At 44.9% G+C, this 288,358-nt stretch overlaps 5 protein-coding genes, 4 long non-coding RNA genes and 4 pseudogenes across 20 annotated transcripts; 8 read left to right on the forward strand and 5 right to left on the reverse strand.

Moving 5' to 3' along the window:
- Positions 1–6,992: 6,992 nt before the first annotated feature.
- LOC110741460 lies at positions 6,993–10,445 on the forward strand (annotated as a pseudogene). Its single transcript, XR_002517687.2, has one exon. The product of XR_002517687.2 is annotated as a serine/Arginine-related protein 53 pseudogene (transcript).
- Positions 10,446–45,897: 35,452 nt separating this feature from the next.
- LOC108582461 lies at positions 45,898–58,753 on the forward strand. Its single transcript, XR_002517686.2, has 2 exons — positions 45,898–47,169; positions 58,416–58,753. It is a non-coding gene; the product is annotated as an uncharacterized LOC108582461 (long non-coding RNA).
- A 506-nt stretch (positions 58,754–59,259) lies between these two features.
- Positions 59,260–84,432, forward strand: LOC108582460. Its single transcript, XR_001896029.3, has 3 exons — positions 59,260–59,737; positions 78,813–78,989; positions 82,096–84,432. It is a non-coding gene; the product is annotated as an uncharacterized LOC108582460 (long non-coding RNA).
- A 22,158-nt stretch (positions 84,433–106,590) lies between these two features.
- Positions 106,591–195,795, reverse strand: LOC103878482 (double homeobox protein 4-like protein 4). Of its 9 annotated transcripts, none has more exons than XM_031654065.1 (5): positions 195,630–195,795; positions 195,272–195,384; positions 114,886–115,064; positions 112,619–112,779; positions 106,591–107,733 (listed from the first exon to the last, which is right to left on the reverse strand). In XM_031654065.1, exons 3-5 carry the CDS (start codon positions 114,926–114,928, stop codon positions 107,089–107,091), a joined length of 849 nt encoding a protein of 282 aa, XP_031509925.1. In that variant the 5' UTR covers positions 114,929–115,064; positions 195,272–195,384; positions 195,630–195,795; the 3' UTR covers positions 106,591–107,088. The 9 variants fall into 9 exon arrangements, 4 of the variants coding, with proteins under 4 accessions (XP_031509925.1, XP_021783300.2, XP_017805446.3 ...); XM_021927608.2 differs by lacking the exon at positions 114,886–115,064 and adding an exon at positions 186,715–186,943; XM_017949957.3 differs by lacking the exon at positions 114,886–115,064 and adding an exon at positions 191,419–191,560.
- On the forward strand, positions 133,649–141,990 carry CDK20 (cyclin dependent kinase 20). Of its 2 annotated transcripts, XM_003911882.5 has the most exons (8): positions 133,653–134,062; positions 134,390–134,503; positions 137,099–137,287; positions 137,537–137,658; positions 137,804–137,866; positions 138,514–138,637; positions 139,082–139,237; positions 140,773–141,990. In XM_003911882.5, exons 1-8 carry the CDS (start codon positions 133,988–133,990, stop codon positions 140,968–140,970), a joined length of 1,041 nt encoding a protein of 346 aa, XP_003911931.3. In that variant the 5' UTR covers positions 133,653–133,987; the 3' UTR covers positions 140,971–141,990. The 2 variants fall into 2 exon arrangements, with proteins under 2 accessions (XP_009187329.3, XP_003911931.3); XM_009189065.4 differs by lacking the exons at positions 137,804–137,866; positions 138,514–138,637 and having other exon boundaries at positions 133,649–134,062; positions 140,773–140,848.
- On the forward strand, positions 150,827–186,041 carry LOC110741459. Its single transcript, XR_002517685.2, has 3 exons — positions 150,827–152,409; positions 181,056–181,227; positions 185,615–186,041. It is a non-coding gene; the product is annotated as an uncharacterized LOC110741459 (long non-coding RNA).
- Positions 175,946–180,197, forward strand: LOC101017452 (annotated as a pseudogene).
- A 70-nt stretch (positions 195,796–195,865) lies between the features above and the next one.
- LOC101016752 (NUT family member 2A) lies at positions 195,866–208,520 on the forward strand. Its single transcript, XM_009189060.3, is given in 8 exon segments — positions 195,866–199,664; positions 199,666–199,823; positions 201,936–202,629; positions 204,586–204,714; positions 205,683–205,822; positions 206,265–206,650; positions 207,127–207,243; positions 207,580–208,520. Coding segments are annotated over 8 exon segments (2,628 nt in total). The 5' UTR covers positions 195,866–199,446; the 3' UTR covers positions 208,366–208,520.
- Positions 208,521–216,810: 8,290 nt separating this feature from the next.
- On the reverse strand, positions 216,811–227,664 carry LOC103878479 (nuclear pore-associated protein 1-like). Of its 2 annotated transcripts, none has more exons than XM_021927606.2 (3): positions 226,479–227,664; positions 219,958–220,099; positions 216,811–217,311 (listed from the first exon to the last, which is right to left on the reverse strand). In XM_021927606.2, exons 1-3 carry the CDS (start codon positions 226,818–226,820, stop codon positions 217,226–217,228), a joined length of 570 nt encoding a protein of 189 aa, XP_021783298.1. In that variant the 5' UTR covers positions 226,821–227,664; the 3' UTR covers positions 216,811–217,225. The 2 variants fall into 2 exon arrangements, with proteins under 2 accessions (XP_021783298.1, XP_021783297.1); XM_021927605.2 differs by having other exon boundaries at positions 226,362–227,664.
- LOC103878480 lies at positions 226,821–231,477 on the reverse strand (annotated as a pseudogene).
- Positions 230,677–231,476, reverse strand: LOC110741493 (annotated as a pseudogene).
- Positions 231,478–243,939: 12,462 nt separating the features above from the next.
- LOC103878478 lies at positions 243,940–246,589 on the forward strand. Its single transcript, XR_638690.4, has 3 exons — positions 243,940–244,719; positions 245,503–245,640; positions 246,061–246,589. It is a non-coding gene; the product is annotated as an uncharacterized LOC103878478 (long non-coding RNA).
- Positions 246,590–249,630: 3,041 nt separating this feature from the next.
- On the reverse strand, positions 249,631–265,402 carry LOC116269989 (putative inactive cathepsin L-like protein CTSL3P). The gene is given in 7 exon segments (XM_031654067.1): positions 249,631–251,337; positions 255,876–255,922; positions 255,925–255,953; positions 264,670–264,863; positions 265,070–265,216; positions 265,321–265,357; positions 265,359–265,402. Coding segments are annotated over 7 exon segments (657 nt in total). The 3' UTR covers positions 249,631–251,178.
- Between the last annotated feature and the right edge of the window lie 22,956 nt (positions 265,403–288,358).

Raw genomic sequence — 288,358 nt, forward strand, 5'->3', positions numbered from 1 at the left:
AGGACATAGAGAAGCACGTTCTAAATGTATATGGAAAGGCAAAGAACCTAGAATAGCTAAAACATTTTGAAAAAGAACTAGAAAATGGAGCTGGGTGCAGTGGTGCGTACCTGGAGTCCCAGCTACTCAGGAGGCTGAGGTGGGAGAATCAGTTGAGCCCAGTTCAAACACAGCCAGGCAACATAGCAAGACCCTGTCTCTAAATAAGTAAATAAATAAATGGAGTGGAAGAAATCACTCTACCTGATGTTAAACTTACTATGGCTACAGCTGTTAAGACTGTGATATTGGAGAAGGTATAGACACGTAGATTAATAGAACGGAATACAAAACCCACACAGCCATGCCCATCTGATTTTTCATAAAGTGCAAAAAATAACTAAATGGAGGAAGGATCACCTTTCAACAAATGATGCTGAAACAATGGGACACCCACAGGAAAAAGAATGGACCCAAACCTCACATCTTATGCAAACATTCACTGAAAACGGATCACAGACGTAGATGTGAAAGGTAAAATTATAAAGCCTTTAGGAAAAATAAACAGGAGAAATCATCTGGATTTAGGGTTAGGTAAAGAATTCTTGGACTTGGCCCCCAAAGCACAACACATAAAAGGGAAAATTATAAATGGGACATCATCGAATTTTAAACTTTTGTTCTGCAAAAGCATAAAAAAAAAATGCAATTAGAAAATGGGCAAGGCTGGGTGCTGTGGCTCACATCTATAATCCTAGAGCTTTGGGAGGCTGAGGTGAGAGGATCACTTGAGCCCAGGAGTTTGAGAACAGCCTGGGCAACATAGTGAGATGCCGTCCCCACAGAAAAAGAAAAAAAATTTAATCGGCAGGGCATGGAGGCACACACCTGTGGTCCCAGCTACTTAGGAGGGTGAGGCGGGAGGATCAGTTGAGCCTGGGAGGTCAAAGCTGCAGTGAGCCCTGCCACTGCACTTCAGCCTGAGTGACACAGTGAGATGTAAGAAAAGAAAGACAAGGAAGGAAGGAAGGAAGGGAGGAAAGAAAGAAGGAAGGGAGGGAGGGAGGGAGGGAAGAAAGGAGAGAATGAAAGAGGAAGAAAGAGAAAAAGAGAAAGAGAGAGAAAAGAGAAAGAGGAGAGAAAATAAAGAAATTGGGCAGAAGGCAACGAATACACATTTTTCCAATGGCCTATGTGTCTGGCAGATAAGCACATGAAAAGATGTTTATCACTCTCCTTTAGGCAAATTAAGACCATACTGACATATCACCAGACACCTATTAGAACAGCTTTAAAAAGCAGTGATCCACCAAATGCTGGGGAGATTGCAGAGAAACTGGATCTCTCATATTAGTATGAATGTAAAACGGTACAGCCACTCTGGAACATAGCTCGATAGTTTCTTTTCAAACTAAGAAATGCACATAAGATATGATCAGTAATTGCACCACTGGTCCTGTGTCCCAGAGAAGTGAAAGCCTATGTCCACAACAAAATACATACGCACAGGTTTACAGCAGCTTTATTTGCAGTAGCCCAAAACCGGAAACAATCCCGATGTCCTTCAGTGGATGAATGGTTAAACAAGGTGTGGGAACTTCCACACCATGGACTATTACTCACCAATGAAAAGGAATTCGGGCCGGGCACAGTGACTCACACCTGTAATCCCAGCACTTTGGGAGACCGAGGCGGGCGGATCATGAGGTTAAGAGTTTGAGACCAGCCTGGCCAATATGGTAAAACCCGATCTCTACTAAAAAATACAAAAATTAGCTGGGCGTGGTGGTGGGCACCTGTAGTCCCAGCTACTCAGGAGGCTGAGGCAGGAGAATCGCTTGAACCCAGGAGGCGGAGGTTGCAGTGAGCCAAGATCGCACCACTACACTCGGGCCTAGCAAGAGAGTGAGACTCAGTCTTAAAAATAAAGGGAATCAACTACTGATATGGCAACAATTTGGATGCATCTCAAGGGAACTCTGCAGAATGAAAAAAAGCCAGTCTCAAAGGTCACATACAGTATGATTCCATTTATAAGTCATCTGGTAGTAGTGACATTATAGAGATGGAGAGTGGATTATTGGTTGCCGGGGTTAGAGATGGGAGGCAGGATGGGCAGACCTCTTATGTCTTTTCCCCCTAGCTGCTCTGAGCCCACATGAGCACTTCCTTTTAATTCCCCAAGACAGGTCTAAGTTCACAGCATGTGAATGATGTGCTGTTTCCCAGGGGGAAGGACGGAGAATCCGTATTGCACACTACAGTTCAGAAGCCTCATCGCAATCCTTCTCATTGGCTCCGTGTTTCTTCCCACAGTTCTATCAGTTTTCTCATCTCTTTTCTCCTCACCTCCACCCAGCATAACCTCTAAAATCCACGTCATTGCCCATGGACGCACGGGAACTCAATTCTTGCCTGTACTTTTCACACCCTACTCAGCAAAACAAAAGTGAGTAGCTTCTAAATGGCTGCCGTTTATGATTTCAGGCATACTTGGGTAGCAGGTAGGAATCATGCTTATTCAGGGTTGCCGGGGAGGTCTCAGTGCATCTACTTATTATGATTATTATTACATGAATATATCCCCTTCTAGCCCATATGCATCTTGAGTGCAGAGACTCTCTTATTCAACTTTTTATCACTCTCTTTTTTAAAAATCTCGAGTGCTTAGCACAATGCCTGGAAACAGAAGCTTAAAATATTTGCCATGGGAACAAACGATTAAGTGAATGAACACTATAAGGCACCTGTGACTTACCTTCTCTTCCTTCCTTCCTTCCTTCTCTCCTTCCTTCCTTCTCTCCTTCCTTTTTTCTTTCTTTTCCCCCTTTCTTCATTTCTCCTTTTCTTTTGACTTTGGTCCAACATATTGTTTCAGTGCCTAAAAGATGTTGACCAACCACGGCCCACTTTGCCTGTTTTTGTAACTAAAATTTTATTGAAACATAGTGACACTCATTCATTTATGTATTGTCTGTGGTGTGTTCATACAATAGAAGAGTTGAATAGCTGTGATTGACAGTAGAGTCCACAAAACCCAAAATATTTACTACCAAGTCTTTTATAGAAAAAGTTTGCCAATCCCTGCTTTTCAGGGATTGGTTGATGAGAAATTTTATATTCCATTCCCAAGTGATAACTCAAGTACAAAACTCATTATCTCATAAAGATGTTTTACATTATTTTTCCTACTGTGCCCAGAATATCAATCATTCATATAATTTGAGTTAAGATGAATCATCCACATCATCTATTCTGTCTCCCTTGTTTGCAGCTAAGGAAAATAAAGTCTGTATGGAAAGACTTTCATGAAACCTTCCCCAAAATCATCTTACCTCCTTCTCATGTAGTCCAACTTCAAGCCTGCATGAATTAGTAGTAATTCCTAGTGAGTCTTACTAGTAATTCCAAACACTAAATTCGGGGCAACAATTCTACCCGTGCATTTGGATGGAACATTTGTACTCAGTGGGAAAGCTAAGGCACAACCCAAACAACTCGAAATTTGCCTCTGAACATTCTGGCCTCCGGAACACACGATGGCTTCCTACTCCAAAGAGAAGGAAAGGACCACTAATGCTTCCTTGTCCCACCATTATATTTTATTCTTTCTAATCAATAAGATTCTACTAGTAATTTTTTAAAAGTTTTAGATACGCATGAGAAGCAGTTTTATTAAATGCAGCCTGTGATACTTCTGCAGCATATTTTTTATTAATGGACATTACTTTTAGGTCAGTTTTAGGTTTATAGAAAGATGAGCAGGAAGTAAATATAGCCCGCTCTTTCCACCCCACCCTAACTAGCAGTTTCCCCTATTGTTAACACCTTGCTTTGGAACGGTACATTTGTTTCCATTGGTGAACCAATATTGATGCATTCCTATTAACTAAAGTCCATCATTAACATTAGGGTTCACTCTTGTGTTGTACATCCTACGACCAAACGCATAATACCATGTGTCATCATTATAATACCATATAGAATAGTTTCGGCCGGGTGCAGCGTCTCACGCCTGTAATCCCAGCACTTTGGGAGGCCGAGGCGGGTGGATCACAAGGTCAGGAGGTCAAGACCATCCTGGCTAACACGGTGAAACCCCGTCTCTACTAAAAATACAAAAAAAAAATTAGCCGGGCGTGGTGGCGGGTGCCTGTAGTCCCAGCTACTTGGGAGGCTGAGGCAGGAGAATGGCCTGAATCCAGGAGGCAGAGCTTGCAGTGAGCCAAGATTGTGCCACTGCACTCCAGCCTGGGAGACAGAGCGAGACTCCATCTCAAAAAAAAAAAAAAAAAGAATAGTTTCACCGCTTTCCCATGTGCTCCACCTTATTCATCCCTCTCCTCTGCCTCCTGTGCTTCCCAAATCCTTTTATATCATTGATCTATAGTTTTGCCACTTCCAAAATGTCATGAAGTTGAAACCATACATTACATAGCCTTTTCACATTGGCTTATTTCACTTAACAGTAGGCATTCGTGTGCAGGTTGAGTAGACATAAGTTTTGAACTCATAGTCTAAATACCAAAGAGTGTGGTTGCCTGATGTATGGGAAGAATATGTTTAACTTTGTAAAAACACTGCCAAATTTTCTCCCAAAGTAGCTGTATCATTTTGCTTTCCCACTAGTAGTGAATGAGAGTACCTGTTACTCCACATCTTTACTGGCATTTGGTATCATCAGTATTTTAGATTTTAGTTATTCTAATAGGGGTCTCCTTATTGCTCGAATTTGTGTTTCCCTGATGTGTTAGGCTGCATTTGCATCACTATAAAGAAATATCTGAAGCTGGGCAATTTATAAAGAAGAGGGGTTTAATTGGCTCACAGTTCTACATGCACAGTAAGCATGGCACTGGTACCTGCCCCTGTTAGGGCCTCAGGAAGTTTACAGTCACGGTGGAAGGAGAAGGAGGAACAGGGGCATCACATGGTGAGAGTGGGAGCAGAAGAGAGAGTGGGGAGGGGCCACACTCTTTAAACAACCAGATCTCACGTGAACAGAGTGAGAACTCACTCATTATTGTGAGGACAGCACCAAGCCATTCATGAAGGATCCTCCCCCATGACCCAAATACTCCCCATCAGTCCCCACCGTCAGCATTAGGGATTACAGGGATTACATTTCAACATGAGATTTGGAGAGGACAAGCATCCAAGCTATATCACCTAATAGCATATGATGTTGAGCATATTTTCCTGTGGTTGCTTTTAAGCTATATATCTTCTTTGGTGAGGTGTCTGTTCAGATGATTTGTCAATTTAATTGGGCTTTTTTTTTTTTAATTGTGAATTTTTTTAAAGAGTTCTTTGCATATTTTGGATACATATCCTTTACCAACAGTGTTTTGCAAAGATTTTCTCCTAGTGTGTGACTTGTCTTTTCATTGTCTTAACAGTATTTTTCACAGATAAGAAGATTCTAATTTTTTTTTTTTTTTTTTTTTGAGATGGAGTCTCGCTCTGTTGCCAGGCTGGAGTACAGTGGTGTAATCTTGGCTCACTGCAACCTCCACCTCCTGGGTTCAAGTGATTCTCCTGCCTCAGCCTCCCGAGTAGCTGGGACTACAGGTGCGTGCCACCATGCCCAGGTAATTTTTGTATTTTATTATTTATTTATTTATTTATTTATTTATTTATTCATTCATTCATTCATTCATTTGGGACGGAGTCTCGCTCTGTTGCCCAGGCTGGAGTGCAGTGGCAGGATCTCCGCTCACTGCAAGCTCCGCCTCCCGGGTTTATGCCATCTCCTGCCTCAGCCTCCCGAGTAGCTGGGACTACAGGCGCCCGCCACCTCGCCCGGCTAGTTTTTTGTATTTTTTAGTAGAGACGGGGTTTCACCGTATTAGCCAGGATGGTCTGGATCTCCTGACCTCGTGATCCGCCCGTCTCGGCCTCCCAAAGTGCTGGGATTACAGGCTTGAGCCACCGCGCCCGGCCATATTTTTGTATTTTTAGTAGAGACGTGGTTTCACCATGTTGGCCAGGATGGTCTCAATCTCCTGACCTTGTAATCTGCCACCTTGGCCTCCCAAAGTGCTGGGATTACAGGTGTGAGCCACCATGCCCAGCCCAGAAGATTCTAATTTTAATGAAGTCCCACTTAACACTTTTTTTTTTCGTGGATCATGTTTTTAGCATCATATCTTAAAGCTCATTACCAAAATGAAGGTCATCTAGATTTTTCCTTATGTTATCTTTTACATATTTTATAGTTTTGTGTTTTACATTTAGATCTATGATTTTTTTTTTGAACTAACTTTTGTGAAAGGTGTAATGTCAGTGTCTAGATTCTTTTTGTTTTTCATAAGGAACGCCAGTTCCAGCACCATTTGTTAAAAAGACTATCTTTTCCCTTTCTCCATTGAATTGGTTTTACCCCTTTCTGAAAGATCAGTTGGCTATATTTGTATGAGTTGATTTCTGAATACTCTATGCTGTTTCTTTAATCTGTCTGTTCTTTCACCAATGCCACATTATTTTGATTATTGTAACTTTATAGAAAGACTTGAAGTCAATGAGAATCCGTCTTCTTTGTTCTTCTTCAGTATTGTTTCGACTATCACATCTTTTTGCCTTTTCATGTAAACCTTAGAATCAGTTTGCAGATATCCGCAAAGTAGCTTTCTAGGATTGCACTGAATCTATGGATCAAATTGGGATGAACTGACACATAACAAGATTGAGTATTCTTATCCATTCATATAGTTTGTCTTTCCATTTATTTAGATCTCCTTTGATTTATTTCATCAGAGATTTGTAGTTTTTCTCACATACCTTTTTTACTTCTTTTGTTAGCATAATACATATTTCTCCCTCTCTCTCTTTTGGTAATAATATTAATGGTGCTGTATTTTGATTTCAAATTCCAATTGTTCATGGCTGGTATATAGGAAAGGAATTCACTTTCATATATTAAGCTTGTATCCTGCAACCTTGCTATAATCTAGAACTAATTAGTTCTAGATTTGTTTGTTTTGCCAGTTCTTTGGGATTTTCTACATGGACAATCATGTCATCTGTGAACAAAGACAATTTTATTTTCTCCTTCACGATTCATGTACTTTTTATTTCCTTTTTTTTCTTAATGTCTACAGTGTATTTTCAAAGCAATATATAACTACAAATATGATTACAGACAACAAGGTGCATCCTTTAAGCCAAGGTCTATAGTATTTTAATTATAAGTTTTAAATGCATTTTCTAAACACTAGATAAAGTTCTTAAAAACAGGGAATTTCTTTGAATGTATTTCCATAGTCTATCACAGAGTCTGTACATGGTAAGCACTCAATGAATATGTGGTGGGAATGAATGTAAGATGTAATTTTAAAACTTAACATCTATGTCTGGGTTTAAGCAGAAAATAGAATTCACATCAGATGCTTCAAATGAAGAGACTTTAACACAGTGGACTCTCAACCATGACTGCCATTAGAACCAAAATTCCCCTCGTCTGAGAGTGAGACATGGGCTTCTCAGGTCATTTCAATGGCCAGCACTAGTTAAAAATCAGTAATAAAAGGGCTACTTGTAGACATGTAGACAAGATTAAGAAAATCAAAAAGGGATGTTGAGGCACTTGCTTTATAAATGAAGAAACTGAAGCTGAGTGAGGAAAAGTAACTAGCTGAAGGTCATGAAGGTAGTTCATGGCTGAGATGGGCTTCAAGCCTAGGGATGTCTAATTCTATACTACATGCTGCGTTCCCAATGAGTTTTTCTCTGGAACCAAATGTAATGTTTGATCAAGCCCGAAGTAAAAAACACCTTCAAAGTAAACATAAGATGCTCCTTTACTTAAAACCACATCAAATAGATTAAGATCAAAGGTTCCCTTGTGTTCTCAAAAGAATTAGCACCTGAAATAAAACCCATCTAGTTTTTGTGATTAATATAAGACATGTGATGCTCTCTCCTTTTCTCTCCATCTTGCAGATAAAATCACGTCAGGATTTTTCCGGAAAGAGAATGATGAGAAGCCAGAATGATAGATATTATATCTGCTAACGTGTGGTCTGGGAGATAGGACACCTGGCAGGGGAGTGGGTTAGCAGGGCAGAGATGATGTTGACCTCTGATTAGAGCAAATGCCCAGACTTGGATTTCAAAAGCTCTTTCCCTTCCAATGTTGCTGTGCGTAGCATCCTAGCTTTACCTCTGAACTAAGAACTTCATGCAAACATATTTTCAATTGATCTGCCACTTATTGTTGACTCGATTATAAACCACTTAAAGCTTCTGAGACCAGCAGGTACCTAGTTTTGTGTAACACACATTTGTCTTTAAAATGCTTTATATTTTTTATAATTTTCTCCCTCATATTACCTAATTCACAACTCCATTCTATTTTATACACCTTGCATGTCCCTATTCATGCTGAAGCCTCTTCTCACTACAAAATGAAAGATAAAATGAAATGATTCTCAGGAAGGCGCTGAGCTTAAACTGAAGCAAGTTCAGTGGATGCCAGCGGCACCCTGATCCGAAGAAACCTCTCAGGATCTGCGGCGCTTGCGTATCAAAGGAAGGTGTGAGCTCAAAGGTCTGGACCTAGCTTATAGAAATGGGACGCTAGTCATCAAATACTGTAGAAGAAAGCAGAACCGAGAGAGAGAGAGAAAAAAAAAAAGAACTGTAGACGGTCCTCAATGAGGAGTTCTTCAGATAGTAGAATATACAGCTGAAAGAAAGAAAGAAGGAAATCAAGATCAAAGTCAAAATCTTGGTCCAGAGATCTTCAGCCTCGTTCACATTCTTATGATAGAAGACTCAGGCATCAATCAAGCAGTGGATCTCATGGCTCTAGAAGGAAACTAACTTGAAGTCGTTCAAGGGGTCGAGGGAAATCCTACGGAGTTAAGAGGTCTAGGTCAAAAAGCAGAATAAGAAGGCCTTGTCCATGTTCTCACAGTCAGAGCAGTGAAAGGTCCAGCCACAGAAGAATGCATAGCTGTTCTCGGGATAAAGAACGACGTAAAGGCAGAGATAAAGAGAAAAGGGGAAAGATAAGGGAAGGACAAGGATTACATAACATTAAACATTGGGAATCTGGAAACATCAAAGCTGGATTAAAACATCTGCCACCAGCTGAACAGGCCAAAGCCAGACTACAGCTGGTTCTTGAAGCTGCTGCAAAAGCTGATGATGCATTGAAAGCCAAAGAAAGAAATGAGGAAGAAGCAAAGAGAAGAAAGGAGGAAGACCAAGCCACCCTGGTAGAACAAGTGAAAAAAGTAAAAGAAATGGAAGCTGTTGAAAGTGATTCCTTTGTTCAGCAGACATTCAGATCAATTAAGAAGTCAAAAAGTTAGTGGAACCTAGTGAGGCAAAACATGCAACTTCAACATCAGGACCAGCATTAGCAGGTGTTGATCTACCCAGTACTGAAAAACGAAATACAACTGAGCAGCATCCCTACTTCTATCAAGTACCAAGATGACAATTCCCTGGCCTATCCAAATTTATTTATAGAGAAAGCTGGTGCTGAGCGAAAATGATTCAGAGGCTAATTGCTCTCTGACAAGAAAGACTAATGGGCAATCCTGTGGCCTAAGTAATATACATATGGTTGGATTGGATGGCCAGCAGAAACATTCGACATTTAGGTTTTTAAATACCAATATTAACTTTTTGCCCGTAAAAAGAATTCAGCTGATTATATAAAAAGGTAATCTCATTTCATTCTTCTTTCATGTAGGCTTGAATATTTGTTGATTTGATTTAATATGCTTGTTTTTAAGCTGTATGTTTTAAACTGTAATATTATGAAAATTAAAACATAAAATTTAAGAATTTGTGAAAATGTTACAGTTAATAAAGCTAATTATAGATTTTTTAAAAAAGATTATCTGGGTGTGGCACGTGCTCTGCAGTAAACTGCAGTTTCCAGAGTTCCCTATTAATGCCTAATGGACCTAGGTTGTCTATCTGGATGCCAAAGGCATAGGTGTATGTATCTTCTGTCCTGCTTCAGCCAATTCCCTAGTATTGACTGACTTAGGAAAGTCAGCAGATGTGTGTGTTTGGGGTTATGTTGTTTGACTTTATTTTGCCATGCAGAATATATATTTTAAAATGAGTTTGAATACAACTGACAGTGGACTAATATCCAGAATTTACAAGAAATTCAAACAACTCTACAAAAATACCTGTAAAGAATCTCATTAAAAAGTGGAAGAAGGATATGAATAGTCAGTTTTCAAATAAGTCACACAAATTGCCCACGGGCATTTGAAAAAAAAGTTCAACATCACTAATCATCAGACAAATGCAAATTAAAACCACAATGAGATACCATCTAACGCCAGTCAGAATATTAAATATTAAATATTAAAAAGACAAAAAACCCAGATGTTGGCAAGATGTAGAGAAAGAGAACCCTTATACAGTTAGCGCAACTGTAAATTAGTACAACCTCTGTGGAAAACAGAACAGAGATTTCCTAAAGAACTAAAAAAAAAAAAAACTACCATATGATCCAACAATCCCACTACTGGGTATCTACCCAAAAATAAAGAAATAATTATATTAAAAAGATAACATGGCCGGGTGCGGTGGCTCATGCCTGTAATCCCAGCATTTTGGGAGGCCGAGGCAGGTAGATCACAAGGTCAGGAGATTGAGACCATCCTGGCTAACACAGTGAAACCCCATCTCTACTAAAATATACAAAAAAATTAGCCGGGCGTGGTGGTGGGCCCCTGTAGTCCCAGCTACTTGGGAGGCTGAGGCAGGAGAATGGCGTGAACCTGGGAGACAGAGCTTGCAGTGAGCAGACATCGTGCCACTGCTCTCCAGCCTGGGCCACAGAGCAAGACTATGTCTCAAAAAGAAAACAAAAACAAAAAACAAAAAAACCCCCACGAACTCATATGTTTATCACAGCACTATTCACAATAGCAAAGATATGGAATCAACCTAAGATTCCATCAATGGCTGATTGCATAAAGAAAAGGTGGTATTATACACACTTGAATACTACTCAGCCATAAAAAAGAATGAAATCATGTCTTTTGCAGTAACATGGATGGAACTGGGGGTCATTATCCAAAGTGAAACAAGACAAACATAGGAAGACAAATATCACATGTTCTCACTTACAAGTGGGAGCTAAATGAACTGTACACATGGGCATAGAGTGCAGAATAATTGACAATGGAGACTCGGAAGGGTGAGAAGGTGGGGAGGGGAATGACGAGAAGTTACCCAATGGATACAATGTACATTATTTGGGTGATGGATACTTTAAAATTCCTGACTTCACCAGTATGTAATGGATTCATATAACAATATTACACTTGTACCCATAAATTTATATTAAAATGTTTTTAATAAAATAAAAATGAATGTGAATATTTATACTTTTATGACCACAGATTTGTTTTTGCTTTTTCTTGTCATTCTTTATCCTCACTTGTTTCTCTAGATTATTATGATATTTAAACGTTATATTCATAAATAAAATTCATGTGTGACATATTACATGGGAATTTCCAAAATGTACCCAAATTATTTGAAATGAGAAAGTTTAGAACCTGGAAAATATCATGAAATTATATAGGACTAAAAACTACATCAGAGATATTTAAAATGTCTAATTTTGATCAATAATTGGTCTAAATCAAATGGTTTATAATTATAAAAGGAATGAATTTCACATTAAAGTAATCTCCCTGCTGAAAATAAGAAAAACTGATTTTCCACCAATGATTTTTTTCAGTATCACTTATTGGTGAATAAATCAAATTCAATATCTGCCTTCCCTACCTCAAATGATTTATTAAGAACAGATATCTAGGTCTTGCTCTACTTTCTATTATGAATTTGAGTTTAAATTGAGTAGAATTCAGAATACAACTTAGCAGACAAAAGAAAACTGATGTAAAAGGACTGAAGAGCTGTGTGGGGATGGAAGGAAGGAAGGAAGGAGGGAGGGAGGGAGGAAGGAAAGAAGGAAGGAAAGGGGGGAGGGAGGGAGGGAGGGAGGGAAGAAAGAGGAAATACATAGTTGGAACAGTTAGAACCAAACCCTCAGAACTTTGGTATGTCAAGAGTGTCTAGGCAGTCTTCTTCCATCCAGGCCCTATCATTGCAGAAAGATCTTTCTTGAGCACTGTCAGAGAAGTCTGCAGGGAAGTCACCCACCCTCCCTCCCTCCCTCCCTTCCTTCCTTCATTTTTGAGACAGAGTCTTACTCTGTTACCCAGGCTGGAGTGCAGTGGGGCGATCTCTGCTCACTGCAACCTCTGCCCCCCAGGTTCAAGCAATTCTCCTGCCTCAACCTCCTGAGTAGGTGGAATTATAGGCACCCACCACCACACCCAGCTAATTTTTGTATTTTAGTAGAGACGGGGTTTCACCATGTTGGCCAGGCTGGTCTTGAACTCCTGACCTCAAGTGATCCTCCCGCCTCAGCCTCCCAAAATGCTGGGATTACAAGCATAAGTCACCGTGCCTGGACCTTTCTTCATTACTAATTCTTGTCAGTACCTCCCATCTGCTAAGCTTGGGAGCGTTTCCTAATGTGTAACATATCCTTACTCTTTCAATTCAGGTTGGTTATCACATTGGGCAAATGAAAATGCTCTCCTGGATTAGATGTCTAATTCATAGTGCCCCACCCCTCTCATCTTCTCAGCACACGTCTCCAGCAGCGATCCCCAGGCAGGCACGACCCAGCTGTACACTGTACTTGGCCTCCACTGCAGGGTGTAGACCCGCCTCCTGCTCTAAGGCTTGAGGACAATGCTCTGGCACCGATGGAACGTGAGGGTGTTACCATCTTACAGGTCATTGGGAAACAAGAGCTGATGGAAACACCAGGGTTCCACAGATAGAGGTACTAGCTGCCCGCAACAATGAGTCATTTGAGAATTCACTCTGTATTACCTTCCCATCCTTTCCTGTTGCAGTCCTCCATTTCTGTTCTCTGGAATTACCTGCACTCCTTTGGCTCAGCTCTTGTTTTTGTGAGGAACCCAACGCAATATACTCAGTATCAGCACATATTCTTTTTCTCAGCTCTTGAAGGCTAGTTATTTAATGTTGTTTGATTTGCGATAAATTAACTCACCTTTTCACCCCAGAGAGAAAGCGCGTCCTAATAAAACGCTTACTTAGTGTCCAATAGTCTCTGCCATTTTAAGGGATCTCATAGTATTTCATATTCTCTCTCTCTATATATATGTGTGTGTATATTTGAGAAATTAAAAATTATAGAGAGATACAGAGAATAAAGATACAGAGAATAATGTCATAAACACTTCTGTACTTATTACACAAAAAAACAAATCTAGACATTTTATTTCGGACACATTTATAAAAGAACATAAAAACACTGGAGAGAACGTTGAAATCTCTATTTTTAATTTTCTAAGCTTAATTTCCCTACATCAATCCCCAGAAGCTGCCACTACTCTGAATTTGATATATTTTTAACCTTATTTTGTTTGCAAAATATTATTTTGCATGGTTTAGTATTTACACCATTATTTCAATTAAAAATTTACTTTAAAATTTACATAAATGGTATCACACCTTATGTTTCATTTTGAAACACTTTTATCCGTTTTATTTTTGTAAAGTGTATGCATGTTGATACATATGTTTCTAGATCATTTCTCTTATTTACTATAATATTCTACTATATGACTATAATTTATTCCTCTGTTTCTTCTTTGAGACATTTTTGGATGTCCCTGGGGTTTTTCCCTCTTACGAATAGTACTGCTGCTATGAACACATTTTTGTGCACATCTTTTGGTATATATGTGCAAGTTTTTTTTCTAGTGTTTTCTTGGTCACAAGGAAAGGACATTTCTAACTCTTCCATATGTTGCCAAACTACTCTTTCGAGTGGTTCTTCCACTAGCAAAATGAGAATTTCTGCTTTTTCATATTTCAGTCATCATTTGATATACTAAATTCCTTTAAAATACTTTGCTAGTCTTATGAGTTTGAATGGATCTCCTTTTGTTTCATTTTGTATTTCTCCAATTATTAGTGAAGTTTAGTGTCTATTCAATTATTGAGCCATGAGTTTTCTTAAGATTAAAATGCCTGTCTGTTGGACTGCTTTTGTCCAACTGATGTGTAAGAATTCTTCAGATCTTTTTTTTTTTTTTTTTTTTTTTTTTTTGAGACGGAGTCTCGCTCTGCCGCCCAGGCTGGAGTGCAGTGGCCGGATCTCAGCTCACTGCAAGCTCCGCCTCCCGGGTTCACGCCATTCTCCTGCCTCAGCCTCCCGAGTAGCTGGGACTACAGGCGCCCGCCACCTCGCCCGGCTAGTTTTTTTGTATATTTTAGTAGAGACGGGGTTTCACCGTGTTAGCCAGGATGGTCTCGATCTCCTGACCTCGTGATCCGCCCGTCTCGGCCTCCCAAAGTGCTGGGATAGATCTTTTTATACCAAGCTTTTGCTTATTGTGTTGATGTTGCAAATCTATTTCCTGGTACTGTGTCCCAAGTTGGTTCCTTTCGGTGGGTTCGTGATCTCACTGACTTCAAGTATGAAGCTGCGGACCTTCGTGGTGAGTGTTACAATTCTTAAAGGTGGCACTGACCCAAAGAGTGAGCAGCAGCAAAATTTATTGTGAAGAACGAAAGAACAAACAGTCTACAGCATGGAAGCCGGTTGCAGCTGCCAGCTGGGGGCGCCAGCTTTTATTCCTTTATTTGTCTCCACCCATGTCCTGCTGATTGGTCCATTTTACAGGGTGCTGATTGGTCCATTTTACAAACCTCTAGCTGGGTACAGAGCACTGATTGGTGCGTTTTACAAACCTCTAGCTAACTGTGGAAAAGTCCTCTAAGTCCCCACTCGACCTAGGAAGTCCAGCTGGCTTCACCTCTCAATATGTCTCCTATATTTGGTTTGTCTAGAGTGTCTTCTGTAGTACTCAATTTTTAAAGTTTGATTAAGTCAAATATATCAATTTTAATTTATCAGCTAATTAATTTTCATGTAGTCAGACTTTTCTCATGAGTTAATCAGTCATTTTAAAGAATCATCTTTCAGTTTGGTTTGTCTGCTTGGTTTGTTGGTTTATCTTTCTCTGATTTCTGTTCTTATGTTTACTAATCCTTTCCTCCCCTTATTTCAGCAGACTCTGTTTTTATTTTCTGGCTTTAACTACTACCTTCATCTTAGTCTTTCAACAAATTCATTTTAATTCACTTTGTCTGCATTTTTGATATTTTGAAGTATACAGTACTTTTAGTGACAACGGTTCTAGAGATATTCCTTCTTAAACCATGGTACACTTAAAATTTTTAAGTTTAAACAAAATAATTTATATACATACTAGAAAAGGAAAACAGAAGTTATCTCCCATTTCTCCTGTCCCTCTGTTCCCTCCCCAGATGAGGGCAACAAGATTATTAGAGCACCAACCCAGGTTACTTAAACTTTATGTTATGTAAGATGAGATAAATGGGTGTTTATTTGAAATGATATATTACTATATATTATTTACTTTTCTGTTACATAAATGCTATCATTTAAACAAAATGAAATGATGAATTTATTATTTAACCAAAAACAATAGCTAGTTGACAGTGGCAATTAGTAGTAGGGCTGATTAAACAAAAAAATATGTGTGAGGGAAATATAACAATATTTTCATAATTTTTTATTCTCTGACATATCAACTTATTTTAACTCTTTATTAAATTTAATAAATTTTGTAGGTCATGTAATTGTGTATTCTCAAGATACATGTGAATGTTTTAACAAGGAGAAAGTACAATAGGACTAACCAAAGAGAGATTACCTATATTTAGTTGAAAACAACAATGATAACTTTTTTCTGTACCATGAGACAGTGGGATATTTTTACTCTTTCTGTTTCATTTTTCTTAATACTTCCCTGAACTGCTGCACACTTAAGTCACATCAGTCACCTCACTCACTCATCACTCAATGCCCCATTGCAGGGAACCCCAACTTGTGGGTGCCAACATCAGTGGGCAGTGGCCATGGTTGCAGGGGATCTATGCTGTACTCGGCCCCTATTTTTTAGGATGCCCTATGGGTTTTGTACTTTTCTCTCAACTTTCCTCACCCATCATGAAAAATTGAGATGTCTTATGTCCTAGGACTGAGGATTTTTCCAGAGTGTGGGACTGACAGTCCTGATGAGCCTGGACACCTGGCCACCCCAGCAAAGTCGTAATTTTAGCTCTTAGCTGGTTCTCTTGGTCTTAGTCTCCATATTGCTAAATAACACACTTACATTGCTATTTCTTGATTATTCTATCTCAGATATCATTTACTGTGGTTTAGTATGAAAATGAGGATTTGACTCTTTCTAAATCCTTTTTTCCTATCTCCAGTGTATTTCTTTTTGTTGCTTTCCACATTCACTTTTTTTTGGAGAAAACCATGCAGTGGCTTCCCAAGAAGTGTCGCATGCGAGGGGAGGCTTTTAAAAAATAAAGTATCTGTGCATCGCTCCCCATCCCATCGTTTCCCATCTGGAAAAACACACAGAATTGTGTTTTGTTTTGTTTTTTAATACTCTAAAACAATGACTTTACAAAGGAAAAGAGTCTTATCCCAAAAACACACTCTTTTCACTTATCCCCAAAGGAGACTAATCATAAAAAGTTTTCAAAAGTGAATCAAGATGTCAACACCTTCATTTTTAAGGACTCGAAGGTACCTATGCTGCCAAAATGCCTGCACCATCCTCTCACTCCATTTCCCATTTCCACATTCACAGGGCAAGATCTTTTCAAGGCAACTCTTACTAAAATGTGTTGGCTATTTCCTTATAGAGCATCAAGATAAGAAAGGCTGATGTTATTAACCCTGCCCCTGCTTTGATGTGGTTATGGGAAATTGAGCAGCTTGGCTTTCCTGGTCACTGACACTAACCTTTCACACCAGGATTTCCTGCAGTTTAAGGGTGAGAGACTGACTAGGGGAATGCTGATGTCTTGCAGCAATAGCAATAGATTTTCTATTTCTTTATGATGCAGACTTGGTAGACTGCATGTTACAGCAAGCATCACTTGCTTTTCACACGTGGTTCCTACAGACTCCTCAATTTTGTCCAAAATTTAATGCTCACCTTTCTTTACAGTGCCATCTGCTGCTGCCTCTGACTACTGCATTTTTCCCGTTTGCTTAGTCCACACCCAGTGTGGTAAAAGATGGGAAAGAGAAAGCCATCCTCTCATTAAAGTAAATATTGGTTCGGCATATACTAAGCATCAGGCACTTTTTTTTCACAGACACTACAGAAATATATTGACACAGGCAAAATGTTGTATTTTCTGTACCCTAAAGTCTCACTTAATAATAGGTACATCAGGCTGGGTGCAGTGGTTCATGCCTATAATCCCAACACTTTGGGAGGCTGAGGTGGGTGGATCACCTGAGGTCGGGGGTTCAAGACCAGCCTGGACAACATGGCTAAACCCTGTCTCTATTAAAAATACAAAAATTAGCCGGGCATGGTGACTCATTCCTGTAATCCCAGCTACTCGGGAGGCTGAGGCAGGAGAATCACTTGAACCCGGGAGGCGAAGGTTGCAGTGAGCCAAGATAGCGCCATTGCACTCCAGCCAGAGACAGAGTGAAACTCCATCTCAAAAATAAATAAATAAATAAATAAATAAATAAATAAAACAATAGGTGCAATAAGTAACATCAGGGGATGATATCAAAGAAAAATTGAACAGAATAAAATGCCAAGAGACTTGTGGAGTGCTGTTTTATACAGGGTGGTCATGAAAGACCTTTCTGCTAGCTATTTCTGAATGTAGTGTAGGCATTGAGCCATGTAGATATTTGGGAGAAAATTTTCAGGCCTAGGATCAGCAAATGCGGAGATCTAGGAGAAGGATCATTCAGCAGAGGGAACAGCAAATACAAAGGTCCTGAAGCAGAAGCACCTGGGGCATCTTCCAGGCTGTGGGAGGAGGTGGTGCTCGAGAGAAGAGCGAGGGAGTGAGGCGCTGGTGATGAGGGCTGAAGTGGAAGCCATGACCAGGTCATGGAACACTATATTGGCCACAGTGGGGACCCCAAATTTTTCTAAGTGTGATGGGAAGCTACTGGGCAGTTTTGAGCAGAAGAGTATCATCATCACATTCAGATTTTGAAAGAATTGCACTGTCTGTTATGCAAATAGCCAAGAGCAGAAAAATAGACAGTGATGCCATCCTGAGGGCTAGCAATGGAGGCAAAGGGAAGAGATTCTGGGTTTTGGATATATGTGAAGAGAATGCTGAAAGGATTTGCGAGCAGGTTAAATATTGGGTGTGAAACAAACACAGATGTTAACGATGATGCAGAGTTTTGGCCTGAGCAGTAGTGTGAATGGCGGTGCCATTTTCTGAGACTGAGAATCCTGGTGGAAAGCAGGTTTGGGGACAAGAACAAGAGTCTGGTGTTGGATGTCGATTTACTTTTGCATTTCGAACCAACATTGCATTCTAGGAATAAATCCCACTTGGTCATGATGTGTAAACCTTTTAATGTACTGTTGAATTCAGTTTGCTGGTATTTTGTTGATGATTTTTGCATCGATATTCATTAAAGATACTGGTCTGCAGTTTTCTTGTAGTACCTTTGGCTTTGGTATAAGGGTAGTGCTACACTCATAAAATGAGTGTGGGAGTGTTCCCTGCCTCCTCTTTAATTTTTTGAAAGAGTTTTAGGAGGATTAGTATTAATTATTCCTTAAATATTTGGTAGAATTCTCCAGTGAAGTCATCTGGTCCTGGGCTTTTCTTTGTTGGGAGGTTTTTGATTATTGATTCAATCTCCTTACTAGTTTTAGCTCTCTTTAGATTTTCTATTTCTTTATGATGCAGACTTGGTAGACTGTGTGTTTGTAAGCTACCAAGATTACCCAATGTGTTGGTTTATAGTTATTCATAGTAGCCTCTCATAATTGCTTTTATTTCTGTGGCATTAGTGGTAATGTCTCCTCTTTCATGTCTGATTTTAATTATTTAAGCCTTTTCTCTTTTTTTCTTAGTCTAAGGATTTGTCAATTTTGATGATCTTTTCAAAAACCCAATTGTAATTTTATTGATTTTTTTTATTTTCTCTTCTATATATTATTTATATATTGCTTATTTATCTCATTTTATTTTTTATTGAGGTGGAATTTGGCTCTTGTTGCCCAGGCTGGAGTGCAATGGCACAACCTCGGCTCACTGCAATCTCCGCCTCCCGGGATCAAGCGATTCTCCCACCTCAGCTTCCCGAGTAGCTGGGATTACAGGTACCTGCCGCCACACTCAGCTAATTTTTATATTTTTAGTAGAGTCAAGGTTTTGCCATGTTGGCCAGGCTGGTCTCAAACCCCTGAGCTCAGGTGACCCATCCACTTCGGCCTCCCAAAGTGCTGGGATTACAGGTGTGAGCCACTGCATCCAGCCTGTTTATTTATTTTACAGATAGGCTCTTGCTATGTTGCCCAGGCTGGCCTTAACTCTGGGGCTCAAGCAATCCTCCCACCTCAGCCTTCCAAGTAGCTGAGACCACAGCTGTGTGCCATCATGCCCACTTCTATTTTCTTTTCTTGTCTTTCTTTTTTTTTTTTTTGAGACGGAGTTTTGCTCTTGTTGCCCAGGCTGGAGCACAATGGTGCGCTCTCAGCTCACTGCAACCTCCCCCTCCTGGGTTCAAGCAATTCTCCTGCCTCAGCCTCCTGAGTAGCTGGGATTATAGGCTCCCGCCACCACACCTAGCTAATTTTTGTATTTATAGTAGAGACGGGGTTTCACGTTGGCCAGGCTGGTCTCAAACTCCTGGCCCCAGGTGATCCATCCACCTTGGCCTCCCAAAGTGTCTATTCTCTATTTTATTTATTTCTGGTCTAAACTTAATTATTTCCTTCCTTTTGCTAACCTTGGGTTTAGTTGGGTTTTTTTTTTCCTAGTTCTTTGAGGAAGAAAATGATCCTTATGATTTTCCTCAGATCTTTTTGCTGCACTCACACATGTAGAAACCTTGTCTTTAATCTGCCATGGGATTAGCGAAAAACAAAACAAAACAAAACAAAACAAAACACCTTGTGATCTGGAAGAAAGCAACAGTGTTCTAGCTAAAATTCTCAAAGAACTATAAGAATTTAAAATCCACACAGTTTTGAAGCCTCACTACACTCTCATTCTTAACCTTTGTGTACTATCTTAAAATTCAGTTTCTTTTTGGGCCATAGAAGAACAGAGTTTTCATTGTGAAATTTTACACCACAGTTTACTGGTTCCATATATGCCCTGGCATACAACGGCCCCAGTCCCCTCTCAGATCTCCTTCTATGAGACACTCCTGAGCCTGAAGTCAGATGTCCCCACCAGGATACAAAGACAGCAGTGCATACTAATTGATAGGACAGTTGTGTGATTTAGTTATAAGAAGCCAACCAATTTCTCAGATGGCCAGTTGAATTTTTAAAATGTATTTGCTGGAATGAATGGTTGTCTCTTCATATAAATTTTAGAAATGTATTATGGTGACTTTATCTCTTCTGAAGGAAATAAAATGTTTTTGTCATTGGTAGTAAGAGTTGTGTGACTTACAATGTCTCTGGTTTAAATTCCTTACCAGAAAGAGCCAAGTCAAACTTTCAGCTCAGTTAAGTAATTATGTTTCCTTTTACTGTTGGCACATTTGCTTTATCCTTTTGCTTTGCTTTTGATTTTATATTTTCAAAATTTACTACCCTATATGGTGTATGTTTTTATGTAAACCATTTGCATATTTTTAAGAGCCTTTGTGAAAAAAATCTTCAGTTTTCTTCAGAGAAAAGGAATAAATGAATTGGATAAATAAACTGTACACCTTGAGATTTTGACATAAAAAATATCTACTCTTGGCTGGGCACGGTGGCTCATGCCCGTAATCCTAGCACTTTGGGAGGCTGATGCGGGTGGATTACCTGAAGTCAGGAGTTCAAGACCAGCCTGGCTAACATGGTGAAACCCCGTCTTTACTAAAAATACAAAAGTTAGCCAGGCGTAGTGGTGCGTGCCTGTAATTCCAGCTACTTGGGAGGCTGAGGCAGGAGAATCGCTTGAACCCTGGAGGCAGAGGTTGCAGTGAGCCGAGACCATGCCATTGCACTCCAGCCTGGGTGACAGACTCTGTCCAAAAAAAAAAAAAACCAAAAAAAACCCATCTACTCTTCCACATAAAACATCTCCCTGGGTTATAGATCACTACAAAGATGACTGCAGATCTCTCTTATTGTATATTTGTATGGAGAATACTGAAAAAAGCATCCTTCTCATCAGCTTCCATTGGGAACCATGTTACAAACTACTGCAGTTTCAGGCCAGGCATGGTGGTTCACGCCTGTAATCCCAGCACTTTGGGAGGCCGAGGCAGGTACATCATGAGGTCAGGAAATCAAGACCATCCTGGCTAACACGGTGAAACCCCAACTCTACTAAAAATACAAAAAATTAGCCGGGCGTGGAGCGGGCGCCTGTAGTCCCAGCTACTTGGGAGGCTGAGGCAGGAGAATGGCGTGAACCCAGGGAGCGAAGCTTGCAGTGAGCCGAGATCGCGCCACTGCACTCCAGCCTGGGCGACACAGCAAGACTCTGTCTAAAAAAAAAAAAACAAAACTACTGTGATTTCTGTGTGTGCATGTGTGCGTTTCTGTAAAATTCCTCTACATCAGTTTTTTCCATACTATGCACTGAAAAACACCAGTGTCAGAAACAACCCAAATATCTACCTACCCAAATATCTACTAAAATGGATAAACTGACTATAGTATGTTGATACAATAAAATACCACTGAGCAATAAAAATTCTCAACTACCGATACGTACAACAGCACTGATAAATCTCAAAAACTGTGTATTATGAGGCCAGGTGTGGTGGCTCACGCCTGTAATCTTAACACTTTGGGAAGCTGAGGTAAGAGGATTACTTGAGCCTAGGAGTTCAAGACCAGCCTGGGCAACAAAGTGAGACCCTGTTTCTATAAAAAAAAATTTTTAAAAATTGGGCTGGGCGCAGTGGCTCATGCCTGTAATCCCAGCAATTTGGGAGGCTGAGGCGGGCAGATCACCTGAGGTCAGGAGTTCAAGACCACCCTGGCCAACATGGTAAAACCCCATCTCTGCTAAAAATACAAAAATTAGCAGGGTGTGGTAGTGCGTGCCTGTTACTCCAGCTACTTCAGAGGCTGAGGCAGGAGAATCACTTGAACCTGGGAGACAGAGGTTGCAGTGAGCCGAGATTATGCCATTGTACTCCAGCCTGGGCAAGAGAGAGAGACTCCATGCACGTGGAAATATGAGGAAAGAGGAGGGAGATGGAAGATGGAAGGATGCATGCAGCTGTCAGTGCTGTGCTGTCTGTGGAACTGCCTGCCCCAACCAGCATCTGAGTGTATCCAGGATGCAGATTATCTGAGCAGCACCATGGTGCTTTACGTACTTTATATTTTTATAGGTATTTTATGAACCACTTTGGAAAGCTTTCATGAAGCTCAGGTTTAAGCTGATGACCTAAAATTACATGAAGTTCCTAAAATTATATGAAGAAAATCTATCCTGTTATGAGGCTGGCCAGAAGGATAACCGGAATCTCCAGCTATGTCATCAGCTTCCCAGATAAGCCATGGTCAGGGGCCCTTCCTCTAAGCTTCCTGGGACTGAATGGATAGGTGAGGCTTCTGGGCAGCAGTCGCTCATCTTTCTGTCCCACTTCAGCTGCAGTGAGAAGAGGTTAAGGGAACACTGCATATTGGAACCTCACTTAGTTTTCTTTGTCATGCACTGTGCTTTTTACAAATAATTGCCAACATGTAAAAATTGAGAATCTATTACAAATGGATTCTGGCTTTTCCAAAAAAATCACTGAGTTTGGATTCATGCTGTCTCGGATAACAGACATCAATTTCTTCTTCTTCTTTTTTTTTTTTTTTTTTGAGATGGAGCTGTACTCTGTTGCCCAGGCTGGAATGCAATGGCACAATCTCGGCTCACTGCAACCTCTGCCTCCTGGGTTCAAGTGATTCTCTTGCCTCAGCCTCCTGAGTAGCTGGGATTACGGGCATGTGCCACTCAGCCCAGCTAATTTTTGTATTTTTAATAGAGACAGGGTTTCGCTATGTTGGCCAGGCTGGTCTCGAACTCCTGACCTCAGGTGATCTGCCTGCCTCAGCCTCCCAAGGTGCTGGGATTACAGGTGTGAACCACTGCGCCCAGCTCAGAAATCAGCTTCTAAAAAGTCATCTGGTAAGTCGATGGAGATTGCATACTTAGATCAAAGAGTTTAATTGCTGACACCACTTCAGCTATAAGCATTAGCAGAAAGTAAAAAATGTAGACTTTTGCAGGGGTTCAGAGTATGGGGGTTCATAGTATGATGCTCCAAAACATGCCACTGTAGCATAGGATTTATTTTGCACTAAAAGCAGTTGAGAAAAAGCAGACACAGGATGAGCCCTTTGCCCTCCCGCCCTCTGTCTGAAAAGTAAAATACAAATTCCCCTTGAAAAGGTGCCCCTCCCCGTTCCTGTGTTAAGAAGGCAATAACAGCCTTATCACTGGAGATGAGATGGCACCCAGAAAGAGCCTAGACAAACAAACCCCGCTAACTAGCACTTATTGTCCATTAGCTTTCCTGTAGATTTGCCTGCTCATGATTGGCCACCCCTAGAAACTCAAAGGCTTTTTTCCTTTGTCTTATGACCTCTCTGCAAATGTATTGTTCTTTGTGAAGATGCCACATAAACCCACGATGGAACCACTCCTTCGAGTTACTCATCTCTGAGTGCTCCCATGTGAATACAAGGTGCATATGTTAATAAGCAAACTTCGTTTTCCTCTTGCTAATCTGTCTTTTATCAGTCTAATTTACAGGACCCCATTCAATGAACCTAAGATGAGCAGAGGAAAAAGAGTAGTTTTCCCTTCCCTATAGTTTCTTATGAAATATTCTTTTGTTGAGCAACTGACTTGAATATTTTGATACTTCCGGATTAAAAGTATTCCTTATGTGCAAAGAAATACAAATGGTTATTGTTAGGGGAGGTATTAAATGCATTGATTGAATTATGTTATTTTATAGATCTTATTCATCACATTAAAGGTTTTGAAAGATCAATATGTGTTCTTGTTTATGTAAAAAGAGAAGACAGATGTTAATAACAATTCACTTATTAAACTAATTCTGTTATATTATTAATAAAAATTTTTTTCTTCAAAATAACCCCTAGGAAACATTAAAAAGGTAATTAAGAGCCAGGCACAGTGGCTCATGCCTGTAATCCCAGAACTTTGGGAGGTCGAGGAGGGTGGATCACCTAAGGTCAGGAGTTCGAGACAAGCCTGGCCAACATGGTGAAATCCCGTCTTTACGAAAAATACAAAAAATTAGCTGGGTGTGGTGGCGGGTGCCTGTAATCCCAGCTACTCAGGAGGCTGAGGCAGGAGAATCACTGAACCCAGGAGGTGGAGGTTGCAGTGAGCCGAGATTGTGCCACTGTACTCCAGCCTGGGCAACAAGAGCGAAACTTCATCTCAAAAAAAAAAAAAAAAGTAATTAGGTACCTGCCAAATACCCACCTTTGAGTAGGACTGTAGCAGTATCCACCTGCTGAAGTTCCGGATCACCAACACATTTTCACTTGCATTTTCTTTTCCAGAGACTATTTTGGGGAGATTTAATTCGATATACCAAATGTGTCTTTCCTAGAGAAAAAAAATATGCACTCAAGTCACTTCAAGAGCACATCAGAACCAAGTTTTAGTAAATTGTTAAAATACTAGTTTCTTATTCTGTACTCAGCAAGACCACAAATAAAACTGTCATTTAAAAAATATAGAACAGGGAATAAATTCTGTAGCATCAACTCCTGCTTGAGTTTCCAGCCTCCTAGTCTGCCCCACAATTTCAAACTTACCTACCCTACAGACTTTGGACTAGTCAGTCCTCACAATTGCGTGAATCAATTCCTTGAAATAAATCTCTAGAGCCTCAGGAAGACAAGAATTTTTGTTTTGTTTGCTACTGGATCCCCAGCGTTTAAAACAGTGCTTGACACATAACAGAGGTTTAATGAGTGAAGTAATGACAACTTTATTTTTAAAAATATAGAAAAGTATCTGCTAGGTGAAAGCAGAGAGTATGAGATATAACACAGAAGAATTCTGTTTATGGGGTGGGACAGTTGCAAGAGACCCTTCTCCAGTCCTCACTGGGGAGACAGGCATCCACAGAACCCACTGGATTGTGCCTTGGGCCCTACTGCTTTCATTCTGTCTGGTGGGGCTTTCAGTCTTGCCTTTTTTTTTTTTCTCATATCCACATTCCCAGAAGAATAGAAAATAAATGACTTAATTACTGCTGTGGTGGATCTCCTCTCAGGGCGAAGGCCCTCATTTCCTGGCTGCTGGGAGTATCGGCTGCTGATGGCTCTCTCCTCCGGAACTGCCCTCAGCAGAAAGACGCTGCCTCACTCAAGTCATGTTCCTTTCATGGGGGGCAGCTCAGAAAAACCATCCCAGCTCAGAACTCCACGTGGTCCACTGAGGCTGCTGTTGCACCCACATCACAGCCCAACTCTGCCCCTTCCCTCTTGCTACTCACATTCCTTCACAGGATGATTCCCATGAGGGTGCCTCAAAGATCCTGGTGTTCAAATCTCCTCAAAAACTATGTTCTAGGGAACCTCAATTATAATGAGGCTTCTGACACTTCATTTTTGTTGTTGTTGTTGTTGTTGAGACAGATTCTTGCTCTGTCGCCCAGGCTGCAGTGCAGGGGCACGACCTCGGCTCACTGCAACCTCCACCTCCCAGGTTCAAGAGATTCTCCTGCCTTAGCCTCCTGAGTAGCTGGGATTACAGGCACATGCCACACCTGGCTAATTTTTGTATTTTTAGTAGAGACAAGGTTTTGCCATGTTGGTCAGGCTGGTCTCGAACTCCTGACCTCGTGATCCGCCCGCCTCAGCCTCCCAAAGTGCAGGTATTACAAGTATGACCCACCACACCCAGTGACACTTCATTTTTTAAAAGAATGTTGCAAAAATATCAAAATATCCAACCGTTATCAGAGTTTAATGTACTGGTCTCAAGATTTTCTCTTAGACATTGGTATTTAACTGATACCGACAAAAGGATGTTAATTTTTGCTCAATGATGTTCAATAAATTCATATGACACCAAAATAGCAGTCAATCAATTTAGTAGAAACAAAAATTATAAAATTAATTCTTTTGAAGCATCATTGTTTTTGAAAGGTACTTACTTGAAATGTATAACCATTGCATTCACCTGTGCTTTGAACAGCCTTGGTTAAGAGGAATCCTGCCTTCCCACACACAGGGAGTTGCTCTTGTCAAAATCCATCTAAAAAAAAAATTGTCAGCCAAAAATGGGAGCAAGACATGCTACTTCTCTGCTGACCTTGGAAACCAGGCACTCTGGACACACCTGCGTCGTTGTGGGCAGGGATTGAGGTGGAGGATGAAGGTAGAAACATCCTCTTTCTGTCCACACGTGACACTGCCCTCCAGGCGGGCTTGCAGCTTACGTGTAACTTCATTTTAGATTCTGTTTCAATGTCATGCCGCCGATGATCCAAAGACAAGGTAGGGGATGAGCCAAGGAGAGAGTGATTTGGCAAAGAAGATGCATTTTGGTTTCTTTTCTTTCTTTCCTCAGTCCCCAAATCCGTCCTACCCATGCCACACTGGGTGTCCTGAGGAAACCTGGGCCCAGGGTGGGGCCCTTCCCTTTCTCAGAGCCACGTGTAAAGCAAACAATGGGCACCACCAGTCCCAGAGGGGCTTTTCCTCCAGATGGAGACTGCTCTAATCAAGTAGAGGGATGCAGGTTGACAGTAACATCTCCCATGCCGTTCCTTGAAAAATGTGGCATGGCTTTTTGCATTTTTTTTTAAACCTTGAATCCTTGAAGCAAGTTACCAGCAAGTCAGTGAGCGCCCTGTGACCCACTCACAAAATGCAAAGGGAAGCCATGTGGCGGGCAGTAAATGACCTATCAATCATGGGGATAGAGCTACAGTGGGATAGAAGAGGGTCCCTGATATCAGCAAATGCAAATAGGCAGAACTTCTGACTCAAAAAAAATAAATAAATAAAAGTCATTGCCAGTATTAAAAAAAAAAAAAAGTTCAGTACTTGACCACCCATAGGAGGCACATGCGAAATAAAAATATGCAAGCAGGCGGGGCGCAGTGGCTCATGCCTGTAATCCTAGCACTTTGGAAGGCTGAGGTGGGTGGATTGCATGAGCTCAGGAGTTTGAGATCAGCCTGGGCAACTCTACTAAGAATACAAAAAATTAGCTGGGTGGGGTGGTGCATACCTGTAATTTCAGCTACAAGGGAGGCTGAGGCGTGAGAACTGCTTGAACCCGGGAGGCGGAGGTTGCAAGGAGCCGAGATTGTGCCACTGCACTCCAGCCTGGGTGACAGAGCAAGACTCTGTCTGAAAAACAAACAAACAAACAAACACGCAAGCATATTAGAAAGTAAGATTGGCCGGGCGCGGTGGCTCAAGCCTGTAATCCCAGCACTTTGGGAGGCCGAGACGGGCGGATCACGAGGTCAGGAGATGGAGACCATCCTGGCTAACACGGTGAAACCCCGTCTCTACTAAAAAATACAAAAAACTAGCCGGGCGAGGTGGCGGGCGCCTGTAGTCCCAGCTACTCGGGAGGCTGAGGCAGGAGAATGACGTAATCCCTGGAGGCGGAGCTTGCAGTGAGCTGAGATCCGGCCACGGCACTCCAGCCTGGGCGGCAGAGCGAGACAAAAGTAAGATCACCCTGCTGGTGCAGATTGAAAGCAAGTGTGTTTCTTATAAAAGTCACTGAGAGACAACTTCCACGTGGGATGATGTGAAGATTAACTACATGCAATGATATTAAATTTGTGACCTCAAAAGCATGACTAGACAGAAGAATAATGATAATACCTCTATTTCTACCTAGATGATAGGAGATCAAGAACTGGTGTTAAAATTATTTCTCAGAACAACAAAATAATTGTAGGCTTGATCGGCAGGTGGGAGATATCAGGAGGGACACTCTAGTGGGGATCCCAGATGTGTGAAAACTCCAGAGAGCAGACGCAGCACCATTCTCACTGCACCTGCCCCCAGAATATAAGCTCCACTTGGAATAGGCACCGACTCTGCTGAGGGTTGGAATGAAAATGTCTTTAATTGCACCTGACCCACTTCATATAAATAAACTTGTTAATGGGCCAGTAGAAGCCAGGATTTCTATGCTGGGTTTTTCTGTTTCTTTCCCCGCCCCCGTCCCTCTGTCGTCTCCTTCCTACTTTAGCCCCGCCTGAATACACACATTCCTTTCTAGGATTTATTTGTAAACTGCTAATATTATGCCACCCGCAATAAACCAATGCTGAAGCAAAAGCAGCCGTATATAAAAAACAAATTAATAAATTGTCTGACATGCCCTAACTTCCAAACCACGAAAAGTAAAGACGCAGCTAAGTAACATCCATGCTGCCGGGCACTGAGCAAGGAAAGGTGTCCGTGCAAGCTAAACACAAGGCCTTCCTCATAAAGTGAAGTTTGAACTACCCTGAAATATCATCTCTAACTATATAGACACTGGATTTAGGAATATCCAGGTAGGATCAAGGGGTGTAAATCATGTGTAGGGGAAACAATGGTTAGGCCTAAAATAGGATTGTCACTCAGGAGCTGAAGTCACAACACACATGTTGCATCTTGGCAGAACGATTGACACCAATGAAAGGGAAATGGCCTGGGAGTACTTTAGACAAAAGAGCCTACAAGTTGCAGCATGGAGTTTTCAGTGTTTCAGCCACGTGCGCAGTGAAGCTGTTCTGGCCAACTTGAGGTCCACATATGGGAGTGACGGACGCATCAGCCACAGTAGGACACAGCTCTCAGCTACCAATTCATAGAAGCTTCCTGAGGCCGCCATCTGGGAAGGTGCCTTTAATGTGTCTGATGCGCCCCTCTCCTCCACCCCAGCACAGCCTCCTAAGAATAACGGACTTCCCATATTGAGGGCAGAGAATGTGCAACAGAGCAGAACTGTGCTGCTTCTAGTCCTTTATTCACTCCGAATTTAAAAAATCAGGGCCAGGCATGGTGGCTCATGCCTGTAATCTCAGCACTTTGGGAGGCCAACGTAGGTGGATCACCTGAGGTCAGGAGTTCGAGACCAGCCTGACCAACATGGTGAAACCCCATCTCAACTAAAAATACAAAAATTATCCAGACATGGTGGCGTGTGCCTGTAGTCCCAGCTACTCAGGAGGCGGAGACAGGAGAATTGCTTGAACTCAGGAGATGGAGGTTGTAGTGAGTCAAGATCGTGCCATGGCATTCCAGCCTGGGTGACAGAGCAAGACTCCATCTCAAAAAAAAAAAAAAAAAAAATTGTGTTTGGGGTCTCTTGAGAGTTTGGTTAACTTGAGTGCATAGCTATGGGTCTATGGACAATAACTGGACACTAGGCAGAAGTAGAGACCTCACTAAGTTGGCAATGTCTGGGGGAAAGCTCCCTGGCCAGCAGGCATCCTCCCCGACATCACAGTTAGTCAAAGCTTCAACACCGATGCTTGTTGAAAATGGACTGGGGAGTCTGGGATCAGTCCACCAGCAACATACCAAAGGCCTTCTCTGCATGTCGTTTTCCACTGGAAAACATTTTCTCCAAAGAGAAAATTCCTTGGATGTTTTTGTCTCATCTTTATATAAACTTTTTCTCTATCAAACAATAAACATTTCTGGAAAGTCTCAGCACTTCCTTTTTTTTTTTTTTTTTGAGACGGAGTCTCACTCTGTTGCCCAGGCTGGAGTGCAGTGGCACGATCTTGGCTCACTGCAAGCTCCGCCTCCCGGGTTCAAGCAATTGTCCTGCCTCGGCCCCCCGAGTTGCTGAGACTACAGCGTGCCACCATGCCCAGCTAATTTTTTGTATTTTTAGTAGACATGGGGTTTCACTATGCTGACTAGGCTGGTCTCGAACTCCTGACTTCGTGATCTGCTCACCTCGGCCTCCCAAAGTGCTGGGATTACAGGGGTGAGCCAACATGCCTGGCAGAAAGTCTCAGTACTTTCAACAAGAAAAAAAAATGTAGTTTAAGTTTGGCCACAAAATTTCTTTTTTGACCCAAAGTTATATAACATGAAAGTTCTGCCAGACATTTTGGGCTGGGCCAGGCTATCTAAAAGTTGGCATCTCACTGGGGATTTTGATCCCTGTTCTTCAGCATCTTGACCTGTGACCACGCTGTACAACTCTCGTGATGTGGAAGCCGCTTTTTGTGAAAAGAGGACTCAGCTTAGATCTCACGGTGGTGATTTTCTAGCTGATGGGAAGATATGCAGCAGGCCAGTCTTGATGTAGGTGTGGTGAGAGCAACAGGCTGGGCAAGGAGTTGATGTCCACGCTGGGAAAGGAGTTGATGTCCACAGAGGAGCAAGCTGGGACAGTCAGACTTCTGCAAGGAAGGGACAGGTTCGTGGGTCCAGGATGAAAATCTTTCAGAGGGAAGGGTTAGCTTTGGTGCAGTGGTTAACAGCTCCAAAGCTATCACAGCTGACAGCTTACTTCACCACCCCGCATCTGGACTTCGCCGTCTCCTCAGCAGGCACGGGAGAGTGGGAGACACTGTGCTGCACCAGCTGCCTGTCTCCTGGGGGTCAAATTTGAAGACAAACATCTCCTTCAGAATTACAAATAAAAAAGGAAACATTTATTGTAACATGAAGACCCCCATTCCCTTTGATAAAGTTGTCATATATTTTATTGAAAATTATCGAAATTATAGTTTAATTCATTTCAAGATGCTAGTAGCAATATCACACGATACTTGGCATGAATGAACACATGTCATGAGCATAGTCATCTCATAGTTCTCTCAAGATAAGCTGTGGTGTCAGTCACAACACAGGAGCAAAGAGCTTGCTCAAGTAATGACCAGAGTTCCTGCCACTTCCTAGCCCTCTATTTGTCTACAAAGCTTCCTTTTCTCATTAAATTTTTAACATTTTGTACAAAACAGTTCTTCCAGCACTTTTCTTTCAAAATGATTTCATTACCCATTTCCTTCTCTTAAAATATGCCAAACTGAGGGCCGAGCGTGGTGGTTCATGCCTGTAATCTCAGCACTTTGGGAGGCCGAGACAGGCCGATCACTTGAGCTCAGGGGTTCGAGACCAGCCTGGGCAACATGGCTAAACCCTGTCTTCACTAAAAATACAAAAAATTAGCCTGGTATGATGGTTTGTGACTGTTGTCCCAGCTACTTGGGAGGCTGAGGTGAGAAAATCACCTGAGCCGGGGAGGTGGAGGCTACAGTGAGCCGACATCACGCCACTGCACTCCAGCCTGTGCAACCAGAGGAAAAAAATGTGTATATATATATAACCAAACTGAGAAACTACAGCTCTCTCATTCCTTAAGGGGTAATGCTGAGTGTTTTATTAAAAAATTCAGTTGCGTTAAGGGAAAAATAATCCCACTAGACAAGGCTCTGCCCAAACTGCATTCAAGGTGCTACCTTCAGCTGCAGATGCTGGGTCTTCAGTGGGTGCTGCATCAGGCACACCCTTGGTAGAGAGCTGCCCTCAAGCACGGGAACCTGGAGCCAGGACGTCTCAATGTGGCCAAAAAGACCAAGGCTGTCAAGGCTAGAGAATAAAAGACTTCAATATTTGCTTTTCATTATTCAAGAATGTGTCACAGAGAATTAAGTGTCTTCTTCAACTTCACTCTTGGCCTCAGGGATGAGACTAAAAAGGAGAAACAGGAGAAGGGAACTAATATTTCTCACGCATCTTTAGTGTACCTGGTAATGCTCTCAGGCAATCCTCCCATAATTGGCCCCATTTTACAGTAGAAGAAGTTGAGGCACAAGAGGATTAAGCATTCACACTCTCGACCGGGCGCAGTGGCTCACGCCTGCAATCCCAGCACTTTGGGAGGCTGAGGTGGGTGGATCACAAGGTCAGGAGTTCAAGACTAGCCTGGCCAAGACGGTGAAACCCCATCTCTACTAAAAATACAAAAAAAATAAAATTAGCTGGACGTGCTGGCAGGCACCTGTAATCTCAGCTACTGGGGAGGCTGAGGCAGAGAATTGCTTGAACCTAGGAGGCAGAGGTTGCAGTGAGCCGAGATTGCGCTACTGCACTCCAGCCTTGGTGACAGAGTGAGACTCTGTCTCAAAAAAAAAAAAAAAAAAAGAATTCACATTCTTTTGCCTATGAATTAGTTACACAGTCACCTAATGACAAGGTGTATATTCGAGGAAGAGGAAATGGACACCCGCAACCCACAGGGAAGTCAGGGCGGGGTCTTACACCTGGAGGAGTCCTGGTCAGATGCTCCCTTTGGAGTTGAGTGAAGGGCAGGTAGATACAAAGCAGAGAAGACAGGCAGCCAGGAGACCAGCTGCACACAGGCCATGTGCAGGCTGGAGCTGACAGAGACCTGGGCCAGGCCAGAGGCAATCAGACGGCAGAGAAATGGGGCTCCAGAGGAGCCTAGGAGGCGAGTCTGTACAGTGGCTGCCTCACGGGTCAGAGTGTGAGATGATGCCCAGGTCATATGCCCGCTGTGCAGCAGACGAACACACCCATGGAGGGGCTGCAGTAGAGAAACACTTTTGTCATCATAAGTGCTCAGTGAGGAAACGGGGGGTAGTTCTCAAGCCTCAAATCCATTTCATTGAGAGGTTCTGGGCAGGGGTTTCTAAGGGTATTTGTGGAGAGTGAGGGGCTAGGAAATTTGGATGGCCAATTGGTCGGGGTGAGGGTATGAAATCATCAGGATGTGGAAATTGCATTTCTTCCTGAGCCAGCTTCCTCCTGGGTCCTCCACACCAGCTGGTGTCTGTCGCTGAGCAGAATCTAAAGAAGCACTCAGACTTTATCCACAGAGCGGCAACCCAGAAGCAGGCCAAAGGGCAAGCTGGCCTCACGATGGCTGTTTCAAGCCTAGTTGGATTTTATTTTCTTTTTTCTTAATTGATTTTACAAAATTGCGGGGGCGGGGGTGCGGGAGGCAGTTTTTTTGTGTGTTTTTTGTTTGTTTGTTTGTTTGTTTTAGGATGGAGTTTTGCTGTTGCTGCCCAGGCTGGAGTGCAATGGCACAATCTCAGCTCACTGCAGCCTCTGCCTCCCAAGTTCAAGCAATTCTCCTGCCTCAGCCTCCCTAGTAACTGAGATTACAGGCATGTGCCACCACGCCTGGCTAATTTTGTATTTTTAGTAGAGATGGGATTTCTCCATGTTGGTCAGGCTGGTCTCGAACTCCCAACCTCAGGTGATCCACCTGCCTCGGCCTCCCAAAGTGCTGGGATTGCAGGGATGAGCCACTGCGCCCAGCCAGTAGTTTCAATATGAGAAATACAGAAGAGAAAAAGAGATCTTCTGATCATCAGGAAGTTCATGTAAGATGGCCCATCCCAGACTATTGATCAGAAATCAAACAGGAGCTAGCCTCAAACAGAGATCATTGGAACTGAAGAAAATAGATTTGTAATCAAAATTTCTATTTTTCCACTTGTCTGGCTTTGTTGAGAGGAAACGTCCTCAGCACTGGGGCGCTTTCTCTAAGTCATCTAGCCGTGCGGGCATCTGCTTACAGTTAGTGACAGCACTAAAACGATTCGTAATAATTCATTAGTCATAATCATCAACAGTTTAGAGCAGAAGGCAGCAAACTACAGCCCCCCACTCTTTTATGTAGCCTATAAGCTAGAAATAGGTTTTTTTACATTTTTTAATGCCTGGGGGGCGGGAGGGTGGGGGGAAGAAGAATATTTAGTGACATGTGAAAAGTATGTGAAGTTCAAGTTTTAGTGACTCTAATAAATGTCCAAAATAAAGTTTTATTGGAACACAGCCATGCTCGTTCATTCAGGACTGGTCTAGGACTGTTTTCCCACTGTAATAACAAGGTTGAGTAGTTGTGATAGAGGTTTGCAAAGCTTAAAATATTTACTATCTGGCCCTTCATGGAAAAATTTTGCTGACCTGTGATTGAGAGAATAAAGTATGTGTGCGTTTTTAATTCATTCCTTGCTTACTATTCGATACGGCTGACTATAAAAATATGCTTAAATGTATCAAAGGCATTTAGAAAAGAGAGAGAGAAATCAGAACTACACAAAGTGGTTTTTCCAGAGAAGGTATTTGTCAAATAAATGACAACATGAGCGAATTCCCAAAACTGATTAGAATTTCATACCCTTCGAAGAAATGAGAATTTTAGATATGCTTTGAGATTTAGAAAACAGGCTCATATTTATAATATGTTTAACACAGAAAAACTAGACAGAAGAATCAAAATGGTAACTCAAATGGAAAGGTTTGCATTCATATCATATTAATGGAGTTATGATTGCCTACTTGGCTGATAGCTAAACAAGGTTTGCACAGGGTGAGGTGAGGTTCACATGACCACCTCTTGTTGAAAATGTGAAAATTACAATGGGCATCCTCATAATCTGGAAACCTAACAGTCCCCATGACTGGTAAGCCCTTGGTGCCTGATATACCCTGGGCACTCTTCTAAGCAGGCATTATCTCAGGAGGATTCCATTTTGAATTAGTGACTCATTTTTATATCACACTGCTGATTTATTTCTTGGATTGTTTTAAAGGGTTTGGGTTTGTCTGTTTGTTTGTCTGTTTTTTAGCCAGAGTCTTGCTCTTTGTTGCCCAGGATGGAGTGCAATGGTGTGATATTGGCTCAGTGCAACCTCCACCTCCCGGGTTCAAGTGATTCTCCTGCCTCAGTCTCCCGAGTAACTGGGCTTACAGGTGCCCGCCACCACGCCCAGATAATTTTTGTATTTTTAGTAGAGACGGGGTTTCACATGTTGGCCAGGCTGTTCTCAAACTCCTGACCTCAAGTGATCCACCTGCCTCAACCTCCCAAGGTGCTGGGATTACAGGTGTGAGCCACCACGCCCAGCCAAAGGTTTGAGTTTTTTATATTTATTTATTTATTTATTTATTTATTTATTTATTTGAGACAGAGTCTCGCTCTGTCCCCCAGGCTGGAATGCAGTGGTGTGATCTCGGCTCACTGCAAGCTCCACCTCCCGGGTTCACGCCATTCTCCTGCCTCAGCCTCCCAAGCAGCTGGGACTACAGGCGCCCGCCACCTCGCCCAGCTAATTTTTTGTACTTGTAGATATGGGGTTTCACCGTGTTAGCCAGGATGGTCTTGATCTCCTGACCTTGTGATCCACCCACCTTGACCTCCCAAAGTGCTGGGATGACAGGTGTGAGCCACCATGCCTGGCCAATTTTTTAAAAAATATATTTAAACAAACAGAGGAATTGATGTGGAATGGTAAAAATGTAAAATACGTAGAGCGTGTCACAGTCAAAATAAATATATAGACCCAAATATCTAAATTTAATGTTTCATTTGGGAAGACAGACTCGCAATTCGGGGCCTACACACAGAACAGGTGGCCTCTGGTAAGCTCCGCAAGGTTACGTATTGCTCTTTGAGAAAGTTCATTGGCACTGGGAAGCTCTGGGGAGCTGGCAAGCTCTGATTGTTGAGCAATGGCAATGGGAAAAATTAGTCCTAGAATTGCAGCAAGTTATCTCAGAAGCTAGAGATAAAACTGGTTTCAGATTTCAACAAGCAGTTCCAGCAGCGAGACTTGCAAAGGATGACAACCTTGGAGCAATGTTTTGGTCCCTGAGCGCTTTTCCCACCGCCCTCCCCGACCCACACCACCCCACAATCCCCGGCTTCTTGCTTCTTTTCTCTGCTTTAGTTGGGTAGAACAAGAATGACCCAATTGGGATGATCAACCCTCACAGGCCTAAGATAATGTGGATAGCCTGAGCATTCCTCCTGGTCTATGGGAGGCTCTGAACACCATTTTGATGGGGATAGATTGGTTTTAAATGCAGGCAAGGAGGGAACGAAGACACTCTGAATTTTCACGATGGGCTTCTGAAGTCTCGACGCTGCTCCCTGACCCAGCGCCCCACAGCAGGTGAGGGCTGCTGGCAGGCAGGCAAAGCGGTTTAGGATTCCTGGTTTTCCATTGACTTACCCTTAATGCTTTTTACTAAAGTAGAAGCTTGATGCTTCTCAAGGAGCCTGTGACCCCAGTCCTCTCCCTGCACAGTCATCTTTTCTTACCTGTATTTTCAGTCACTACGCAGTGCGTCCCCTCCTTCGTGCAGACTTCCATGATGAGAGGGGACCTGCTGCTGGCAGAGAAAGACAGCTTGAAGCACGTCGCATATAGTTTGAGTGACATGGGATATAAAGGGGAAATTCCCAGTCCCCATCCAGAAACAAGACTGTTGAATGCTTCGTCCCTTCCCCTTGAGCCATGAGAACAGGCACCTGGACAGGAGGACACTTACTCTGGAGGACTGTCTGCAAAAGTCCTTTTCAACCCAGGGTTCTTGTCCGACCACGGCACACAGCAATTTGGACAAGCGCTTGTGGCTTGTTTGGGTTCTGTATTCTAGGGAGCTCTTATCTGAATTGTTGTGTGCCAACTGAGAGAGGGAGGAAGCAATTCAAAATTTCTCACAGTTTAGAAACAGGAAAGCTGGGTCCTTGGCTGTGCCTGCCACCAACAGGGCCCTTCTCCAGGCCCTGCTGGGAAAACATGAGGTGGGGGTGAAATCGCTGTTGTCTCAGGCCCTTCAGTGCAGACATTAAAACTGCCTATGATGGCTGAGCGCAGTGGCTCACACCTGTAATCCCAGCATTTTGGGAGGCCGAGGTGAGCGGATCACTTGATGTCAGGAATTCAAGATCAGCCTGGCCAACATGGTAAAACCCCAGTTTCTACTAAAAATACAAGAAATTAGCCCAAGTGCAGTGGTGCACGCCTGTAAAACCAGCTACTCAGGAGGCTGAGGCATGAGAATCACTGGAACCCGGGTGGTGGAGGTTACAGTGAGCTGAAATCGTGCCATTGCACTCCAGCCTGGGCAACAGAGCATGACTCTGTCTCAAAAACAAACAAACAAACAAATAAGTGATGAGAATTGACTATGATGAGAACTGACCCATCAGAGCATGAACAGGTTATGCTAGTGCATTCAGCTGGTTAGAACTTCAAGCGACCATTCACCTTTCTTTTGAGAATCTATTTCTAAGGCACAGGGCAGAAAGATTTGTGGGAATATCTCACACAAATTATTTCAGGCATGTTATTTAACATTTCTAAATTAACAAAGTTTATTATGTGCATAACCTGGTTAGGAGGAAGGAAGCAGAAAGTTTAACTCTGAGATGAGTCAGACAAGTCAGAGACGTGCGATTGGAAAAGAATTGTTCCTACCTCTCTTCTGAGAATGTTCGTGAACATCCCAACGGTACACTTTAACAGAGGAGCTGATAGACACGGTCACAGGCATTAACCTTGGGACACTGGACCACAATGTGTGCACTAAATGGCACTGATGAACACTTCAGAGGCCTGAGAGCCCATCTCCCAAAGAACCTACCTTATTATAGAGCAGAGATCGATACTCAGAAACAGCAGAATGAGGCACTGTTTCCCAAGCTTAGCAGAAGATAAGAATGGCCTGGGATGCCTGCTGAAGATACAGATTTGGAGTCCAAACCAGGGAATTCTTACTTGTGTAACCACTCTGGATTGAAGCAAAACTTTCAAGAAATGGGGAGAGAAAAAAAAAAAAAAGAAAGAAAAAAGAAAAAATTAAGTGAAAATTTAAGTGTGAAAAAGGAAGAGAAGGGATTTGGAGCCTATGTGCTCCCTCATCTCCTTCTGCCTCTCACAGCTCCCAGGGGTCTCCCTGCCTCATTACAGAAAGAAGGGCATGGGCAGAGCTGGATAGAAGCAAATGTGTTTTCTGTTTCTTTGCTATGAGAGATCCTGACCCTAGATTTCAGAGTTCATCAACCAACAGAAGACAAGGACTGCTTTTGTCTCTGGGCGCATGTCAGTGATTACTAAATTGAGTGCATTGGCAATTCACTAGGCCATGGTAAAACTCTTCAAAGAGAAAAGCTTTAGTGGCTTTTAGTCACTGTGAGATGGTCATCTATGTGGCAGTCTCTTCACAAACCACAAAGTGCCACCCTCTTCGGTTCCTTGTTTTAAAAGATGGAGTAACCAGAACATGAGAAATGCCATGAGCTAACATTTCAAAGATCTGCAGATGGCAGACAGGCACAGGAAAAGACTCTCAGCACCATTAGCCATTAGGGAAATGTAAAGTAAGCAAAATGAGATATCACTACACTCCTAACAGAATGACTGAAATACAAAACAGTGGCAGCACCAAATACCAGTGAAGACGCTGGGAAAACAGATCACTCATGCACTGCTGGTGGGAAGGCAAAGTGGGACAGCCACTCAGGATAGTTTCAGCCAAGTTTTTTGACAGTTTCTCACAAAACTGAGCATGCAACTAATCTACAAATAAGCAAATAAACTCTGGGGTATTTATCCCAGAAACATGAAGATTTATGTTCCTACAAAAACCTACATGTGGCTGAGTCCGGTGGCTCACACCTGTAATCCCAGCACTTGGGAGGCCAAGATGGGTAAATCACTTGGGATTAGGAGTTCAAGACCAGACTGCCCAACATGGTGAAACCCCCGTCTCTAATAAAAATACAAAAATTAGCTGGGTGTGGTGGTGGGAGCCTGTAATCCTGCCTACTCGGGGATCTAAGGCAGGAGAATCACTTGAACCTGGGAGGCAGAGGTTGCAGTGAGCCGAGATCATGCCACTGTACTCTGGCCAGGGCACCAGAGCGAGACTCTGTCTCAAAAAAAAAAAACAGTCTATATGTGAATGCTCAGAGCAGCTTTATTTGTAACAACCAAAAACTAGAAGCAAACCAGAGGTTTTTCTGAATGGTTAAACAAGCTCTTGTCTATCCATATCATGGAATACTTCTCAGCAATCAACAAACTACTCATGCAACAACTTGTATGAATCACAAGCCAGTTATACTGAGTGTAAAAAAAAAAAAGCCGAAGGTAATTTACTATAGGATTGTTTATATATCATTCTCAAAATTCCAAAATTAAGAAAGAAAAAAGGAAATCACAAAATTATAGAATGGGGAATAATCTAGTGAAGATTACTGATTGCCCAGGTTTAGGGTTGGGATGGGAAAGTCAGGGGCCAAAAAGGGTTAACATGAGGGATCCCTGGAGTGCTGGAAATGTTCTGTATCTTGACTATGCCAGCATCAAGATCCTACCATGATACTTGTTTTACAAGATGTTACCATTGGGAGAAACTCAGTGAAGGATACTCGGGATCTCTCTGTATTATTATTATTATTATTTTTTGAGACGGAGTCTCGCTCTGTCTCCCAGGCTAGAGTGCAGTGGCGCGATCTCGGCTTATTGCAATCTCCGCCTCCCAGGTTCATGCCATTCTCCTGCCTCAGCCTCCGAAGTAGCTGGGACTACAGGCGCCCGCCACCACCCCTGCCTAATTTTTCATATTTTAGTAGAGACAGGGTTTCACCGTGTTAGCCAGGATGGTCTCGACCTCCTGACCTCGTGATCCACCCACCTTGGCCTCCCAAAGTGCTGGGATTACAGGTGTTAGCCACCGCGCCCGGCCATCTCTCTGTATTATTTCTTAAAACTGCAAGCGAGTATACAATTTTCTCTAAATAAAAGATTAATTTTCTAAAAATATGGTGTGATTATAAGTGTGTTTCTCTTCATTCTTGTTTTATATATCCCAGCACAACACACATTTATATTTGCTTGACCCCATAGGTATTTGTATTTCTGAACTCTTCTAAATGACAATCAAACAGCCAAATGAATAATTAACCACTGAAAAGATGTTAGCTTCTTGTTGTTTGACAAAAGGATTTATCTCTTTTTTCCATTTCACATGACTGAATCATTTCCCCATATACATACCGCTGAGAAGCACTGGATAATTTTTTTTAGAAGTTATATGTAAATAACATGTGTTGGCCAGGGGTAGTGGCTCACGCCTGTAATCTCAGCACTTCGGGAGGCTGACGTGGGAGGATCACGTGAGGTTGGGAGTTCGAGACCAGCCGGACCAACATGTAGAAACCCTGTCTCTACTAAAAATACAAAATTAGCCAGGTGTGGTGGCGCATGCCTGTAATGCCAGCTACTCAGGAGGCTGAGGCAGGAGAATTGCTTGAACCCTGGAGGTGGAGGTTGTGGTGAGCCGAGATTGTGCCATTGCACTCCAGCCTGGGAAACAAAAGCAAAACTCCATCTCAAAAAATAAATAAATAAATAAATAAATAAATAAATAAATAATAACATTTGTTATTGGAAATTGGGATTCTGAAATGGGTTTCACTGAACATTTTATTACAGAATGATTAAAAAGAAGCAGATGGTACCACGGCCATGAGACCCAAACGATGCAGGAAAGACTGTTGCTTACATGAAGGAATGACAGTAAATGAGATATTTCAAGTGGACAAAATTGCTTACAATGACGGGGCCTATCATTTGCAAGCAAGTACAACTAGAATCAAGCACCGAACAGTCTGCAGGATCACATATAAAGACTATAAAGAATAAAAGCTAAGTCTGCAAGCAGAAAATGCTATCTTTCATTTTCATCTTTCCTATGAAACATAAAAGACCCAAATCAAAAATTAAACCCACAGCCAGTGAATTGAGCGAGCCATCTCTGCAGCTGAATAGGCCTTAGGTGATCTTGGTGAGTAACAAATGAATAATGAAACACTTGAAAGGCTAAGACATTTGTATAATTATGGAACCTGCTGAGGAAGGAGCAGCTGTAATGAAAGCCACAGGGAAACGCAACGCAGAGTGTTCTGGGTAATCCCCTAATCACACTTTTTAATGAGAGAAAAGTCCTTTCAGGCATGTACCTTTCATTCCTCTAGAAACTAAATCTGAATCTCCCACTAGAAAATTATTTAAATCAATGAATATTCTTTGGAATTTGTCTTTATGTAGAAAGACAGATGAAGGACAAATAGTCCAGAAAAATAATTAAGTCCTCTCGTTTTTCATAAGGCTCTTTTTCCTCATCCTGAACTCAAAGCACTTTATGATCTAGATACGCTATTGTACTCTCCAGGACAGACTCAACTTCCACCCAGTGCTCCGTGGGACGACAGCCAATGGCCTCGGACACCCCAGCTGCTGGGGTTTGGTCTCCTCCAGCCCCCATCTGCCCTTTAATTGTCAGAGGCATTTGAACCAGAACAACTACATCTTGAGTAGGGCTGGGTAAAATAAGGCTGAGATCCCCTGGGCTGCATTCCCAGGAGGTTAGGCATTCTAAGTTACAGGAGAGATAGGAGGTCAGCACAAGATACAGAGCACAAAGACCTTGCTGATAAAAGGTTGTGCTAAAGAAGCTGGCCAAATCCTACCAAAACCAAGGTGGTGTTGAAAGTGACCTTTGATCGTCCTCACTGCTCATTACATGCTAATAATAATAATATGTTAGCATGCTAAAAGACACTCCCACCAGCACCAGTTTACAAATGCCATGGCAATGTCTGGAAGTTACCCTATATGGTCTAAAAAGGGGAGGAACTTCCAGTTCCAGGAATTGCCCACCCCTTTTCCCCAAAATCTCAGGAATAAGTCACCCCTTGTTTAGCACATAATCAAGAAATAACCATAAAAATAGCCAACCAGCAGCCTTTGGGGCTGCTCTGCCTATGGAGTCATGGTTCTTTCATTCCTTTACTTCCTTAATAAACTTACTTTCACTTTAAGGATTCGCCCCAAATTCTTTCTTGCATGAGATCCAAGAACCCTCTCTCGGGCTCTGGATCAGGACCCCTTCCCAGGCATGTCATCACCACTCAGGAGGGTTAGTCCACTCACATTTCCAATCCCTGCTCCAATTGACTGCCAGCGAGAAAGGAGCTCCCAATGTCTCACACGTCATTCTTGACATCTTACCTCCTTCATGAAAACCATTTTAACTGACAGGAAACGAGATCATAAAACTTATTGCCATCTTCTCTGCAACTCACCCCAACACCTCCCGTATCTTTATCTTTGTCCCCGCTGCAAAAAATATAAATATATATATACTGGTTGAGATGACAGGTGCCTGTAGTCCCAGCTACTTGGAGGCTGAGGTGGGAGGGTCTCTTGAGCCCAAGAGTTTGGGGCTGCAGTCAGCTGTGATTGTGCCACTGCTCTCCAGACCAGGTGATTGAGCAGGACCCCATCCCTAAAAAGTAAATAAACTAAAAGTTAAAAAAAAATCAGTGGTGTAAAACAACATCCATTTTATTATGCTGAAAGAAGAAAAGAAGAAAACAAACTTTTTATCTGAGGAATATGAGCCCCTTTAAATTATCAGGCCCAGAGAAGTGTTGGAATGAAATAGCAGTCATATGTCTCCCCTTTGAGGTAAATAGTTACGTTTTGAAGCCCCTTACTAGGCGGACTCTAAACTAACTGACACCAAGTAGCCACAAAATGCCATATATTCGGCCGGGCGCGGTGGCTCACGCCTGTAATCTCAGCACTTTGGGAGGCCAAAGTGGGCGGATCACGAGGTCAGGAGATGGAAACCATCCTGGCCAACATAGTGAAACCCCCGTCTCTACGAAAATACAAAAAATTAGCAGGGGGTGGTGGTGTGTGCCTGTAGTCCCAGCTACTCGGGAAGCTGAGCCAGGGGAATTGCTTGAACCTGAGAGGCAGAGATTGCACTGAGCCAAGATCGCGCCACTGCACTCCAGCCTGGTGACAGAGCTCCATCTCAAAAAAAAAAAGAAGCCATACATCCTGTGGTTGGTTCAACAATGTGTAGCTAATTACTAACCAATGTTACTTTTCTAAGCCAGAGAGAATTCTTGACAAACAGCTTTTGTAATATCCCCTCTCCTGATTCATCCTTTTTTCTTTGAAAACCAGAGCCTCCCCCTTGTTCCCCAGAACACTCTCCAAGGCAACCTGGGAAGTGTGTCCTGGGCACAGCCCTCAACCATGGCCCAAATAAACTGTCGGTTTTAATTCTGCCTCAGCTTCTTCCTTTTACATTAACAATGCCATCTAGATTCTGAGGTCAGGACTTTGAACAGGCCCTGAAAGGACAGCTTGTCTGCCCCACAGTGTCTGGGATCACAGCGAAGAGGACTCCAATGGCAGGGGCTGGAATCACCAGAGGCTTCTTTACTCACTTGAGGAAGTGAGTGAAGGTCTGACTTGAAGGCTGAACTCATCTAGGACTGGAGCTTTGATGTGTGGCTTCTCTGTGAAGCTTGGGCTTCCTGCCAGCATGGCTGCCTCAGGTGGATGTGGATTCTTACAAAGGGACCCGAGGCTGTGAGAGTGTCTGATGATGAAGGCAGCAGTTGCATGGTCTTCTATGGTCCAGAATCAGAAATTTCATAGTGTTTGGGAAAAAACAAACTAATTTTTTTCTTCTCTCACACCAACACACCACCAATCAACACAGCAGACTTCTGTGACCAAATGAAGGGTTTTTTTTTTCCCTACATGCCAAGAAGCAGACACCAGCTGGGCGTCCTCTAATTCAATTCCAAGATTATCTACCTGGAGATAGCGTCAGATCCCACAGGTTGAGGGCTCAATCCCGCAAGCCCCCTCTCCTCCTTCCCCTCAATTGCAAGTCCAGGCCTCTGGAACTTCAGACTGACGGGCTTCACAGTGAGGTTCCCATAATTCCCTCTTTGGTTTTCATTAATTTGCTGGAGCAGCTCATGGAACTTAGGGAAACGCTTACTTGTATTTACCTGTTTATTATGAAGATATTTTATTTGATTTTTTTTTTTTTTTTTTTTTTTTGAGACGGAGTCTCGCTCTGTCGCCCAGGCTGGAGTGCAGTGGCCGGATCTCAGCTCACTGCAAGCTCCGCCTCCCGGGTTCCCGCCATTCTCCTGCCTCAGCCTCCCGAGTAGCTGGGACTACAGGCGCCGCCACCTCGCCCGGCTAATTTTTTGTGTTTTTAGTAGAGACGGGGTTTCGCCGTGTTAGCCAGGATGGTCTCGATCTCCTGACCTTGTGATCCGCCCGTCTCGGCCTCCCAAAGTGCTGGGATTACAGGCTTGAGCCACCGCGCCCGGCCATATTTGATTTTTTTGAGATGGAGTTTCGCTCTTGTTGTCCAGGCTGGAGTGCAATGGCGCGATCTTGGCTCACCACAACCTCTGCCTCCTGGGTTCAAGCGATTCTCCTGCCTCAGCCTCCCAAGTAGCTGGGATTACAGGCATGTGCCACTACCCTTGGCTAATTTTGTATTTTTAGTAGAGACGGTTTCTCCATGTTGGTCAGGCTGATCTCAAACCCCTGACCTCAGGTGATCCACCCACCTCTGCCTCCCAAAGTGCTGGGATTACAGGCATGAGTCACCGTGCCCAGCCTTATTATGAAGATATGTTAAAGGATACAAATGAACACCCAGATGAAGGGATACACAGGCAGGTCTGGAAGGGCCCCTAGTGCAGGAGTTTCCGTCCCTGTGGAGTTGGGGTGCGCCACCCTTCCGGCATGTGGATGGGCTCTTGCTTACCTTCCTGTCAGCCTCCATGTGTTCAGCAAGCTGGAGGTAAGATCTCCAAACTCTGTCCTTTTGGGTTTTTATGGAGGACTCATTTCCTAGGATGATTGACAACCATGTAGAAATGTGATTGGACAAAAAGCACATGATCTAAACCTGGCAAGGCCTGCTGTCTGTTCAGACTTCTCTCGGTCTCTCTATGTAGCCTTCCTTCCTCTAGGGTCGGGAGCTGGGCCCTCTGTGGACTGCGAGTCTTTTGACCACAACCAGATGAAGTCCTGCCTTGGACAGATGAAATACGGGCAGGAGAAGGGCTGAGAGAGGTTCTGTTTCCTGAGGCCTGCCTCTGAGGCCCAAAGTGTCCCAACATTATAACAAATGGGTTATGGGAGTTATTAATACAAGCCAGAAACTGTGGACACACACACACACACACATATATACATGTATGTGTGTGTGTATGTGTGTATGTATATATCTGTGTGTGTGTATATATATAGGTTTAGGACTTATATGTGTACGTGTGTGTGTGTGTATATATATATAAAATCATAGTATCACACATAGGGTCACCTCTGCCATATTCTGTTGATAAGAGCAGCCTGCCCAAATTAAACGGGTGGGAACACACCCCCCCACTCCCCACCTGATGGGAGGGGCTGCAAATAATTTGTGGCCATTTTTAAAAACTGCCGCGTGTCTCATACATGCTCTTCATTTGACCTCCTGAACACCTCTGGGCCTGCTTCTTTTCTTCGCCACCACTACCCTGTTCCAAACCATCCTCCCCCACCTGGACCACCTTGATACCCTCCCCCTGCTCACCCTGCACATGCCCTTATGCACTGCTCAGCCACCATCTATTCTCCGCCCTGCAAGCAGGGTGATTGTACAAACCCAAATCTGCTTATCGCCAGCTTCCAACCTTTGGAGGTTAAGATACAGAGTCCTGGGCTGGGCGCGGTGGCTCATGCCTGTAATCCCAGCACTTTGAGAAGCCAAGGTGGGTGGATTGCCTGAGGTCAGGAGTTCGAGACCAGTCTGGCCAACATGGTGAAACCCCATCTCTATTAAAAATACAATAAAAGTAGCTGGACGTGGTGGCATGTGCCTGCAATCCCAGCTACTTGGGAGGCTGAGGCAGGGAAATTGCTTGAACCAGGGAGGTGGAGGTTGCAGTGAGCCTAGATCGCACCACCACATTCCAGCCTGAGTGACACAGTGAGACTCTGTCTCGGAAAAAAAAAAAAAAAAACCGGCCCCAAGGTTTTTTTGACCCGGATAAAGTAAAACAAAGACAGCACAGTGAAATTAGAGGGAGGCAATGGCATTTTGCACACCTTAGTAACAGCATGTGGGGGCCTGGGGTGTCCTGTACGACTGCAGAGGACCAGGGAGCTTTCTGGGGCAATGGCAACATTCTGAATCTCCTCCGTGGTGGTGATTACCTGAGTATGCATATTCGTCGAAACTTAGCAACTGCACACTTAAAATACGTGCAACTTGTACATAAATCATTCTCCAAAACAGTGATTTTGGAAAGGCCTCATGCGGTCCTTTTCTCTTTCTGGTTCCTTCTCTGATCACCTGCCAACAGTGCTCCCTGGTCCCCTGGGTTGGAGCACGTGGAGGGATGAAGCAAAGGGAAAACAAATGTCATTCACACGGATCCAGAAGTAAGTTGGCTCATACTGGTGCCTAGAAACACCTCCCCACACACCTTCCCACCAAGGAGCAGTTTGCCAGCCCATCTGTTCTGCCCTGTGTGTTTCCCTGGGCAGGAGTCATCCCACAATGATTGCATCCTCCAAACCCCAGAGGTTCAGTTGAGCTGAACTTCACCAAGCCTGAGGCAAGAAGATAAGCTCCCCCTACCCAAGTCCTTGCTTGACAAGGCAGGAGGAGGGGCTCACAGCACACAGCTGCCTGCAGAAGTCTTCCTCTCAAAGCTCCTTAACGTTCCTCCTTCTCGCCACGTGTATCTGCTCACCGCTTCATCACGGATGCTTAAATCAGCACCGTCTGTATTTTGGTCTGGCAGCTCACTTGGGAATGCAGCATCCTTGGAAATGTGGCGTCGGGTGGATGCACCAATGTCCATCTCTTGCTACAAATGTCGACTGAACTTGTGGCCACCTGGGCTTTTTGTTCTGTTGGTGGTGGTTTTACCTCTGTTTTATACCACCTAGCATCCATTGACAATTGCAGCCCAATTTTTCCTCCATGATGGCTACTTCCCCAACTCCAGGTGGTTTCAGTAAAGAGGACTCCAGCAATGCAAGGCCTAGGTTCAAGGGGTGAACAGGTCAGCCTTGCAGATATTCAAAGGAGAGCCACCTGGGCAGAGGGAACGTTATGGACTGAACTTTGTCCTCCCAAAATTCGTATGTCGAAGCTCTAACCTCCAGTGTGACTGCATTTGGAAACAGAACCTATAAGGAGGTAATAAAGGTTATGTGAGGTCATAGGGTGGGCCCTGATCCAATAGAACTGTGGCCTTATAGGAACAGGAAGAAATACCAGGAATACCTCCCCTTATCTGCTCCTTCTCTCCCTCTCCCTCTCCCCCTCCTCCTCCCCTCTCCCTTCTCCCCTCTCCCATGAGAGGACACAGCCAGAAGGAGGCCATCTGCAAGCCAAGGAGAGACGCCTCACCAGCCGTGGAATCTGTAGGCACCTTGATCTTGGACTTCCAGCCTCCAGAGCTGTGAGAAATGCATTTCTGTTGTTTAAGCTGCCCTGTCTGGATTCTGTTGTGGCACCCTGAGCTAAGACAGGGACTAATTGGGGCAAAGGCCCTCGGGGGGAACTGGAGGCAGGTTTGAAGGGTCCGGGGAGGAGGGGCCATGATCACCATGTGGAGGATGGCAGTAGGTGGACATGGGTTAGAAAGGTCGCGGGCCAGGCGGCCTCCTAGGCAGCCTCCTGATGTTGGCCTTTTCCTAGATGAAAGCCAGCCGTCCGGAGCACACACACCACATTACAAGGATCCCAGCCAGGCCCAGGAGGGGAAGCAAGGACACCCTAGAGGCGGAGGGCACTGGCAGGTCGCACCATGGGGAATAGTGGGGGCAGGAATCTAGATCCAATTTGAGAGAGGAGGACGCTGGAGGGTGGGATGTGAAAACAGGAGGAGAGAGAGGACGCAGAGGTCACTGGAGGTCTGAACAAGTGCAAGGATAGAGGTGCCCCGAGCTGACACGGGAGGCCTGTGCAGGGGCCGGTGTACAGGGGGAGATCCTGGGATCTGGAGGCCTCGGGCCATGAGGCTGTACCAGCAAAGGCGGTGCGGGCCCTGAAACCACGCGAAGACAGCGCTGGCGGGAGGCAGCGGCCCCAGAGTCAGGACCGAGGAGGCCCGGGCTGGCTGCCAAGGTCAACCAGGTGGAGGCCTTCGGGGCTCGGCAAGAGCAGTACTGTGACCTGGCGGAGCCTGGCGTCTGCCTGCCTGATGGGTGGGGAACCGCAGGCGGCGACCGCGGACAGAATGTCCAGGGTTCTGGGCGAGGAATGGAGAATGAGGCGGAGCTGGGCTGCAGGAGACGGAGGCTGAGAGAGACGGCCTGGCGGGAGATGCAGGGGCCCGCGGCAGGGCCCTGGAAGCTCCAGGCGGGAAGAGGGACGTGGTGGTTGCGGGGGAGGGCAAGGGCTGGGGCCCGGGCTCCTTCCGCAGAGCCTGCGGGTACGGCAGGCTGAGGCTTCAGACTGAGCACAGGGGGCTGCATAGCGAGCCCCCGCCCCCGGCAGAGGAAAAGAAGGAAGGATGGAGTGAGAGCGTCTGCAAGGGGCACAAAAACAAGAGACGGCGAGCAGAGCCGAGGGAGTGCGCGCTAGCCCCGGAAGAGGATACGCTGGGCTGGCTGCTGAGCCACGGTGAGGAGCTGCAAGGGCTCGCGGGGCTGGAAATGCTGCGGCAGAAACTGGAAGTCTCCTCCTAGGTTGGCTTAGGAATAGAGGGGTGCACCCTGGTCACCCTCGCACCTCCGGGGCGCCACGCGCTCGCTGGCGGGAGGGCAGAGGGAGGCGGGAAGGAGACGCGAAGGCGCTGCGATCCCGGGCACGCAGCCCTGTAGGCGTGGAGGCTGCTGGAGCGGCCGGGCAGCTTCTCGGCGACTCCACGCGTGAGTGCAGAGATGCTGCAGGGAGGCAGCGCTCACAAAAGCAGCTCCGCTCACAAAAATACGGCTACGTAGGCACCGAGCAGCCGTCTGCTTTGACACCACTCGACCCTGCCAAAAAAGAGCGATTGATGGGATCATAAGGGCGGGAGGTGGGAGGGAAGGCGGGGAGTGGGCAATGACCGGAGCCTGGCTTTCCATCCCAGGACAGCGTGGTGTTCTCAAGGGAATTTAGCCAAACATTTCGTCCTAACCTCAACAACAGGTCCTCGTGAGTCCTCATACAGCCTATCCTTAGGCGGTAACAGGCTGCAGCTGTTGAAGTCTAATTTCACTCTATTGATCGATACTTTCAATAGAATGTTTTCTGATTAATTCTGTGCCTTTCGTTTTACTCTGGACATGTTTCAAGATAGTGTATTAATAGGACTCTGGTGTTATGTATTCAATCAATTTATAGATGAAACCTGGAAAACTCAAATATGGTTACAGGACTGGATTAAATGGTATTTACTTTGACAATAGAGAAATAAAAGTATACTGGACTGATGGAAATATTCTAAAACTATATTGCAGTGATGGTTACACAACTCCACAGATTTACTGACAATGGGTGAAATTAGTAGCATGTAAAAAATACCAGCTGTTAAAAATGAAAAAATATATATCAGTAAAAAAAATAAATACGTGTCTAACTGGAAGAACGTAGGATACAGAAGCTGGGGGGAAAGAGGGAAGGGTAGGGGGACTAAGACCCTCATTCACATCGTGGTGTGGAAGTTTATACAGTCTAAGTTTACAGAACAAGAAATTCAAGTTCAAGCATATTAAACCTAGTTAACCTATAGGAAAACTGACTATAATAATATAAGCACAACAAATTAGGAGGAAGAAGATAAGTAGCCTTAATCAGCTAAACCTTCATCTTTCATAATGGAAAGCCACTGCAAAAGAAATCGAGGTTGATAAATACAGAAGCTCAATAAGTGTATTATTACTTAAAATTTTGAATTTTGAAAGGAACTCCCCAAAATCTAAAAATGCTAATTGTTAAAAAAATTTTTTTGAGATAGGGTGTCTCTCTGTCACCCAGGCTGGAGCGGAATGGTGTGATCATAGCACACTACAGCCTCTCTGACTCCTGGGCTCAAGTGATCTTCACATCTCAGCCTCCTGAGTAACTGTGACTACAGGTGGGCGCCACCACACCCAGCTGATTTGTTTTATAGAGAAGAGGTCACGCTGTGTTGCCCAGGCTGGTCTCAAATTCCTGGCCTCAAGCAGTCCTCCCACTTCAACTCCTAAAGTGTTGGGACCACAGGCATGAGCCACCGTGCCAGCCTAAATTTTTGCCTTTAGAAATTGTCCCATGAATTCCTGGATTGGCATAACAGTTGGTCTTGTCTTAATAGAAGAGATGTTGAAATAATCTGTCACCTTCACACTGCCGGGCATGTGCACACACGTGCATGTCTGTGCATGTCCGTATGTGTGCACATGTCACATGAATGTGCAAGTGTGTGCAAATGTGCAAGTGTTTGTGCTTGTCTGTGTCCATGTGTGTCCATGTGTATGTGTGTATGTATGTTTTAAGAGACCTGTAAAATCAAAAGAAAAACTAGCCTCAAAGTAAAATTACAAAAAATCCCCATACATATTTACAGTAATCACTGTCTTTCATTTCTTGAATAAATATTAAACTTTGATTATCTGAGATGCTTTTATATTTAGGAAACTAGTTAATACAGATTAAATTACATTTCGGTATTTCAAATATTTTCCTAAATCTCAATGACTTTTATTACTGAATCTGCTGCTAAAGGTCTTGGTACAATTAAATTTTAACACGTTTTTTGAAAGGAAGGGAGAAATTTTTATTTTTCTAATTTTATGCTTCTAATTTATATTCTGCACATTAAGTGCTATGGAAACTTATCTTTAGGATATCAGTATTTATTTATTTATTTATTTATTTATTTATTTATTTTTTGAGACGGAGTCTCGCTCTGTCGCCCAGGCTGGAGTGCAGTGGCCGGATCTCAGCTCACTGCAAGCTCCGCCTCCTGGGTTTACGCCATTCTCCTGCCTCAGCCTCCCGAGTAGCTGGGACTACAGGCGCCCGTCACCTCGCCCGGCTAGTTTTTTGTATTTTTAGTAGAGACGGGGTTTCACCGTGTTAGCCAGGATGGTCTCGATCTCCTGACCTCGTGATCCGCCCGTCTCGGCCTCCCAAAAGTGCTGGGATTACAGGCTTGAGCCACCACGCCCGGCCAGATATCAGTATTTAACTTGGGCAATATTATTTCATCTGAATTTATTTGGAGAAATACAACTTAGGTGTCTGCTCATAAACATCAAAAATGTGCCAAATGAGAAACTAGGGCATTAACAATCAGAATTTATTTTTTTAAAAAATTTTGATGGTTTTGGGGGTATAGGTGGTTTTGGTTACATGAATAAGTTCTTTAGTGGTGGTTTCTGAGATTTTAGTGCACCCGTCTCCCAAGCAGTGTACACTGTACCCAATGTGTAGTCTTTTATCCCTTGCCCCCTCCCCACCTTCCCCACTGAGTCAAAAGTCCATTATACCATTCTGTGCCTTTGCATCCTCATAGTTTAGCTCCTACTTACAAGTGAAAACACACAATATTTGGTTTTCCATCCCTGAGTTACTTCACTTAGAACAATGGCCTCCAGCTCCATCCAAGTGGTTGCAAAAGACATTATTTCATTCCTTTTTAGGGCTGAGTAGTATTCCATGGTGTATATGTACCACATTTTCTTTATCTATTCATTGGTTGATGGGCACTTAGGTTGGTTCCATGTCTTTGCGGTTGTGAATTGTACTGCGTGTGCATGTGTCTTTTTCACATAATGACTTGTTTTCCTTTGAGTAGATACCCAGCAGTGGGATTGCCAAATCAAATGGTAGTTCTACATTTAATTCTTTAAGGAATCTCCACACTGTTTTCCACAGTGGTTGTACTAATTTACGTTCCCACCAGCAGTGTAAAAGTGTTCCCTTTTCACCACATCCATGCCAACATCTGTTGTTTTTTGACTTTTTAATTATGGCCATTCTTGCAGGAGTAAGGTTGCATCTCACTGTGGTTTTAAGTTGCATTTCCCTGATGATCTGTGATGTTAAGCATTTTTTCATGTTTGTTGGCCATTCGAATGTTTTCTTTCACGAAATGTTTATTCATGTCCTTTGCCCACTTTTGCATGGGATGATGATGATGATGATGATGATGATGATTTTCTTGCTGATTTGAGTTCTGTGTAGATTCTGGATACTAGACCTTTGTTGGATGCAGTCTGCAAGTATTTTCTCCCACTCTGTGGGTTTTCTGTTTACTCTGCTGATTATTTCTTTTGCTGTGCCGAGCTTTTTAGTTTAATTAGGTTCCATTAATCTTTGTTTTTGTTGAATTTGCTTTTGGGGTCTTAGTCATGAATTCCTTGCCTAAGCCAATGTCCAGAAGAGTTTTTCTGATGTTATCTTCTAGAATTTTTATAGTTTGGGGTCTTAGATTTAAGTCTGATGTTGTTTAGATCTGTGTCCAGGTGTGCACCAAATCTCATGTTGAATTGTAATCCCCAGTGTTGGAGGTGGGGGCTGATGAAGGGTGACTGAGTCATGTGGGTGGCATTCTCATGAATGGGTTAGCACCATCCCCTTGGTGCTGTTCTCATGATAGAGTTCTCAGGAGATCTGGTTGTTTAGAATCTAGTGTGTGGCACCTCCCCACCGTCTCTCTCTCTCTCTTCTTTGTGCTCCAGCCATGTAAGACATGCCTGTGCGGGCTTCGCCTTTGCCTGCTGCCATGATTGAAAGTTTCCTGAGGCCTCGTCAGAAGCCGAGCAGATGCCAGCATCATACTTCCTCTAAAGCCTATGGAACCATGAGCCAATTAAACCTCTTCTCTTTATAAATTATGCAGTTTCAGCTATTTCTTTATAGCAATGTGAGAACAGACTAACACTAAGTGTTTGACCATCTTGAGTTGATTTTTGTATAAGGTGAGAGATGGAGATCCAGTTTCATTCTTCTACGTGTGGCTTGCCAGTTTTCCCAGCACCATTTATTGAATAGAGTGTCCTTTCCTCAATTCATGTTTTTGTATGTTTTGTCAAATATCAATTGGCCATAAGTATTTGACTTTATTTCTGGGTTCTATATTCTGTTCCATTGGTCTATGTGCCTAGTTTTCTTTTTTCTTCTTTTTTTTTTTTTTAGACGGAGTCTAGCTCTTGTCTCCCGGGCTGGAGTGCAATGGTGCACTCTCAGCTCACTGCAACCTCTGCCTCCTGGGGTCAAGCGATTCTCTTGCCTCAGCCTCCCCAGTAGCTGGGATTACAGGTGCCTGCCACCACACCCGGCTTATTTTTTGTATTTTTAGTAGAGATGGGGTTTCACCGTGTTACCCAGGATGGTCTTGATTTCCTGACCTCGTGATCTGCCCGCCTCAGCCTCCCAAAGTGCTGGGATTACAGGTGTGAGCCACTGCGCCTGGCCTACATGCCTATTTTTATACCAGTACCATGCTGTTTTGGTAACTATAGCCTTGTAGTATGATTTGAAATCAGGTAATGTGGTGCCTCCAAATTTGTTCTTTTTGTTTAGTATTGCTTTGGCTATGCAGGCTCTTTTTTGGTTCCATATGAATTTTAGGATTGTTTTTTCTAGTTCTGTGAAGAATGATGATATTTTGGTGGGAATTGCATTGAATCTGTAGATTGCTTTGGGCAGTATGGTCATTTTCACAATATTTATATGTCCCGTCCGTGAGCATGAGATGTGTTTCCATTTGTTTCTGTCATCTATGATTTCTTTCAGCAGTGTTTTGTAGTATTCCTTGTAGAGATCTTCCTCCTCCTTGGTTAAGTATATTCCTAAGTATTTTATTTTTGCAGCTGTTGTAAAATGGATTGAGTTCTTGATTTGATGTGATTTTCAGCTTGGTCGTTGTTGGTATATAGCAGTACTGCTGATTTGTATACATGGATTTTGTATCCTGAGACTTGATTGAATTTGTTTATTCGATCTAGAGGCTTTTAGGATGAGTCTTTAGAGTTTCTTAAGTATACATTCATCATCGGCAAATAGCGACAGTTTTACTTCCTCTTTTCCAGTTTGGATGCCTTTCATTTCTTTCTCTTCTCTGATTGCTCTGGCCAGGATTTACAGTACTGTGTGGAATAGAAGTGGTGAGAGGGGGCATCCTTCTCTTGTTCCAGTTCTCTCGGGGAATGCTTTCAACTTTCCCCCATTCAGTATGATGTTGCGTGTGGGTTTGTCATATATGGCTTTTACTACTTTCAGGTAAGTCCATTCTATGCCTACTTTGTTGAAGGTTTTTGTTATAAAGGGATACTGGATTTTATGAAATGCTTTTTCTGCATCTATTGAGATGACCATATGGTTTTTGTTTTTAATTCTATTTATATGATGTCTCACATTTATTGACTTGCATATGTTAAGCCATCCCTGTATCACTGGGATGAAATCCAGTGGATCACAATGTATTATCTTTTTGATATGTTGCTGGGTTCAGTTCGCTAGTATTTTGTTGAGGATTTTTGCATCTATATTCAGCAGGGATATTGGTCTGTAGTTTTCTTTTTTTCTTATGTCCTTTCCTGGTTTTGGTAGTAGGGTGATACTGGCTCCACAGAATGATTTGGGGAGGATTTCCTCTGTCTCTATCTTTTGAAATAGGTTCTGTAGGATTGGTACCAATTCTTTGAATGTCTGCTAGAATTTATCTGTGAATCCATCTGGTCCTGGACTTTTTTTGTTGTTGTTGGCAATTTTTTAAATTACTGCTTCAATCTCACTGCTTGTTATTGGTCTCTTCCGGGTTTCTATTTCTTCCTGATTTAATCTAGGAGGGTTGTATACTTCCAGGAATTTGTCCATTTCCTCTAGGTTTTCTAGTTTCTGCATATACAGGTGTTCACGGCAGCCTTTAAATCTTTTGTATTTCTGTGATATCAGCTGTAATACCTCTTGTTTCATTTCTAATTGAGCTCATTTGGATCTTCTCTCTTCTTTTCTTGGTTAACCTCACTAATGATCTATGAATTTTATCGTGTCAAAGAACCAGCTTTTTGTTACAATCAGAATTTTTAGATTTACCTACATACTTTTTTCTTTTAACTTGCTATTGGGTTAATTTATATATAGCATTTACCCTTAAGGTTGTTGAAACATCCTATCAAGGTGTTAGGCAGGAGTTTACATCTTTTGCAGAAGTGGTGCCCTGGGTTGCACTTATTTTGACCAAATGAAAAACAAACACCGCTGGCACCATACACTAAACTATCTTTGTATCATAGGTTGTAAGACTTGGTGAAAGCCAAAGGGAACCTTTAAGATTGGAGGGACCCATTAGTAGTTCATCTTTGGGCTTACAGAAAGAAAAAAAAATTGACCTGTACTACATTTCACATCTACAAATAGTGTTTCAGCAGCTGAAGCCTTTTTACTTCTAAAACTTATTACACTAGGATTTACTTTGAAATATAGTTTACAACCAAATCAAGTATAATATACAGACACTGGCACTTTAGCACAAGGGCAAACTTTTTAAAACTTTGTTTTGGACCTTTAAAATTAGACCATAGTAAAAAAAACAGTCTACACTCTTACATTCAGCAAATTCATACTAAAATATCTCATTCCTGTAGGATAAAGACCAAGAAAACTTTACATATGCTACAAGTTTATTACATGTATTTACACGGCTCTTTCTTCCTTACTTATTTAAAATTTTCACATTATACAACTCCCCAAAGTAAGTGTCCTCTCCCCAAAGCAAGCTTTGCAGAGACAATGAGGCCAGATCACCGTAAGAATAGCTTGTGCAGGCCTGGCATGGTGGCTCATGCCTGTAAGCCCAGCACTTTGGGAGGCCCAGGTAGGCAGATCACCTGAGCTCAGGAGTTTGAGACCACCCTGGCCAACATGGCAAAACCCCATCTCTACTAAAAATACAAAGATTAGCCAGGTGTGGTGGCATGTGCCTGTTATCCCAGCTACTTGGGAGGCTGAGGCAGGAGAAACGCTTGAACCCTGGAGGGGGAAATTGCAGTGAGCTGAGATGGCACCTCTGCACTCCAGCTTGGGCGACAGAGCAAGACTCTGTCTCAAAAAAAAAAAAAAAAAAAAGAATAGCTTGTGCAGTGCTATAATACAAAAATGTATTTTGAAAGCTGTTGAGTCACTATTAAATAATGTTTCTATAAAAATAGTTTTGGTGTATTTGTTGACAGACACCTATCCAATGCATTTGAGAAAGAGAGCTATTGGGGTATACTGTGCCTCATTCTAATGAGCCCCAAGTACCCTTTCCACCTTCATCACTGTACAGTTTACTAAAATGCAACTATTAGGAAAAGTTCATCTTTTCATTTTACAGTACATCAGGTTGTTGGCATATTACTGTCTTGGCTATTTCTAGTATACTAAACATTTAGATGTTTACCTACTTCTCAATCTTTATATTCTTAGCTAGATGCTTATAATCTGATTCACTAACTTTCAGCCATTTACTGTCCATGATTGATAATTTTATATTACTATTTTCCTCAAACCAACAATAGAAAAAGTTGGTTCCTTTACCACTCCCTATGTCTAAACATGAATGGTTTCACTTAAAAGTTACTCAGTTGAGTACACTTACTATCAAGTATAATTATTAATTTAATTACTTTAAGTTGTACTGATGCTACCATTACATCACAGTGCACCCAACACATAAAGCAACATGTAAAGCAAATGAGATGAGGTCTAATTGTGTGTGTGTGTGTATAGATAGATAGATATGTATATATATAGTTCGTTTGTTTGCTTTTTGAGATGGAGTCTTGCTCTGTCATCCAGGCTGGAATGCAGTGGCATGATCTCGGCTCACTGGAACCTCCACCTCCTGGGTTCAAGTGATTCTTCTGCCTCAGCCTCCCAAGTGGCTGGGATTACAGGCACATGCTACCATGCTCAGCTAATTTTTGTATTTTTAGTAGAGATGGGGTTTCACCATGTTGGCCAGGCTGGTCTCAAACTCCTGACCTCAGGTGACCTGCCTCCCTTGGCCTCCCAAAGTGCTGGGATGACAGGCATGAGCTACCACATCCGGGTATAGTTTTTACATTAATTAGCAGTTCTATGCAAATAGATTAATTTCCTGGTGAATTTGTTTCAGACCAATTGACATCTATAAACATAATTAAATTTAAACATAAATACTTTATCTTATTTTATATCTGCACTTTCTGTTTTTTTTGAGACAGGGTCTCACTCTGAGATGGAGTTTTGCTTTTGTTGCCCAGGCTGGAGTGCAGTGGCATGATCTTGGCTCACCGCAACCTCTACCTCCTGAGTTCAAGCAATTCTTGTGCCTCAGCCTCCCGAGTAGCTGGGATTACAGGCGTGTGCCACTATGCCTAGCTGATTTTTGTGTTTTTAGTAGAGATGGGATTTCACCATGTTGGACAGGCTGGTTTTGAACTCCTGACCTTAAATGATCCACCTGCCTCAGCCTCTCAAAGTGCTGGGATTACAGGCATGAGCCAATGTGCCTGGCCTATATCTGCACTTTAGATTTTAGGTTGAAATGTCCTTATTTTCTTATCTAAAGGATTAAAGACAACAGGAAGTGTATTAGTCCATTTTTGCATTGCCATAAAGAAATACCTGAGACTGGGTAATTTATAAAGAAAAGAGGTTTAATTGACTCACAGTTTCACAGTTCCACAGGCTGTATAGGAAGTATGATGGCATCAGCTTCTGGGAAGGCCTCTAGGGAGGGAACTTACAATCATGTTGGAAAGCAAAGGGAGAATGAGCACTTCACATGACAGGAGTGGGAGGAAGGCAGGGAGATGTCACACACTTTTAAACAACCAGATTTCATGAGAACTCACTCACTATCACAAGAACAGCACCAAGAAGGAAATCTGCCCCCATGATCCAATCACCTCCCACTAGGCCCCACCTCCAACATTGGTGATTACAATTCTACATGAGATTTGGGCAGGGACACAGATCCAAACCGTGTCAGGAACCCAGTGGTTTGGTGGTCAGGGAAGAACACCTGGTGATGGCAGCTCACTGCATTTGGCTCTGGCATCGTTCTGGTTAGCTTCTTTTTTTTTTTTTTTTTAAGGTGAAGTTTCACTCTTGTTGCCCAGGCTGGAGTGCAGTGGTACGATCTTGGCTCACTGCAACCTCTGCCTCCCAGGTTCAAGCGATTCTCGTGCTTCAGCCTCCCGAGTAGCTGGGATTATAGTTGCCCACCACCACGCCTGGCTAATTTTTTGTATTTTTAGTAGAGACAGGATTTCACCATGTTGGCCAGGCTGGTCTCGAACTCCTGACTGCAGATGATCCACCCGCTTCTGCCTCCCAAAGTGCTGGGATTGCAGGTGTGAGCCACTGCACCTGGCCGTAACTTGAGATCTTAAACTGGGACTTGATAAACTAGAGCTCCAGTTTGACTATTTGGAAAAGTTTTGTTAGTCCCCTTCTTGCATGGCTTGCATGCAGTTGCTGGTGAGTTGTAACCCTGTCCTCTCTCTTCTTACAAACAGTCTTCATCGGGGAATTCTGATCCTTGGTCTTCTGTTAAGCTACTGGTGGTTCTTACTATCCTTTCTAGATGGAGGAGCTGGGTTATTATTCCTCTCTCCACCACCTGTCTTCAGCTGCTTTGTCACCTTTCTGTCTGCTTTTCAGCTTGCAGGATTTCCACTACCTGTCCTTTTCCTTGGTGTCAAGCCCAGGACAATAGGTGTTGCTTTCTGACAGATCCTTTGCTTTGTCTCGATATAGGATTTTTCATGGGCCGATCTGCTGAATTCAGCCTAGGAGCTGAGGCCAACATCTGAGTTTCCTCAGCACACAGGTTTGAAAGAAGTCCTAGCAACTTCAAGCTCAGAACCATGGGTGGCAGTGGCTCTCTCTCTCTCTCCCTTTCCAGAGAGAGTCAAGGTCTGGAACAAACAAAGCCCACAAGCACCAATGACCAAGCTGCTGACTACTCCAACATCTCCAACTCAACCTCCTCTTTCTGCCTCTACCCAAATTTTAAAACTTTTAAATATGGGTTTAAAAATGGTGATGAGTAAAGTTGCATCCAAGTGTATCAAATAAAATTAAATATCCATAAATGCTGTAATAATTCCTGCTTTGATGCTGAACTAAAGCATTTTCTGCTGGGTGTGGTGGCTCACGCCTGTAATCCCAGCACTTTGGGAGGCCAAGGCGGGCAGATCGTGAGGTCAGGAGTTCAAGACCAGCCTGGCCAACATGGTGAAACCCCATCTCTACTAAAAATACAAAAATTAGCCGGGTGTGGTGGCAGGCATCTGTAGTTCCAGCTACTCGGGAGGCTGAGGCAGGAGAATCACTTGAACCTGGGAGATGCGAGGTTGCAGTGAGCCGAGATGGCACCACTGCACTCCAGTCTGGGCAACAAGCGAGATTCCATCTCCAAAAAAAAAAAAAAGAAAAAAAAAAGAATTTATTTTCCATTTATATTTCACATAGTCTCACTTCATATTGCAGCTCTCTTGCCTCTGGTACCTGGAGTCCTTGGCTAGTACTGAAATTGAGTAAAGTCATTCTCATGAGTTTTAGTAAACTCAAAACTCATGAAGTTGGCAAAACTCAAAGAATGCTTTTGGTCTAGTTTGACATTGGCCAGTATGTTTTTCATATCCAGTCATTCCTTTTTTCCCTGCTGACATCCTCACTTCCTGCCTGTGGGGTAAAAGTTAAATATTAAATTTGAACTCAATTGAATGTGGACACAAACAATGGTCACCAAGTCCGGGAACAGGTTGTGTGAGTCACTTGAGGCATTTATCCTGCCCTGTTTCAGAGAAATCTCTATTTCAAACTATTCCTATGTGTTACTTATTGAAAAACAACAGACAATCGCAAAAACAAGTTGACCTTTTTGTGTTCCTTGAGCCCAGTCACAAAGGGCCCTCATGACTGGGCCTCATGCCAAACAACTTGTTACAAAGAGAGCTAGGGCCCCAGACTGCGCCGAAGCTTCATGAGACCCTCCTCATCGTGCACGGACTGGTGGCCGACGCTGGAGCTCAGGCTGTTGCTTCCTGGTCTGGTGATGAATCCTCCATAGTCTGGTGAGTGTAAATATATATATATATATTTTTTCCTGTCTCCCCTTCCCATTGTAATTTGCTTATTATATCATTTGCTTATTATATGTGTATTGCCATATACTTGGGGTAAAGGCTGTTTACCCTTAAAAATATTGTCTGTGCCTTTTCTTTTCCCCTTGCACATTTCTTGCACAGAATACTGCCCTAGAGGAGGGGGTGGGAGAAACCTATGGGGATAGTATATTGAGTCTTAAAATGGACTTTGAAGGTCTCCGCAGAAATAATAGTTTGGAAGAAAAGACTTTTGAATCTCAAAACCATGAATTCTGAGTGTCATAAGCAATGGTACTCAGTGTCATAAAAGACTTGTAAACAGGTTTTGCCATGGGGAAGACAGTGGGCCATGTCCAGGAGGGAAGTTGTAGAAGAAATTCAATGTGCTAAAACCCCAAGTGTGTGGATTAGGAGGATACCTTACTAGCTACATGTTAAAATGTGCTTAAAATCATTGTGGTGTAGCCAGTAGTAAAAAGAAGGCTAAGAATTGGGATGTGTTCTTTGCCATTAGTCTAAGAATCTAAAAACTTACCTGGCTGAATAAAAAATATTGAATCTTAAGGCAAATTAGAGCCTATCTTGCTTCAGTGTTTAAAACGTGTTGGCACTTGGCAGAAACGTTTCTTCTCCTCACCATTTCACATAGTCCAGACACAAAAGCAGAACATCTGGTGGGATAGATTATTTTAATTTAATTCTAAGTATGGGAAATCCCCAAGACTCTCTGTTTGAAAGAAAACGGCTGTGTTACAAGATTTAATAGATGATTTTTATTTAGTAGACATGGGATGGTGTGAATTTTGGCAAAGACAGACGTCCCTGCCACAGTGGCTGTTCTCCACCTGCCCTGGAAGTGGAGGTAGACAGCAGCCCTGGGGTGCGTAATTCACTGCTTCACTCATTACACCTTGTTCTCCAATCTCTGAGCTTCTACGATCAATTTTATCTTAAATAGCTGGGAAATTAATATTTCAAGCCCATTGAAGGACATGTAAAATACATTCCAATTTTGTACGTGTGTGTTGCAATAAAAATGCCCTGATTAGAAAGAAAAATTCCACCAGCTCTTGTCCAGCATCAAAGAGAGACAGGAGATGAAGCTTCAGACCCAGGAAACAAGCTGTCAACCACCCCAGCAACCATTCTTTATTTTCCTTTCAAATGGTGACTCAAACTTGGGTTTAAATCTTCTGTCTTTACTTGTGTTGGACCTTTCATTTCTTCATCTGGAGACAGGGAGTCATACCCCCTCCACACATCTAAAAAAGTACCCAGTACCGTAGCAGGCTGACCCTGGCAACTCCATGAACAGAAGATATTAAAATCAAAACAGAGGTTGCTTGGATCCCAGGACTCTCTATCTCGCCACTTCTGATATTGAATACCCTCCACAAACACAAAGATGTGGGGTTATCTAGAATATTTACTGATGTCCTGAGAAAGGTCTCAACATGTGGTTCCCTCCCTCCACACTTTGTAAAAATGTTCAAATAAGCAGCCACTCAACTTGTCCAAATGCTTCTTTTGAAAGATCACTCTGTGTCTTTTCAGTGACTTTTTTTTTTTTTCATTATAATGAGTGTGATGGTTAATTTTATTTGTCAACTTGCCTGGGCCGTGGGGTACCCAGATATTTGGCTAAACATTATTCTGGGTGTGTCTGTGAGGGTGTTTTCAGATGAGATTAGCATTTGCATTGGTGGACAGAGGGAAGCAGTTGCCCCTTCCCAATGTGGGATCATCAAATCAATCTGTTGAGTGCCTCAGTTGAACAAAAGGGTGGATGAAGGTTGAATGTGCTCTCTCTGCCTGACTGCCTTTCAGGGGGCGGCATCAGTCTTCTCTGGCCTTTGGATTGAGACTATATATCCCACCAGCTCTCCTGGGTCTCCCGCTTGCTGATTCAGATCTTGGGACTTCTCAGCCTCCACAATTGTATGAACCAATTTTTTTTTTATAATAAATCTCTTTCTATATATACACACATCCTATTGCTTCCATTTCTCGGGAAAACCCTGACCTAATTCAAAGGAGTAATACATATATTAACTTTTTAAAACTTAGAATCTATAAAAGCTATTTTAAAAATCACCTTTAGGCCAGGTGCAGTGACTCATGCCTGTAATCGCAGCACTTTGGGAGGCCGAGGTGAGGTGGGTGGATTATTTGAGGTCAGGAGTTTGAGACCAGCCTGAGCAACATGGTGAGACCCTGTCTTTATTAAAACAAAACAAAGCAAAACAGAAATAGCCTGGCATGGTGGTTCATGCCTGTGGTCCCAGCTACTGGGGAGGCTGAGGTGGGAGGACAGCTTGAGCTCGGTGGGTGGAGGTTACAATGAGCCAAGATTATGCCACTGTACTCCAGACTGGGTGACAGAGCCAGACCCAGTCTCAAAAAGAAAAAAAAAAATTCACTTAAATTCTCAGTTCTCTGAAATAACTAGAAACATTTAAATGTAATTATTCCCAATCGTTTTTCTTTATATAATTGTATAATAGCATAATATGCAGGTTTGTTTTGTTTTGATTTTTTGAGACGGAGTCTCGCTCTGTCGCCCAGGCTGGAGTGCAGTGGCACCATCTCAGCTCACTGCAACCTCCGCCTCCAGGGTTCAAGCGATTCTCCTGCTTCAACCTCCTGAGTAGCTGGGACTACAGGTACATACTACCACACCCGGATAATTTTTGTATTTCTAGTAGAGATGGGGTTTTGCCGTGTTGGCCAGGCCTGGTTTTAAACTCCTGGCCTCAAGTGATCCACTCACCTCAGCCTGCTAAAGTGCTGGGATTACAGGCATGAGCCTGCAATTTTGTAATCTACTTTCTTACACATTATTAAATTTTTGAGAATATGCTTTTTTAACATTATTATTTATTTCAAATAATTGATGATTATTTTTTAAAAATACAGGTGATAACAGAAAAAAACACAAAGAACATAAACCATCATCCTAACTCCCATCAGCCAACAACAGTATTAGGTAGCACCCAGTGAACAACATTCGGTGCGTCCCTAAACACAGATAGAAGAATAAAAAATTTTTCACAAAAATCAGATTATATTATGTATGCAATTTTTAAATAAAGTTGTTGAATTTAATTTTCTGGAATTTATTATTATTATTATTAATTTTTTTTTTTTGAGACAGAGTTTTGCTCTTGTTGCCCAGGCTGGAGTGCAATGGCGCAATCTCGGCTCACCGCAACCTCCGCCTCCCAGGTTCAAGCGAATCTCCTGCCTCAGCCTCCCTAGTAGCTGGGATTACGGGCATGCACCACCACGCCCGGCTAATTTTGTATTTTCAGTAGAGACAGGGTTTCTCCATGTTGGTCAGGCTGGTCTCGAACTCCTGACCTCAGGTGATCCGCCCACCTCGGCCTCCCAAAGTGCTGGGATTACAGGCATGAGCCACCATGCCCGGCAATTTTCTGGAATTTAATAGAAGAAAATGAAACAAGTCAAATGTAAGGAATTTCTGTAGATCAAACAAAAGTTTCTTCATAAAAATTCATACCTAGGTGATCACTCTGAAGATAGAAAAATGCACAGTATTGGGTTCTTTTCTGCATACAGCAGAAAACAACCGGTTGGCTTGATCATAAAAAGAGGTTTTGTTATGTTTTGTTTTGTTTTTTTGAGACAGAGTCTCACTCTGTTACCCAGTCTGGAGTGCAGTGGTATGATCTCGGCTCACTATAATCTCTGCCTCTCAAGTTCAAGAGATTCTCCCATCTCAGCCTCTTGAGTAGCTGGGATTACAGGCATGCGCCACCACACCTGGCTAATTTTTGTATTTTTAGTAGAGATGGGATTTTACCATGTTGGCCAGGCTGATCTTGAACTCCCGACCTCAAGTGATCCACCCACCTCTGCCTCTCAAAGTGCTGGGATTATAGGCATGAGCCACCAGCACTTTGGGAGGCTGAGGCAGATGGATCACCTGAGGTTGGGTGTTTGAGACTAGCCCCACCAAAAGAGATATTTTTTAAAAGAGACATGGTAGCTCACAGAACGTGGAAAGATTGCAGGACAGCCTTTAAAATTCTTTACTGAGAATGTATCCTCTTACTGCCTTCACCTAGGGTGAGTCATTCCCACCACCTCTCCCCAGTTTAAGTAGTAGGGAAGGGGCCAGGCACAGTGGCCCACGCCTGTAATTCCAGCACTTTAGGAGCCTGAGGCAGATGGATCACCTGAGGTTGGGTGTTTGAGACTAGCCTGACCAACATGGAGAAACCCCGCCTCTACTGAAAATACAAAAATTAGCCGGACATGGTGGCGCATGCCTGTAATCCCAGCTACTCGGGAGGCTGAGGCAGGAGAATTGCTTGAACCCAGGGGAGGCGGAGTTTGCGGTGAGCTGAGATGTGCCATTGCACTCCAGCCTGGGCAACAAGAGCAAAACTTTGTCTCAATAAAAAAATACATAAATAAAAGAAGAAGTAGGGAAGGAAGAGGGGCCAGGCAGTCATGCTCAGACTGTAGGGGTCAACTGGAGACCGTTGGGCACACAGGCCCTGGACCCTTGGCCTGGCTGCTGCCACCACAAATGAACAACGTTACTGTCCCCATCTTTCCATCACTCCCTCAAGATTCGAGTCCCAGGAGGACACACCACAGGCGGTGGTCCAGAGAGTGTGGCAGGAAGCATCTGGCCCACTCCATGCCATCCTGGGAGGAAAGGGGCGGTTCTCCCGAAATCAGGGAATTATCCAGCACGGCTGAATGTTTCTCCTAGGTAGCCACAAAAATGTACCCTACAGTAACCACTCCCTGTCCCACAGCCGTGTATATCTTTCTGCTACTTGCCGGCTGAAGTCCATTCTTTTCCTCTAATTTTGTCATGATTCTGCCTCAGATTCTGAGGTCAGTCGCAGAATTAATCACGGCTAACACCCCCGATTGGGCAGTGCCTTCCTTGACATCTTATCCATGAGCACTGGGTTAGCAGCTGACCCATTTCGTCAAGTGGGTCATCTCGTCCACCAGATTCTTGACAGCTCCATTCACGGTGGGGCATGGCAGAGACTCGTGTGTGTGTAAGCCAAACCCAAACTCTTCTCAAAGTGTGGGACCATTCTCATTTATCTCATACAACCTTACTTGCAAGGATGTTCAAGGGCAGGGTGATGCAGGTCTCAGATGGTGTCCTGTGGGATGTGCACAGCAGGTGGCTGGGGAGAGCCAGACCCCTGAAACCCTCAAGGCAAGACACGGAAGATGTGCTTCATGGTCAAAAAAACCCTCTCGGTTGTTTCCTGTTAATTTGGGATTAAGAAAAAAACATTTCCTTATCTGTAGCTGCATTCTATATGCCTGAGGGTGTTTTGATTTGCTCCACTACAAAGCTCACATCTGGAAAAGCAACTGTGATTATTAATGAGTCATAAGCCGCTGTCATTATCCACCATCCATCCACTTTTCATGCTGGTCAAACTGGAGGTTAAATAGGACTATCACAGGAATCAACATCCATGCATCTTTGGTCACTAACGGCCAACATCCTCTGAATTTCCCTCATGGATTTGCTATTGCTTTTGGCTTTTTTGCCAATGGTGAGGGAAGCTATCAAGAGTTTTCTATTGTAACGACTTTTTTTTTTTTTTTTTTTTTGAGACGGGGTGTCACTTAGTTGCCCAGACTGGCCTATTCTAGGATTTGACTTTGCAGTTGATTCCCTAGACATGTGAAGATCTGAGTGTAATCAAAGATAGTTCAGAGATCATCAGGGTAACATGCAAGGACGGGTGAGTGAGGAGCCACTTCTCCATGCAATGGAACTTGCTTGAGCAAGAGGCCTTCAGGGTCTTCATGCAAGGAAAGAAGTTCGGGTTATATGAAGAGGGCAGGATGTGAGCTAGTAAGGAGGACCTGGGAGCAAGGGGAGGCGGGGTTGAGAGTAGTCTGGATGCTTTGGCTTCTCTTCTAGATCCCTAATCTAATTCTTAAGAGTTTTGAGCAATGCTCTAACCTTCACCTAAGTGATACTAAGATTCTGTAAACTCAATGGACTTTATAATTCAGCAATCTGCAGGACTGAACTTCATCATTTCAAAAGGACCGTGGGTTACACTTTGCGCCTCAATTTCAGAATGTAAGACTTGGAGGTTTCTTTTTCTCTTTCCTTAAGCTGTCCAATGCCATGTCAGCATTGTGTCCCTAAATACTAAGTGGATTTTCATTGCCTTTTGTGACTACTGAGTCAGACAGCTAAGCCCACACAACCCACATTTCTTTAACAGTTTGCTTTCTGTAACTCACTTTCTGTATTACTTAAGTTTTTGGTGCAGTTAGTAGAAAATGTTCCTGCCAATCCTAAGGAAATTTATTGAAGGTATTGGAGGGCTATTGGTGAGCCACTAAAGCCAATGGAAAGGCCAGAGAAATAAGGCTTTGAAAGTAGTTGAGGATGAAGTGAGGCCAGGCGGAGGAAATACAGCCGAGGTCACGCCATCGGCATGTCACTAATCTACACTGTCAGCGGTGCTCTGGGCCAGCCCCATGCCCTCCAGCTCCTCCCTTGCCATCATCCCAGGAATCCCCTGCAAGTCCCTCCTGGGTCAGATTCCCTGGTTCCTGAGTGGCAGGTCTTTCTCTTAATGTGTTTCCTCAATGCCTATTTATGATTTAAATTAATACACTCTCAGAATATAAAAAATAAGAAATGTCCTCACCTTGATAAACATTACATTTTTAAAAAACACAACAACAACAAAAATAGGTAATTCAGAAATTTCAGATGACTGTCCTTCAGACTGGAAGCAAAACAATTATGCCTATTGTTAGTGCTATTTTTCAATGTAGTACTGGGGGTGTTACCCAATGTTACAAGACATTAAGAAGTTAAAGTTGCCATCCAAATGAGTATTGGAAAAGAAAAAGAGAAAACTGTCATTATTTGCAGGAGTTGTGATAGTTTACATATAAATCTCAACACAACAACATGTAATGTATGAAAACTATTAGAAGAGGTAAGGCCAAATCACAGCTCATGCCTGTAATCCCACCACTTTGGGAGGCTGAGGTGGGCAAATTGCTTGAGCCCAGGAGCTTGAGACTAGCCTGGACAACATGGAGAAACCCCATCTTTACAAAAAATTGGCCAAGTGTGTGGTGGTGCACACCTGTAGTACCAGCTACCTGGGAGGGTGAGGTGGGAGGATCACCTGAGCCCAAGAGGTTGAGGCTGCATGATTGTGCCACTGCATTCCAGTCTGGGCAACATAGTGAGACCCTGTCTCAAAAAAAAAAAAAAAAATAGAAGAGTTTATAAAGGTTTCCAGGAATAATATTAACTCATAAAAATCACTGGTGTGGGGCCAGGTGCAGTGGCTCACACCTGTAATCCCAGCACTTTGGGAGGCCGAGGTTGGCAGATCACGAGATCAGGAGTTCAAGACCAGCCTGGCCAATATGGTGAAATTCCATCTCTAATATAAAGATACAAAAAAACAAAAAAACAAAAAAAAACACACAAATTGCCAGGCATGGTGGCACACACCTGTAATCCCAACTACTCAGGAGGCTGAGGCAGGAGAATCGCTTGAACCTGGGAGGCGGAGGTTACAGTGAGCTGAGATTGCACCATTGCACTCCAGCCTGAGTGACAGGGTAAGACTCCATCTCAAAAAAAAAAAAAAAAAAAAATCACTAGTGTTCCTCTTCACAGATGTACAACTGTGTAAAATTATAAAGCAGGTAGGAATTAACCAATCCCAAAAAGCACATGATATTAATGGAGTCAATTTTGAAAGTCTAAAAAGGTTGTAAAAGACTGAGTAGGGTGGGCTGGGCATGGTGGCTCATGCCTGTAATCCCAGCACTTTGGGAGGCTGAGGCAGGTGGGTCACCTGAGGTCAGAAGTGCAAGACCAGCCTGGCTAACGTGGTGAAACCCCATCTCTACTACAAATACAAAAATTAGCCAGGCATGGTGGCATGCACTTGTAGTCCCAGCTACTCGGGACGCTGAGGCAGGAGAATCGCTTGAACCTGGGAGGCAGAGGTTGTAGCAAGCCAAGATTGTACCACTGCACTCCAACCTAGGGGACAGAGTAAAAAAAAAAAAAAAAAGGAGTAAGTAAATGGAGAAATAGACCTTGTCCAAAGATGGGATAACAACATTGTAAAGATATCAGTTCACCCCCAAAATAATCTGGAAGGTTTATAGAATACCAATAAAATGTTGAGGTTTTGTGGGGTTTTTTCAATTTCAGTAAACTAATTCTACAATGCACATGGCAGGTCAGGCATGGTGGCTCACTCCTGTAATCCCAGTACCTTGGGAGGCTGAGATGGGAGGATAGTTTAAGCCCAGGAGTTCTAGACTAGCCTGCACAACATAGCAAGGCCACGTGTCTGAAAATAAAAAAATTATCTGGGCGTGGTGGTGCATGCCTGTGGTTCCAGCTACACAGGAGCCTGAGGTGGGAGAATTGCTGGAGCCTAGGAGGCTGAGCCTGCAGTGAGTCATGATTACATCACTGCACTCCGCACTGGGAGACAGAGTGAGACCCTGTCTCAAAAAAGAAAGAAGACAGAAAGAAAAGAAAAGAAAAGAATAGAGAAAAAGAAAAGAAAAGGGGGGGGAGGGAGGGAGGGAGGAAGGAAGGAAGGAAATCAAAACAAAACAAAACAAAAAAAACCACTTAAAACAAAGAGGTGTTTGAGGGCCCAGGTGCAGGAAGCACTGGGCCTTTTCAAGTCCATGTCTGTGTGCAGGACCAGGGAGCGCATTCTAGCGCCTCTAGACTAGCCAAGGCCATGAGCTCAGCCAGTTCCCAGAAGCATGTGCGGCCTTTTGGCAAGTGTGTTGACCCCTTTCCTGGTAATACAGAATCAACGGTGGGAGGAGGAGTTGAGGTCAAATGTGACAAGCATATCTGGCATTCTCTGGTTGGTCCTAAGTTGGAAACAGGAACAAAAAATGGGAAGCTGTCAGTTACTGATCAAGCCCTGGCCATTTGGGGCCAGCTGTTACAGGAGTTATTGGTTGGCTTCCTGGATTGTCACTAGAGATAGCAGTCTGACTTCCTACAAGTCTGCCCTGTAATGGACTGCCTGCCTGGGCTGGTTCCTGTAGAGAAAGCATTGGCTTCCTGGGCAGCTTGCTGCAGACTGTGGGGCAGGGCTCTGTTTTTTTTTTTTTTTTTTTTGAGACGGAGTCTCGCGCTGTGTCACCCAGGCTGGAGTGCAGTGGCGCGATCTCGGCTCACTGCAAGCTCTGCCTCCCAGGTTCAGGCCATTCTCCTGCCTCAGCCTCCGAGTAGCTGGGACTACAGGCGCCCGCCACCACGCCCGGCTAGTTTTTTTTGTGTATTTTTAGTAGAGACGGGGTTTCACCACGTTAGCCAGGATGGTCTCGATCTCCTGACCTCGTGATCCGCCCGCCTCGGCCTCCCAAATGCTGGGATTACAGGCTTGAGCCACCGCGCCCGGCCTGGGCTCTGTTTTTTAATACAGTCTGGCCATTGTCTGTTTGTATACTCAATCCTTTAGTAGCTAAACCAGAGACGTGCAGAACCATCTGGGTTACCTTCTCTCCTGTCACCCTGTAGCTACTTGTACTGAAGAATCGAGCCTGTGGGCTCAGAGGACCCATGTGCAGATGGGAAATGGCACCTTCCCTCCACCCAGGGCACACGGACGTGTGCCAACCCAACCAGCCACTGCAGTGTCAGATAAGAGCTCAAAATCAGGCTTCTTTTTATGCCTGGAGCTGAAAATATCTGGTGTGCTCTGCACACCATTGGGGCTCTCTGCACCAGGGGCCAGTGATCAGCCCAGTAATTGCTTCTCTCCTGGACAAAATGAGTGGCAGCCACTGCTCCCTCTTGGTGATGGTGGCCTACCCTGAGTATCCAAGTCTTTCCCCCATGTCTAGCCCAGTACCTTGACCAAGGTCAGGAGCTAGTTTGGGTTCTCTCAGAGGAGACTCTGTGCAATGAGGGAAGGAGGCAGGAAGGGATCACTGGGAAGTGACAAAGATTGTTGCCCTGACCATACTTGAGTCAGGCTCCCGAACCTTCTCCTAGGCCTTGTAAGATCTAATTTGGCAAGAACCCCCACCCTCGATGTCTGATCACCCTCCATATCTGATCGGTTTCAGGTGACATCTGGTCACCCAGGCCTGTCTTCAGCGAGAATCCTATTAGGTCAGTTTAGCCAGAATCCCCCTCACCCCTGACACTTCTTAGCAATTCTCCATCCACTGACCTCCACGCTGCTCCTTGGCTGTAAAATCCCACCTGCCCATGCTCTATTCAGAGTTGGACTCAATCTCTCTCGCCCACTGCAAGACCCCAGTGCAGCATCTCCTGCACCTGCAGTGACGGTCCCCACCGAGCTTGGGCAGGTGTCATGAAGATATTGTCCTTTAACAGGAGCTCTGGGGACAAGGTGAAATGTGCCACCAAAGTCATCTTCCCACTGGGCTCTGGCTTCCTTGGTCATACCTGAAGGCCAGTGGGCAGCTCTGGCCTGACACAAACCCAAACAGAGAGGGCTCCAGTGGCCAGTGAGCCTCTGCCTGGGATGCAGCCCCACCAGGGAGGCAGCCGTGGCAGCTGGGGTGGGGGATGGGGTGCTGGCCCATGTAGCCCTAACATGCCCTCTGCTTGACAGTTTCTTCCTGCCTCCAGGGCCCTGACTTATCTTTTCTCAGACGGTTTTCTTTAGAAAACTGGTTGTAAGTTCTTTCTCTGTCCCTTTGAGGTGTATGTAAATCGTTTTTAAAGGCCTGTTGCCAGCATTACAACCCAGGAATATCTTTCTTCATGGCCTAGAAACCCTTTCTTTGAACTATAATCTCCCAATGACTGTGAGAGGGTAGGAGCCTAACCTCCAAGTTGTAAAACTACTTCCTGTCTTAAAGATGTGAGAAGTTTACTTTTCCTTTGGGTAAAGCCCATTAGCACACACAGATGGCCCAAGGACTCCTCTCTGCAGGCCTTTATTTATTTTATTTTATTTTTTTGATATAGGGTCTCTGTCTCCCAGGCTGGAGTGCAGTGGCACAAACATGGCTCACTGTAGCCTCAACCTCCTGGGCTCACGTAAGCCTCTTGCCTCAGCCTCCCAAGTAGCTGAGACTATAGGTGCATGCCACCATTCCCACTAATATTTATTTATTTATTTATTTATTTATTTATTTACTGAGATGCAGTCTCACTCTGTTGCCCAGGCTGGAGTGCAATGGCACAATCTCAGCTTATTGCAGCATCCACTTCCTGGGCTCAAGCAATCCTCCCACCACAGCCTCCCTAGTAGCTGGGACTACAGGTACGCACCATGGTGCCTGGACAATTTTTGTATTTTTTATAGAGATGGGGTTTTGCCATGTTGCCCAGGCTGGTCTTAAATTCCTGGGCTCAAGCGATCGTCCTGCCTCACCCTCCCAAAGTGCTGGGATCACAGGCATAAACCATCGTGCCTGGCTACAGGCCTTTAAAAGCCCTCTGCCCTTTGTCTCAGCAAAGCTGAGTTCAGACTGAGTTCTACCCTCTCTCCTCCATGGTCATAACCTGCAGTAAAGTCTTCTATACCTATCTAACTGTCTGGTACAGTTTTTGTTTCGTTTTGTTTTGAGACCGAGTCTTAATCTATTGCCCAGGCTGGAGTGCAGTGGTGTGATCTTGGCTCACTGCAATCTCCACCTCCTGGGTTCAAGTAATCTTCCCACCTCAGCCTCCCAAGTAGCTGGGATTACAGAAGGATGCCACCATGCCCAGCTAATTTTTGTATTTTTAGTAGAGATTGGGTTTCACCCTATTTGCCAGGTTGGTCTCGAACTCCTGACCTCAGGTGATCTGCCCATCTCAGCCTCCCCAAGTGCTGGGATTGCAGGTGTGAGCCACCACGCCCAGCCCAGTTTTTGTTTTGACAGTACCCAGGGCCTCCTGTGTAGGTCTCTGGCTGGCCTCCTCACCTGCCTTCCTACTCTGAGGCGCTAACTGCAGGAACACAGGGACCACAGGCCAGCAGCACAGCCAGGGGAGCTCAGGGCCAATAAGCCCTGCAAGCCGCTACCAGTGCTTACCACAGCCCCGGGTCTGCCCTACTGCTGCATGCTCCACAAAAGCATGTTTCTATAGAAAGTAAATCTGCAGGAAATGAAAGCAGTTATTGGTTTCCATTGGGTCAATGAGATTGCCGCTGGGCAAAGGATGTGGGTTCATTTCTCTTCCTTTTTTTTTTTAGTTGAACTATCTTCACGTCCTAAAAAAAAGAAATTTCTGACATGTACCTCAATTTTCTACCTACACACTTAGCTTCCGCTAGAAAATGAAAATGCCTGCTCATAGAGGGACAAACTCCTGAATTTTAAGAAGATCCCTGAAAAATAATCCTTTGTCTTTCGCAGAAAGCTTAGAGGCCACTGGTGTGACCGGAGCCTGATTTTAGCCCCTTCTCTGTGAGGAGCTAGCTTTTTTCACGCATGCCAGGCCCCCAGGGAAGGCGTGACCCAGAGCCCAGTGTGAGCTTCATAATGTTTCAGGAGAACAGGTTGTCACGACACATGGTGGAAGCTGGCTTCTGCGGGTGAGGGGCTGCTGCCACAGCGAGGAGGGGAATGGAGGTGAGAAGGTGGCATTTCCTTCAAAACCATTTGGAGGGCTGGGCACAGTGGCTCACGCCTGTAATCCCAGCACTTTGGAAGGTCGCGGCGAGTGGATCACTTGAGGTCAGGAGTTCAAGACCAGCCTGGCCAACATGGTGAAACCCCGTCTCCATTTAAAAAATACAAATTAGCCGGGCATGATAGCAGGTGCCTGTGATCCCAGATACTTGGGAGGCTGAGGCAGGAGAATGTCTTGAACTCGGGAGGCAGAAGTTGCAGTGTAGCTGAGATCACGCCACTGTACTCCCAGCCTGGGTGACACAGCAAGACTGTGTCTCAAAAAGAAAAACAAACAAACAAACCATCTGCGGAACAGATTAGGTGTACTGCTCAGTTTGGGTTTTTTTGAGGTTGGGTGTCCTCGAGTTGAAAGCCATCGCCATATTCAGAGAAGAAAGAGCAGGATGAAGCAGACGTTTTGGGAAGATAGTTCTTGGGAGGTGGGGTTGGGGGAGCAGCACAGACCAGCTGGACCCCGGGCCACGCCGCACTTTCCACACCACCCCCCCAACACCTGGGCAGCAGTGGAAAGACTGCTGCAGGGCATCCACACCCTGCCAGAGCCCGCAGCCTCTTACTGTTTGCTTTTGTTTTCTCCAGTACTTCTGCGCTCTCAAGCTGGTTTGAGATGCATATTGTAATGAGAGCTAGGAATAGAAGCCTCTTGGAATCCCTGCTGGGTTCCAGATAAAGAAAGGAGGCTCCTCTGGAAGCTCTTCCCTGCAGGGGCCACAGACCAAAACACAGCCAAAGATGGGGTGGGGAGGGCCTCTTCACACTCAGCCCCGCTTCCTGGGGCTTCTTTTTCTCAACGGTCACTTTCCAGTCATCGGAGGGGACTCCTGATAAATATTTCAGCTCTGGCCTCGGTCCTGAGCCGCCTGCCTTTTGTGATCACTGAGAGTCCATTTTTCCTCTCTCTGCTTTCAAGTGCTACCTGGTGGCTACTTAAAAATCAGTGGCTGGGCGCAGTGGCTCACGCCTGTAAACCCATCACTTTGCGAGGCCGAGGTGGTGGATCATTCGAGGTCAGGGGATCGAGACCATCCTGTCTAACACGGTGAAAACCCATCTCCACTAAAAATACAAAAAAATTAGCTGGGCGTGGTGGCAGGCCCCTGTAATCCCACCTACTGGGGTCGGGGGGGAGGCTGAGGCAGGAGAATCGCTTGAGCTTGGGAGCCAGAGGTTACGGTAAGCCAAAATCATGCCACTGCATTCCAGTCTAGGCGACAGAGACCCTGTCTCAAAAAAAAAAAAAAAAAAAAATTGGTAAGGGCTGTATGAGACATTCCGGAGAAAACATGGTGAAAGTTTCTTGACATTTTTGCAATGATTGTCATTATGAAAGCGAAACTGACTTTCCAGGCAGTCAAAAAAAAGAAAAGAAAAAGAAAAAAGCTTCAGTTATGTTCTAGTGGAAACTGGCTTTTTATTACAGCCTCAGTACTATGGGAGCCTGTAGTGCAAGCCAATACAATGTCATTTAACATCACATAAAAAATGTTTATAAGTAGTGGTTAGGGGACGGGCATGGTGGCTCACACCTGTAATCCCAGCACTTTGGGAAGCTGAGGTAGGCTGATCACCTGAGGTCAGTAGTTCAAGACTAGGTTGGCCAACATGGTGAAACCCCGTCTTTACTAAAAATACAAAAATTAGCCAGGCATGGTGGCACATGCCTGTAATCCCAGGTACTCTGGAGGCTGAGGCAGGAGAATCGCTGGAACCCGGAAGGCGGAGACTGCAGTGAACTGAGATCACGCCACTGAACTCCAGCCTGAGTAACAGAGCGAGACTCTCTCAAAAAACTAAAAGAAAAAAAAAAGTTGTGGTTAGCGTATCAGTGACGGTTCAAGTATCCTTTTGGATTAAAAGTGTAAAGTGAGGGCTACTTGATGCATTTAATACTGTTCTTCCCCATTGCAGTTAGAATCCAGCCTTTGCTCTTCAGTAGGGCAAACAGTCTTTCTCAGAGCACCCCATTTTACACCTGCCATGTAGAACTAGAAGATCTTTATAGAAGTCCCTGGCACCTAACACCACAAATATATATTTTTTTCCTTTAAAAATTTCATCCCCATATCTCTCAGAATACTAAACACTCCCCACATCCTCAGGGCCCTCCACCATGTGGCTGCAGCCTCCCTCTCCCTGCTTCACTGTGGTGCACTCAGACCCCTGCCCCACCTTTTCTCATCCAAGCCGGGACCCATCATCCACTTTCCTGGAATGGTCTTCGTCATTTTCACTTGTCAGTGTGATGATTAATTTCATGTGTGAACTTAGTTGGGTCTGGTACCCAAATATTTGTTCAAGCATTATTCTAGATGCTTTCTGGAAAGGTATTTTTCAGATGAGATTAATGTTTAAGTCGCCAGACTTTGAGTAAAGTAAATAACCCTCCATAATACAGGTAGGGCTGAAAGGGTTCAGGGTGTGCCGCCCAGAACAAGCCGCTCTGGCGTAAGTATTATTTTGAGCTGAAGGCAACTGAAAAAAAGCAGAAGAGGTGAGCTCTCTTCTGTCCCACTCGCTACCTTAAAACAGAGCACAAATTTCCATTTGTGAGGGTGCTCCCCACTTTGCTGTATCAGGAAGGGGATAACAGCCAGATCACTGAGATGAGATAGCACCAAGGAAGACTCTACTCACACAAGCCCTTTCCTGCCTTTTCCCCAGACATTAACCTTGTCTATTTGCTGCCCCTAAAAGCCTAACTCCTCTTTCCTTTGTCTTGTCAATTCTCTACAAAGTTACTGTTCTTTATTGAGATGCAACAATCTCAGCCTAAGTTCTTTTTTTTTTTTTTTTCGAGACAGGGCCCCATTCTGTCACTCAGGCTGGAGTGCTGTGCTGTGGCGCGATATGGACTCTCTGCAACGCCCATGCGATCTCAGCTCACTGCAACCTCCGCCTCTCAGGCTCAGTGATCCTCCTGCCTCAGCCCTGCAAGTAGCTGGGACCACAGGCACATGCCACCATGCCTGGCTCATTTTTATGTATTTTTTTTGTAGAGACGGGGGTTTACCGTGTTGCCCAGGGTGGTCTCGAATTCCTGGACTCAAATGATCCACCTATCTCTGTCAAAGGAGTTTGAACCAAAGCAACTCCATTTTGAATAGGGGCTGGGTGAAATAAGGCTGAGACCTGCTGGCCTGCATTCCCAGACAGTCAGGCAATCTAAGTCACAGAATGAGATAGGAAGTCATCACAAGATACAGGTTATAAAGACCTTGCTGATAAAACAGCTTGCAGTAAAGAAGTGGGCTAAAACCCACAAAAACCAAGACGGCCACAAGAGTGACCTCTGGTCATCCTCACTGCTACACTCCCACCAGCACCATGATGGTTTACAGATGCCATGGCAACATCAGGAAGTTACCCTATATGGCCTAAAAAGGGGAGGCATGAATAATCCACCCCTTGTTTAGCATATAATCAAGAAATCACCACAAAAATGGGCAACCAGCAGCCCTTAGGGCTGCTCTGCCTATGGAGTACTCATTCTTTATTCCTTTAGTTTCTTAGTGAACTTGCTTTCACTTTACTGTATGGACTTACCCTGAATTCTTTCTTGTGCGAGATCCAAGAACCCTCTCTTGGGGTCTGGATCAGGACCCTTTTCCTGTAACACCTCAGCTTCCCAAAGTACTGGGATTACAGGTGTGTGCCACCGTGCCCGGCCCTAAGAACAAGTAGTAACCACCCTTTTCAATGACTCATCTCTGAGTCCTCGCATGTGTAAGCACACTTTAGCAAACTTTGGTTTGTTTCTCTCCTGTTTCTCCATCTTTCATTAGTCTAATTTGCAGGGCCTCATCCAATGAACGCTAAGATGGATAGAGGAAAGATATTTTATTCCTCCCCTACAGTGCTCATGCAATCCGTTGAAGGCCTTAAGAAAAAGGCTCACCTCCCCCATGGAGGAGGGAATTCTGCCAGCAAACTGTTCTTGGGCCCGAGCTGCAGCTTCAACTCTTCTCTGAGTTTTCAGCCTGCCACCTGCCCTGCACATTCCAGACTTGCCAGCCCCACAGTCACATGAACCAGTGCCTCAAAATAAACCTCTCAATCTATTTAGGAAGTTTGTTTTGCCAAGCTTAAGGATGTGCCCATTACACAGCCTCAGGGGGTCCTGATGACATGTGCCCAAGGTGGCTGGGGTACAACGTGGTTTTATACATTTTAGGGAGACATGTAGCTTTTTTATCTTTGTAGCTACATTATTTAGGAGTAAAATGGGAGGAAGGTTTGCCTAATGCAGTTCCCAGCTTGACTTTTCCCTTTGGCTTAGTGATTTGGAAATCCCAGGATTTATCTTCCTTTCACGATAGATAGATAGATAGATTTGAAAAAAGCCAAATTCTGTAAAATATTTGAAAAGACAAAATATTTGAAGAGACAAATGTGAGGATCATGATCCTCAGGTGGTTCTGAGAACCTGTGCCCAAGGTGGTTGGGTTAAAGCTTGATTTTATACATTTTAGGGAGACAGAAGTTATAGGCAAAGACATAAATGAATACAAGTAAGCTATACATTGGTTCAGCTTGGAAAGGCAAAATATCTAGAAACAAGATGCTTCCAGGTCATAGGGCAGATTCAAAGATTTCCTGATCGGAAATTAGTTGGAAGAGTTAAACTTTGACTGAAGGGTTGAAGTCAGCAGAAAGAAATGCTTGGGGTTAAGATAAGGGGCGCTGTAGAAGCCAAGGTTCTTGTTATATAGATGGAGCCTCCAGGTAGCATGCTTCAGAGATAATAGATGGTAACAGTCTCTTCTCAGACCTTAAAAGGTGCCAGACTCTTAATTAAATCTCTCCTGGATCAGGAAAAGACCTGGAAAGGGAAGTAGATTTTCTACAGAGTGTAGATTTTCTGCACAAGAAATGGCTTTGTGGGGCATGGTGGCTCACGCCTGTAATCCCAGCACTTTGGGAGGCCAACGCAGGTGGATCACTTGAGGTCAGGAGTTCAAGACCAGCCTGACCAATGTGATGAAACCCCATCTCTACTAAAACTACAAAAAATTAGCCAGTTGTGGTGGCAGGTGCCTGTAATCCCAGCTACTCAGAAGGCTGAGACAGGAGAATCACTTGAACCTGGGAGGGGGAGATTGCAGTAAGCCAAGATCACACCACTGCACTCCAGCCTGGGCAACAAGAGTGAAACTCCATTACACATACACACACACACACACACACACACACACACACACACACACACACAATGGCTTTACAGGGCCATTTCAAAATGTGTCAAAGAAAAGTAAATTTTGGAGTAAAATACTTTGATTTCCTTTAGGGCCTGTTATCTGTCATGGGACGTTATACCACCAAGTTTGGAGTGGGTATCTCATTTCCTACACAGAATCTGTGTTGTCAGTCTTGGATTTCTATTTTAATGATAATACTGGTCAGTTTTTCTAACCTCCAAAAGGGAGGGAGTATAATGAGGAACATCTGACCCCTCCTCCCTTCCCATCATGACCTGAACTAGTTTTTCCCATGTCTTTGGAATCCCTTTGGCCACTGAGCCATTCAGTCAGTTAGGAGGCTTAGACTTTATATTTGGTTTACATTCAGGTAGGTAGGTAGGTACGTAGGTAGGTAGGTAGATAGATAGATAGATAGATAGATAGATCATCTAATCTCTGTTTCTCTGGAGAAACCTGACTAATCCAGTGAGCCAGCTCTCTTTGACCATCATCTCTGGAGGTGGTGGCTGAGAGCGTGGCCTCTCTTGATGTTCTCCTTGGGCATTTTCACACCTAGGGCTACCATGTGTACTTGCCGCCTGATGTCCCAATGCCTGAGAGCCTTTGTGGGCACTCATAGCACAACCCCTGAGCCAAGCACAGGCTTTCTGCTGAGCAATGGGTGGATGGTGAATGTAAGATACAATAAATTCCTCTTCAGAGATTTAGCCTGTTAACTTCCTTATTCTTTGTTCTCAAACTCAACTTCCTTGTTCTCCATGCCTCCTTGCCTCTAGTTACTGTGAACAACCTTCTCGCCAATTCTAATCAATAATTCACATCTTTCCCTTGGTTACCCACTCTGCACCCATTCTTCCCACTGAAACTGCATGTCCCGCCACTGTAACTCACATCCCCCTTCCCTTCCTTATTTGGAAAAGTATTCACAAATAGCCAATCAGGTCAACTTTGAATGTGTGGTCTGACCCCAGCCCCTGGGGGAGTGACACAGAGGTAGGGACTGCATTAGGGATAAAAATCCTTTCCCTCCTTTGTTCAGTGTGCTCTTGCGATCATGATTGATGCAGGCAGCACCCGTCTGCAGAAGTAAATTGCCTTGCTGGAAAACTTTTGCCTGAGTGCGGGTTTCACTTTATGGGCACCGAGCATTTGTTTCCAACAAATCTGGGGGCTCATCCAGGATCCCCATTCTCCTCCAGTTAGGGGTCTCCAGTCAACTCTCGTGAGGAGACACGTCCCACTGCCTCGTTTAGATGGCCTCAGGGTGAGGGATCAGGACCCACCCAGTGCAACGAATAAACCCGGAGTCTCAGCAACGTGAGGAGAAAAAGGCTTGCAACACCATGGCGACCAGGTAACTCCGTGCACAGACTAAGGTAAGAAACATCGCAGCAGCAACAAAGTACTTCCTTGGTGGTCGGGATATTCTGGAGGTTTAAAGTGCATGAATGGTAGCAAGCATGACTGCTGTGCAGAGCAAGTGAGTCCAATCTGTGGTTCCGTAGTCACCTCATATGTCTTAGGGTGGCCCTTTGGGGGTCCCAGCAGGGGACTCACCATCAATGCTAAGAGGGGCCTGAAACATCTGCACGAGGGAAGTGGCCAGAGCAGATGAAGTGAAGGGAGAAGGGTGTAAGGAGCCTCCAGCAGGTGGGGCAAAAGGATAGGCAAGAAATCTCTAATACAAGGGATTCAGCCTCAGCAAGCCTCCAGAGAAAAATAGGCAAGAAGTCTTTAGTATGAGAGATTGAACATTCAGCAAGCCTCCAGAGAAGAATAGGTAAGAAGTCTCTAATACAAGAGATTGAGCCTAACTAGGACCCAACATAGGAAATACACCAAGCAAGACAAGGAGTAAAAAGGATAAAGATAGCAATAAAGATATTCTCCCTGATAGTTCCCTAGGTCTCATGTTGAAATATTGGAAAGATAATGAGAGGACTAAACATAAGAAAAGGCAACAAATGATAAAATATTGCTATTTTATTTGGACTCAGGGACCCCTCCTCAAACCCTCAATCTTCTGGCCAAAGCTTGGGTTGAATGACAATGTGATGTGTCAACTTCTAATTCAATATGTAAACGATAAAAGCCCGGTTTCTCAAGAAGAACCGGACTATGCTCTTTGTTGGAGGCAGGGACCTGTCCTCCTCTTTCCCTGAAAGACAACTAGGGAAAAACACAATCTAGCACCTCAAAATGAAGAGTCAGAAAGCCAGCTCCCATGCCTAAAGACTCCAGCACATGGGATCCCCTAGACCATCTTCCCCTACTCAGTGCCCCTAAACCTTACCCTCAGGCAGCTGCTGCTGTCCTGGATCCCCCTCCAGATCCTTCCCCCGCTCACATTATTCCTCCTCCTTACAATCCTGATTCTTTGGAATCATCATCCCATGAGCCTGTTCCCTCCCAGCCTAAGTACTCCTCCCTAAAAGGACTCCAGTATGAAGTATAACACTGTAAAAAGAATATCCAGAATTTCCCGTTTCCCTCCATACCTAAGGAGTCAACCCCAACTCTCTTCCCCTTAAAAGAAGTACCACAAGGAGGGGGAGCTATTGGCTTTGTGAATGCTCCCTTAACCAGTTCAGAAGTCCTAAGTTTGAAAAAGGAACCAAAGCCATTGTTAGGTGACCCTTATGGGGTGTCAGATCAAGTTGATCAATTATTGGGACCTCAGTTATACACTTGGGTCAAGTTAATGTCCAACCGAGGTATCGTCTTTTCAGGGGAAGAAAGAAGCATAATCTGTAGGGCTGCTATGGCAATTTGGGAACGTGAACACCCTCCTGGTCAAAATGTCCTACTGCAGATAAAAAATTTCCCACCCAAGACTCCAAGTGGGACAATAATAATGCAGCTCACTGGGAAAATATGCAAGACCTATGGGAAATGATAATAAAAGGAATTAGAGAATCAGTACCCCAAACTCTAAACCTCTCTAAAGCATTTAATATACAACAGGAAAAAGATGATGGGCCTATGAAATTCTTAGACAGGCTAAAGGAGTAAATGAGACAGTATGCAGGCCTAAATTTGGAAGCTCTCCTTGGACAGGGAATATTAAAGCTACATGTTGTCACTAAAAGTTGGCCAGGTATTTTTTAAAAGTTACAAAAATTAGAAGATTGGGAAAACCAACCCCTAAGTGAACTTCTCAGAGAAGCTCAAAAAGTGTATGTGAGGAGAGATGAAGAAAAGCAGAAACAAAAGGCAAAATTCGTGTTATCTACTTTCTAGCAGATGGCTCCAAACCCATATGCTTCTAAACAAGGTCTCCAGGGAGCCAAAAACTATAAAGGGTCCAGACCCCTGTTTGAAGGACACAAGCTTCCAACTAGGGGACCTAGGCCTTCATTTCCCAGGCCTTCTAAAGAGAAAGTAGAGGAGAGGCCAAGTATATAATTCTTGAGAAATTGGTCTTTTATTTCAAATGTAGGAATGTCAGCAGTGGAGTGTAAATAAGGCAATCCATAGAGCATCTCATAAGAGGAAAGGCCAATATCTTTCCGAGGGACGGTTCAGATTCTTAACAAGGCAATAGGAAGACATTTAATCCATGGCAACCAAGTTTCTAGAACTAATTTGGTTAAGTGGTTCTTCAGGGTCTGATTCATCCTTTCTACCCTACCTGATGAAGGTAGGTACCAAGGAGTATGATATTCCCATTTAATGTCTAGTGTTTGGGATACATTTTTAATGATATGTGCTGTGAAGAAATCATCTAAGCCAGGCATGGTGGCTCACATCTGTAATCCCAGCACTTTTGGAGGCCAAGGCAGGTGGATCACATCTGAGGTCAAGAGTTTGAGACCAGCCTGGCCGATATGGTGAAACCCTGTCTCTACTAAAAATACAAAAAGTAGCTGGGCGCCTATAATTTCAGCTACTTGGGAGACTGGCACAGGAGAATCACTTGAACCCAGTAGGCAGAGGTTGCAGTGAGCCGAGATCTCGCCATTGCACTCCAGCCTGGGTGAAAGAGCAAAACTCTGTCTCAAAAAAAAAAAAAAAAAAAAAAAAAAAAAAAGTGGTTGCTATAAACCCAAGTGAAGTAGTTTCCCGATGCAGACATTGAGTGTCTGCATCACCATAGTGACTTACTTTCCCCTATTTTGCCAACAGTCCTGAAATCTTGGTTGTATGGATCTTGAAATGATCTTTCATGAGAACAACCCTGATCAATATTAAGGACATGCAGATAATCATCATGCTGGGGTCACTGTCCAAACCAAACATAACTGTCTCAATCCCAATCTGAAAAATAGAAATGTATTAAAAACCTGAATCATGATACGCTACAGTTTCTTTTCCTTAAGCATAAAATGCACTGTTTCCTGTTATATTGAATATTCAGATTCTGCTTAAAAAAAAGAAAATTTAAAAAGCTTTCTCAAGTCCAACAGAGTTTATAAAAATAAAAAGTAAAAATAAAGACCTTACATCAGACAGACTCTACTTTCTCTTTTCTTAAAACCAAAGGTCTCCTAACACAGGCACTGCCCCTGGAGTTCTCAGTACCTCAACATCAGCCTGGGGATCATGTCCTCATCAAAAGCTGGAAAGAGGAGAAACTCGAACCAGCCTGGGAAGGACCTTACCTGCTGCTCCTAACCACTGAAACCACAGTCCAGAGAGCAGAAAAAGGATGGACCCATCACACCTGAGTCAAGAAAGCACCACCACCTCTGGAGTCAGGAGCCGTTATCCCAGGGGAAAACCCTACCAAACTAATGCTAAGAAAAGTTTAACTCTCTTTCATCTATTCTACTACTCCTTCTTCTTTCCTCATTCTATGGCTGACCACCTCATTATTAATGTAACCACGTCAAGCTCACCCCAAACTATTACCTTTGATGCATGTCTTGTTATACCCTGTGGAGATCTCCAAAGTCAAAAGCAACACTCAGCCTCAGAGAAATATCTCTGCCCCTTTAAGATAAAAGGCTCCCCCTATCAAGACCCTTGTTCCTTAACGAATGCAGGAAAACAGGTCTGCCATAGCTGGAATGATGCTATGTGGACAACTATCAAGGCTGGACCTCATCATCAGGTGGTTGTGTGTCCTTAAAACCATACATTTGCTTCACTAAAGGAAGTACCTCCCACAATTGCCAGTATAACCAATGTAATCCAGTGCAAATTTCTATTCTCATTCCCACTTCTACTGACCCTAAACCTACTTTAAGTTGCTTATATGGCATGGGAGCCAAAATAGCAGGGACACATCTTATTGGATCTTTTGAGATATGTTTTATTATTCCTTCACCTCCTACATCTCCTTCTACACTATCCCCCAATGTTCTGTTCTTCCTCCACCCAAAGATAAAACCAAAATAGATATTGTAGAAGTAAATGACCTAAAACAAACTTTAGCAATTGAAACAGGATATCAAGATGCAAATGCCTGGATGGAATGGATTAAATATTCCGTACACACTTTAAACAAAAGCAATTGTTATGCTTGTGCGCACAGCAGGCCAGAGGCCCAGATTGTCCCCTTTCCACTCAGATGGTCCTCCAGTCGACCAAGCATGGGCTGTATGGTAGCTCTCTTCCAGGATTCTACAGTTTGGGGCAATAAATCATGCCAAGCTGTCTCTCTGCTGTATCCTGAAGTTCAACACCCTGCGGGTCAGCCCCCAAGGGCCATCCAGCTTCCATCTCCCAATGTCAGTTTCACCTCATGTCTTTCATGACAAGGGGAGAACTTGGCATTCCTTGGAAGTTTAACAGGATGTAGTGAGCTTAAGCCCTTCCAAGAGCTTACCCATCAGTCTGCCCTTAGTCATCCTCGAGCGGATGTATGGTGGTATTGTGATGGACCCTTACTGGACACTCTGCCAAGTAACTGGAGTGGTACTCGTGCTCTTGTACAATTGGCTGTCCTTTTCACCCTTTCATTTCTTCAACCAGAAAAAGAAAAGCCACACCACCACAAAATAAGAGAAGCCCCTTAAGGATCTTTTGACTCTCAAGTTTATTTAGACACAGTTGGAGTCCCACAGGACAAATTCAAAGCTCAAGACCAGATAGCTGCAGGATTTGAATCAGTATTTTGGTGGGTAACTATCAATAAAAATATAGATTGGATAAATTACATCTTTTATAACCAGCAGCAGTTTATTAACTACACTAGAGATGCTGTCAAAGGAATAGCCGAACAGTTAGGGCCTACTAGCCAGATGGCTTGGGAAAACAGAATGGCCCTAGACATGATATTAGCCAAAAAAGGTGGAGTTTGTGTTATGATCAAAACTCAGTGTTGTACCTTCATCCCAAACAATACTGCCCCCAGTGGGAGCATAACAAGGGCCTTACAAGGCCTTACTGCTTTATCCAGTGAATTAGCTAAACATTCTGGAGCCAATGACCCTTTTTCAGGATGGCTAGAAAGGTGGTTTGGTAAATGGAAAGGAATCACAGACTCAATTCTTACTTCTCTGGCAGCCATAATAGGTGTACTCATTCTTGTCGGGTGTTGTGTCATACCATGTATCCGTGGGCTAGTACAGAGGCTTATAGAAACAGCACTTACTATAACCTCCCTTAGCTCTCCTCCACCTTATTCAGATAAGCTTTTCCTTTCAGAGGATCAAGTCGAACAGCAAAGCCAAGACATGTTAAAAAGGTTTGAAGAGGAGGGACCATAAAAATTGAAAGAGGAAAATTATACAGTAAATTCCTCTTCAAAGATTTAGTCTGTTAACTTCCTTATTCTTTGTTCTCAAACTCAACTTCCTTGTTCTCCTTGCTTCCTTGTCCCTAGTTACTGTGAACAACCTTCCCGCCAGTTCTTTTTTTTTTTTTTTTTTTTTTTTTTTGAGACAGAGTTTTGCTCTGTAGCCCGGGCTGGAGTGCGGTGGCCGGATCTCAGCTCACTGCAAGCTCCGCCTACCGGGTTCCCGCCATTCTCCTGCCTCAGCCTCCGGAGTAGCTGGGACTACAGGCGCCCGCCACCTCGCCCGGCTAGTTTTTTGTATTTTTAGTAGAGACAGGGTTTCACCGTGTTAGCCAGGATGGTCTCGATCTCCTGACCTCGTGATCCACCCGTCTCGGCCTCCCAAAGTGCTGGGATTACAGGCTTGAGCCACCGCACCCGGCCCCTTCCCGCCAGTTCTAATCAATAACTCACATCTGTTCCCTTGGTTACCGACTCTGCACCCATTCTTCCCGCTGAAACTGCACGTCCCACCACTGTAACTCACATCCCCCTTCCCTTCCTTATTTGGAAAAGTATTCACAAATAGCCAATCGGGTCAACTTAGAATGTGTGGTCTGACCCCAGCCCTGGGGGAGTGACACAGAGGTAGAGACTGTGTTAGGGATAAAAACATTTTCCCTCCTTTGTTCAGTGTGCTCCTGTGATCTTGATTGATGCAAGCAGCACCCTTCTGCAGAAGTAAATTGCCTTGCTGAGAAAACTTGCCTGAGTGCTGGTTTCACTTTGTGGCACCGAGCATTTGTTTCCAACAGTGAATATTCCACTTATTTTTAAAAATGTCTTCTTTGAGGTAACTGTGAGGTTTGACAGATACAATTTTAAAGCATAACATTTGGAAATTAATTCCGAGTTTATTCTTTTTAGAAGCTGAAACACAGAACCATAGGAACTGGAGTTAGAGAGCATCCCATTAATAGCTAACACTCCTCTAGTAACTCATGGATTCATTAATAATTGCAACCTTAAAACCTCATCAGTAACTCATTACTCATTGGTAACTCATTTATTAACTCACTAGTCACCTATGACTTCCCCCAAGTGTCCACAGAAGGGAGGAAGGTAGGAGAGATGCGCTGGCCCCGCCGGCCTCTGCTGGTGCATCCCATCACATCCATCATCTGTCCCACAGCTTCCCTGGCCTGTCCCCCAACAGAACCCAACACCACCACACCCAGCCCCTGCCCAGAGCTTCCTTTCCAGCCACAGCTCACTGGATCAAGCTGGGCTGGGGCTCTTCTCCCCTTTTCTCTTTGATCGATGTAATTTACAAGCATGGAAGGAAGTCAAATTGCACATTGTAAACTTTTGCACAGAAAAGTTTACAATGAAAATTTCCTTTGCCTTGCTCCTCCCCACCTGGAATGCAGCTTCCCAGTAAAAGGACCTACAACCCACCAGGAGGGAATAAAGATTGCTTTAGACCAGCATGGCACCAGGGACCGGTTTTGTGGAAGACAATTTTTAACCCAGGGTTGGGTGGGGGGACGGTTTCAGGATGAAACTGTTCCACCTCAGATCGTCAGGCGTTAGTTACATTCTCACAAGGAGCAGGCAACCTAGATCCCTCACATGTGCAGTTCACAACAGGGTTCCCACTCCTATGAGAATCTAGTGGCGCTGCTGACCTGACAGGTAATGCTGGTTCACCCACCCACCATTCACCTCCTGCTGTGTGGCCCCATTCCTAACAGGCCACAGACGAGCTCCAGTCCATGGCCTGGGAGTTGGAGATCCCTGCTTTAGACTGAAGACATCTGAGATACAGCAGACACAGCTAGAGACTTTTTTTTTTCCTGAGATGGAGTCTCTCTCTGTCACTCAGGCTGGCATGCAGTGGTGCAATCTCAGCTCACGGCAACCTCTGCCTCCTGGGTTCAAGCGATTCTCCTGCCTCAGCCTCCCGAGTAGCTGGGATTACAGGTACACGCCACCACACCCGGCTAATTTTTGTATTTTTAGTAGAGACAGGGTTTCACCACGTTGGCCAGATTTGGTCTCGAACTCCTGACCTCAAGTCAGGATCCGCCTGCCTTGGCCTCCCAAAGTGCTGGGATTACGGGGGTGAGCCATTGCGCCCAGCCTAGAGGCCTTTTTTGAGCTTCCCATATCTCATTAAAGGCAGATTTCTGATCATGAAGCTGCCATACATCCCTTCTCAAGGTGCCTGTTAACACCAAGATTAAACCCTGTGTAAGCAAGCCCTCTGAAAACCGTCCATACTTTACCCCGAAGTCCTTACCACCCCGCTTTTACGATGCTGATGTATGAACTCTCACCCCTGGCGGCTCGGCTCCTGGAGCCACTCCTTTTGGAGTGCTCCTAAATACAGTGAAAGCAAACTTTTCTGCTGTTCCTCTTTCTATTGTCAATTAAATTGCAGTCCTCTCCACCTCCCCACCACTCAGATATATTGGTAAAGAAAAGCTTTCCTAGGCAGGGCATGGTAGCTCATGCCTGTAATCCCAACACTTTGGGAGGCCAAGGTGGGCAGATCACCTGAGGTCGGAAGTTCGAGACCAGCCTGACCAACATGGAGAAATCCCATCTCTATTAAAAATATAGGCCGGGCGCGGTGGCTCAAGCCTGTAATCCCAGCACTTTGGGAGGCCGAGGCGGGCGGATCACGAGGTCAGGAGATCGAGACCATCCTGGCTAACATGGTGAAACCCCGTCTCTACTAAAAATACAAAAAACTAGCCGGGCGTGGTGGCGGGCGCCTGTAGTCCCAGCTACTCGGAGGCTGAGGCAGGAGAATGGCCTGAACCTGGGAGGCGGAGCTTGCAGTGAGCCGAGATCGCGCCACTGCACTCCAGCCTGGGTGACACAGCGCGAGACTCCGTCTCAAAAAAATAAAAAAATAAAAAAATAAATAAAGTTGGCCGGGTGTGCTGGTGCATGCCTGTAATCCCAGCTACTCGGGAGGCTGAGGCAGGAGAATCACTTGAACCCGGGAGGCGGAGGTTGTGGTGAGCCGAGATCACACCATTGCACTCCAGCCTAGGCAACAAGAGCGAAACTCCAACTAAAAAAAAAAAAAAAGGTAAAACTTTCAAAGCTGGGAACACTTGTGGTGTTTTCTGGTGGTTAACTCTATTCTTCTTCTTTAAAATCCTACAGTTTCCCTTTTATTACTATTCTATAAATCCTCAGTTCATTTTGATTCTTTTATTGCTTATCTTTACACTTTCAAATAATAACCTCAAAACTCCGTTTCTTGTTTTGTCAATTTAATTTGCCCTTGGGCTGTGTGAGAGCATCAGCACCTGCTGTTCGGTCACCGGCACAGCGGCCCCTCCTAGCTCTGGCCAGCAGCACTCCAATTTTGACAGTACTGAGACTTGCCCACTTGCATTCTATTCTGCAACTATATTGGGTTTGTCCATGTTTTTGTCTAACTGCTGCTTCTACAAGATAAAAATCAATATGCATCAAATGCATTATTTTGACTACTATGTAAAAAGTGGTCATTATAGCCAGGTGTGGTGGCTCACACCTGTAATCTCAGCGCTTTCAGAGGCCAAGGCGGGTGGATCACCTGAAGTCAGGAGTTCGAGACCAGGCTGGCTGACATGGTGAAACCCTGTCTCTACTAAAAATACAAAAAATAGGTGACTGGGTGCGGTGACTCACGCCTGTAATCCCAGCACTTTGGGAGGCCGAGGTGGGCGGATCAACAAGGTTAGGAGATCGAGACCATCCTGGCTAACACAGTGAAACCCCATCTCTACTAAAAATACAAAAATTTAGCTGGGCATGGCGGGCACCTGTAGTCCCAGCTGCTCAGGAGGCTGAGACAGGAGAATGGCGTGAACCTGGGAGGCAGAGCTTGCAGTGAGTCAAGATGGCGCCACTGCACTCCAGCCTGGGCGACACAGCGAGACTCCATCTCAAAAAAAAAAAATACAAAAATTCAAAAATTAGCAGGGAGCCTGTAAACTTGGGAGGCTGAGGCAGGAGAATCGCTTGAACCCCGGGAGGAGGAAGTTGCAGTGAGCTGAGATCGCACCACTGCATTCCAGCCTGGGTGAAAGAGCAAAACTCCGTCTCAAAAAAAAAAAAAAAAAAGTGGTCGTTATAAACCCAAATGAAGTAGTTTCCCGATGCAGACGCTTTTCAGTGTCTGCATCACCATAGTGACTTACTTTCCCCTATTTTGCCAACAGTCCTGATGTCTTGGTTGTATGGATCTTGAAATGATCCTTCATGAGAAAACCCTAATCAACATTAAGGCCAGGCAGATAATCATCACGCTGAGGTCACTGTCCAAACCAAACATAACTGTCTCAATCCCAATCTGCAAAATAGAAATGTATTAAAAACCTGAATCATGATACGCTACAGTTTCTTTTCCTTAAGCATAAAATGCACTGTTTCCTGTTATATTGAATATTTGATCAGATTCTTCTTAAAAAGAAGAAAATTTAAATAGCTTTCGCAAGTCCAACAGAGCTTATAAAAATAAAAAGTAAAAATAAAAAGCCTTCATCAGACATTAGGGGCTAAGGTTTTCTGTTTGTAATTAAATGTGCCATTAACAAGAATAGAGAATATTTGAAAAAAGAATTTTTTTTTGAGACAGGGTCTCCCTTTGTTGCCCCGCTGAAGTGCAGTGGCATGATCTCAGCTCACTGCAGCCTCAACCTCCTGGGTTCAAGCCATCCTCCCACCTTAGCCTCCTGAGTAGCTGGGACTACAGGTGTGCACCACTATGCCTGGCTAATTTTTGTATTTTTTGTAGAGATGGCATTTTGCCATGTTGACCAAGCTGGTCTCAAACTCCTAGGCTCAATCAATCCACCTGCTTCAGCTCCCAAAGTGCTGGGATTACAGGCGTGAGCCACCATACCCAGCCAAGAATAGAGAATACTTAATCTCCATTTCTCTGTATAACATGCTAGCAAAATATTACATAATGCTCTTAGGTCCTTGGCCAATGAATACCTTCAGTCAATCATCCAATTAACCTTGGTGGTTCGTTATTACCTGTCATAACAATACAATACACCATTTCCTCCACCTCCCACATTGAAGGTTCTTTAAGCATCAACAGTTCCATGCAGCAGAGTCCAACCCAGAATCAATGCAAGGGCATGTTCTTCTACCATTTTTAAACATGGGGTTTACCTTTCCTTCGAGTTCATAGTTCTCAGTAACTAGACCTATTTAATATGTACATATGCAGGCAGGAAACCTGATGCAAAAGGGTCTTATAAATGCACTTACGAACCTGGGCAAGCTGCTGTGTCAAAATATGCACAGTCTAACCTCTGGCTGAGTTAGCCACAACCAATAAACAGTAGATCCATGCAATTTTTATTTGGGAGTTATCTTTATAAAATCACAGACAGAACTAAGAAGTCACGAATGTGAAAAGGCACAGGAAATGTAAATGAGTGAACAGAGAGAATCAGACAAGATGGATGGAGGTAAGAGGGTAACAGGGAAACAGGGAGGTAAAGAGGGTAACAGGGAAATGAATGTGGGGATCAGACACTTTGTTTATCATTGAAATGGTCAGAACAGGGCTTTGGACCTAGGCAAAGCCTCCATGCTGGGGCTTCCCAAATTTCGGCATGAATCAGAATCTGCTGGAGGCAGAGCTGCCAGATACAATACAGAACCCCAGGCCAGGCTCGGTGACTCATGCCCGTAATCCCAGCACTTTGGGAGGCCAAGGTGGGTGGATCATGAGGTCAGGAGTTCAAGACCAGCCTGGCCAAGATGATGAAACCCTGTCTCTACTAAAAATACAAAAATTAGCCGGGTGTGGTGGCACGCACCTATAATTCCTGCTATTCGGGAGGCTGAGGCAGGAGAATCACTTGAACCTGGGAGGCGGAGGTTGCTGTGAGCTGAGATCGCACCACCGTACTCCAGCCTAGGCAGCAGAGAGAGACTCTGTCTCAAAAAAAAAAAAAAAAAAAAGAAAAGAAAAGAAAAAAAAAAGAAAGAAAATACAGAACCCTAGCTAAAGGTGAATTTCAGTTAAACAACAAATCATTTTAGTATTAAACATGTCCCATGCAATAATTGAGACATACTCATATTAAAAAATGATGTCACTTATCTAAAATTAAATGTAACTGTGTGTTTTGCGTTTTTGCTCTACCTACACTGATTGCTGTGCCCACACCCAGAGTTCTTGATTCAGTGGATCTGGGATGGGGCCCAAGAATCTGCATTTTTTGAGACAGGATCTCAGCTCTGTTCCCTAGGTTGGAGTGCCGTGTCACAATCACGGGTCACTGCAGCCTCGATCTCCTGGGCTCAAGTGATCCTCCCGCCTCAGCCTCCCAAAATGCTGGGATTACAAGCATGGTCCACGGCACCTGGCCAAGAATCTGCATTTCTGACACGTTTCCAGGTGATGGTGGTGCTGCTGTGTGAGGATGCCCTTTGAGAATCCCTGCTACAAAGCCCCTCCCAGTGTGGTGGCATTGCTGTGTGGTGGCCTTGCACTGCGGATCGCCCACCTGAGGGACGCTCTGTGAGCGCTGGCTGTGTCGCCCTGCCACTGTGTCTCTGCTTCGCCGGAAACATGCGTTTCTCCACTTTCAGGCAGAAGCACCAAGTGCTCCTGTGAATTCATTTGCTCATTTAATGCTCATTACGTTTAAATTTAAGTGTCGTTGAAAGGACTTATTTTCCCACACTGGACCATGGCCCTCTCCATGCTCACTTCCTTAGAATAAAGAAGAGCATGAGGCTGGTGAAGGGGCCTGATGGATTATTGCATTGGCTCTGTCTGTGGTGACAGGCTCACAAAAATACTGTCACCCTGGTATTTCTCAGCATTTGCTACATAGGAGCTTTTTCATACTTCAGGAAACATATTTACCATTTTAAAACCAAAGACATCAGCCTTCCATCAACATCTGTGATTTAGCTGTTACTAAACATTGTAAATGTATCAGTGTCTTGTTCCTTGGAAGTAGAACACCTACCATTGGACTCCCTTTACTCTAATGAACCAACGGCACCCCACATGAGTCGTTAATAACTGGTTGGCCTTTGTCCCCTTCGGAGGGGACACGCATGGTACAGTTGCCAAGTCATGGACTCACTTTCTGACAAATGCTTCTCCAAGATGCTCCTGGCCGGAAGTCGTGTGTGTCAGTTTGCTGTGGCAGATAATACTCTGTCCTCTGGGCACCCAAAATTCGTGTGTTGAAGTCCCAACCACCAGTGTCTCAGAATGTGACTGTATTTGGAGGCAGGGTCTTTAAAGAGATAACGGGCCAGGCGTGGTGGCTCACACCTGTAATTCCAACACTTTGGGAGGCCAAGGCAGGCAGATCACCTGAGGTCAGGAGTTCAAAACCAGCCTGGCCAACATGGAGAAACCCTGCCTCTACAAAAATTAGCTGCGTGTGGTGGCACATGCCTGTAGTCTCAGCTACTTAGGAGGCTGAGGCAGGAGAATCGCTTGAATCCGGAAGGTAGAGGTTGCAGTGAGCCACTACACTCCAGCCTGGGTGACAGAGTGAGACTCTGTCTCAAGATAAATAAATAAATAAAATAAAATAAAATAAAATAAAAAATAAAGAGACAACAAAGGTTAACCGAGGTCCTTAGGGTGGAACCTAATCCAGTATGACTGGTGTTCCTTATCAGAAGAGGAGATGAGGACACAGGGCAGGTGCGCCCATCTGCAAAGCGAAGGAGAGAGGACTCAGGAGACAACAACACTGCAGACACCTTGATCTCAGACTTCCGGCCTCCGGAATTGTGGGAAAACACATTTCTGTTGTTTAAGCTGCCCATTCTGTGATACAAAAAGCCCTCACTTAACATTGTCAGTAAGTTCTTGGAAACTGACTTTAAGTGAAATGATGTATAACAAAATCAATTTTCTAATCAATAGGCTAATTGATATAAACAAGAGTTAAATTGCTACAGCACACTTCTCCCTTTGCAGGGCGCACTCACACACGCCCACCCTCACTCACATTGGGACCTTGTAGACACATCAGTTCACCTAATGCGCACAATCTTGGGATCAAGGAGGAAATGAGGGCACCCAGAAAAAACCCACACAGACGTGGGGAGCACATGCAGACAGACTCCAACACAGGTAGTGGCCCCAGATGAGGATCAGTCTTTTCTCATCGACCTTATAATAAAGCCCTGTTGAGGCCAGGGGCGGTGGCTCATGGATATAATCCTAGCATTTGGGGAGGCTGAGGCAGTAGGATCGCTTGAGCCCAGGAGTTTGAGACCAGACTGGGCAACATAGGAAGACTCCAGTTTCTACAAAAAATAATTTTTAAAAATTAGCCAGGAATAGCGGCACGGGCCTGTTGTCCCAGCTGCTTGTGAGGCTGAGATGGAGGAAGATCACTTGAGCCATGATTGTGCCACTGCACTTCAGTCTGGGCAACAGAGCAAGACCCTGTCTCAAAATAGATAAAAACAAAATGACCTTATTCTAGGACCTGCTGTACTTTGTTACAATAGCCCAAGCAAACTGAGACACCATGTAAAGGCCAGTTTTCCTTTACAATAAAGAAGACAATAGTGCACCCACCCCAGAGGTGACAACTATAGGATTCCATTTGAAAGAGCAGGCAGGCTGCATGCGGTGGATCACACCTGTAATCCCAGCACTTTGGGAGGCCGAGGTGGGCAGATCATGAGGTCAGGAGTTTGAGACCAGCCTGGCCAACATGGTGAAACGCCATCTCTATTAAAAATACAAAAATTAGCTGGACATGGTGGCGGGCACCTGTAGTCTCAGCTACTCAGTAGGCTAAGGCAGGAGAATTGCTTGAACCTGGGAGGCAGAGGTTGCAGTAAGCCGAGATGGTGCCACTGCACTCCAGCTTGGGCGACAGAGCAACTCGGTCTCAAAGAAAAAAAAAAAAAAAGAAAGAACAAGCAATTTTCACCTTACAGTAACCTGTGATTGAGGATCTCAGTTGCCCCTCTCAACAGATTTTCCTGTTTTATCCTTCAGTTCTTCTCTGCCCCTGACTGGAGACCAGACATAAGCACAAATCTGAGGGTTGAGCCCTGGGGTGGAGGACAGGAACCATTTCCTCACCCCCACCGCCCTCTGTGTGCTACCCCTTGCTTCTGCCAAGAATCATCCCTGCCGTGAGCTCCTCCTTACTCATTATTTTTCTTCTTCCTTGCAACATGCAGAATTTCTCTCTCCTTATCCTGATGTTGATGAAAGGCAATAGTCTTTGCTAATTTGAAGTGTGATGAAACATACAGAAGAAAAAAAGATTTCTGATAAACACTCTTTGCTAATTAAGTATTTGGAAATCTGCTTGTACCAAAATAATATGACATTCCTCCCTCTGCCTTTTATTTCCTCTAATAGAATTGTTTTCCTCCACAGGTTCTTTTTTTTTTTTTTTAAAGACAGAGTCTCACTCTGTCGCCAGGCTGGAGTGCAATGGTGCAATCTCGGCTCACTGCAACCGCCTCCTGGGCTCACCGCCTCCTGGGCTCAAGCGATTCTCCTGCCTCAGCCTCCCGAGTAGCTGGGATTACAGGTGCCCGCCACCGTGCCCAGGTAATTTTTGTATTTTTAGTAGAGACAGGGTTTCACCATGTTGGCCGGGATGGTCTCAATCTCTTGACCTTGTGATCCGCCCGCCTCCGCCTCCCAAAGTGCTGGGATCCGGGCGTAGGCCACTGCTTCCGGCCAAGAGAGGTGCCTTCGTGATCATTAATTTCTCCACCTCACTTGGAAGATTGCTAGAAATCACAAAGTTTGTAATGGAGTTACATAGCTTTCACTGAACATTTTAAATACTTGAACAAAAAATTCATGAGGATTACACATAACCAAGCCCATTCCAAACTTTATGAAGACTTCATTTGTCAATCCCCCCCATAGTTAATAAATATTGTATTTTTTCATGACTCCCCCTTTTAATCATAATACTGACTCATACCACTCAAAACTGCAGTTTAATTATATTAGTTTTCTCTAATATAAAATTAGTTACATATTTAATTAACTTCCTTTCTCCCAAAATAGCAACCATCCTCTTTGATTAACCTAGCTGAGTCATGCAAAACCTTATGCTTATCTTGCTGTCAATTACAAGCATATTTTAGTTTTAGGCAGAAATAGGTCACATTGTACCATGCAAAAATTATGGAGTTAGGGCTGAGCACGGTGGTTCTCGCCTGTAATCCCAGCACTTTGGGAGGCTGAGGCGGGCAGATCACCTGAGGTCAGGAGTTCAAGACCAGCCTGGTCAACACGGTGAAACCTGTCTCTACTAAATACAAAAATTAGCCGAGCATGATGGCAGGTGCCTGTAATCCCAGCTACTTGGGAGGCTGAGATGGGAGAATCTCTTGAACCTGGGAGATATTGGTTGTGGTGAGCCAAGATCGTGCCACTGCACTCCAGCCTCGGCAGCTGAGTGAGACTCCATCTCAAAAAAGAGAAAAAGAAAAAGAAAATTACGGAGTTAGGAGGAAGGATGGCAGATGGATAGGAAATTAATTTCACAAGTAAATGGATCCTCTATTGACTCTGACAGACAAAATGTAAGAACAAGAATGCGAAAGTAAGACTTTTTTTTTTTTTTTTTTGAGACGGAGTTCCGCTCTTGTTGCCCAGGCTGGAGTGCAATGGCATAATCTCAGCTTACTGCAACCTCCACCTCCCGGGTTCAAGCGATTCTCCTGCCTCAGCCTCCCGAGTAGCTGTGATTACAAGGCATGCGCCACCATGCTGGCTAATTTTGTATTTTTAGTAGCTAATTTCTCCATGTTGGTCAGGCTGGTCTTGAACCCCCGACGTCAGGTGATCTGACCGCCTTGGCCTTCCAAAGTGCTGGAATTACAGGCGTGAGCCACCACGCTTGGCAGTAAGACTCTTTTATATTCCTAGACTTTTTTTGCATGTATGGATCACTTTGATAACCAAAGTTCCGTTATTCGATAAAGACAGTTCATGACTATTTTATTCATTACCAGTTTATTTCATTTAAAATTTTATTACTTTTGAAATCTGGATGTCACAGATGAGGCTGTGTCATAACGGTTTAAGGTTAAAGTCCTCCTGCAAGGACAAGGATGTCAATGAGAGGTAAGGAGGGTTCCAGGCGCATTGGTGCCCACATAAAAGGGCGAGCTAGGGGCCGGGCGCAGTGGCTCATGCCTGTAATCCCAACACTTTGGGAGGCCGAGGTGGGCGGATCACCTGAGGTCGGGAGTTCAAGACCAGCCTGACCACATGGAGAAACTCCATCTCTACTAAAAATAAAAAATTGGCGGGGCATGGTGGCTCATGCCTGTAATCCCAGCTACTCTGGAGGCTAAGGCAGGAGAATCGCTTTAACCCAGGAGGCGGAGGTTGCGGTGGGCCAAGGTCGCACTATTGCACTCCAGTCTGGGCAACAAGAGCGAAACTCCGTCTCAAAAAAACGAAGGAAGGAGGGAAGGAGGGAAGGAGGGAAGGAGGGAAGGAGGGAGGGAGGGAGAAGGAAGGAAGGAAGAAGAGAGAAAGAAAGACAGAAAGAAAAAGAAAGAAAGGAAGAAAGAAAGAAAGGAAGAAAGAGAGAGAGAGAGAAAGAAAGAAAGAAAGAAAGAAGAAAGAAGAAAAAGAAAAAGCGAGCTAGGACCAGGCAGCTTGAAACACAGCGGGAGCAGTGATCGCTCCGGCCAGAGGCGCTCCCACAGCGCCCCCTGGTGGCCTACCTCTGGAGTAGAAGGATGAACTGTTCTCAGTAGTTGTGGCAATCTGGCCCCTGACCAGCAGCATCTGTATCACCGGGGAGCCTGTCAGAAATGCAAATTATGGCCAGGTGCGACGGCTCATGCCTGTAATTCCAACATTTTGAGGGGCTGAGGCGGGAGAATCGCTTGAGCCCAGAAGTGTGAGACCAGCCTGGGTCACATAGCAAAACCCCATCTCTAACACCAATGCACGTTCCAATTTGAGAACCACTGTTCTGCTCTGAACGTGAGCTGGAAATGTAGGTTGAGCCACAATGACTACGGCTGCAGCCAATATATAAAGAAAGTTACAAGAGAATACCAGTTTTTTAACCGGGCGTGGTGGCTCACACCTGTAATCCTAGCACTTTGGGAGGCCGAGATGGGCGGATCACAAGGTCAGGAGATCAAGACCATCCTGGCTAACACAGTGAAACCCCATCTCTACAACAAAATACAAAAAACATGAGCCGGCATGGTTGCGGGCTCCTGTAGTCCCAGCTACTCATGAGGCCGAGGCAGGAGAATCGCTTGAACCTGGGAGGCGGAGGTTACAGTGAGCTGGGATTGCACCACGGCACTCTGGCCTGGGTGACAGAGCAAGACTCCATCTCAAAAATAAATAAATAAATAAAAATAAGAAAAGCAGCTTTTTACAGGAAAAATCATTTGAGATCCAGGTCTAAAAGCAATTCTCTGGGAGAGTGGGTCCTAACAGAGCAGACCCTGAGTACTGAAACTAACAGATGATACTGTGTGTTGGGCTGCATAGTGCCTCTCAAATGTCATATGTTGAAGTGCTAACCCCAAGAACCTCAGAAGGTGACTATATTTGGAGGAGGGGCCTTTACAGAGGTAATCAATTTAAAATGAGGTCATATGGATATGGGGGCCCTAATGCAATCTGACTGGGTCCCATAAGAAAATGCTGGGTGTGGTGGCTCGTGCTTATAATCCCAGCACTTTGGGAGGCTGAGGCAGGCAGATCACCTGAGGTCGAGAGTTCGAGACCAGCCTGACCAACATGGAGAAACCCCTTCTCTACTAAAAATACAAAATTGGTCAGGCACAGTTGAACATGCCTATAATCCCAGCTATTCAGGAGGCTGAGGCAGGAGAATTGCTTGAAAGGTTGTGGTGAACCAAGATTGCGCCATTGCACTCCAGCCTGGGCAACAAGAGCAAAACTCCGTCTCAAAAAAAAAAAAAAAGAGAGAGAGAGATGAGGACATAGACACACACAGTCCCTGTGAGGACACAGGGAGAAGACAGCTTCGGCCTTCTGCAAGCCAAAGAGAGAGGACTCAGGAGGAATCACCTCTGCCCACACCTTGATTTTGGACTTCCAGCCTCTAGAACATGAGAGAATAAATATCTGTTCTTTAAGCCCCCTGTTGTGGCACTTTGTTACAGAAGCCCTAGCAAATTAACAAATGCATGCAACAATATTCCTCAACAATGCAAAAGTAGCTTTAAATAGGAATTTGTTAATCCCATCTTCAGAGTATTGTAAGGTCAAAATGTCTGCATTTAAATTGATGAATGCAATTTTCAAGGAGGGACATCCCTTTTTTTTTTGAGACAGAGTCTTGCTCTGTCGCCCAGGCTGGAGTGCAGTGGCGGGATCTTGGCTCACTGCAACCTCCACCTCCCGGGTTCACGCCATTCTCCTGCCTCAGCCTCCCAAGCAGCTGGGACTACAGGCACCTGCCCCTATGCCTGGCTAATTTTTTTTTTTTTTTTGTATTTTTAGTAGAGACAGGGTTTCACTGTGTTAGCCAGGATGGTGTCGATCTCCTGACCTCATGATCCGCCTGCCTCGGCCTCCCAAAGTGCTGGGATGACAGGCGTGAGCCACCACGCCCGGGGGGACATCACTTTCAAACAAGTGGGATTTGCAAGTTCCTCTACCCATTGCATGCTTCTCAAGATCAGAGTTAGGAAAGAGAAAGGGGTGCCCCCTCTTCGTGGCACACACAAATGACCCCAGGAATGATGCTAAGCAAATAGGCCCTCCCCATGGGGAAGGCCCTGCTGCTGACTCTGTGTCATGAGCGGCAGTGCCACAGAATTAGACTCTGACCATGCCGCTTTACAGCAGTGGGTCTTCCCTGTACACTGATACACTCATCCCAAGTGAAATGGCTTATGGAGAAACAGCTCTTCTCTGGGTGCTAACTTCTACGGGGCAACTAATTAGCGCTACTGCTTAGCATAATAAAGAGATACATAAAATATTTGAGATGGGAAACGTGACCGTGACATATCAAGGCTAAAGACAACAGCTGCTTCCTGGAGGGTCAGGGCCTCTGCCAAGTATCAAAAGGACTGGTCTGCGGCAGGAACTCTACTCCTCCCCTCCAGAACCCAGGCTCTCCACCTCTTCCCAGTTCCCTCCGCAACAGCCAGAGTGCCACCTGCTGGGGGCTCAGAGGAATTGCCCTCCGCCCCCAGGAATTGCCTTCTGCCAAATTTTGTCCCTTTCCTGGGAGCAGCCCGGATCAGATGGTTGCATGTGCCGCAAAGCCAGGAATTCAGACGGGCCAATCTCCCCCAGAGTCCATTCCAGGCAGCCAGCTACGAAGAAGACGTATTTCCTTGGGGTGGCACTGGATTGAAAGTCCTTCAGGCCGGGCGCGGTGGCTCACGCCTGTAATCCCAGCACTTTGGGAGGCCGAGGCGGGCGGATCACGAGGTCAGGAGATCGAGATCATCCTGGCTAACATGGTGAAACCCCGTCTCCACTAAAAACGCAAAAAATTAGCCGGGCGTGGCGGCGGGCGCCTGTAGTCCCAGCTACTCGGGAGGCCGAGGCAGGAGAATGGCGTGAACCCGGGAGGCGGAGCTTGCAGTGAGCCGAGATCGCGCCACTGCACTCCAACTTGGGCGACAGAGCGAGACTCCGTCTCAAAAAAAAAAAAAAAAAAGAAAAGAAAGTCCTTCAAAAATGCTACATGAGAAGTGCCAAGCGGTGTTAAACAAGACTAGGATTTAGGGGCAGCAGGTAGTAAGCCAAGAGCCCCAGCCCGCCCCCTCCTCTACTGCCCTTGCTTTCATAGGGAACATTTGCATTCTTCTCTGGAAGTGGAGAAAGTAACGCATAATAACTTTCTTTGACTGACAAGTATGTGTTTCTGCCATGAGCTAACAGGCGCTGGACTGAGACACAGGAAAGCTTGCAGTGAATTCTAACAGTTCACTTCCCTCTTACAATGTGAATTCATTCAAATTAGACCTTCGAGTGAAAGCCTCTTAATTAGATGATTTCCTAAGTCCCCGTTGATGTCGCTTTTCCCATACAAAGGCATCTAGAAATGACTGCCTATTGGGTCCTGAAGTAGTGGCTTTGAGAAACAGGCTTCAGAGGGAACTGAAGCATAACCAGGTTAGCAGGCCATGCATCACACTGAACGAGCGCCAGGAAGTCACCTGAGGAGATATCACTGAACTACTGCTGCTCTTGCAGCCTATTATGCAGGTAACAGGAGAAAAAAGCTGCAGGATCTGGAGCTATTTTCAAATAGTCATCAATGATCACCAACATGTGATCCACAAGCAGGTCCCTTCCTCGTCCCCAGAACATCTCTTATCTTTTATTATCACTTATGGATTTTGCATGAATTTGCATGAAGTCTCTCCCATTACTCCTCAAACCTAATACAAAGTTTCCAAAGCCCTTTCTAAGCCCTGCAAATCAAAACAACTTTGACTTGGCCAGGTGCGGTGGCTCACGCCTGTAATCCCAGCACTTTGGGAGGCTGAGGCGGGAGGATCACCCGTGGTCAGGAGTTCGAGACCAGCCTGGCCAACAGTTCGAGACCAGCCTGGCCAACATGGTGAAACTCTGTCTCTACTAAAAATACAAAAACTAGTTGGGCATGGTGGTGTGCACCCGTAATCCCAGCTACTTGGGAGGCTGAGGCAGGAGAATAGCTTGAACCCAGGAGGCGGAGGTTTTAGACAGCTGAGATCGTGCCACTGCACTCCAGCCTGGGCAACACGAGCAAAATTCCGTCTCAAAAATAAATAAACAAACAAACTCTGGCGACTGTATTGTAATGTACCTGTGTTATCTATGGGCTTCGAGACTCATCGGCTATTATGTATCGTCCTGTCTTTCCATGTTCTTCCCTACATCTCTACTGAGCATCTTTCCATGGTTCAGGGATACTACATATTTCCTCCTGACACTTATAAAGGTGTATTTCATGGAAGAGCTATGTAGTAAATCCTAATTAATACACTTAAAGAATTTTTTAGGCTGAGTGCAGTGGCTCACACCTGTAATCCAAGCACACTGGGAAGCCGAGGCAGCGGAATCACCTGAGGTCAGGAGTTCGAGACCAGTCTGGCTAACATGGTGACACCCTGTCTCTACTAAAAATACAAAAATTAGCCAGGCATGGTGGCCCGCGCCTGTAATCCTAGCTACTAGGGAGGCTGAGGCAGGAGAATCACTTGAACCCGGGAGGCAGAGGTTGCAGTGAGCCGAGATCACGCCATTGCACTCCAGCTTGGGTAATAAGAGCGAAATTCCGTCTCAAAAAAAGAAAAAAAAAAAGAAAGAGAATTTTTAATCAAACGATCTGGCTTATTATTTTTGAATATATTACTTAAGTCTTCCTTCAGGACCCAGACAAAATTCCCATGGGATATCCACACATATACCCCTTCCCCGTCCCCCGCCCCCCTACCAACAGCCGGCTTCTCCCCTTCCGGGCACACACAATGCACAGGCCGTATTCTGCCCATATGTTCTTTGGCTTCATTTTCTCATACACAGATCAAGACCAGAACCAGCCGCTTGTTAAAGGATTTCAAGATGTTTAGCATATGCATGAGGAAGAAACACCCAGGGCCTGGAAGATGACTAGATTACCCATTTTCTTCTTACCTGTTTATTGAGTAATGGGCGGTAACTGCTTTCAGCCTGTAAGTAGGAAGTCGACTGATGCAAGATGACTCTTGAAATAAAAATAACTTCTAAAATGTGTTTAAATTGTCCCTGGATCTCTTTAATCAATGTGTGTATTAGCCCATTTTGCATTGCTAAAGGAATTCTTCAGACTGGACGATTTCTAAAGAAAAGAGGTTTCTGGGCTCACAGTTCTGCAGGCTGTATAAGCATGGTACCTGCATCTGCTCGGCCTCTGGGGAAGCCTCAGGACACTCACTCATGGCGGAAGATGAGCAGGGAGCAAGTGTGTCACGTGATAAGAGAGGAAGCAAAGGAGATGTCAGGCTCTTTTAAACAGCCAGCTCTTGCATGAATTAATAGAGCAAGAATTGACCCATTACCACAGGGAGACCACCAAGCCCTTCTGGAGGGATCCACTCCTGTGACACCTCCCACCACGCCCCACCTCCAACTTTGAGGATTATATTTTAACGTGAAATGTGGAGGGGTCAAGGTCCAAACCATGTCACTCTGACTGTAAACTGAGCTCAGAACCAAGCACATTCTGTCAGGCCTCTGAGCCCAAGCCAAGCCATCGCATCCCCTGTGACTTGCACGTATACACCCAGATGGCCTGAAGTAACTGAAGAATCACAAAAGAGGTGAAAATGCCCTGCCCGGCCTTTAACTGATGACATTCCACCAGAAAAGAAGTGAAAATGGCCGGTCCTTGCCTTAAGTGATGACATTTCCTTGTGAAAGTCCTTTTCCTGGCTCATCCTGGCTCAAAAAGTTCCCTCACTGAGTACCTTGTGACCCCCACTCCTGCCCACCAGAGAACAACTCCCCTTTGACTGTCATTTTCCTTTACCTACCCAAATCCTATAAAATGGCCCCACCCTTATCTCCCTTCGCTGACTCTCTTTTCGGACTCAGCCCGCCTGCACCCAGGTGATTAAAAAGCTTTATTGCTCACACAAAGCCTGTTTGGTGGTCTCTTCACATGGACACGCATGACACATTCTTTCTTTTATTTGCTTGCCACTGCTTCCATTTTGTTACAAAACAGCCCTTACAGAATATCAAATTGGCTGGGCGTGGTGGCTCATGCCTGTAATCCCAACACTTTGAGAGGCTGAGGTGGGTGGATTGCCTAAGGCCAGGAGTTCAAGACCAGCCTGGCCAACATGGTGAAACCCCATCTCTACTAAAAATACAAAAAATGAGCCGAGTGTGATGGCACGTGCCTGTAGTCCCACCTACTCGGGGGCTGAGGTAGGAGAATCACTTGACCCGGGAGGTGGAGTTTGCAGTGAGCCCAGATCGCGCCACTGCACGCCAGCCTGGTGACAGAGAGAGAAACTCTGTCTCAAATATATATGATATATATGTTACATACATGATATATGTTACATATATGATATATATTATATATCATATATTTTATATGTGATATGTTATATATGAGATATGTTATATATATGCTATATATCAAACTGTCTTTTTAGAACTCTCAGTCTCTAGTTACAAAAGTGAGACTTCCAAATTTAAAGGTAGATCTTTAAAAAAATCAGATCTGGGAGAGAAGTGGAGAAAACAATTGGGCTAACTCCCAAACATATATCTATTGTTTCTTGTGCTTGTCTTATAAAGGCGGGTCAGGTAAAACCAGAGGTGTTGATGTGGCGGGATTGACCACTGAGTTATTTGTGGTGAGGAAATTGAAGAAATAAGAGGAAAGACAAACCACTGATTTTTCTCTAAAACAAGACTCTCAAAAATGGAAACTCATTTCTTTGAAGAAGCGGCGGGATTTTTTATTCTGCGCAAGCTCTGTGGGTAGCCTGGTTGAAGAGCCGTGCACATTGACTTGAGGGAAGGCTGAGGTGGGCAGATCACCTGAGGTCAGGAGTTTGAGACCAGCCTGGTCAACGTGATGAAATCCTGTTTCTACTAAAAATACAAAAATTAGCCGGGCGTGGAAGCAGGCTCCTGTAATCTTAGCTACTCGGGAGGCTGAGGCAGGGAGAATTGCTTGAATCTGGGAGGCAGAGGTTGCAGTGAGCCAAGATTTCCCTGTTGCACTCCAGCCTAGATGACAAAGTGAGACTCTGTCTCAAAAAAAAAAAAAAAGAATTGATAGCCAGGCAAGGTGGCTCACGCCTACAATCCCAGCACTTTGGGAGGCCAAGGCAGGAGGACCGCTTAAGCCCAGGAGTTCGACACCAGCCTGGGCAACATGGCAAGAGCTCATCTCTAGTTATTTAAAAAAAAAAAAAAAAAAAAGGAGGCTAGGCACAGTGGCTTGCGCCTGTAATCCCAGCACTTTGGGAAGCCAAGGTGGTGGGAGGTCAGGAGTTCGAGACCAGCCCGTCTCTACTAAAAATAGAAAAATTAGCCAGGCGTGGTGGTGGGTGCCTGCAATCCCAGCTACTTGGGAGCCTGAGGTGATAGGAGAATCGCTTGAACCCGGGAGGCCGAGGTTGCAATGAGCCGAGAACGTGCCACTGCACTCCATCCTGGGTGACAGAGCAAGACTCTGTCTCAAAAATAAATAAATAAATAAATAATAAATTAAATTAAATTAAAAGAATTAAAAAAATGATAATGCCTGTTGACCAGGGTTTCACTGGACTTTTGGCTGAAACAACTATACATGGCCCCCCATGTGGGGTCTCTGCATGGACTAGTTTGGGCTTCTTCATGACACAGCTTCCCAAGAAAACCAGGTGGCAATAACCTTCTTTTATGACCTCATCTTAGAAGCTGCAGAGAATCTACTTCATCCTAGTCACAATCCCATGCAAATCTAAGGGGAGAAAACACAGACTCTAGTTTTCAAGTGTCAAAATTATTGCAAGAAGAGGGTATAGAGTTAGAGATATTGTAGTAGCCAACATTGGAAAAATCTAATATGCCCTTAACAGGAAATGAGAAAACAGCAATCAACTTTGAAAGCTGGAAAAATCAGGAAGAGTAATGATTAATTTTGCAAACCTAAGAAAGATTTTTTTTTTTTTTTTTGAGACAGAGTCTCACTCTGTTGCCCAGACTTGGAGTGCAATGGCACAATCTCGGCTCACTGCAACCTCCACCTCCCAGGTAGAGACGGGGTTTCACCGTGTTAGCCAGGATGGTCTCGATCTGCTGACCTTGCGATCCACCCGTCTCGGCCTCCCAAAGTGCTGGGATTACAGGCGTGAGCCACAGCACCCGGTGTCATTTGCCTTTCAAGTTCTGTGTATCCCATCTTCCATTAACAGCAGAGTTGGCTCTTTTCTATTGTTTTTCTTATTTTTATGCTTTTCTCTTTTTATGTATTTCTTTATGCTTTTATTTCCCCCTAACTGAGCTGGTCACTCACAGGCCATCTTGTAGTTCAGAAACCAGGCTCCATGAGAGAAGAAAGCTGGTCCAGGTCCCTATGTCAAGAAAGTGTGGGAGCCAGAATTGAAACTCAGGCCTGTGGAGGGAAGAGCCTGCAAGGGCCCTTCTCAGATCAGACAACATCTCGGTTCAGAAAGAGCCTAGGAAGTGAAGGGGACGCTTCAGGGGGCTGCTAAAGTTCCCAAAGGCCATGGAAAAGCAAGCTGACTGCTGCCCACTCCCGCTGCCGGGCAGCTCTGCTCTCATGCCTTCTTGTGGCATTGGCAATGAGATATCCACAACCTCTCCTCACTCAACAGATTCCTGAAAGTGATCACGGTACACTGGACTGTGGGACTCTGCCTTCCAGGATCTCACAGTCTGGTGGGAAATCTTATATCCCGCTTCAGCTTAGACTGTCATTTTAGGAAGGTAAGTGGCCATAGATGTGCAGGAGCTGCAGCTCCAAAGATGTCTACTGATGAACACATGAGCCTTTCGGCATCAGAGCCTGCAGCACCGATGCAGGTCCAGTGTTGGACTTCAGGCTGTGTGGCCAGAGCCTGACAGCCAGGAGCCCCACCCCACCGACCAATCCCTGCATCAGACAAATGGGGAGGACAGATGGATTACATGCACAATTACATGTCACTTACATGCTCAATGCCTGAATGTGTCAGCTCTTTCCTAACTTCCCAGGTTGATAAGGTAACCTGGGGATAAAACATGGGAGTATGGTGACTCACGCCTGTAATCCCAGCACTTTGGGAGGCAGAGGCAGGGGGATCACTTGAGTTCGAGATCAGCCTGGCCAATATGGCTAAGCCCCGTCTCTACTAAAAATACAAAAATTAGCCTGGCATGGTAGCACATGCCTGTAATCCCAGCTACTCGGGAGGCTGAGGCAGGATAATCGCTTGAAATCAGGAGGTGGAGGTTGCAGTGAGCTGAGATCATGCCACTGCACTCCAGCCTGGCCGACACAGGGAGACTTGTCTCAAAACAACAACAACAACAACAACAAAAAACAGGCTGGGTGCAGTGGCTCACGCCTGTAATCCCAGCACTTTGGGAGGTTGAGGCAGGTGGATCACCTGAGGTCAGAAGTTTGAGACCAGTGTGGCCAACATGGTGAAACCCTGTCTCTACTAAAAATACAAAAATTAGCCGGGTGTGGTGGCACACACCCGTAATCCCAGCTACTCGGGAGGCTGAGGCAGGAGAATTGCTTGAACTTGGCAGGCGGAGGTTGCAGTGAGTCGAGATCCCGTCATTGCATTCCAATAGCATTCCAGCCTGGGTTACAAGAGCAAGACTTTGCCTCAAAAACAAAACAAAAAACATGGTAGTGACAAGCATTCCTGTGGACAAGCAGCACTGAGTTTGGCTTCTGGTTTTAGACTGTGTCAGGTCACTTGTCTCCCTAATTTCTTTTTTTTTTTTTTTTTTTTTGAGACGGAGTCTCGCTCTGTCGCCCAGGCTGGAGCGCAGTGGCCGGATCTCAGCTCACTGCAAGCTCCGCCTCCCGGGTTCACGCCATTCTCCGGCCTCAGCCTCCCGAGTAGCTGGGACTACAGGCGCCCGCCACCTCGCCCGGCTAGTTTTTTTTTTTTTTTTTTGTATTTCTTAATAGAGACGGGGTTTCACCGTGTTAGCCAGGATGGTCTCGATCTCCTGACCTCGTGATCCGCCCGTCTCGGCCTCCCAAAGTGCTGGGATTACAGGCTTGAGCCACCGCGCCCGGCCCCCTAATTTCATCTCTGACTTACACCAGATCCTTATTCAGTAACCCCAAAGGTGTGGTCTCCTGAAAAATGAAAGGGGTCTTTATTTCCTGGACCACGAGGGAGCACTGTCCACCCTCCCTGTCAGGTGAATCACCTTTGTGCTGGCGTTCTCCCCTTCCTCCATCCCCCTTCTCTCTTTCCGTCTCCCTCTCTCTCTGCATGACTGGACAAATGTTGCACGGGGCAGAAACACTATATGCTAGACCCTGTGAACCCTCAGACAGAAGAAATGTATTTCTTTCTCTCTACTCAGACCCACCCTTAAATTTTACCGTGGAGATTACTGTTAGGCCCCGAAAGGTGAGTGGCAGGGAGGGGGCTGTTTCAGAAAACTGTTTGCCCAGCGGCAGGGACAGGCTCAATTTCCAGAAAGAACTCCATCTGGCTGGACGCAGGGAAAAGAAGGTTGGTTAAAGCTGGAGAAGCAAGGACGGATCAGGGAGCAGCACAAACGCCAGGCCGGGGGAGAAGTCACCATGAGGCAGAGAAGAGGGAGCATCAGCGGGACACAGAAATGGCGAGTAGAAATCATTGCTCTTTACTGATTACAAAATAATACATTTCTACAAAGTTGTCCTCACCCTGCCGTGCCCCTTCTCTCCAGCGGACCTTGTACATTGGAAGTGCTCCATGTTTACACGGTTAATAAATGGAAGGACAGAGGAGTTTATAAAGTCAATCCTTTCTTACCCTATCTAAGGAAAACCCCTAGGTCCCATGCACCCCGAGGCCCTTCCGCCCTAACAACTTCACTTCCCTGAAAAGTACGTCTGGAAGCCTTTCTATGACAAAGTTATATAAATCGTGATATTCCTCTTCAGTTTTCGTAATGTGAACTCTCACGATGAGCCCTAGCTTAGTTCATCTGTCTCCCATCGCCCGACACTGAGAGGTCATTTCCAGGGGTTTGCTGTGCAGCCCCGAGAGGTGCAGACCCCACAGCCGCCGCTGGGGCGGGGATGCTGGGGCCTCCCGTGCGGGTTGGATTCTGGAGGAAGAGAATGAACCCGCTCCTAGCGCTCAGCGGGACCCTGCGAAGGCTGTGGCTGTGGCTGCCTCCAGGAAAGAGCCCGGTACGCGGGGTGGGGCCAGAGCTGCTGGGGCGGGGACGGAAAGGGTTCGTCCCAGGTCCCCGAGCACCCAGGCGCCTCCCCTGGCTCCCAGCCCCACCTCGGCTGCTGCTCTGCGGCGGGAAGGCGCGGCCCTGGCTCCGGCAGGACGCAGGCCCCGTGCACGGAGAGCAAGCCGGGTGCCCCGGGACGAACTTGCCCAGCACTGTCAGCTTCCAGGTGCGGGAAGGGCTGGTGGCAAGTGGGACCTGGAAGCAGTGCTGAGCCCGAGGGCAGAGAGCAAGGGACGTCTGCGTAAGGCTGGCCCGGCGCGCTGATTGCCATCTCCAGGTCAGCGGGGGCCACATTTGCGCCCGGGACACCAGCGTGCACCCAGAGGAGAGTTTGGCCCGAAGCGACCTCCGATTCCCAAGAGAAGCTGCCCACGTTGCTCGGGACCCCTGGGAAGCCCTGCTGGCAGGAGTAGTCAGGGGCCAGCACACCGCACTGACCGGGGCCTAGGATCGGCGCCTGCGCCCAGGCTGCCTCCACGCCGGGCCGCCTCTGGCTTCTCTTCGGTATACGAGCTCTCCGGTTCTGAAACCAAACCTGGGAGGGCACGAAGGAGAGACGGAGATGGGGAGGGAAGGAGAGAGAGGGAAAAAAGGCATTTTCTAATCAAGCCCATTCCCATAATTATCACCAAGTAGCATGTGACTGGGGTTAAACACCTACCAAATAAAACAACCCCTGGAGCCCAGAGCAGGAGCAAACTCCTTGGCCAGGCTGATTCAAACCTCTCCGTGTGGCCCACCTTCCTTCCAGCCAACTCTCCCCAAAGCCCCACCTTGCGGCCGCACGGCTGTCCTGCGCCCCAGCCCTTCTGAGTGTCCTGTGTGCTGACACCTTCCTGGGACCGCTTCTCTACCTGCCAAATGCAGTTTATCCTTTGCTATCCCTGTCCTCTCTCAAAAACACCTCTTCTGTTCTATCAGACAGATTTTGTTTTTGTTTTTAAAGCCGTGAGGATCTTTGCCTTCTTAAAACATTGTTATTCATCGTGTAACTGCCCCCCTTTTAAACACACATTCAGTATTATCAAAGACGTTATTAAAAACGTACCGTGTCCTGCCCAGCCCCGGGAAGAAGGCGAGGGCCTGACTATACAAACTGACCACGTGGGCCAGGCCACCTGCAACACCAGGACCTGGACCCATGCCTCTGCAGCCTCTGCGCGGAACTGCTCTCCCCTGCTTTTCACTTACACACCCTCTTCGCTTCCTTCCAACCCAGAACCAACCAAGGAAAGCCAGATGTGCTGCCCTACCAATCCCATAGAATGACCCGGACTAGTCGGCCACCCCAGCTCCCCCAGGCCCACAGCCTCCCTCAGAGCCTTCCTGGGACTTCCCTTGTCCCACGATGAAGCTTCCCACTCCTAGACCTGCTGGGAATCTCTGCAAACGCCAGCAGTGATTGACTCCCTTGCAGTAGCAAGATCTGAATAAACAGCTTTTGCAGCCCTGCAGGGTGGCTCATGCCTGTAATCCCAGCACTTTGGGAGGCCAAAATGGGTGGGTCGTTTGAGATCAGGAGTTCAAGACCAGCCCCGTCAACACGGGGATAAACTTATGTCTACTGAAAATACAAAAATGAGCTGGGCATGGTGGTGGGTGCCTGTAATCTCAGCTACTCGGGAGACTAAGGCAGGAGAATCAGTTGAGCCTGGGAGGCTGAGGTTGCAGTGAGCCAAGATTGCTCCACTGCACTCCAGCCTGGGCCACAGAGCAAGACACTGTCTCAAAAAACAAAACAAAAACAGCTTTTGCCTGTTCTCATGGGGGCGGTCTCATGTCCACAACAGCAATGCATAAAATAGACACCCCTCTGAGTAAATGCCTCTTGCCACCACAAATATCTTAGTTCAGTTTCTTTTCTTTCTTTCCTTTTTTTTTTTTTCCTGAGACATTGGTTGTCTTACTCTATTGCCCTGGAGTGCAGTGGCACCATCTCAGCTCACTGCTACCTCGACCTCCGGGATTCAAGAGATTCTCCTGTCTCAGCCTTCCAAGTAGCTGGGATTACAGGTATGTACTACCACGTCTGGCTAATTTTTGTATTTTTAGTAGACATAAGGTTTCACCATGTTGGCCATGCTGATCTTGAACTCCTGACCTCAGGTGATCTGCCTGCCTGGGCCTCCCAAAGTGCTGGGATTACAGGCGTGAACCACTGCACCCAGCTTTAGTTCAGTTTCAATCCCTGTGGGTTCCTTCTTTGATTCCATCTCAGGCAAATATATCCTGTGTGCAAAACACATCTCCTTTTCCCAAACAAAATATCCTGTGTGCAAAACACACGTCTCCTTTCACAAAACAGTCAGCTCCTTCTCCTCCTGAATTTTGGGGCAGGGCATCAAAATCACTCAAAAAGCTGAGTCATGAGTCCTGGGAGGGCTCAGCCAGGCCCCCAGGAGCACAAGGGCAGCCTCTTCCCTGTCCCAGCCTCCAGGCAGCTCCGAAGGCCTCAGACTGAGCAGTGCAGTGACAACACAAACAACTCACCTGCTGATTACAAGACAAAGACCCAATTCTCAGCCTGGCATTCCGGTAACCTCTGGACACACCCAGCCCCAGCCAGCCCAGCTGCTGGCTGCTCACCAAACCCAGCCTGCCTTCCTCCCTCAGAGCCTTTGCTTTAGGAACTTTTAAGGATTTGAAAAGAAAGAAAATTTTTTATTTAATTTTTTTCTTTCTTTTTTTTTTTTTTTTTGAGACGGAGTCTTGCTCTTGTTGCCCAGGCTGAAGTGCAGTGGTGTGATCTCCGCTCACCGCAACCTCTGCCTCTGGATTCAAGGGATTCTCCTGCCATAGCCTTCCGAGTAGCTGGGATTACAGGCGCCTGCCACCACGCTCAGCTAATTTTTTTTTATATTTTAGTAAAGATGGGGTTTCACCATTTTGGCAGGCTGGTATCAAACTCCTGACCTCAGGTGATCCACCCACTCCCAAAGTGCTGGGATTACAGGCATGAGCCACCATGTCTGGCTATTTAAATTTTTTAAAAGGGCCTCTGCAGGCACAGAGCTGCCTTCCTATGCAGCAAACTCTGCCAGACCCTCGGGGTCAAATTACCTGTGTCTCCCAAGTGCCCCCTGAAGGGACATGCAGTGTCACATCTAAGCTGCAGAATTTTGGGGTTTCCCATTTCAGTTCCAGGAAATACGAGCAAGAGCCAGCCATAACCCCAAACCATTTACTGAACTTTTGAGGCCAGTTCTTTTGTCTGTAAAGTGGTCATGAAATTGCACCTACCTAGTAGGGGTGTTTGAGCTTCCAGGACACAAGGAGTGGAAAGTCTGTGGGTGCTGTGATAAAGATCTAGCGGGCTGCGGACTCCCTCCCACACAGTTGCATTTTCCTACGGCCAGCAGATAAGGCTGTCATCCTCTTTGCTTCCAACCCTTAGGGCTAGCTCAACTTTTCTGTCTCCTAGCAAACACTTTGTAAAGTTGGAACAGGAGAGATCCACAGGAAAGAAGCTATGGAAATTACTCTAGCTACTAATTCCAAAATTTAAAAACCCTACCCCGTCCCCACCCTCACCCTGCTCTACCATGTTCTTGATTCTCTGGTCAAACCTTTCCCCTCTAGGTTGTGTTGGTTTAAATATCTCTGGGGTTACATAGATTTTTAAAATAAAATTCTTCACAGAGCACCTTGCACATAGCAAATCCTCAGTGGATATTCATTCTTACTTGGTTAGGTCCTGACTTATTGCACCATCTTTATCAAGCACCTCTCAAAGGCAAGAAGGAAGAAAAAAGGGAATAGAAACAATAGCTGCCTGGGAGAAGCTCTCAGATGACGAGGGAGATGGGGGCTGATGGCTGGAGGAGGGGGTGTCACAATAGCAGACAGAGAAGATGGGGTGAGATAGGTCACCCCCTGCCCCTGTGAGGCAGGTGTGGATGATTTAACTCTGCTGCACCTGAGAACCGCCTGGGGGAATCTCAGAACTCCCTGGGCCCAGGGGTTGAGGCCTAGACTAGTAAATTGGACACGCATTGTACAGCTTAGTCCACAGTAAGGCTTTCCAGTTGATGACAACAAGCAGTCACAGCCAAGAGCCCCATGTGTAGGGCCTGAGGTCTGCGTGCTGGAGTCACATGGAGCTGAAACGCTTAGACATGCCTGGGCCAGGCTCCCAAAGATTCTGATTCCAGTGCTTTGGGGCGGGGCACTGATGGAGTCTAGAGTTGAAAAGCTTTGGTCCAGTCCTAGCTACACAGCAGAATCACCTGGTGAGCTTCTCAAGTAACCTGTGCGTTCTCAGCCTCCACTCTCAGGGACTCAGAGAGTTCATTTTGGGCAGCCACTGTCAAACTTGGCTGCACGCGTCAATCACCTGGGGGCAGGGAGATGAAAATTCCCAGGCTGCACCAGACTCATCACCTCAGACCTCCTGGGATACAGACTCGGTGCCCTGAATGACTACAATGTGCCTCGAGGCTGAGACCCAGAGGACCAAATCCCATGCGAGCCCTGGGAGCATCAGGGATCCCCCCACTTCCAGGGGTTCCTGTGAGGCTACAACTGTGTCTGTATCACACTCAGTGATTTGCCTCTGCCTTTTCACTCCCTATTCTCTGAGTGGATTTTTCCAGAGGCTGCATGAGGTAGGACAAGGATGAAATTTGCAACATCTGAGAATTTTCTATTCCCTAGTCTTCTGATGCCACATGTTCTGGCTTTGACGATACAGTTGATTTTCTTGAAAAAAATGTTACTTAGGTTATGATGTAATAGGTTTTTTTTTTTTTTAGTGTATTAGTGAAAACTTTCCAGTTTTACATTATTTTTGTTTGTTCGCTATTTGCTTTCTTTTCTTTCTTTCTTTCTTTCTTTCTTTTTTTTTTTTTTTTTTTGAGACAGGATCTCCCCGTGTCACCTAGGCTGGAGTATAGTACCAAAATCACAGCTCGCTGCAGCCTCAACCTCTTGGGCTCAGGTGATCCTCCCACTTCAGCCTCCTGAGTAGCTGGGACCACAGGTGCATGCCACCACACTCAGCTAACTTTTGGTGTTTTCTTTTTTTTGTAAAGATAAGGTTTCACCATGTGGCCCAAGCTGGTCTCAAACTTTTGGACTCAAGTGATCCATTCACCTTCACCTCCCAAACTGCTGGGATTGCATGCATAAGCCACTGCACCCAGCCCAGTTTGGCAACTTTAATTTGTAATATGGTAACTATTTGACAGCTATAACCCACATAAACCAATTTAGACACCACCCTTTCCAGAGCTGTAACCTAAATTACTAAACCTTGCTTATCTTTATTTTCCTAATCCAGTGAATGAGGATAATACTGACCTCACAGGGATATTGAGAAAATTAACTCAAAAATGGTTTTTAAGCCTGTGGAAAAACAGACGTACAATATATGCTCCCCCTTCCCAGTTAGAGAGACAGAAATGGCTACATTTATACTTTACCTGGATTTGTGGCTCGGGAATCTGTGTTTTTCTGGCCAGTTCTTCTCTGACAGTAATTCCAGGATAGGGGTCTGTTTGGAAGGCCTCTATAAGAATCATGTATTGATATTTGTCAAACTTGGTCCTCCTGCGCCTCCGGCCTCGCTCAGGTTCTGCGACAGCTACACAGCATGAGGCAAGAGAAGGAACACTCAGAGGACCGCTGGCTGAGCTGTGAGATCCAAGACTTTACCTCCCATCCCAGCTCAGCAGAGGGCCCGCAGCCTCCCCAAAGGAAGGGGTCTGCTGCCCTGCACGAAGCTTAGGCCACTTGGTAGGGGCCTCCCCACTCTCGCCTGCCATGTGGGTTGTGTTGTATTCCTCTGAGTGAATTCTATTTTGAGCTGAGTCACAAGTCAATAGTGAGTCCAAATATGATGGACTCGGCATCCACCCCAAAATGCTGACACTGGGCCCCTCTGCAGAATCCCGTGAAATGGACTCAGGCTGTGCCCAGACTCCCTTCAGCTCCAACTTGGGGGTTCCACCTGCATGTCTTATGGATACCAGAAAAGTCAGAGCACCCCAAACAGTTTGGGAGCATCTGAAACGTAAAATATAGCTACAATGTTTAGACACATGTCCAGACACTGATGTGAGTGAGATGGACTCTTACAGGGCTCCTCCTAACAAGCACTGTTTGCCCATAAGTTACTTTTGTCCTTTGCTAAGACCCAAAATATACAAATATTAAGAGATGCCAGAAAACAAAACGTAAGTAAATTTTTGTGTTTAATGGGAGAAAAACCTAAAATCGAGATGTTGTTATGCATTACTTTGTATTTTCCCTTACGACCCGGGAAAGCCCCAGCCCTCAATTTGAGCCTTGGGCCCCCTGAGTCCATCAGACTTGAACTCAGTATTAACTGGTGACTCAGCTCAAAATAGAATTCACTCAGAGGAATGAAACACAACCCAAGCAAAGAAGCTAAGGCTGCCTTCCCCTGAAAGACCTCCCTTTCGTAGCAGAGGAGAAAGCGCCTCTGCCCAAATCCAGAGCTCCCAGGAGTGCCGCCCCGCCCTGCAAAAGGGAAATTTTCCGCTTCTCTACACTTTCTATTTTGAAAAAGAACTGCACCACGCATGGATGTCTTCCACTTTTTGAACTCATCGAAGGTGGCTTTAAGGGTTTGGCTTGATTTCTCAGCCTTTATTTTTTAAGCCTTCTTTTTTCATTGTTTTTTGTTTGTTTGTTTTTAATCAAGACAGGGTCCCACTCTATCGCCCAGGCTAGAGTGCAGTGGCATGATCACAGGTAATTGCAGCCTTGACCTTCTGGGCTCAAGCGATCCTCCCACCTCAGCCTCCCGAGTAGCTGGGATTAGGTAGATGCACACCACACCTGGCTAATTAAAAAAAAAAAAAAAAAAAAACTTTTGTAGAGGCTGGGCTCGGTGGCTCATGCCTGTAATCCCAGCACTTTGGGAGGCCGAAGTGGGTGGATCACGAGGTCAGGAGATTGAGACCATCCTGGCTAACACGGGTGAAACCCCTCGCCTCAACCAGCACAAAAATTAGCTACGGGTGGCGGGCACCTGTAGTCCCAGCTACTAGGGAGGCTGAGGCAGGAGAATGGCGTGAACCCAGGAGGCGGAGCTTGCAGTGAGCCGAGATTGTGCCACTGCACTCCAGCCTGGGCAACAGTGCAAGACTCCGTCTCAAACAAAAAAAAAAAAAAAAAAAGCTTTTGTAGAGACATCTTACTATTTGCCTAGGCTGGTCTTGAACTCCTGAGCCTTCCCCTTTTTAAGCCTCAGCACTGAATGTCATGTTAGACAGTAAACTTTAAGCTAGCCACATCAGGCAGGACCTGCCACTGACAGTCCACGATACGTCACCAAAAGAGAGGCTTCGAGCCAGTTCCCCAGCTTCTCCCACTTCCAGAAAGGAAGCCCTCCTGACCCTCAGAAAGAACTCACTGTCTGAAGCCATGAGCCGAGCTCGCTGTCCACTGGGAGCGTCAGTGGAAACAGATTACCTCCTGGGAGGCTTGTTAAAATGCTCCAAGGGACCCACCCAGGTAAGCCCCTTGTTATCACATTGCAAGGTCCGCCTCCCTTAATACTGTCGTTCTCTGGGAAGGGATGTTCCCAAGAGCGGTCAACGAACACTTTTCTAGCTTCCCTTGAGAGCACAGAGATTTTTCTTCATCTGCTCCCCTGGCCTTGAAGAATTGTTGAGATGAGCGTGCCTAAATCAGGGCTTCGAGAAATATTACGCAAGATTACCAAGGATGGCCTCAGAGTAGTGTAGAACCAATCTGAACATCATTAGTCATCAGGGAGTGTTGTTTTGAAGGGCATGTCCATACATGAATTAGTTACAGATGGAAAAGGAAACATCTTCGCATCCCAAATGTGTCCCTCCTGTCCTCATTGGGTGCTGCAGACTCCAAGAGGAACATGCCCTGGAGGAGAGTTGAGCTTCAGCGTCACTCGGTTACATGGAACTCTCCACTGCTCCGCTTCCTCATCCCAGTCCTCATTATTACCATGTACCCCACGTGATGTTTTCATCATGAAATGAGCTCTTACAAAGCAGCGACCGTTGTGCCCACCGTTGTGCCTACCTAGCACACAGATGGTGGTGAGTCAAGAATCAGATTCGTGCCATATCAGAGCCTGTTTCTCTTGAATTTGGATGGACTGATCAAGTTCCAGGGTTTCCTAGTAGCATGTAAACCGAAGTAAATAGGACAATGCTGGCCGGGCATGGTGGCTCACACCTCTAATCCCAGCACTTTGGGAGGCCGAGGCAGGCAGATCACTTTAGGTCAGGAGTTTGAGACTAGCCTAGCCAACATGGTAAAACCCCCATCTCTACTAAAAATACAGTAATTGGCCTGGCACCACGGCTCACGCCTGTAATCCCAGCACTTTGGGAGGCCAAAGAGGGTGGATCACCTGAGGTCAGGAGTTCAAGACCAGCCTGGCTGACATGGTGAAACCCCATCTCTACTAAAAATACAAAAATTAGCCAGGTGTAGTGGTGAGCGCCTGTAGTCCCAGCTACTCGGGAGGCTGAGGCAGGAGAATGGTGTGAACCCTGGAGGCAGAGCTTGCAGTGAGCCGAGACTGCACCACTGCACTCCAACCTGGGCAAAAGTGCGAGACTTCGTCTCAAAAAAAAAAAAAAAAAATAAATAAATAAATAAATAAATACCAAAAGGAAATCATGTTCTTTGCAGTAACACGGATACAGCTGGACACCATTATCTTAAGCAAATTAATGCGGAAACAGAAAACCAAATACCTTGTGTTCTCTCTGTTAAGTGGGAGCTAAATATTGGGTTCACACGGACACAAAGATGGGAACAATAAACACTGGGGACTCCAAAAGGTGGGAGGAAAGGGGGCAAAAAATTATCCATCAGGGACTGTTCACACTTGGCTGATGGGATCATTAGAAGCCCAAACCTCGGCTGGGCATGGTTGCTCACACCTGTAATCCCCAGCATGTTCGGAGGCAGAGGCGGGAGGATCACCTGAGGTCAGGAGTTCAAGACCAGCCTGACCAACATGGTGAAACTCTGTCTACTAAAAATGCAAAAATTAGCCGGGTGTGCTGGCAGGTGCCTGTAGTCCCAGCTACTTGGGAGGCTAAGGCAGGAGAATCACTTGAACCCGGGAGGCGGAGGTTGCTGAGATGGTGCCACTGCACTCTAGCCTGGGAAACAGAGCAAGGCTCCATCTAAAAATAAAAATAAAAATAAATCACCAATAGGCCAAGCATGGTGGCTTGTGCCTGTAATCCCAGCACTTGGGAGGCCAAGGTGGGTGAATCACTTGAGGCCAGGAGTTTGAGACCAGCCTAACCAACATGGTGAAACCACCATCTCTACTAAAAATATAAAAATTAGCTAGGTGTGGTGGCGCGTGCCTGTAATCCCAGCTACTTGGAGGCTGAGGCACAAGAAATGCTTGAACCTGGGAGGCAGAGGTTGCAGTGAGCTGAGATTGTGCCACTGCACTGCAGCCTGGGTGACAGAGCAAGACTCTGTCTCAAAAACAAGAAAGGAGAGAGAGAGAAACAGAGAGAGAGAGAGAGAGAGAGAGAGAGAGAGAGAGAAAGGACGTTTTTCACAAAATAAATGAGGGTAAAACATTTTCTTTTCTTTTCTTTTTTTTTTTTTTTTTTTGAGACAGGGTCTCCTCTGTCACCCAGGCTGGAGTACAGTGGTGCGATCACAGCTTACTGTAGTCTCGACCTCTGAGGCTCAAGCAATCCTTTCACCTCAGCCTTCTGAGCAGCTGGGACTACAGGCATGTGCCACCATACTTGGATAATTTTTGTTGTTGTTGTTTTGTAGAGACAAAGTCTCATTATGTTACCCAGGCTGGTTTTGAACTCCTGGGCTCAAGCAACCCTCCTGCCTCAGCCTCTCAAAGTGCTGGGCCTATCTCCATTTCTTTGAGAGAGGAGGCCAGAGCCCAGACTAAGCTCCTTCCCTCGGAGCAGCCCTGGGATTCTGGCCTGTCTCAGGCACCATGAACTACCACAGTGAACCCGGGAAGGGCTGCTTCTTCCTCTTACAGGCTAGCAGGTGTGGGAGGAGAAGGGCAGGGAGGGAGTTTGTGTTCACTTGTCCTGTGCTGTCCAGGACAGCAGCCCTGGGCCACACACGATGATTGTGCACCTGAACGTGGCGAGGCTGAATTGAATTGTGCTGTGAGTAGACAACACGACACACAACAGATTTTGGAGATTTACCATGGAAAACAGAATGTGACCTATCTCAATGATTTTTATATGCATTACATGTCAAAATAACCTTTTTTCTTTTTTTTTTTTTTTTTGAGACGGAGTCTCGCTCTGTCGCCCAGGCTGGAGTGCAGTGGCACGATCTCTGCTCACTACAAGCTCCGCCTACCAGGTTCATGCCATTCTCCTGCCTCAGCCTCCCAAGTAGCTGGGACTACAGCCGTCCGCCACCATGCCTGGCTAATTTTTTGTATTTTCAGTAGAGACGGGGTTTCACTGTGTTAGCCAGGATGGTCTGGATCTCCTGACCTCGTGATCTGCCCGCCTTGGCCTCCCAAAGTGCTGGGATTACAGGCGTGAGCCACCGCACCTGGCCAGCATTTTTGACATACTGGGTAAAATGAAATGTACTATTAAAATCAATTTCACCTGGTTCTTTTTAGTTGAATGTTATTACTGTAAATGTAACATTACATATGTGGCTCACATTATATTTCTCCTGAGCAGCACGGCTCCAGGAGGGTGGATGCTGAAACTGCTCTCAGCCCGCACGGTTGTGCAGTGGAACTGTGCTGCCAACTCAGGCCTGGGGACTGGTGTCGTCCCTATGTTTCCATGGAAACAGGTATTCCTAAGAGAAACACCAAGCCTCCTCCACCTAGGGACAGATGCTTATTTTCTTTTTTCTTTTTTAGTAGACATGGTGGCGGGGGTATGAGGGTCTCGCTATGTTGCCCAGGCTGGTCTCAAACTCCTGGCTGCAAGGCAAACCTCCTGCCTTGTCTTCCCAAAGTGGTAAGATTACAGGGGTGAGTCAGTGAGCCCGGCTGGGAACAGATGTTCATGTACTCCTCTCATCTTTTTCCCAAATTGCCCTTGGAAATTCTTGACAAGTCTTGGCCTAAGTTCTCTACCTCTTCTCCACCTATCTAGAAAAGGCTACCGGAGCCCAGAACACCTGGAGAGATAATAGCTTTCAAGGTGCAGAGATAAAGAGTTCCCAGAAAGGAGATGCATTTTGGAGATTGCGAATTGTCTCCTTAGTGGAGAGAAGGACAAGCTTCCTGCAGCTTTCACCCTCTCCTTTGTCCTGGAAACTGCCCCTGCCTAAGGAACTCTTTGGCAAAAGACTTTGCTTTCTGGGTCTCACTTCCTACTTGGTAAAATAAGCTGCTCAGCATAGATTATCCTTAAATGCCATTGAGATGCAAACAAATGTCACTGGTGCCCTTTGAGCACCACCCAAGTATTTTAACGCCTCCAGATAGGAGGACTGCGCTTGTCTCCTGTTTGTTGTGACTTTTCTCTAGCTTCTTTTCTGTAGGTTGTAACAGTCAGGAAACTGACAATTACTACGGAGCTGGGTTTGCAGAGGTGAAGGCTCAGAGATGGAAAATCACTTCCCTAAAGGGGACCTTACCCACAAATGGCAAAGCCAACATTTTAACCTGAACTTCAGGTTCCAGGTGAGGGCCTGCACCCCTGCATCACCTGAGAAAGGAGATCACCGGGTCACGATTTCTAAGAAATCATCCATCTCTGATATGTGGGGGCCATTCCTTTTTATCTCACTAGAAAACAAAGTCAGAGACTGGGCCTGAAGGTAAGGACGCAGACATCTGAGACAAAATCTCTCTCCTTCCTGTCTTAATTTTGTTTTAAGTGTGTGAGGTTTTTTGTTGTTGTTGTTGTTGTTGTTTGTTTGTGTGTGTGTGTGGTTTTTTTTTTTTTTTTTTTGAGATGGGGTCTCACTCTGTGGCCCAGGCTGGAGTGCAGTGGCATGATCTCAGCTCACTGCAACCTCCGCTTCCCAAGCTCAAGCAATCTTCCCACCTCAGCCGCCCAAGTAGCTGGCACTACAGGCATGCACCACCACACCCAGCTAATTTTTGTATTTTTAGTATAGACAGGGTTTCACCATGTTGCCCAGGCTGGTCTCGAACTCCTAGACTTAAGAGATCCACTCACCTCAGCCTCCCAAAGTGCTGGGATTACAGGCATGAGCCACCACGCCCTGCCCTGTTTTATTATTTATTATTGTTTATTTTTATTTATTTATTTATTTATTTATTGAGATGGAGTCTCTCTCTGTTGCCAGGCTGGAGTGCAGTGGTGCGATCCTGGCTCACTGCAACCTCTGACTCGCTGGTTCAAGTGATTCTCCTGCCTCAGCCTCCCAAGTAGCTAGGATTACAGGCATACGCCACCACGTCCAGCTAATTTTTGTATTTTTAGTGGATCCGGGGGTTTCACCATGTTGGCTAGATGGTCTCAATCTCCTGACTTCGTGATCCGCCCACCTCGGCCTCCCAAAGTGCTGGGGTTACAGGCGTGAGCCACAGCGCCCGGCCCTATTATTGTTTATTTTTTTGTAGAGAAGGCGGGTTGCACTATGTTGCCTAGGCTCCTCTCGAGCTCCTGGCCTCAAGAGATCCTCCTGCCTTGGCGTTGTTTTATTTTATTAGTTTCACTAGGAAAATTACAGAGGAAGATAAACCACACAAACAAGGTTAAAACCAAAAATAATCCCACAATTTTTTTTAAAGATATAAAATTAAGGTGAAGCATCTCCCCTCGACTCACCACAGCCCTCAGTACCTGCCCTTCCAAGAGCAAACCCCTCCCCTCCAACTAGGTAACTGTTCATATTGTCCTTCCAGAATTTTATTTTTTTTCTTTTTTCTTTTCTTTTCTTTTTTCTTTCTGTCCTTTCTTTTCTTTTCTTTCCTTTTTCTTTCTTTTTTTTTTTTTTTGAGACAGAGTTTCGCTCTTGTTGCCCAGGCTGGAGTGCAGTGGTGCAGTCTCGGCTCCCTGCAACCTCTGCCTCCCAGGTTCAAGAAATTCTCTTGCCTCAGCCTCCCAAGTAGCTGGGATTACAGGTGCCCACCACCATGCCCCTCTAATTTTTGTATTTTTAGTAGAGACATGTTGGCCAGGCTGGTCTCAAACTCCTGACCTCAGATGATCCACCTGCCTCGACCTCCCAAAGTGCTAGGATTGCAGATGTGAGCCACCGCACCTGGCCAAGAATTTTCTTACACTAATACACACGGTATGTTATTTATTTTACAAAAAGGTAACCATGCTAAATCTATTAGACTGCAAAATACTTTTTCTTATCTCTTGGACATCCTTTCCTGCCAGCACATTGGTAGTGGGTGCACAGAATTCAGTTTCCTGGATTCTCTCTGTTTTAACTCTTCCTTCCTCTGCTGGTAGACATTTAAGTTTTTTCCCACATTTTGGAGCTTCAGTGAACAGGGTAGCTCCCTATTGGGGAAGATTCCCAAAGACAGACCTAGTGCCCCAGGAAGAAAAGGGGGTTTTATCTACCAAGAAGCCAGGCAATTAGGAACGGGTTTGCCACCAAACCTGTCAGAGAGAAAGGGCAATTAGAGCAAAACTCTGTCTCAAACAAAAAAAAAAAAAGAAAAGAAAAAGAACTTAAGTTGCTAGAGAATGTGGAAAGTTCCGAAGGCAGAACTTGTAGCCCTGACATAGCAAAACCTTAAAGCATCTTTTAGAAAGTCTTGGGCAAAGGCCTTGAAGCCCAACTGGCTCTACACTGACTCTCGCTCCCAGCCTCAGGCAAGCAGATCCACCTGCCAACTCTCAACACTTCCTTTTCATAAAACCTCAGATAAGCACAGCATTCTCAAACAGCATAGAAAGCACTAGCCACACAGGGAAACAATGATTCCATTAAAAATACTTGACTCCATTAAGACCAAGAATTGTTCATTAAAAATCTGGATTTAAGAGTGAAAAGGTCAGCTGGGCACAGTGGCTCATGCCTATAATCCCAGCACTTTGGGAGGCCGAGGCGGGTAGATCATGAGGTCCAGAGATCGAGACCATCCTGGCTAACATGGTGAAACCCCATCTCTACTAAAAATACAAAAATATTAGCCGAGTGTGGTGGTGGGTACCTGTAGTCCTGGCTACTCGGGAGGCTGAGGCAGGAGAATGGCGTGAACCTGGGAGGTGGAGCTTGCAGTGAGCCAAGATCGCACCACTGCACTCCAGCTTGCGCGATAGAGCGAGACTCTATCTCAAAAAAAAAAAAGAAAGAAAAAGAAAGAATCCAGCGATATTTCTCCTATTTGCTTTTGAAAGAAGAGAAATATGGCTCTGTTCCGCCTGGCTCACCAACAGTCAGAGTCTAAGGTCACCTCCCTTGTTCCCTGAACATTGCTGTTGTCCTGTTCCTTTTTTCAAGTTGACCAGATTTCATATTGTTCAAGCACACATGCTCTACAAACAATTTGTGCAGTTAACACAATCATCACAGGGTCCTGAGGCGACATTCATCCTCCTCAGCTTACGAAGATGATGGGATTAAGAGATTAAAGTAAAGACAGGTATAGGAAATCACAAGGGTATTGACTGGGGAAGTGATAAGTGTCCATGAAATCTTCACAATTTATGTTCAGAGATTGCAGTAAAGACAGGTGGAAGAAATTATAAAAGTATTAATTTGGGGAACTAATACATGTCCATGAAATCTTCACAATTTATGTTCTTCTGCCGCAGCTTCAGCCGGTCCCTCCGTTCGGGGTCCCTGACTTCCCACAACAACAATTGGCAGATTAATAGGAGAAAGGTATATGATTTGTACATGGGAGCCTTTAAGACTTAAAGATACAGGGGAAATTATCTTTTTTTTCTGCCTCCTGGGTTCAAGCAATTCTCCTGCCTCAGCCTCCTGGGCAGCTGGGACTACAGACACCCACCACCACAGCCGGCTAGTTTTTGTATTTTAGTAGAGACGGGTGTTGTATTTCACTATGTTGGCCAGACTGGTCTCAAACTCCTGACCTCAGGGGATTCAACTACCTCAGCCTTCCAAAGTGCAGGGATTACAGGCGTGAGCCAACAGGCCCGGCAAAATTGTCTATTTTTATGCTTAGGTTCAAGTATGAATAGCCATGTGGAAATATGGTCCGACAAAAAGGGTATAACCTAATGCTAAGAGTGGGGAGACGGGCTGGGTGCGATGGCTCATGCCTATAATCCCAGCACCAGCAGAAGTAGGTGGATCACCTGAGGTCAGCAGTTCAGGACCAGCCTGGTCAACATGGTGAAACTCTGTCTTTACTAAAAATACAAAAATTAGCCAGGCGTGATGGTGGGTGCCTGTAATCCCAGCTACTCTGGAGGCTGAGGCAGGAGAATCACTTGAACCTGGGAGGCAGAGGTTGCAGTGAGCCGAGATCACGCCACTGCACTCCAGCCTGGGAGACAAGAATGAAACTCCATCTCAAAAAAAAAAAAAAAAAGGACTGGGAAACCCAGTGACTGTCTAGATTTTTTGTGGTCTCTGTGAGCATTCATTCTTTCCTTCTGGTTCAGGGTCCTCTCAGCAGGGATTGGAGTCTTAAGATCTACAATCAAACAAGGTAGGTCAGAAAATCCTTTATGACCAGTTTTTACACAGAAAGATGGAGGAAAGGCTAGATTGATATTTTTAGGTTTTATAGCTGGCTTTGGGGAAAAGGGGTTCTGGTTTCTATGACCTGCCTTGTGGAAGAGGGATTGTAGGTGTCTCTGGCTAGCCTTGGTGGAGAATGGGACTGAGAGACAGGAGGGCAGGAGAAGGTCAGAGAAAAACTTTTTCTTCTGAGGTTGTTTCTGAGGCCCTCATTCTGGGGTATGGTTTTATGAGTGCCAAAATTCACAATGGGATGAAATTAGATATCAACAACAAATTTGGCAAATACGTGGAAATGAAACAACACCCTCTTGAATAACCAATGTGTCAAAAAAGAAACACAAGAAAAATGAGAAAATGCTTTGATATTAACGAAAACAAAAATGCAGAATACCAAAACTTATAGATACAGCAAATGAATGCTTAGAGTGAAATTTATAGCTATAAATTCCTATATTTTTAAAAAAGAAAGATTTCAAACAACAATCTAACCTTCCATCTTAAGACACGGGGGCCAGTCATGGTGGTGTGTGCCTGTAGTCCTAGCTACTCAGGAGACTGAGATGGAAGGATCACTTGAGGCTAGGAATTTGAGGCTGCAGTGTGCTATGATTGTACCTGTGAATAGCTACTGCACTCTAGCCTGGGCAACTTAGTGAGGCCCACTTCTTTAAAAAAAAAAAAAAAAAAAAAGACACTGGGGAAAAAGGAGCAAAATAAACCCAAGGTAATCAGAATTAAGAAAATAATAAAGATTAGAGGAAAAATAAATGCGACTGGGAAGATAAAAACAACATAAAGAATTAACAAACCCAGAAGTTAGTTATTTGAAATGACTGATAAAACTGGCAAACCTTCATTATAGCTAGACTGACCAGGAAATAAGAGAGAAGATTTGTATCACTAAAACCAAGAATAAACAAGAGGACATGGCCGGGTGTGGTGGCTCACGCCTGTAATCCCAGCACTTCCGGAGGCCGAGGTGGGTGGATCGTGAGGTCAGGAGATTGAGACCATCCTGGCCAATATGGTGAAACCCCGTCTCTACTAAAAATACAAAAATTAGCTGGGCGTGGTGGTGCATGCCTATAACCTCAGCTACTCAGGAGGCTAAGGCAGGAGAATCCCTTGCACCAGGGAGTCGGAGGTTGCAGTAAGCCGAGATCGTGCTACTGCACTCCAGCCTGGTGACAGAGCGAGACTCCACCTCAAAAAAAAAAAAAAGAAGGCATTACTACTTACCTTAGAAACAGAAAAATGGTTAGACTGGAATACTGTGAACACTTGTATGGGCAAATTTTAGATAACTCAGATGAAATGATGATCAGCAAATACGTAGAAAGACACAGACTATCAAAACTGACTGAAGAACAAATAGAAATGCAGAATATACACATAACAATTAATAATTATAAAACTTATCACAAAGTAAAGCGTAGGACCAGATAGCTTCACCAGTGCATTCTACAAAATGTCTAAAAAAGAATTAACACCAAAGTCTTTCAAAACATAAAAGAGGAGGAAATACTTTTCAACACATTCTATGAGGCCTATATTACACTGATACAAAAACCAGACAATGACATTGTAAGAAAACTACAAACCATTATCTTTTATGAAAATGGATGAAAAAAATTCTCAACAAAACACACCAAATCCAGCAACATACAAAGATTACATCAAAAGAATATTATTAAGAATATTAGAAAGAAATATAAGAATATAAGTCTATTAAATTCATAGACTGGGAGAAAGTATTTGCAAAAGACATATCTTACAAAGGACTGTTATTTAACCCAATTTAAAAATTGACAACATGTCCGGGAGCGGTGGTTCATACCTGTAATCCCAGAACTTTGGGAGGCCAAGGCGGGTGGATCATTTGAGGTCAGGAGTTTGAAACCAGCCTGGTCAATGTGGCAAAACCCGATCTCTACTGAAAATATAAAAATTAACCAGGCAAGGTGGTGCACACCTGTAATCCCAGCTACTCGAGAGGCTGAGGCAGGAGAATTGCTCGAACCTGGGAGGCGGAGGTTGCAGTGAGCCAAGATTGCACCACTGCACTCCAGCCTGGGCAACAGAGCAAGACTCCATCTCAAAAAAATAAAAAATAAAAATAAATTGGCAAAATCCTCTGAGATGTGAGGACTTGAAAAGAAAAAAGAAAAAGAAAAAAAAAATGGCAAAATATCTGAACAGATACCTCACCAAAGAAGACATACAAATGACAAATAAGCTTATGAAAAGGTGTTCAGCATCCTATTTCTTTAGGGAACTGCAAATTAAAACAATAAGTTATCACTACGAACCTATTAGAATGGTGAAAATCCAAAACGCTGGCAACAGCAAATGCTGGCTAGGAGATGGAGCAACAGAAACTCCCATTCATTGCTGGTGAGAATGCAAAACGGTATATCCACTTTGGAAGATAGTTTGGCAGTTTCTTACATAAGTCAACATACTCTTAACATACATTCCAGCAATCATGTTCCTTGGTATTTACCCAAATAAGGTGAAAACATGTCAACACAAAAACCAGCACACACATTTTATAGCAGCTTTATTAATAATTGCCACAACTTGGAAGCAACCAAGATGTTCTTTAGATGAGATGGAGCACGTTCAGGGTGGTATGGCCGTAGACCAAGATGTTCTTTAGTAGGTGAGTAGGTAAATAAATTTTGGTACATCCAGGCAACAAAATATTATGCAGCACTAAAAACAAATGAGCTAATAAGCCATGAAAAGACATGAAGGAAACTTGCACGTTACTAAGTGAAAGAAGCCAGTCTGGAAAGGCTACATATTTTCTGATTCCAACCATATGACATGTTGAAGAAGGTGAAACTATGGAAACAGCAAAAACATCAGTGGTTGCCAGCGGTTGGTGCAAGGGGAAGAAGAGGTAGAGCACGGGCATTTTTAGGGCAGTGAAACCATTCCACATGACACTATAATGGTGGATACATGCCATTAGATTTGTGTCAAAACCCACAGAACATATGACACCAACAATTAAACTTAAGGTAAACTATGGAACTTGGATGATAATGAAGTGTCAATGTTGGTTCATCAATTCTAGTAAATCTGCCACTCCAGTGCAGGATATGGATGGTATGGAGTGCTATGCATGTGTGGGAACTCTGTACTTTCGGCTCTATTTTCTATGAACCTAAAACTGTTCTAAAATATCAAGTGTATTTTTTAAGAAAAGGATTAGACACAATGAGTAGGTGGGAGTTACCCCACAAATGCAAACCGGGTTCAACATAAGAAAACCAATCAATGTAGTACACTATATTAATAAAGGACAAACTCTATATGATAATCTCAAAAGACACAAAAAACCGACAAACCCAAAACCTTTTCAGGACACAAAATATTCAACAGAGTAAGAATATTTCTCAACCTAATAAAGTCATCTACAAAAATCCCACAACTAACATCTTACTTAATGATAAAAAGCTGAAAGTGGCCAGGTGCAGTGGCTCATGCCTGTAATCCCTACACTTTGGGAGGCTGAGGTGGGAGGGTCACTTAAGCCCAGGAGTTCAAGACCAGCCTGAATAACATAGCAAGACATTGTCTCCATAAATAACAATTTTTTTTTTTTTTTTTAGACAGATTCTAGCTCTGTTACCCAGGCTGGAGGGCAATGGCACAATCTTGGCTCACTGCAACCTCCATCTCCCGAGTTTAAGCAATTCTCCTGCCTCAGCCTCCTGAATACCTGGGATTACAGATGCCCGCTACAACGTCCAGCTAATTTTTGTATTTTTAGTAGAGACAGGGTTTCACTGTGTTGGCCAGGCTGGTCTTGAACTCCTGACCAAGTGATCCACCCGCCTCGGCCTCCCAAAGTGCTGGGATTACAAGCGTAAGCCACCGTGCCTGATCTTACAAATAATAATTTTTTAAAACTAGCTGGTCATGGTGATGTGCACCTGCAGTCCCAGTTACTTGGGAAGCTGAGGTGGGAGAATCACTTGAGTCCAGGCAGTTGAGGCTGCAGTGAGCCATGATCATACCACTGTACTCCAGCCTGGGTCACAGAGAGATCCTGTCTAAAAAAAAAAAAAAGAAAAAAAGCTGAAAATCTTCCTGTTAATATAAGGAACAAAACAAAAATGTCTGCTTTTTCCATTTCTATTCCACATTGTACTGAAAATTTTCATCAGGACAGTCAGACAAAAAGAAGAAATAAAAGGCATACAGATTAGAAAGAAGGAATACAACTATCTCCATTTGCAGATAATGCGAATTCGCATGTAGAAAGCAGGAATTCACATGAAAATTGTTAAAGCTAACAAATGAGTCTGGCAATGTGGGAGAATACAAGATCAATATATGAAAATCAATTATATTTATACACACTAATAGTGAACAATCTGAAAATAAAATTAAGACAATAATTCCATTTACAATAGCCTAAAAAGAATACATTTTTAGGAATAAACTTAAAAAGAAGAATAACTTGTTGAGATAGTTTTGATATTTGTCTTCTCCAAATCTCATATTGAAATGTGACTGCTAATGTTGGTGGTGGGGCCTGGTGTGAGGTGTTTGGGCCATGGTGGCAGATCCCTCATTAATGGCTTGGTGCATTCCCCCACATTAATGAGTGAGCTCTAGTGCCATTAGTTCGAGCCAGATCTGGTTGTTAAAGAGTCTGGGATCTCCCCCTCTCTCTCATACTCCCTCTCTCCCATATGACATGCCAGCTTCCCTTGCCTTCTACCATGAATAAAAGTTTCCTGAGGCCCTCAACAGAAGCTCAGCCCATGCTGATGCCATGTTTCTTGTACAGTCTGCAGAACCGTGTACCAAATAAACTTATTTTCTTTATAAATTACTCAGCCTCAGCCAGGTGCTGTGGCCTATAATCTGAGCGCTTTGGGAAGATGAGGTGGGTAGATCACTTGAGGTCAGGAGTTCAAGACCAGCCTGGCCAACACAGTGAAACCCTGTCTCTACTTAAATACCAAAAAGTTATCTGGGTGTGATACACATGCCTGTAATCTCAGTTACTCAGGTGCCTGAGTCACAAGAATCACTTGAACTCGGGAGACCGAGGTTGCTGTGAGCTAAGATTGTGCCACTGCACTCCAGCCTGGGCAACGGAGTGAGACTCTGTGTCAAAAATGAAAAATAAAAATAAAAAACAAATAAATTACTTAGCTTCAGGTATTCCTTTATAGTGGTGCAAAATGGACTAATACGGAAAATTAATACTGAGGAGTGCAGCACAAGGGAAAGTATGGAACTTTTATGAGACTGGTTAAGTGGTTGTGACCAAAGTGCTGATAAAATTAGGGACAGTGAAGGCCAGGCTGATGAGGTCTCAGATGGAAATAAGGAACTTATTGGGAACTGAAGGAAGGGTCACCCTTGTTACACCTTAGCAAAGAACTTGGCTGCACTGTGCCCATGTCCAAAGACTTTGTGAAAGGCTGAACTTAAGAGTGATGATAGGAAAAACTACAAAACAACACTGAAACAAATTAAACAAGATCTAAATAAGTAGAAAGACATCCTATCTTCATGGGGATTAGTATTTTCATCGTAAGATTATATACAGATTCACTACAATCCTCACAAAATTTAGTTGGCTGTTTTTGTTGCAAAAGTTGAGAAGCTAATCCTAAAATTTATATCAAAATTTTGAAGTCTTCCAAGGACAAATTTTTTTTTTTTAAATCCAAGGAACTCAGAATAGCTAAAACAATCTTGAAAAAGGAAGACAAAGTTAAAGGATTCACATTTCTTGATTTCAAAACTTACTACAAAGCTTCAGTAATCAAGATCAGGCAGTACTGGCATAAGGATAGACATATAGATCTATATCCATACGAACAGAATTGAGAGTCCAGAAATAAACTTATATGTACAACTGATTTTTGACAAGGGTTCCAAGACAATGCCAAAGGAAAATAATAATATTTTCAACAAATACTGCTGAACAACTGGTTATTCCTACATCCAGAGGAATAAGTTGGACCCTGACTCATACCATATACAAAAATGAGCTAAAAATGAATCAAAGACATAAATGTAAGAGCTAAAGCTATATAAATCTTAGAAGAAAATATAATCGTACATCTTTGTGATTTGGAATAGTCAATGGTTTCTTAGATATTACATGAAAACACATGCAACCTCCAAAAAATAGATAAAATTGGACTTCATAAAAATTAAAAATGTTTATGCTTCAAATGACACTACCAAGAAAATGAAAGACAATCTCCAGAATAGGAGAAATATTTGCAAATCATATATCTGATAAGACAGTGGTCCCCAACCTTTTTGGCACCAGGGACTGGTTTTGTGGAAGATGGTTTTCCACGGATGGAAGGTGGGGGATGGTTTCAGGATGATACTGTTTCACCTCAGATTCATAACCCAGATCCCTCACAGTGCAGTTCACAACAGGGTTCATGCTTCTGTGAGAATCTAATGCTGGTGCTGATACAACAGGAGGCAAAGCTCAGGCGGTAATGCGAGCTTGCCAGCTGCTCAACTCCTGCTATGCCGTAGACCAGTGCCAGTCTGTGACCCTGGGGTCTGGGGACCCCTGTGATAAGGAACTAACAACTAAAATACATAACTCTATTGTTATATAAGTCAATGATAAACTACAAATATCTCTAATGAAAGTAAAGAGGTTCAACCTCACTGATTATCAAGGAAATGAAAATCAAAACCACAATGAGATACCACTTTACACCCACTAGGATGTTTGCAATAAAAAAGACAATAGCAAGTGTTGATGAGGATATGAAAAAATTGGAACTCTCATACATTGCTGGTTGGGAATGTAAAATGGTACAGCCACTTTGAACAGTGTGGAAGTTCCTCAAAAAGTTACCATGTGACTCAGCAATTCTAATCCTATGCAGATACTAAAGAAAAGTGAAAACATAAATTCACACAAAAATTGCACATAAATGTTCATAGCAGCACTATTTATCATAGCCAAAATGGAAACACTCCAAATGTCCATCACTGATTAATATATAAACAGGATATGCAGCGTGGGCAACATAGCAAGACCCCATCTCCACAAAAATTTTAAAACAAATTAGCCAGGTATAGTGGTGTGTACCTGTAGTCCTAGATATTCAGGAGGCTGAGGCAGGAGGGTCTCTTGAGCCCAAGAGTTCAAAGTTACAGTGAGCAATGGTCATGCCACTGAACTGCAGCCTGGGCAACAAAGGGAGGTACTATCTCCAAATAAATAAATAAATATAAACAAGATATGCTATATTTATACAATGGAACATTATTCAACCATAAAAAGAAGTACTGATATACATTTCAACATGAATAAACCTTGAAAATATTATGCTAAGTGAAAGAAGCTAGGCACAAAAGGTGACTTATTGTATGATTCCATTTATATAAAATGTTCAGAAGAGGCAATTCCATAGGGACAGAAAGTAGATTAGTAGTTGTCAAGGACTGGGGGAACGGAGGAATGTATAGTGATTGCTAATGGGTGTCGGCTCTTTTTGGAGGGTGACGAACTATCTGGATTAGATAGTGATGATGGCTGCAATCTTGTGTATATAACAAAAACATTGTAAATATGCTAAAAACATTTAATCGCACACTTTATAAGGGGGAATTTTATAGTATGTGAATTCTATGTCAATTGAAAACTAACAAACAGTTGGCCATACTAGTGTTAGTCTATTCCTGGACTCGATTCCCTTTCATCTATTTGTATGTCTGCCCTTTGCCATATCATGCTATCTTGATTACAGTAGCTTATATAAAACCTATTAAAATTGGGTAGGGTGGGCCGGGCGCGGTGGCTCAAGCCTGTAATCCCAGCACTTTGGGAGGCCGAGGCGGGTGGATCACGAGGTCAGGAGATCGAGACCATCCTGGCTAACATGGTGAAACCCCGTCTCTACTAAAAATACAAAAAACTAGCCGGGCGTGGTGGCGGGCGCCTGTAGTCCCAGCTACTCGGAGGCTGAGGCAGGAGAATGGCGTGAACCTGAGAGGCGGAGCTTGCAGTGAGCCGAGATCGCGCCACTGCACTCCAGCCTGGGTGACACAGCGCGAGACTCCGTCTCAAAAAAAAAAAAAAAAAAAAAAAAAATTGGGTAGGGTGATTCCTCCAACTTTATTCTTTACCTTCAAAACTTTAAAAAAAAATAGCTATTCTAGTGCCTTTGCTTTTCCATGTAAATTTTACAACTAGCTTGTCTCCATCTACAGAAAACCCTGTAGTTATCTGGTTGATGGTGCTGTTCAGTTCCTCTATACCGTTGCTGATTTTCTGTCTGGTGATTCTGTCAATTACTGTGAAGAGTGTTAAAGTGCCTGACTACAATTGAGGATGCGTCTACTTCTTCTTTCATTTTTTTTGTTTAGTGCATCCACATTTTTGATTATATTTTCTTAGTGAATTGATCCTTTTATCATGATAATGTCCTGCTTTGATTCTGGTAATTCTCTTTGCTCTGAAGTCCACTTTATTTTCTAATAATGTAACCACTCTAGCATTCTTTCGATTAGTGTTTTCATTTTCTGCTTTTTTTTTTTATTATTATACTTTAAGTTCTAGGGTACATGTGCACAACGTGCAGGTTTGTTACATATATATACATGTGCCATGTTGGTGTGCTGCACCCATTAACTTGTCATTTACATTAGGTATATCTCCTAATGCTATCCCTCCCCCCTCCTCCCACCCCACAACAGGCCCTGGTGTGTGATGTTCCCCATCCTGTGTCCAAGTGTTCTCATCGTTCAATTCCCAACTATGAGTGAGAACACGCAGTGTTTGGTTTTCGGTCCTTGTGATAGTTTGCTCAGAATGATGGTTTCCAGCTTCATCCATGTCCCTACAAAGGACATGAATTCATCCGTTTTTATGGCTGCATAGTATTCCATGGTGTATATGTGCCACATTTTCTTAATCCAGTCTATCATTGATGGACATTTGGGTTGGTTCCAAGTCTTTGCTATTGTGAATAGTGCTGCAATAAACATACGTGTGCATGTGTCTTTATAGCAGCATGATTTATAATCCTTTGGGTATATACCCAGTAATGGGATGGCTGGGTCAAATGGTATTTCTAGTTCTAGATCCTTGAGGAATCACCACAGTCTTCCAAACTGGTTGAACTAGTTTACAATCCCACCAACAGTGTAAAAGTGTTCCTTTTTCTCCACATCCTCTCCAGCACCTGTTGTTTCTTTCTAATGATTGCCATTCTAACTGGTGTGAGATAGTATCTCATTGTGGTTTTGATTTGCATTTCTCCGATGGCCAGTGAAGATGAGCATTTTTTTCATATGTCTGTTGGCTGCATAAATGTCTTTTTTGAGAAGTATCTGTTCATACCCTTTGCCCACTTTTTGATGGGGTTGATTTTTTCTTGTACACTTGTTTAAGTTCTTTATAGATTCTGGATGTTAGCCCTTTGTCAGATGAGTAGCTTGCAAAAATTTTCTCCCATTCTGTAGGTTGCCTGTTCACTCTGATGGTAGTTTCCTTTGCTGTGCAGAAGCTGTTTAGTGTAATTAGATCCCATTTGCCAATTTTGGCTTTTGTTGCCATTGCTTTTGGTGTTTTAGACATGAAGTCCTTGCCCATGCCTATGTCCTGAATGGTATTGCCTAGGTTTTCTTCTAGGGTTTTTATGGTTTTAGGTCTAACATTTAAGCCTTTAATCCATCTTGAATTATTTTTGTATAAGGTGTAAGGAAGGGATCCAGTTTCAGCTTTCTATATATGGCTAGCCAGTTTTCCCAGCACCATTTATTAAATGGTACTCTATACATTCAGTGGTACTCTATACATTCTATCTTGCATCTTGCCTTTTTCTTTTAACAACCTGTTTTAGAAATCTTCCCATTGCTGTACATAAAAAGACACATATTTCATTTGAAGGATGTACCACAATGATGAACATCTGTGGTTTCCAAGAGTTTGCTGTTGAAACAACGTTGCAATGGAGTAACTTTGTACTTGTCATTTCACACGTGTAAAACGTGTCTATTGGAGAAATTACTAGAAGTGGTTTTGCTGAATCTGAGGGTCTATGCATTTGTGATTTGGATCAACATAGTCAAATTATGCTGCCACCAGCAATGTATGAAAGTGCTTGTTTCCCGGTAGCTTGGTCAATGAACTATTAGACCTGAGATCTTTAGCCATCCAATATGTGGAAAACTGTAACGTTAGTTTACATTTGTTTATTGTACGTGAAGTTGAGCATCCTTTCAGAAGTTTAAGGCCTATTCTGTCCTGTCTGGGTCAGAGTATGCCCTTTTGTTTTTATTTTTATCTTTTGAGACAGAGTCTCGCTCTGACACCCAGGCTGGAGTACCGTGGCATCATCTCGGCTCACTATAACCTCTGCCTCCCGGGTTCAAGCGATTCTCCTGCCTCAGCCTCCTGAGTAGCTAGGATTACAGGTGCACACCACCACATCCGGCTAATTTTTTTGTATTTTAACAGAGATGGGGTTTCACCATGTTGGTCACGCTGGTCTCGAACTCCGGACCTGATGATCCGCCCGCCTCAGCCTCCCAAAGTGCTGGGATTACAGGCGTGAGCCTCCATGCCCGGCCTTCAGAGTACGCCCTTTTAAAAACCTGTGGGTACACGTAGCCAACTGACATTTTAAGACAAGAGGCCCAACAGACCCTCTTTCCACAACGCAGCTCGAGACCTGTCTGTCTTCATCATTGTGCCTGGGTCGCAGAGCCACAAATCAGCACCTCCGCGTGGTCGAAGCCGGAACCTCTACTTACAAGTGCGGAGCTTCCGGCCTGGGCGGGGAAGGAGCCCGCCCTTCCCGGCTGCGTCCTTCGGCCGCAGCTAGTCACGTGACGCAGAGGCGGGGCAGATAGGAGGTGCCAGCCGCCATTGCTCCGTGGGCCCTGCTGCGGGCACGGTCTCCGCGCATGGGTTTTTTAATGCGGGGTTAAGCTTGCTGCCGCGGTGACAGCGGAGGGCTAGGAAAAGGCGCAGTGGAGTCCGGAGCGGTCCCCCATGACTCGACGCAGCTTCCGTTCTCCTGGGGACTTGTCCCACAGGACCGCCCCGGTGGTCAGCTGCTGCGCTGTTGCTAGGCAACAGCGTGCGCGCTCAGAGCGGCGTGGGGCGGAGAAGTGGGATTTGGAAGCTTAGGGTCACAGGGGCCCAGGGACCGAGGCGCACCAACTGCACCGGGATGGACCAGTACTGCATCCTGGGCCGCATTGGGGAGGGCGCCCACGGCATCGTCTTCAAGGCCAAGCACGTGGAGGTGAGGCCGGACCACGGCAGGCAGCCTGGCAGGGGTGTCCCCCGCCACCCTCCGGCTAACGCTCTAAGCTGTTTCGGTTCCCTTTTTACATCCAGTACAGTTTTAAAACTATTTTCTAAACCTGTTTTGGGCCGTTGCGCTTCCCTCCGCACATCTGGCTTGGTCCCCTACCCCAGCGGCTGGGTCTCAGGCTAGTCCTAGACCCCAGAGGAGGGCCTCTGGCCGGGCCGGGGGCGCGTCTCTCTCTCGCAACCACCCTCCCCCTACCGACCTTCATCTCTTTCCCAGCCGAGGGTGGGCTGGCAGTGTCTGCCTTCTATCCTGCAGACTGGCGAGATAGTTGCCCTCAAGAAGGTGGCCCTAAGGCGGTTGGAGGACGGCATCCCTAACCAGGCCCTGCGGGAGATTAAGGCTCTGCAGGAGATGGAGGACAATCAGTATGTGAGTAGGGGAGGGGGGGCATCGTATTCTCACTCTCCGTTGTTCGTTCCCACTTCCTCGTGCCTTCGTTTTTCCAGCTACGCCTTCACCAGCTTTCAGGGTTTTCCTCCCTCTGTCACTCGCACACACTGCTCATTCATCTGCCTCCTTAACCGTTTTTGCCCTTTTTTGTCCACTTGTTCACCTTCATTTACCTCATTCTTTCATTTCTCGCACATTCACTGTCATTTACCTAGTTATTTCTTAATGTGTTCATTCATTCGCCGACTTATTTTTTTCTCAAAACATGTAGTGATTTGTAATGTAACTAGCACCTATTGAGCTCCCGATGTGTTCTGCAGGCATTATATACATTGTCATTTTGAGACCTCTTTACTACTGTACAAGGCAGGTTTCAGGATCTCTGTTTCTCAGGTGAGAGCAGGAGGTTATGTCAGTTACGTCACCAGCTCATGGGCCCTCCGTTAGTCAGTAGAGGGTTTGGCCCAGGTTTAATTTAGAGTCCAGACATTCTTCCCTTGGGACCTCCCGCAGGCTCTACCCTGTGTTGGGCACTGGTGACAGAGGAACCAGCTCCAACCCAGCTCCTGAGGACTAAAATGTGTTAACAAGAGACAGAGGCAACGGGGCCCACCTAGTGTGGTTCATGCTGTGATAGGGTACCTGGAGGGGCTACTGGAACAGGAAGAGGGGCATCTTTCACCCCTAGCGTCATTACTCTTTGGTGCTCTCTCTCATCCATGTCGAAATAGAGAATGTATTTGACTCCCTGGAGAGTAACAGGGTTGGGTCTCTGTGATCCTCTGAGTTACCTGTGCTGTTCCCTGGAGATATTCATGATATATTGGATGACAAAAGCATGTTACAAAATTTTGTGTCATCTGAGTTTTGTTTGGAAATATATATGTGAATGTGTATTTGTGTGTGCCATATCTGTTGTAAAGTCTGGTAGAATACACTGTAAGATTGACTGCAGGATTTTTCTTTTGTTCTTTTTCTTCTTTCGGATTTTATGTCTTACCTGAATGTGTGCATGCGTTTTGATCTGTTAAATGGTTGTGTACTACCTGAAAAATCAGAAGACAGCAATCAGGCCATTTTGATTTTTTGAGGAAGATAAAAGGGCTTCCAGACAGACATGTGTGGGATGGGTGGAGAGAGATTCATAAGGAAGCTGGTGATATGGTCCCTGCATCCAGTTGGTCAGCAATTCTGAAGGTTCTAACTTTAAAACATACTCTAGATTTGCTCCTTGCCCAAGTCATCATCACCACTCATCAGAATGACAGCGGCAGCCTCCCCACTGCTCTCCGTAGCCACAGTCCGGAGGGCTTTGTCAAAAGTGTAAGTCATCGGCTCCCCTGCATAAAGAGCCCTGGTGGCTTCTCTTCACACTTAGAGCACTATCACCATGTGCCCACCTCCAGCTGGCCTCTCCCTTTTCTCTCATTCAACACAGCTTCTTAGGCATCGCTCCAGTGACCAGCACCTACCTAGGGTCCAGGAGCACAGAACAGGGCAGACACATCCTTCCCTTAAACGACCTCATGTTCTCACATCCCTCTAGCCTCCTTCTGTGCTGGCGTTAGGGCCTTGCACTTGCTTTTCCTCCTGCTCAGAGCTTCACCTCAGATCCCCAAAAACTGGGTCTTCATCTAGCCCCACCCACCTAAATAAAGAAGTATCCTTTTCTCCACTCACAGAGTCACACTATCCTCTTTATATTTCTGTTGATTTTTTTTTGGATGCAGGGTCTCACTCTGTCACCCAGGCTGGAGGGTAGAAGTGTGATTTTGGCTCCCTGTAGTCTCAACCTTCTGGGCTCAGGTGATCCTCCCACCTCAGCCTGCCAAGTAGCTAGGACTACAGGCATGTGCCACCACGCCTGGCTAATTTTTTGTAGAGACAAGGTTTCACCATGTTGCCCAGGCTGGTCTCAAACACCTCGGTTCAAGCCATCTGCCTACCTTGGCCTCCCAAAGTGCTGGGATTACAGGCATGAGATGGCACGCTCGGCCCCCTTGTATTTTGGTTCCTGTACTTACAGAATCTGAATATATCCCATTTGTTCATTTATTTGTTAAATTGTCCTCTGCGCTGTGAGCTCATTAAGAGTCCTGTCTTTCAGCTCACTGCTCTGTGTAGCCTGGCTCCTCTGACAGTGGTGGCCTCAGTGTTTGTGATGTGTCTGTAGCTGTCCCAGCACTGGGAAAGGTGGGATTCCTGGTGTCCTTTCCTTGGTGCTGGGATTCAGTGGCTCTAGAGGAAACAGGAGGAGACCTGTGTGACCATTTCATGTGCGACCATCCAGATGATTTTCAGGCAGGTGGGCTGACCAGATGGTGCCACTAAATGACCTTTTTTAGACCTTTTCTTTTAGTGTTCATGGAGAATTAGAGTGGGGGCCCACCTTATCTCAGGAGAACAGAGCAAATCATGAGCACGGAGCTCTGATTCTTAGCTCAGGTCCATGTCACCTTCTTCGCTTTCTTTTTGGATACAGGGTCCTCTGTCAGGGCATGGGCTGGGGTCTCAGGGTCACAGAGAGGGTCTGGTGACTTGAGTCTGGGGGCTAACAGGATGTCCTGCCCACAGGTGGTGCAGCTGAAGGCTGTGTTCCCACACGGTGCAGGCTTTGTGCTGGCCTTTGAGTTCATGCTGTCAGACCTGGCCGAGGTGGTGCGCCATGCCCAGAGGCCACTAGCCCAGGCACAGGTCAAGAGCTACCTGCAGATGCTGCTCAAGGGCGTCGCCTTCTGCCATGCCAACAACATTGTGCATCGGGTCAGTCTCAGCATAGGCCGGACATGGGGTCTGGGGAGCTGACTCGGCTTGGGGATGGGGCTAGCCCTTGTAAAAAGTGTGATAAGAAGTTGGGACAGAGCTGGTCAAGGCCTCCAGGTAAGCGGCCAGGGCATGGCCCTGGAGGAGGCGGGGACCAGGGCTGACCTGGGTGGTTAGACTGCCAAGCCCACCTGTCCCAAGGTCCTGTGGGGGATTTGGAGGGACTGATGCTTCTTTTGGTACTCCCAGGACCTGAAACCTGCCAACCTGCTCATCAGCGCCTCAGGCCAGCTCAAGATAGCGGACTTTGGCCTGGCCCGAGTCTTTTCCCCAGACGGCAGCCGCCTCTACACACACCAGGTGGCCACCAGGTAGGGAGGGCCAGATCCCTTCCAGTCCTCTCCATGGGGAAGAGATGCTTCTGGGCCTTTTCTCCAGACATTGCTCATGGGGCTGGGGTCACCTCCCCAGGCATCCTTTTCTCAGCCCAGTGCCTACCAGCCCTCTTCCTTGCAGGTGGTACCGAGCCCCTGAGCTCCTGTATGGTGCCCGCCAGTATGACCAGGGCGTCGATCTGTGGTGAGACCCCCGTGGGTGGTCAAAGGGTAACATGGCTCATGGATTTCTGCTAGGCTCTGAGGTCTCTGAGCTGTTTAGTGGTCTTTTCCCTGGTGGGAGTTTAGGCTCCCTTAAGGGTGTTTTCCCCGTTGGGGTATTCTGAGCACTTTGGGGTTGGGGTTCCTCACTATGATGTTTTCGAGCTGGGTGGGGGCCAGGTGGGATGAGAATGGTGGCCCCAGGTGGGAAGCTTTCTGGGCTAGGTGGGGAGGTGGTCTGAGCTGGTATGTGCTGGAGTTAGATCCCAGAATATGGTATTTCTGAGCTGGTCAGAGGCCCATGTCCTTGGACATGAAAGCTCTGAGCTTTTTTTGCAGGAAGAAGATAGTTGGCAATGCCCATGGTTCTGAGATTTGGGGCAGGTTTGCAGGTCTGACCCAGAAGCGTCCTAGAGCAGGAGTCTCTCAGAAGTCTTGGAACAGCTGGGGCTTTGCTCTGGGTTATAGGGTTGAGGGCTTTGAGGGTTCAGGGACTGGGCCTCTGGACGTGAGGCTCCAGGGCTGGCTTGTGGGGCCTTGCCCTGGAGTGCAGTGTTAGAGCTGCTCTGTGGGTGGGTCTGTGGTCCATGGTGGGAGATCTCTGAGCTGCTTGGGGCTCTGTGTTCACAGGGCCGTTGGCTGCATCATGGGGGAGCTGTTGAATGGGTCCCCCCTTTTCCCGGGCGAGAACGACATTGAACAGCTTTGCTATGTGCTTCGCATCTTGGGCACACCAAACCCTCAAGTCTGGCCGGTTTGTAGGGGCCCTTGGTGAGGTGGGTGTGGGGCAGGTTTACTCCACAACCAACAGCAAGTAACCACTCCCTCCCCTGAACCTTCTCTCTCCTGGCCCCAACCCCCCTTGATGGACAGGCACCACTGTCCCGGCCCAACTCAGGGGTTCCTCCTCCTGCTGTCATGCAGGTTGGGGTAGGTCCTGTCCTTTGTCCCTTTCACCCCAGTACACACATGTGCAGTGTCTTAGCAAGCTGTGCACAGAGCTGTCATCTGAGAGGGCAAGGGGATGGATGAAGGAATATAGGGGTGGGTGAGTGAATGAATGATGGGTCGGGGAAACACACGGGTGGGAGAGCACCCCCCATGTGAGAGTGTGTTAGGGGTTGAGAGCTAACAGCAGAGGGCATGGCAAGGGTCGGAGACTACTCTCATTATACCCTGTTCCTTCTCCCTGGCCCAGGAGCTCACTGAGCTGCCGGACTACAACAAGATCTCCTTTAAGGAGCAGGCGCCTGTGCCCCTGGAGGAGGTACTGCCCGACGCCTCTCCCCAGGCATTGGATCTGCTGGGTCAGTTCCTCCTCTACCCTCCTCGCCAGCGCATCGCAGCTTCCAAGGTAGGGCCAGAGGCCATGGTCTTTGCTCCTTCAGCTCCCCTCCCCATTGCCCTGGTACTTTGTACTTGGTAGCCACGTGACCCCATCAAGTCAGTGACCCTCAGAACCTGTGATGGGTGTGGACCAGCACCAGGCATCTGGAACCCAGGGGACAGGGGCCTTGGAGCAGGTGTGCCTCTCATGAGTAGACCTCACTGGACATCCCCAGACTTCCCCTGAGGGTGGCCCACAAGAGGGGCATGCCCAACTCACAGGAGAGCGCATGTCCAGGGTGCTGGCTTCTGGGCTGCCCCGACCCTGTGGCAGATACAGTAAGAGAGTCACTGGGGAGTCATTCCTTTATTCCATTAGCAAGTATTTTCTGCACATCTGGCACGTGCAGGGATTGTCCTGGGCCCCACCCAGAGGGTAAACAATCAGACCTGCCTCCAAAGGGTACTTCTGGTGGTGAGGTAGCTCCAGGCCCAAATGGTCACAAGAGGTCATGTTCTCCAGGTGTGGGAGCCCCAGGAGAGAGGCGAGGCCGACTGTGGGCTCAAGCAAAGCTTCCTGGTGGAGGGCAGGTTTAAGCACGAGATGTTTGAGGTGGTGTTCGCTGAAGGGAGAAATGGTGTGCAGCGGCCTGGAGGAGAGGACCCAGGAAGGCTGGTTATGGCTGGAAGGCCTGGGAGGACGATGAGGACCATAGGAGCATGGCTGACACGTGTCAGGGTGTCTCTCTCAGGGGTCCCTGTCCCCTCCCTGCACTCAGCACCAGCAGCATGTGTTCACATACACCCTCTCGGTCTCCAGTGTCAGCAGCTCCTGTGGGCTCTGTGTCCACAGTGTACCCAAGCCGTGTGACCCTTATCTCTTGGATTACCTCCCAGAATCTGGGTCTCCCCTCATCCCATGTAATCGCTTCTCCACCTGGCAGAGAGAGTAACTTTATCCAAGTAGAATAGGACACATTCCTTCTCTGCCAGGGCCCTCCTGTGGCTCCATCTCAGAGGAAAAGCCAGGGTCCTTTCTGTGGCCCACAGATGTCATATGCTTGGGTGCCGTCGCCTTATGACGCTGCCTGCTCTTGTGCCCTGTGCTCACTCCTTTCCAGCCCCAGGGGTCTGTACACTTTTGTCCCTGCCCTGGAGCCTCATGTCCCACTTGCTTATGTCTCAAGTCTTGGCTTAAATGTCACCTCTCAGATGGCCTTCCCTCATGACTCTTCAGATCTGCAACCTCTCTTCAGGATTCCTCATTCCTCTGTCTTGCTTTCTCTTTCCACTGCACTAATCATTATCTGACATATTGTGTATTTTACTTCATCTTGTTTATTACCCCCCACCCCCACCTATGTCAGAAAAACAGAGCTTTTGTCTGTTTTATTAACGGCTATGTCCCCAGCTTCTGGAACAGTGCTTCAGACATAGTAGATGCTCAGAAAACACCCAGACACACTGAGTCAGCTGAATGCATAGATGAAGGAACATCTGCCTGAGGTGGGGACAGGGAGGTGACTAGTTTCCTTCTGCTTGTTCTTTACTTGCCACCCTCAGGCTCTCCTCCATCAGTACTTCTTCACAGCTCCCCTGCCTGCCCATCCATCTGAGCTGCCGATTCCTCAACGTCTAGGGGGACCTGCCCCCAAGGCCCATCCAGGGCCCCCCCACATCCATGACTTCCACGTGGACCGGCCTCTTGAGGAGTCGCTGTTGAACCCAGAGCTGATCCGGCCTTTCATCCCGGAGGGGTGAGAAGCTGGCCCTGATCCTGTCTGCCTGCTCCTCAGGACCACTCAGTCCACCTGTTCCTCTGCCACCTGCCTGGTTCCATCCTCCAAGGCCTCCCCATGCCCACACTGGGCCCACACCACACCCTGCCCCTTAGCCCTTGTGAGAGTTAGTTTCAAAGCAGAGGTCATGTTCTCAGCCAAGAGCATGAGAACATCCAGCTGAGCAGAGGAGATTGACGGCCTGTGCTTGGTGAGCCTTAACTTCTGTGTGCTCATCAGAACACATCAGAACAGTGAGCTCTGCTGCCAGTCAAGGCCTGCCTATGCAGAATGGCACTGCCTGCCTTGGTGCTGCTTCCCCGAGTGCTGCCTCCTGGTCAAGGAGAAGTGCAGAGAGTTAAGGTGTCCTTATGTTGGAAACTCAAGTGGAAGGAAGATTTGGTTTGGTTTTATTCTCAAAGCCATTAAACACTAGTTCAGTATGTGAGATTATAGATTCTAAAAACCTCAGGTGGCTCTGCCTTACGTCTGTTCCTCCTCCATTTCTCTCAAGGGAAATGGCTAAGGCGGCACTGTCTCATGGCCCTCGTTTTTGGGGGTCATGGGGAAGGTAGCACCAGACATAGCCACTTTTGCCCTGAGGGCCTCCTGTGTGCTTCACATGACTGAGCACTCATTTGCAAGTGAGGGAGACAGAAGTCTAGGCCCAGGGATGGCTCCAGTTGGGGATCCAGCAGGAGAGCCTCCGCACATGAGGCTGGTTTACCAACATCTACTCCCTCAGGATGAGTGTGAGCCACAAGCAGCTGTGTATATAAGGAAACAAGCGTTCCTGGAATTAATTTATAAATTTAATAAATCCCAATATAATCCCAGCCAGTGTTTTTTCCTTATAATAATTTGATAAGGCGATTATAAAAAACACATAGAAGGAAGTGGAACCAGATGCATAAGAGGAAATGATGGAAGGACTTACGGTATCAGATACCAATATTTAAAAGTTTATATAATAAAGAGTATGATTGTGGTTCAAGGATAAAAACAGACTAGAGAAACTTATTCTTAGCCATCCTTTATTTTTATTTTTATTTATTTTTTGATGGAGCCTTGCTCTGTCGCCCAGGCTGGAGTGCATGGCGCGACCTCGGCTCACTGCAATCTCCGCCTCCTGGGTTCAAGTGATTTTCCTGCCTCAGCCTCCTGAGTAGCTGAGACTACAGGTGGGTGCCACCACACCTGGCTAATTTTTGTATTTTTACTAGAGACAGGGTTTCACTGTGTTAGCCAGGATGGTCTTGATCTCCTGACCTCGTGATCTGCCCGCCTGGGCCTCCCAAAGTGCTGAGATTATAGGCGTGAGCCACCATGCCCAGCGCCAGTCATCCTTTATTTTAAAAATGTTTATTTTATGCTTCATGTGGATAAACTCTTCTGTGAGCACTGAGGGTCACTAACACTGCTACAGATGTTGGCCATCAAGCACAGTGGAGAGAGAAAACATATTCAGCCCTTGTTCTTGGCTTTCAGTAAAGTCTGATGTTTTCATGATATGGCCTATTTTTATTTCTCCAGCCCCATCTTTTGCAGACTGTAAGCTTCTAAGAGAACTTCAAAGAGAACTCTAAAATGTATGTAACATTTGCAATTAAAAGGATAAAAAATGATTTACTATGCATACAGAAACCGAAAATGTGGTGTAGTTATTTGATGCCAAATAATAGAGGCCAGGCGCAGTGGCTCATGCCTGTAATCCCAACACTTTGGGAGGCCGAGGTGGGCAGATCACCCAAGGTTGGGAGTTCAAGACCACCCTGGCCAACATGGTGAAATCCCATCTCTACTAAAAATACAAATATTAGCTGGGTGTGGTGGTGCATGCCTGTAATCCCAGCTACTTGGGAGACTGAGGCAGGAGAATCGCTTAAACCTGGGAGACAGAGGTTGCAGTGAGCCGAGATCGTGCGAGTGAGATTCTCGTCTCAAAAAAAAAAATTTTAAGGCAAAGAGCTGTTATTTAGTATAAGATACAATTTCAAGGCAAAAATCATTACTAGTGGTAAACACATTCAGTTCTAATTATATTCAGTTCATTGGTAAAATTTTCCAAATTTGTATGTACCTAATAATATAGTCTCAAATATTATCAATATTAGAAATGAATAGGATTCAAAAGACTAAGGCTATTAGAAGTAACTTTATACATGCGAAATTTTGGTAAAATTGACAAATCCATAGAAAAATTCAACTTGCAATAATCAAAAACCCCTGAAGTGTCTTAAAACTGTTAAAAAGGAATTGAACCTCCAAATTAAAATATTTTCATTATGTAATCTCCAGGCCCAGATAGCTTCACTACTAAATTCTACCAATCACTTAATAAAGTGTCACAATTCCAGAGAATACAGGAGTAAGCCTACTCAGCTTATTTTGTGACACCAGCAATAGTCTTGATACTAAAATTCAACAAGGACATTAGAAAAATGAAAATTACATAATTATTCTTGTGTTTCAAAAATAAAGGAAAAATCAGCTGGGTGTGATGGCTTATGCCTGTAATCTCAACACTTTGGGAGGCTGAGGTGGGAGGATTGCTTAAGTTCAGGAGTTTGAGACTAGCCTCGGCCAATGTGGCAAGACATCGTCTCCACAAAAAAAATTAGCCAAGTGTGGTGGCATGCGCCTGTAGTGCCAGCTACATGAGAGGCTGAGGTAGGAGGATCGCTTAAGGCAGCAGTGAGCCGTGATCACGCCACTGCACTCAGCCTGGGTGACAAACAGTGAGACCACGCCTCCCCATAAGGGTAGCCCCCACACAACAGGAGTGTGGTCCTCCCTGACCCTTGCCTGGCCAGGCTCTTCCCAAGGCTGAGGCCCCTAGTGGCATAAGGGTCTCCAAAGAGCCTGGGGCCACAGGCTTTTCTCTGGGGGCCACAGGAGCTCAGGGTCTGGCTAGCCTGTCCCCAGCCCAGGGCAGACCATCAGTTGTTTGGTGGTTACTGCAATGGGATTCAGTCTCAAACCGCCCCAGAGACCCCGATGTCAGGGCCCCTGGTTCCCACAGTACTGCTTTGGGCAGGAATGCTGGGCCCCCATCCCTTCAACATCTGTCCTGGCTACCTCCAAGGCCATGGGCAGACTGGCCTTGCAACCCCATTGGGGCCCATCATCAACCTGTGCCCAGCCTTCTGAAGACCCACAGGAGGAGCTCAAGACACCTCCCTTCACAGTGGCCTGTGTCCTATCCCTGTCAGTTTCACTGACCTGCATGGTCTGGAAGGAGCTAGGACAGCAGCCTGCCCTGCAACCTGCCTGGAAGCCCGGGATGGCCCCTCAGCCAGCTGGAACCACCGTCCACTGGGAAGATGGCTACTTGGAGGCCTCTGGAGGGAAGGGGGTGTGTGGCATCCTCATAGCTCTGGCTAGCCAGCAGGATGTCTTGTGTCCTCATGCTGACCTCCCGTGGGATAGAGCCCCCTAACACGGCACAAGGTCCAGCCCCAGAGGCATCTGATCTGGCCTCAACCCGAGCCTGGGGCCCCCAGCAGCCAAGGTGATCACCAAAGGGACTGAGCCACTTGTGGCTCTGACCAGTACTGGAATCTAGCCCAAGGCAGGGCGAGCCCTCTCAGAGCAGTGCATGGCTACTTGGGACCTGTGCAAACCCCAAAAGACCAAGTTGGTGACCTTAGGGGGCCCGAATAGCAACCAGTCACCTTGGCAGTGAGGCTGCAGGAGTAGGCATCCAAGGAGGCAGGGATGGCCAGGCTCCAGGACCTGAGTGGTCACCTGGTCACCCATGAGAAAGAGCCCTGAGGCCAAGTGTGGTGCTGGGCCCTCCTGCTCCAGGTGGTAGGACTGGAGGAAACTGGGCAGGCCTGGGCCCAGGAGACTGGGTCCCTCTATCTGCCATCCTTGGCAGGTCATGGTCCCCAAAACTCATGAAATGTGGCCTTACTCAAAGCAAGGAGGCTCCAAGGTGGGGACCAGAGTCCTCAGTCTGGGTTCACCATTCAAAGCTTCCCTCCCGGGGACAAGGGATGCTCCCTTGGCCTCATGCCCACCCACACCCCCACATATTGGTTAAAAGACGATAAATTGTTTATCATTATGACTCACCTGTTCTTGGGGCACCCAGAGTTGTCTGCAAGAAGCATCAGACACCCTGGAGCAGGTGGGAGAAGACGGTGGCACAGCCCATCTGCGCGACCCGCCTCCCCCTTGCAAAGGCTATAGTAGGGCCTGGGGTCATACGGAGCCAAGGTTCCCATATACTTCGTGTAAGGCCATCAGGAGGCCTCAGGAAATCTGAGCGGGGAGGTCAAAATTCTCTGATCGCCCACTCAAATGTCCTAATCCCACATCTCAGGGTCTTATTCTTTCCCTATCTGGGCCTGACTTCAAAATTGCCATCGACCACAAGGCTGCTTCCCTCCCGCAAGCCAAACAAACCACCTACAACCATGCTTCTGCCACGATGAACAAACGAGGTTATACTAGAACCTAAGGGACAAGGGGGTCCCAAATTGGATGATCTCTGGGAAACCCGTGGGGCAGTTACAGTTCTTACTAGGGTCAGATTATGGTATCTCCTTCAAGCCATCCCCGCCTTCTGTGCCTGCCCCTGATCTCCACCAGTGGCAGGTACCCGCCCTACACAGGGATCTGGTGATCATGGAATCAGGTTCCCCTGAAAGACAATCACCCTTTTCCATTAACTGTGGTTTGGGCTCCAAAAAATAACCACCACAGCCTGGCTCTGTTGGATGTGGATGCTCAAATCTCCCTAATCCCAGGAAGCACTCATGCTTTCAAGGGACCCTTCAAGGACGTGACAGGCTTGGAAGGAAGATTAATAAGCCCCTTAACTATTAAAGTTAGTCTCTAGGGCCAGGCATGGTGGCTGACGCCTGTAATCCCAACACTTTGGGAGGCCGAGGTGGGTGAATCACCTGAGGTCAGGAGTTTGAGGCCAGCCTGGCCAACGTGGCAAAACCTTGTCTCTACTAAAAATATAAAAATTAGCCAGGCGTGGTGGTGTGTGCCTGTAATCCCAGCTACTCGGAAGGCTGAGGCAGGAGAATTGCTTGAACCCGGGAGGCAGAGGTTGCAGTGAGCTGAAGTTGTGCCACTGCACTCCAGCCTGGGCGACAGAGCAAGACTCTGTCTCTAAATAAATAAATAAAGTTAGTTCCATTTTGCTAAAAAATACTTCTGTTCTTGTTCCCATTATTGAATGGACCTCTTCAGTCAGCAGCAACAAGCCTAAGGCTTTTACACTGTTGGTGGGTGGGTTCCCTGTGGGAACTGGTTAGCCTTCCTCTATGCAGTTGAGGTGGTAGATACATCACTGTGCTGGCTAAGACAAGACACTGAAGGGTGCCAGCCTGTCAGGACTGACTTGGGTAAGAAGTGCTGATTCCTGCCATCTCACCTTTCAGTTCCTTTAAGCCTGTGCTTAAAGCTGTTATTGATGACTGGACTTACTATAGACTATACAAAGCTACACAATGCTGTTCTCTTCATTAGAGCATCTCTACCAGATATTGTCACCTTAATGGATGATATTCAAAACAACATGGGCAAATGGTTTAGAGTTACTGCACAGAATTGGCTAACATGTTTTATTCACTAAAACTTTTTCATGACAGCAAACCACAATCTGAGTTAACCTTTGAGAGTCAACAGCACAGCTTTACCTGACTGCCTGCACTGCAGTGAAAGGCCTTTACTTACACCCGGACTTTGCTAAGAGGACCTAGATGCTTGCCCCACACTTCACCCAAGAAACTTAGCTTTGGCATCATATCAGTGACATCCTCGTCACTGGTCCTGACCAAGACTTTGTTTCACAGGTCATCACAGCTGTGAGCAAGCACCCCACTGACAGGGGATGGACAGTTGCCCCACATAAGGTACAAGACCCCTCCTGACCTGTTAAAGTGTTGGGCTACACCTAGAACTCAGAGAGGTAAACTATTGCCAATTTGGCAAAAGACAATCTCCTGGAAGCTCTCTAACCGCCTACATCAGTAAAGGGATTCAATCAACAATGGGATTCTGGCACCAATACATCCCTTCCTCCCATATTTCTTCGTATCCAGTCACCCACAACTTTTCTGCTTTTTAGTTATCAAAACTGAAGCCCTTACTAGGGCAGAGCCAATTTACCCTATGAACCGAGATTCCTGTTATGCCCTGGGTAATGGAAAAAGCTCACTATAAAATTGGATCAGCAACAGAAACCTCCTTACTACAGTGGAAATGGTATTTACAGAATCCACTCACATTTAGTCCTACCGGAGTGTCACATGCCATGAGAAAATAGCCACATACGCTGCCACTGAGGTCAACTTGCCAAAACACTGAAAATGCCTCTGCCTCCTGCTCAGTGGGGAGTGGAGGGAGGATGGTCAGCAATCTCAAAACAAGAAAACCAATAGCCTCTCATTACTGATGAGTCAGCACAGGGCATAAGGAACTCAGACCAATGACAGCTACACCCTTTAACCCCATTCAGACACTCATTCCATATGTGCACTACTCCTAGCAATAGATACGCCATTTTCCCAAGGTTTATATCTTCACAAACTCCTGGTTAATGGCTAATGAGCTAACTACTTGGTTGGGACTTTGGCAATATCAGAGCTGGAAAATACAAGGCCAAGATATTCAGAGTAAAAAGATGTAGGGAAAATAATCATTATGAGACAGTACAGGAAAGAGACTTGGTCTTTGTAGACTGAGGCTCACGGGGCTCACATGTCCGGGCATATTACCTCCCCTACCTTCTTGCCTCCTTAACAAGCTGACCCAAGTCACACAGCAGAAGGGAAGCCTCTCCTAACTTAGCTGGTCAGGCTGAATTCTTAACCATAAATAGAAGAAACTGACTGTCACCTTAAGTGATGTCTCCCAAGGTTGCTAAAAGCTGGACTGTAGCATTCCTGATAAGAACCTGACCATATTCCAAGGTTACTAAAACAAAACTCTGGCATTCTCTATGAGAACTGAACCAGACCAGTTGGCTGAAGACAAGATGGACTCCAGCACGGACCTTTCACTGAGTTTTCCTCATAATCTCAATGTAATATGAAAATCTCTGCCCACATTGGGGCTTATCTGCCATTTTCTAATTATGCAGTGTATGTTAGGGCATGATGCCCCACTGTACAGGCACAAAGAAAACTTTGCCTAAACAGGCTTCTGACAGAGCAGGAGCATCACCATCTTGGACAAGCACCACCATTTTAAAATTCCCCTTGTTCAGAAACCGCCCAAATCCAAAGGGCATCAGCTAAGGTCAGCATGACCATAAACCACAAATGACATCTCCAACCAGAAACATTCCAACCCCTAAGATAAACCCCTCCCCAACCAGAGACATGCCAGCCCCGAGATAACCTCCCCCACGACCGGAGACATTCCAAACCCACAATAAACTTCTCCACACAGAAACATTCCAAGCCTGTGATAAGCTCTCTTGCCCCCAAACACTTAAATCTCTTAGTCTGTAAGAGAGAGTGCTCCTGACTGAAATCGGCCAGAAGTCCCTCTCATGTTCATTCTCCAAAATAAACCTGCCTTTGACTGCTGAGCCACTTTTTGTGTTTCTTTCCTCTTTTTTTTTTTTTAACTCCTACAGCTTCTACGTCATTCCTTTCTCTGCCTCACCTTCCTTAAAATGACAAGAGCTGAGCCTTTTTGGCTGTAGCACTGGAGTCCTTTTCCTGGGCACTGCTCCCTTGCTTTGATTGAGCTCAAGACCATTAAACCTTGCCTGAGAAAAATTACTGTTTGGCCTGGTGTTAATTCATATTTACTCAGGAGCCAAGATGCTGCACTAACACTTACACTGGCTCCCATTCTGCCTACCTTGGTGCACCGTACCTTGGCTCATACCAGACGAGACATGGAAGAGGCATGACACAACACCACAGTTGATGAACTAACCATAGCATACCGGCAGGTAAGCCTCTTGAAGGAGGCAGAGTCCTAGAGTTTTGGGATGAGCTACCCTTCCCCTCTTCCAGTGGGCATGCAAGAGGAGAGGTCAGGGCATTTGGGCATCATGGGGTTCCAAAAAAGAATTATTATTTTTTATTTGTCTTTGAGATGGAGTCTTGTAGTGTCGCCAGGCTGAACTGCAGTGATGCAATATGGGCTCACTGCAACATCTGCCTCCTGGGTTCAAGCAATTCTTGTGCCTCAGCCTGCCAAGTAGCTGGGACTACAGGCACGTGCCACCACTCCTGGCTAATTTTAGTAGTTTTAGTAGAGACGAGGTTTTCACCATGTTGGCCAGGCTGGTCTCAAACTGCTGACCTCAAGTGATCCACCTGCCTCTGCCTCCCAAAGTGCTGGGATTACAGGCGTGACCCACCGCGCCTGGTCAAAAGGAATTATTAACAGAGGAGTCAACGCAGCAGAGAGACATTTATGCAAGATTATTAGGGACTGTACCTTGCTAGAAATTTAGATACTGGGCCCACTGCCTGGGAGGAGAAATTCACAGGAAAGCCATTATCAGAACTGGCAAATCAACTTCAAACGGCCTCCCCCTACAGTGACAGGAGCCAATGAATATGCTAATGGTTATCTACACAGGCCATCCATTTGCTTACCCATGTGAGGCAGGAACCTCTGCTAATGTTACAATGGTTAACAAAACAGCTTTTACAACCTTTGGGTGTGCCACAAGTTACACAGTCAGATCAAGACTCTCCTTGTACTACAAAGCAAATGCAACAATGGGTATTACAAAGTAACATAACAAAATAACAGTAGTGGGTATCACAGAAAGATAAAATGAGCTTTTAAAACAGGGGCTACTGAAACAATGTAGATGACAATGGTGACCTGAGTCATCAAAATGCTGCCTCTAGCCAGAGATGGTGGCTCACACCTGTAATACCAGCGCTTTGGGAGGCCAAGGTGGGTGGATTGCTTGAGCTCATGAGTTTGAGACCAGCTTGGGCAACATGGTGAAACCTCATCTCTACTAAATATACAAAAATTAGGCATGGTGGCATGAGTCCTAGTTACTCAGGAGGCTTAGATGGGAGGATGGCTTCAGCCTAAGAGGCAGAGGTTGCAGTGACCTGAGATTGCACCACTGCACTCCAGCCTGGGTGACAGAGCGCAATCTTGTCTCAAAAAGCAAAAACAAACAAAAAAACCCAAGATGCTGTCCCAAGTCCTAATTACATTGCATGAACTCTGTACCCCCTAGGGCATAACTACACAATATTTAAATTCACAACAAATGAGGGATCACATTTAAATTTGCATCAACAGACAGGCTGCGACCTCTGCCCATGACCACACTGGCCACAACATAATTACAGTTTTCAGGGACACAGAAGCACTGATAGGGCTGCACACAGCCAAGAAACCCCTCGACACTTTTACCTTCCCCTTCTCCCTCATAGAAAATCCACAGCCTAACCACATCCCCCTTGATCCTGCTGCCCACATACGTATAATACATATGTGTGTGTATACACATGTATATATGTATCTATTCATGATGTGTGTGTGTTTGTGTGTGTGTGTGTAAAGGAGAGGCTGGGCCAGGCATAGTGGCTCACGCCTGTAATCCCAGCACTTTGGGAGGCTGAGGTGGGCAGATCACGAGGTCAGGAGATTGAGACCACCCTGGCTAATGCAGTGAAACCCCGTCTCTACTAAAAATACAAAAAATTAGCCAGCCGTGGTGGCACGTGCCTGTAATCCCAGTTACTCGGGAGGCTGAGGCAGGAGAATCACTCGAACCCAGGAGGCAGAGGTGCAGTGAGCTGAGATTGTGCCACTGCACTCCAGCCTGGGCTACAAAGCAACACTCTGTCTCAAAAAAAAAAAAAAAAAAGAGGCCACTAAGAATATTTTGTACTTGAATTACCAGTATCTTTAAACATCAGGGTGGTAGATATGTCATGGCTAAGTAGGAATATACAAGCCTCTAGTCACCTTGGTGTGTGCATTCTGATTGTTAGATTTTTTTTCTCTAGGATGCTGCAAACACATTTCAAAGTACAATCATGGAGTTATAGTATCAAATAACTTAAAATTGAAAGGGCCTGTGGACATTATCTAGTCTGACTCTCATATTATAGCCTCAGAAAAAAATGAATGCCCACGAATGGAAACGGATTTGCCTAGCGATCCTGCAAAGAGCTGGGAACAGAACTTGAGCCCAATACACAGTAATAAAAATATTAATGGAAACAACAGTCATCACAATAAGAGCTAGTACCATTTTAGGGGTGGCTGCAATATGCCCTATATATATGTTATCTTATTTAATCCTTAAAAACAATATTTTAATGTAGGTATTATTATCCTCATCTTGAATTTAAAAAAAGAGTTTTTAAGTCTAGGAACGTACAACTAATACATGGGAAAATTTACATTTAAATTGAGTTTTCTTGTAGATACAAAATTCCGTGTATTTCCCACTATTATTTTCACCTTAAACATTTATTATTTATTCATGCTATTAAAACTGTAGAAAATAATTGAAAATGGTATCAATGAGAAGAGAACAGCATTAAGGCAAATATAATATGTATTTCATGATCAGTATCTGAAAGATCTCTAAAATAGCTAAGCTTTATTCTTGCCTCAAGGAGAATCTGTAAGAAAACAACGCGTGCACCGCATATTAACACCTCAAGTTGTAAAGGAATAGAATCAGCTGGGAAAAAAATCAGTGCATTATTCTCTCTTTTGTAGGAGGTTTTGTTGATTATTTCAGAGACGGGCCATTTGTGTCCTCAATTATCTAGTCTTTTTTTCTGTTTTGGCTCGTCCCAGTAGCTGCTTCTACTGCTTTCTTGGGTCACAGAGAGATACAGGAGACCCAGGTGTATTCTGGCTGTACTGGACGTTTTAGATGAACTCCTTCCCTACGGTGGCACAGCATCAGTCACCAGAACGGTTTTTGAGGGAAATAGCCAGTTGTCTTGTGAAGCTTTACCAAAAATTTCTTCAGGGCTGCTTTTTCTCTATCAATCTCCCTGATCCGGATGTCTAAAGCCTTCTGGAGGCTTTGGATCTGAATCCTGGCTCTCCTCTCCTCTCCAAGGTTGTTCATGAGGGCCCTCCGCATGATTAGGGGATCTCCTCCTTTGAAGGTGCTCTTGTTCATGACGAAGCCCATGCCACCTATGTTCACACTTTGGTGGAGGATGTTCAAGACAGGACAGTGAGGCTGCCTGTAAATGTCTCTGGAAAATGATTCTCCTGTGGTTTGGAATATTAGAACCACAGCACCGTGGGAACAGAATCTTGGAGCTGAGTGGCATCAGAGATCCACGAGGCCCAAAACCCTTACATTTACTCATCAGAAGAAGGTTTTAAGCTTGCAGATGTTCTTAGTGTAAAAATATAGATGAGTGCACTGACAGACCAGATGGCCGTAAGGATGCTTACTGCCATCCCAGGCTTCTACTTAGGCTGAAAGGTAAGTGCCTTTGGGTCCTCATAAATCAGGACCAGAATGTTTATGGAGAGAAAAAATTAGAAAGTTGATTCAATAATTTTGTTTAGTTTTAGATGCAATTCTTTATTCCTTTAAGTGTATGCACACTTGAGGTTGCTAAATAATTAAGATTGTGCCATTTGTCTAGGTTTAGGGTTAAACTTAAATTAGATAACTTTTTCACGAGGTATTTAGTTTTCATATAAGAAAGAACAAGAAACAGAAAAATATACATGTTATCTATTCTTTTGCTCAAAAAGGAAACAAAAAATCTAAATGAAAAACCAGTGAGATTAGAGAGACAGGAAGAGGCAAGGTAGATAGGATGGGGGAATGGGAGTAGAAAAGGAGGAACAGGAAGAGGGATACCTTTTTGAGTGTACCCTTTACCTGTTCTTATATTCAGAAACATGCTAATTTTTCACGTGCTCAAAAATAATTAAACAAGGAGTGGGAGGAATGCTACCCTAAACTATTTTATGTGTATTCTAAGATTGTGCAAAGAAGTAAATACAATATGGATAATGAGGGCCAGGTTCTCTCTGTTGGAGAAGGAGCTATAAATAAGAAAGGAAGAAGGTTAAACTATACCTGTGGTGTTGAATTGGAATTGGAGACATCAGTATAAATTTATGATTCTACGAATCAATATGAATCTGTAGTTATGTGAATCCATTATCACATGAACCAATATGAATGAATGGTTCTATGAATCAGTCTGAATTCTGGTGAAGAATGGCCCACTGGACCTTCTGGCCTGCAAAGGTACCTTAGAGACTTGGGACTTTGTGAGTCTTCCTCACATAAAATGAGCCCCATTTATTCCCAGCTTCAAAATTGTTTCTGAAAAATGCAGAAGACAGGTTTTATGTCTTCTCTTTGGGTTTTATCTCTGACTTTCACCTAAGTCTTGATTATGTTATTTTATTCCTTTAAAATTCATCTTGAGCAGACACATGTCAAATTCTTCCTGCTGTCTTTAATCAGGAGCAGAAAATCGGAGCAGTGTGTCCTTCATGTTTAGGAAGGGGCATTTGTCTTCTGACAGGATAATTTTACTAGTTTTCAACTTTCAACTATAGCCTTTGGAAAGCATTAAAAGACCAAGTAAAATATTCATATTCATGTCACTAACTAGAAATGAATGTACTTACTGAGAGCCCAATCAGGCCCACACACTTGGAAGTGACATCTAAAGGGACCCTTCCAGACAGGACACTCTGGCAGAGATGACCCAGCTGGCAGGAGGTGTGGAAATGAATGTTTGGACAGAAAAGACTCGGGCAAGATAACACCTGCAAATCGCCGAAAGGCTGGCCTGTGGAAAAGGAAGCAGACACTGTGCCCTGACCGCAGAACCAGGATCCGCCGATGGAAACAGCAGGTTACTGCTCAGGGCCAGGAGGAATTTCCCCAACTTCTACAGCTGTCCACTGATAAAATCATTGTCACTGGTGATGTTCAAACTGAAACAGAAAGATCATCACAGGGGTGTGTACAAAGCAAGAAGCTAGATGGGTGTCACCTCCTTTGGAAATATCCTTCACCAACCTGACATAGATGTGAACTACGCCCTGAGGCTGGCTCCTCTGAGACACCCCGAGCATTGCCCAGCTTTGGAGGATGTTTGAACAGTGGCCATGGCCTGGGAGGATCTGGGCTGCTCTCCCACAGGCTGTCATGTCTAAAGTTTGCTGGTTTTCATGCAGGTGAGCGTCATACATATATGCAGAAGACATAAACTTGAACATATAGCAATAAAAACTACGCAAAGTAAAATAAAAACAAAAGACTGAAAAATAAAGAATAGATAAGTGACCTTGAAGTGGGAAAACTTCAAGCAGCCTAAATACAAATACCTGTAGTCCCTGAAGAAGAGGAGAGTGGAAGAGAAAAATTATTTGATGCAATAATGGCCATAATTTTAAAAAATTGGATGAAAACTATAAACTCACAGATCCAAAGAATTCAGTGCAACAGAAGAACAAGAAACAAGAAGAAAATGAAACCAAAGCATATCATAATCAAATTTTCACTAGTAGTGATAAAATAGCCAGAGAAGTAATATTACATATAAAGGAGCAATAAGAATAACAGAAGAGGCTGGGCATGGTGGCTCACCCCTGTAATCCCAGCACTTTGGGAGACCAAGGTGGGCGGATCACGAGGTCAGGAGTTTGAGACCAGCCTGACAAACATGGTGAAACCCCATCTCTACTAAAAATACAAAAATTAGCCAGGCATGGTGGTGTGCGCCTTTAATCCCAGCTACTCAAGAGGCTGAGGCAGGAGAATTGCTTGAACCCAGTAGGCGGAGGTTGCAGTGAGGCGAGATCGCGCCACTGCACTCCAGCCTGAGCGACAGAGCAAGACTCCATCTCAAAAAAAAAAAAAAAAAAAAACAAATTTCTCCTAAGAAACAAACTAGAAAAAAACAAAAGTACCATCTTTATAGTATTAAAATAAAAAACAAAACAAACTGTCAACCTAGAATTATATCCTCAACAAAAAATAATTTTAGAAATGAAAGATAGGGATAATCACTTTTTTTCAGAAAGGAAAAATCTGAATGAATTAATCACCAGCACATGTGCCCTATAAGAAATGTTACAAGAAGTCCTTCAGGGAGAAGGAAAAGGATGCCATATGGATATGTGCATCTTCACAAAGCAATAAAGAACACTAGAGCCAGGTGCAGTGGCTCACGCCTGTAATCCCAGCACTTTGGGAGGCTGAGGCAGGCGGATAACGAGGTCAAGAGATTGAGACCATCCTGGCCAACATGGTGAAACCCTGTCTCTACTAAAAAAAATACAAAATTTAGCTGGGTGTGGTGGCATGCACCTGTAGTCTCAGCTACTCTGGAGGCTGAGGCAGGAGAAACCCTTGAACCTGGGAGGCGGAGGTTGCAGTGAGCGGAGATGGTGCTACTTTACTCCAACCTGGTGACACAGCGAGACTCCATTTCAAAAAAAAAAAAGAGCACTAGAAATAGTAAGTATGTGGGTAAATATAAATGATAAATGTTTTCTTATTTTAAAATTCTCTTTGGAAGACTTTCTAAAGCATAGTAATAATACATTGTGGGGTTTGTGACATCTGTAGAAGTAACATGTATTATAATAATAGCACAAAGGCCAATAGAGTAGAAATGGAACTATCCTATTGTAAGGTCCTTATGCTATCACATGAAGTAGTGTAATATTACAGAAAGTTAGTGATGAAGAAGTATAAACAAACCTAGGGCAACCACTACAAACAATAAAAAAGACAGTTACAGGTAATAAGCCAACAAAACAGATAAAAATAAAACTATAACAACTACTCATTCCAGAAAGGAGGAGGAAGCTGAGAACCCTGCATAGAGTTGCCCAGCCCCTGGCCCTGAACAGGTCCTAAGGGAGGGTGAGTGAAGGAACTATGGGCAACACACTCCTGCCATGGGCTTCCGCCATCCTACAGCCACAAGAGATGCCATGGGCCCACAGTGGGGTCATGCCTGGGGAACTGCCAGAGAGTAGCCAGAGGCAGAGCTCATGCCTGCGTGGAGCCCAGAAGGTTTTGTGTGTAGGGCAGCTGCAGCAAAACACAATCACAGGTGCCCATCCTCCAAGGCACTCCATCTTGCTCTGAGTGGCTCCAGCCCCTGCTCACTGCCGGGCCCAGAAGAGAGCAGGGCTGTCTTTCCTGTGGGACCAGGGTGCATCTGATCTCCCCCTACTGCCCCTGCCCCCTGCTCAGCATCTACTGGCCCCTCCCAAAGCCTTTGCCTAGCTGCTCCTGCAAGAGCATGCACAAAACACAGCCTCCACTGCCTTGCCTGGGAACACTTTGGCTCCCCCAGCACAGCCAATGCTCAACCTCAACAGGACACAGCTGCAGGCCCAGTCCCAAACCCCCAGGGTGTGAGAATATAGCTCAGGAGTCAAATTGAGCTGAGATCTGTGACTGGAGCTCGAGCAAGAGAGGAGTCTCCACTCTCAGAACACTGAGAAGAGTGAGGCACAGGTTCATGGGCCAGTGTGGGAGCTAGGCCTGCCTCCCCCTGCAACACTGGTCTAAAAAGGATGTAGCTTATTTGCCAGCTGCAGCCTCTGCCCAAGGGTGTCCCAAAGCCCAGAGCACCTAACAACCCAAAGATCTAGTGCAGAAGGCCTGGGACAAAACTAGCTGGCTAGGCCAGCTACCAGGGCAGATACTAGGAGACCCAATCTGGGTAACACAAGCTGGGTGGTTCCCACAACCATCTGCTGGGCAAAAACTCTGGGCCACAGGTGCCACACCAGCTGCACACTCACAGCAACACCACCCTCCCCAGGGATCCTCCACCCTTGACCCAGTGCATCCACAGACACCTGCAGACATAACCCACAGCCTGCCCGGACTCTGCCAAGCACAGAGGATCAGTGGCCCCTTGGGGAGCTGCAGGTCTCCTGGAGACCTCACCCCTTCAGCTCAGGCTGCCCCTAAGGGAGGCAGGAGCACAGCCTGCCAGAGCCCTTCTTGGGGCTGAGGAAACATGGGGGCAGTGCCAGTGATTGGAGGGGCTTCTCTAAAGCCTGGGAATGCACTTAGTGAGGGGTCATCTCTCACTGTCCCCTCCTCAGTCTTCCCCGCACAACAGTACTGCTGCAAACATGCTAAAATACAAAGGAGGCAGGTGGCTGAGAGCCTATCTGCTGACCCTTACACTTTAGCACCATCTACTGGATAATGGCTTTAATTCCACCACCAAACGAAAATGCTTTCAGCGCACATCACCGGTGAAAGCCAATGCAGGTATCTAGCCACAAATAAAGATCCTGTATGAAGACTTGGCCCTCTGAAAGCACCCAGAAACTAAACGTATCGACCATGCTCAACATATGCCACAGTCAAACCTTCAATGGAAATAAAGATATAAAAACAAAAAGCCACATCCAATGACAGCAATTTCAAAAAGATAAAGGAACATCAGCCCTCTCAGATGAGAATCAGTACAAAACGTTGGCAATTCAAAAAGTCAGAGTGTCTCTTTACCTCCAAAAGATCACACTAGCTCCCCAGATTGAAATGGCTGAAATGACAGAGAATTCAGAATCTAGGTGGCAAGGACGCTAAACAAGTTTCAGGAAAGGTTTAAAACCCAATCCAAGGAAGCCAGTAAAATAATCTAAAAGTTAAAAGCCAACAACCATTTTAAGAAAGAACCAAACTAAACTTACAGAATTGAAAATTTCACCACAGGAATTTCATAATACAGTTGTAAGCATCAACAACAAAACAGACCAGAGTGAGGAAAGACTCTCAGAGCTTGAAGACCAGACCTTCCAATCAACCCAATCTGGTAAAAATAAAGAGAAAAGAATTTTTAAAATGAACAATACTTCTGAGAAATAGGGATTATGTGAAGAAACCAAACCCATGACTCATTGGCATTCCTGAGAGAGAAGGAAAAAGAGTAAGCAACTTGGAACACATAGTTGAGGATATAGCCCATAAAATCACCTCAATCTCACTAGAGAGGTCAACATACAAATTCAAGAAATTCAGATAACCCCTATGAGATGCTATAGAAGATGGCTAACCCCAAGACATATAGTCATCAGATTCTCCAAGGTCAACAGGAAAGAAAGAAATCTTAAGGGAAGCTAGAGAAAAGGGTCAGGTCACTTACAAAGGGAGCCCCATCAGGCTAATAATGGACTTCTCAGAAGAAATTTTACAAGTCAGAAGAGACTAGAGGCCTACTTTCAGCATCCTTAAAGAAATTCTGACTAAGAATTTCATATCACACCAAACTAAGCTTCATAAGCAAACAAGAAATAAAATTCTTTCTAGACAAGCAAATGTTAAAGGAATTCATTACCACTACACCAGCTGTACAAGAGGTTCTTAAGGGAGTTCTAAACATGGAAACAAGAGAATGGTACCTGTTACCACAAAAACATTTAAGTACATAGCCTACACGATCCTATAATGCAACTATATAACTTAGTCTACAAATCAACCAGCTAACAACATGACAACAGGATCAAAACCTCACATGTCAATATTAACCTAAATGTAAACGGTCTAAATGTGCCACTTAAAAGCCAAAGAGTGGCAAGTCAGATTAAAAAAAAAAAAAAAGGACCCAACCATCTGCTGTATTCACATGTAATGGCACATGTAATGTGTAATGACAACCAGAGGCTCAAAGTAAAGGGATGGAGAATGATCTATTATGCAAGTGGAAAACAAAAAAGAGCAGGAGTTGCTATTATTATATCAGATAAAACAGACTTAACACTAACAATAGTCAAAAAGGACACAGCAGGGCATTACATAAGGATAAAGGGTTCAATTCAACAAGAATGAATATATATGCACCCAACATTGGAGTACCCAGATTCATAAAACAAGTACTTCTAGATCTATAAAAAGACTTAGAGCCAAATCAAGAACACAACCCTATTTATGATAGCCACAAAAAGAGTAGAAATACATCTAACTGAGGAGGTGAAAGATCTCTACATGGAGAATTACAAGACACTGCTGAAAGAAATCAGATGAGGCAAACAAATGGAAAAACATTCCATGCTCATGGATAGGAAGAATCAATATTGTGAAAATGGCCATATTACCCAAAGTAATGTATAGATTCAATGCTATTCCCATTAAACTACCCATTGACATTCTTCACAGAATTAGAAAAACTATTTTAAAACTAATACAGAACCAAAAAAGAGCCCATATAGCCAAGACAATCCTAAGCAAAAAGAACAAAGCTGGAAGTATCATGCTACCCTACTTCAAATCATACTACAAGGCTACAGTAACCAAAACAGCATGGTACTGGTGCAAAAATAGACACATAGACCAATGGAACTCAATGGAATAGAGAATTTAAAAATAAGACTGCACATCTACAACCATCTGATCTTTGACAAACCTGACAAAAACAAGCAACGGGGAAAGGATTCCCTATTTAATAAATAGTGCTGGGAGAACTGGCTGCCCATATGTAGAAAACTGAAGCTGGACCCCTTTCTTACATCATATATCAAAATTAACTTAAGATGGATTAAGTACTTAAATGTAAGACCTCAAAATATAAAAATCCTAGAAGAAACCTAGGAAATACCTTTCCTGACATCCACCTTGGCAAAGAATTTATGGGTAAGTCCTCAAAAGCAATTGCAACAAGAACAGAAATTGACGAGTGTAACGTAATTAAACTATAGAGCTTCTGCAAAGTAAGAGGAACTATCAACAGAATAAACAGACAACCTACAGAATGGGAGAAATATTTGCAAACTATGCATCCAGCAAAGGCCAAATATCCAGAATCTATGAGGAACTTAAATCAAAAAGCAAAAAACGAATAACCCCATCAAAAACTAGGCAAAGGACATGAACAGACCCTTTTCCAGAAAGAAAGACATTCAAGCAGCCAATAAACATATGAAAGAATGTGAATCATCACTAATCATCAGAGAATTCCAAATCAAAACCACAATGAGATACTATCTCACAACAGTCAGAATGGCTATTACTAAAAAGTCCAAAAACAACAGATGCTGGCAAGGCTGTGGGGAAAGGGAGTGCTTATATGCTACTGGCGAGAATGTAAATTAGTTCAGCCACTGTGGAGAGCAGTTTGGAGATTTTTCAAGGAAGTAAGAGTTGAACTACCATTTGACGCAGCCATCCCATTACTGGATCTATACCCAAAGGAAAACAAACTATTCTACCAAAAAGACACATGCATACCTATCTTCATTGCAGCATTATTCACAATAGCAAAGACATGGAATCAACCCAGGTGGCCATCAACAGTGGACTGGATGAAGAAAATGTGACACATATACACCATGAAATACTATGCAGCCATAAAAAAGAATGAAACTGTGTCCTTTGCAGCAACATGGAAGCAGCTGGAGGCCATTACCTTAAGTGAACTAATGCAGAAACAGAAAACCAAATACCACATTTTCATTTACAAGTGGGAGTGAAACACTAGGTACACATGGACGAAAAGGTAGGAACAATAGACACTGGGGAACACGAGATGAGGTATAGAGAGGAGAACAAAGGCTGAAAAACTAACTGCTGGATACTATGCTCACTTCCTGGGTAATAGAGTCAATCATACTCTAAACCTCAGCATCACACTATATACTTTTGGAACAAACTTGCATATGTACATCCTGAATCTAAAATAAAAGTTGGAAAAAAAAAAAACCCTACTCATTCCAAAAGCAGGCAGACAAAGACAGAAATGGGAATGAACAGAAGATGGGACAAACAGGAAGCAAATTATTAGAATGGTCGAATTAAGCTCAGTTCTGACAATTATATCAAATGTGAATGGCCCATCTAAACAGTCCCATTAAAAGGTAGATACTGTTAAATTAGATAAAGAATCAAGATCCATCTCTGCTTCTTACAAGAAAAACACTTTAAATATAAAGAAGCAAAGAGGTAAAAGTAAAAACATGGAAAATGATATACCATGGCAACACTGAGCAAAAGGAGCTACAGCAGCTAAATCAATAACAAAGTAGATATCAGAGAAAAGACAATTACCAGGGTTACAGGAGTCATTTCATAATGATAAGGGGGTCAACTAATAAAAAGTTTATAACAATTACATATATTTGTGTACCTAATAATTTCAAAATACATGAAGCAAAAACATGTAGCATTGGAAGAAAAAAATTAAAAAATCCAAAGTTATAGTGGGGAGATTTCAATACCTTTTTCTCAATAACTGATAAAATAAAAATAGACAGAAAAACAGTGACAATATAGAAGACTGAAACAACATTATCGGCTGGGCGTGGTGACTCACACCTATAATCCCAGCACTTTGGGAGGCCGAGGCAGGTGGATCACCTGAGCTCAGAAGATTGAGACCATCCAGGGCAACATGGTGAAACCCCATCTCTACCAAAATACAAAAAAATTAGCCAGGTGTGGTGGCGTGCACCTGTAGTTCCAGCTACTTGGGAGACTGAGGCAGAAGAATTGCTTGAGCCTTGGAGGCAGAGGTTGCAGTGAGCCAAGATGGTGCCACAGAACTCCAGCTTGGGCTACGGCTACAGAGTGAGACTCCGCCTCTCTCTCTCTCTCTCTCTCTATATATATATATATAGGCCATTTACATTTGATATTTTTGATATAACTGAGCTTAATTCTACCATTCTAATAATTTGCTTCCTGTTACCATATGCCATTGAAACATAACGTATCAATGTGTGTGTGTGTGTGTATATATATAGTATCAATGTACATATGTGTGTGTGTATATGTATCAATGTGTATATAGTTTATATATAAAAAGTATATATATAAATTTGCTATAATTAATATTAATACTCCACCCAATAACATATGTTTCTTTAAAATGCACTAATAAGATTTCCAAGATAGACTATATTCTTGGCCATAAAACAAGTCTTGATTAATTTTAAAAATATTTAAATCATATATAGTAGACCACTGTGAAATCAAAGTAAGAATCAATAACATTAGTATCTCTAGAATATCTCCAAATACTTGGATATCAAACAGCACACTTCTAATTAAACCATGAACCAAAGAAATCAAAGGGGAAATTAGAAAGTTTTTTTTTTTTGAGATAGAGTCTCACTCTGTCACCCAGGCTGGAGTGCAGTGGCAGGATCTCAGCTCACTGCAACCTCTGCTCCCGGGTTCAAGCAATTCTCCTGCCTCAGCCTCCAGAGTAGCTGGGACTACAGGCACCGCCACCACGCCTGGCTAATTTTTGTATTTTTAGTTGAGACGAGGTTTCACCAGGTTGGCTAGGATGGTCTCGATCTCCTGACCTCGTGATTCACCTGCCTTGGCCTCCCAAAGTGCTGGGATTACAGTGACAATGAAAACACAATGTATCAAAATTTGTGGAGTGCAGACAAAAGGTCTGTATCAGAAAAGAAAGCTCTCAAATCAGTGACTTCAGCTTCCCACCTTAAAATACTAGAAAAAGATAAAAATGGATTAAGGACTTAAATGTAAGACCTGAAACTGCAAAACTCCTGAGAAAAAAGTAAGGAAAAAGCTTCATGAAATTAAGTCTTGGCAATGATTTAATGGATTTGACACAAAAAGCAGAGGCAACAAAAGCAAAAACAAACAAGTGAGACTATATAAAACCAAAAAGCTTCTGCACAGCAAAGGAAATAATCAACAGAGTGAAAAGGCAACCTACAGAACAGGAGAAAATACTTACAAACCGTATATCCAATAAGGGGCTAATTTCTAAAATATATAAGGAACTGCTATAACTCAATAGTGAAAACTCAAATAACTCAATTAAGAATAAGCAAAGAACTTGAACAGATATTTTGCCAAAGAAGACATAAATGGCCGAGTGTCTGAAAAGGTGTTCAAAATCGTTAATCATTAGGGAAATGCAAATAAAAACCACAATGAGATATCATCTTTGTATTAGTCCATTTCCATACTGCTACGCAGAAATACCTGAGACTGGGTAATTTATAAAGAAAAAGAAGTTTAATGGACTCACAGTTCCACATGACTGGGGAGGCCTCACAATCATGGTGGAAGGCGAAGGAGGAGAAAGGCATGTCTTACATGGCAGCAGGCAAGAGAGCGTGTGCAGGGAACTGCCCTATATAAAACCATCAGATCTCATGAGATTTATTCACTATCACGAGAGCAGCATGGGAAAAACCACCCCCAATGATTCCATTACCTCCCACAAGGTCCCTTCCACAACATGTGGAGGTTCTGGGAGTTACAATTCAAGATGAGATTTGGGTGAGGACACAGCCAAACCGTATCAATCTCATAGCTGTTAGGATGATTATTATATATTAAAAAAAAGATAAAAGTGAGGTTGTGAAGAAATTGGAACTCTTGTACACTATTGGTGGGAATGTAAAATGGTACAGCCATGATGGAAAACTGTGGAGATTCTTCAAAAACTTAAAAATAGAATTGCTATGTGATGCAGCAATTGCACTCCTGGTTATATATTCAAAGGAATTAAAACCATGATTTCCAAGAGATATCTATACACCCATGTTCACTGCAACACTATTCACAATAACTAAGATACACAAGCAACCCAAATATCCACTGATATATGAATGGAAAAAGAAATTGTAGTATATATATGCAATGGAATACTATTCAGCCTTAAAAAAAAAAGAAAATTCTACCATTTGTGACAATATGGATGGACATGGAAAACATTATGCTAAATGAATTAAGTCAGTCACAGAGACACAAATACTGCATGATTCCACTTAAATGAGGCATCTAAAATAGTCAAACTTATAGAAGTAAAAACAGAATAGTGGTTGCTAGGGAATAGGGGAGGGGGAAATGGGGAGTTGCTGAATGGGTATATAAGGCTACAGTTAGACAAGATGAGTAAATTCTAGAAATCTATTGTACAACATAGTGCCTACAGTTAAAAATATGGTATTATGCACTTAAAATTTTAAGATCTCATGTTAAGTGTTCTTACCACATACACACAAATAAAACACCAATAAACAAATAAACAAAAACAAACAAAAGGACACAAAATTTTTGTAGGGACAGTATCATGAGAATATGCATATGTTCAAACTCATTAAATTGTACACATTAAATATGTATAGTTTTTTTGTTTTTTGAGACGGAGTCTCGCTCTGTCACCCAAGCTGGAGTGCAGTGGTACGATTTCCGCTCACTGCAAGCTCTGCCGCCTCCCGGGTTCACGCCATTCTCCTGCCTCAGCCTCCCGAGAAGCTGGAACTACAGGCACCTGCCACCACGCCCGGCTAATGTTTTTGTATTTTTAGTAGAGACGGGGTTTCACTGTGTTTGCCAGGATGGTCTCGATCTCCTTACCTCGTGATCCGCCCGCCTCGGCCTCCCAGAGTGCTGGGATTACAGGCGTGAGCCACCGCGCCCAGCCTATAGTTTTTAATATATCAAGATATCTCAGCAAAGCTGTTAAAAACATTAAGCTGACACACACAATAAGCAAAACAAATTAGAAGAGAATATGAAAGTTAAACCCAAAATAAACAGAAGGGAAAGATAAAGATTAGTAACCATGAAATAGAAAAGAGAAAAAATATAAAGACAATAATTGATTTAAAAATGGTTCTTTGAGATTAATAAAGTCATAGACTCTACAGATACTCAAAGGATATAATAAGAGAATATTAATAACTTCATGTTAATATATTCAACAACTTAGATGAAATTCCTTGAAATAGATAAATTACCAAAGGGCACTCAAGAATAAATATGTCTATTAAAAATTAAACATAGTTAAAAACATACCCACAAAGAAAACCCTAAACATATATGGCTTCACTGTCAAATAGCACTATATATTTAAGGAGTAAATAATGTTGATTATACACAAACTCTTCTAGAAAATTGAAGAGGAAGAGACATTTTCCAATTTATTCTATAAAGCCAGTGTCTTAGTCCATTCAGGCTGCTATCACAAAATAACTTAGACTGAGTAATCTATAAACACAAGAAAGTTATTGCTCACACTTTTGGAGTAAGGATAGACCAAGATCAATGTGCCAGCAGATTCAGCACCTGTCAATTCCTCATCGATGGCACCTGCTATGTGTCCTCACATGGCGGAAGAGGTGAATGAACTCCCTTGTGTCTCTTTTATAAGAGCACTAATCCCATCCATGAGGTCTCCACCCTAATGACCTAATCATCTCCTAAAATTCCCACCTCTTAATACTATTGCATTGGTGGTTAGGTTTCAACGCAGTGAATTTTGGGGGAAACACAAACATTCAGACCACAGCAGCCAGCATTACTCTGAAACCAAAACAAGGCATAGACATTGCAGAAAAATAAAACTACAGATGACAATCCCCACCATGCACACAGACATAAGAATTATCCAGTTAATAAAAACGAAGCTAAATGAATCTCACAATATATAAAACAGTTGATACATGATGACTAAATGGGGTTTATCCCAGAAACACAGGGTTGCTTTAATTTTGAAAATCAATTAATATAATGTGCCATATTAACAGAATAAAGATGAAAAATTCTATGACCATGTCCACAGATGCAGAAAAAGCATTTTACAGAATGCAATCTTCATTCCTGATTAAAAACTCTCTGGAAACTATGAATCGAAGGAAATTTCCTCAACCTGATAAAGTATACTGACCAAAAACCTACAACTAACATTGTATTAGTGATAAAATGCTCTTCTTCTAACATCAGGACACAGCAAAAATGACCACCCTTTCATTTCTATTCAACAATGTATTAGAGATTCTAGCCATTCTAGCCAATAAAAATAAGAAATGGAAAGTGATCTTATTTAAATGGGAGAAGTAAAACTCTTTAATTTGAAGATTACATGATGTTTTACTTTTATGCAGAAAATTCTATAGATTCAACAACAAACTACTAAAACTAATAACTGAGTTTAGGAAGATCACAAGACCTAAGGTCACAAAAATCAATTGCATTTGTATACATTAGCCAAAAAATTGAATTTAAAAATGTTTAGTTACCATTTATAAGGTACCAACAACATATAAAATACTAAGATATAAAGGTAATTAAGTATATGCAGGAGATATACGCTGAAACTACAAAATAGTGATGAAAGGAACTAAAGAAGACCTAAATAAATGGAGACACATTGTGTTCATGGGTCAAAGACTCAATATTTTTAAGATATCAATTCTCCCCAAATTGATCTACAGATTCAAAACAATCTCAGTAAATCTTTCAGAAGGATTTTTTGTATGTTTGACAAGATGATTCTAAAATTGATATAAGGAAAGCAGGTAACCTAGAATAGTCAAAATAACTTGAAAAAGCCAGTGTTTAGCGCCCCTGCCATATCCATTCTTTTGCCAAATTATTTTCTTTTTTTTCTTTTTTTGAGACAGAGTCTCACTTTGTCACCCAGGCTGGAGTGCAGTGATGCAATCTCGGCTCACTGCAACCTCTGCCTCCCAGGTTCAAGCAATTCTCCTGCCTCAGCCTCTCAAGTATCTGGGACTACAGGCACATGCCACCACACCCAGCTAATTTTTGTATTTTTTTAGTAGAGACAGGGTTTCACCATATTGGCCAGGCTTGTCTTGAACTCCTGACCTCAAGTGATCCACCTGCCTCAGTCTCCCAAAGTGCTGGGATTACACGTGTGAGCCACTGCGCCCCGCCCCAAATTATTTTCAATACAACTTTGGTCATATATAAAATTTCCTTATGATTGTGATTCTGTTCCTTAGCTTGTATTCTCGTCTTATACACCCAGTATCTTTGCTATATTATCACCTATCAAAATTATTATAAATTTAAAACACGTCCTCTCTGTCCTAAATTTTGCCTTATGTCCTTAAATATTTGCCTAATGTTTTGCCCTCTTATCTTTCATATAAAATTTAAGATATTTTTGGAATTTCCATAAAAATCATCATTATTTTGATTGAAATAGTATTGCATATATGATCATATTTGAGAACCGAAATCTTTATGTCATCGTCTTCCCATCCATGATCATATATCATAACTTTATTCAGTTTTTCTTTAATACCTCTGACTACAGTGTTATATATTTTGAACAGTCTAAATTTATCATGCCATGTATATAATAGATTGATCATGTGTTATTCTAAGTATCTTTTTAAAAATCTACTTAATGTAACTTTTTGCTGGTATATAAAAATGCAACTGATTATTCCTGGTATGTTTTCCTCCGACTGCTTTTAAGATCCTCATTGTCTTTAGTCCTCCCCATCTTATTAAGATATGTACTTTTTTTTTTTTTTGAGATTGAGTCTTGCTTTGTCATCCAGCCTGGGGTGCGGTGGCGTGATCTTGGCTCACTGCAACCTCCGCTTCCCGGGTTCAAGTGATTCTCTTGCCTCAGCCGCCGGAGTAGCTGGGATTACAGGTGTGTACCACCATGCCTGGCTAATTTTTTTATTTTTAGTAGAGACGGGGTTTCACCATGTTGGCCAGGCTGGTCTCGAGCTCCTGATCTCAAAGGATCCACCCACCTTGGCTTCCCAAAGGGCCAGAATTAATCCCATCAAATTTATTTCCCTTATGAACTACAAGATATCAGGGGATTTCATATAAATGATACACTTTCTGCTTTTTTAATGTGAAACCACTAAACTTCATTATGATGACAAATGTCAGATACCCTAAGAGAGAGTCCATTATGTGGGGTTTATAAAACATGTGACTTCACATGCAAATGAACTCACTGTAGTATTCCTACAAGTATTTACCTTACAATCGTAGACATTTTGAGGTGTGTGTGTGTGTGTGTGTGTGTGTGTGTTACTTCTCCTTAGATTAGGGCCATAGGTAAACTGACTTAGGCTAGGGAACTAGTCAGTGATGTCCAAAGTTGCATGGGCCCGGATGCTTATAGTTTTGGAGGAACCTCTTTTTAATAATACAAAATTATCTCTCCAAGTGAACATTTATCTACATTCAGAACATAAATCACAATGAGTTACATACTTAAGAAGGCTTGAAGGCCGGGCGCGGTGGCTCACGCCTGTAATCCCAGCACTTTGGGAGACCGAGATGGGTGGATCACAAGGTCAGGAGTTTGAGACCGGCCTGACCAACACGGTAAAACCCCGTCTCTGCTAAAAATACAAAAATTAGCCAGGCATGGTGGCACGCACCTGTAATCCCAGCTACTCAGGAGACAGGAGACTGGAGACAGGAGACTGAGGCAGGAGAATTGCTTGAATCCAGGAAGTGGAGGTTGCAGTGAGCTGAGATTGCACCATGGCAGTCCAGCCTGGGCAACAGAGCAAGCCTCTGTCTCAAAAGAAAAAAAAAAAAAGAAGGCTCAAAAATATCACACGAACATTACAAAGCACAAAAAATACCACATTTGTGTTAATAGCCTGAGGCACTATTTAATGTATTTTCCATGTATCAATGGCTCCTTATTCTTTGATTAGTTCTCATTTGAAAGTAAACTTGCAATTTGCTTTTCTCTAGAGAAAATACAGATTCTTTCCAGGTATCATGCTTAACAGAAATTCATTTGTAGTTGTTGTTATGAGTGGCACAGAAAATTTCATTAGTTTCACAACTCATTATTGGTAAAGTCACATACAATTTTAGGATTGTTATCAAATGTAAGAAAAATCCCATCAAATTTATTTCCCTTATGAACTACAAGATATCAGGGGATTTCATATAAATGGTACACTTTCTGCTTTTTTAATGTGAAACCACTAAACTTCATTATGATGACAAATGTCAGATACCCTAAGAGAGAGTCCATTATGTGGGGTTTATAAAACATGTGACTTCACATGCAAATGAACTCACTGTAGTATTCCTACAAGTATTTACCTTATAGTCGTAGACATTCTGAGGAGTGTGTGTGTGTGTGTGTGTGTGAGAGAGAGAGAGAGAGAGAGAAAGAGAAAGAAAGAGAGTGTTGCATTAATAAATATATTCCTGATAGGAAAGACTTCCATTTGAATGGGCCAAGATGAGAATCAAATATGCAGCTTGCAGATTTACATATCCGATGATCTGATGCTTGGGAGAATTTTCTATAGATAAACTCTTGCCTCCTTAGATTTCAAACCATTTTTGTCCCCTCTAAACCATAAACATACGTCAAATGGCTGAAACTACAGAGCACAGTGATGTCACAATCTTACTGCAATGGCAAGTGGATCAACACTGTTCTCCAGGAGTGTTCCTAGAGAACATTTCTACTCAGGACAGCTAGCAATAACTTATCTATACACAGAAGTGACTTGGAAGCATATAAATACTCCCCTCTAAACTCAAACTCAATGTATCTTCAACTAGAATATGCCTTGGGTGAAGTCCAAACATGTCTGATGCTATACCAAACTACCCAATATAAGAGGAAGCCAGAGGAGAATGAAACAGCTATCTTAACTGACTGTGGTTAAAATATTTTACTTTTCATATGGAAAACATTAACTGTGTGAGTAAATTCTAATGTTTTTTTCCCCAAGGGATGGAAAGGGAACATGTAAATAAGGGGCCCTGATGCTTCAGTTCCATTAACTTCAAGATAAATCCCAGTCTCATTCTAAGAGAGTTAAAAAAAAAGAGGATAAAATATAGATTGTGATAAATTTATCAACATCAAGGTACTCTCAGGATCTGATACTGAATGAGTTGACTCAAGCAGTTAAGAGGGGCATTAATAATGTGGCAGGTGGGTTAATTGAAATCTGGACTCCATGGAGAACTACTGTCCCTGAAGAACTGTAGAGGAAAGTGTCTGAAGATTCTGGAGACTGGAAATATCGGGTGGCATTTCTTATAACCAATATGTTCACCCACCCTTAAACCACACCCTGAGGGAGACCCAAAGGATAGACCCTTCACTAAGCCAACCAGATAATGCATTGATGAGGGGCACAGCTGAATTTGTGGGATGCTCTCTGGTGGTTTGCCCAGTGTGAGCTATGGAAGATGGTGAGGAACTGTGGTAGTCACCAATTTACTGCCTCTCAGCTGCAAATTCATGCTGTAACACATGCTCTGCAATAACTGACAGAATTCCTTTCAGCATCTCTCCTTAACAGTGTTTGGTTTTATAAACCAAAAATAAAATTCTAAGCCCCCCAACCATCTGAATGGACTCCTCTTCTTGGCCAAGGGCATTCCAAAGTTAACCTGAAAAACTAGTTCAGGCCACAATGGGAAGGGGGCCTGTGGGGTCAGGGGTTGGACATGCCTCATTACCATTAACATCAACACAGACCTTAAGACTCATAGAACAGACTCTTTACATCTGATAAGAAACATTCACAATCTATTCTCTCTGAAGCCAGCTACCTGGGGGCTTCATCTGCATGACACAACCTTGGTTTTTCCACAATCCCTTACTGTAACCCAGACATTCTTTTCGTTGATTCCAGCTCTTTAGATAATAACCAATTGTCAATTAGAAAATCTTCGAATCTGCTATGACCCGGAAGCCTCTGCTTCCAGTTGTCCTGCCTTTCCAGACTGAAACAATGTACGTCTTACACATATTGATTGATGTCTTATTTCTCCCTAAGAGACATAGTTTATAAACCAATTTGAAGGCTGACTACCATGGGCACATGTCATCAGGGCCTCCTGAGGCTTGTGACAGGCATGTCCTTGGCTTTGGCAAAATAAACTCCTAAATTAATTGAGACTAGGCTCAGGCACTTTTGGTTTACAGTTTTCTCAGTAGAGGGTGCTTGGAGAACATTGCAAGGAGAAAGGGACTGTCCTGCTGCTTCTGGGGCCATAAAGTTGAGAAGTGATATGAGGTGGGTGCTCTGCTCAGCCATGTGCCCAGAGGAGAGTCACTCAATGACCTCAGAGCCTGGCATGTCTCTTGCCCTCTGGACACAGACACAGCACTCTCTATTCCTCCAGTCCCACTCATGCACCCACTTCCTTTGCTCACCTGCACCCCACCTGCACCAGAGAGGGTTGCCACTGGCACCCTCCTCACTCTGAAAACCTGCATGCCAGGTTTCCTGCACCCCAAAGTTGCTTCCTGCCTGCCCAAAGCAACTGAGGGCCAACTCACCTGGGAAAATCAGCAAATGTCTCTACCTCCCAGTAGGTTGCAACTATACCTTCTCTAATGAGGTCTGAACCTCAGACTTGGGGAGGGGTCCCTCTTTCAAGCTTGTCCTTCTTTGAGTACTCTACCTCAGTCCAAAAGTACTACACAGTTTTATTATATATTATAGCTACTCTTTTCTTTTAAATACATTTTTAATTTTAGAAACAAAGACAGTACAGATTGTTCCCACATACTCTCCATCCTATGTCTGCTGTTGTTTACATCTTACATTACCAATGTACATTAGTCATAGCTAATGAACCAATATTGGTACTATTACAGTTTACTATTAGCTAAACTCTGTATCTTATTAAAATTTCATTAGCTTTTCCCTAATGTTCTTTTTCTGTTCCAGGATCCCATTCAAGATACTACATTAAGTTTACTCATGTCTGGAAAAAATGTCTGTGTCCTAATTCCCAGAACCTGTCAAAATGTTAGGTTACGTGGCAGAAAGGAACTACAGTTTCAGATAAAATTAAGGCTGCTAATGCACTGATCTTAAAATAGGAGGGTTAGAGGAGTAATGTCAGCAAGATGCAAGACTAGCAAGCCCAGAAATCCCCCATATAAATGTAGAATAAACAAGTAAATACTGACTAAAATAGCCTTATAGGAGCCCTTGAAATCAGTAAAGATTACAGCAACCAAGCAAAAGCCCCATCAATAAAAAGTTACATTCAAAACAGTAAAAAAAGTTCATGGCATTTTAATTTGCACTTGCCCTACCCCTTCCCTGGAACTGAACAGTATGGTCTGGGGGAAGCAGCAACCCAGTCCCCAGTTACCCTATGGGGCAACTGAGCAGAGAGAGCAGGGCAGGCCAAATTTGCAACAGTCTAATCTGTCCAGGGATTGCCTGATTAATCTCTGTGTCACCCAACTGAGAGCTCAGATGGCCAAATGAAGCACACCTCAGACTGGACAAAGCTGTGAAATATAACTTACGAAAGCTTCAGGGGGACTACAGACCTGCAGATGCCTAGGGTGAGAGATTAGCGATTGAGAAATACAGTAGAACTGCTAAGACCCTGGGAAGAGGCAGGGTTGACACTCACAGAAATGAAGTCATGAAAAGCAGCTGGGTATAAGGTGGACTGGAGAAAGGCACTCTCACAGGGAAGATGCATGACCAGAAGAGACCTGAGAAGACTTTAAGTGTTCATGATGAGCTTATACCTGAAGGTCTTCCCCTATACAGAGCCAGTCTATAAAGACAGAGGTGGCTGTTTCTTCAACTGCCAGTTTTCAACTAAAAGTCACAAGAAACAAGAAAACATGGCCCACTCACAGGCACAAAATAACACTCTAAAAGTTGTTCCCGAAGATAAAAGGCATCAGACTTACTAGCAAAGACTTTAAAACCACTGTCTTAAATATGCTTAAAGAGCAAAAGAAAAACACAAAGAACCCCTACAAACCAGGAAAATGAGATATGAACAAAATGAAAATATCAACAAAGAGAATTTATATAAAAATAACCAAACAAATTCTGGAGCTGAAAAATCTCACATCTGAATTGAAAAATTCATTAGAATTCATCAAGAGATTCAAACAGGCAGAAGAAGGAATCAGTGAACCTGAAGACAGGCCCTACTGAATCTGAAGAGCAAAAAGAAAAAAGAATAAAGAAAAGTGAACAGAGCATGAGGAATTTATGGGGTGCCATCAAGTAGACCAATACATGCATTACGGGGCAGGGGGTCTTAGTAGGATAAGACATAGAGAAAGGGGAAGGAGATAGGCAGATTATTTCAAGAAATAATGACCCAAAACTTTCCAAATTTGAGGAAAGACATAGACACGTAAATCCAAGAAACTTAATAAAATCTGAAGAAATACACAATAAAACACAAATTGTTGAAAGACAAAAAGAGACTCCTGAAAGCAATAAGGGAAAAGCAACTTATCACATACATGGTGCTACAGTTTGAATGTCTGTTCCCTCTAAAACTCATGTTGAAATTCAGTTGACACTGTAACACTACTAAGATGTGGAACCTTTGCGATGACTAGGCCATGATGGCTCTGCCCTCATTGGTGAAATGAATGCCATTAGAAAATGGCAAGTTCAGGTTCCCTTTGTCTTTCTCTCTCACCTGTTGCTCTTCTGCCACGTGATGCGTGTCACCATGGTGACACGGCAGAAGACCCTCACAATCTGCCAGCACCTCGATACTGGATTTCTTGGTCTCAACAACTGTTAGCCAGTAAATTTCCACTCAGTTTAAATTGCCCAGTCTCAGGCATTCTGTTAAAGCAGCACCAGATACTTCCTCAAAGAAATTATGAGCATATTTCTCAGCAGAAATTGTACAGTCCAGAAGTTGGTGGGATGGTATAATTAAAATGCTGAGGAAAAAAAATCAATCAAAAATTCTATATCTAACAAAACTGTCCTTCAAAAGTGAGGAAGAAATTAAGATATTCCAGATATAAGCTGAAGGACCTGCCCTACAAGAAATGCTAAAGGGAATCCTTCAGAAGGAACAAAGGATGCTAGACAGTAACTAGAAGCCAGGTAAAAATACAGATATCCCATAAAGGCAAATATATGGATAAATATAAAAATCAGTTTTTGGCTTATAACTTCATTTTTTATTCTTCTACATAATTTAAAAGACAAAAGCATAAAAATAATTATATAGTAATGGATACACAATATATAAAGATGTAACTGTAACATTAATAATATAAAATGGTGGGTGGTTTTGTAAAGAGTAGAGTTTTTAAATTGTGATTGGAATTAGCTGGTATCAATTTAAAATACACTGTTACACATGTAGGATGCTATATTTAATCCCCATAGTAACCACAAAGATAATATCAATAGAATGTACACAAAAGGAAATGGGAAGGAAATCAAAATATTTCACTATAAAAATCAACTAAACAAAAAGGCAATAATGGAGGAAATGAAGGACAAAAAAAGCAATAGGACTTAAAAGAAAACAAATGGCAATAGTCAATTCCAGTAATTACTTTAAATGTAAATGTATTAAACTCTGCAATCAAAAGACATAAATTGGCAGAATTGATTTTTTAAAAATATGAGTCAACTAAAGGATGTCTACAGAGACTCACTTTAGATCTAAAGACACAAATAGGAGGCCAGCCATGGTGGCTCACACCTGTAATCCCAGCACTTTGGGAGGCAGTGGTGAGCAGATCACTTGAGGTCAGGAGTTCAAGATGAGTCTGGTCAACATGGTGAAACCCTGTCTCTATTAAAAATACAAAAATTAACTGAGCATGGTGGCATGCATCTGTAATCCCAGCTCCCTGGGAGGCTGAGGCACAAGAATTGCTTGAACCCAGGAGGTAGAGGTTGCAGTGAGCCAAAATTGTGCCACTGTACTCCAACCTGGACAACATAGCAAGGCTCCATCTCCAAAAAAAAAAAAGGCCAAATAGGGCCAGGTGCAGTGGTTCACACCTGTTAACCCAGCACTTTGGGAGGCCAAGGCAGGCAGATCACTTAAGGTCAGGAGTTTAAGACCAACCTGGCCAACCTGGTGAAACCTCAACTCTACTAAAAATAAAAAAATTATCTGGGCGTGGTGGTGCACGCCTGTAGTCCCAGCTACTCGGGAGGCTGAGGCAGGAGAATCGCTTGAACCAGGGAGTCAGAGGTTGCAGTAGCCAAGATTGCGCCACTGCACTCCAGCCTGGTGACAGAGCGAGACTGCATCTCAAAAAAAAAAAAGAGAGAGAGAGAGAGAGACTGGGGTGATTATACCAACAGTAGACAAAATAGACTTTAAGTCAAAAACTGGTATAAGGTACATGAACATTGTATAATGATAAAAGCATCAACTCACCAAGAAGACATACACATTTTTCTCAAGTGCACATGGAACATTTTCCAGGACAGATGATGGTAGGCCGCAAAATAGGTCTTAATAGTTTAAAAACATTTAAATCATACAAAGTATGTTTTCTGATAAAAATGTAATGAAACTAGAAATAAACAGCAGAAGAATCCACATACATGTGGAAATCAAACACCTTTTTTTTTTTTTTTTTTTTTTTTTTGAGACTTTTTGCTCTTGTTGCCCAGGCTAGAGTGCAATGGCATGATCTTGGCTCACTGCAACCTGTGCCTCCCATTTTCTTCTCCTGTCTCAGCCTCGCAAGTAGCTGGGATTACAGGTCCCCGCCACCAGCCTGGCTAATTTTTGTAGTTTTAGTAGAGACAGGGTTTCACCATGTTGGCCAGGCTGGTCTTGAACTCCTAACCTCAGGTGATCTGCCCACCTCAGCCTCACAAAGTGCTGGAATTACAGGCATGAGCCACCACACCTGGCCTCAAACAACATATTCTTAAACAAACAATAGATCAAAGAAGAAACTGCAAGGTAAATTAGACTGTATCTTTGAATGAAAATACAATATACCAAAATTTATGGGAGCCAGCAAAAGCAGTTACAGGGGAAATGTATAACTGTAAACACTTTGATTAGAAAAGAAGAAATATCTCAAATTAATGATGAAACTTTACATCTTAAAAAACTAAAAACAGAAATAAAACAAAACAACAACAATAAAAAACTAAACCCAAAGCTAGCAGAGAAAAGTAACAATAAAGATTAGGGCAGAGAAATAAAATAGAAAATTTTTTAAAAAATAGGAAATCAACAAAATCATGTGTTCTTTGAAAAAAAAAAGAAAAAACAAGCAAAAACAAACAAACAAAAAACAAAGGCTGAGTACAGTGGCTCATACCAGTAATTCCAGCACTTTGGGAGGCCAAGGTAAGTGGATCACCTGAGGTCAGGAGTTCGAGACCAGTCTGGCCAATATGGTGAAATCCCATCTCTACTAAAAATACAAAAATTAGCCAGGCATCATGGCATGCACCTGTAGTCCCAGCTACTCGGGAGGCTGAATTGCTTGAACCTGGGAGGCAGAGTTTGCAGTGTGCTGAGATCATGCCACTGCACTCCAGTCTGGGCAACAGAGCAAGACTCTGTCTCAAAAAAAAGAAAAAACTAACAAATCTTTAGCAACGTTACCCGAGAGAAGACAACTAAAATTCAAAATGAAAGAGGGGATACTGCTGATTTCACATAAATAAAAAAGATTACAAGAGAGAACTATGAATGATTGTATGTCAACAAATGGATATCTACATGAAATAGACAAATACTACAAAAACACAATCTACCAATGTTGAATCATGAAGAAATGGAAACTCTGAAGCCTATAACTCGTCAGGTGATTGAATTAGTAATCAAAAACTTTCCAACCAAGAAAAGCCCAGGACTAGATGACTTTACTGGTATATTCTACCAACATTTAGGGAAGAATTAATATCAGTCCTCCTCAAACTGTTCCAATAAATTGAAGAGGAGGTAACACTTCCAAACTCACTCTACAAGGCCAGCATTGTCTGATACCAAAGCCAAACACACTGCAAGAAAAGAACACTAGCGAACAATATCCCTTATAAATATTGATTCAAAAATTATCAACAAAATATTAGCAAACCAAATTCAACAGTGCATTAAAAGATTATCCACCAGGACTAAGTGGGATATATTCCTGGAAAGCAAAGATGGTTCAACATCAATGGTACTGATAGTTCAACACCATTCAACAAAGATGGTTTCAATGCACTGAAAATCAATCAGTGTAATACACCACATGGATAGACTAAAGGAAAAATATCAATTATTGCAGAAAATACATTTGACAAAATTCATAAAACACTTCCTTAATCAATACCTCTAAACTCTATCACATCATAAACTATGCATATACTTTCATCCCTAAAGCATCCTAAAACAACTCCTATTTAAAAATACACTTATATCCATGCTACTCACAAATATACAACCCAAGTATATGCAAGAACCCTAGAAATAAACAATTAAAATTTCCAAAACCCACATATACATGAAATTAACCTATTCTGCTGAGCAGTCTAGGAAAAAAAAAGAATAAAAAAATAAATAAATAAGAAGGAAATAGCCCACGCGTGCCCCACTGACGGGGAGGTGTGGACTGCAGGTGTGGGCGGAGGGTTTGCAGTTCCACTGCAGCAAGGGCTCCTGTGTCCCTGTGTGGAAATGACACATGGAGTCTTGTCACGTCACACGACAGCGCAGCACACAGACACTCACAAAGAGAGGGGAAACACACGACGCCTGGTTGTCTGCCGCCCCCGGCACCTCCCCCAGTCGCCCTGGCCAGGCCCTTTGTGTGCTTCCCCCACTCCCTGGCCCTGCACCCTCCCCACCACTTGGCGCCCAAACTTGGCTCAGGCTGCCCAGCAAAGTGCAGAACTCGAGTCCCAGTGGAACAGATGAACTCAACTGAATTCAGTGAAGATGTAGAAGAACTTCTAAGAAGTGAGAGTGGAGACAGAGGCCGAAGATGCTGCTCTAGGCTGCTCCATGAATTCCAGGACTTCTGAGAAGCACCCTCTGGACAGCGTCTTCACTGCCCTCCAGGACTTGGCAGGTCAGCAGTGGCCCCCAGACTCCGTCCCCAGCATGAAGAGGAGGCAGCTGATCCCAGAGGCACTCGTAGAAGGCATGTAGACCTGAGAACAGCTCGCCCTGCCAAGGCAATGGAGAGCAGGCTGGCAGGGCAGGAGCTCAGGCTCTGTGTGGCCAGGCAAGGAGGAGCCCTGCAACCATGCCACCACCCCCTACTACAAGAAGTCTCTGTATGGCATCTCACACAAGGTCATGGAGAAGAAGAATCCTCCCTCAGGGGACCTGCTAAACATGTATGAGCTCTTCCAGAAGGCAAATGCCAGCAACAGCCCCTTGCCACTTAGGCTCCTGAATGAGCCACAGAAGTGGGACTGTGGCAGCACTGGGGCGGCCACCAACAGTGATCCTAACATCTACTTCCTGATCCAGAAGATATTCTACATGCTCAACACCCTCACGTCCAACAGGTCCCAGCTGCACAGCAAAGTGGACCTGCTCTCCCTGAAGGTGAACCACACTGAGATGGTGGCCAAATTCCAGCCACCCCCACCACTCCATAGGAGCTCACAGGCGGCGTAGCTCAAGCAGATTGTGGACCAGAGCCTGTTGGGCGAGGCCCTGGCCTGCTTCCTGCTGGTGCAGCTCTTCCCCAAGCTCATCAGCCACAGTCGACTTCTCCCGAGGCTGCAGTGCCTGCGGCTTTGAGGCCAAGCGTAAGCTGGAGTCACTGCACCTGCAGCACATCCACAACTACATGGAGGTCTACTACCCCTCAGTGAAGGACACGGCTGTGTGACAGGCCAAGTGCTTGCCCCAGCTGAGTAACTTCTTCAGTCACTTCTGGGCCCAGCGGGAGATGGAGAACAGCCAGCCCGATGGCCAGGCCGCCAGCTTCTTTGAGGCCGAGCAGTGGACCCCGGCCACTTCCTGGACCACAAAGATGAGGAGGAGGGCCTGTCTCTGTACTGGAGCAGCACCATCGCCTCAGACCACGTGGTGGACATGCAGGACCTCACCGAGTTCCTGGATGAAGCCTCTTCACCCAGCAAGTTTGCCGTCTTCATCCTCCACTGGCTCTTCCCTGAGCTCTTTGACCACCGCAAGCTGGGCGAGCAGGACAGCTGCCACGGGGACGGCGGCAAGCAGGAGCTGGACCCGCAGAGGCTGCAGATCATCCGCAACTACAGGGAGGTCAACTTCCCCCACATGCAGGAGGAGGCCTGGCTGCAGCAGTGCGCCCAGCGCATCAATGACAAGCTCCAGGGTCTGCGGCTGGACCCGGGCAGCAAAGGTGAGCCCCCCACGTGATGACTGCTATGACTCCTCTAGCCTGCCCAATGACATCTCAGTAATCAAGGTGGAGGATAGCTTCAAGGGCGAGCAGCACTGCTCCAAGAAGATCTGGCTGGTACCCATCGACTTGGACAAATTGGAGATCCCCCAACCCAACTTGGAGGTGCCCGGCACCGACTGCCTGCTCAGCAAGGAGCATTGCGCAGTATCTACGAGAGCAGCCTGTCCATCAGCAACTTCGCCTCATGCCTGCTGGTGCCCCTGTTCTCCAAGCTCTTCACCCATGAGCACGTGCACAAGCAGTACAGCTGCAGTGGCTCCCTGGGCAAGAAGTAGCTGGACCCATCCTGCAACAAGTTCATTCACCACTATGTGCACCTATGCTACCTCCGCACCAGAAACAACTGCTTCTGGACCCTGGAGTTCACTGGCAAACTGGACAAGCACTGCCCACGCCGGGACACGAGCAGAGGCGCTCCTACCAGCAGCGGTGCAAGGTCCATGTGTTGGGCCCGAGTGCAGAGACATGAGGAGCTATGCAGTCAACCCCAAAAGGTTTGAGGAGGAGTTTGAGGGTCCCCCGCTGCCCCCGAGAGGAGCAGCAAGGACTTCTGCAAGATCCCCTTGGACGAGGTGGTGGTCCCTCACCCAGCTTCCCGGTGCCCTCTCCCTACCTGCTGTCCGACAATGAGGTGAGCGAGATCGTGCAGCAGAGCCTCTCCGTGGGCAACATTGCCACGGGGCTCCTCCACCACCGAGAACCTCCAGCTGCAGTACAACCATTCCCGGGCTTGCAGCAAGAAGCAGCTGGACCCTATGCAGCTGCGGCTCATCCGCCACAACGTGGAAGCCATCTACCCCGTGGAGAAGGTGGAGGAGGTGTGGCACTGCGAATGTATCCCCAGCATCGACGAGCGGTGCCGCTGCCATAACAGGAAAAAATGCAACATCCTCAAGAAAGCCAAGAAAGTGGAGAAGTGAAGGCTGTGGCCTGCCCAGAGACTCAGGGTCACCAGAGACTGAGCGATGCTCAGGAGCATGCCTATGGCATCCACAGACAGGCACCTTATGTCCATGGGGTGTGGCTTATTACACTTGCACATGTACACACCCAACCAACCACAAGAAAGAAGCCTTGAGTTTGATCTCTTGTCCTCTTGTCCTTACGACTTCTGGCCTGCGTTCCCTGGCGGTGCAGCCTGAGTGTGGGGAGCGTAAGCTGTGAGAGCAGGGACCAGTGGCCAGGGGTCCTCTCTCCCTAGTCGCGTCCTCCCCAGCCCCTCACAACTTCAAATGCAAACTCAGCAGCTCTTTTGCTCCTCTTCCCATATTTTACAGCTTCCATTTTTATCCAATGTTTTTTAAATTAAAAAGAAACCCTTAAAAAAATCACTGGGCTCTTTGGGGGCCATTTTACTTAGAAAAAAATATTTTAAAAAGTGCCATCTTCAGGCCGGGTGCAGTGGCTCATGCCTGTAACCCCAGCACTTTGGTAGGCCAAGGCAGGTGGATGACCTGAGGTCAGGAGTTCAGGAACAGCCTGGTCAACATGGTGAAACCCCATCTCTACTGAAAAACAAGCAAAAACTAGCCGGGCCTGGTGGCGGGTGCCCGTAATCCCAGCTACTTGGGAGCCTGACAGGAGAATCACTTGAACTTGGAAGGTAGAGGTTGCAGTGAGCCGATAAAGCACCATTGCACTCCAGCCTGGGCAACAAGAGCAAAACTCCATCCCAAAATAAATAATAAATAAATAAAGGTGCCATGTTCGTGTACAATGGCTAATCATAGCTTCAGGTGGCATGGATACTGATTTTACCGACCCTGTCTTTTACATCTGATTCTGGAAGAGTCAAGAGGCCTCCTGGATGGCAGTAGAGGGGATGGAATAGTGTGAAGTCCTTTGCGACCATGTGCAAGCTTTCCCTTCTGCTCTGGTGCCTCAGAAGGCTTCCATCAGGCATGTGTCCATCACATGTGGGTAAAATGTGCTCACTCTGTAAAGGAGGACACTCGATGATGATGATATGAACGCAGAAAGCCATGGAACATGTCCGCAGTGTCTTCATTTGAGCTGTGTCCTTCCACTGTCCCCACTCCCTCTCCACATATGGTTGCTTGTTGGAGATTCTGGGTTCTGGGAGCTGTGGGGTGACTTCCCCAAACCTCAGTGTTAGCTCCTCCAGGCAGCACCACATCCTCATTCCCCAGGGTGGGCCCATGTCTGGGCCCCTCTTGGGGATCCCAGGCGTTGGAAGGACACAGGTCATCTCAGATGGGGCATCCATGTCCTTTCCCAGGGTCCACTCAGAACTTCCCCCTTGGACCCCCTAGAAAGTCCTGCTGTCCTCCACCTGGCCACCCTCGGCTCTGGGAGACACATGTCTTCTCGCCCCACTGACTGGGAATGTCAGACTCCTGCAGGCCAGCTGGATGTCTTCCAGGAGCACCAACCAGGAAATTCCCCAACAGGTAAAATCTTTAAAAACGACACTTTTACCTACCTAACTTTGGGGGCCAAATGCCTAAGACGGAAAGGAAACAGTCTAACCAGAGTCCAGGAAAATTAAGTGAATCACACGGCGTAGACATAAAACCCCTGTGGGAGTATTACGGGTTCAATAACCTAATGGCTTAGTATTTTGTTACTTAAAATGCAGAGATAACAGAAACAATCTGAATATTCTTCATACAGCTGGTAAGGACTTCAGTTCCAGTGGCCATATGACAGAATTCTGCCTGTACCCAGGGGCATTTTTAAAAATATAACATCAGATTTTAAGCAATGTAAAGTTGCTAATCTAACTAGTAAATTTGCTCTTGTGTCATTTACCGATTATTTCTGTTGAAACTGCAAACCCGAGTCATTGAAATCTAGAAAGGCACAGGGACTTACCCTGTCACACACAGCTACTCATGCACACACACACTGCTTACTAAAAGCTGAAGTGAGATGAAGGGGGCCTACACGAACACTAAGTTCAACTTCTTTGTGCCTGGAAAGAAAGGACTGGAACAGCCAGGAGACTCACTTTCCCTCATCGCTTGGGCCCTTCTCTATGCCTTAGTATCTCCAGCACATGCCCACAGCACGCACACACACGTGCCTTACCCAAAGACAGCTGTGGCCCTCTCCCCACCTGCCCCGCTGGTTGTTGGGGGTGAGGCGTCCCATGAAATTTGTTCCGGTTCCTAGGATGTAAACAAGAAGACTCCAAGCCATGAAGTGCCCTGCTTTCTAGAGGGTGAAATGTTGACCTTGCAACTTTAGAAGCACAATCATTTATTAGTAACTTTTTTGAAATTCCCATCTACCCATGTCAGAGAAGTTCAACAAGTTCTAGGAATTAAATATGTCTGTTTGTAACCTAGAGCATGCTCAATTTTTGGAAACCATATTTCAGTGATGATTTTCTTAATACCTTTCACGTATAGGGCGTCTTCCCCCAAAATCTTACAGTCCCTTTCTGTGAAGCGAAATGGACACATCCTGGGAACTATTCCCGTCCCTCTGGACTGTCGTCAGGAAACGCCTGCAGGTCCTGTGCCCTGTCTATATCATGTCCTCACTTCTCCATCCATACAGGTGGCTCCAGTGGGCATTTTTTTTTTATTTTAAACTTTTTACATGGAGCAACAGAAGTACAAAATACTGATTTTTTTCAAAATTTAATGTGTTCCATGAAATCTGTTGGCAATCCCTTTCCTTCTCCCTGTCTAAATTCTTTGGTTTTTACTTGTTTGTTCTGTGGATTTTTTTTTTTTTTTTTTTGGTCCTGTATCCCAAGGACTAAAAAATTAGCACAGACATGTTTTGATGTTGAGTGAACTAGGTGGTAGGGTTCATTGGTTTCTCTGTTAGTAACTTTTTAAAGAATGAAGATAGTCATGAATGTACTGAGTGTCCAAGCCCTGCTTTAGTTCACCTTGGCTGTGTCTACATGATGACAAATGTTTGACAGGGAATAAAGTCGTGTCTGGTGTCATTTGCACTAGTGCGCCCCTCCCCCTACAGTGTTGGTCCCAAACCTTCCTTTCCTTTATGTTTGTTGTTGGGGAGGGAGGACCACATCAGCAGCAATCATCAACCAACCAGTGGGATCTACTTAGTGGTGAGTGGACTGGCTGTTTAATTGGTAAGAGTCGCTGGCCTGACCACACTACAGCATGACCATGTGGATTACTGTAGAGATGGCCTCAGGTTCCAACATTCCCCCCAAACGTTTGCTTCTTGCCCAATCGAGAGGGGATCTTGAGACTCCCAAGTGGAGGTCGTGAGCTTGCACCCTGCCTGACTGTGTAGACAGACTGTATGGATATATGAGGTGGGGGTGGGGGCCAAGGGGCTATTACTGCTGTTTGGAGATATTTGCCTCTTGTAGATCCAGCCTTAATGGTTTTGTGACATCCTAGTACTAGCAAACTCTGCACAAAGTGGGTATCAGAGTTAATACTGTGAGGAGACAAAGTAGTGAGAACAGTTTTGCTAAAGATAATGAAATATCACATAATGTCTGCATTTTACCATTGACTTGCGTGCATTCCTAGAAAAACTTAATGTAATGAAAAACCCAGGACATTTTTGGAAATCATATGCTCTCTAGCAACTTTGTGTGAATTTTTATACAAACACTGTTTTTTGAGTTACATAAAGTGTTATAAAAATAGAAAAAAAAGGAAATTATCCTATACTCCCCCAGTAGAAGCACAGACCACACACTCACAGCTCTAGAATGGACACACAGCCACCACATTTCCTGAATAAATTCACACTCTTCAGACTACACACACTCAAACATGCAGATGCCTGAATAACACACCCACAATATACTCATAGATCCAAATACACACACAGCTGTATACTCCCAAATACAAACATACACAAGCTCAATCTTGAAAACTATAAATATTCTGTCCATATCCTCAGATTATATACATATAGCTTGTAACACTTAAATACACCCAGTCATCTCTCTGCCTCCAAATTCTTCACACCAAAAATGTACACCTAAATTCTGATCTAGACACCATGAGCATAGATAAAACTCCTCTACTCTGAATACACACAAATCCAACACACAAAGCATTAAAACATAGAATGTTACCTGCCTTTTCAAATGTATGCACACATATTCACAATATCTCACAGTACCGTCAAAATGCACAGAACCACCCCAAGCACGCAAATACACACACACACACACACACACACACCCCATTCAAATATGAACACATAACTATCCAGTACCCTCAGAATAAACCCAAAACCCATTATGCTTCTGTAATATACTAAAAACTCACCCATATTCCCCTAAAAACATATTTTCAACACCACCGAGTACTTAACCTACCTACATAAATATGTATCTTAAATATATAATACATATACATATTAAATATATAATACAAATACCCAAAACAGACACAAATCCCCAAAATGTGTTAGTATAAAAACATCCTACACCTGCCAATGCCTCCCTTGTCATACAGCAGCCTTCACACACCTAAACACACTCCCTCATCAACTCCCCATACTCCTTAGTGAAATGTAAACACAGCAGTGGAACATGTTCTGAATGTATACACAACGAGGCAGATGTATCACTATGAAGAGTATTCATGGTCCTTCTCTATGGTGTCTCTGTCTGAGATATTACACCTCCCTAGTCTGTTTAACTCAAGTATGGCCACGTGACTTGTTATGGCAAGTGAAATGTGAGCACAAATGCCATGTATGACTCTGAGCAGAAGTCCTTCTAGTCCTGTCCCAAATGAGGCTGCTCCCCCCATCTGGATCCAAGGCACAGGACCAGTAACTGATCAAAGCCAACCAATGGAGAACACGTAACATACGTGAGAAACCTACATTGTTGGAAGTCACTGAGATGCAGAATTATTTGTTATATCAGATAATCTGGGATATTCTGATGGATGCATACCCCACCCACCAAAACAGAGAAATACCACACTGCACACACACACATGTGCGCAGTTGCACACACACACACACACACAATCCTCTCAAAACTCCCCAAATATGCATCCTTAATTATCTAGAGTTAGAAATACACATCTACGGCCAGGCACAGTGGCTCACGCCTGTAATCCCAGCACTTTGGGAGGCCGAGGCGGGCGGATCACGAGGTCAGGAGATGGAGACCATCCTGCTAACACGGTGAAACCCCGTCTCTAATAAAATACAAAAAATTAGCCGGGCATGGTGGCGAGCGCCTGTAATCCCAGCCACTGGGAGGCTGAGGCAGGAGAATGGCATGAACCCAGGAGGTGGAGCTTGCAGTGAGCCCAGATTGCACCACTGCACTCCTCCTGCCTGGGCAACAGGGCAAGACTCCGTCTCAAAAAAAAAAAAAAAAAAGAAATACACATCTACAATCTTCCATGATCCAAATAAACGCACAGACACACCAACTCTCAATCTCCAAATGCATATATTACACACTCCAGCCTTCTCAGGCCAGCTGCATAAAACCTGCACAAGCCATGAATTCACACGTGCCTCATCCCACCAGAATTCAACACATACTTCACATAACTTTACCCTCCTTCAAATACATATACACGCTCCCTACATATACCCTGAATATCCACATAAACTACCCACAGTCTAGAACACATATAATCCAAAAGAATCCTCACATTATACACAAAACTCCAACTCTACCACAAACATATGTGGTGGCTTTCCTCCCTAATACATACACAGCCCCTCACACTTCCTAAATTCATACAAATACAAACTCCAACTTTGTATGCAAAAGACACACTACCCTAAACGTACAGACCTCCACCTCCTATAATCCTGAATACACAGACACATGCATTTGTCTTCCACCCTCAGACTACAAATGAAGAAAGGGATTCAAGCTGAACAGAGGCAGACTGCGGTGGACGCGGGCATCAGCCACCTAGATCCCTCCTTGACGAACGACTTGTTTCACCATTTGCTGGGAATACTGCTGGAAGACAGACTTGGCTGTCAGGCCCTCCCAGGGTTGCTTCAGCTATGGAGAGCACCCGTGCTGAGTTCTCGCCTCTTTCTGTGGAAGCTTCATACCCAGTGGCTAATCGGGGCAGGTGTAAGGCGGCTGACTAAGGACAGTTCTGTTGAGACACTTTAGTACCACAGCAGCATATGGAGTCAGATGAGACTATTTAGGGGCCCGAGTCATGGTTTAACTTCTCCTTCAACGCAACTATACCCCCTTTCTTCACTTCTTTTAAAAAACAAAACATAAACTCTCAGGGAATGAACTAAGGGCACCCAACATGAGACCACATTCTTTTGATTCCTTCATTCAATGATTATTTATTATTTTATTTTTGAGACGGAGTCTCACTCTGTCCCCAGGCTGGAGTGCAGTGGCACGATCTTGGTTCACTGAAACCTCTGCTTCCCAGGTTCAAGCGATTCTCCTGCCTCAGCCTCCCGAGTAGCAGGACTACAGGTATGTGCCACCATGCCCAGCTAATTTTTTTGTATTTTCAGTACAGATGGGCCACCATGTTGACCAGGATGGTCTCAATCTCCTGACCTCATGATCCGCCCACCTCGGCCTCCCAAAGTGCTGGGATTACAGGCGTGAGCCACCAGGCTCGGCCCATTCAATGATTATTTATTAAGTACCAACAAATACAATGATGACTACTCTTTTATGGAGACTACACCCCACAGAAGTAAACAGATAATAAGTAAATATACTATGAATACAAACACATACACACAGTTTCCTGGAGATGTTCAGTCAGCAATTAGATTAAGTGACTGAGGCTCTGTGGAGACAAGTGAGGGGCTAAAACTACAGATTTGAGGAAAAATGCAAAGGAGAGAGTACATTCCCTCATATAAAACTGTTTCTGCTGCTGAGGTTTCCTGCTCATGGGGCATCTGCAATTTGGGCACAAGGCACACATTCATTTTCAGGTTTATCAGTTATTCACCGTGGTAATACTGTAGATCGGCAGATTACTGCAGAATTCAATGGACTGAAGCCATAAGCATTCACATCAGGCCTCTGAGGGTCAGGATCTGGCTTGGCTCTGCTGGGTGGTCCTTCTGCTCCAGTCTGTTCCCCTGTTCTTTATTGCCTCCTTGGTACAGACACTGTAACAGGTGTCCCAGAGGATTCTAAGGTGAACAGGTCAACTCCCTGTGTCTGAGGTTTAAATCCTGTATGAGCAGAGGTTTCCAGCATTAATTCTGCTGTGAGACAGAGGTTGAAGTTGGAGATTTAGGGGCAAGAGAAAGGAACCCATGCTCCCCTGGGGCCATCAGAAGAGGGGACTCTGAGTGTGGATGGGAGGGGGCCTATACTAGGGAAATGGGCTAACAGTTATGCCATACGTACCTAGATGGGAGGGGTCCTATACTAAGGAAATGGGCAGCATAGACCATGGGAACATGGGAAATGTTCCGTATAGACGAGTAAGCACATTAGCTAACAGTTATGCCATATGCACCTACAATACAGTATTCACTACTCCAAGCACTTTACATGTATGAATGCCAATCTTTATAACCCTGTGGAGTTAGCACTATTGTCCTCATTTTACAGATAAGTAAGCTGAGGCTCAGAGAGGTTAAAACACTTGCCCAAGGTCACAAAAGTCAGGTATATGCTGGGGCTTCTGGGATTTGAGCCAGCAGTCTGGCTCCAGAGCCTGTACCCTTGACCTGACCATGGCTGCCCCTTGAGAAACTTCCCTGCCACTGGGGGAGTGCTGAGTGCAGAGAAGACATTTCAAACAGGAAGTGACATTTCAGTTACATCTTCTGGCAGTGAAGTTCCCCCAACAATAACGGGTCCTCATGGGGGAGGATCACCCAACCACAGCCCCTTCCAGTGCCCGCTGTCAGCACAGCAGCTGTCTCCTCGCTGGGAGAACACCCCATCTCCCACTGCCTGCTTCCCATGCTGGGCCTGGGCTTGTCTCTCCTGGGATACCTCCAGCTACATTTGCCTCCACCTTTCATTAGGAACCTGAGGTGACTCCCAAGAGAAGGCCCTGGGCTCCTTAAATATCCCAATTCTAACCTGCAGACACCATGGACATACTTATTACTCAAAGGATGGTTGAATAAAGTCTTGATCTGCAAGAAGGACCTAGACCACTGAGCCCCAGGCTGACACTCCCCCTGTGTTCCCTACTTACAGCCCCAGGAAATGAGTCTGGGCAAGGAACGAGAGGCTGGGGACTCTTGTGTTGTGGGTAGAGGGACTTCATATGCCCTGACATGCCCCCTCCACCTCTTTGTGCAGTCAAAGACTGCCTCCCACTCCATTCCTGACCCCCAGCTCTCCCTGCTCTGTTCCTAGTGTCTGCCGTGCCGGCCCATTCTGCCTTCCCTGGTCGGCCCATTCTGCCTTCCCTGGTCTTGCCTGCTAAATATCCTTCCTTTGACCCCAGGCTCCTGCAATGGGCATCAGCACAGCCTCCTTTGAAGGGGCAGTTCCTTCGTGGCCTCATTGTTTCCTTCTGAGTGTCCTCAGACCCACCACTGTGTCACGGTAGGGCACCAGGGCCCAGTGAGGACTGAGATGGGAACAGATCCTTTTTCCTATCAGCTCCTGGGAAACAGAACAGTCAGGGGCTTCTAAGGGGCTGGACAGAGAGGCCACCCAGCACACAGTTGAGGATATCTTCTGTTCATAGAGAAAAGGGGGTAGTGCAGGATACGTTTCATGACATACACTCCTCAAAAATATTGAGCCCAGAACAAATGGCTCAGGCTGATCTCAGCGATTCTAGCAATTTCCATTCATGCAACCTGCATGGGAAATTTTCTGTGCTGATTCAAGACCAAGAGACACATGTACTTCCCCCTTAGAACTCAGGATCCATGACTTCCCATTTCAAAACAAAGAAATCCAAGAAGATCAACTTGGTATACATTACAGTGCATTTTTATTTAAGACATATATTATAAAAGCAGACAGAGCTCCATCCTGCCAACAAAACACAATACAATACAACTAGTACAACATACCCTCATTATGTTAGGGCAGGACATGAGGGGGCAGCGAGAGCCACCAGGAATCCATTTGTACCACAGGGAAGTGGCTATTAGAACATTAAAGGAAGTGATGTTGGCACATTTTATTGGCGGGAGGATTCACCACGAGGAAGAAAAGGCCATAAGGCAACGCCCAGTAAGGAGCAAGGCCCACAAATCCTCGGGTGAGTCTGAGGGAGGAGGTGGTGGCTGTAGGGTCAGCAGGTGGGCACATCCATCATGTGGCTCCCTCTGCTGGGCTTGTGGCCCCATGTGCAATAGAGAAAATATGGAAGGTTGGGTCACCCCATCAGAAACATGAAGCTGGCCAGGCACAGTGGCTCACGCCTATAATCCCAGCATTTTGGGAGGCCGAGGAGGACAGATCACCTGAGGTCAGCAGTTTGAGATCAGCCCTCCACAATATGATTTAAATTCATATTACTAAAAGTACACACTACGGGGCTTATGACGCTTGTAATTCCAGCTACTCCGAGGCTGAGGCAGGAGAATCGGGCGAGAACCTTTGGGAGGAGTGTCACAGTGAGCCAGATATGCCACTGCACTCTAGCCTGGACAACAGAGGGAGACTGTCTCAAAAAAAAAAAAAAAAAAGAAAGAAAAGAAAAGAAAAGAAAAAGGAAAAAAAAGAAAGAAACATGAAGCTGAGATGCACTTGCCACTCCAGGGGCAGACCCTTGAGCCTGAAAGAAAAGGAGCAAAATCATTTCACAGGGTTCTCAGAAACATCAGAGCCACATTTTCTCATGGGGGCTTCCCTGTCTCTCCAGACCCCAGCTCCCAGCAGCCCTCAGGACAGAGCCTGCCCAGCTCTGCCCGTGTCATTTCCCTGACCCCAGCCCTACCAGGCTTCTCCCACACCCGCAGGGCCAGCACCCAGTGTGCTGAGAGAGTGGGGACCCACAACCAGATGAACACATTGGGGGGAAGTGAATCCATTCTCTCTTGGGGTCCTCAGCCTCCCAGTGACAGAAGATCCAGGAGACGTGAGTGGGAGGTCGCCCAACAGGATCTCACATCATACTCCAGATTGCTTAAGGGACACAGATCAGTGCCTCCTCTCCTTGACTGTACCCTCCTCACTCCTTAGCACCAGGCCCGGCTGTTCATCCCTGCTGAGGTGCAACTAAGACCTTCACCTGCAGCTCAGGGGTGCCCCAGACAGGAGCACAAGAGGAGGCTCACTCCCACCCACAACCCAGGCCGGAGTGAATCTGGCTGCCCAGGCTCTGTGTCTGGCTTCTGCCCCAGGACCTAAGCCCATGTAAACTCAGGCTTCCTTGGCCTGCCCTCCCCAGGCCCAGGTTCTAAAGGTGTGCTCCCCACCACTTCCTTGTTGCTCCTCCACTTTGTCCCTAGAATTACAGCCCAGCTCTAGGTGGGACTGTCAAGCTCTGCCCGATGTCTCCCATGAGAAATCAGATTCAGGCCCTTGTGCCTGAAGACTCCTTGTGAAGACTCCAGATGACACCTTCTCCAAGTGCAGCTAAGGAGTCACCTTGGGCTCCTCAGGCTGAGTATACATTTTCTGTACGGAACTTCAGAAAGAAACGGTCAACATTAATTCCTCACTTTGCCAGAGAAAGAAGAAAATGTCACATGCCTTTGATTCCCTCTTTTTACCATGACTCCACTGAGACAAAACTCCTAACACAGAAACCAACACGTATTCTCGACATTGGGTACCTGCTGGAGGTCCTGCCTTAGCCCCGAAGCCTCAGGTTTCCATGGGGACAGGCTGGTTGAGAACTGGCTCAGCTCTCAGCCTGACACCCAACAGTATCCCCACCCAGGGGGTAGATGGTAGTGCAGGCACAGGTTCTGCAGGCTTTCATCTTGTGGAAAGTATGTTAGAGGGTGTCCTTGTCACTCGCCATGCCCCAGAGGAATCAGCAGGGACATCAGGATTGAGAGAAGACATGGCACATCTGACCTCCTGTCCTGGAAACCCTACATCTTTCTGAATCTGCCCATCACATGGACAACATCTAGGGAAGTTCCGCTCTGCACAGTGTTCTGTCTACCAGGTCCACCCATCTGAGGACCCAGATGCTAGAACACACAGATACTGAAGGAGCAACCACCTGCCTAGGTGCAGGTACCCCTACATCCATCTGTGGGAGGAGGAGCCAGAAACCACCATTTATAAGGATTCTTTGACCCTAAAGAATGAACCAACTATTTAGGAGTAACACAGTGATGCAGAATGATCCACCCTGGTCATTCTGTAGAATACACGTAGAATCCCAGTATACACACCCATTAAAGTCTCAGTATTCTTGCTTCATACAAACATCTGCTTACAGATTCTGAACACACACACAAACCCCAGTGGTGTGTTGCTAACTGCTTAATAAAATGCTCTCCAGGGGGAAGTAGGAAAGCCTAGATTTCTGATGCTTATGTGGTGTAAATATCTCAGCATGACTAATTTTAAACTACCAACCTAATGCCACTGAACAGAGAGCAGAGAAGAGATGTGCCGTGCCCAGTGGCTACCCCAACCTAGCACAAGCCAGCTCCAGCACAGCCACATCCTTTCATAGGGATACATGTACACAATGTACCTGCACCCTGAGTAGGACTCTCAACTCTCACCCCAAATATACAAATAAAACCAAACTACGTACCTCCAGAACACAACCTCCTCCTGTATCCTGAACAGACATGCACAACTGAGACAGGATAGGGTGGTCATAGCCTCCATTAAAGGAGAACAAACTTGCTAAACAGATGAAGAGAACAAACCATCCAGCAGTGCCCAAGGAGGTCCTGCAGTAAGGAGGTGGTAAAGAAGAAGGGAAAATCTTCAAATTCACTCAAGTGCGAAAACCCGTGATTAGTGTCCCTGGGTTGACCAATGCTCATGATAACAGTGAAAAACACACCCTTGGGTAGAGATTGAAGATGTTAATGATTCACGTGATATAGGCACTAGCATGTGCAGCAACAGCGCATGCGCGTCCAGAGAACCACGCAGAGCATGCTTAACAGTGACACCCCTTTCCACCCCTTCACGAACAGTCAGAGAACCACCCGGAGCGTGATTAACAGTGACACCCCTTCCCACCCCTTCATGAACAGTCATGGAAGGCTCCCATAAAGGAGCTTTCCCCAGTGTGTCAGTGCTGTCTCACCTTTGAGCAGCCCACTCTGATCGACTGTTAGAGCGTACATTCGCTTTGCAATAACCTCTCTTGCTTACTTTTACATTAGACTTGCTCTCAAAGTAAGACTTCTTCTATACAGCAAAGTCAAGAACCTGAAGCAGCCCACCAGCAACACAACTGCTCCCTGTACCCTAAATACACAGATGGACTGCCCAATTACTACTTAAATTTGTAGACAAAACTCTACGTGCCCCAAATGCTCACATCACTGCTAAAACCATATATGTACATATATATGTGCCCAAGTACAAACAGGAACAATGAACACAGTACCCATATATACTATGAACCCTGAAAGGACTAATCCTTCAAGATGGATCAGGAGTAGCTAACTGGGCCTAAACTCAAAATGGAGCCAAGCGGCAATTTGCTGACTGCAGGTCTCACACATGTACCCTGCTTCCTGCAAAAACCACGTACTTGTGTCACCTTGGGACTTTCACAGCTGTCTGTTCCTGTCTATGCCACCTAAATCAAGGGGTACCATTTTGTCATATGGACTTAAGAAATAGATTGTGACTTGCATCAGCCAATCAGAAATAAACAAGCTTGTATCCCTCATTTGCAGAGTGAACCAGATTGGGAATCTGACAACGAAATTTCTCTATAAAAGATAACACCTCTCTTTGTTCTTTCAGAGTGTACCTTTGTTTTGCACTGACGGCTGGGACTCCTTGATGTGCAAACAGCTCACTGGAATCAAATTTCTAATTTTTTTCTTTTGTTGTTTTTTTTTTAAGAAAATCCTTTTCGGTAGATTTGTTAACTGTACATAATGAAAATCCTATAGGCACAGGCGCTAAAAAAAATCACAAGGTACACAACACCTGTGTCATGCATCACCCAGAAAAAGAATCACATACAATCCCACAGCTCTAAACTATAAGAATCCATGATTCTTGAATGCAAACACAACCTACACAGCCTCTCTGTTTCCAAATACATGCACTGAACCTCCCACATCTCCCAGAATACAAAATACAGAAGCCACATAAACTGAAATACACACAGAACAACAAACTATTTTTATCAAGTACATATACGTCCACCTCACAAACACTGAGAACACACATACGAGTGGCAACACCAAGTTCTGCGAGTATTACATTTCACGACAGGCACAGAGGACCACTAAGTCTTAATATACCCAAAACCCCTCATATACACACTCACAAACTACCCATGAATACACACCCCACCCTCCCAGACCCAGATAAAACCCGTACAAAAAAAAACAAACAAACATAAAAACATCAGTACTACTCTAATACACACACACAATTTCCATATACCCATGGGCACATACACACTCACACAAATATCCCCAATCCCTGAATGTATGAATTCCCCGAAACACTATCCAATCAATATCCTACATGTCCAGAATACAACCTCCTCACCCCATTCCCCAAACATGCCCAAACACATGTACAAACACCCTAGCATTCTCCAAAGAAATACACTTTAAATACTAACAATCTCATATTTTATAAATAGACTTAGATAATTCATCTATCTGCTGATAAATATACATACAAACCAGAATACACACTCAAGATGCATGGAAATATCTCCAGCATATCATTTATAAATACCCATAAAACACTCTCCAATCCCAAATTATCCCAATCTTGTATGAACCAGCTCCCACATTGCCAAATACTAAACAATAACCACATCACACACCTCTAATACATATAAATCCAACTCTCTTACTTTCCTGTATAAAAAGAGAACCCCATCTCTCTGTCAGACACACACATACTAAATTCCCAGAATATATAACTCTAATAACCACTTACTGAAAAATACAAGCACATAGCTCCACAAAACATTCATCCAAACTGCCATGCCCTTGAACACACACACACGCAAACGCAATACTCATGTAGTTCTCTACATGCCCTAAATATACCCACAATTAACTAATACACCACAAATATACAAACATGCCACCTCATATCCCCAAATACACATACAGTCCCACAATACCTGAACATACGTAATCACACTTCCAAATGCTCACACAGAAATAACTCCACCATCTTCCAAGACACAGAATCATACAAACTCCACCTCACAACTGCACACATTCACCCTACCAGTCCCCCAGTAGACATGGATCTGCCCTCACACATTGAAATAGCCATACACACCCCCTGAAAATCATGAAAAGAAACACACATCACCATGCAACATGTCCTGAGTACTCAAATGGTCTTCCTACGTTCCCCAAACATGTAAACCAAACACAGTGTACATCCACAAAAATAGAGACAAGCACTTTCTCTATTATTGCCCACGTGCACAAGGTAATTCTTCCAAATCTGCCAAACATTAGACAAATACAAATCCCCAACATTCATCTGGGAAAATACATGGAAAAGACATCTTCACAACCCAAATTCCAAATATCTAACCCCAATTCTTCTGGTATACATATCTTACATCTCATATCCTCTAAATATAAACTCTCTCTCCTACATACTTTCACAAAAACAGTTATGATCTTCTTTTTTGGGGGGCGGGGAATGGAGTCTCACTCTGTCACCCAGGCTGGAGTGCAGTGGCACGATCTGGGCTCACTGCAACCTCCGCCTCTTGGGTTCAAGTGATTCTTCTGCCTCAGCCTCCCGAGTAGCTGGGATTACAGGCATGCACCACCACACACAGCTAATTTTTGTATTTTTAGTAGAGAGGGGATTTCACCATGTTGGCCAGGCTGGTCTCGAACTCCTGACCTCAGGTGATCTGCCCGCCTCCGCCTTCCAAAGTGTTGGGATTACAGGCGTGAGCCACCGCGCCTGGACCAGTTATGACCTTCTTTAATCTGCAATCTCCACACAGACACCACCAACCCACACATGTGAATACATATCAGATTCTCACCAATTAAATACATATCAAATTCCAAACTGAGAATTCATATAAACACATTTTCACATACACAAAACCACCCTACAAATCTCACACCCTCCAAAATCCAAAACAAAACTTCCTGACATTCTCAAGTATACCCTAACCCAACCACCCAACATACACACGTGTGTGCAGTAAATTTTAGACACGTGTAGCCTACAATTTACAAATAATATACCACTACTTTTTATTTGTAAATTCCACATAAGCAATTCTCATAGAAGCTTTTCTTGACTTTGGCCATACTCTTGCATCTACAACCAACTGTGCTACCAAGTGAACAGACCATGACTAAAGGCCTGTTCTTCGACTTTGCAGCTGCTCATATCATTGACAAATGGAACATGCATGCTGGCTGATCATTCTGATTAAGTCAATGAGCTTCACAACTCACTCAATGAGGTCGTCCGTGAGAACTTCACTCATTTTACGAGGACACGAGCTACTTCTCTGCTGAACTGCATCACGGTTTCAACTGCTGAGGTTTTCCTTAAGCTTTTGCATTGCCTGGAATGTGAGAGGCATGGCGGAGTCACACTTTGGGGTTCCCGCTGCCTTGTTAAACCTCCCACCTCACTTCGGGGCCAGGTGAGCAAGGGAAACGAGTGCTGCCTGGGCGTCCCGCAGGGCCCCCAGGAGGAACGCTATGAACTCCCCCGCCTTGAACGCAGCCACAGGCCTGCTCTGGCCACAATGTGGGGTCGCCCCGCGGACACTGGTGACCAGCGGGAACATGACCAGGAGGCGATTACCTTCTAATCACACTTGGCTTTAGTTTTAGGTAACACCAAGGAGGACGCCATGAAAGCGAAGGCCGTTGGGTAACCGCCCTTTGCCCTCGCGCTACGCGATACGCGTCTCTCCGCCCAGAACCGCCGGCAACCCCCGCTGGGAGCGGTTGATGGCCGCTGGCAGCACGCGGGAACCCCGCCCGCCGGAACCCCGCCCGCCTCAAGGCTCGTGCGCAGGCGCACGGGGCAGGCCTAGAGCCCGCCCTGGGAGGGCCCGGCAGGAGATGGGGAAATGGAGGGGCTCAGCGCCTGGAAACTTCCTGGGGCCGGACGAGGCCTCCTCTTTGGAACCTCCGTGACCGTGCCTCTGAGAAACCAGCGCGTCGGAAACGACCACTCCTAATTTTCCGTAATACAAACCTGCAGTCAGTGCACTTAGGTAACACCCTTGCTGAAAGGTTTACCTTTGGAGGGTTTATCCTAAAGCAAAGTATCCTCGAATTGCATGTCTTGCATTGCGTTTGGACTGCATTTATTTCATTCCTGCTAATGCCTTTCAAAAAATAATGTGCCCTGTTTTCCTACTCAGTCTGGAGGTTCCATTAAAGAACATTTCTGGCAAAGAATTTTAGACCGGAAAACACGCTCCGAAAGATACTTTCTTCTGACTCAGTTCCCAGAGTTTTTCCTATTGTATTCAAATGATTTCTAGAGATATTTTTGTTATAGCTTTGATCAATTTCTGTCCACAAAGCAGCAGATAGTAGGGGAACAATTCCACACTCCCCCACCCCCGACTCTGCAACACAGTGCAGAATTCCAGTTGGCCATAAAAACTAGTAGAGAAGCAACTCACTGACTTGAGTTTGTAATAGCTTCAGAAGAACTTTAATCATCACATCCTTTCTGCTCATTTGCAGGATTCCTATCCTCTGTCTCCACGTGATAACACTAAAGAGCCTTTGCATCTATACCGGCTCAGGGCCTCAAGTGCAGAGACTGAGAGCTCTGCAGGATACAGCATGGAGCCGCCATTCCTCTACCGTTCCGTGATTGAGTGGAAGAGCATGTGTACTCTGAACAGGGGATCCAAACCCTGAGATGTTCTTTCTCAGCAGTCAGTGCGGCACAGGACTTTCTGTGGGAATGCTAAGAGAGCAGGGGCCAGAGGGCTTTTAGCCACCACTTCCCATGGCCAGTCTTCACAAATTACCTTTGGCTAATTTGATGGTCTCTCCGCTTGGGGTCTAGGACTTCAAACATGTGCAGAACCAATTGCAGAATTGATACAAGACATTGTTCCACAGTATATTTTTTGTATCACTGGCTCAGAAAAAGACTTACTGAAATCCTGTATCAAAGCCGTGTGTGAACATCTTGAGAAAGCATCGGCTCACTGACTTGACAAGGGAGGAAGCAACCAAGAATTCTGCCCTTCTTCAGTGCCTGAGTGTGATATTTTGCCTCAACATCCCTCTTAGATGAAGTTGTTGATTGAAAATCATTTAAGTTTTTGCCCTGTGATAAAAGATCAAGTCCTCAGAAAGATCTCCAAAACGTTTACTGTTTGTTTGGTTTTGTTTTGTTTTGGGAAGTTTACCATGATTTTGCTTGAATTGCTGTCTGTTGATCTTCTCAGCTAAGATGGAGGTAGAGTTGCACAGTGGAAGAGGACTGCATGTAAGGAGGCAGCTCTGTCTCAGAGGACAAAAGGCCTGGGAGCACCCAGACAGGCAGTCACTCCCCTCCCAGTGGCCACTGTGGGGGTATTTCATAGAAATGCTTGCTGGACCATTCAGGTTTAGAGTTGGGACAAAACTGAGAACTCATGAGAATATTGGACAGGAGTTAGGAAATGACCTTCTCATGCAGCTGGGGCAAGGAGGGGAGAACCCTGGGATTGAAACTTGCAGTCCACCGCCTGCCCCTGCAGTGTGGCCCCTGTTACATTTTCCTGCAACTCTGCCTTCTTGAGTGCAAATGTCTTCGAAAGGGGCAAATGCTTTGTAAGTGCCAACAGGGTGTGTTTTAGCAAATGTTCACAGTGTGCACTGGTCCGGCTGAAGGCCTCTTGCCTTCCCCAACACCCTCCCATCAGTACAAAATTACCCTGCCCAGCAGGGAGTGAGGTGTGTGTCTCAGAAGATTTTGTTGCTGTGCTCTGAGTACTCACTCCTCATCTCCTTTGACCAGTTTCCTAACACTCCCCTTGTTCACAACACAGAACATGAGTGCTCTTTCCTGTCATTGTGATGCTGATAAGCAGACAGTGATTTCAGTGTGAAAATGAGAATGAAGTTTTTTTTTTTAAAGACAGGCTACAATAATTCCCATGCAGAGAGCCACATACGATGACACTGGATTCCAAACAGCAAGAATGTATGGAGAAGATGAGGCCAACAGTGAACTGAGAGAGGCCAGCCAGGATTCACACATGCGAGGGGATGCATGGGAATGGGGATGGGACGTTGGTGGATAGCATCCTGGCTTGTCTCAGAATGGACATGGGTTGTGGATTTCTAACTCCTGGAGAAACCAGAGTTCTAGGAATTGTAAGCTGCTTTATGTTAGGAAAGAAAAGACGGTGTTCTGCCCTTCTGTCCCTTACAACTGTGCATACTGCCACTAAACCTGGAAGCTGAGAAGGGTATAATGGCTACTCCTGACTTCTTCTCATCAAATCAGCCTGCTATTGTTTTCTGCAATGGTTGTGTTTTGTGGTGAAGCCAAGATTCACACCTGAGTCTCCTTACTGCAAGTTCTCACTCTCACAGTGGAGGGTTAACAATAATCACTTCATATGTTGCACTTTTTTGGAAAGAGTTACCAGATAAAGTACAAGATCCCGGTGAAATGTGAATAACACAGATAAAGGAAAAACAGATTTTTTGTAAAAGTATACTCCAAATATCACATGGATCACAATTATAATAAAAACTAATTCACTGTTTTATCTTGAATTCAAATTCCACTTGGTATTTGTTATTCATACTTGCTAAATCCTGCCACTGTATTCTTTTGCATAGTTGTGATTTTAAGGAACAGTACAATGTCTTATTCTAGGATTTACCTACAGAAATAGAGAAGCCACATTACTAGGATAAACGCAGTCATTGTAAATATCAGGAAAGCATTGGAACATATTAATATAGTAATTTTTACCCCCCAAAACCTGAAAGCATTTTTAGACAGCAAAAATAACTTCATTATGCTTTTGATTGCATAATATATCTCTGGAAAGATGAAAAACAATCAGATAACACCTGTTTCCTCCAGGAAAGCAAATGTGGTGGCCAGGGAGAAAAGATGGGAGGAAGGCTGGTCATTGCCTATTCCACTGTGCACAGTTTGAATTTGGAACCATGCAAAAGTATTGCTTGGTTAAATTAAAACCATTCAAAAGATAAAAAATAAACATTTAACACCATCACAATATGCTGGGAAACAAAATGAATGGATTTCTGGTCTCGGTACTGTAGGTCGCATAGCCACTCTTTCCTGGACTGAGGCTTCCCAGGAAAGGGGATGGGAAGTAAGGCTGGCCTGCTGGTATGGACAGAGATTCCAGCAACATACATGACCCGGGGGCACAAGGATTGCTTCCTAAACAATGATGAGCACACAGCCAACTAATAGCCTGGATGGGCTGAGACCATCCTGATTTCAAACACCCAGTCCCCTTGCCTTCCTGAGAACTTCTGTGTTTCTCAGACTGAAAACGTGTTCTGAATTTTGTTCAGGAAGTGCGGCCCCTGTTGAAATTCATCAAGAGTGGGAAAGAGCCAAAGGGGGAAGGAGCATGGGTTGCTTGGCACAAAAGTAGGTCTGTTCATAAAGAATGGAAGTAAAGGGGACATCAGGTAGAAGGTTTTGCTGTGAGTCAGGACAATTTAAAAGTTGCCTAAAGAGGTGCACGCCATCTGTGTTGCTGCCTTCCAGTTGGAAGGGAAACTCAGGTTCTTGCCTAGTGGCTGGAGTCCTTTGCAGAATGCCCCCCACCCCTACCAGCTGCCCACTGCCCCTCCCCCTCTGCAGAATGTCTGGGGTCCTATGTTCTAAACCTATTTACATTCAAATTTTCCCTGCTCCACTTGGACTCAGGAGCATCTGCTGAGCCAGGTCACTCTCTGTGTCCTACCCTTGACTTTTCTCATTGCGGAAACTGCCAGACAGCAGTGGGCAGTGCCCAGCCTGAGGGGATGGCTTCAAATGGAGGTGAGCCTGTAGGGATGGGGGCATTATCCGAGTCTGCCATGCCTCAACTCCTTGGGAATTCAAATTTGAACTGCCCCTGGGGACAGCTGATAGGGCTGATGTTGAAGAGGGAGGGAGCACTGGATGTCCCCAAGGACGTCACACCTGGGGATGGCCATGGCACCCTGAGTCTGTGGTTAGAGAGGACGGCTCCTCAGAGGTGGATCAAGGGATCAAGATGCCTGGGGGAATACACCGTGTAGAGGAAAGGATGGAGTGGATGGATTGATCCTTTCTAGAGGGGGACAGGTCACGTCATTGTGTGTTTGTAGAGAGTGGTGGGATCGTGTTGTGCTGGTGGCCCAGGGAGAATGACGGGCAAACCTGAGCCCTGTGCCATGTCTTCAGGCACCTGGAAGGTGCCCTTCCATAGTGTTCAGAGGGATTTGGGCTGGAGTTTTCTAGATCTTAGGGAGGAGTGGGGAGAAGTGGTCTCAGCCAGAAAACTGTTGGGTGGGTTGGCTGTGACAGAGCATGTAATGACAACCTCTGGGTGGGCGAGGCTGGGGGCTACTGTAACTGCCACAGCCCAGAGCCTCTCAGCTCCCGCCCTAGTGCTGGCTGCTCCATCAGTTGAGGTAGCTGTTGGCTTTGATCCAACAGGGGTGGGGACAAATGGGGAAGTTCAGGTAACATATGGCCTGGACTTCCTGAGATGTTCTGAATTGTTCGCCCTTTTGTGGAAGCTCAGGTCTTCAGACCCACTTCCTCTTGTCTACTAGCTCATGGCCTGTCCTCTGCACTTTGTGTTACTGTGGAGATGAAGAATTTGCTCCTATTCCATTTATACTACCTCATGAAATGGGGACAGGTGTAGATTCTTGCTGGTTCTCAGTGGAAGGGTCTGGAAAGGCTGGTTTCCTTTTCAGTAGAGGAAGGAGAATAGTGTACAAATAGGAAGATGGTTCTTTTATTATTATTATTATTATTATTAAAGTTAGGATGTGTGTCTTGAATGATGAGGTGCATGTGCTGTATCCCTTATTCCCCCTGACTAGAGACTGCATGAGGTCGTAGTGAACAGGGATGAGTTCCAGACAACTTTGCCTTACCTGGCCTGTGGCCCGGGAACCCCTGGTTCTTGGTTGGTCACTATGTCAGTTATTGGGAGCTCAAAGGAGAAGGATCAGAGATGCTCCTTGTCCCACTACCTATTGTAACATGACCAGCAGCTGCGAAAATCCCTGGGCACCTCCCCTGATAGCCCTGCTGCTCACCAATTGCTGGCTGAGTTCTAATCGTGTGCAGCTGTTGCTGGCTGTGCGGTGACAGTATCTCAGGGGACTCCACCACTGCCTCTCAGACCTGCTCCCTGGGAACAGAGCTTCCTGAGTGGCAGCTGGGACCACTGAGCACTGAGCAATGGGTGGCCCGAATCTGACCCCCATTTAGCACTTGCTGTGGGGACAGGACAGCAAGTGCCAGGTCCTGTGTCAGGACACTGTGCCACAAGTGTCCTGTGCCAGGACAATCACTTGCATGCTGGGCGTGATGAGTTATGGATTATCTTCAGGGTTCCTAGGGTACTGGCTTGGGAAAGATTTCCATCCAGTGGTTTTCTTTTGTTCTGTTTGAGCTAGGAAAGAAAGGGGTTTACAAGAGCTTCAGGAAAAGGAAGATTGAAGAGATGTGGCCATAATATTTGGAAGCTTCTGGCTTCCTGCCGGCCTTCTCAGTGCCGAGCACTGCCCTGGGGTAGGCCCCTCACCTGTTGCTGAGCATGCTGAGGACCACCAAGCCGCTGAGACTCATCCCTGACCCATGGCTTGGGAGATGCCTGTGAGGCTGATGGGGTCTGCCAGGGACACCTGAGGGAGACCCTCGGGCAGCAAAGGCTTAGCTGTTGCTTCTTCGGAGACAGGGGTCAGGGAGTCTTGGTGATCGGGGCCAGGCTCTCTAGTGGAGCAACTCCCGTGGAGGAACAGAGCATCCCATGCACGCTCAGGGACACTTGCAAGCTGCAGAGTTTCCCTGTCACACGCCCTCAGCTGTTGGGACTCCCCTCTGATTCCCCAGTGACTAGTGAGGACCAGGAGACCCCAGCTCATTCATCTCTTTCCTTTGTCTCCACAGCATACCCAGTGCTGGGACCGGGCGTGACCGTGAACCCTGGCGCCTCCCTGTCTGTGTTCACGGCTCTGCCCTTTACCACACCCGCTCCTGGCCCAGCACACGGGCCACCCCTCGTGACTGCAGCGGTTCCTCCTGGCGGCCCTCTGGTGCTGTCTGCCTTCCCCAGCACACCTCTGGTGGCAGGACAGGATGGCCATGGCCCGAGTGGGGCTGGGGCTTCTAATGTCTTTGTCCAGATGAGGACAGAAATGGGGCCTGTGAAGCCCCCTCAGGCACAGACCTTGGTCCTAACTCAGAACCCCCTTGTCTGGCAGGCTCCAGGCGCCCTCTGCGGAGGTGTCGTGTGTCCACCTCCCCTACTCCTGGCAGCTGCTCCTGTGGTGCCTGTTATGGCTGCCCAGCTGGTTGGGGGCACCCAGGCCTGTGAGGGAGACTGGTCCCAGGGCTTTCCTGTTCCACCACCACCACCACCGGCTGCCCAGATGCCCCCCATCATGTCCCACGCTGGGCCATGGCCACAAGGGGCTCATGGAGAGGGCAGCCTGGCTCCCTCCCAGACCAAGGCCCCACCAGACGACTCCTGTAATCCCAAGAGTGTCTATGAGAACTTCCGACTCTGGCAGCGCTACAAGCCCCTGGCCCGGAGGCACCTTCCCCAGAGTCCCGACACCGAAGCGCTTTCCTGCTTCCTTATGTGAGTGTCCTCGGGGCACCAGAGCTCGTCCTGCAGCTCACACGTAAAGAGGCTGCTGAATGGACAGGAGGTCACGCTGTTCAGGGGAGCTTGCAGGGCGGTTGTGAGGGTGATGGGTTGCACTATGGGAAGGTACATTTTCAACAACATTAATCTGGCTGTGGCTCAGAACAGACTGTCAGGGGCCTCAACTGCCCGTCACTGTCCCGTGAGTCCAGCCAATCCTTACTTTCAATAATTTTCACAACAACGTTTACAGAAGACCTAGGTCAGAGAGGGTTCCTGGTGTGACGTGAGCGACGGTTTGGGTTTAGGTCTTTGAGTACACACTCCAGTGCCTCTCCTTGAACCCAGTATTGATGGCCAGGAGCACATCACATGGGGCTGGGGGGAGGAGCTGCAGGGCCCGGCGGGAACCTGGCACATGCCCGCAGTTCTGCCCAGGTCCAGCACCGCGGGGGTGGAGCCTGCACAGGGGGATGGGCTTGGGCCCCGCACCAGGGTCGATGCTGGGCAGGTATTTGCATCTTCACCCTCAATCCCTCCTAGAAAAAGGGACAATGATGCTTCATTCAGAGGATGGCGAAGAGATGACTTGAGCTCACATATGACATGTATAACACAGTGTCTGGCACATGCTATGACATATTACATGATAGCAATTATGATTACTGTCCCCATTACTATCATTATCAGGACTAGGCCATCTAGGAGAGTGCTCCCCAAAGCCATAGGCTCCAGTGATAGCTCTGAGTGCACCACGAGCCCAGCAGCCCAGGGCCGTGGACTGTGGTGACTGTGAGGCAGCAACGTCAGCATCCAGGAGAGTTTGTGGTTTCATTCCCAGTCCCTGCCTCTCTCCACCCTGTGGCACCTCTGTCACCCTGTGTTTCCCACTGATGAGCAAACGGGAGCTTGAGCACATCCACCGTGCAACACACTAACCGTTCCCCTAGGGAAGTCCCCTGCCTGGGGTGTAGGTGGAAGGCGGCCCCATCTTCATCCCCAACAACCTCACTGCCCCTGCACCCTGGAACTGGTTGCATTCCCCCTTGGAGCGGAGTCCCGGTGCACTGGGGACCCTGATTCTTGGAGTGGAGCTGCCCCAGGCTCACAGGCCTTTGCCATGGCTCCTGTGGGAATGTGGGAAGCTGTACCTGGCTGCTTGCAGTGAGCTTGACACTGCTCTGCTTTGGTTCTGGACGTGTGCTCCTGCTCCTCATGCTTCAGGACCCTGAAGCTGCATCCCCAGGGGCTGCCTTGCTCCAGAGTCCCCAGGAAGCTGGTTAAATCTCAGTCCTGGGGCCCAGGAACCTGCACTTTAACCCTCGCTCCCAGGTCATTCTGTGTGCACGCTGTCTCAGTCAGCTCAGGCTCAGCTGTAACAAATCCCATAGACTGGGTGCTTTATCAAGACACATTCATGTCTCCCAGTTCCAGAGGCCAGAAATCCCAGATCAAGGTGACAGCAGATTGGGTGTCTGGTCAGGGCCCTCTTCCTGGCTGGAGAGAGCTGCCTCGGCTGTGTCCTCTGGTGGCTGAGAGGAAAAGCCCTGGCGTCTCCTCCTGCCCTTATCAGGGCTCGGATTCCATGACTGGGACCCACGCTCATGACCTGCTCTAACCATGACTGCCTCCAAATACCGACACACTGGCGCCGAGGGCTTCAGCACAGGAATGTTGGGGACACATATGTTCCACCCATAGTACTGAGTTCACTTCTCAACATCAGAACACCGAGGACTTGAGGGGCAGTCGGAGAGGCCACTCCGTAGCTTGTGTTGATGTTCGATCTTGGGGGCATGTCCTGGGGCCTGAGGAGCCCACATAGGGGAGAACAGGACATGGACAGATGGCAGGACAGGTGTGGGGAGGACAGGGGCCAGGTGTTGGGACCAGGTGGGCTCGGGATGAAGGGTGGGCTTATAGACTGGGGCTGACTGCACTGGTTTACAGCCCAGTTCTCCGATCCCTGGCCCGGCGGAAGCCCACCATGACGCTGGAGGAGGGACTGTGGCGGGCCGTGCTCGAATGGCAGCACACGAGCAACTTTGACCGGATGATCTTCTACGAGATGGCGGAAAAGTGAGTCTGGGGTCCTGGGGGCAGGGCCCGCGGGGCAGAGTGAGACTGAATGACGGAGGCCTGGTGGCCGTGGTGGCTTCTCAGCATGGAGCATGAGGAGGGTGTGGACAAACACAGGATGCTCTGGGCCCCTGGCTCCCTCAGGAAGCTGCTCCTGCCACCTAGAGTGTTCTGGGGTCTCTGTCCTGCCCTTTTGGGAAGCACCCCCTGCCTGGCCTGGGCCAACCCCTGCCTTGACACTGGAGGTCATGGCGGGAGCAGCCAGCGTCGCAACCCAAAGTGGGTCACCTCCAGCTGTGGGGATGAGGAGAAGGGGCGCTAGTGACTATAGACAGAGTGGGGTGCAGGCTCCTCACAGCAGTGGCCAGAAGTCGGTTTTCTGCCATCCCAGCCTGGCCAGGGAGTTTGGACAGGGGAGACCTGTATCCGGGACACCATGAGACCCATCTCTGGCCTGACCGCCTTTGCTCCTGGGCAGTGCTCTCCGTGAAGACAGACAGACCTCAGCCTCAGGGGAAAGGGGCCCTGTCCTCCGGGCTCAGCTTTTGCTTCCTCCCGACCAGGGGTCTCCCGGGCCTCGTGCCCCTGGGTTATCTTTCAGGGACCCGCAGTCCCAGCCTCAGGACTCCTGCATCTGGGCATCATCCCTGACACCGTCTGCCATCAACCCCACCCCTGGGCAGCTGAAACCTGGAGGAGGAGTCCCCCGGGACCCTCCTGGACCTCGTGGCCCTGACTTGAGTCAGGAAGCCCCTTTGATGCCATGGGCTCTGCAGGGGCCGGGTGAGGGAGGGTGAGCCCAGAACTCTGGGAGCAGCTCCCTCCTGGGACTGGGGGATGAGACCCAGTGAGGGCCTGGACAGCCCACCCGAGGCATTGCCTCCCATCCCTGCCCTCGGCCGCTGCCTGGTCCTGGGGACAGGGGGCCTGGACCCTCTCCGCACAGCCTGGGCCTCCTTCACCCCCAGGTTCCTGGAGTTCGAGGCTGAGGAGGAGATGCAGATTCAGAAAGCGCAGTGGATGAAGGAGCCCCAGAGCCTGCCTCCTCCAGCCCCGCCAAGGCTTGAACCTCAAGGACCCCCGGCCCCTGAGGTGGCCAAGCAGCCAGGTACAGCTTCCCACATTTCCACAGGAGCCATGGCAAAGGCCAAAGGGGCCAAGGGAGACCACTGTCCTCACACCCCATGCTTCCCTTCAAGAGGGGGATTTGCTCCCTCCAACAGGACAGCTTCCGGAAGCATATGTTGGGTATTGACCAGGTCAAGTTTCCTAGCTACTCTCTCCCCTCGCCCATCCAAAACTCCACATATGCTCTGCCCAGGAAGCAGGGATTAGCGGGGAGAGTACATGGCATATTGGTGGCTCCAAACTTCCTCCCAAGCGATGCTGTCTCAGATGTGCCCCTCCTGCCTCCTCTGGGGGTGCTGTGGTTCAGGTGGTCCTGACCCAGCTGGGACCCACTTCACATCCCCAAGCCCTGCCCTCCCCTGTGTGGTGCAGGCAGGAGGAGCGGCCCTCACCACGCTCGGCCTCCTCCTTCTCTGCCTCAGTGTACCTTCCCAGCAAGGCCGGCCCCAAGGCCCCGACTGCTTCCCTGCCACCACCCAGGCCCCAGAGGCCAGCGGAGACCAAGGCCCGCCTGCCACCACCCAGGCCCCACCGGCGAATAGAGACCAAGGCCCGCCTGCCACCACCCAGGCCCCAGAGGCCAGCAGAGACCAAAGTCCCCGAGGAGATCCCCCCAGAAGTGGTGCAGGAGTATGTGGACATCATGGAGGAGCTGCTGGGGCCTCCCCTCGGGGCCACGGGGCAGCCCGAAAAACAACGGGAAGAGGGCGAAGTGGAGCAGCCACAGGAAGAGGAGTGGACGCCCCCAGACCCGGGCCTCCTGAGCTACATTGACAAGCTGTGTTCCCAGAAAGACTTCGTCACCAAGGTGGGCTGGCCTGGAGTGCTGGGGTCTGCAGGATTCCGGGGGGTGGCACTCCCAGGTCCTTGGAATTAAGCTCTGTTCCTTAGCTATTCAGCAGCGTGTGTATTTCCATGGATTTGAGTGTCTGTGTATGTGATTGTGTGTGTCTGTGTGTTGCTGTGTGTTTGTATCTGTGATTTGTTACTGTGTGTCTTTGTGGGTGTGAGTGTGGAGTGTGTAGGTTACCTGTGTCTGTGTCTTTTCCTGTGTCATATGTGGGTCTGTTTGTGTGTCTGTGTGTGCTTTGTGTGTCTCTGTCTGTATGTGTGTATGCTACCAGGTCTGTGGTCTGTGTGTGTAGCTGGTGGTTGCCATGATATGAGACAGCCCCAGGAAGGTGGGTACGGGGCGCTCCCCGCTTTCTGCATCTCCTCCAGGTGTCCTTGCCTCCAGGTTACTTCCTGCGCAGGAAACTCACACCTTCTTCCTTCCGTTCCCAGGTGGAGGCCGTCATTCACCCCCGGTTCCTGGAAGAATTGCTTTCCCCAGATCCACAGATGGATTTCTTGGCCCTAAGCCAGGAGCTGGAGCAGGAGGAAGGACTCACCCTTGCCCAGGTGAGCAGGAGGGGCAGGAGGGACCCAGCACACAAGGCCCACCTGAATGTCTAACCCCACCCTGCTGGGGATGCTCGGCTTCTTGAGGAGCCACTACAGGGTGGGAAGAGGCAGGTTCAGAGGGAGTGGGATGGAGAGGAGCCAGGGAGAGGAGTCAGGATGCAAGCTGCAGTGAGGCCCAAGGGGACGCCCAGCAGAGCCACACCCTCTCTCTTTGACATAAAGCCCAGCTGCCTCAGGCTTCCCTGCCTCCCGCCCAAGTGCCCTGGTCTCCACCACCCTGGGCCCTGCTCACACCTGGGGCAGCGCCAGTAAGTGCCCCGTTTCCTCCCGCAGCTGGTGGAGAAGCGCCTCCTACCTTTGAAGGAGAAACAGCATGCGAGGGCAGCCCCTAGTCATGGCGTGGCCCGGTTGGACTCAAGTCCTTCTAAGTTTGCAGCTGCTCAAGGAACAGAGAGAGACATCCCTGACCCCCAACAAGGGGTTGACATGGAAACCTGCCCACCCCAGACGGCTGCCCGGGACCCTCAGGGACGAGGCAGAGCACGCACCGGCATGGCCAGGTCCAAAGACCCTGCGGTGCCTTTGGGATGTCAGGATTCCTCCGGGCTGAGGGCTGCTCGGTCAACCTCTCCTCCCCAGGACCACAGACCCACCTGCCCTGGCCTGGGGACCAAGGACACCTTGGATCTCCCTGGAGGGTCTCCTGTCAGGGAGTCACACGGACTGGTTCAGGGGTCAAGTGAGGAGGAGGAGCTCCCCAGCCTGGCCTTCCTCTTGGGTTCCCAGCACAAGTTGCTGCCCTGGAGGCTACCCCAGAGCCCTGTCCCTGCCTTGGGCCTTCTCAGCCCAGAAAAATGGGGACCCCAGGGAGTTCTTCAGTCCCCATCTGCTCAAAGAAGAGGCCTCAGCCTAGCACCCTCTCTTGCTACCAAGTCCAAGAAGCGACCTCTCTTCGGAAGCCCATCCCCTGCTGAGAAGACACCCCACCCAGGGCCTGGGCTCAGGGTCTCTGGGGAGCAATCCCTGGCTGGGGGGCTCGGTGGCCCCTCACAGTCTCAAAAGAGAAAGGGTGACCTCTTGGTCTCCAGGAAGAAGAAGAAGCGGCATTGTAGCCAGTAGGGGCTTCCGGGCAGACTCTTGGTGCCAGTCTCCAAGGGTGGGGCTCTGGCATCCGATGCCCCAAAGCAGTCAAAAGCTTCTTCTCCCCCAGTGCTGATCTTGCTGGGCCTTAGCTTTGGAGGGTAGGGGAGGGAGGGGAGGGAGAGGGTGGCTGAATAGGGAGGGCAGGAAGGGAGAAGGGTAGGGGAGGGAGGCGAGGGAGAGGGTGGCTGAATAGGGAGGGCAGAAAGGGAGGAGGGTAGGGGATGGAGGGGAGGGAGAGGGTGGCTGAATGGGGAGAGCAGGAAGGGAGGGCCTGGGGGGAAGGGGCGGGGGGTGGGAAGCACTGCCTTGGGGACCTCGAGTGTAAATGTAAATAAATGTAGTTGTGTTGGAAAATGCTCTCAGGGCTGCTGCCTCTGTCCTGGGGCTGTGCTGCTCCGTGGAGGGCGTCTGTGAGGGAGGGCAGAGGAACTGGGAGACGCCAGGCACTAGGAACCCACAGGGGCAGGCCCCACTCTTTCCTCCTGGTGTAAGGGGCCCCTTCAGATGCTCCAGGGACTGACAGATGCTGAGGAAGCCCTGATCCCTCCCACGACCCACTCACAAGGCCCCACCTGCTTTAGGGAGGCTTCTCAGGGCCTCCCATCATTATCAGTATCCCTGGAAAATCCTGGGATAGAGAGAGCTGGCTGGCTTTTGTTCTGCTCGGTGGGAGCTGAGGAGAAGGCAGCTGCCTACAACATGGACACGGGGAGAGGGGGCCGCTCCTGCTTAACCCGCATCAGGAAGAGCGCGGGCACTGGGCTGAGGGGAGACGTTGAGGTGACCGTCCGCACGGGTGTGTTTGGGATACAACGGGAGTGGGGGAAGTCCCTTTGCCTGTTTCTGGGCAGGAGAGAGTCTTGTCCAACTAGCTGAAGCAGATGCTCCTTGCTGTGGCCACAGGGACTGGCTTCAGGGGCCCTCGGGGTCCTGCATGGAGCCCCCCACAGCTATGATTGCCTTCCCATATGATGACGGAACTCGTGTGGAATTGATGTGGACAGAGATTTACATTGGTATCTAAAACAGTTCCCTCCCAACACACCATTACCTATGGGAACAAGCATGACCAGCCCATCAGGCACAGGGTGGGTGTGTCTGCTCGTCCCAGGACCAGGAGGAGCTGGGGCCCAGGCTGAGAGGGGCCGAGGGTCAGCCACCCTTCTGCCAGGCACAGACCCCAAGAGCAGAGCAGGGGCTGCCTGGGATGCGGCACCGGCTGTTCAGGAAGTGCCCTGGGAGTCGGGGGCCAGGTGTTTCCCGAAGGGAGACTTCCAGAGTCTATGAGTGAGGTGAGGACTGCATCAGGAGAGGGACTGAGGTTGGGGAGAATGCTCTGCTCTTTCCCAGGTTGTCCTGTCCTCCCCATCTCTGCTGAACTCCCCTCACCCCATGGGCCAACCTCTGCCCCCCTTACCCCTAACCCACCTCTTAGAATCTCAGATCCCAGCATGGACAGGACCTGGCACCCGCCCTGGTTCCCTCCTGGCCAACACCTTCTTCTCTACAGTCTGAGTTCTGATTCCTCCCCCTCAGACAACAAGGGAGGAGGGGCCCTTGTTGGCTCAGGACCCCTGTGACTGCCAGGGCACAGGTCCCAGCACTGCCTGCATGCAGAGCTGTGGTCATGGCGCTGGGGTCTGGCCCAGCAGCAGAGGCTTGTGGAGCAAAGCTGCCCGGTACACAGTGGCCTGGCCCCTTGGCCAAGTGACAAAGGGAGCCATGTTTGGGTCCTCTCTGGCCCCATCTGCCCACAGAGCACAGCAGTCAGCCAGACAGGTGCCCCTCTGCCCTGTCCCTTCTGCTCGATGTGGGCAGTGTTGCAGGCCTTCCGCCCTCTGTAGCCTTTGGGAAGGAGAGTTTATCTTGGCAGGGCTTCCCCAGCTCAGCGCACATCAGGCCCTTGGGGAAAATGTGGGGAGTGAAGAGTCACTGGTGGGTGAAGTGGGCAGCTCCCGTGACTCCTCTACATTCAGGGCCATCCTCAGGAGATAAGGTAGCACTGCCCCTTTGCAGGGTTTAGAAATGTTAGTGAGCCGCGTTTGAAGGGAACATGGTCTATACTCTGCCGTGTGTGGGTGCTCAGCCAACTTCCTCACCTAAGGGTGAAAGTGACACCTTGGGGTTCCTGCTGGTTACCACACTGGTTGTTGTCTACCCCGCTGTCCTGTGCTTGTTTTGGCTGAGCTATTCCCAGGAGGCAGAACCTGTGCTTCCTCCACCACTGTGTCCCGCCTGAGCCCTACAATCTGCCTCTAAATGGGCAGAGTGGGGCTGACTAGGGGGATCTGATAGACTGAACACACGTTCCCCTCCCCCCCGCCCCATTCCTATGTTGAAGCCCTAACACGCAACTTGATGGTATTTGGAGATGGGCCTTTGGGAATTATTCAGGGTTAGAAGAGACCATGAGGGTGGGGCCCTAGTGATGGGATTAGGGCCCTGGTAAGAAGCAGAGACCCCAGAGCTCGCTCTCTCCCTGACACGAGGACACAGTGAGAAGGCGGCCATCTGCAAGCCAGGAAGAGAGCCCTCACCAGAACCTCACCACAATGGGATGCTATCCTCGGACTTCCAGCCTCCAGACTGTGACAAATACATTTCTTTTTTTAATACGTGCCACTACCCCCAAGTCTATGGCACTTTGTCCTAGCAGCCCTATGTGACTAGGACAAGAACTTCCTTCGTGACTGGTATCTGGAAACCGTGCATCAGGGCCATGGGAAAGAAAGGCTCGGCCCTTTGCGACTGTCACCACACCTCCACCCCAAGTGCAGAGTATCACACATGAACCAGGAGAGCCTGGGATGCAGTGAAAGGGAATCTGTAATTACTCATGATATTGTCGCATCCACACTTGGGGAAGCCATGCAGCTTGCTCGCAGCAGGTGCTGGGGGTGTGCTGAGGCTGTTGGTGGGCTTGGCCTCCCTGCTCACGCAGCCAGGTCACTCTCTGAGAGCCAGTGCAGCTGGGGCAGCCCCAGGCAGGTTTGCCTCCAGAGACCACTCCCTTCACTACTGGATGACAGATCCCTGAAGAAGCCACGGCCTCCTCGGAAATTCCATCTGACAACGGGAGCAAGGCTGGCCCCCGTTAGTGAACATGCTGTGCTTTCTGACAGCTACCAGGATGGACTTGATCCAGGTGGCTGCCCTTTTGTAGCTCACTTTGATTCTAACTTCAGTGTCACATGATGCACTATGAATGGAACATACAATGTGTGTCTTTCACATCTGTCTTCTTTCACTTAGAATAATATTTCCAAGGTCATCCATGTTTTTAGTATGTATCATTATATCAAACCTTTTTATTGCTGAATAATATTCCATTAATGGATATACTAAAATTTTTCCATTTATCAGTTAAGAACATTTGGGTTGTTTTCACTCTTTGGCTATTGTGAATAATACTTCTAAGAACATTTGTGTACAAGGTTTTCTGGGGATGTATGTTTCCATTTCTCATGGCTATATACCTAAGAGTGAAAATTGATGGGCCATATGGAAACTCGATGTTTAACTATTTCAGAAGGTGCCAGACTGTTTCCAGTGTCGATGAACCATTTTATATACCCACTAGCTGTGTGAGGTTCCCAGCATCTCTCCACATTCCAGCCAATATTTGTTATCAACTCTTTTTGATAAAGTCGTTCTACTGGTTCTGAAGTTGCATCTCATCGTAGTTTGCATTTGCATTTCGCTGATGTTGAACCTCTTTCATGTACCTATTCGCCACTTGTGTATCTTTCTTTGGAGCAATGTGTACTCAACATTTACTAATTTTTAACTGGTTTGTGTTTTGCCATTGAGTTATAAGAATTCTTTACATTTTCCAGATAAAAATGCTTGACAAGATATAATTTGCAGAAATATTCTCCCATTCTATGGGTTGTCCTTTACTTTCTTGATGGTACTCTTTGAAGCACAAAAGTTTTTACTTTGGATGAAGTCCAATTTATCTATTTTTTCTTTTGTTACGGGTGGTTTTAATATCATGTTTATGAAACCATTAATTAGTCCTAGGTCGTGAAAATTTATTCCTATGCTTTTTCCTTTTCTAAAAATCATCTTAAACATTTTAAAGTGTACAATTTAGCAATGTTATATATATTCACATCATTGTGAAATTAGAAATTTTTTATCTTTCACAACAGAAATTTTGTACACATTAAATACTAATTTCTCCCCTACTCCCATCCCCAGCCCTTGGCAACCACTACTTTATGTTTCTGTGATTTTGACTACCGTAAATACTTCATATGAAGGAAAGTATTTGTCCTTTTGTGATTGGCTTCTTTCACTTAGCATAATGTTCTTGAGATTGATCCATGTTCTAGCATGTGACATGATTTCCTTCTTTCCGTAGGCTGCTTAGTCTTCCATTGTATGTATATACCATATTTTATCCTTTCATCCACCAATGGACATTTGGATTGGATCTCTTGGCTATTGTGAATAATGCTGCAATAGGGATTGTATTGAATTTGTAAATAGTTTTAGGTAATATGGACATTTTAACAATATTAAGTCTTTAAATCCACATGCATGGTGATGTCTTTTCATTTATTTATATACTCTTTGGTTTCTTGTAGCATTGTTGTTTTGTAGTTTTTAGTGTCCAAGTTGTTTGCCTCCTTGGTTAAGTTTATTTCTAAGAATTTTATTCTTTTTCATGCTATTATAAATAAAATTGTTTTGTTTTGTTTTGTTTTTCAGTAGAGACAGGGTTTCACTGCATTGGCCAGGCTGGTCTCAAACTCCTGGCCTCAAGCGATCTGCCTGCCTCAGCCTCCCAACATGTTGGGATTACAAGTGTAAGCTGTCACACCTGGCCTGAAATTTTATTCTTAATTTCCTTTCCATATTGGTCATTGCTAATGTATAGAACTGCGATGGAGTTTTATGTGTTAATGTTGCATTTTGTAACTTTGCTGAAATCATTTATTAGTTCTTACAGGTTTTTTGGTGGAATTTTTAGGGTTTTCTACATATAAAACCATATAATCTGTAAACAGAAATAATTTTACTTCTTCCTTTCCAAATGTTACCAGCACACAGAAATGATATATACTCAGCCAGGCATGGTAGTTCACACCTGCAATCCCAGCACTTTGGGAGGCTGAGGTGGGTGGATCATGAGGTCAAGAGATCAAGACCATCCTGGTCAACATGGTGAAACCCTGTCTCTACCAAAAATACAAAAATTAGCTGGGCGTGGTAGCGGGTGCCTATAATCCCAGCTATTTCGGAGGCTGAGGCGGGAGAATCACTTGAACCCAGGAGGCGGAGGTTGTAGTGAGCTGAGATCGCGCCACTGTACTCCAGCCTGGCGACACAGTCAGACTCTGTCTCAAAAAAAAAAAAAAAATCACAACAGCCCTGTGAGGTAGGTCCTACTACTATTCCCATTTTCAGATGGGGAAAGTGAGGCACATAGAGGGTGAGTAGCTTGCCTAAGGTCAAGCTAGTGACTGGTGGTGTCAGGAGTCACACTCCAGCAATCTGTGCTTTAACTACTAAACCAGACCAAATTTCAAAAACCACTGCTCTTAAGTACAAGTAAAATATCTCCAAGAACATTCTGAGCAGTTCTAAAGGCAATGGGGGGTGCTTTGACTTGGGTACTCAAGGGTTCCCAGGCACAGACAGAGTCTCTGCTTTCTGCCCTCAGTCATGACAGCAGGGCCTAGTCTGGACATAGGTGGGCACCAGAACTTGTCAGCATGACAGAAGGAAGAGATGAACCACATAGCATAATCTTTCCTGATCTCTGTGTATTATCCTGAAACCCCTTTAGATCACATCACCCTACTATAAAGGACATTTGAGCAAAGACCCAGTGCACAAAGCTTAGCGCCTGTTTGGGATGTTGACGTCTAGCAGAGATAGCTTGTAGCAGTTGTCGCAGATAGAAATGCCGTGGAGGGCAGTCAGCAGTGATGGAGACAACATTCCCTGGTGGGTCAAACCCAGCCTGTAATGTCTGTGGGTTTGCAGACCTGATGATTTGATTTTGTCAGAATACACATATTGTTCAGGCACAGAGAGACCACCTCCTGTTAACCAAGTCCCCATTGTGGGATAAAGCTCAATGTCAAGGCATTCATTTACAAATAGGAGCCTTTGTTTCTCAGTGATAGGGATCTGGTGTCTGATCATCAGGGACCCTCTTATCAAAGCGTATGAGATTCCATATTAAAAATCAGCGGTCGGCCGGGCGCGGTGGCTCAAGCCTGTAATCCCAGCACTTTGGGAGGCCGAGATGGGCGGATCACGAGGTCAGGAGATCGAGACCATCCCAACATGGGCTAACATGGTGAAACCCCGTCTCCACTAAAAAATACAAAAAACTAGCCGAGCGAGGTGGCGGGCGCCTGTAGTCCCAGCTACTCGGGAGGCTGAGGCAGGAGAATGGCGTGAACCTGGGAGGCGGAGCTTGCAGTGAGCTGAGATTCGGCCACTGCACTCCAGCCTGGGCGGCAGAGCGAGACTCCGTCTCAAAAAAAAAAAAAAAAAAAAAAAAATCAGCGGTCGTTGGTGACCACACAATCAAAACAAAGGGGCATATTTTCCAGGTTAATAAAATTGTGGAAACAACATTCAAGGGACCTGAGAGTCCCTGACCCAGACCCAGGAGTGGATCAACCCAAGGCGTTTTCACCCACCCTGATGCAGAATGAGCTCCTCTGTTCAGGTGGAGAGTGAGTGCCACTGTTTAAATGACAGCTGTGCCTTTCCACGCTCTTTGCTGAAAAGCAAGAGCAAAATCGACCCCAGCTCAATTGAGAGGAGTTACTGCATTGATGGTGATACGAGAAGGGGGCAGGGAAGTGCTGGGAGGAGAAGGGCAGGGTCCTCTGCGAGGGCTCCACCCCCAGGTCTGTGCCCACGGACCTAGGTTTGGAGAGGCATTTCTGTTTCAGTGCCCCAATGTATTTCCCAAGACCACCCTGGCCTGCCACGCCCCCATCCTGTGCTTAGAAAAACCCCGAGAACCTGGCGGGCACGCACACAAGCGGCTGGACATCGAGAGGAACATGCCGGTGGAACACACTGGCATCTGCCATCAGGCCATTGACCAGTGGATGGCCGAAGATAAGGCAGGGGGTCTAATTGAGGGACTAACGCAAGCCGCCTATGGACGGATGGCTAAACTGAAAGAGCACACTGTAACACATGCCCACTGGCGCTTCAGCTGTAAACATTCACACCTAGATGCTGCCACGGGTCGGAGCCCCACAGCCTGCCTGTCTGCATGCTCCCCCTAGAGGTTTGAGCAGCGGGGCTCGGAAACAGTAAGCCACACCCCCTTCACATGCCCTGCGAGGGGGATAAGGGAACTTTTCTCGTTTCATTGGGAAAGCAAAGGACCTTGGCTAGGAACGGGCAGGGCTGGAGGACCAGGAAGCAGAAAGCACGGCAGTAGTCCTGCAACACGGCCAGTCTGTCCTGGACACCAACCCCAGTGCTGTGCCTCTCTCTCAGGTTTCAAATCCCAGGGAGGGGTATCCAATTTTTTAAGCTAAGGCACGTGCCTGGCCTTGACCTAAAAGAGACCCAGATACGGATCTTTCTAGACTGACATCTCACTCTTTAAGGGATGTCAGGGCACTTTTCAGAAGTGGAACTCAAGGCTGGTCTACTCCAAAGCAACAGGTGCCCACAGCGAGTTAAAGCTCATGAGACAAAACGCATCACGTGCACGCCTGTAATAAAAAGAAGTTCGATTTACTGGGCAGGGGGAGTGCACTGCAGAGGAACCCTGAGGTTTTACTTGGTGATTCTAAAGAGGGTTTGAGTAACAGAGGGTCAGTCTGGATTGGATATTGCCTGGAAGTGGGTGCAATTAATGATTAGTTTTCTAAATAATTTTTAATTAGGAGCCAGGGAGAGTAAAGTGAAGTCGTTGGTAAAGAAGCAGTTGTCAGTCTTGTTAGCAGAAGAGAGGAATGTGTAGTTGTTGAGTCTCCTAGTCACCGTCTTATTTCAGACATGGACAGCATGGCCTTCCCTCTTTATATTCTGGGAATCTCTCTGATGTTCCTTGGGAACCTCTGGGCTAGCTGTTAGCTGTGAGCTGTCACTTTGGAGTTTCTCACTTTCTCAAAATTCTGAACATTAATCAAAATGAATCTGGTTTGCAGGCCCTGACTTTCCCCCTAGTGACTTAGAGAGACGTCAGCATTTAAGGTGGTGTCTGCTGAGAGCTGATCACATTTTTAGTGACTGATGTCACCAGAACTAGATAAAGGGGTGTCTGAGGGATGCCCTGCAGCTATGGACCACAGTGGCTATAAGGGGAGAGGGACTGGGCACAATTTTATTAATAAGTCTGAGGATTCCTTTAGATTTTACCAACTTTTTCCTTATGCCAGGTGAACACAGTTTCCAGTTGAAAGAACTTCTTTTCCCCAGATAAGATTAGTTGGGATACCAGAAACTTTTAATGGTTTCTGAGATTGAGTCATTAACATAAACAAAATAACTGGATCACAAATTGTCAAAATGCATCCCTCACACATCAGTGCAACTTCTCCTCTAACTGTTGATGGCTCAAGTCTTTCTGAACACATTCATCTTGGGGTGAGAACTTGGGAGATAAACACAGTCATGTTCTTTATAAATAAGGAGCCTCCCTGACAGTAGAAGTCACAAAGAAAGAAGACCATGGGCCTCTTCCCTTTGAATTGTTTTCCCTCTTGCTATGTTACTGCTTGAGCTTCCTTTGTGGGCTCCATAGTATCTCTGTTCTTTCCAATACTCATAAAAACACCACAGGGTAGGCTCCAGAGTGACCACAGCCAAGCCCCAGCTCTGCCAGCAGGCCCCCATCTTCTCATGATTCTGTGGGCTTCTGTTTCCTGGCGTCTCTCTTCTTCCTGGCATCTCTCTTCGTCTCTCTAGGCTCTTGGTGAATTTGTACTGGTGGAAAAAGATGTCAACATTAGTAAGAAAGGAAAGATTTACAGCCTGAATGAGGGCAATGCTAAGTATTTTGACAGGGCCGCCACTTAATATGTGCAGAAAAAGAAATTCCCTGAGGTGAGTGAAGAAAGCCCAGGTGGGTCGTAGGGAGAATGTTATCTCCATAGAGTCCTGTTTGGGTGGTGGCTTCAGGGGGCCTTGCCAAAAGAGGCTGGAGCCACTGTTCATAGCTCTGGTCAGTATGAGAATGGCAGACTCTGCCTTTCTTCATAAGCAATCAGTATCTTTTATAGCTAAAATTTACCTTCTAAAGATAATACTTCCCTTTACATTTAAGTTGTTCCAGGAGAAATTGTTTATAACAAAAGTTAGGAATAACACTTGCAAAACTCAGAGCTCAGGCCAGAATCTCTCTTAAGTCATTTGTTTAAGCTCCAACCTATAGGTTCACTCACTCAGTTGCATTTGCTTTTCGAAGGAATAATTAATTACACAAGAGAACTTCAGAAAGTTCATGGAAAAAAATGAAATTAAAAGATAAAAATAAAAATATAAAATTTATTTTTCAACATAAGCTCCATTGAGCTCAAGACACTTTTGTAAGGGTTTATACCAGCCATTTAGTCCAACCCTAAACCCAAGGTCCTGGGAATTTAACCCTGCCAAGGTGGTCTTTTTTATGTTATTTGCTCAAGAAAAATGGATGCCTTTAAAGGTTTTTTAATATTAGAAAACAAGAAGAAGCCAGAAGGAGCCAAATCAGGGCTGTAGTTATATTCCATTAAAACTCTTGCAAAATTCCCTTGTTTATTAAATTAATGAGAGGAATGAGCAGAGCATTGCTGTGGTGGAGAACTCTCTGGTGAAGCCTTCCTGGGCTTTGTCTGCTAAAACTGTGGCTTTCTCAGAACACTCTCTTAATAAGCATATGTGGGCCAAGGAGCCCCAGTGTTGTGAAAATGAATGGCCGTGATTAGTCAAGGCCAAATTGTATCCTGCACCTTCAGAGGCTCTTGCCGTCCTCCCCCAAGTTATGCCCATCTCTAGTTACCCGTCCGTCCATCCATCCATCCATCCATCCATCCATGCATCCTTATATCCCTTCCTCCTTCCCTCCTATCTATCTATCTATCTATCTATCTATCTATCTATCTATCTATCTACATCTGTCATCCATCCATCCGTCAAATCCTCCTGTCTGTCTGTCTGTCTGTCATCATCTATCTGTCTGTCTGTCTGTCTGTCATCTGTCTATCATCTGTCTGTCCATCCATGTCTGTCTATCTGTCTGTCTTGTCTGTCATCCTCCTGTCTGTCATCATCTGTCTGTCATCTGTCTGTCTGTCTATCTGTCTGATGCTGTCTGTCATCCATCTGTCATCTATCTATCTATCTATCTATCTATCTATCTATCTATCTATCTATCTATCCATCCTCCTTCCTATCTATCTATCTATCTATCCATCCTCCTTCCTATCTATCTATCTATCTATCTATCTATCTATCTATCTATCTATCCATCCATCCATCCATCCTTAACTGAGAGATTGCTCACAGATTTTCTTTCCAGAGCAAAGGTAAGTTGAAGAGTAGCAACACCTCCCTCTGTTATGTGGAGTCATTCTGGGCTTAAAAACTAGGAATTTAGGGATGTAAGTTCTATCTCTAGTTTCTGGTAGTTCACTGTGTGTCTTCTGAAAGATTCTTTCTCTATTTAAATGTTTTGGTTTCATGACTTAACATTTTCTCCAAATATAAAAATTGTATGTGTTCATGTGTAACACGTGGAAGGCACCAAAAAAATAAAATGTAAACAAAAACCACGTGTAAGTGTCTTCACTCTCAGTAACCCCACTGTGAACATCATCATACATCTCTCTAGGTTTTGTTTTCTTGCAAATGTGCTTACATAGTTATCAAATGTAATCCAATCTACTTCACGAGTATTTCCTAGTTATTAAAAATTTTTCAAAAGCACATTGCTGTACCATAACGTATTTAATCATTCTCAGGTTGTTCCACACTTAGCCTGTGTCCAGCTTTTCACTCCATAAAAAAATGTTGCAGTGAGCCCCTTTGTGCGTCGTCTTTGCTGATCTGAAAATTGCCTTAGAAGGTATTCCTAGAAGTAGGATTTCTGGTAAAATAGAATTGTGGATCCTCACCTTAGTCTTCACTGTTAATTCAGTCCAAGGTGTTTCATCTTGGATCCAATAAAGTGCTAAGTAACTAAAATACCAGAAGATTTGGTAATTTCTTGCCTGTAGTATGGTTTCAAGGGATGCAACTAGAGGATAATATAATATAATGATGTTCACTATAATTATGAGTTGGAGATAATAATAATAACAGTTAACACTTGCTGGGTGAGTAATAGGTGGTAAGCCCTGTTTTAAGTGTTTTACACGTATTAACTCCTTTATTCTCATAACAACTCTTGGAGGCAGGTACAGATGGGGAAGATGAGGCACAGAGGGGTTCAATTACTTATCCAAGGTAAGTGGCTGAGCCAGGATTCAAACCCAAGCATTCTGGCTGCCAACCCATACCCTTAACCACAACATGACCCTGCTTGGAAACAATCAAGTGGGGAAGAACCCTCACCTCCCACACACTGGGTTGCATGGCTTAGGGCTTCCTAACCTGCAGGGAGATAGCGCCTCCTCCTTGCTGGCTGCGGAGTTTCTGCCTCCTTCAGCTTGGTTCCTTTTCCTGCTTTACGCGCTGTGCGCCTGCTGGGTGTGGGCAGGACAAAAGCCCAGATGAAGAACACCCAATTCTGTATCTGGAAGGGAAGAGGAATATGTATTAGGTTGTTCTCAGGAATCTGCTGGAAGGGGGATGGAGGGAGGAAATGAGTGAGAAAACATTGCTTCAGGGGTTTGGTATTTTGTGTTCTCATTTTCATTTTTGACAATTAGAGCATGAGGCTTGCCTAATTAGCAGTAATAGTTCCTTACACTTTTCACAAATTCCACCTGGTGCAAGGCCAGATGTGATCTATAAAATCAGAGTTCCTAGAGATGACAGGTCTGGTGGTAATGAATTCCCTCAGTATTTGCTTTTCTGCAAAAGATCTTATTCTCCTTTGCCAATGAAGCTTAGTTTGGCTAGATATGAAAGCCTTGGTTGGAGTTTCTTTTAAGAATGTTGATCATTCCCTATGACTCATGGGGAATGGACCTCTGCTGAGAGGTCCACTGTTAGTTTAATGGGCTTTCCTTTGTAGGTGACCTGACCCTTCTCTCTAGCTGCTTTTAACATTTTTCTTTCATTTCAAGCTTGGAGAATCTGATGATTATGTGTCTTGTGGATGATATTCTTGTGAAGTATCTTACGAGGGTTCTCTGCATTTCCCGAATTTTCTTTTTTTTTTCTTTTTTTTTTTTTTTTTTGAGGCGGAGTCTCGCTCTGTCGCCCGGGCTGGAGTGCAGTGGCCGGATCTCAGCTCACTGCAAGCTCCGCCTCCCGGGTTCACGCCATTCTCCTGCCTCAGCCTCCCGAGTAGCTGGGACTGCAGGCGCCCGCCACCTCGCCCTGCTAGTTTTTTTTTTTTTGTATTTTTTAGTAGAGACGGGGTTTCACCGTGTTAGCCAGGATGGTCTCGATCTCCTGACCTCGTGATCCGCCCGTCTCGGCCTCCCAAAGTGCTGGGATTACAGGCGTGAGCCACCGCGCCCGGCCTTCTTTTTTTTTTTTTTTTAGCTGGCAAAGCCGAATTTTCTGTTGGCCTCTCTAGCTGAGTTGGCGAAGTTCTCATGGGTGATAACCCGAAGTATGTTTTCCAAGTTGTTTCCATTCTCTCCATCTCTTTCAGAGACACCAATGACTCATAGATTGGGTCTTTTTACATAATCCCATATTTCCCAGAGGTTTTTTTTTTCATTCCTTTTTATTCTTTTTTTCTTTATTCTTGTCTGTCTGATTTCAGAAAGCCAGTCTTCAAGCTCTAGGATTCTTTCCTCAGCTTCATCTATTGTGCTATTAATACTTGCGATTGCATTATGAAATTCCTGTGGTGTGTTTTTCAGCTCTATCAGGTTGATTACGTTCTTTTTCATATTGGCTATTTGGTCTGTCAGCTCCTGTATTGTTTTATTGTGATTCTTAGCATCCTTGGATTGGGTTTCAGCATTCTCCTTAATCTTGATGATCTTCATTCCTGTTCGCATTCTGAATTCTATTTCTGTCATGTCAGTCATCTCAGCCCAGTTCAGAACCCTTGCTGGAGAGGTGACGCAGAAAGAAGGCACACAGGCTTTCCGAGTTGTCAGCGGTCTTGCACTCATTCTTTCTCATCTGTGTGGGCTAATGTTCCTTCAGTCTTTGAAGTGCTGTCCTTTGGATGGGTTTTTTTTCTTTTATCCTATTTGATAACCTTGGGGGTTTGATTGTGGTACAAGGTGGGTTCAGCGGACTGGCTTTGTTTCTGGAAGATTGTAGGGGGGTCAAAGCTCAGCTCCCAACTTCTGGACTGCGTGCTCTAATACTGGACTTCTACTGGGCCGACTTTGTTCCCAGTGTCCTTGAGGTTAGGAATCCACCGTGCGGGAGGTAAGGAGGTTCTCCCAGATAGCTGGTCACAACACTTGTATGGGTGGTGCCAGCCAAAGCGCTTCATAGGGTGGTGGCAGTGGAATCTGTCCTCGTTTGCATGTGCCAGCAGCAGTGGCAGTGGCACTGTGGAGGGGTGCATGCTTGTCCATTGTGGTGGGGTGCTACTGGATGCTGGGTTGCCAGCCTCTGTGCAGGTATTCACAGCAGTGGCAGAGGCAGCATGGTGTCAGGAGGAAGGGCACCTCAGCTGGTGTCTTACATGTGTTTGCACTGGTGATGGTGTTTGCATGTGGATGGGGTGCTGGTGGGTGCAGGAGTGTGTGTGTCCTCTGTGTGTGTTCCTGTGGGTGGCAGTGACCACTCAGGGTGGACATGTGTCCATTATTCTCCATGCCTAGTTTCAGGCTGGTGGTAGCTTGGTGCAGAGGTGGGGCATTAGTGGGGGCAAGGTCTACCCATACACACATGCTCTGGCAAAGCCATATGGAGGGGGTGGCTGTGGGCAGGTGTATGCAGGCAAAGCAGCACAGGGGAGGCTGCAATCGGTGGAGGGCATGGGCAGGCTGGTGTGTGTCTGTAGGGCTACTCTGCTGGAGCTCTTTGCTGGTCAGGTATGGTCTGCCAGCACAGGAGCTATGATGTGGAGCCCCAGGAGATATCTCTGTGGGCACCCAAGGCTGCACTACAAGAAGGCGTGGCCAGACTGGGGCCCTGGGAGAGACCAGGAGACTGAGGGATGCTCTGGTCGGACCTGCCCTGTCTCATGGACCACCCTGCAGAGTTCAGGTCCCACAGTTCTCCTAGGCCTTAAGACTCTTATAGGAGCAAGTTGAACTTTAGGGGGATGGGTGTCCCTGGCCATGCTCCACTAGAGAAGCTCCTGCAACAAACTCTCTGGGCTCCACACTGGCTGGAGTTCTGCCCCTACCCCTTCTCTAAGCAGCTTTCCCTGCCAACTCAAGTGTCCATGGTGGTTGAGGGACCTCCTCCTGTCAGGGTTCCAGATGCCCATGACAAGATTAGGATACTCTTTGCCAGTTCAGCTCACCCCTTCTCCAGGAACCAGAGATGGGGTTTCAAGAAGGAGCTCATAGTCAATAGTAGATAGTGCTGCTTAGAAGTTAACTCTAGTGTCCATAGGCTATGGTGGTGCATTGGTGACCTTGGGGGAAGTGTGTTCCACTGGAGTGATGGGATGGAAGTCGAGGAGCAGTGGGCAGAAGAACTGGGGGAGGTGGTGATGTGGAGGTGGTGATGTGCACACCTCCACGCCTCTATGAAATGTGGCAGTGGGGAATCCCAGGATGGAACTAGAGTCTGATATGGGGCCTTTGGATGAATTTCTAATCAAATGGGAGATCGTTGAGCTGATGGACTGAGGCTGAAAGAGAAGTTGAAGTATGTCAAAAGAAGAGATGGGGGAAGATGGATGTCACTGAGTCTGTGAGAGGCAGAAGGGGGAGGAATCAGAAGACAAGAAGAGGATGGGCTTTGGGTAGGAGTTGGACACCACTTCCGTTATAACAGGAGGAAAGGCAGGATATTTAGTCAACACCTGTGACTGGCAAATAAGGAACATGGTCCCATCTCCAGGAAGCTGCAGTCTAGTTGGAGTGGCAAGACATTACAACAAAAAAAGAATAATTCAGTGTGTGATAAGTCTACAGGGCCCAAGTACTATAGAATTGTGTAAGCATTTACAAGAAATACTTCAAGTTAAGTTTTACTTATGTGAAACCTCACTGCAAATCAAGGAAGGTTGAGGTCCCTTATGAGGCCTCATTGGCTTTGTTCAGAGATTTCTCAGGCTTGGTTTCCATCTTAACTTACTTTAATGGTTTGTTGGTAACACACACATACACACACACACACAGTTTCTAACCAAAACACCTTGAGAAGACATCAGTTCACATTTGATCTTATTGGCATTTACTCAGTTCTTGATCCATTACTCACTCTAGTTTGTGTTCAAGTCTTTAAAGTCTGGACATGTTATTTTACCAAAGTATTAGTTTTGCAGCTTGCTTTGCTTGTCATTACTCATTAACCCCAAGCATTTTTGGAACACAAAACACTTGATGGCTGCCCTAAGGAATTTGCTGTCTCCCTGTGCACTGTCAGAGAATTATTAGACTAGAGAAAGAAATCATAGATGGATCACTGAATGGGGAAAACCAAACCTGCCCAGGGAGCAATGTAATCATATTGTCATGCCTTACCTCTTATGCCTACTCTAAGGAACATCATGACTTTCGACTTATTTCTCTCTGGTCAAACATCCTTTTTATTACACATGTGAGTAGTGGAATTGAGATTTACAAATAAGTTGTTTTATTTCTTTAAATAATTGCTAAAGGTGTTTAAGATTTTGCCACGGATAAACACTGCATGCAGTAAGAGCCGAGTAGTCATTATTTAAGGAAGTCTGCTTCTCAGAAAGCTAAAACGATTGTGAACCACAGTGATTCAAGCACGAGCTTCAAGGAGCTACCAAAAACCTGTTGTTCATGTAGACTTCCTCTTTCCTTCCTTCCTTCCTCTTTCTTTCTTTCCTTCTCTCTTTCTCTTTCCTTTCTCTCCCTTCCTTCCTTCCTTCCTTCCTTCCTTCCTTCCTTCCTTCCTTCCTCTCCTTTCCTTTCCTTTCTCTCCTTCTTTTCTTTCTTTCTTTCTCTTTGTTTAGCTGCTCTCTTAAGATTGCTACAGGATATTGTCTCTTACTTTAAGTAGTCCTACTTTTAATAAGTCCAATCACATGTTGACATTTAAGGGGCTCATAATGAATGAAATGCACAATTGTATAATTGTTTCAATTTCTACACTAGTAGGTGGAGGATAGGGGGTCAGGAATGTAGAGGTCACCGCAACTGGATGTGTGATCCCAGAGCAGGTACTGACTAACCACGAAGGCCACTGAGTTTTGTCTCTTCTCTTTCTGCCTTCTAGGACAGCAGTGCTCCCTATGGAGTCAGGTATGTGAGCTCCATAGTGGTGGATATGCACCACATCTTGGTCTATAGAGAAATCTTCATGTACCCAGGTGACCAGAAGAGCCCTCAGGGCAAGGGAATTCTCCTTTGTCCACCAGCTGTGCATCCAGTCAGGGAGCAGGAGGAGCTCTCTCCTGTCATACCTGCTGTTTGGCTACTGCGCTGCTGCTCCTTGGCATGTCGGTGTGGTGGGCAGGGGAAGAGAAACCAGCTCTATTTCCCTTGAATGAGCCTCCAGGCTGTGGTAGGTTTGAAGGAGAAGGCCGAAATCATGTAACTGGTGATTCTTACTGTCCTTCCCCTTCGGCCTCACACTCATCGTTCACCATGAGCCAGCGGTGTGTCTTATTTGCCACAGGCTGCGTCTGACTTTTAGCTTCAGCACCAGCTGATTTGGGGTCATAGACCGCATAAGGAACCTAATGAAATTTATCAACACACTTGCCACAAAAATGCATATAAGCATACACATTACGTACACATTACATGTTTAGAGGGTTTACAGATGCCCTGAAATCTACCCAAGAATCCCCTAGAGGAGTCGCACACCCCAGAATAGGAACTTCTGCTCAGAGCTCATCAAATATGACTGTAAATGTTGTTCCTGGAAAGTCTAACTGCAACTCAGCTCTATCCCATATCCATTAATTGCAGGGCAGAGGCCAGCGGCAGAAGTTGTAACTGACAATTTTCTTTTGCGGGGCCTGTGGCTGGCAGCTCTGGGTGGAGAAGATCTCCTTGATGCAAGAGCTAAAGGCTCTTCCCCAACATCAGCAAGCCTGGGGAGCTGAGCAGGTGTCTTTGTCCTGCACTTCCTGGGCACCTTCTCTGGCAGCAGGGAGCAGCCCGGGGCAGCAAGGAGCACTCTTGGAGATGGGTCAGGCTTCTTTTTTTTTTTTTTTTTTGAGACAGAGTCTCGCCCTGTCACCCAGGCTGGAGTGCAGTGGCGCAATCTCGCTCACTGCAAGCTCCGCCTCCCGGGTTCACGCCATTCTCCTGCCTCAGCCTCCCGAGTAGCTGGGACTACAGGCGCCCGCCACCACGCCCAGCTAATTTTTTGTATTTTTAGTGGAGACGGGGTTTCACCGTGTTAGCCAGGATGGTCTCGACCTCCTGACCTTGTGATCCTCCCGCCTCAGCCTCCTAGAGTGCTGGGATTACAGGCGTGAGCCACCGCGCCCAGCCGGGTCAGGCTTCTTAAGGGGAAGGACCCCTCCAGCAGGGCTGTGTGAGCTGGGGACAACACGGCCCTCCCAGCAGGAACTCACTGGAGACACCTGGGTCTTGTCAATCAAGTTATTTTCTGTCAAACAGTTGGGATAAACATTTCCCTCAAGAGGCCCCTGACTGCACCTGAAGGAACTGAGGTCTCCCTGGGTCTCCAGGGTCCTGGATGTGGACGTCCTGCGGAGATGAAGGGGTTTTTCTTGTCCTCCTGCTCCTGCGTCTCTCTGCCTGACCCTCCTCCTCTATCACTGCTCTGGGCTTTCCTTGGGTCCTCACCTTGGTCTTATTCGGCAGCCTGGCTGGGATGGGAATCAGCTTCCTGGCCCCGGCCACCTGCTCCCGTGGTGAAGGCAGTTGGAGAGGGAACTGGCTGCTGGGAGGAGGGATCCTCACCGAGCTGGGGTGTCCCAACATCATGGAGTTGCGAGCAGACAGCACGGGTTTCTTCCTTGAGGGGAGCCCGCCGCCCACAGCAGGCAGGACCCCCAGGGGGACGTCCGTGTCTGGCGGGAGAGGACACGGTTTCCTAGGGGCGCTGTAGAAGCTGACTGGAGAAGGCCCGCGGCTCTGCTGAGGGTTGAAGAGGAATCGGAAAGGGCCCGGGGTAGGCGTGGGCGCCGCAGGCTGAGCCGGGCCAGGCTGAGAGGACTCACGGGCTATGGGAGCTTGTGAGCGACGGCCCGGCAGGGGTCTGCGGCGGGACCGGGGACGAAATATACTTAATAAATTGCCCATTTAGAGCAAGTTGTGCGGGTACAATGGCGAGAAAACGGTCAGTAATGGAGACGCTGCTCCGTAGTCGACCACTTCTCTTTCGCCAGGCGCGCACTGGGCAGCTGAGCGCTTGTGACGTCCCAATGGGGCTGGTGACAGAACCAGGGCGTGCAGAAGCGCGCGGGAGCACCCCCGTCCTAGGGCGCCTACCAGAGGGGTCAAAGGGCAAAACGGAGAGCCCCACCCCCACCACTCCCGCCCCCGCAGGACCCAGCAGGACTCTCTCACACCTGGGGACATCCTGCTCCTGGGGACAGGTATGTGGCCTCTGATGGGCCCCTCTGTGGGGCTGTGGGGGATGCGGGGCTGACATATCAGAGCCCTTTCCGCCTGGCGCCTGGCCTGGGCACTGCCTTGGCACCCAGTGGCCCTGTATTGCCCAACCCTGTCCCCTGGGTTACAGGGCCAGAATCTGCTGGAAGCCCAGCACGGGCCCACCCGCATCCTGCCAGGTTCCCCCAGGGCTGCTCCAGTGCCTCTGTGCCGCCTGGAGCCAGGCCCGCCTTCTCCATGGCCGCCCTGGCCCCTAGGGCCACCAGTCCCGCTATGCAGGTTTCCAGGGAGAGAATGCGGTGCTCTGACCTGACTGGATGCTGCCCCTTACCACATCCCTTCCTGGCAGGCAGGGCCTCCACTTCTTTCCACAAATTTACCTAAGACCTTCCCGCAGGTCCTTCAGGTGGTCATGGCCCAGCTGGGCTTTGAACCCGGGCTGTGTGATTCCACAGCTGGCACTCTGGCCTGTGTGCCTCATGATCACGGATACAGCACGTATTCTTATTTATTCCTGTAGTCCTGGGGTACTTCGCACCGTGGCATATCTGTAATAAGCACATGCACACCTAGAAGGAGGTCTTCACTTCAACATATAAGTTGACCATGGCCCACTGTGGGCTCCAGTCCTCTACAAAGATGTAGGGCAGGGACTACCCATTGTCAGCACTGCACCATCCCACATTGCTCTTCTAATGGAGCATTCAGCCCAGAAGTTTTTTCTTATCTAGTGGGAAGGATCCAAGTATGTAAAGCTTATGTTCTACATCAGCTTTGGTCTATCCTGAAAGAAATTCACCAGGGGAATTATTCCATATTGATAAGAAGCCAGTTTCTTTGGCCTTCCTGGAATATGTCTTGAAAGCAAATGTGTCATTTATTTGCAAGTTAATAGTGGAGCAATGTATTGGATTAAAATATGATCAACGAAATTTGGTCATTGTGAGCATGCCAGCTGGATCCACTCTTCACCACCCATTAACACCTAAATATAATTTCAGATCTTATGCCCAAGAGAAGGACATACTCTTGGGTGTCTGGACAAGGAGAACATGCATGAAAAATCAACAATTCTTCTTACCCATCAGGCAAGTGAAGTCATGGAGCAAACCATGACCCCATAACTGGAGAGACAGAATAATTCCAAAAGCCACAACTTACAGCCTCAGAAACCCACAGGTAGAGACCTCCACAGGAACAAGCAACTGGGTGGGGAAAGCAAAGTGCAACTGACAAATTGCTGGAGGCCCAGTGTGAACAAGGCTAAGAGTTAAAACTCTAGGAGTTTCCAGCCACAGAGAGGCCCCATGAGCTGTAAAGCTTCAATAGCTCTACTGGGTTCTGAAAGTGAAAAGGTGTGAAATATTGCATTTCTCTAATGATTAGTAATGTTGTATTACTCTGGTGGTTAGTAATTTTTTCCTTTTTTCTGGACACTTGTATGTCTTTTTTTTGAGAAGTGTCTGTTAATGTCTTTTGCCCATTTCTTGATGAGGCTATTTGGTTTTTAATTTTGTCTTATTCAATTGTTTACGTTCCTTATAGATTCTGGATATTAGGGCTTTGTCAGATGCTTAGTTTGCAAATATTTTCTCCCCTTCTGTAGGTTGTCTGCTTACTCTGTTGATAGTTCCTTTACTGTGCAGAAGCTCTTTCATTTAATTAGGTCCCACTTGTCAATTTTTGTATTTGTTGCAATTGCTTTTGAGGATATAGTCATAAATTCTTTGCCAATGCTGATGTGCAGAATGCTGTTTTCTAGGTTTTCTTCTAGGGTTCTTATATTCTGAGGTCTTACATTTGAATCTTTAATCCATCATGGTTACTTTTTGTATATGGTGAAAGGTAGGGGTCCAGTTTCAGTCTTCAGCATATGGCTAGCCAGATATCTCGGGAACATTTATTGACTAGGGAGTCTTTTCCTCTTTGTTTATTTTTGTCAACTTTGTTGAAGATCATATGGCTATAGGTGTTCGGCTTTATTCTTGGGTTCTCTATTCTGTTCCATTGGTCTGCATATTTGTTTCTGTACCAGTACCATGCTGTTTTGGTTACTGTAGCCTTGTAGTATAATTTGAAGTCTGGTAGCATGATGCCTCTGGCTTTGTTCTTTTTGCTCAGGATTGCTTTAGCTATTCAGACCCTTTATTAGTTCCACATAAATTTTAGAATAGTTTTTTCTAGTTCTGTGAAAAATGATGTTGGTAGCTTGATAGGAATCATATTGAATCCATAGATTGCTTTGGGCAGTATGGCCATTTTATCAATATTGATTCTTCAAATTAATGAGCATGGAATGTTTTTCCATTTGTTTGTGTCATCTCTGATTTCTTTCAGCAGTGTTTTGTAGTTCTTGTAGAGATCTTTTACCTCCTTGGTTAGATGTATTCTTACATATTTATTTATTTATTTGTTTTTGACTATTGTAAATGGGATTGCTTGCTTTATTGGGTTTTCAGCTTGATTGTTATTGTTATAGAGAAATGCTACTTATTTTGTACATTTGTATTATGTCCTTAAACTATATCGAAAGCATTTATTAGTTCCAGGATTCTTTTGGTGGAGTCCTTAGGATTTTCTAGGTGTCGAATCATATAGTTTAACTTCTTTTCTGATTTGGATGCCTATTATTTCTTTCTCTTGCTTGATTGCTCTGGCTTGGACTTCTTGTTATGTCAATTTTATCTGAATTTTTAAAACAATGTATTAGAGATAAAAGTAAACCTATCTACAACATGACTAATAATTGCAGACCAGGGGTTACGAACCTTCAGAATCGTCATTTGAATCTTTTTTTGGGGGGGCGGGGGGAGGTCACTAACTGACTTTTTCTCATCCATGCTCAGGATACGCATTGAGCACTCTTCATCTAACAGCCCTGACCCATGCAGAACCTGCACCCAAGAATCAAGCTCAGGCTTTTTGGCCACTTCTGGTTTAACCTCTGGCCCCTTTATGACTGCACTGATAACTCGAGGAGGAGTCTGGCCAGATGCCTGCTGAGTAGGCACTGAGAGACTCATTACAGGTGTACCATGGGCTACTGAAAAAGGGGTAAGTGCTCTCACAGCCAATGGTGTTCCAACAATGTTAATGCTTCCTGATCCAGTTAAATTTGACTTTGTCTACAGTCGACACTGTGCAAGCTGTGTAGCTGAGATGGTAATAATTTTGACAGGCTGCATGGTGATTTTGTCTCGGTTTTCAGTAGCAGCTGGCATCATAGTAGGGATTATCTGAATGACTACCTTTGGAGAGGTCACTGTTGTTGGACTAGTGCTGGTTATTAATGATGCACCTGCATTGACTGACTGAACTGCCACAGTTGAAATGTTCTGACCCAGTGATGTCATTACAACAGTACTTGCATTGCCACACGAACCGTCCTTGGAGCTGCTATTGCTGATACAGATTCAGTGGTAGCTGGAAACCTGCATGAAGCATCGTGACCAGGGGAAGTGATATTCACGACTTTAGCTACACCCTTCTCTGCTCTGGGTAGCCTTCTCCACCTCATATCAGCTAGGCTTAATAATAGTTACAATTGGCATTAATCAGCTGCACCTAGCATTTCTACATGTCTGCACCCACGCTTTCTTTAAAGTGTTTATGAGGGATGAATTTTTTCCCCCACAAACAGAGGATGTTGCTTTCAGGAGACTTTCTGCAGACAGTGACACTTATTCCAATGATTTTTCGTCAGTAGCTCCTGCTAAATCTTCATTACAGGTTTCACTTCTGTCATCATCTATGACCACGATGTTTTTGGGCATATCCTTGAACTGATTTACAAGCCTCTGTCCTTCGACTTTTACAAGAATTCCCCTTTGGTAGCTTTGCAAGAATACCCCTTTGGTAATAGTATCGCAAAGCTTGTTCCATAGTTTCATAGTTCATGTCTGGTTTGTTCTTATGCTTTCCCCAAAGCTTATAGACAGCCTTTGAATCCACCAGCCTGAACATGCCTTTTTCTCTCTGAATCCATTTAATATACTGGGGACAAGTATTTTTATCTTTAAGTAGATATAAAAGAAACTCCTACAAATATATTATGTTTCCTTTTCCTTCTCTCGGTTTTTTTTTTATACCTGACTCAGGAGACCCGCTGGAAATTGGTGGTTATTGGGTCTTTGGTTTACGGCCAATTTTTTTCCTTTTCATTGGTTCATGGTTATCTGGTGAGGTAGGAATAGGAGAGGTATCCATCGGTTCAGATCCCTCAGTTGACATCTCCACTACAGTTTCTGTAATGACATCTGGCCTCACAGCAACATGGATAAATTCAGGACTTCTTGAATCCCTCAAGTAGGTAGGAGATTCCATAGGAAGCAAGGCTTCAGCAGCTTCAATTCTCTTTTGGAGTCATATTCAAAATAATCTTGCTCAGGTGAATGTCTTAAAGCATTTCTGCTGTTTTCCTCTAGTAGCTTCATATTTTGGGGTCTTACATTTATGTCTTTAATCCATTTGAGTTTATTTTCCTATCTGGTGGAGGATAGAAATCCAGTTTCATTCTGTGTGTGCACATCCCATTTTCCAAGCACCATTTGTTGAAGAGTCTGTCCTGTTTGCAATGTGTGCTCTTGCCTTGGCACTTTGTCAAAAATCAGTTGGCTGTAGATGCATGGAGTTATTTCTGGGCTTTCTGTTCTGTCCCTTTGGTCTATTTGTCTTTATGCTAATGCCATCCTGTTTAGGTTATTATAACTTTGTAGTGTATTGTGTATTTTAAAGTCAGGCAATATGATGTTTGGAGCTTACTTTCTTTTTTTTCTTCTCCAGATTGCTTTGACTATTTGGGGTCTTTTTTGATTCCATATGAGGTTTAGGATTTTTTTCCTATCTCTGTTAAGAGTGTCACTGGTATTTTGATAGAGAGTTCATTGAATCTGTAGATAGCTTTGGGTAAGACTGGCATCTTAAAAATATTAGTTTTTCTAATGCAAGAACACAGGACATCTTTCCATTTGTTTGCATGCTCTTAATTTCTTTCATCAATATTTTATACCTTTCAAAGCAGAGGTCTTTCAGCTGCTGGTTAAATTTTATTTTTAGGCATCTCATTTTTTGTGGCTATTTTCTATGGAATCATTTTCTACATTTTCTTTTCAGATAGTCCATTATTGGTGTATACAAGTGCTACCAATTTCTGTATTTTGTCTTTGTATCCTGCAACTTTACTGAATTCATTTATGTTAACAGGTTTTTTTCAGTGGAATCTTCAGCATTTTCTGTATATACGAGTATAAATCTAGAGAAAAGTAAACTCTCATACACTGGTGGTGGAAATATAAATTAATAAAGCCACTGTGGAGAACAGTTAGGAGGTTCCTTATAAAACTACAAATAGAGCTACCATACAAATCAGTGATCCCACTGCTGGGTGTATACATAAAAGAAAGGAAATCAGTATATTGAAGAGAAGTCGGCAGTCCCCTGTTTACTGCAGCACTGTTCCCAATAACTAAGATTTGGAGGAACCCTAAGTGTCCATCACTAGATGAAGGGGTAAAGAGAATGTGGTGTATATACACAATGGAGGACTATTCAGCCATAAAAAGGAATGAGATTCTGTCATTTGCAACAATATGGATGGAACTGGAGGTCATTATGTTAAGTGCAACAAGCCAGGCACAGAAAGACAAACGTGGCATTTTCTCACTTATTCATGGGATCTAAAAATCAAAACAATTGAGCTGATGGGCACAGAGAGCAGAAGAATGGTTGCCAGAGGCTGGGAAAGGTAGTGGAAGGGGATTGGTAGGGGTGGGTGGGGATAGTTAATGGGTATTAAAAAAATTACTAAGAATTAATAAGACCTACTATTTGATAGCACAGTAGAGTGACTATAGTCAAAAATAAAGTAATTGAACATTTAAAAATAACCTAAGAAGTATACTTGGATTTTTGTAACAGAAAGGATAAATGCGTGAGGGAATGGATACCACATTCTTCATGATGTGATTATTATCCATTGCATGCCTGCATCAAAACATCTCACGTACCCCATAAATATATGCACCTACTATGTACCCACAAACATTAAAAAACTAAAAATAAAAGAAAAATAAAAAGAGATGCATCCTTTGGTTCCTGAAGCATGGAGGTGCTGCTGTGAGGTGCAGGAACTCCTTGTGGCAGCCACAGCTAGAGTGAGGTGGATGGAGATGCTGGTGATAGAGAGTGGAGTCCTGGTGAGCTGCAGAGAAGGCCGCTGGCACCCGTGCTGGCGAGATGCCTTATGCTGGGGTCAGGGTGGCCTTAGGCCAGGCTCTGCCTCTGCCCATTCCAGCTGTGTGAGAGGCTGGTGGAGATCAGCCTCCCCACACCCATTTCTCTTCCTGGGCCCGTAGGAAGACTACATTTCCCAGCCTCCCTTGCTTTTAGGTGAGGGCCAGGGGTTTTGTCAAATGGGGTGGGGGTAGAATTACATCTAGGTTGACCCCCAATGCTCAATCCTTCATCCTCTCTCTTCCCTTCTGAGCCACTTCTGAAGCCATGCATTTTAGAAACAGAGTCATGACTCGGCAGGAGCCTGGAGGCCTGAGCCATTTACCCTGTTGCTATCAGCCTGGCATGGGAAGGAGAAACAAATCTTTGCTGTATTAAGTCACTGGGGTTTCAGGCTTATTTATTGCTGCAGCATAACCTATGCTATCCTGACTAGGGTAGACTGAGCTTGGCAACATTTTTAACCTCTCTGAGTCTCCCTTTCTTCATTTGCAAAATGTTAATTGTAATATCTGTTGTACTCAAGGCCATCTTTGCTGTAGGTAACAGAAACCCATTCATTCTGGCTGAAGCAGAAAGGGAATTTGTTGGAATATTTCAGGGGACTCTTATGAAATCCAGCAGCCACTGTCTTCCTAGCCTCAAGGACATATCCTTCACATCCCAGCATTGTCATCCAATCCACTGTGTCTCTGTGTCTCACAGCATGTTCCAGAAGAAAAAATCGGATTGTCTTAGTTCGTGTCAAGTCAGCTGTAGCCAGAGACCAGGGTCACATAAGACAAATGTGGCCTTGGGATTTCTTATGAGCAGGGTGCACTTTTCTGTTAGGTGGGTATCAGGAGGGAGAGGGATTACTAGTGCCATTTGTAAGGAGTCATCTCTGCCCTGTAAAGAGATCCAAGGGAAGGCCTGCTACTTCTGCTTGCATCCAGACCAGCTGTCAACCCCTTTCAGCCACATTTAAATGTTAGACATTTGAGTTACCCGCATGGTCTGAAATTGCAGCTGGTGACCTTTCAGCAAATCTCAAAGTTCTTTCAGGGCGCACAACAGTGTGGACACACAGAGCAGCCCAGAGGGAGGGAGAGTGGTGTCCACTTCACAGTTACTTCAGCGCCACTGATGCATCCGTGAGCACAAAACTATTTATTTATGGGCTTGCTCTGCTTGGTAGAGACCCTCACAAGCCTGAGACGAAGTAGTAAGGACAAAAGGAGTCTCTGAACAATAGGATGGTCTGATGGTAGTTCACAGGGCGGGACCTCCACCCAAAGGCTAGGATCTGGGCTGTGACTCTAGAGTACTAGCGGAGGTCACATTCTCTGTTAGCAAAACTCTGTTAGGATGCTTTCCATGCACCCTGTCAAGTGATCCCAACATACACTTTTGCATGAAACCTCAGCATTCCTGCATACAGCATGGCAGCCACCTTTGGGGCATCTACTCAGCCCATGATCCCCATCTCATACAAAAGAAAAAGAACGTGATGATCATCGCCAAGAAGGTGCGTCCAGGGGCTGCAGTGCCCCTACTCGCCATTAGATGATGCTACTGAGCCAGGAACAATCTGCTTTTCTTTAATTTCTGGGATTTTTCTCAATTTCTTAACATTTGTTTTCTAGAAACAATGGATTGCCACCTTTCTAGTTGGAAATCTTGAGCTGTCTAATGAAAGAAGACTCTACAGTAGGACAGTGATTCATTCAGGAGATAGTTCAGAGTGATGTACGGAACCACCTCAGTGGGCGGTTATTCACGGCTGTTCACTTTATCTGTCAGTGAAAAGTGACACATCTTTTGGGGCTTGAATTTGTGGAGTCCAGTAAAAACCAGAGTTCCTTGGAAGAGCTGTAAAATACAGCCTAGTACTCTCACCACCCCCCTTCTTGTTTCCATCCCCACCCTCACCCCACACTTTGCAAGGGGGTTATTGTTCCAGCAGAGATTTCTTCATGCCTGATGAGCTGTTAGACCAGTCTAGAAAGGAAATCACGAGGAGCCTGTGCTCTTGTCTAACACGATGGTAAAGTTGGTTAGTGCAGGGCATGGCTAGGGAGGGACCATATTCACTGTGGGTCCACGAATAGCTTTTTATAGAGAGAGGTTTGCTGGCAGTCAAAAGGTTCAACCAATGTTCAGCAGCAATACAGTAACATAGAATAGATGCTATTCTATCTGACCCAAAAAGTTGGCTGAACTCCTCAGGAGTCACAAGCACACTGGCCCTGATATTTCAATGAACTATGAAACAAAGCACTGACCCGCCTCTCTCTCAAATGGAATAGCATCTATTGGGCTATTTGCCCTTCTTTGACACATTGGAAATTGTGGACAAGAGGCTATTTCTTTGTAGATTGGCTGGAAGAATGGAAAAGGTAAAGTAAAGCCAAATGTATTTAACCTCTGCTATACACCAGGTACTGTGCAAGACACTTTTACACTTGTCTCACATAATTTAAGCCACATCACCCCTATTATTTTAAACTTTCAACTTCATGATATGACCCTCATTTCTCTCTCCTGTCTAATCTGCCATTGTCTTCTACCATTGGTGTGAACTACACAGGTTTTCATGCAGCTCTTGAACACCCCACACTTGCTGATCTCTCTGCCTAGACCTCCCCTCTCTAAGATGAGCACGATGGCTAATGCCTGCAATCCCAGCGCTTTGGCAGGCTGAAGTAGGAGGATCACTTGAGCTCAGGAATTTGAGACCCGCCTGGGCAACATAAATCAAAATACAAAAAATAGAAAAATTAGCTGGGCTTGGTGATGTGCTCCTATAGTCCCAGCTATTCAGGAGGCTGAGGTGGGAGGATTGCTTGAGCCCAGAAGTTCTAGGCTGCAGTGAGCTATAACCATACCACTGCACTCCATCTTGGGCAACAGAATGAGACTCTGTCTCAAAAAAAAAAAAAAAAAAAATCTGTTCTCTGGGTCTCACTGTGTGTCTTCATTCCTTAATTCTAGTCAAGCCTGTCATCAAATGTGACCCCCTTCATGGGTCTCCAGCCCCTCCAGCCTGCGTAGGTTTTCTTTAGGGCACACACCACAACCTACTCGTGTGTGTGTGCTGACCTGTGTGCTGCCTGCTCTCACACTAGAATGTCAGTTCCAAGAAATCCAGCCTTGCTGCCAGTATCACCACCGCCCTGAAATCCCAGTGCCCTGAACGGTTCCCAGCATACGCTAGAAGCTCAACAAGTATCTGCTGAATGAAAGCATGCATGAATGGGCTAAATTGGATCACTATGGGATACACTGAATTATTGTAGGGATGTTGGGGAATTTCTAAGTTTATAGATTATCAAACTTTTTTTGTCTGCCTCTGAGCATGGAAAAAAAAAACAGAAACAAAGCTCAAATGAAGCTAGGCTAATACTCAGTGGAAAGTCAGGGAAAACTAATTTGGGTGGAAGGAGAAATGACCCTCATCTCACTTGAAGTTTTGTTACCAGTGTCTAATGAGCCAGGACTCCAGTCCCCATCACTAAGGGCTCTCTCAGGACCTTGCACACAGGTGGCTGTACAAAGGACCCAGGGACTTCCCTCCATGGCTGGAGCTGTCTGTGACAGCAGAGCGGCTGGGTGTAGGGATGTGGGTCTTTCAAGACCCCACCCACTTTATCTTCTCGTCTTCACATTGGACAGGCGAGTTGTCCAATACAAAACCCAAAGGAGTATTTTTATGTAAGCGGACACACCCTGCCCTCTGTAAGTCATGGTGTTTTTTGATAAGGATATGGTGGTTCTCTTATCTTTTTTCCATGTGGTGTTCTCTGCTGCACACAACCCTGACTTAGTGCAATTGTGCTAATTGGAAGATGCGCTGACTGGGTGGTGCCTACCTCTCTGATTTAGAGGAAATACGTGGTCTGCTCTGACCCACTGGATGGATCTCCCAACATTGACTGCCTAGCCTCCAGTGGAACCATCTTTGCCGTCTGCAGAAAGGTAAGTAGACAGGCAAAATGTGAGGAGGGCTGACGTTTCATGCGTCCCTCCTGGGGTTGTCCCTGGAAGGTTCCCAGGCTAAGAGTCATGAGTTTGGAGTCCTAATCTCTGTCCCCCCACTAACTAGAAAAGCCACTGCAAGCAAAGCACAAACTTCTCTCTTCCTAAGCTCCTCATTAGAAGAGCTGAATTGGTGATTCTCCCCGTGACTACTTTCTGGTGTTCCTAGGGCAGTAATGTAGAAGGACAGCTGGGATCTTGTTTTGAAATCTGGATGCAACACCAATGTCAGACATAGTATTAGGTTCCAGGTGGCATCCGAAGACCCACTCTGTTTCTTCTTTCTGCATCTCACCTTTTATGACGTTCATTTTCTTTTGCTGCCAGAAAAAATCACCACACACTTAGAGGCAGCAAACGACACCTGTTGATTGCCTCCCACTTCTGTAGGTCAGAAGTCCAGTTGACTTGGCTGGGTTTTCTGCCTAGGGTCTCCTGAGGACAAAATTGAGATGACAGCCAGTGTGGCTCCTTATCAAGAGGTTCCAGGGGAGAATTTGTCTCTAGGCTCATTTAGGTTGTCAGTGGAATTCAGTTCTTTTCTGTGGTGGGATCAAGGTCCTCGTTTCATTGCTAGCTGATGGCCAGGGTCCTTCTTGGCTGCTGAATGCTGGCCGTGTTCTTTGGCTTGGTAGCCCTTCATTTTCAAAAGCAGCAACAGTTAGTCAAGGTTTTGAATCTCTGACACCACCTCCCCGTCTTGCCTCATCTCCCCTGTCCCTAGCCACAGGAAGTTCTATGCTTGTAAAAGCCGGTTTTATTAGATTGGACTAATCTAACCAGGATGACCCAGGGTGATCTTCCTATTTGAATCCATACCCTGATTACATCTGAAAACTCCTTGTTGCCATGTAATGCTCAGTATTCACAGATTCTGGGGATTGGGGTATCTTTGGGGCCATTCCCCCTACCCGGAAACCCTAGCAAACAAAGCAATGAAAGAATGAAGCAACAAAAGCATGGATTTATTGAAACCAAAGTATGCTCCACAAAGTGGGAGTGGGCTTGAGCAAGCAGCTCAAGAGCGCTGATTGCAGAATTTTCTGGGGTTTAAGTACTCTTTAGAAGTTTCCTATTGGTTACTTGGTTTACACTCTATGTAAATGAAGGAGTGGCCCGCAACCAGTCTGATTGGTTGTGGAAGGCAACCAATCAGAGGCTGAAGTGAAGTTACAAAGTTACATCCTATGCAAATATCTGATTGGTTTCACTTCAGCCTCTGATTAGTCCCCTCCTGAAACCAATCAGCATGCCTGTGGTCCCAGCTACTTGGGAGGCTGAGGCAGGAGAATCACTTGAACCTGGGAGCGGGAGGATGCAGTGAGCTGAGATCGTGCCACTGCACTCCAGCCTGGGTGACAGAGGGAGACCCTGCCTCAAAAAAAAAAAAAAAAAAAAAAAAAGAAGGAGAAGGAGAAGGAGGAAGAAGGAGGAAAAAGAAAAAAGAAGAAGAGCTGGATGCAGTGGCTCGCTCCTGTAATCCCAGCTCTTTGGGAAGCCAAGGTGGGTGGATCACTTGAGCCAGGAGTTCAAGACCAGCCTGGGCAATGTGGCAAGCCCTGTCTCTACACACACACACACACACGAATACAAAAATACAAAAATTAGACAGGCATGGTGGCATGCACCTGTGATCCCAGCTACTCAGGAGGCTGAGGTGGGAGGATGGCTGGAGCCAGGGAGGTCAAGGCTACAGTGAACCATGATCACTCCATTGCACTCCAGGTGGGGGCAACAGAGCAATATCATGTCTTGAAAAAAAAAGAACAATAAGAGTATCTCTATGCTGGGAAGTGTTTGTTAATTACATAACTTATCACTTTAATCCTCACAATACCCACAGAGGTGGGCATTTTAATTCCCCTTTCACAGGTGAGGAAATGGAGGCTCTACAAATTTATGTTTCTTGCCCATAGTTACATGGCTGTGAAGAAGCAGAACCATGTTTTGAACCTAAAACCATTTAATTCCAAAATTAGTGACCTTCATTACTCTTTACTCATGTGTTTATTGTCTGTGTCTGCCAGCTAAACATTGTGCTCACCACTCGCCTGACAAGCAGTACATCCTAAATAAATATCTGTAGAATGAGTGAATACTATCTCCCCTCACAATCTCAGACTGGAAGCATAATGGTAGTAGAGCAGTTCAGTGCTTTGTTTCACAGTTAATTGAAATATCAAGGCCAGTGTGCTTGTGACTCATAAGGAGTTCAGCCAACTTTTTGGGTCAACAATAAACAAGGGAGAATTTTCCGTTTTAGCTTAGAAACACATCATCTGGAGACTTTTGTAGAATGTAAAAAATTTTCCTGCCTGTGGCTGGGTGTGGTGTCTCATGCCTGTTATCCCAGCACTTTGGGAGGCCAAAGTGGGCAGTTCTCTTGAGTTTGAGACCAGCCTGGGCAGTGTGACAATACCACATGTCTACAAAAAATACAAAAATTAGCTGGGCATGGTGGTACACACCTGTAGTCCCAGCTACTGGGGAGGCTGAAGTGGGAGGATCACCTGAATCTGGAGAGGTTGACACTGCAGTAAGCTGTGGTTATGCCACTGAACTCCAGCCTGGACAACAGAGCAAGAACTCATAAAAAAAAAAAAAAATGCCTACATGCTAGGTCAACCTCCTCAAGTTGTTACAAAGCTCACAAATTTGAGTTAAATAGAATTCATGAACAAAATGTTTTTCAGAGGGAGCTAACCAATCAAGCCACAAATGGGAAATTTTCCCCAAAATATCAATACTCTAAACACGATGGCAAATATTGTTCCTCCTATCAACAAACCCAAATCACATCTACAGGTGTCTGATTTTCATTGACTTCAAATGATTTCGGACCTAGTGGCATTCCTTAGCGTCCAACTTTCTTTCTCCTCTTCTTCTCTTGGATGCAGTCCTTCAGACGTAGAATTTTTTCTCCTTAGTTCAGCTAAAACCCAGGTACTTGTCTCATGACCAAGAAAAATTAGGCACACAGACACATTGAAAGATGAGGAGAGCAGAATGTATTAAAAGAAAGCCTCAGTGAAGAAAAATAAACAAACAAACAAACAAACAAAACGGGGATCTTGCCAACAGGCGGATCACAGACTGAACACCGAATACCAGGCTCCCACACGTGAGATGAAGAGGCCAGGATCCTTCCCACTGCATAAGGCATGAATTCGTGGTAGCTCCACCTCCATTCCCCCAGTGCGCAGGCGGGCCCTTAGTCTGAGCCACTCCACATTGCTTTATTTCCGTTACTGCACATGTGTTAAGGGAAGGAATTTTTCACTGTGGGCATCTTTAGGCAAGCCCCCTGTGCATGACCTGGGTGGCATTTGGCTGTCTCCTGTCTCTATTATTTTCTCCCAACTTAGCAGGTTTATCTGAGCGGTGTCCTTTCTGTCTGCCTTGATCCTTTCCTTACCACCCACTTGCATTTGCCCCCTCTGTCGCTCAGTGCATTTTCTCCCAGGATGCTCTGGCCACACTGACCAGGTGTCTCTATCTCTGCTGTTTCTCTTTTGTTTTGTTATGTTTTGTTTTGTTTTGTTTTGAGATGGAGTCTCATTCTTGTCCCTCAGGCTGGAGTGCCGTGGCACGATCTTGGCTCACTGCAACCTCCACCTCCCAGGTTCAAGAGATTCTCCTTCCTCAGCCTCCCAAGTAGCTGGGATTACAGGCGCCTGCCACCATGCCCAGATAATTTTTGTATTATTAGTAGAGATAGGGTTTTACCATGTTGGCCAGGCTGGTCTCGAACTCCTGACCTCAGTTGATCTGCCCGCCTCAGCTTCCCAAAGTGCTGGGATTACAGATGTGAGCCATTACACCCAGCCAATCTCTGCTGCTTCTTTTTACCCTGGATATCGTTCTATGTTTTCTTGAACCTGTGAACTTCTTGGGAAAGTTAAATACTAAGAGCTTCTCAAAATGAGACCCCACATTCTAGACAGAATTTATAGTCAGGATTCCAGGGAAGGTCAGCTGGCTCCCACCCCCAGAAGCACTTTGCTGTTGAAGGTGTTGTCTATGGAGCATCGAGGTCACTTGGGGCATTAGAAAGACATTCAGGAAGGGAGTTACTAAGTCTGAATTTCTGGAGATTATTTTAGTAGAGGAGAATGATGGGTCTCTGGCCATCCTTCTTCCTTTTTTTCCCTCCTGTCTAACAAATTGTATATCTTATGATCGACATCTCCCTAACCATCCCCCAATCTCAGGGTAAGCACCCACCATTCTACTCTCTACTTCTATGAGTTCAACTCTACTAGATTCCATGTGGAAGGGAGACATTTAGTATTAATATTTCTCTTTCTGTGTCTGGCCTATTTCACTCAATGTAATGCCCTCCAGGATTACCTGTCTTGTGGAAAATCACAGGATTTCCTTCTTTTTTTAAGGCTGAACAGTATTCCACTGTGAATATATGCCACATATAAAAATTCATTCATCCACTGATGGACACATGAAGTGCATGTTAGCCAGGATGATCTCGATCTCCTGACCTCGTGATCCACCCACCTCGGCTTCCCAAGTTTAATTTGCATGTCTGTGGTTAAAATTCTCGTCTTAAGTCAGCATTTTAAAAATCAGTTGATTTAAAAAATCCTTTGACCTCTTTCAGTGCATCATACATATTTGGGGGCACAAAAAGCAGAAACAACAGGGGAGAAAGCAATGAGGATGGGAGCTGGTTTGACTGAGAAATCCCAAGGGCACAGGAACTCCTTAACCCTACGTCAAACCACAGAAGAGAGCTCAGCAGAGATGGCCTGTTGACACGGCTCCAGGTCATGTTTGTGGCCTCCTGTCCCTATCTGTCCATCTCTGTTCTAAGACCTCCCAGGTCTCAAGAGCTTCTCATATGCCCTGTTACTTTCCTGTGTTTTCTGACAATTCTGCCTAAAATCTTCAGTGGTATGTCTTAAGGTAAGACCCAGCAATGGTGTTTCCGTGATATAGAGGCACTATTAGATTCCAAAACACCTTTAAGAAGAATAATAGTAGCTCTATTCTGGGAGGTTTTTGGTAACCACACTTATCTCTTTAATCTTCAAAATACCCACAGAGGTAGGCAATTTAATTCCTCTTTTACAAGTGAGGAAATGTTGGCTCCATAAGTTTTAGAGACTTGCTCAAAGTTACATGCCTGTGAAGAATCTGAACCATAATTTATTCTCAGAACTATTTAATTCCAAAATCAGCGATCTTAATTACTCTTTATTTGTTCATTTGATTATTGTCTGTCTCTGCCTGTCAATCATGGTGCTTACAACTTACCTGACAAAATGTATATCCTAAATAAATATTTGTGGAATAAATGAATATTATCTCCCCTGAAAACCTAAGGACTGGAAGCGTAATGGTGGCACTGCAAGGCACTGTTTTGTTTCGTTGTCCATTGAATTATCAGAGCCAGTGCCCTTGTGGCCCCTAAGGATTCCAGACAAATCTGTGGCTGTCTGGTACAGGAGTGGAAATTCCTAGTTGCGCTGCAGAAACAATTCATGTTGAGACTTTTTAAGGACTGTATTCTTTTTCTGTTGCTTTTGTAAATATCTTACACACTGTATCAACCAGCTCAACTTATTACAAAGCTGGAAAATATAAGTATAAATCATAAGCAAACCCTTGTTCAGATAGAAGGAAAATTAAGTCTAGCCTCAAAAGATGTTTTCTTCCCCAAAATATCAATGTATTTAATAAATATGGCCAGCATTGTTTCTTCTATTAGCAAACCACAGTCACAGCTATAGGTGTCTGATTTTCATTGACTTCAAATAATTTCTGACTTTGTGGCACCCTCAGCATCTAGTCTCATCCATCCCTCCTCTTCTCCTGTTAGATTCAGTCCCTTCTCTTGAGTTGGGAGGTTGTCTGGACAGTGTCTTGCCATCTGCATTGCTCCTCTCCCCACCACCCATGTGCATTTGCCCCGCTGTCCCTCAGTGCTTTTCCCCCAGGATGCTGTGGCCACACTGACCAGGTGTCTCCATCTCTGCCACTTCTCTTTCCCCTGAGTGCTGTCCAGTGTTTTCTGGAACCTGTGAACTTCCTGCGAATGCTAAATACTAAGAGCTTCTCAAAATGAGCCCCCATGTTCTAAACAGAACCTGCAATCAGGATTCCAGGGAAGGTCAGCAGGCTCCCACCCCCAGAAGCACTTTGCTGTGTAAGGTGTTATGTATGGAACACAGGGATCACCTGGGGCCTTGGAAAGACATTGAGGAAGGGAGTTACCAGGTTACCAAGTCTGAATTTCTGAAGATAGTTATACTAAGGATGAATTCAATGTAATTCATGAATTATTCATGACTTTCTAGACAGGTTAATGAATGTTTCTTTTAGCCCCTCAGGATGGGATCTCTGAATCAGTGGGTAGCTTCATGAGAGAGGTCGGAGGAGTTGGGAGGATGCTGATGGAAGTGGGGAGGACTGCGGTCGCCCTGCACTTGTTTGTCTAAAAGTGATGAGAAGACCTCACCCAAATGCAAGAGCCATGACTCTGAGCCATCACTGCCCCATGTTACAGGAGACAGGATTTGACCATCCTTCCACAGGTCAGAGCTATTGTTAATCAAGGTGACAATGCAAGATGCGTTCCCACTCCTGACTCCACCCGATTGCTGTAAATAGAGCCCCTGAGTGTGTTAGCTTGTTTCGAAACTGGGAGACAATTCAGCAAATGTTTCATCACATTCGACATTTGCTGAAAATACTGACACATTCCCCACTCAAAGATGAGTCACTATAAGTAACTCAAGGGCACTAGTCCTGCTGTCCACATAAGAGAATATTGGTCCTGAGTAAATGGGACCATATTTGAAGATAACAAAAGGGATAACATGGGAGATGATGGTGGGATTCGTATCCCAGTGACTGCTTTGAGTATATTCCGACTGGCCAGTGGGTTTCAGTTCCCCTATCTAGACAAAGAAATGCTCCTCATGATTGGCAAAAGCAGGAAAAGGTTTATCATCAGCTCTACAACAAGGCTGCCGAGCCACTAGAGTGGTCTCTAGAAGACAATGTCCTCAGGAATAACCGTTAGCAAGGAGCTTGCTTCTGTAGTGCTGTGTTGTTGCTAATAGTTTTTGTTACAGCAACTGCAATGTAGAAGACTTGATCCAGGGAAAGCAGAAACAGAAACCTGTGCCTTTGAGAAGGTTACAAGCAATGAAGACCATTAACACCCACCCTCTGAAGGAGGAAGTTGGAAATTGCAAGAGGCACCGCCCATAGCTAGAGCCCCAGCACATGGGTCATGACTCATACTGTGCATGTCAACTACAGGCCCTGCTTCCTCAGGCCTTGGTTGTGGATCAAGCCCTTGATTCTTCCCTTTTAGGTGCAGCCCAGTTGCTATGATGTTTCTTGAGTCAATGAGCTCTTTGGCTTGAGCAAGGAAATGGTCTGCCTTCAGTTCCAAGAAGCTGACAAGCACCCAAAGACTTCTTTTTTCTTTTCTTTTTTTTTTTTTTTTTTTTTTTTCTTTTTTTTTTTTTTTTTTTTTGAGACAGAGTCTCACTTTCTTGCCCAGGCTGGAGTGCAGTGGTGCGATCTTGGCTCACTGAAACCTCCGCCTCCTGGGTTCAAGTGATTCTCCTGCCTCAGTCTCCCGAGTAGCTGGTATTACAGGCACCCACCACCACACCAGCTAATTTTTGTATTTTTAGTAGAGATGGAGTTTTACCATGTTGGCCAGGCTGGTCTCAAACTCCTGACTTCAGGTGATCCACCCACCTTGGCCTCCCAAAGTGCTGGGATTACAGGTGTGAGCCACTGTGTGCGGCCCCAAAGGCTTCTTTAGGCAGGTGGCAGGACATGGGTGTATCCTGCAAGTGCTCCTAGCAAGCCCCAGGTTTTCACGCCAGAGGCTTGGGGTTTTCCAGCTCTCAGCCTAACATCCCCAAATGTCTGTGGTCCAATTCCTCCATGAATAACAGGGTAAACACGCCACCCCTGCTAGTGGAGAATGGGTCCTGAGAGCTGGGAGGCCCAAGTCAGATCTTGAGGCTCTTCATCAAACAGTTGCTGTTGGACAAAGCAGCAACACTCTCTCTCTCTCTCTCTCTCTCTTTCTCTCTCTATGTTTGGAAAGGAAAAACCATCTCAATAGTTTTTCTCACAGTTTCCTTTAAGGAAATCCTCTAGGACTCAATGAGGCCTCAGACCTAGTGGAAACTATGAACTGTTTCAAACAACATATCTGGATTCTGCAATCTGAAAAGCTAGGACCAAGGCAAATGTAGATACCAGTCGTCAGGAGGTGAGTACTGAGCATGTTAGGAAGAAAGTTTTCAGAGAAGGTAAACAAATAGTGAAGAATAATCACCTCGCTGTTATTTAGGATCATTTCAACTACCCTCAACTCATATCCTGTTAGGTGGAGGAGGACAGCCAACCTCACTCTTGAGGCCAAATCAGCCTTCTCTTTGGCCTTAAAAAGAACACTCATGAGAGAATATTGTTTACCCTCCCAGCCCTGCAGGGATTTGCATCCGCGCGGGAAGCATGGCTCAGTCATAGGCAGACATCAGCACCACATTGTTCCCTGCTCCTCATCCACTCCAAGGCAGCATCAGGCACCATTCATCTTTATATCCATGTCTATTTGCTGAGACCCTGTCAGTGTAGCATCAGCAGGTTTTATGACTCAGAACCAGTTTCTTCTCATTCCTTTTCACAGAATAAGAAAACTAAAGCTTAGAGGGGTCATAAAGTTGTGCCCTGATTCTCGCACTGGAAGGAAGCCCCGAGAACCTGCACCTATCCCCACCTGGCCTCCCTCACCTACTTGGGAATGAGCCTGGGAAACACAGGCTGACTCTGGGATGATGTTGGAGAGGCTCTACATCCTGTGGGCACTCCCCACTCCACGTTACCCAGTGAGTCAAAGGCTTCTAGAAAGACATTTAGTCACTCAAAGACACTGCAGATCCCAGTGTCCAAGGAGGAACTTTCACTCTGGAAAACACGAGCTCATTTCCCTTTGAGGAAATCATTTCTTCAGGACACTGAATGGCACCAACCAGCACCCGGGATCCTGAGAGGGTATTGCAGCTCCCAAAGCACCACTGGTGTGAGAAGCTCAAACCTCACAAATACCATGTTATTCTTCCTGTGGAGGACTGCTTCTCCCAGAGAGCCCTATCAATACCTCCAATGCGATGTGATCTTTTCACAAAATGACCTCAACATTCTTTACTGAATGATGACTCTGTGGCCACTTGTGTTTGCTTTTTAAATTCCTCCCGTCTATCTTAAATTTCACGTCTTTTGACCAATACCTTCTTAATGACCCCTCACAAGTCCCATGAAAACACCATCCTACTCTTTACTTCTGTGAGTTCAGCTTTTTTAGATTTTACATGTAGGTAGATCATGCACTGTTTGTCTCTCTGTGTCTGACATGTTTCACTGAACACAATGTCCTCCAGGTCCTTCCGTTTCACACAAATGATAGGATTTTCTTCTTTTTTAAGTCTTAATAGTATTCCATGTTGTATGTATGTCACCTTTTCTTCATCCGTTCGCCTGTTCATAAACACTTAGGTTGACTCCATATCCTGGCTATTGTGAAGAGGGCGCAGTGAACCTGAGTGAAGATAGCTTTTCCATGTACTGGTTTTCATTCCTTTGGAGATAGACCCAGTTCTTGGACCTCTGCATCATTCAGTAGTTCTATTTTTTGAGGAACTTCCACACTATTTTTCCATTATGTGTGTACAAATTTGCATTCCCTATATCTCTATTATGACAGGTCAAGCACAGAATACAATGGGTTATATTTTAGGTCTTATTGAAACAGTCTCAAGACATGTATACCTAATTTGATAAGTTTGGGAGCATAATCTAATAATATAAGGAACTGTATCTTTGCTTTTAACATATATGCTTACCCACCACAATAACAATATAATTAATTTCAACAATTTGGTAACCTGGCTCACGGGAAGAAAGAAATAAGTGAGGTTACCTGTGCATCAAATCCTTGAATAAATATTTTCTTAAATAACCAAGACCTCTGGAAAGATTCTGTCTTTGACCCCATAATAAAATGGTATAAGATTAGCCCTACTGGCCAGGCGCGGTGGCTCACGACTGTAATCTCAGCACTTTGGGAGACCGAGGCAGGTGGATCACGAGGTCAGAAGAGGGAGACCATCCTGGGCAACATGGTGAAACCCATCTCTACTGAAAATACAAAAATTAGCTGGGCATGGTGAAAATACAAAAATTAGCCGTGTGTGGTGGCATGCACCTGTAGTCCCAGCTACTCAGGAGGCGGAGGCAGGAGAATCACTTGAACCTGGGAGGCGGAGGTTGCAGTGAACTGAGATCGCACCACCACACTCCAGCCTGGGTGGTGACAGAGTGAGACTCCATCTCAAAAAAAAAAAAAAAAAAAAAGTTAGCCCTACTACATGCAAATGTTTACATGTCTCATTTATTCTTCACAACGATCCTGTGAGGAAATGTTATCCCCATTTCCTGAGGGATGAAACAGGCTAAGGGGAGGTGTGCAACCTGCCCGAGACCCCCCAGCTGGAAACCAAGGAATGGCTGGTCCCTCCCAGCACTGCCTCTGCCACATCCTCCCCTGCCCTGTCCCTGTGCTGTGGGTGCCTGCGGTGATTAAGGGCAGATGTGAAGACAGAGCACGGGAGAGCTTTGACAAAGGTGTTTCAGGAAAAGGAGGCAGGACCGGCTGCCTGGAGGTGGGGAATGATGTTTCTAAGTAGGGCAAAATCAATACACAGAGAGCAAATTCATTATCTACTGGTATGTCCTTCTCAGCTTGAATAACTATTTTTGTTTCAACTTTTGAAATATTGCTTGGCTTCCCAACTGCTGAATGTGGCCCCATCACATTTGTGAAAGTGGAGTAGCCTCTCCCTACAGCTGCAACTCTTTCCCACCTAAGATCCAACACTTCTCATTTATTTTAATTTTAAAGAAATAGAGACCACTGTAAAAAAAAAATTTTCCAAACAAAAAAACAGTAACATATATGAAGGAAAAAATAAAATGTCAGCCAGCAAGCAATGTTCTACTTTTTGTGGAAAAGAAAAAGAGAGAACAAGAAAGCATATCTGTATTTGTCCTCAGGTGCATAAATAAATTCTAGAAGGACACTAAGAAGCTAACAATAGATCCCAGCACTTTGAGAGGCCAAGGAGGGCGGATCATCTGAGGTCAGGAGTTTGAGACCAAGCTGGCTAACATGGTGAAACCCCATCTGTACTAAAAATACAAAATACAAAATACTAAAAATACAAATTTTTACTAAATTACAAATACAAAAAATACAAAAAATTAGTCAGGTGTGGTGGCGCACACTGTAATCCCAGCTACTCAGGAGGCTGAGGCAGAAGAATCACTTGAGCCCCAAAGGCGGAGGTTGCAGTGAGCCAAGGTCACTCCATTGCACTCAAACCTGGGCAACAAGAGCAAGCCTCCATGTCTCTCTCTCTCACAGACACACAAATAGTAAAAAAAACTAACAATAGATGTTGTATGGGTGGGCTGGGGACTGAAGTGGATAAAAAGTTTTTACTGTCCACCTTCCTGTATTTGGGAGATAGGGGTTTAAATTATGTGACTTTATTTTCTATTATAAAAAATTTTTGCTCAAATAAAAAAACTGATTCACAAAATAAAACATAAAGTAAAAGTCAGTGTTTCCAACACTGTTCCCATTCCTTCCCATTGGAAAGATAATGGTTAGTATTTTAATACATATGCTTCTGGGCTTTCTCTGTGTATGAACCTATGTTCACCTATTAAATACATAGACATAGTTATTTTATCCTATTTTGGCTTTTAATGGGATCATACTATGCACATTGTTCTGGAATTTGCTTTTTGCTCTCAGTGGTATATGAAGGATACATTTCCATGTTTATACCGATGGAATCATAATTAAATTTTCCCTATTGACAAACACTTGGATTTATTTAAAAATCTGTAAATATGTGATGTATTTAATATTTATACTTCTATGACTATTTTTATTTTTTTTATTTATTTTTTTATTTTTATTTATTTATTTATTTTTTTTTGAGACGGAGTCTCGCTCTGTAGCCCAGGCTGGAGTGCAGTGGCCGGATCTCAGCTCACTGCAAGCTCCGCCTCCCGGGTTCACGCCATTCTCCGGCCTCAGCCTCCCGAGTAGCTGGGACTACAGGCGCCCGCCATCTCGCCCGGCTATTTTTTTTATTTCTTAGTAGAGACGGGGTTTCACTGTGTTCGCCAGGATGGTCTCGATCTGCTGACCTCGTGATCCGCCCATCTCGGCCTCCCAAAGTGCTGGGATTACAGGCTTGAGCCACCGCGCCCGGCCTTCTATGACTATTTTTATGAGATGGAAATGGATTTGCTAGGGCTGGGAATGTTTCCCTTAAAAATGATGAGCAATTCCAAGTCCAAAGACAAGAATATTGCATCCCTTTATAACAGTAAACAAGAGGACCCATTCCTGCACACTCTCACCAACCCTAAATATCAGCAACTTCTACACTTTTGAAAAAGTCAACGGTTTGAGATAGAAAGAGATCTTGACTTACCTTGCATCTCATGGGCCCTAAGAGGGCTCAGCTTCTGCTCCTGGTGTGTCTCTCTTGATGCTCACATCTGAGAACAAAGAAGGCCCTAGCTGGACTCCATGGAGGGAGCGTGGCTTCCCCTCCTCAGTCCTCAACTCCGAAGATTTCATCACATCACAGGAGGAGCCATGAGACATCAATGTCATCCAAGACAGAGGTGGAAAATGGAAATGGTGGTGGTGGGGGGCTAGGGACTGCAGGAAAGTGCCCATGAATGCTGACGGGAGTCTGGAAAGGCAGTGAGTGTACCCTTGCTAACTGAAGGGTACACTCCTTACCTAAAAAAAAAAAAAAAAAAAAAAAAAAATCAGATTCCGAAAGGTGGTCACAATGGTGCACCTATCCATGGAGCAGATTTGGCTGCCAGCTATACCCTGATCTGAAACAGTAGAGTCTGGTTGCCCAGAGAAATATATGTAAGTGTCAAATTTTGGCTTCTATAGAAAAAAAAATCCCTTATGTCCAAAATTCTAATTTTTAACTAATTTTTTTCTTGTTTTAAGTTAGCCTTTTATGTTAATGTTGACATTTCAGAATAAATCTTAATTTTCAGAAAGCTCATAAAGTGCTCATTTTTTCCTCACCTAGACTGAAAATGAAAGGTTACAAAAGAGTAATGATGAGTTTTCCAGGAAGGAAATATTAGGAATTTGCTTGTTTTTGTTTTAGCATTTATCTATGTGCATATAGACACATTCGGAGTAAAATGAAACTTAAACCTAGTATTACACTGAATGACTTGAAATGGCTATTTTGAAGGTGAAAAGTAGTCAAATGTCAGCAATGCCGTATCAATCAATGAAAAGCTAACCAGCACTCTTGCCTACTCCACAGCCAGTTTATGTTAACATGTCCAGACCTTTCCACAGGAGGGTGGGAACACCACCACTGAAGTGCTAAGACTCTTGTGAATTAGTTCGTTTGTTTTATGATCTGATTCAGGCTCTGGCTCCATCTCTGTTTTGCTTTGATTACCAACATGGAGGGAGTTTTGGTAGCAGCCTAAACCAAGGCAAGCAGCTGTGTCTCTAACATGAAGTGTCTGCCCACAGGGGCCATGTTTCCCAAAAGTTTCTTCCGCTTCGGAGAAGCCTTTTTGGCTCTGATTGTAAACAGTGGCTAGGCACTGACAGGCAAAATGTTCTGTTACCCTGAGGTGTGAAACATCACCTATTTGGTGAAGTAACATCCCATAACTGCTACACCTGGGCCTCTCCAGCCAGATGATTCCTCATGTCATGGGGCCAGTTGTCTTCATTGTGATCCTCGTCCCCATCACTTAGCATGTGCAGAACATCCTCGATAAGATGACACTGCAATTCATGCTTCCCAGAATACAAGGAAGATGAAGAGTACAACTGATCCAGTCATCTGTTGGATCTGTACATTTGAGTATGAAACAGAGCTCAAACATACCTGTAAATCTGAGCCTATCCAGCCCACACATGGTCGAATAAACTCATTGCACCTCACCATGGAGCTTCACAATGGCTATTTCTGTTGCAACAGAGGATGAAGCACATGCTCTTTCCAAATAAAAGATGTTGAGAAAGGCTCCAGGTCTCCTTGGGGATCCCAGAATCAGACTGAAGACTTGCAAGGGCCTTTGTTCACCACTGAGTCAAGCTCCCCAGAAAACTTTTATAGAGCCCTTGACCAGTGAACAACCATCAAGTCTCCAAAGATTTGGGGAATTTTCAGACTCCAGAGAAAATCCCATGGATTAAGAGGTGGGATTTTTGAAGACTTTCATAAAGAAATTCTCAAATCAAAACACACTTGAAATTATCATGAGAAGACTAATATACAATTTTGTTCCAGTTGGTCATCCTTAATAAAAGTGATTTCAGGTGAGCATTGGGTTGAACCAAGACCATTTTCTTCCATTGTTGCCATTCTGATTTCAAATTGCACCTTGCTGCTTTATATCCTCTTCAGTTCTATCTTGCACCAGATAGAGGCAGAATAGAAAGAAAATGGGTTTTAACAAAACCCATTTGTGCCAACTTGAAAGTAAACACCTGTGCGAGGAAAATCTCAAGCTTCCTCTAAGATTTCAGTAGGGTTCTCCAGTTCATAGGCAGGTTGTCTGTCTTCAGTATGTGACCATTGTTGCTTGGGAAACAAGATGTCTTTTCCACTGGAAACCTTGCACCAAATTCTGCATTTTCTCAGTCTTTCCCTTATAATCCATCCTTCCCAGCACACTGAAACATGAGACACACTATATAATCAATGAACAATTCACAGGTGGCATAAAATGCCTTGCAGATACACAGTACTTTAATTTCTGACACATCCCCATGTAGTAGATAATGAATATACTCTTATTTATATTTTTCTATTAGAAGATCAGAAGCACAGACTGTTCAAATTACTTGACCAAGGGCACACAAGTAACTTTCCTTTTGTGTTTCAGTTATACAATTGCTTCATGATTCTTTCTTCTCATGGTTGTTGTGAGGAGTGAATGGAATCAAATCAAGTCTGTGTGGAAAGTGCATGGGATGTAGGTTCTTAATGTAGGCTGTTCTTAATGCAGGGTGACTATTATTAGCATCTATTATTTGTGGTAATGATCATAATGATGATTAACGTGGTGGAGAAATAATAATATCTTGAATTAATGATAATAATAAAGTTGAAATTAGAACTCTCCCTGCAAAGGACATGGAAATTACAGCAACAAATTACATCACATTTTGCCTATAAAATGAGTTAATTAGTAAGTTGTGAAATGCACATGCTAATTCACTACAGGTAGGAGCACACAATGAAATCACATTTTTTCAGCAAGTAGATGCATTTCAAAAAATTAGTTTTATAGTACTATTTGCACATCTCTATAAAGATACACATGCAAAGATATAAAGTACAGTATTATTTGTACATGAAACATAAAAAAGTTGAAATACTCATCAATAAGAGAAAAGGAGATTGTTAAATGATTTACAATAGGGTCAACAATGGAAACTCTAAATGTATTGACAAAGAAAGATGTCCATGGTACGGTATTTAGATCTAAAATAGAAGAGTTTTGCAGTAGCTCACTCCTATAATCCAAGCACTTTGGGAGGCTAAGGTGGGAAGATCACATGAGGCCAGGAGTTTGAGTCTGTGGTGAGCCATGGTTGCACCACTGCATTCCAGCTTGAATGAAAGAGCAAAACCATAATTCAAAAAATACAAGTAAATAAATAAAATAGAAGAGTTTATATTCCTTGATGCCACTTATGATCCTAGACATTTTGCTGTAACTTTTGATGGCAGACAGAAGATGGATTCTTCACTCATTCTGTTAACATGGATGCTGTGCTTCCTGAGAAAGAACACTAAAGTGGTGATAGTGTTTGAACTGACACTTCAGATTTCTAATAGCTGCACCATTCTTGTGGTGACCTGTTCTCCCTGAGTGGGAACATCAGCCCTTGATTTGGAGCTCTCCATCAGGACTCATTGTGCTGGTGCCTGCAGTTCCACAGTGCAGTGATGTAACTTCTTGGAAATGGAAACCGGACCCAGGTTACCACAGGGTGAGCTAGAGCAGAGCCAGATGACAGATGGTGGGCCCTCCTGATTAGGACAGAAACCCCTGAGTCAGTGAGGCACATTCCATCAATGATGAAGGGCACCAGGTAGCCCTGGTCAAATGTCTTTTGAGACAATATGTGAACTTTTATGTAGTCTTCCAAGACTTCTTTTTTCTTATGAAATCTAGAGAAGAGGAGGTAGCCACACTTTCTCAGATTCCCTCTATTAGGGGGATGGAATGGCGACATGGAAACCTCACCACCCAGGGACCCACAGATGAAAAAACTGCCCAGAACAGTTGTTCAATGGGGAGGAAAGGAGGTGCAAAGTTTATACGTCATTCGAAGGAGAAATTGATTCCCACCTACCGCCCAATTTGACTGTAAGCTCCCCCAGCACAGGGAATGTCTCAGTGTTGGTTCATCACTGATTCCTCAGCACAAGACCTGACTTAAAGAGACTCAATAACATTTTTCAGAATGAATGAATGAAAAACACTGTTGCCTGAATTCAGCCATGGTGCTGCCATGATCACAAATTCCCTGCCCTTTTCACCCCAGCATTTCATCCCCTATTCCTGGGTGGAACAGAGTGGAGACTGCAAAGGAGGAAATGGAGTCAACACCCAGTTCCACAGCTCTGGCTAAGGGCTAGCAGTTAGGGCAAGGCTTAATCATTCAAAACCTGGTCTCCTCCGCCAGTGTCAAATGAATCAGGCCTAAACTGATCAAGACCCTCTGCCTCACCCCTACCCTCTCTTCTCTAGTGGAATTGGGAGAATATTTGACAATTCTATTACCCTTCTCACAAGACTTCAAATTCATTCATGGTTCCATGTAGAATTCCCAGATAAGAAAGCTTTTGAGGACAATGAAGTTAACAAATGGAAGAAACCTGGCAGGGGACCTTCCTGAATGAGAGGGAATCAGCTCTTTTGGTTTATGATATTTGTGGATATTTCCCTGAATCGAGTTAAACACCTCCCTAGTGCATTACAGTAGGATTTTAGATGAGTAGGAATGGTCAAACAATAAACATGGTCAATATACAGTATCTCAACGTCAACAGCATTTGTTGCAGCATTTGTGTGCCTTTGGATTTAATGTCATTTCTCAAGAATATGTCCATTTCTGAGAGAGGATTCATGGATATGACTGGTATATTAATACACATATTATCTCAATTAATTCTTAACACAACCTTATGAGGTCACTGGAATTATTTACATTTTCTAATACATAAAACCAAGGCCTGGAGATGGTATGTCATTAGCCAAAAGTTTATGCTTACCAAAGATGAGGATGAAATTATCTACATTCCAAAGCCAATATAAATTGGACAGTACATTGGATCACAGTATACTGACGTTGCTTCTATTGGTTTCTCATTTTTCCACTGAATCTTTTAATGCAGACAGGACTGTAAAGTAGACAGGTTTTAAAATAGAAGCTTTCAAATATTCTGTAATTTTAGTTATCAAAGCTTAGTATTTCCAATAAAATATTATTTTTCACTATCTTATCCATCTCAATCACAATAATAAATTAGAAACAAGGCATACATAATTTTCACTTCTACAATCCAAAAGAAAAACCGAAGAAGTAAAATAGAAATGAAAGTTCAGACAAGTATCCAATTTTCTTGCCTTTCATCAGTTACGTGGGAAGGTAAAATGGCATAGCCACTGTGGATAGCAATCTGGTAGTTTCTTCAGAAGTTACACATATACCAATTCCCCTCCTATGACTATACCCAAGAAATTGATAAGCATATGCTAATGCAAAAATGTATGCACAGGTGTTCCTAGCACATTATTCATTATAGCCAGAAAAGTGAAAGCAATCAAATGTTCATCAATTGATGAATGGATTAATATTCATACAATGGAATACATACAGTGTATTCATGCCATGCAGTATTTTCAGCCAGGAATGAAGCACTGATATATATATAATATGAACAAGCCCTGAAAACATGATGCTACATAAAAGCAGCCAGACACAAAAGATCACATATTTTATGATTCTGTTTACGTGAAAGGCCCAGAATAGAGAAATCTATAGAAGCAGAAAATAGATTATGCAAATGAAGGTAGAGGGAATTGGAACTAACTGTGGGCTATGGTTTGAATTTTTTCTCCTAAATTCATGTTGAAATTTAATCCCCCATATGGCAGCACTGAAAGACGGGCCATTTTAGGGATGATAGGAGCATGAGGGCTCTGTCCTCAAGAATGGATTAATCCATTCGTGGGTTAATAGAATAAATGGGTTTTCATGGGAATGAAACTGGTATGTTAATAAGAAGGGAAAGACAGAGTTGAGCTAGCATGTTAGCACACTCAGCCCCTTCACCATGTGATGACCTGTGCCATGTCGGGACTCTGCAGAGAGTCCCCACCAGCATGCACCTCTTGTGACCTTGGACTTTCCAGTCTCCAGAGCTGTAAGAAATAAATTTTGTTTCGTTAGGAATGACCCAGTGTCAGATATTCTGCTGTAAGCAACAGAAAACAGACTCAGACACTGATTAATAAATACAGGACTTATTTTTGGGGTGAGGAAAATGTTCTGGAGTTAGATGTGGTAATAGTTGCTTAAGATAATGAATACACTAAAAACCACCAAATACTTTAAGATGATGAGTTTTATGTTACGTAAAGTATATCTCAACAAAATAATGCTATATACAGGCATGAACTGCATAATGACATGTCAGTCAAGGACAGACCACATATATCATGGCCAATGGTGGTCACATAAGATTATAATGAAGCTGAAAACTGCCTATCACCTACTGGCATCATACCTGTGGAAACGTTTAGTGCTGCTTACGTATTTGTGGTGATGCTGGTGTAAATAAACCTACTGTGCTGCCAGTCATATAAAAGTCTAGCACATACAATTGTGTACATTATATAATACTTGATAATGATAATGCACAACTATGCTATTGGTTTATGTATTTACTGTACTAGACTTTTTATTCTTATTTTAGAGTGTACGCCTGCCTGTAAAAAGAAAATTTTAGATATAAAACCACCTGAGGCAGTTCCTTCAGGAGGGATTCCAGAAGAAGGCATTATTATCACAGGAGATGACAGCTCCCTGCGTGTTACTGCCCCTGAAGCCCTTCAGTTCAATAAGATGTGCAGGTGGAAGACGGTAATACGGATGACCCTACCCCTGTATAAGCCCAGGCTAATGTGCATTTGTGTCTCAGTTTGTAACGAAAAAGCTTAAAAAGTAGAAATAAAAATTAAAAATTATAACAATAGAAAAGCTATAATAGAATCACCCGGAGGTTCCTGGAGACTCAGATTGCAGGGCCCATTCTGTGAGTTTTTCATTCAGTAGGTCTGAGACAGGGTCCCATAATTTGCTTTTCAAACAAATTCCAAAATAGTGCAGGTGCTACTGATCAGAGAACCACCTTGGAGAACCACTGCCCTAGGAGATGAGGGCTCTTCTATGCCCCATTTTACAGGTGATTGTGGAAGACACTTCTTTCTTCCTCCAACTCCACCAAGCCATGGACAATTAATTCCTTGATGACATTGTCCTCTAGGTCAAAGGTCCCCAACCCTCGGGCCGTGGACCCCTACTGGTCCATGGTCTGTTAGGAACAGGGCCACGCAGCAGGAGGTGCCTGGCGGACAAGCAAGCATGACTGCTTTAGCTCCACCTCCTGTCACACCAGCTGCAGCATTAGATTCTCATAGGAGCATGAACTCTATTGTGAACTGCGCATTGGAGGGATCTAGGTTTTGCATTCCTTAGGAGAATCTCAGTAATGCCTGATGATCTGAGGTGGAACAGTTTCATCCTGAAACCATCCCCCCAGTCTGCGGAAAAAACGTCTTCCACAAAACCAGTCCCTGGTGCCAAAAAGGTTGGGGACCACTGCTCTAGGTTCATACAGTAGCTTTTTAGATTGGGTCCTGCAATTTAAAAACCTTTTCCTCTCTCTTCAGTCTTCACTTTCTGGACCACTGTCAATTCAGAAATTCTGTTCGGGAGGTCTAAGGCTGAACACCGATTCTCTTTTTTCTTTGCATTCCTGTTGTTAAAATCCATAGTCTGTGAGATAACAATACCCCTGGCGATAGAGGGGAAATGTCCCTGTAAAGAGAACACAAAAAAAGATTTTTAAAAAATGCATCACTCCCCTTGCATTATATACACCACAGGTCTGCAGTTACAGGGCAGGGGTCAGAATCTGATACTCTCCTCTCCCTTCCATCCCACCTGCTCCAGCACCTGCTCCAAGTGAAATAACTCAGATGTGGGGAAATCTTCTGCTAGAGAAAGGGGTGGCTGGTGGTTCCTACCAACCTGAAATAATCAAAAAGCCAGAATCTAGTTAAAGAAAGGTTGAGGACTCCAGCCAGGAACACACTTCCAAGTTTCTTTGGGGAGTGCTCAAGAGAACTAAAGAGAGGCCTGAGTTTTTAAAGAAAAACAAAAGGTTTAATCAGGAGAGTGAGCAATTACAAAAGTTGTTCGTCAGGAATTCTCATTGGTTTACAGAAGTAACACTGGTTAGTGACTGGCTACACATGGCGGAACTATAGAGCGTGTGGCGTTTTATGGCTACTTGGCAACAGTTAATTTAGAGCCTGCAGAGCAAATGTCTTCAAGAGATAATTATTTGGCTTAAGGGGGAGTGGGACATGACTACTATTACATTTTAAATGCCTTTCTGGGCCTAATCATGTAAAGGGGCTCTCATTCATTGGGTAAAACTCAATGGAGAGTCACAGAAAACAGGAAGTGCTTTTGAGGGAGTTTTGAATGGAAGCAGGTGAGAGTTGGGAACTGCGTGTTGCGGAATGAGCTCCCAACTGGGTCCCTTGGAAGGGGTGTGGTGTCTTGGTTGCTGCTCCTGTGAACTGTGGAGAAGGTCGTGTTTTGCATAAATCATTCCCTGTGGTGCTCCTGCAAAATCCTAGTGACTACCAGCCCTCAGTACCAGGTTCCATACACCCCTGCAGCACTGCATTCCGGTTTGTCCGGAGTTCCACCTCCTGAGATCAAATCCTGGCTTCCTCACCGACTAGCCCTGTGCCCTTGGGCAAGCTCCGTAACCTCTCTAACCTCAGCGTACTCATCTGTAAAATGGGGATGAGGGTTATCCTGATGACCAAATGCCATAATACATGACAAGGTAAATGCGGTGCTTGGCACGTAAGTGAGCAGTGTGTTCCCAGTTGGCCACTGGTTTCAAGAAGCCAAAAACAGGTACAGTGAGATTTTGGGTGAGTCTTTGGGGGTTCACCCCCACCTGTTTTTCTTGTTTATCTATATTTTTGTTTTTTATAACGCTTACTTGTTTTATTTGATTTTTTATGTAAAAATTATTGAGAAGCAACAGACAAAACTGCTGGAAGGACAAAGGGTAAGGTCCTCTGAGAATGGTTGAAAACAGCCATGAGCAAGTTACTCATTGGAAGCACTAATGGGAGGAAACCAAGCCACCGCAACAGCAGGCTTACTGCTCTAGGGCGAGGTGGAGAGAATGGGAGACATTATTGGTTATAAACCAGAGAGCTAGTGGGTTAATTGCTCTATCTGGTAAACATTTACAGAGTCTGCATTTGTATAACAAATCAATGGCTTTTCATCAAATTATGAACAGGTGAGGACATAGAGACTGGAGTTTGAGGGCAAATGTTCACTCACAATGGTCAGTCCAAGAAAGTGATTTTTGATGTGCGTTTTACATTTCTGAGAATATGCAAGAGAAGGGGAAGAACAAAAGTTTCCTAGATGGGCCACTGGTTGGCAAGCTTACGTTTTAGCCAGAGATTATGCCCACCATTGACCTATTTCAGTGTGTCCCCACATATATGGAGCTCAACACGCAGAAACAACAAGAGAGTAAGCAATGATCGTGGGAACTGGTTTGGCCAGACAAGGAATGATAGAGGGATTCCTTAATCCTACATCAAAGCATAGAAGAGTGCTCACCACAGGCAGCGTGTTGACATGGCTCCAGGTCCCGTTTATGGCCCTGCATCCCTAATCTGTCCGTCTCTGCTTTAAGACCTCAGGTGAACAGCGCCCCCACCTCCCCAACCTCCCCCCAGCCCCCCACCTCCCATACTCCCCGGCCCCCCAGCCAGGTCTCAAGGGCTTGTCACATGCCCTGTTACTTTCCTGTGTTTTCTGACCATTCTATCTAAAATCTTCGGTGACATATCTTGAAATATGATCTCAAAAAGAGTGTTTCAGTGATACCGGGGCACATTAATCTTCCAAAACATCTTTAAGATGAATAATACCAGTGTAGGAGTAAAGGGAAAACTTTTCCTTCACCCTTCCAAGCTTCACTAAAAAGTCAACTCACACAAGGCATTAATTAGTTTAATTAGTTAGATTAATTAGAGAAAAGGCATTCAAATGTGTTTAACATGTATACGCGGAGACTTCAGAATGAAGACGCAACTCCCCAGTGGGATGCAGAAGCTTATATGCTCTCTTGAGGTTACAAAGTCAGGGCCTGGATCCTGGAAAAACAGGTTATGGGAGGGGGCAGAAGAGGATTTCTGCTGAGGGGCAATAAACGATGGCCAGGGAGAGTTCGATGGGCTTCAAGAACATACAGTGGTCTGGGACAAAGTCTGTTGGGCCCGCAGGGCAGACAGTGGTTTGTGACAAAACTCCGTCCAGGTTTGTCGACAGACTTCAGTTTCTTTCCTCTTAACATGAGCTCAGTTAATGAAAGCTCAGAGAGGGAAACAAAGGTAATTATTTTCCTCTTTGGTAGGTCCGGACTTTAGGCAGATAAGGCAGCTTCAGAGAACAAATTTACCCTACAATTTGAGAGGCTATTTCTTTTTCATTCTTTCTTAGAATTTTCATCTCTCTTTCTACATTCTCCATGTGTTCTCACTTGTTAATTTTTCCATTAACCCTTAGCATAGTAATCATAGCTATTTTAAGTTCCTGGTTTGATCGTTCTGACACCCATGACATATCTGATTCTTGTTCTGAGGCTTGTTCTGTCTCTTCAAGTTGTGCTTTTGTTAATGGTGGAGGATGTCTAGGTTCTTGGTGTCTTCAACAAAGAATTGGACAAAACCCACAAACGAAGCAAGGAAGGGATGAAGGGTTTTATTGAAAATAATAGTACACTCCACAGTGTGGGAGCAGGCCTGAGCATAGTGGCTCAAAGGCCCTGTTACAGATTTGGGGGAGTTTGAATACCCTCTAGAGGATTCCACTGGTTACTTGGCATATGCCCTGTGCAAATGGAGAGGATGAAGTAAAGTTACAAAGTCATTTACTTGATCTATACCCTATGGAGAGGCTATTTCCTGTCATAGCTGAAGTGTGAATCGGCCTTATGTTTTCTGCCTCCAGACCCTACTTTCCTGCCTCACTTTTGGCCTTTTAGAATGCCTTGTAATTTTCTTTTGAAAGAGGAACTTGAGGTACGGTGAAAGGAGCTCTGATAAATGACCCTTTAGGAAAGTGGTGGTGTGGTTTAGAGGGAGGAGAAGCACTCCTTAGTCCTGTGAGTTGCAGTTTGTTAACAAGTCCGTGTCCCTGCACTATGGAATTCACATGTGCCTCTCAGTTTTTCCCTCCTTAGACAGAAGAGAGTGGCCAAAGTGGGCTGTTGTTGGGTGCTACCCTTCTCCACCTGGAAGGCTAAAGCAGGCTGGAGTTGGGTATTTCCCCCCTCAGGTCGGTTAAGCTTTGATAAAACCCAAATAGGTTAGAGTTTGGTAAAACAATGTCTCTTGAGTGTAGGCTTTATTAAGAAGAACAGAACGCTCTGGCGGATTCCAAAATTGTTACTTTTTCTGTCCCCAGCAGGAATCATAAGGGAATTCTCAGGTTTTCACTTTGAGAGCCTGGTGGAGCTACTGAAGCTATATAACCTGAGGGCACCCCCAGGACCGAAGCCAGGATCGAACCCAGGGTTGAGTTTTAATGCTGAGATTTGTCCACACCCTGCCTCTGGCAGTTTGTCAGTTACAGCTTGGTTTTTCTTACCAGGCGCTTGTTCCTGCAGAGGCCCCTGGCCCCTTGCCACGGTCTCCGCCCCCGTGAGTTGCGATATTCCCCGTGATTCTCGGTATTCCTTTCTCTCTCCAGGTATTAGGGCAGCGGTCTGCTTCATGACTTCGCTTGTCTTAGGGATCTAAGAAGAGTTGTTGATTTTAAAATTTATTCAGGTTTTTATTTGTTAGTAGATGGTTACAACTTCCAAACTCCTTCTATGCTGTAATGGAAACAGGAAGTCGCTGCTGGAATCTTTTTTCAGAATTACAGACAAAAAGTCAAGAATTTGGTCTTATTTTTTACCTATATTGGACACCCCTGAGTGCTCGGTGATTCGCAGTTTGTGCTGCTCTTGAATGTGACTGAAGAGGAAAGAATATAAAGCGCCAGGGAAAGAGCACGTCTGTTCAGAGCTCAACATACTGCCCGGGTTGGGGTGAGGGGAGTGTGCGTGGTTGTGGGGAGTGGGGCAGCGGAAGGGAGCAAGCGTTCTGGAGTTCTGAGCAGAGTCACTGCTCTGCATCCTCACTAAAGCAGTCTCATCAGAACACTGTCCTGGTTTGTCTCCTCATTGTCCATGCCTCCTTTAGCCCTTAGCAAAGCCCCCTCCCTGTTTCTCTTGGCTGGGAATGGTAAGTTGGAGCCAACAGCCACCATCCTCAGAGAGGTTCTGTGTGACTGAGATGAGCGTGGAGTGCCCTGGAGTCCAGCTGGGCAGTGGTGCTTCCTCAGGCCTGTGCTGGGTGATGGACCCACTGACCAGCGTCCGCACAGATCTCAGGAACATCAGTCCCCAAATGAGAGACTTGCCTTTATCAAGTTACCTGAGGACCCTCTGTTTCTCCCCCTCTTCCTCCTCCTCCTCCTCTATCAATTCTTTAACTTTTTCTTGAACTACATACTTTCTGAATCTGTTATCTCATGAAAATAATGAACGCTCGTTACTCAAAAATTGAAATAATACTGCACAAAGAGAAACTGCCCCCTCATGCCCTGTCCAACATACGACAGCTATGGACTATTGAAATCGAGATCAGATGCTACTTGCTTACACCGGCCCTGACCCCTAGAGGGAAGCACCTTCCTAGTGTGTGCCCTGACTGTCCCCGGCTCCCTTTAGAGCCTGCGCAGTGCTGCACTTGCCCGTGGATTTGTGCCAGGTTTTGATTTGCTTGTTTACGTGGGAATAGGAGCTCCAGAGGAAGAAGCCGTGAGTATATGCTTCATTTGTATGTCCTCAAGGCCAGCACAGCACCATCTCATAGGAGATGCCCAATAAAGACTTAAGCATAAACACGAAAAAAGTCTTTAAATATACGAATTATGATTTTTGTTTTGTTTTGTTTTGAGGTGGAGTCTCACTCTGTCACCCAAGCTAAAGTACAGTTACTCGATCTCGGCTCACTGCAACCTCTGCCTCCTGGGTTCAAGTGATTCTCCTGTCTCAGACTCCTGAGTAGCTGGGATTACAGGCACTTGCCACCACACCTGGCTAAGTTTTGTATTTTTAATAGAGATGGGGCTTCGCCATGTTGGCCAGGCTGGTCTTGAACTCCTGACCTCAGGTGATCCACCCGCAAACAGTAAAACTTTGACAACAGTTCACATATCTGGATACTATGAACTGCAAGTTGTTCTACACACCACTAAAGCAAAGAGGTCAATCGCCTCTTGGCTTTCCTGGGGAGATGGGAGGTCTGAATCTGACACTATCTTACCTGATCTTTCCCAGGAGTCACAAAGCCTTTCTGTCTCGAAAGCACTGGGATTACAGGTGTGAGCCAAGCCATAAGTAACAATTTATAAAGAGTTATGAAGTATGTACATTCATGGGCACATTAAGCATAACCCCATGAATGCAAGTACTTAGCCGGGCGTGGTGGTGGGCACCTGTAATCCCAGCTACTCAGGAGGCTGAGGCAGGAGAATCACTTGAACCCAGGAAGCGGAGGTTGCAATGAGCTGAGATTGTGCCATTGCGCTCCAGCCTGGGAGACAAGAGCGAGACCTCATCTCAAAGAAAGAAAGAAAGAAAGAGAGAAAGAAAGAAGGAAAGAAAGAAAGAAAGAAAGAAAGAAAGAAAGAAAGAAAGAAAGAAAGAAAGAAAGAAAGAAAGAAAGAAAGAAAGAAAGAAAGAAAAGAAAGAAAGAAAAAGCGAGAGAGAGGGAGAGGGAGGGAGGGAGGGAAGGAAGGAAGGAAGGGGAAAGAGAGAGAGAGAAAGAAAGAGAAAGAAAGAAAAAGAAAGAAAGAAAGAAAGAGAAGGAAGCAAGGAAGGAAGGAAGGAGAAAGAAAGGAAAGAAAAGAAGGAGAGAGAGAAAGAGAGAGAAAGAAAGAAAGAAAGAAAGATTGCATGTATAAAATAAACTATGTGAAATCTACGAACCCAAATATTTACATTGAATGTTTTGTACCAAATAGTCCATTCTGCTTGTATGTCATGTGGTTTTCAATTTTTCTTCCTCAACGTCTACAAAGAAAAACTCTTACCTTCTTTTTTTATAGGACCAGAAGGAATCAAGAAGTCCGTAAACAACAGCAGAGATGGGTCCCACAGTTGCCACAGCCTTCATTGGGGCCTTCTCTTCCATAGGGAGTATTTGCATGTACCCAGTGTCATTAGTAGTAGAATACTTAGGATTGTACCTACAGTCTTTTTCCTTTTAAAAGTAAGAGGGGAAGAGACTTGATTACCACCATCCTCCCTCTAGACAACATGAGTTAGAACCACAACGCTCAGCACTTTGCAGCTTAGGATTTCCCAGGAAATGAAGTGCTGTTAGTTGACTTGAAACTAAACATTAGCTCAAGTCTCTTGAACGAGAACCTTAGGCTTATGATCCACAAGAAATTTTTTCACAATGGAGAAATGTGTATTATATGTAAAATAGTTTGTATATTCTCAATGTTATTATGTTTGGCTATTCTCTATGTTATATGTTCTTGCTGACATATAGCAAGAACAGCTGTATGTTAACCACATAATCATAGAACTGTGCAAAGGCTAATAATTTATAATGACAGCACTGACAGTTTGCAGATATCCACCATCTCAAATGTGAGTTCTGAAAAAAGTGTCGTTATCTCTGAAAGTGCTCCACTTTCCAAAAGCAGAGCTGGAATGACAGCAAGACAAAGAACTCCACTGACCTTTCTTTCATATGGATAGGATTCCTCAGAGTCCAGGCCTCCATTGTCGGCAACATACTGGAAGCAAAATAATGGTTCTGCAAAAATGCAGCCAACATTGCCTTGAAACCTAGAGCAGTCCACCAGGTCTGCACACTCAGTAAAACTAGTTTCTCAGTTTTCCGAACACCTGTCCTTCCAGAGCCCCGGCTGCACTAAAAGCATAAGAAGATGCACACTTACCCGGAAAAAAAGAAGAAAAAAGTTGTCATTCACAAAGCAAACAGCAAAACTTTGACAACAGCTCATATATCTGAATACTATGAACAGCAAGTTGTTCTACACGCCACTAAAGCAAAGAGGTCGATCACCTTGTGGCTTTCCTGGGGAGATGGGAGGTCTGAATCTGACACTATCTTACCTGATCCTTCACAGGAGTCACATAGCCTTTCTCTCTCCAATCCACAGATTTGGGGATATCGTGAAACAGAGGTTCCTGGAACACTTTCCCCTTCCTGTGCTTCTGGTATTGGAAGCCATTCACCACCTGCCTGAATTCTTCACTGGTCTTCAAGGAAAAGGAAATAAAATGTTGAAAAGTAAGAGATTATTTTAGTAAAGAACCGAGGAGAGGAAGCACAGAGTCCACACAGCAGTCCACAGCACACTCACCATGTCTCCAAAGGCACTCATGGCCATTGTGAAGTTGTTTCCCTTGGCTGTATTCCTGATTGTGCCGCTCAGTCATCTTCATGTTCTTCTCCCACACTGCTCTCCTCCATCCTTCTTCACTGTAGAGGCAAACATGTAACTCATGCTCTTTATTTCTACCTAAAACGCAACTCATGCTCACCAAGTGAATCTGCAGACAGACATGGAAGAGAAACTATGGCCAGGGAAGGCTTGACGCCTCTGGGAGCTGTTCTCCAAGCCAAGAAATGACAGGAGGGTATGCCCATATCATGCTCATAATCAGTGCCCTTAGGTTATTGCATTAGGTTATTGGTAAGAGCTGGCCTCTAATAGCTACTCTGTGGCTATAATCTCCCAACATCAAGGACCATTCTCTCAGGCATCCCTTTGGATGGTTTCAGGTGCCACCAACCATGCCATATAATCTCTTGTGCTTTGCCTTCCACTGGTTCCACTGTGCATCTAAGCTGTTAGAGTAGCTGAGGCTAATCTCAGGCAAAAGTCAGCGAGGAGAAGTGAAGGATTCATGTTTCAAAACCTAGGAAGGGAAAAGAAATGAAGATCTGATTAGACCAATCCTAAAAAGCCACCTTACTGCCCCCTGAGAAACTAGAGCCACCATGGTAGAATAAAAATATTTAAGCATCTACCTAAGGACTGTGGAAGAGGCCAGGGATCTGGTTGGAGAAACACAGGGCAAGTGGAGGTATTGGATGGACTCACCAAAACGAAATGGGGTTAGTTCTCAACAGTAGAAACTGGGTCCGCGGTGTATTCTGTGGATTTGAGGGGGAAATTTGAATTGGTTGGGACCATAGCTGCATGTCTGATTTGAGGACAATGAGACAAGACAGAGACCAAGACAGAGAGACAGCCATTGCTGCAGAGCTGAGCGTGGGAAGGGGGAGAAAAACAAGACACAAGAAAAACAAGTATAAACCTCCAGAGTGCAGTGAGAGATTAACAAAGTTCCAAAGTTTATATTGAGAAGATTCCCCTGGTTGGGGGTTTTGAAGGGATCACATAAGGAATTGGGGATGTTTGATTATTCAGTTCTATTTTCTTTTCATGGTCTCAAATATTTTTAAAAAGAATGTTTTATCAATACCACATGGTCTCACTTATAAGTGGGGACTAAACATTGAATGCACGTGGACACAAAGATGGGAACAATGACACTGAAGACTACTTGTGGTGGAAGACTGAGAGGGGGACCTTGATTGGAAGGCAGCCTGTTGGGTACTCCACTTACTACCACGGTGAGGGGATCATTTGTAACCAAGCCTCAGTGACATGAAATTTACCCATGCAACAAACCTGCACACTAATCCCCTGAGCTTAAAGTGGGAAAAAAAAAGTTTATGTGTGTTTTTAGAATTGGTGTACGACACAAACTATACATCTAACAAAGGTCTAATATTGACTCTGTAAGGAATTTAAACAACTCAACAAGCAAAAACCAATGACCCCATGGAAAAATGGGTGAAAGGCATGAACAGACACTTCTCAAAAGAATACATACAAGTGGCCAAAAAACATGAAAAAATGCTCAACATCACTAATCATCAGAGAAATACAATTCAAAACCACAATGAGATACCATCTCCCACCAGTCAGAATGGCTTTTATTAAAAAGTAAAAGAATAACAGCTACTGGGGAGGCCATGGAGAAAAGGGAACACCTATATACTCTTGGCGGGATTGTAAATTATTTCAGCCACTGTGGAAAGCAGTTTGGAGATTTCTCAAAGAACTTAAAACAGAACTACAACTTGAACCAGCAATCCTATTACTGGATATATGTCCAAAAGAAAACAAATCATTCTACAAAAAAGACACATGCATTCGCACATTCATTGCAGCACTATTCACAATAGCAAAGCCATGAAATCAACCTAGTTGCCCATTGGTGGTGGACTGGATACAGAAAATATAGTACATATACATCATGGAATGCTATACAGCCATAAAAAAGATCATGTCCTTTACAGTAACATGGATGCAGTTGGAGGCCATTATCCTAAGTGAATTAATACAGGAATTACCACACGTTCTCACTTATAAATGGGAACTAAACTTTGTGTACTCGTGGTCATAAACATGGCAACAATAGAAACTGGGGACTCCTAGAGGAGTGTGGGGGGTGGTAACAAAGGTTGAACAACTAACTGTTGGATACTATGCTCAGTATTTGGGTGATTGCATCATTCGTACTCCAGACGTCAGGATCATGTAATATACCCAGGTAACAAATCTGCACATTTACCTTCTGAATCCAAAATAAAAGTTGGAAAAAAAAATCACATTCACCCCATAAATATGTACAACTATTATGTATTCATAATAATTCAAAATGTAAAAAAAACAGAAAAGCCCATCAGTTCTTCCCAATCTAACCTGATGAAAAAAAAAGTATCAATCACTCCCTGCTGTTAATATGACTGTCTACCCAGAAAGCCTAAGAGAATCAATTAAAAGCTATTAGAACAAAAAAGAATTTAGAAAGATGTCTGAACCTGCATAAATACACTTTTCCAATTATGCATCAATAGTCACCTTAAGCATATAATGGGGGAAAAAGCTCCTCCTTCAACAATTACAAAAGTGTAAAATGCTAGAAATAATTCAATTACAAATAGTATACATTTCTCACAGTAATTATAAAAGAAGATCAGGGTAGAAGACTTCTGGACCACAAGACTTATATTTACGATGGGCCAGTACATCCTATGTTCATTTATAGGTTTAATTAAACTGTAATGCAAATTTTAGTGGGAATTTTGCTCATATCTAAAAAACTATTGGTAAAAATAATAGATGAAAATAGTCACATTTATTTGTAAGCTGTGTTGATGGGAATATTTTTCTTTCAAAGAGTAAAATAGTCTTAAATGAAGCAGATTCGATTAGGTTTTTGCTGGGAATTAAGTTGGCCATTTATATCCAGTAGTTTTAACTTTATAATCTAGTAGCTCTGCCTTAATTAACATAATAAAAAATTTTCAGAGGTGCAGATAGTTTTATGTAGAATGATGTTCATCATGAAGATGTTTATAATATTGTTTCTAAAGTTTCCAGCAACTGAAATTCATTAAATTGATGGTGATACGTTTTTAATTAGAATAAGATTCAGTCACTGCAGTGGTGAAGAATCTTTAATAACAAACGTAGCATATTGTATTCTCCGAAGATGGCTGCAGAAATCTCTTCCAGCCTGTATGATCTTCCATAGAGCGATGCTCCTGCTTGTCTTCAAAGGGTGGAATTCACTTCTCCATCTTATCAAATGTGGCTGGGCTCCGATCCACAAAATCATGAGCAAAATAAGTTGTCTTAAACCACACACACACAAAGAATTGGTGAATGAATGAACTTCATTTTTTTAATTCCTGAGATTGTCACTGAAGCATTGTCACCTGATTGAGGATTAAAAATCTGACACTGAATTTACCCTAGATGACAAGGTGCAAGTCTTTAGTCTCCTAGACATGATCAAGCAAGGAGACACTCAGGAGGCACAAGGCAAAATGCCCTCTCAGAAGCTGGTGGGTAGGAAGATGCTGAGGCCCAGTCTGTTCCCCGCGGCATACATTCTGTGTGGTGACGGAAAATGTTTTGTTGGACCAGACTTTAGTCAGGCTTCTTAATGCTGTGCTAGACTCATCTATGCACTTTCTTGTGAAATTTCAGTTTTAGCAAAGAAACCTGCTAAGTCAGTTTAGCAAGAATCCCCATTCTCCATATCTGATCAGGTTCCTCAGCCTCCCGCATCCTGCAGGTGATGTCAGATAGCCTTGGCTTGTCCTCAGTGAGAATCCTGTTAGGTGAGTTTAGCCAGAGTCCTCCCTTACCCCTGATGTTTCCACATAGTCATTTCCCATCCACTGACCCCCCCGCCCCACCCTTTTCCTTGGCTATAATTTCCTACTTGCCCATGCTGTATTCAGAGTTGAGCCCAGTCTCTCCTCATTGCAAGACTTCCTTGCCGTGGTCCCTATACCTACCTCAAGGACCCAAATAAATTATTTCTTATCATTCTGTAACAGGTATAATTTAATAACATATACATATTTTTTTGAGACAGAGTCTCACTGTCACCCAGGCTGGAGTGCAGTGGTGTGATCTCAGCTCACTGCAACCTCCGCCTCCCGGGTTCAAGTGATTCTCCTGCCTCAGCCTCCCGAGTAGCTGGGACTACAGACATGTGCCACCACACCCAGCTAATTTTTGTACTTTTAGTAGAGACGGGGTTTCACCATCTTGACCAGGACGGTCTCGATCTCTTGACCTTGTGATCCGCCCGCCTCGGCCTCCCAACGTGCTGGGATTACAGGCGTGAGCCACCACGCCCAGCCTGAATAATTTTTTAACAGGGACTCACCTGTCTTTTCCTGCTTTCAGAATGACACTAGCGGAGCCTCAACATAATTGAACTGTAGAGACTGGCATTGAGGAGCCTTGGGGCTTTACCCTGATGGCCTGGGGGCTCACATTCCAGTTCTCCTGGTGTCCTCTGACTCCCAGAGTCCAGTTTGCCAAGCAAGTGAGGCAGCCTGGGGAGGGAGGAGGTGAAGGCCCAAAATCCCAGCTTCCTTTTCTAAGCCCTGCTGGCCTGGTGTGCACTTAAGTTATTTCTTTACTTTAGAAAGGAACCTGACCCCACTCTTGATCCTGTATCCCCTCTAGTATGATTACCCTCTCTTGTAAAATGAGGCATAGAAGAGCCCTCATCTCCTAGGCAGTGGTTCTCAGTGTGGGGTCCCTGACAGTAGCGCCTGCATCCCTTGGGAACTTGTCAGAAGGCAAATTCTAGAACCCCAGCCCAGATACTGAATCAGAAACTTGGGGATAGATTCAGGTATAAGCGTTTTCAGGAGCCTCCAGGTGATTCTGAGGCATGCTGAAGTTTGAGAGCCACTGCCATAGGGTTGCTGTGAAGGTGACATGAGGAGCCCCTGTAAAATGCTCAGAACAGCTCCTGGTGCCTAAGAGTTACTTAGCTATTCCTATCGTTATCACCATCATCATCATCATCATCATCATCATCACCATAGCTGGGATCTTTTCTAATGATGCTTTAATATCCAGGAGTCCCAGGAACTCACAAAGGGAGACACCCTTCCTCTGGAGCAACCCCCAGGGCAGGTGCATCTGCAAGTTGAGCTTCTCACAGCACAGCGGCTTCTCTGTCTTCACCACTCACCAAAGTGACACAGGGATTGAGTTGTACATAGGGATGTTTTTATTTATATATATATATATATATATATATATATATATATATATATATATATAATCCTTGACCCAAATTAGTACCCAATTTACATTGGCTTTGCAATGTAGACAATGCCAGCCTCATCTGGCATTGACATATTTACATTTCAATGACCTCATAAGGTTGTGTTAAAAAAATTAAACAAGCTAACACGAGTATTTATGTAACCAGCCACATCCCGAATTTCTCCCTCAAACATTGACATATCCTTGAGAAATGACATTCAATCCAAAGACACACTAATTCTACAGGAAAGACTGTTGACCTTGAGATACTGTATATCGATCACGTTTATTGCCTTGACCATTTTCACCCACCTGGAATCCTAGTGCAATGCACTAGAGAAGTGTTTAACTCAATTCAGGGAAACATCCTCAATAACCAAGGAACCATAGGAACTGGTACTCTCCTATTGAGGATGTTCGTCTGCAAAGTTTCGTCCATTTTTTCACCTCATTGTCATTGAAAGCTCTTTCCTCCGGAGATTCCGTATGAACATGAATGAATTTGAAGTCCCATAACAAGGGTGATAAAATTGTCAAGTATGCTCCTAATTCCACTTAGGAAGAGGAGGTAGGTGTGAGGCAGAGGGTGTTAAGCAGTTTAGGCCTGATTCATCTTGCAGTGTCCTAGGATACCAGGCCTGAGTCCAGAATGAAATGAAAGACAAGTCCTTGCCCTAACCTCCCAGACCTTAGCTGGAGCTGTGGGGCTGGCTGTTGGCCTCATTTCTTCCTTTGCAGTGGTCTCCACTCTGTTTTTCTCAGGAAGAGGGTATGAAACATTGGGGTGAGAAGGGTAGGGAGCTTGGGATTATGGCTGTGCCATGGCTGGATTCAGGAAACAGTGTTTCTTCATGCATTCATTCTGAAAATCCTTCTTGAGTCCCTTTATGTCAGGCCCTGTGCTGAGGAATCAAGAATGAACCAACACTGAGACATTCCCTGTGCTGGGGGAGCGTATAGTCAAATGGGGTGGTAGGCAAGAATCAATAACTCCTTTGAATAATTAACAGACTTTGCACCTCTTTTCTTCCCCATTGACCTAAATATGTTGGCAGTTTTCTTATTTGTGGGTCCCTGAGTGGGAGGTTCTTATGTAGCCATTCCATCCCCCTAACACAGGAAATCTGAAAAAGTATGGCCATCTTCTCTTCTCCAGATTTCATCAGGAAAAAGGGAAGTTCTGAAAGACTTTACATAAAAGCTCACTGTGCTACCCATTGTCTCAAAAGACATTTGACCAAGGTTACCTGGTGCCTTTCATCCCGGATAGAACGTGCCTTGCCGATTCAGGTTTTCTGTCTTAATCATGAGGGCCCACCATCTGTCACCCGGCTCTGCTCTAGCTCACCCTATTGAGACCTGGTGTCTGGTTTCCATTTCCAAAGTGTCACATCGCTGCATCTTTGGACCTCAGGCTCCTGCACAGTGAGTCCTGTTGGTGATCTCCAAATTGAGAGCTGATGTTTTCACTCAGGGAGAACAAATGAGGATGCCGCAGCTACTGGAGGCCTGTAGCTTTGGAAGAGTCAACCCAAACACCATCAACACCTTAAAATTCTTTCTCATGGGGCAAAATGTGTCCATGTTAACAGAATGAGTAAAGAATCCATCTGCTGTCCACCAGCAGACGTAGTAGCAAAATGTCTAGGCTCACAAGTGGCATCAAATCACACAGACACATCTATTTTAGATCCAATATTATACCATGGACATCTTTCTTTGTCAATAGCTAGCGCATTCCATTGTTAGACCACATCATAATGTGTTTAACAATCTCCTTTTCTGCTCCTGATGCGCATTTCGCATTTTGTGTGTGTTTCATTTAGGAACAGTACTGCATTGAATATCTTCGCACATGTATCTTTTTCAATGTGTGTAGATATAATTACCAAATTAATCCCGAGAAGTGGATTAGCTTGCGGACAAGAGTTATTCCATTGTGTGCTCCCACCTGCAATGAATGAGGATGCACGTTACTTCTCAATTTATAAGCTAACTCATTTTATAGGCAAAATGTGATGTAATTTGTTGCCCTAATTTCCATGTATATGGGGGAGTGTTCTAACTTCAACCTTATTATTATTATTATTAATTTATGGTATTATTATTTTCTCCATCATGTTTACCAACATCATGTTCATTACCATAAATAATTGGTGCTAACAATAATCACCGTGCATTGAGAACTCACATGCCAGACCTTTTATACACAGACTTGATTTAATTTCCTTCACTCCTCACAACTACCATCTGAAGAAAGAATCAATCACTAAGCCATTGTATAATTGAAACACAAAAGCAAAGTGATTTGTGTACCCTCGGGCAAGTAATTTGAACACTGTGCCTCTGGTCTTCCAATAGAAAAATGTAAATAATAATATTGTCCTTACTACCACATGGGGATGTATACTGTCCATCTGCAAGATATTTTGTGACACTGGTACATTGCTTGTGTGATGACATGGTGTACTTCCAGTTTTAGTGTGTTGGGAGGACAGAAAATAGGAGGAAGACTGAACAAACACAGAGCCTGGTGCAGGGTCTCCAGGGAAAAGACGTCTTGTTACCCAAACAGCAACTGGCCACACACTGAAGACACACACCTTCCCTTAGCCTGTTTCATCACTCAGAAAATGAGGATAACAATTCTACTTTCCTCACAGGATTGTTGTGAAGAATGAACTATGTAAACATTTGCTTATAGTAGGGCTAATTTCATATTGCTTTATAATGAGGTCAAAGACAGAATCCTTCCAGAGGCCTTGGTTAGTTAAGAAAATATGTATTATTAGCTAGAGCACACCTTACATGGCCTCTCTGTGACAGCAAGTTTGGGCATCCTCGCAGAATGGCACCTATGTTCCAAGAGCAAGTGATCCCACGCAGCAGGGTGAAGTGCATGGCACATTATTATGCTGTAGCCTCAGAAATCATGTAACTGACTCTCCCTGGACTCTATCGGGGGCAACCACCAGATTCTACCAGGTTTAAGTGCGGAGACTGAATTTTGACAAAAGCGCCAAGAACACACAATGGAGAAAAGATGGTCTCTTCAATAAACGGTGTAGGGGCAACTGGATTGCCACATGCAGAAAAACGGAATTAGATCCTCATCTCATGCCACACAAAACTTCACTCAAAATAGACTAACGACTTCAACGTAAGACCTGAAACTATAAAACTATTAGAAGAAAACATAGAGGGAAATCTTCATGACATTGGTGTGGGCAATTAGTTTTTGGATATGACTCCAAAAGCGTAGGATACAAAAGCAAAAATAGACTCAAGGGATTTCAACAAACTAGAAAACCCTTGACCAGCCAAGGAAGCAATCAACAGAGTGAAGAGACAAACTGTGGAATGGGAGAAAAATATCTGCAAACCATTCATTTCGTAAGGGGTTAATATTCAAATGTATAAAGAACCCAATCAACTCAAAAGTAAGATAACAAATAAACTGAATTTTAAAATGGACAAAGTATCTGAATAGACATTTCTGAAATGAGGATACACAAATGGCCAATGAGTATATACAAAATGCTCCACATCTCTAACCACCATAAAAATGCAAGTGAAACCACAGCGTGATATCACCTCACACCTGTTAGAGGCCATCATCAGAAGGAGAAAGACAAGTGTTGGAGGGAAAGTGTGGAAAGGGAACACTTGCACGCTGTTGGTGGGAAAGCAAATTCGTACAGCCATTGTGGAGAGCAGTATGGAGGTGCTTCAAAAATTTGAAATGTAAACCACCATATAATCAGCATTCCCACAAGTGGGTATTTATACAAAGGAAATGGAATCTGTTATGCTCAAGAGCTATCTGTACTCTCATGCTCATTGCAGCATTATTCACAATAGCCAAGATATGGAACCTACATAAATGTCCATCAGTGGATGAATGGATAAGAAAATGTGGCATACATACACAACAGAATGCTATACAACCTTAAAAGGAAGGAAAATCGATCATTTGAAACAACATGAATGAGCCTGGAGGACATTGTGTTAAGTGAAATAAAACCAGACACAGAGAGACAAATACTGCATGATTTACCTTATACGTGAAATCTTTAAAAAGCTGAACTCATAGAAGTAGAGAGTAGAATGGTGCTTACCCAGGGCTTGCAGGGAGGCAGACTATAGGGAAATGCTGGTCAAAAGATACAAAAAATTCACTTAGACAGGACGAATTCTAAAAAATCAAAGAAAAGTGGCCATATAGCCATCATTTGATAATGGGGGGTTGAGGTCATTTTGTTAAAAGGCCACATGGAATTGAAGATATCAGTACCATTATCTCTGGGAGAAGCAGTCCTCCACAGGAAGAATAACATGGTATTTGTGAGGTTTGAGCTTCTCACACCAGTGGTACTTTGGGAGCTGCAATACCCTCTCAGGATCCTGGGTGCTGGTTGGTGCCATTCAGTGTCCTGAAGAAATGATTTCCTCAAAGGGAAATGAGTTCGTGTTTTCCAGAGTGAAAGTTCCTCCCTGGACACTGGAATCTGCAGCAGCTTTGAGTGACTAAATGTCTTTCTTTGACTCACTGGGTAACGTGGAGTGGCAAGTGCCCGCAGGATGTAGGGCCTCTCCAACATCATCCCAGAATCAGCCTGTGTTTCCCAGGCTCATTCCCTAGTAGGTGAGGGAGGCCAGGTGGGGATGGGTGCAGGTTCTCGGGGCTTCCTTCCAGTGCGAGAATCAGGGCACAACTTTATGACCCCTCTAAGCTTTAGTTTTCTTATTCTGTGAAGAGGAATGAGAAGAAACTGGTTCTGAGTCATAAAACCTGCTGATACTACACTGACAGGGTCTCAGCAAATAGACATGGATATAAAGATGAATGGTGCCTGATGCTGCCTTGGAGTGGATGAGGAGCAGGGAACCACGTGGTGCTGATGTCTGCCTATAACTGAGCCATGCCTCCCTCGCAGATGCGAATCCCTGCAGGGCTGGGAAGACAAACAACATTCTTTTATGAGTGTTCTTTTCAAGGCCCAAAGAGAAGGCGGATTCTGCCTCAAGAGTGAGAGTGGCTGCTCCGCTCCACGCAACAGGATAGAGGTTGAAGGTAGTTGAAGTGATTCTAAAAAACCAAACTTTTATTTGGAACAGGAAGGACATTTTTTAGAAACCAAAAATACATACTTTGTGCAGTGATTCTCAGCTGCTTACCATGTGATTCACTTGTCTGAAAAAATAAGTTAATCTGTTGGATTTCTTTATTTATATCAGATAAAAATGTATATGCCACTTATTTTTAACTCAACAATATATCACGTTCATTCCTTTATGGCAAGACATACATAGATCTATGTTATCCTTTTTAAAAAATTACTTATATATTTACTTATTTAATTGATGAGTAAAAATTATATATATGTGATGTGAAATATGATGCTTGTGCAATGGCTAAATGAAGCTATTTAACGTTTACATTAGCTCACACATATTTTTGTGATAAGAGCACTCAAAATCTACTCTCTTGGCAATTTACAAGTACATAATATATTCTTATTAACTGTAGATAATTAATGATCTGTCTACAGTCACCATCATGGTACGGTCACCATGATGTACAACAGATCTCTGGAACTTGTTCCTCCTGGCTGCGATGACTACATAGGATTTCTTCATGTGGACATACCTATTGGTAGGCACTCAGCCTATCTCCAGGAGTATAATTTTTTTCCAATTATAGATTTGGACAGTGATATACAAATATTCTCCCATATTTGTATTGCTGTTGCTCTAGATTCTTGGGGGAATTGCTCCACCAATTAGTATATTCTTTAAAACTTCTGTAAATATTTCCAAATTATTCTCCAAAATATCTGAACTAAACAACACTCACAGTGTGGGTCTTCCCCTCCTCCTCCCATCTTAGCCAATCCTGGATGGATCAGTGCAGAATTTACCGATTCCAATTCTTATAGGGATTTCTCTAAGGTAGAAGCCAATTCATTATGAAAGTTGTTACCTTTGTCTTCAATATTTAAAAAAAATGGTTTAGCACCATCTGTAATGATGTCTAGGGGATAATCGATTTATAAAAATAAAATCATGTGACAGTACACTTTTTCCCAAGGGTGGCCAGATACTAATCAAAGGAAAATATTGCTCCTTTTCTGCCTTATCTCTCTGTATTATACTATATGCAGGTTCAATGAAAACAAAATTTGAATGTTCTCAAGAAGATATCAACTGGTGTCAATCTTCCCTTACCCTCCAATCACATGATTGTTCTTTCCAAACGCCTAAACGTGATTGGTTATTTATTGTTAAAACCCCAGTGTTTTAGTTCATAAATCAGATTATTGAGCAATAACTCCACAACTGCAGGCAGTAATTAGGGGCATGAGAAGATTACATCGTTGCCATATGTGTATTACCCAAAACATTGACCCGTTCCCAGTGCTTGAGATGACAACTGCAGAGAACTGAGGGGGCTTGGGGGATGAGGGGGTTGGGGTCAACACAAAGGGGTTCCATGGCAGCAGCAAAAGGTCCCAGAAGCCATCTCTCTTGCAGGCCTCTAGATCATAAACATCTGCCTATCACAGCTGAGGATGAGGCATGAGAGGCCATGCAGCCCTGACCCAAATATGTATACTGGGGTAAGAGGGAGCTGAGGCAAGAGGGTAAAAATGGAAAGATTGTGAGTGGTGAACAGTTGAATAAGGTAAGAGAAGGCAACGGATCCTTGAAAACTTGACACTAAACTGGTCTGATATATTCTCTGCCTTGTGAATGAGTCCTAGCACTAAAAAGTCTTTAGGTGGGGATTCATAATCTCGTATTCACAGACCTCTTGGATTCATGGAAAGATTTCATAAAGCCTGTATTCGTCAGCGTTCTCCAGAGAAACAGAAAAAAACAGGAAGTAGATAAAGGAAGAGAGATATAGTTACAGGTAAATGAATTATTAGGAATTGGTGGCCGGGCGCAGTGGCTCATCCCTGTAATACCAGCACTTTGGGAGGCTGAGGCGGGCAGATCACGAGGTCAGGAGATAGAGACCATCCTGGCCGACATAGTGAAACCCCGTCTCTACTAAAAATACAAAAAATTAACCAGGCATGGTGGCAGGCGCCTATAGTCCCAGACACTCGGGATGCTGAGGCAGGAGAATCGCTTGAACCCTGGAGGCGGAGGTTGTAGTGAGCTGAGATCACGTGACTGCACTCCAGCCTGGGCGACAAAACAAGACTCTGTCTCAAAAGAAAAAAAAGAAAAGAATTGGCTCACATGATTATGGAAGTTCAGAAGTCCTAAGATGTGAAGTTGGCCAGATAGACACCCTGGCAAGCCAATGGTATAGTTCTAGTCTGAAAGCTGACAGTCTCAAGTCCCAAGAAGAGCAATGTCCCAGCTCACAATCAGCAAAAGGAATCTCTTCTTATTCACGGAAGGGTCAGCATTTTTTATTCATTAGGCCTTTCACTGATCAGATGACGGTCACCCATGCTAAGCAGAGCAATCTGCTTTCCTCAGTTTACTGATTCACATGTCAATGTCATCCAAAAACACCTTCACAGACACACTTAGAATAAAGTTGGACCACATATCTGGATGCCCCAAGGACTAGTCAAGTTGACACATTAAATTAACCATTACAATTCAATTCTACCCCTTGTCAACTTGGTGCCCATATGCATCTCCTAAAACCGTACTCAGTCTTCAAAGAAAGATAATCAGAAGGCCATAATTCTGATTAACCTGATACATACAACTGACAATGCACTAACCGTTTTCCTAGAAGACAAGTTAAGGTATTTGAATGATGTTTCCTCTTCTCTTTGATACCATGTAGCTTAAACACTAAGATATGAAATAAATTACATTTAAACACTATTATATAGTCGGGACATCTTATGTTACATGGTTAGGGAATAAGAGAGAAAACAAAGATTTATATATATACACACACACACACACACACACATATGTGTGATAAGTAAACACACACAAAGTTTGTGTATTCTCCAATTCTACTAAAGACACACACAAAACATCATTTTAAATCTTTGGGATTGTAAAGAGGAAATAGACCCATATAATCAGGCATCCCCTATTCCCTGTATATGATCCCTTCAACAGGCCAAAGCCAGGGCAATCTCAATATGAGATGTGGAAGTTCTACTGAGTTACTAAGTCCACTCTGGTGCTTTATGTTTGTTATTTCTTGCGTCTTGTTCCCTCCCCCAAGCTCCCCACCCTGTTGGTTGCTGCCTCCCTGACTTGGTCTCATTGTCCTCAAATCAGACTTGCAGCTATGGTCCAAAGCATCTCCAAACTTCATTCTCAAATCCACAGGATCCACTGAGGACCCAGCTTGTACTGCTGAGAACTAACCTACCCTCTGAACAAGGAGTCTGATGTTTCTTTGGGATCATTGTTAAGATGCCAGACAAAATAATATGTGAGAGTTCAGTGTAGATCACACAGTCTGATCCGAGGAAGCAATAATCCCTTCTTTTAAATGTGTTTTCTATTCACAGTGTCCTCTGTCCAGGTGCTGATCTCCCACTCTAGAAGGAAGAATCAGCAATGGCTGAAGGCACAGGTCTCCCAGGTTCACAGTCCCACTGCTGGGCAATGAAAAAGCCTTGGTGCTGGGTTGTTCTGCCTGAGTGTTTCCTTGGCCAGCATCCCAGATTTGTGGTTCACGGAGCAAGGTCCATACAAGGTCACCATTGCCAGGCTAATTATTGTCTACACTGGGGATATGGCCTGTGAATCCTCTAAATCCATCCACTCTGCACAGTACCCTACTCCTCATGCACACTGCCAACTTCCACATTTCTATGTGCTTCATGTTGAAAGTTACTGACATGCAACACTCAGGAGTAGTGTCAGGAATGGTTGCAAGACTCTGCAGAAGTGAGTAGAATTTCATTAAGAAATATGTGAAGTGGGAAACAAGTGAGTATTTCCCCAAGTTCCAAGGGACAAATGAAACTGAATAATAATTTCAATGATACAAGAAATATGTTTTAGTTATATCAGAAGGACACACAAAACTGTTACATATCCCATCTCCCCAACCAAAGCATCTTGAGGACGGGGACTTTGTTTGACAATGTAGGGGTCCCCAGTATATGATAGACACCTGGTGAATACCATTGCAGAATGATAATTTAGGCTAAGAGAATAATTGTTGCTAATTTGGCTACAACTCCCTGGGACCCTGGCACTTTGCCATAGCTCAGTGGGTCTCAGGTGGACTTGGGGAATTTCTCCTGCCCCCAGGACATAGGAATCCTAGACCCTCCTCGCTGTCCTGGAGATGCTTAGAAATGCCTCAGGGAGGCCGGGCGCGGTGGCTCAAGCCTGTAATCCCAGCACTTTGGGAGGCCGAGACAGGTGGATCACGAGGTCAGGAGATGGAGACCATCCTGGCTAACATGGTGAAACCCCGTCTCTACTAAAAAGTACAAAAAACTAGCCGGACGAGGTGGCGGCGCCTGTAGCCTACTCGGGAGGCTGAGGCAGGAGAATGGCGTAAACCCGGGAGGCGGAGCTTGCAGTGAGCTGAGATCCGGCCGCTGCACTCCAGCCTGGGCGACAGAGCGAGACTCCTTCTCAAAAAAAAAAAAAAAAAAGGCCTCAGGGAACTTAGAACGCCCGTGTTCTTTAGAGAGTCCCCATCATCAGGAGCTAGCCAGTATCCTCAGCAGGGGTCCTCTAAGGCCTCACCACTCCATTCTCAGGGGCCTGGTGGATTCTGGAACTCTGCCAGAGTCCCGCAGGACAATGCAAGAGGTCCATGTGAGTGCCATCTGGGCTGGCAAACCAGGGGCCACCAATCCTGTCTGATCCCAGCAGTTTTCACACACAGGGAGTTGGGACCCTCTTCTGCTGCCTCTCCCCCAGAGAAGCATGAAGGGACAGTGAAGATAAAGAGAAACAGCTTGAGGTGTGTGAGATTAATGGTACAAACTAGCATGAAGGGTATTGAAGGTAAGACTCATCTTAACAAAATATCTCATCTAGTGATACCAAGAATGATAGCATAGTGGCCGGGCACGGTGGCTCACGCCTGTAACTTTGGGAGGCCAAGGCAGATGGATCACCTGAGGTCAGGAGTTCGAGACAGCCTGACGAACGTGGAGAAACACCATGTCTACTAACAATACAAAAATTAGCCAGGAGTGGTGGCACATGCCTGTAACCCCAGCTGCTCGGGAGGGTGCAGCAGGAGAATTGCTTGAACCCAGGAGGCAGAGGTTGTGGTGAGCTGAGATCATGCCATTGTACTTCAGCCTGGGCAACAAGAGTGAAACTCTGTCTCAAAAATAAATAAATTAAATAAATAAATAAATAAATAAATAAATAAATAAATAAATAAATGAAAAAGAAAAACAGCATAGTAAAGTCAGCTGGGGCAATGCTGTTGCATCTCCCCTAGCATCTAGGGAATCCTCAGGCATTGCCCCACGAGGCAACAAAGCCTTTCTGAGGTAGCCTGGGGAGTTGTCCACTCAGCAAGAATAGTTTGATCATTTTGCCCAATTATGAAAGAGAAGAAAATTAGGAACTTCTCTGAACTTGCATTTCTCTCTTATATTTTTTATTTTTCTTTGGGATTGTAGAAGCAGTGAAAACTATTTACGCTTTTTCTTTTTCCTACTTATTATTTTCATTGAGATAAATAGGGAAGTTGATAAATAAGAATGTTTTGCTGGAAATACTAAACGTTGATAGCCATAATTACAGAATACTCCAAAGCTTCCGTTTTAAAACCTGCTTGCATTTCAGACATGTCTGCACTAAAACAGTAAGTGGAAAAAAAACCAATAGAAGCAACGATTCCAGTACTCTTTGACTTTAGGAGTTTCCTACTCAATGGCAAAGGCTTGGAAAGAAGATAACTCAGGTCTCATTTCTGGTATGCATCAACTTTGGGCAAATAACTTACACTCTCCAAGGCTTGGTTTTAACCACTATAAATGTGTATAACAGCAATGACCTCATAATTTTGTGTTAAAAATTAAATAAGATGCCAGGCACGGTGGCTCACTCCTGTAATCCCAGCACTTTGGGAAGCCGAGGCGGGCGGATCACAAGGTCAGGAGATTGAGACCATCCTGGCTAACACTGTGAAACCCCGTCTCTACTAAAAATATAAAAAATTAGCCGGGCATGGTGGCGGGCGCCTGTAGTCCCAGCTACTCGGGAGGCTGAGGCAGGAGAACGGCGTGGACCCGGGAGGCAGAGCTTGCAGTGTGCTGAGATGGCGCCACTGCACTCCAGCCTGGGCGACAAAGCGAGACTCCGTCTCAGGAAAAATAAATAAATAAATAAATAAATAAATAAATAAATAAATAAGATACCATGAGTGTTGACATAGTCACCCATCTCCAGAATTCCTCCTTTGAAAATAGACACACAATAGAACATTCTGCGACCTTAGAAAGGAAGGAAATCATGTCCTGTGCTACTCCATGGATGAACCCTAAGGCTATTGTCCTAAGAGTGAGAGCATGGTCACAAAAAGGAATATGTCATGTGAATCTACTTAAACAAGTTATCTAAGGTAGCTAAGTTCATAGAAATAGAAAGTAGAGTGGTGGTTAGTGGGGACTGGGGTGGGGAAGAAAATGGGAGTTGTTTAATGGGTATAGTTTCAGTTCTACAGGATGAAAAAGTTCAGAACATCTGTTTCTCAACAAGGTATTCAATTTTTTTAATTCTTGTTTTAGAGGGATTTAAGGTATGTTTGGGACCAAAACATTTTAGAAGTACTGAAAAATTGGTATCATACACTTATGAAGAGCAGGGATATTCTATAATATCCAGCACACTTCTTTCTTCTTTCTGGATTATACCTCCTGCTGTGTAGCGATAAGTACTTCCTTTCAACAGAGATGCACCATTTGTAGCGCCAGGAAAGAAACACATTTTCTCTTCCCTCTTAGGTTCACCAACTGGGAGGCTCTGCAAGTTTGACTCACAAGAGACTGATTAGCAGGAGAAAATAGTAGAAAGTTTACTAATATTTTATATACACAGGAGTTCACAGAAAGGAAGGGAAAGTCAAAGAAATGGCTGAACTCAGAGGCTTATGTGCCGTTTTAACAAAGGAAAGAGGGTTTGGGCTTTGAGGAATGATTAATTGTGGAAAAGTGACTAGGAAAACTGCGTGGGAACTAATGGATTATCGTGCTTATTTAGGGGGGCTTGTTTATGCAGACTCATCTTGGTGTTGGTTCTCTGTCCCTGGTAACAAGAGTCCCCTCTCCTCATCCTGGTACAGGAGAGGGGGAAATCCATGCCACCTTAATGAGGGGAAATTTATGCCCAGGTTTTAGGCATCCGAGGGGAGAGCAGAGAAACAATCTTCTATCTATTGATTTTTAATTGCTTTACACTCAACATAATCCCTAAACAAAAGTGGTATGCTCTGGGGCGAGTGGGATGGGGGGCGCTGTGTCACGGTGGTTTTCATGAGCTGGATGCTGATTCTTCTCTGGATGCTCACGAGTGTCCTTCTTAAAATGTCATCCTTCGCCCCCCAGGCTCAAGCACAATATTCCAGACATGCCCCCATGAAATAGGCATTAACAGCATTATCTCCTCCTTTATCTTGCTTCTTAATGTCATTATTACAAACTTTTTAAGTGGCCAAATCATGTTGATAACCATCTCAAAGTGACCAGCAACCAAAAACTAAGGTTTTTTTTTTTTTTTTTTTTTTAAGGCCACTACGAAACCATTTCTACTTTTTTCTCATAGTTGCATCAGATGAATATGGCTACATATATTTTTGCTTTATTTTTGTTACTTTTCTATTTTTATTTTTTCTGACTTTTTGGCTACACATATTTTTAGATACAATTTGACACATACATATATATATTTAATCTCAACATAAAGCTTTACATTTATGCATAATAAAATGTATTCTATTAGTTTTAAACTTTCTAGGGTTTGGAAGTCCTCTTCTTTCTGCCTTTCTGTTTAAAATCTTGATTCTTGTATCCACAATGCATGCCCTCTGTCAAGGGCATTTGCTGTTCTGCCTCCCTGGTGAAGCCATCCTGGTTTCCTGTGGAGCATTGCTCTTCACAGAGCAATCCGTGTGCTGCAGCTGGGTTGACCATCCTTCTCATCCTGAGGCCGGCACAGGACCCAGGCAGGGCCAAGCAGCACCAGCCCAGACACAACTGGGAAACCCACTTTCCTTCAAGGAGGATAAAAAGTGAGCCTGGCTGGGAGTGTGTGCAAAACAGCGGACAGTAGGTCCTGAAGGTGGGAAGAGATGGAGTGCTGATGACCATCTGTGAGCCCTGCATCCAGCCAGGCCTGCGTCACCCAGGTCCTCCTCTTGCATAAGCAGCTTCAATATTGGTTTCTCTTTCACCCACAGACTTGACTTATAGAGCATCCCTTCAATCATCACTGAAGCTTTGACAATCATTTTCTTATAGGAGGGGCTGGTGGTAACAAGGGGCCCAGGGAATTAGTTCCAGAGTGAAGTTTCCTTAACGAAAATAGTTTTTATTTGTCTTTCATGTTTGTTTGGGTGGCTTAGTGGTGTGGGATGGATTTTTGTGTGTGCCCTCAAGCACATCTACAGTAAACTTATGTTTTACAAAGTTGCCAAGAACAAACACTGGGGAAAAGACAGTTTCTTTAATAAATGGTGCTGGGAAAACCAGATATCCATGGAGAAGACTGAAACTAGACCCCTATCTCTCACTATATACAAAAATAAAATCAAAATGGCTAAAATTCGAAACCTGGAACTATGAGACTACTACACAAAAACACTGGGGAAACTCACCAGGACGTTGGTCTGGACAAAGATTTCTTGAGCAGTACCCCACAAGAACAGGCAACCAAAGCAAAAATAGACAAATAGGATGACATTAAGTTAAAAAGCTTCTGCATAGCAAAGAATACAGTCAATAAAGTGAAGAGGCAACCCATAGAATAGGAGAAAACATTTGCAAACTACCCATCTGATAAGGGATTAATAACCAGAATATATAAGGAGCTCCAACAATTCTATAGGAAAAAAGTCTAATAATCCGATTTTAAAAATTGGCAAAAGATCTTGAATAGACATTTCTCAAAAGAAGACATACAAATGTCAGGCTGGGTGTGGTAGCTCACGCCCGTAATCCCAGCACTTTGGGAGGCCGAGGTGAGCAGATCACTTGAGGCCAGGAGTTCAAGACCAGCCTGGTCAACATTTTGAAATCTCATCTCTACTAAAAATACAAAAATTAGCCAGGTGTGGTGGCACACACCTGTAATCCCAGCTACCTGGGAGGCTAAGACAGGAGAATTGCTTGAAGCCGGGAGGTGGAGGTGGCAGTGAGCCGAGATCACTTCACTGCATTCCAGCCTGGGCAACTGGCAACAGAATGAAACTCCATCTCAGAAAAAAAAAAAAAAAAAAAAGGAAGAAGAAGATATACGAAAGGCAAACAGGCATATGAAAAGGTGCTCAACATCACCAATCATCAGAAAAATGCAAATCAAAACTACAAGGAGGTATCATCTCACCCCGGTTAAAATGACTTATATCCAAAAGACAAGCAAAAACAAATGCTAGAGAGGATGTGGAGAAAAGGGAACATTTGTACACTGTTGGTGGCGATGTAAATAAGTATAACCACTGTGGAGAACAGTTTGGAGATTCCTCAAAAAACTAAAAATAAAGCTACCATACGATCCAGCAATCCCATTGCTAGGTATATACCCAAAAGAAAGGAAATCAGCATATCAAAGAGATAGCTGCACTCCCACGTTTGTGGCAGGATAGCCAAGATTTGGGCGCAACCTAAGTGTCCATCAACAGATGAATGGATAAAGAAAATGTACATATACATATACACAATGCAGTACTATTTCAGCAATAAAAAAGAATGAAATCTGTCATTGGCAACAACATGGATGGAACTGGAGATCATTATTTCAAGTGAAATAAGTCAAGCACAGAAGTACAAACTTCACATGTTCTCACTTATTTGTGGAGCTAAACATTAAAACAATTGACCTCATGGAGACAGAGGTAGAAGGATGGTTACCAGAGGCTAGGAAGGGGAGTGGGGGTGTGGGGGGAAGTGGGGATGGTTAATGGGTACAAAAAAAAGAAAGAATGAAACAAAGCTAGTATTTGATAGCACAACAAGGTAACTGTAGTCAATAATAATTTACTTGTACATGTAAAAATAACTAAAAGAGTATAATTGGATTTTTTGTAACACAACGAAAGGATAAATGCTTGAGGAGATGGATACCCCATTTACTCGGATGTGATTATTACACGTTGTGTGCCTGTATCAAAGTATCTCACATAGCCCATAAATATATACACCTATTATGTACCCACAACAATTACAAAGTAAAAAAAATTTTAAGTACCTTCAAGCTTCCTGTCAGCGTCACCACCATAGTCATTCAAATGACTGATAAAAATAATTGACAGATCCAGTCAAGGACACACCCCAATTATTTGCCACTAGAAAGCAAGTGCAAATTGACAGTGACGAACGCTAATTTATTTAACTGTGCCTTAGCCTTCTTGTATTCAGGCAATCTTTTTAGCCTTCATGTTGTAAGATTTTCTCCAAAACGTTTCAATAAAACTTCAGAAAAATGTATCCCCTTAATTTATTCCTGTTATTAAAACTTTCTTTTCTAAGTGTAACTGGGACTTTAAACTCCCATTACCAAATTATTATGGTAGGATTACACTACAGATTCCAATGATCACAAGAACACCGTGGCCAGGCACAGTGGCTCATGCTTGTAATCCTAGAACGTTGGGATCCTGGGAAGTGGAGGTTGCATTGAGTCACCATCACGCTACTGCACTCCAGCCTGGGTGACAGAACCAGAAACCCTGTTTCAAAAACAAACAAACAAACAAAAAAAGAACACTGTTTTCCCATCTAATAAGTAGCTTTATCAGTTATATTAGGGAAACTGTTCTCACAAGGGTTCTAGAACTTACGAGTTTGAAAATTGTCTTTAATGTGTATTAGGTTGGTGCAAACATAATTACGGTTTTGCCATTTAAAAGTAACGACAAAAATCGCAATTACATTTACACCAACCTAATACATTGTCAGAAACATTTGGGATAAACTTAATATATAATAACATGTAGTATGTTTATATGAACATATAATAATGAGCAGTTTTACAGCCATAGACTCTTATGTGCAAAAATACACATTCCTGACACTTCCTCTGTCTCCCTTCCCCTACTTCTGTGGCTCAGGGACTCACACCCAAGTGTGACTTCTCTGCTCTCCTTTCAAATCCTTCTCATGTTCTGACCCTTCTCCAGGCTGGGGCAGAAACTGCTGTCTTTTATTCACAGAATAAACTTCTTTAATGCTCTTTGTTATTTATTTATTTAAAATGGTTGCTTTATAAACATTGCAAATGTCATAACTGTTAACAATTTATCAAACTGTAGTTAACTGGTGCAGTTTGCTGAGTGTATTTTATAAAGGAAAAGAAAGGAAATGCCAAAACCCTAGTAAAATTGATTTGTTGCAGCCCAGGAGAACTAGGATATGGTTCTCAGACACTTAAATCAGGCAAACAAAAACAGGTAAAGAGTCCTGCAGTTCCCAGTTGAAGCACTTCAGTAGAAATACGCCCAAGGGGTTCACCTTGCCCACTGCCTACACAGAGCCAATTTCTCAAGACAGGGGAACGGCAATAGAGAAAGAGTAAATCACACAGAGCCGGCTGTGTGGGAGACCAGAGCTGTATTATCACTCAAATTAGTCTCCCCATAGAGCATTTGAGGAGCTTTTTTTTTTTTTTTTTTTTTTTTTTTCTGAGACGGAGTCTCGCTCTGCTGCCCAGGCTGTAGTGCAGCGGCACGATCTTGGCTCACTGCAAGCTCTGCCTCCTGGGTTCACGCCATTCTCCTGCCTCAGCCTCCCGAGTAGCTGGGACTACAGGTGCCCGCCACCACACCTAGCTAATTTTTTTTTTTCTGTATTTTTAGTAGAGATGGGGTTTCACCATGTTAGCCAGGGATGGTCTTGATCTCCTCACCTCGTGATCCACCCACCTCGGCCTCCCAAAGTGCTGGGATTACAGGCATGAGCCACCACGCCTGACAGGGGAGCATAGTTTTTAACCACAACTTGGTGGGTGCGGGGAGGCCAACGAGCCAGGACTGCTAATTGGTCAGAGAAGAAATCACAGGGAGTCGAAGCTGTCTTCTTGTGCTGAGTCAGTTCCTGGGTGGGGGTCACAAGGTCATATGAGATAGTTTATCAATCTGGGTGGTGCCAACTGATCCATTAAGTGCAGGGCCTGCAAAATATCTCACGCACTGATCTTAGGAACAGGTTAGGGAGGGTCAGAATCTTGTAGCCTCTGGCTGCATGACTCCTAAACGGTAATTTCTAATCTTGTGACTAATGTCAGTCCTGCAAAGGCAGTAGTCCCCAGGCAAGGAGGAGGTCTACTTTGGGATAGGGCTGTTATCGTCTTTGTTTTAAACTATAAACTAAGTTTCTCCCAAAGTTAACTTCGGCCTACACCCGAGAATGAACAAGGACAGCTTGGAGGTTAGAAGCAAGATGGAATCAATTAAGTTAGATCTCTTGCCGGGCGCGGTGGCTCAAGCCTGTAATCCCAGCACTTTGGGAGGCCGAGACGGGCGGATCACAAGGTCAGGAGATCGTAGACCATCCTGGCTAACCCGGTGAAACCCCGTCTCTACTAAAAAATACAAAAAACTAGCCGG

This window comes from Papio anubis, chromosome 13, assembly GCF_008728515.1.
Source record: "Papio anubis isolate 15944 chromosome 13, Panubis1.0, whole genome shotgun sequence".
NCBI classification, from domain to species: Eukaryota; Metazoa; Chordata; class Mammalia; order Primates; family Cercopithecidae; genus Papio; species Papio anubis.

What these genes read in the sequence shown, in the direction of transcription:
- LOC103878479 (XM_021927605.2), bottom strand. Translation starts at nt 226,820, where the DNA reads ATGGGCAATTTATTAAGTATATTTCGTCCCCGGTCCCGCCGCAGACCC. An exon ending in GGCTGCCGAATAAGACCAAG is followed by an intron (nt 220,100 to 226,361) that starts GTGAGGACCCAA and finishes CTTCCCTTCCAG; the next exon opens with ATACAGAATTGGGTGTTCTT. An exon ending in GAGGCGCTATCTCCCTGCAG is followed by an intron (nt 217,312 to 219,957) that starts GTTAGGAAGCCC and finishes TTTTTCCACCAG; the next exon opens with TACAAATTCACCAAGAGCCT.
- CDK20 (XM_003911882.5), top strand. Translation starts at nt 133,988, where the DNA reads ATGGACCAGTACTGCATCCTGGGCCGCATTGGGGAGGGCGCCCACGGC. An exon ending in ACACACCAGGTGGCCACCAG is followed by an intron (nt 137,659 to 137,803) that starts GTAGGGAGGGCC and finishes TCTTCCTTGCAG; the next exon opens with GTGGTACCGAGCCCCTGAGC. An exon ending in AGCGCATCGCAGCTTCCAAG is followed by an intron (nt 139,238 to 140,772) that starts GTAGGGCCAGAG and finishes TGCCACCCTCAG; the next exon opens with GCTCTCCTCCATCAGTACTT.
- LOC103878482 (XM_031654065.1), bottom strand. Translation starts at nt 114,928, where the DNA reads ATGATGTTCAGATTGGTTCTACACTACTCTGAGGCCATCCTTG. An exon ending in CTACTCTGAGGCCATCCTTG is followed by an intron (nt 112,780 to 114,885) that starts GTAATCTTGCGT and finishes CATGCTGTGTAG; the next exon opens with CTGTCGCAGAACCTGAGCGA. An exon ending in TTCCCGAGCCACAAATCCAG is followed by an intron (nt 107,734 to 112,618) that starts GTAAAGTATAAA and finishes GTGCCCTCCCAG; the next exon opens with GTTTGGTTTCAGAACCGGAG.